Source organism: Nyctereutes procyonoides, unplaced genomic scaffold (assembly GCF_905146905.1).
Source record: "Nyctereutes procyonoides isolate TBG_1078 unplaced genomic scaffold, NYPRO_anot_genome, whole genome shotgun sequence".
Classification (NCBI taxonomy): domain Eukaryota; kingdom Metazoa; phylum Chordata; class Mammalia; order Carnivora; family Canidae; genus Nyctereutes; species Nyctereutes procyonoides.
In genome coordinates this window covers 22,626,869-22,887,147 of record NW_026575040.1, presented here as the reverse complement: position 1 = coordinate 22,887,147, position 260,279 = coordinate 22,626,869, and the positions used below count along the sequence as shown (strand labels likewise).

At 43.3% G+C, this 260,279-nt stretch overlaps 3 protein-coding genes, 1 long non-coding RNA gene and 2 pseudogenes across 5 annotated transcripts; all 6 read right to left on the bottom strand.

The window, feature by feature from the left end:
* Positions 1-28,918: 28,918 nt before the first annotated feature.
* LOC129506438 (methylsterol monooxygenase 1-like) lies at positions 28,919-30,049 on the bottom strand (annotated as a pseudogene).
* A 10,352-nt stretch (positions 30,050-40,401) lies between these two features.
* Positions 40,402-64,285, bottom strand: LOC129506359 (uncharacterized). The gene is made up of 3 exons (XR_008663746.1): positions 64,256-64,285; positions 44,052-44,226; positions 40,402-41,125 (listed from the first exon to the last, which is right to left on the bottom strand). It is a non-coding gene; the product is annotated as an uncharacterized LOC129506359 (long non-coding RNA).
* A 5,694-nt stretch (positions 64,286-69,979) lies between these two features.
* LOC129506266 (T-complex protein 1 subunit delta-like) lies at positions 69,980-78,372 on the bottom strand (annotated as a pseudogene).
* Positions 78,373-86,489: 8,117 nt separating this feature from the next.
* BCL2L10 (BCL2 like 10) lies at positions 86,490-101,060 on the bottom strand. The gene is given in 6 exon segments (XM_055319815.1): positions 86,490-86,974; positions 86,977-87,008; positions 90,254-90,374; positions 90,376-90,671; positions 92,737-92,937; positions 100,941-101,060. Coding segments are annotated over 6 exon segments (921 nt in total). The 3' UTR covers positions 86,490-86,823.
* GNB5 (G protein subunit beta 5) lies at positions 100,545-145,205 on the bottom strand. Of its 2 annotated transcripts, XM_055320227.1 has the most exons (11): positions 144,979-145,205; positions 135,072-135,208; positions 131,974-132,015; positions 129,243-129,319; positions 125,404-125,536; positions 111,553-111,696; positions 109,527-109,618; positions 107,165-107,213; positions 105,170-105,266; positions 104,052-104,218; positions 100,545-102,738 (listed from the first exon to the last, which is right to left on the bottom strand). In XM_055320227.1, the coding sequence occupies exons 1-11, from the start codon at positions 145,088-145,090 to the stop codon at positions 102,727-102,729; spliced, it is 1,062 nt and encodes a 353-aa protein (XP_055176202.1). In that variant the 5' UTR covers positions 145,091-145,205; the 3' UTR covers positions 100,545-102,726. The 2 variants fall into 2 exon arrangements, with proteins under 2 accessions (XP_055176202.1, XP_055176203.1); XM_055320228.1 differs by lacking the exon at positions 111,553-111,696.
* An 11,380-nt stretch (positions 145,206-156,585) lies between these two features.
* MYO5C (myosin VC) lies at positions 156,586-253,719 on the bottom strand. The gene is made up of 41 exons (XM_055320192.1): positions 253,589-253,719; positions 243,135-243,245; positions 238,339-238,504; positions 237,444-237,588; positions 234,436-234,592; positions 232,475-232,618; positions 231,631-231,712; positions 230,178-230,285; positions 223,454-223,560; positions 219,994-220,259; positions 216,234-216,315; positions 214,720-214,860; positions 212,926-213,051; positions 210,617-210,700; positions 208,194-208,328; positions 207,671-207,768; positions 206,447-206,533; positions 205,862-205,973; positions 204,852-205,063; positions 202,513-202,678; positions 202,038-202,184; positions 199,993-200,157; positions 198,615-198,708; positions 196,245-196,308; positions 194,073-194,253; positions 191,884-191,977; positions 191,515-191,578; positions 191,348-191,428; positions 190,304-190,484; positions 188,574-188,667; positions 187,875-187,938; positions 186,632-186,800; positions 180,100-180,187; positions 176,957-177,055; positions 175,540-175,694; positions 173,930-174,019; positions 171,206-171,356; positions 170,016-170,298; positions 160,457-160,631; positions 159,981-160,061; positions 156,586-158,213 (listed from the first exon to the last, which is right to left on the bottom strand). Exons 1-41 carry the CDS (start codon positions 253,613-253,615, stop codon positions 158,061-158,063), a joined length of 5,229 nt encoding a protein of 1,742 aa, XP_055176167.1. The 5' UTR covers positions 253,616-253,719; the 3' UTR covers positions 156,586-158,060.
* Positions 253,720-260,279: the final 6,560 nt, after the last annotated feature.

Below are 260,279 nucleotides of genomic sequence, written 5' to 3'. Positions count from 1 at the left end.
CACGCGGAAACCTCTTGTTGACTTGCCTTCACACGTTAATATGGAATAAGGCTTTATATATTTCAAAGCTATCAGATGCATGTGGAAGCTTTGAAGGACAGACAGAGGAGCCTCCTTAAGTGTATTTGGTCTACAGTACATCATCCTTCCTTTGATCAAGAGCTTGTCTGTTTACCTATCCAAATATAAAACCCTTTTTCCTTTACCCTCACTTTTCTGTTTGTCTTCCATCCTTGTTTTATATAAAACCAGTTCTATTAATATCCAGACTTCTACCTTCCCAGTGACCTATTCATTGATTTCATTTGGATTCACAGACCTTTAAAAATACAACTATTTTCTGGCTGAATATCCTAATCATGTGTTGTGAGTTTAAATACACACTCCAATTACCTTTAAGAAAAAAAGAAAGAAAACTCTTAGATTGGAAGATTTCAGGTTTTCACCATTAGATATATTAAGCTGTGGATTTCGATACGGCCTTTATTGTTTTAAAGTAGTTTCCTTCTGTTCCTACTTTGTCGAGTGTTTTTTAATTCATGAAAAGGTGGTGAATTTTGTTGAAATGCTTTTATTGCATATATTGAGGTAATCCTGTGATTTTTGTCCTTATGTGGTGAATTCCACTGATCGTTTTTCATATGCTGAACTATTCTTATATTCCAGGAATCCCACTTGGTTCTGATTATGTAATCCTTTTAATATGCTGTTGGATTTGGTTTGCTTAGTGTTTGAGATTTTTTTTTTTCAGGGTTTTTGTATCAGTACTCATTAGGGTTATTGGTCTGTAGTTTTCTTGTAACACATTTGTCTAACTTTGGTATCAGGTTAATGCTGGCCTCAGAATGACTTTGGAAGTATTCCCTCCTCAATTTTTTGGAAGAGTTTGAGAATAATTCTTTAACTGTTTGGTAGACTTCTCTAGTGAAGCCATCTTGTCCGGTGCTTTTCTTTGTTGAGAGATTTTTTTTTTTTTAGATTTTATTTATTTATTCATGAGAGACACAAAGTGTGAGAGAGAGAGAAAGAGGCAGAGACACACACAGGCAGAGGGAGAAGCAGGCTCCACGCAGGGAGCCCGACCCGGGACTCCAGGATCAGGCCCTGGACTGAAGGTGGCGCTAAACCGCTGAGCCACCCGGGCTGCCCGAGAGATTTTTTTATTGATTCAATCCTTACTGGTTAAAGTCTGTTCAGATTTCTAACTTCTTCACAGTTCACTCTTGGTAGGTTGCAGGTTTCTAGAAATTTTTCCATTTCCTCTAGATTATCTAGTTTGTTGGCATATAATTGTTTATCATAGTCTCTATGATCCCATTTTGTTTCTGTATCAGTTGTAATGTGTCCTCTTTTCTGATTTATGTTGAATGTTTTCTCTTTTTTTCTTAGTGTAGCTAATAGTCTGTTGTTTGGTTGATATATTCTCCATTTCTGCTCTAATTTTTATTTCCTTCCCTCTGATAATTTGAGGGTTTTTTTTTTTTTTTTGTCCTTTTTCTAGTTCTTTGAGGTGATTTGAGGTCTTTTTTTTTTAGGTAGACTTTATTTTATTTTAATTTATTTTTTTCATTTTCCTATGTTTATTTTTTAATTTATTTTTTTAATAAATTTATTTTTTATTGGTGTTCAATTTGCCAACATATAGAATAACACCCAGTGCTCATCCCGTCAAGTGTCCACCTCAGTGCCCCTCACCCAGTCACCCCCCCCACCCTCCTTGCCCACCTCCCCTTCCACCCCCTAGTTTGTTTCCCAGAGTTAGGAGTCTTTCATGTTCTGTCTCCTTTTCTGATATTTCCCACTCATTTTTTCTCCTTTCCCCTTTATTCCCTTTCACTATTTTTTATATTCCCTAAATGAATGAGACCATATAATGTTTGTCCTTCTCCGATTGGGTAGACTTTACTTTTAGAGCAAGTTTTAGGTTCACAGCAAAATTAAGCACAATGTATAAAGATTTTTGATATTCTTACTCCCCCTCCCTGCACATGCATAGTGTCCTGCATCTTCTACATCTCTTATCAGAGTGGTAACATATGTTAAAATCGAGGAACCTAGATTGACACATCATTATCACCCAAAGTCCATAGTTCACATCAGGGTTTACTCTTAATGTTGTACATACTGTACATTTAGATAAGTATAATGACATGTATCCACCCTTTTAGTATCATACAGAGTAGTTTCACCACCCTAAAAATCCTCTATGCTCTGCCTACTTGCCCCTTCCTCCTCCCTTAGCTCCAGGCAACCATTGGTCTTTTATTCCCTCCATACTCTTGCCTTTTCCAGAATGTCATGTGGTTCGGATCATAGCGTATGCAAGCCTTTTCTGATTGGCTTCTTTCACTTAGTCACATGCGTCAGTTTGCTTGACTGTGTTTCATAAGTCTCGTAAGTCTCTAGACTTTTTTCACTTTTGTTCTTTTTTATGTCCTTCTGACTTGATAACTTTAAATGAACGGCCTTTGAGTTCACTGATTCTTCTGCTTGATGGTGTCTGATGTTGATTCCCTCTAGTGATTTTTTCAGTTCAATTTTTGTATTCAGCTTCAGAATTTCAATTCATTTTTACATATATGTATAGTTTTGATATCTTTGTTGTTTTCTCATTTTGGTCACACATGGTTTTCCTGATTTTGTGAAGTTACTATCGGTATTCTCTTGTAGCACATTAAGCTGCTTTAAGACAATTGTTTTGAATTCTCAACAGGTAACTCCTAGATCTCCTTTTCTTTTTAGTCACTCTGGAGATTTATTTTGTCTTTTGATTGGGCCATGTTTCCCTGTTTATGTACCTTGTTATTTTTTGTTGTGATTTTTGCTTTTGAAAAAATAGCCACCTCTGCTTAGGATTGCTTTATACTGGGGAAGATCTTCACCATTCATCCCAGCTAGAGCTTCTGGGGGCATCTCAAACTTTGTATGGGCATGTGTCATCTCTGTACTTTGTGTAATCCAGCCCCTTCCTCACCCCAGGTTTGACGGTTCTAGCTCAGGGGGTTGTAGCCCCTTGCTCTACCAAGAGTCTGAGGTATTGTAGGTTCTCTGGCACTGCAGCAGCCCACAAGCTTTCTCATGTTCTCAGTGACCCCCAGGCATCCAAAGTACTGTTGTGAGTCAGGCCAGACTGGAGCGAGTTTCTTGGGGAACCCTGAAAATCTGGAACACTGGGTGATCATTCTGTTTTTCTCTTTCCCTTTCAAGGGAGAAGCTGTGAGGTGGGCTTTTCCTCCCAATCATGAGCTATGCTGGCACCAGGGCAGGAGGTGGGGGGAAGGGACTGACATGGTTGAAATGAAACCTCTTTTCTTACCCATTTCAGTGCACCTGTTCTTAGCTTTGAGATTGTCTTGGAAACTGTGACTTCCTAATTGGTTTCTAGAGTTTTCATAAAGGAGACCATAGTAAGTCTTTTTGGGCCAATATATTATTAAGTCAGTGTTTCTGTGGGGTGGTGAGTTTTGGGGCTTCCTGTTCTGCCATCTTATGTTTAAAAATAATTTACTTTTTATTTATTTATTTTTAAATATTTATTTATTCATGAGAGACAGAAGCATAGGCAGAGGGAGAAGCAGGCTCCTCTCAGGGAGCCTGATGGGGGACTCAATCCCTGGACCCAGGATCAGGCCCTGAGCCGAAGGCAGATGCTCAACCACTAAGCCACCGAGGCATCCCAATAATTTATTTTTTTAAATGACTAGGTTTGTCATGTTACTGAACTAATGTGGTATTATTACAATTTTTAGAGCTATTTCTTAAGCTTCAATATTAGGCTTAATTTGGAGCCAGTAGACTTCCTCACCCTCCCACTCCCACACTTTGTTTTTTACATGAAATTTCAAGTATATAGAAGTAGTATGGAATTTTTTTAAAAAGCGTATATATGTCACTTGCTTTGTTAGCTCATCTAGTGTTGATTTGCATCAGATAAACACCTACAGGTATAATTGAATCCCTTTGTTTAACCCTCCCACGTTACATTTTCCTACCTCTCCTCAGAGGTAGACACTTTGCTGAATTTTATTCTAATGCAGTTTTATACTTTCACTATATGTGATTTTGTAAATAATATTTTTACATGTTCTAAAATTCCATATGGCATATTGTTCACATCTTCAACTTGCATTTTTGACTCAATGTGTCTCTGAAATTTAACTATGTTGATACATGTAGCTCTAATTCCATTTTCATTGCTGTGTTGCAATGTTTTTATCCACTTCTTGATCATTTTTATTCACATTTTATTCAAAATGACATTTGTTTTCAAAATTTTGCTCCTAAACATGCTTGCAGTGAGAATTTTTGTGAACATGTATAAGACTATCTTTAGGGTATAGATCTAGTTGCTGGGTCCCAGAGAATGCATATCTTCAAGTCTATGAGATGCCATATTGCTGTCCAAAATGATTGTACTGATTTACACTCCTGCCAACAGTATATGAAAGTTCTTATTCATCCACACCCTCCCACACAGGAAACCAAGTCTTTTCCATTCAATTAATCCTAGCAGGCTTGCCATGAGTCATTTACTTTAGCTACAATAGGAATCAAACTTTCTAATTCCAAACAACGGCATGACAGCTATGGTTACACCTTAGGGAACCTTACACAGCCACTTCAATTATGATGAGATAGTATTGTTTCTTATTTTCCCATTGCAGTTTTGGTTGGGAACAGGTGGTTGAAGCCTTAAAGGCTGAGCTAATTATATGATTTACACTGGGGCCTATATCCAAGGAGTAAAAGTAGAGCATCGTGACTCAAATGGTGTTTTCAGAATAAGATTCAACATGGTATCACTTTTGCTTCTAGGTTAAAATAGTGCACAGTATTGCTCCTGGTAGAATTATTGTTTTATTTAAAAGCACTGTTTTCTATCAGATGCTGTGCTGTGTACTCAATAGCATGTTTAATTAGTGGCTGGCCATTGTGTTATTGAACGGAATTGCTCATCTCCTAATGTCAGCTTTTTCAGTTCCTGTTTACTGTTGAATTAAAAACTAATAGAGGTTCTACCCTAAATGAGTTTATCATGTATCTAATATTGTGGTTTTAGCCTCTGCCTGTTCATGTTAGGATTGCTTATCAAAGCCTAGTATCTTACATTAAAATCTTCAGGATAGGGGATCCCTGGGTGGCTCAGGAGTTTGGCGCCTGCCTTTGGCCTGGGGCACGATCCTGGGGACCCAGGATCGAGTCCTGCGCCAGGCTCCCAGCATGGAGCCTGTCTCTCCCTCTGCCTGTGTCTCTGCCTCTCTCTCTCTCTCGCTCTCTCTCTCTCTCTATGTCTATCATGAATAAATAAATAAAAATTTAAAATAAAATCTTCAGGATAGAGCAGAAAAAGGACAGACTGGGATTTGGGAGATCTGAATTCTGAATCGTTTTGAACACTGACTCTTTGTCACCTGGGTGTCACTTATCTCTATGGGCCTAAGCTTCTTATTAACTAGATGCAAATTGCTGAGCCTAACAATATCGTCTACCTGGGACAACCTCCGAACAGGGTCCCCTTGCTGAATTCTAACGCAATGTAATAGCCACAACGATTAGCTTGTACTGATGTATACTGCTTATAAGTCTTATAGTTATCTGTATTGGACTGGGTGTGCTAATCGTCTTATAAGTAGGTCAAGAATGAAATTTTGTGTTCACTGCACCCTTACCGTTTGGTGAAGGGAAAGAATCAAAAGTATTGGAACACTGAGATTGTTTACCTTTGAAAGAGTGTGAATTCACCAAGCTCTTTCCTCATACTCCCTGAAGGGGTCTCTTTAAATTAGCCAAGTGAAGAGAGGGGACCTTTGTGAGCTTTTCCAACTGTTGGTATGTGACAAGTATCTTAGAGAAGAGAGGGATGTTTGATTACCTGTGGGGACTGAGCACTGTCTCAGTTCCAATGCAGAGGGTCTAACAATCAGATTACATTGGATTTGCATGTTTATCTTTGATACCTTGGGATAACACAGTGGCCGTGTTACATATCTACACAGAATGCTTGCCTTCCATGGCAACCACCAGCATCTGCAATGCTTTGCCTCGTTCTCAGTGCTGCTGTAGGAGTTTGAGGGTGGTGCCAGATCCTGGGCTCCTGGTTCACACTCCTGTCCAAACCTGTTTCATCACACCCAGATTAAACCACAAACTTGGATCCACATTTGTCTGTATACTTGGACTCTGCTTCCACCTGAGCTCACCGCTCCCACACCAACCTAACTTGAACCTCTGAGATGACTTGTACAGAAGTCATCAGAGACATTGAACCTTGTGGTATTGCATAGTCTTTAAGCACACATACTTAAGAATCCGATCCAAACCAGCTTCAAACTGGGTTCCACTGACCAGCCTTGTATAAGTTATTCAATCTCCTGATTTTCTTCATTTGTAAAATAGGGTTCATAACATGGGGCTAATTTGCGGGGCTGTTGTAAGGATCAAAGGAGATGTGGTACAAAAAGCCTTGTAGCATAATTTCTGGTATTTTGTAAATAATAACTACTCTTACCCTCTGAATTATTGCCACTGTCTCCCAAATTGGACTGAAATTCTGACTGTGACTTTGCTTTCTACATTGTATTCCCTTACCTAAGTATCTTCCCTTACCAAAGTATCTAACTTCTGGCCTTGACCCATGATGGCTTTCTGTTCTAGCCATAGCACTCATCAGCTCTGCCCAACTCATGGCTGCAATTTTTGGTCCTTCCTCCAGCCCATAACCTTGCCTAAAGTACTTCAGCATAGGCAGCTCTCAGATCCCTAAAGACTTCATTGCCTTCCCCCCTCGACCCCGCCCCCAACACCACTCACCCATGGCCCTAAACAAACATCTTCATTTGGGAGCCAAAAGCCTGGGACTCATTTTATAATCCTTTCTCTGAAAAACCCATGTCCAATCTCTCAGTGAATCCTTTGGCAATATCCAGAATCTGACCACTTCTCACAATCTCCACCACTACTACAACCCACCATCGTGCTGGTGTGCGTGCTGGACACAGCAATAGCCTCCTAACTGGCCCCCAGGGCCCCACTGCAGTTTATTCTCAATACAGCAGGCAGAGTGATTCTTTTAAATCAAGTCAAACAACATCACTCCTTTAGTTAAAATCTGAATGACTTCCTCAGAGTAAATGTTAGAAGTCTTTACTGAGGCCTATAGGACATCCCTCCTCTACTCTTTACTGAGTTGACATGGCTCCAGCCACCTGTGTGGCTCCTATCATGGGGTATTTACTAGCTCTTCCCTCCGCTTGGAAAGTTCTCGGCCCAAAGAGCTGCAACACTTTCTCCCTCCCTTCAGAGAAGTCTGCGTTCAAAATGTCCCAGAGGCTGTGCCTGACCGGTACATGTGCGTATAAAACAACATTCATCCATCACTCCTACACAGCTACCCTACATGACTTTTCTTTCCGTCACATAGCCTGACCTATTATATCCTTATTTTATATTGCCCTTCTCTCTCTACTTGGAATATAAGCTCCTGGAGGTAGGGACTTCATCACCTATGTTCACTGCTGTATAAGCCTCTAGCAGTGTTTGGCACCTAGTAAGCACTCAATATTTGTTGAATGAGGACTTGAAGGAAACAAATGATAACTGCTGTTTTTTAAATTCCTTCTGGACTGATGGGGCTTGGGAGCAGTGAGGCTCTATTGATAGTTCTGGGGTTTGCCTGTTAGTTTTGAGTTTAAGTTTAGTATTCATGGTTCAACTTTCTATAATTTGCAGGGATGAGTCTATAAATTTTGGATTCCTTAGACAAAAGGGACTCTCCCAAACCAGCAAGCTCTAAGTTGCAGTCCAAGAGCAGTTAGAAATTCTCACAAAATGTAGTCTGGTCTGGCAGGCTTATTATCCTGAATTGTGCTGTCAAATGTGGGTGCAGTTTAGGATAATGACTGTATTGCTCCTGACTCAGCTGCTTTCCTGTTTTCCTGTTCTCTTTATTGGAATGACTATACCTGTCCAGGTTGCACAATATGTTCATGACCTAGTTAAGACAGTGCAAGGTGGTTTGTTTCCTAACCGCCTCTGTACTGTTCCTGTTAATCGTAACCCTGCTAAATGAGCCAGGCCTAGATTATGTTAGTTAAGGATCTTTGGCAAGAGAAACCTCATGCTAGCCTTTGAGAAAAAGAGAAATTTATCAGGATTTTAGAGTGACTCAGAGAGCCAAGAACTGGGCCTCAGGAAGAATCAGAATCAGGCCAGAGGGTGCTGGCAGCCCAAAGAGGATCAGGCTGTTTCTCATCTCTGCCTCATTCTCAACCACCTGGGCTTCCTCGTCCAAAGATGTGTGCTCATAACTTCCAATGCAAATGTAACTGTTCTGGCTATGTAGAATTCTGTCTGGCTGTCCATCCATCTATTCTCTCCCCCAGTTCACAGTTTCTCTGGAAGAAAATCATATTGGCCCACCCCTAGTCCAGTCAACTATGAGCAGGTGGTAAGAAGATATTAAAGAAACGCTACTGCTAGAGTCAGCTCTTATTGATGGAGAATGGGAGGCAGGGAGGAGAATCATATTTAGCTGGCTGTCCCCAAATGTCCCTGCAACACATGGTAATAAACTCTCTCTTTCTTCTTGTTTTTTTTTTTTTTTTTTTTTTTTAGCCAGCTATCGACCATTCAGAAGGGTGCTGTTTCTCCAACTGGACCCACTGGGGTCCTGAAGGCATTAGTTTCACTACCTTCTATCTTGTTGAATTCATCAAGACAATCTATAGTTTTATCAATCACAATTCTTTGACTTGTATATAGTGTTTACTGATTTTTAGAGCATACTTCTATAGTTTGTGTGAATTTCATAACAACTGTATGAGGTCAAGTAGAGCAGGTATTATTATCTCCATCTGCAAGTTAAGGATGCATAGAGATATTAAGTAATTTTCCCCAATTTGAGCAGTGGTAGCATCAGAACTAGAGTGTTTTGCACATCTCTCCCGTGTACCAAATTGCCTTTCAGGTGGTTGCACCAATTTTCACTCACTGTGAAATATCTTCATACAAATGCCCATTTCCCCTCATTCTGCCCTATGTTGTATATTATTGGAGGAGTTCATAATTTTATTGTTTATTTTAAAAAATATTTCCTTATTTAAACAATCTCTACACCCAATGTGGAGCTTGAACTCACAATCCCAAGATCGAGTCACATGCTCTATTGATGGAGCCAGCCATGTGCCCCTTTCATAATGATTTTAAAGACCATTCTATAAATATGTTACACATGTTGCAAAAGTTCTTCAGGATTTATATTTAAAATTTATAGTGTCTGTTTCATTGAAGATTGTTTATTTCAGTGTATTCAATCTATTAATACTGTCCTTGATACAATCTGAGTTCTGTATCATACTTAGAATGGCCTTCCTCCAAGATTATTCAATCTGTTTTATTTTTAAGGCTTATTTTAATTTATATATTTAATCTACCTCAGATTTGTTTTGCAGCTTAATTGGTATAATTTATATATCATACAATTTACCCTTTTAAAAAAGTATAATGAAATTTTTTTTACTATATTCACAGGGTTGTGCAAGCATCACCACACTCTAATTCCAGAAATTCTCATTTCGCCTAAAGAAAACCCAGTCCCTGTTAGCAGTCACTCCCCAATCTCCAACCGTCCTCCATTTCCCTGCAAACGCTAATCTATGCCTATATCTCTAGATTTTGCCTACTCTGGACATTTCATATAATGGATTCATACAACAGGTGGTCTTTTGTGAATGATTTCTTTCATGTAGCATAATGTTTTATGTTTATTTTTTTAAAAGGTTTATTTATTCATGAGAGAACATAGAGAGAGGTAGAGACAGAGGGAGAAGCAGGCTCCTCACAGGGAGCCCGATTTGGAACTCAATTCCCGGACTTGGGATATCATGCCCTGAGCCAAAGGCAGATGCTCAACTGCTGAGCTACCCATGCATCCCTATGTTATGTTTCATTTAGCAACATGTTTTAACATGGTGTTAGCATATTGATTATCTCATTTCCTTTTTTTGCTGAATAATAAGATATACCACAATTTGTTTATCCATTGATTACTTGGTAGACATTTGGTGTTTTCACTTTTGGCTATTAGCAATGAGGCTGCATACTGTTTTTGTGCGGAAGTATGTTTTCAAGTCTCTTGTATATACACAGAGGAGTAAAACTGCTGGATGACATGGTAACTCTTTTTAACTTTTTGAGGAATTGCCAAATTTGTTTCCACAGTGGCTGTACCAATTTACGTTACCACCAACAATGTATGGTGTTTCCAATTTCTTCACATCCTTGCGAATACTTGGTATTACCTGGTTTTTAAAATAATTATTATAGCTATCCTAGTAAGTATGAAGTGGTATCTCCTTGTAATTTTGTTTTCCATTTCTCTAATGACTAATGATGTTGAGATATTTTCATGGCTATAATGGCTGTTTGTATACATCCTCACTGGACAGATGTCTACCTAAATGCTTTGACTATTTTTAAGTTGTGGGGTTTTTAAAAAAGATTTTATTTACTTATTCATGAGAGATACAGAGAGAGAGGCAGAGACATAGGCAGAAGGAGATACAGGCTTCCTGCAGGGAGCCCAATGTGGGACTCAATCCCAGGACCCTGGGATCACAACCTGAGTCAAAGGCAGACGTTCAGCCACTGAGCCACCCTGGTGTACCCCCCCCCACACTTTTAAAAAGATTTTATTTATTTATTCATGAGAGACACAAAGAGAGAGGAAGAGACATAGGCAGAGGGAGAAGCATTAAGTTGTGTTTTTTAAAATTATTATTAAGCTGTAAGAATTATTTACATATCCTAGATACACCCTCCCTTAAGATAAATGATTTGCAAATATTTTCTCCCATTCTGTGTGTTGTCTTTTCATAATAATTACTTGGGAAATATTCCATCCTTTTCTATTTTTTGGAAGAGTTTGGGAAGGATTGGTATTAGTCCTTTGAGTGTTTGGTAGAATTTGTCAGTTAAGTCATTTGGGCCTGATCTTTCTTTGTGGGAAGCTTTAAAATTAATTACTAATTATCAGATTTCTTCTTGTGGGTGATGTTAGAGTCATTTCTAACATGAAATTTCTAACATTTCATTTCTAAATGAAAGCCAACTGCTCTAACACCATTTACAGAATATTCTACCCATTTCTACTAATTGTTAATGCCACAGAAACTTCTTTAGAACGTTTTGGATCTTGACTGCCACTTTACTCTTGATGAGGCACAAAACAAATTTGTTTTATCAGTGATTGTAATGTCAGAGCCTTGAGAGATTCTCTGTCCTGTTGGCATGTGAGGTTGGAAAACAGAAGGGACCAGGAATAGCTCACGACTTCCCTGCCTCACCGTCGATGTGTCAGTGTGGTCTGGAATGCACACAGGGCTCACCAACACCCTAAGCCTTTGTCCCCAGGGCTAAGTGCACGCCCTTGGATGCCTGCCTGCCCACAATGGAGCCGAGATCCAAACCAGAGGCTACCACTCATTCTGCTGGCCTTGCTCTTGTGGCCTGGATCCCTGTCTCCAGTGACTTCCCAGACTTTGGAGTCAGCTTGCTCTGTTGGGCCTACTCATCTTCCCTGCACCTTCCTGCATTCACATTCTTCTCAGACCCTATACTTGGTTTTTTAAAACATGCTGGTGTCTACCACTCCCTCTACATTTGGAAATAGTTGTGAGCCCTGTAGTCTACTTTCTTTCAGATTCAGGACACTGACTATTCTAATCAGCAATTCTCTCCTCTTCCAATACATGCCTCCAAGTATCCCTGAATCCATAACGACCCCTCCACCCTGACTCATCCCACAATTGCTCATAATTCAGTATGAACATGCTCACTGAGTCATGACACCAGGAGCTATGACCCTTGACTCTGGACCCTTCCGTCTCCCCTGACACTATTATATGTGATGCCACAGTAATAAAATGAGGTGGTTGAGAGCAGGAGCTGATGGTGAGCAGGAAACAAGACAGGGCCTGTAAACACCAGAGGCCAGAGAGGGGAGGAGCAGCCAGAGTGGGAGCTGGAAAAAGTGATCAGAGAACCAGACAGAAAAAGCAGAACTTAGTGACCGAGAAGACAGGAGATTGCTCCAGGGGGGATGGAGAAGGCAGCAGTACCAAACACTCCTGAGAAACTTCACATAAGATGCAGATTGAAAAGTATCTGGTGGATCTGGCCACACAAAGCTCATCAGTGACTTTTGCAAACTGTCAATGTTCAGGTAGCTCCATTGTTTAAAATGCTCAAGGCTTCCCAGGGACTCCATTGATGACCCCCGGTTATCAGAAATTGTACCCCTGGCCCCCAGTCTCTTAGCAAACCTGACCTACATGAAACCAAAGAGCAAAGAGACTGTCCATAGCTCAAGGATGGTCACCAACACCCTAAATAAAAACAGCCTCCATTTCAGCCCTGTCTCTTACCACTTTCATGCATTCACACCAGGCTCCAGTCATGACACGCTGCTTGCATGGACATAAGGTCATCCTCTCTTACCCCTGTGCTGTTTCCTTGGCCAGTAACCCTCTCCTCCTCTCAAACACACCCATGTGTCCTTCACAACAAGCTCAAGTACCATCTCATCCAGGAAGCCCTCCCTGAGCCCCACATTGGGCTGGGTGGCCCTCTTCTCTTTTCCCATCCCATCATGTACTGGGATGAGTCAGGTACATTTCTTGGGCATTATGTCTACTTTCGTTCCCATCTTCTGGCCAGGGCCTGCAGCACTATGTTCCCAAACATGTAGGGAAGCAAGCCTTGGATGATGGAAGTGAGGGCGCATCCAGCCAAGATCAGATAAGTAAACACCTGCAGGCCAAATTGGCAGGCACAACAGAGTGACTGCGTCAGCGCCTTGAGCTATGGATGGTCTCTTTGCTTTTTGGTTTCATGTAGGTCAGGTTTGCTAAGAGACTGGGGGCCAGGGGTACAATTTCTGATAACCGGGGGTCATTAGGTTGCAAAATCTCCAGCACCATCCAGGTCAATGGCTTTTTGCAGTGTTACTTGTGCCTCTACCTCTCTTGCCCTCTCCACCTGCCTTTCCCTGCTCTATGCACCTATCTTTCCAGCATGGGAGAGCAACCCGTTGATTCACATTTGCTTCTGCATTGATCGATCTCTGCTGGATCTTCTCTTGCTCTACAGACCTCCTTTTTCTCCCCCAGTGGTCACACTGGGAAAAAGGAACTGAGTTAGTTCTCTTGGGTTTGTTTTTAGAAGGTGGAGGAGGGGGGACGCCTGGGTGGCTCAGTGGTCAAGCATTGCCTTCGGCCCAGGGCGTGATCCTGGGGTCCCAGGATCGAGTCCCACATTGGGCTCCCTGCATGGAGCCTGCTTCTCCCTCTGCCAGTGTCTCTGCCTCTCTCTCTCTCTTTGTGTCTCTCATGAATAAATAAATAAATACAAATCTTAAAAAAAAAAAGTTGCAGGAGGGACAGTAGATGTATCCTGGACTGAGAAGACACCTGGAGACTAAAAAACAATACAAGTCACTCTATACCATTTACACCCAGTTTTATTCAGCGTGACTTACTGACAGGGGCAGGTGCACAGCCCAGGACACAATGCAGCCCTCGCCCCCAACCGCCCCCCACAACGGACCCTAATCCCCAGCTTTTATGCAGTGAGGGATATGGTAGTGTGGTTATCCATAAGTGGCACCATCTGGGCGCCAGCCACCTCTAGGAGTTATCTAAAGTGGAGGCTTCTGTGCACCACTTCAGGGAAGGGCAGAACAAGCCCCCCCCCCCCTTTGGTTGGGACCAGGGATGTCATCGCGTGGGTATGAATACAATGGAGAGAGAACGACGGAATCAGGTCAGTGAGGTCCTACATTTGGTTATTCACTCCCGAGAGCAAGGAACATGCTCTTCCCACTTGGACTGGCTGAGGCCAAGTCTTGCTAAACTGTATGTACTAACTGGTTTCGGGGGAAATGGACTTTGACATTATTACTGACCCAGGAGCCAGGCCTTCGAGTGCCAAGGGCTTCTGAGCCATGCTGGGCATGGTTCCGAGGTGTGGACGTGGAAATAGGTAAGATTGATGCTTTACACACGGCTCCCTTCAAATCCGACTCCAAACTCGGGTCTCCACCCGCTCCTTACCCGAAAGCCAGGCGCCCTCTTGTGGAGGAACGCTGTCTCCTCGGAAAGGTCAGACACCAGACCACCTTTAAACTACACCTTGCCCTCTTCTGGAAACCCTTCCTGGGTAGGGAATGGGTAGATGAACTGCACTTTTTATTTTTTATTTAATTTCATTCATTCATTCATTCATTCATTCATTCATTCATTCATAAGAGACAGAGAGAAGCAGAGACACAGGCAGGGGGAGAAGCATGGAGACCTGATGCAGGACTCAATCCCAGGACCCTGGGATCATCACCTGAGCCGAAGGCAGAGGCTCAACTGCTGAGCCACCCAGGCGTCTGGAACTGCGCTTTTTAAGACATGTAACATCATATATAGTTTCATTCCTGATAATGAAACTGGGCCTACTCATATTAGCAAATACAGCAAACTATAAACAATATAATAAAAGATCACCACAATCCTATCTTCCATAGATAGCCACTATTGATATTTTGGTGTTTGTTTTTAATATATGAGCTATGTAAAGAATCAACCTAAGGATAAATATAGGGGCGCCTGGGTGGCTCAGTCAGTTAAGCGTCCAACTCTTGGTTTCTGCTCAGGTCATGATCCCAAGGTCCTGGGATAGAGCCCCCACAAGGGTTCCGTGCTCAGCAGGGAGTCTGCTTACTCTCTCACTCTCTCTCCCCCTCTGCCCCACCCGCCTACTCGTGCACTCTCTCTTGCTCTGAAATAAATAAATGAATCTTAATATATATATATATATAATATGGGTATTAAAATATACATTTAACAGGTGAGGACATAGGTCTCTTTTGTACATAGATGTACTCCTCTTGATACCAGTGTGACTAAACTTTATGCCTTCAAGTCTTTGTGTCCCTCTTACCCTGCTCTTATTTTGTTTCCTTCAACACAGCACCTTTAGCCTTTTATTGTTTACTGTCTCCCTCACACCCTCAGTGTGAACTCCAAGAAGACAGGATCGTTTCAGTTTTGCTCAATGATGTATCCCAAGTGCCTAAAACAGTACCCCGTACATAGTGGGTGCTTCATAAATCTTTGTGGAAAGTGCCTCAAGATTACATCCTCTATTTTTTATTACTGAAAATTAGTTGTAAATGTACATAATAAACAAAAATATATCCTGTTCCATTTTATAGATATTTCATCATTTATTTAATCATTCCCCTGCTATAAGTCATTTAGGCTGATATAATTTTCTATCATGATAAACAATATTTCGATAGACCTCTTTGTACTCAAATATCTTTTGCTATTTCTTATTATTTTCTTAGAATACCTTCCTAGAAGGTTAATTTCTGAATTATAAGGTGGTAAGATTTAAAGCTTTCCTGATGATAATACCAAGTTGTTTTCCACGATGCTTATATCAAATTATGCTGGTGTTGGATAGATCCTCTTCTTAATCTCGGCTAACTTCCAAGCAAAGAAAATTTATATCTCATTTTAATGCATATCTCTGATTTTTAAAGAAGTCATCAAAATTGTCACAGGTATTGTCCATTTGATTTTTTTCCCTCCCCTTGAAATGTCAATTTATGTATTTAGGGGGATTTGTTTTCCTATTGAACTATGTGAGAGCTTTGTGTTTAAAACTGATAATAATGTCTGTGTCTTTAGGTAGTACCCTGTGTTATATTTGTCACTTCTATTTTGCCCAGATTATTGTTTCACTTCAAATTTAATTATGGCTTTAAAAAAAAAACCTAGGAGTTAAAAGTCTTTTTGTGCTTTGATCCATCAGTATCTTTCTTTGGTATGTAATGTGCTGCTTTGGTGCTTTGGAAGTTGTTCTAAATGCAGAGAAAGTTCTTTTGTGGCCCAGTTTTTTAATTCTTAAGTTGATCATGATATATCATGTGGTATAAGATGGCTACCTCAGCCAGTTTATTCCCCCCAAATGATTAAGATTCCAATAATATTTATTAAAGGAATAATATCTTTTTTGATAGATTTTTAAGTTATTTCATTATAATTTATAAAGTACATAAGTATATTAGGATTTATTCTTGGGATAGCTATCAATTTGCTAGTTTGTTATGACCTTAGTACTATACTGTGTTGATTATTGTAGGATTATAATACTTTTAATCTTGGTTTTTTTTTTCTTTCAAATTTCTCCTTATCTTTCAAGAACATTTTTTTTTAATTTTTTTTTAAATTTATTTATTTATGATAGTCACACAGAGAGAGAGAGAGAGGCAGAGACATAGGCAGAGGGAGAAGCAGGCTCCATGCACCGGGAGCCTGATATGGGATTCGATCCCGGGTCTCCAGGATCGCGCCCTGAGCCAAAGGCAGGCGCCAAACCGCTGTGCCACCCAGGGATCCCTTTCAAGAACATTTTTATCTCCTCTCCATTTCCCAAAATTTTAACAAACCAAGGAGGTGATTCAATGCAATTACTTCTGAACATGTTCAGGCTTGATGACACTTCCCATCTGCGCTGCATTGTGCAGATTACATGTAGCTCAGGGCTACGGTCATTGACTTTATTCTCTCCCTTTTAAAGATAAGGAAGCAAAGGTGAAGGAGTGTCAGGCGGTAGCTCTGGAGAGTCCTCTGGAGCTCTTGGAGACTAAATGGTGGATGGGTGGGCAGGTGGGAAGTCCGCCTTCCTAAGCCCCTGGTGTGCCTCTGGTTGCAGGAGGGGTGGTGAGTTTGGACACACCCGCATGGATTTCCTGAGTTAAATCCTCAATTGGGTCAGTTCCCTTCATCTTCTCTCATTTTCACAGAGATTTGGGTAGGACTCCCAAACACATTTGCAAAACTTGGGAATAAATCAGAACATTTCACATAAAAATGTAGATTTCCAACTTTTCTGGAAAAGAACAAGAGAAGCTGGAGGCGTTCACCTGGCAAAAACCGGGGGGAGCTGCTGCCCCTTTCAGATAATTTATGTGTTCCCTGGATCACTTATTTCTTTTCTCCCCTGGCCTTGCAGGCATTTGAGGGGACAATCCCAGAGTCTTGGGGACCAGGAACAGAGCTACAGGTCTGTCCCTCCTTCACTGACTCCCTCAGCTTGAATAAGGGAATGTGCATCTAGTAGAGAAATATTGTGCGAGGTTGTCACGTCACTTGCTCTCCTTCCCAGGTGATGCTCCTTCTGGTTTTCTAGTGTCCTATTCTGGCCTTTGCTCTCTGTTAGACAACAGTGAGCCACTCTTTCCTAGCTATGTTACCAGAAAACACCCACTTTCAAAGTTGAGGCTTTGTCTAAAGGAAAGTAGTGGGGATTGTCACTGATATTCCAGAGGTCTTTGGTTATTTCTACAAAAACAAGCATTTGGTCCTCAGGGGAAAGTTCAGGTGTGAGAATGGTCCCTGAGCTTTAAACTCCAGGAATTCCTTAGTATAAAAATGCTCCCATTGGTCCTGTGGAAATAAATAAAGACAACCCAAACAAGAACAAATGAAGACTATGTATTCTGTGCTTGCCATAGAAAGGAGTCGGCCACCATCTCAACCCCCAGAAGCCCAAAGAATGCTAATGTCAGTCTCCCTGGATCAGAGATCTTTGAAGCTAAAAGGCTCCTTAGCAGTTGCTGAGGCCAGCCCATCTGTCATTATCATCGAACAGGCAAGGAAACTTAAGGACATAGTAAGGTGTGAATCAGGTTTCCATTGCCCCCCAGAGAGATGTAACAGAAAGATTCTTGCACTACTATTTATAAAACACTAGAAACAAACTTGCATATCCATCCATAAGGGACTTGTTGAATCAACTATGGCAAATCTGCACTAGAGTATGCTAAGGATGAATAACTCAGTTTAATACCATAGGGTGGTCTCCAAATGGAAAAATGGTAAAAACAAGATAAAGTGGATAAAGCATGGTATATCCATATATATACCATATATACCATACATATATATATACCATATATACCATATATCCATTACTCAGCAATGAAATTAAATGGAGCTCTGATACATGCTGCAGTGTGGATAAATGATGAAAATATTTTGGTAGGTGAAAGAGGCCAGACACAAGGTCACATACTGTATGATTTCATTTATATGAAATATCTACAACAGGCAGTTCCAAAGAGAGAAAGTGGATTAGTGGTTGTCTAGGGCTGGGGTTGGGAAAAGAAGGGCGACTGCTAATGAATACATGGTTTCTTCTTGGAGGCATGAAAATATTCTAAAATTGATTGTGGTTGCACAACCCTTCGAATATACTAAAAACCAGGGAATTGTACACTTCAAATTGTTGAATTGTGAATTGATCTCAATAAAGCTTTTATATTAAAAATCACATTTGAAACACAAAAGTCAAGTAGAGAATTACATAATATACCACTTTTTTCCTAAGAGAGGGAGTAAAACTACAGTAAAAAAAATCACAAAGGAAGGAAGAATCATAAGGTAAAAATAAATTATTACCTACAGGACAAGAAAAGGATGGAGCAAAGGATCAGGGATAGAACCTAGAATTCTCCGAACAGACTTTGTAGTTTTGGCTTTGGAACCATGAAAATGTATAAGTATAGAACATTTTAAAAAATCCTTAAACAATTAAAAGCAACGCAAACTTTGTATCAGTTATAGTTCTTTAGAAGTGTATAGACTGTATAAATAAGATCTCTTTCTAGTGACTTTATTTATTTATTTTTTAAAAGATTGTCTTTATTTGAGAGAGAGGCAGGGCAGCCTCCCAGGGCCCCAGGATCATGACCTGAGCTGAAGGCAGGTGCTTACCTGACTGAGCTACCCAGGTGCCCCCCTTCCTAGTGACTTTATTATTTTTTTCCTAGTGACTTTAAAACAGTTATTGATTATATATCCCTAAGAACAAAAAGAGTCACAAAAATATCCTAAGCTGTTTTCAGTAATCATATTTTTAGTGATAGCTTTGATACTCTTATGTCAAGACTGTTGTGTATATATATATGGATATATGTATTTTTTTTAGAATTTATTTATTTATTTGAGAGACAGAATGAGAGCACAAGTATCAGGGAGAGGGAAAAGCAGGCTCCCCACTGAGCAGGGAGCCTGCCGTGGGGCTTGATCCCAGGACCCTGGGATCATGACCTGAGCTGAAGGCAGACACTCAAGTGACTGAGCAACCCAGGTGCCCCAAGATTGTTGGATATATTATGTGAAAGAGTAAATAAATGTTTCTGTGTTGAGGACTGGGGTTTTTAGCATGAGAGAAAGAAGGAAGAAATAAAGATCAATATAACAACCTTATAATCATGTATTGGAATTGGAAGTATCAATATGAACCCATAATGTGTTTTATTTATCCATATTTATTAATCTCTATATTTATGAATTATCTTTATCATCTCTCTCTCTCTCTGATATTGTGATTTATAACTAGAAATATATATTTGCTCTTTGTCTCCATTTCTGGCACAGAGCTCTTAGGACCCTTGAAATTTCCTAAGAGATGAGAGGGTTAAAAGTCTGTTTTGTTATGTTAATTGGGTGACTTCTGGACCCCACCTAAGAATAGGGACCAGGGGAATCCATCACGTGACGGGGATTGGAAGTGTGTCAGTCCCACTCCCTGACCCCAGGAGAGGGGAGAGGGGCTGGGTGGTTGAGTTGATTGCCAGTGACCAATGTTTTAATCAGTTATGCCTGTATAAGGAAGCCTCCATAAAACCCCCAAAGGATGGGGATCAGAGAGCTTCAGGGTTGGTGAACATGTGGAGAAGTGGGGTGAATGGTGCATTCCAAGAGGCCATGGAAGCTCCCCTGCCCCTTCTCCATACCTTGTTTTATGTATTTCTTCCATCTGGCTGTTCCTCAGTTATGTCCTTTCATAATAAACTGATAATCTAGTAAGTAAAATGTTTCTCTGAGTTCTGTGAGATGTAGCAAATTAATTGAACCCAAGGAGGGAGTCATTTGAACCTCTGATCTATAGCTTATTGGAACTAACTGATCTGTAGGTTGGTCAGGAGGTGATTATCAGGGCTTGCAAATGGCACAAAAGTGTGTGTGTGTGTGCGTGTGTGTGTGTGCATGTGCGCGTGCATGCGCTTGTGTATGTGTGCATGTGTGTATGGGGTGGGGAGACAATCTTATGGGACTGAGCCCTTAATCTGTGGGATCTGACACTATCTTCAGGTAGATAGTGTCTGAATTGATTTGGACTCTGTGACACCCAGTTGGTGTTGCAGAGAATTGCTTGGTGTGATGAATAACCTCCAGATACTTCGCGACCAGAAGTGTCAGGAGTGAAGTGTTTCACGTGAGTAGGAAAGGAAACACACAGAAAACAAAGATATAATAAGGAAGAACTGGGTTTTCTCCCTAGGTGGAAAACTGAGTCTTTCTTTTTCCTCTATAATCTGTGTCTATCTTTGTATATTGTCCAAGCTCTGACCACCAAAAAAAGGCCTGTATATATACAGGGCTAAAAAAAATTATTTCTCATTCTCCATGGAGTTTACTTTCTATAGCTCTGTTCTCCTGGGAATCTGATAAGAGTGGAATGTCAGCTGCGTTACTAGGCAACATGGCTTGTGGTAAAAATGGTGCACTGTATCTGGCCGGTGAGGACAGTGAATGAATTAGAAAGACCTAGTGGGAAGCTATGGTTTGGGAGTTCCCTGAGAATCATGACTTGGAACTGGGCATGTCCCTTGTTGGGACATGGGAACAAGCTTGTCCTATAGAACTGTTGCTAGAGATATTGGTTCCTAATTGGGATAAGAGGTTTTTAATCATTGTTTATCTGAAATTGAGGCTTAACTGGGCATCCTGTGTTTTAGCTGGCAACCCTATGATGGGAACTGTTGGGGGGGGGTTCACAAACTGGCCCCTGTACACAGAGGGCAAGGGCAAATTGGAGAAAGAGGCAGACCACTCCAGGTCAGCAGGTGGCCAGTTTCATCAGCAAGAGAACTTACTTACGAGGCTTGTGACTGCAAGATGAGCAGATCTTTACCTACCAGAATCTTAAAAGTTTATACAGAGGCCTTTGTGTGCATGTGTGTGTATGAGAGGAGAGAGAGAGAGAGAGAGAGAGAGAGAGAGAGAGAGAGAACAATAAAGAATTTAGTGAAAGGACATGGAACAGTCACGGATTTGTGGGAACAGTGGTGACCAGCTTCTGCTTTGGGCAGGAATGGGGAAGTCTCTGTTACTAGAGTCCAAAACTCATGCCACAGACCCAGATACTAGGACAGCCACGGTGGACTCCAGAGACGGCAGCTCGTTACACAAACTGTCACTGTGCACAGGCGGAGTGCTGGACCCTGCTGCCTTGACTGGCTTCAGTTACACGCACGGTCCAGATGGTCCCCACACCTTACTCTCTCAAGGATACGTCCTTGGAATAGCTCCCACTGTGGGAAGGGTAAGCAGAACATACATTCCAAGGACTGGAGGTGGAGTTGGGGGTAGATTAATGGAGAGGGTGAGTGGTAGTAAGGAGCCTCTGACTTTCCCAGTCAAACTCATGGGTCAACCAGCAGTCTGCATCTCTTGATGACCAATGAGGGCAGGGAGTGGAATGCCTAGAGAAATGCCTGTCACTGCTCGGCTGGTGTGCTGTTTCCTGTCCTTGGATCCTTACTCTAAGTGAAGTCAATGTCAAGTGTGACCTAGAGTAGTTATGTGAGTTCAGATGTTTAAAAGAGCCAGAAAAGAATTCCAAAGTAGGAGGGGTGCCTGGGTGACTCAGTCGCTTAAGCATCTGCCTTCAGCTCAGGTCATGATCCCAGGGTCTTGGGATCGAGCCCCACATCTGGCTCCCTCCTCAGTGGGGACCTGCTTCTCCCTCTCCCTCTTCCCCTGCTTATGTTTTTTTTTTTCTCTCTCTCAACTAAATAAATAAAATCTTTTTTTTTTAAAGAAAAGAATGTCAAAATAGGCATTGTAACTTAGAAACAGTGACCAGCTCAAGATCATTCTTACCCTGAGAATCCAGATTGGGATCTCTAAATACTATTTATTTAAATGAAATGGCTGATTCCATTAGGACAGCAAAAGTACAGGATGGACTTGGAACGTCTTGTCTTAAAAAAAGCAGGACCGGGGCACCTGGGTGGCTTAATTGGTTGGGCATCTCCTTTGGCTCAGGTCATGGTCTTGAGGTCCTGGGATCAAGTTCTGCGTTGGGCTCTCAGTGGGGAGCCTGCTTTTCCCTCTCTCTCTGCTGCTTCCCCTGCTTGTTCTGGATATATCTATTACCTCACTCTTGCTCTCTCTTAAATAAATAGATAGAATCTTTTTTTTTTTTTAAGCAGGACCATGTGAAGGTGACTATGTTTGTGTTAGAGAACTCAGGAGCTTGTATGGGGAAGCTAGGATTTGCTTATGAGAAAAGGGTATAAAGCAGGTATTGGGTATGTGAGGATTCATTATGTCATTTCCTCTAAATTTGTATTTTTGGAATTGTCCATAATAGAAATCTAAAAATAATAAAATAAGAAGTGGCTGTGCCAATTTCTATTCCCTTCAGGAATTGTAGAATGACAATTATAATTTAAAATGTCTGTACAGGATTGAAGTAGTATAAATTATTTATACATCTGTCTATTGTTTTATTTTAAAAGATTTTATTTACTTATTTATTTGAGAGAGAGGATGTGAGCAAGACAGCACAAGCAAGAAGAACAGCAGAGGGAGAGAGAGAAGCAGACTTCCCACCGAGTGGGCAGCCCGATGTGGGGCTCTATCTCAGGACCCTGAGATCATGACCTGAGCCAAAGGCAGCTGCTCAACCAACCGAGCCCACCAGGCACCCCTCCTTCTATTATTTTAAATATATTTTTATTTTATTTTTTTAATAATAAATTTATTTTTTATTGGTGTTCAATTTGTCAACATATAGAATAACACCCAGTTAAATATATATTTAAAGACAAGTTGTTATTTAAATTTTTTTCAAGTTTTTTTTTTATTAGAGAGAGAGAGCATGTGAGATCATGAGCAGGAGAGAGGGGCAGAGGGAAAGGGAGAAGCAGGCTCCCCACTGGGCAGAGAGCCCGATGCAGGGCTTGATCCCAGGACCACAGGATCATGACCTGAGCCACAGGTAGACACTTAACCAACTAAGCCACCCCGGTGCCACCAACAAGTTGTTATTTAGGTTGGGAGTTTGAAAACTGAGTATAAAAAGACCAAGTTGTAAAAAAATTGCAGAGATCCAACTACAATAAAGTTAAATACATAAGTGAAAAACTAGCTTTAACAAGTAAGGAGCTAAGGCTGAGAGGGAATTTCAATTCTGTTCAATAGAATAAGCCAGAGGAAGCAGTGACCATTGTGGGATGTGTGTACCTCTGAGCTCCCTGTTCTTTCCTCTGGGAGCAGAGATGGGGCAAACCAACCACCCTGGGTCCCAAGAAGACCAATTTTGTGAGTCTTGAGGTTGAGGCAACTTTCCTGCCTCTGCACATACAGGGCTCCTAGGGCAAGTCATCACTGCGCCTCACCACAAAGGGACCCTCTTAAACAATAGTTAAGTGACCCTGATGAAGGAGGATACTTCTTCATTAGAGGAGCCAGGGTTACTAAGAGTTACTGTTCAAAAATCTCTTCTCATATGTTCGGGTCCCATGAGGAAGTTGTACTGTCACAGGTGGACAGCAGGGCTGTATCTGAGTGCCCTCTTCAGGTAGTGTAGATGCTGGCAAGCCCCACACTGTGGCTCAGCCTGTACCAGGTTACAAAGATGCCCCTCGCCCAAGAAGTACCCTCTCCCCCACAATTCCACTTGCTATCCTTTGGCCCCCTCCTTTATCCATCCCACCCCCCACCTTCCATCTACTTGTGGAACATGCCCTGGGCCTCAGCAGAAGGGTCTCTGCGGTTGAAGGCCTTCTGGACAATTGCCAGACTTGAGGTCTGCTCATAGTTACTGGAAAGCAAGTTTCAAAAATAGAAATAGCTGTGGTAAAAACTGTGGTCAGAGCCATCAAACCACAGCAAAGCCAACTTCATTCTCTTGAAATCTCATTTCTGAGAAATGATCTGTTTCCAGTGGGGGCAAACTCTAGTTCCTAAAGGTGCAGAAGAATCCTGTGGTGGATGATACCTCACTTTATCTGACCCTGCCTGACTTGTCAGCAGGAAACTAATGTCATAGCCAAGTTGGGTCCTTTCTGGATATGCAACTGTTGCCTAATACATATCTTTTAAATCAAATTTACTCTTGCTTTAGCCCCTTGATTTTTGGGTAATGGAAACACAATTAAAATCATGCTGGAGGGATCCCTGGGTGGTGCAGCGGTTTGGCGCCTGCCTTTGGCCCAGGGCGCGATCCTGGAGACCCTGAATCGAATCCCACATCAGGCTCCCGGTGCATGGAGCCTGCTTCTCCCTCTGCCTGTGTCTCTGCGCCTCTCTCTCTCTCTCTCTCTCTCTCTCTGTGACTATCATAAATAAATAAAAATTAAAAAAAATAAAGATCTTCCTTTAAAAAAATCATGCTGGAAAACATTTCTTTCTTTCTTTTTTTTTTTAAATTTTTATTTATTTATGATAGTCACACACAGAGAGAGAGAGAGAGGCAGAGACACAGGCAGAGGGAGAAGCAGGCTCCATGTGCTGGGAGCCCGACGTGGGATTCGATCCGGGGTCTCCAGGATCGCGCCCTGGGCCAAAGGCAGGCGCCAAACCGCTGCACCACCCAGGGATCCCAAACATTTCTTTCTAAAAAACTTTAGAGTCTTGTTTTTAGAATGACATGAGTTTTACTTTTTATGCGATTCTACTTCTCCCTGTTAAATCACTGGATGGTCTGCCTTGGGAGCACAAATTACAGAGCAATTATTATTTTGGTTCAACATACATATAAGGCAAAAAGCACAAATGGTTAGGACTGTATTTTAGATAAAACAAAGTGTTCCTTCGCCAGACATTTTGGGTCTTTTTCCTCTCTTGCTGCTTTGCAAGTAACACCCTTGTTGTCCAAATACTGTGACTCTCTAAGCCTGTGAAGAGAAAAATGTGTTTTTGTTTTTGTTTTTGTTTTTGTTTTTTTTTTTTTTGTGCAGTGGGGTTTTATGTGTTCTTTCCTTGCCATGACTTTGTTATCATGCCATTCTCCCCAGACTCATCTGGTATCTTTCTCTGCCTACTTTGAAGAAAATTTCCTGTTGGTCCTCCTAATCTTTTTCTACAGTTGTTCTGAAGACACCAAGAGAGACCTGGGCACTTTCCTTTTATTTATTTGTTTGTTTGTTTATTTATTTATTTATTTATTTAATTGTCTCTTAGGAGAACATTTTACATATGACATCCATGGGCTCAAATCTCTCATACTCTCTGTAAAATTCATACAGACAAATATTTAGTAAGTGTCTATAGTTAGCAGGAATCTATCAGGAATAAATTTGGCTGCAAGTAACAAGAAAACTAACCTATAGAGGCTTAAGAAATGTTCATTTTTCTCATGTAACAAACATTTAGGAGACATGGAGCTTCTGGAATTGGTTCAGTGGTTGATATAAAAATATTATGGATAACATCTGTGATTGTTTGCCATTTCCTCATGACTTCAAGATAACTCTTGAGCTCCATGTTCATCCATATGACTCCATATTCAAGGTGGGGAGAAGGGAGAGGAGCCATGCTAGCATTGTCTGTGCCTTAATGTTAGGAAAGAACAAGATTTTCCAGAACCTTCCAACACTTTTGCGAACATCTCATCGGCCAGGACTTTGCCACATGGTGAGTTCTAGCTGCAAGAGTAGCTGGGAAAGCAACTATTTAGCTTTTCCCATTCTAAACTTACAGCCCAAGAAACAAGGAAGTTGGTTAGTGGGACTGGGTTAGTCCTACAGTGTCTACAATGAGATCCTTCCAGCTGTATTTGGAAAAGTAAATGGCATTAGGGAAGTCCAACATCCAAACATTAGGAGTTCTGGGAGCAGAAAACAGAAAAGCAGAGAGGATGGCATCAGCAATAAAATGCTTCAAAAAAAAAAAATCTCAGGATTGAAGGACTTAAGTTTCCAGGTAAAAAGGCTCACCTAAGTGCCTAGCACATGGATGAATATCATATATCGTTGTGAAATTTCAGAACCCTTGGGTCAAAGAGGAGATCCTACAGGCTTCTAGAGAGAGAAAGGAAAAACAACAACAACAACAAAAAAGAACAGTCTACCAAAAAAAGGATCAGGAACCAACACTGGAAGTTAACATTAGAAGAATGCTTTTAACAGTGGAAGCTAGAAGAAAATAGAGAACATGGGACGCCTGGGGATGGCTCAGTCGGTTAAGTATCTGCCTTTGGCTCAGGTTATGTTCTCAGGGTCCTGGGACTGAACCCCACATTGGGCTCCCTACTCAGTGGGGAGCCTGTTTCTCCCTTTCCCTCTGCTTGCTGTCTGCCCTCCTTGTGCTCTCTCTCTGTCAAATAAATAAATCTTAAAAAAAGAGAGAGAAAATGGAAGAATACCTCTAAAATTCTGAGTGAAGGGACACTTGGGTGGCTCAGCGGTTGAGCATCTGCCTTTGGCTCAGGGCATGATCCTGGAGTCCCAGGATCGAGTCCCACATCAGGCTCTCTGCATGAAGCCTGCTTCTCCTCCTCTTCATATGTTTCTGCCTCTATTTCTGTGTCTCTCATAAATAATAAAATAAAATAAAATAAAATAAAATAAAATAAAATAAAAAATAAAATAAAATTCTGAGTGAAAATAATTTACAATCTAGAACTTTATGCCCAAAGTATTAATCTACTGTGGAGGTGAAATAAAGACATTTTCAAACATGTGAGGCTTCTTGTTATTTCTCATACTCTTTCTCAGGAAGTTACTGGAGGATGTGTTTCAGCAAAATGGAGTAAAGCAAGAAAGAAAAAAGGCAGGGGGCAGCCCGGGTGGCTCAGCGGTTTGGCGCTGCCTTCAGCCCAGAGTGTGATCTTGGAGACCATGGATCGAGTCCCACGTCGGGCTCCCTGCATGGAGCCTGCTTCTCCCTCTGCCTGTGTCTCTGCCTCTCTCTCTCTCTGTGTGTCTCTCATAAATAAATAAATTTTTAAGAATCTTTAAAAAATAAAGAAAAAAGGCAGGGATACAGAAACAGGAGACCCAACAGGGGTGAAAAGTGAAGAAAATCCAGGATGATACTGAAGGGATAATGCAAGATAACAAGTGTGTAGCAGGCATGGAGGACAACAAGCCTGGATTTGCTCAGATCACAGGCTCTGGGAGAGAGTTCCTCAGAAAGGTGAGATTTATAAAATGCCTTCTGTGAATACATGCCTTGAGAAGAGATTTAAACAACTGGAGGAGAATTTAAGAATGGATTGCTGAAAAGTTCATAAACAGCTAATAAAAGGTCGCCAAGTAAAAAATTAAGACCATGATTAACTCAAGGAAATAAATGTACAAGAAAGGAAAAATAATCATAGCTTGTTACATGGATCAGCTCTGAGTGACATACAAAATCATAATAACATAAAAATGAACATTGATGTAAATAAAATTATGGCATAACTATATCGGGTTGGATAGGGGACAGAAATCTTAGTGTGGCAGGAGATGAGGGATAAAGGACATATGTCTTCACCAGTCATGGTACGAAGACAATAGCTTATATCCCAAACTGAAAATGAAGTAGTAATCCAAGCATTCTATTTAAAGATACAGAGGCAAATATCAAAATAATTGGTTAAAAGAGTTAAAAGAAGTTGTATCTGGGACTGGGAAATGGAAGAAGAGGGAAGAGAGACTGTTGTTTTTCTGACAGATCTTATTGAACTATTGGACTCTTTAAATCATCACTATGGGGGGACCTGGGTGGCTCAGTGGTTGAGTGTCTGCCTTTGGCTCAGGTCATGATCCCAGGGTCCTCGGATCAAGTGCCGCATCAGGCTCCCTGCAGGGAGCCTGCATCTCCCTCTGCCTTTGTCTCTGCTTCTCTCTGTGCGTCTCTCACGAATAAATAAAAATAAAAATATTTTAAAAAGTCATCACTATACGTAACCTCAAAACAAAAAAGTAAAAAGAGAAGAAAGTTGACACTCATCTAATTCAAGTAGATACCTTATTTTATCCATCTTAAGATTTTTTTATCAGACCAAAAAAAATCACATTTATTTCAATAGTTCAAAGTGCAAATACAGCAAGTCAGTTCACAATGTTTCAAGATGCAGTTTTAAGTATAATGAAAACTTGATATACAAAAATGAAAAGGTAAATAGCAGAAATAAAGCTCAATTTTTTTTAAAAAATTCAAGTAACCCGAAAACCTTTAGACTAAAATATCCCATTTACAACAATTCGGAAACACCTTAATTTATAGATACCAGTAGCACATTGCCATCCGAAAGGGCTTCTCAAAGAAGGAGAATCACCCCAACCCAGTCAGCTCAGGACCAGAGTGGAAGTTCTTGGGGTGGGCTATTCCGGATTTGGCCGCCTCACTCTCACTGTCGATCGATATGGTTCGACCCATGATACTTGGATGTTTAGGCAAATTCTAGAAAACACCCTGCTAAGAGATATTGAAATGGCCACTATATATTTACAAGATTTTAAAGACCATCTTAGCTTCAGGCCTCTGGTGTTACGGGGGAAAGACAGACTGATACTTCTTCCATTACTTAGAACCATTCTGTAAGGTTAGCAACACGGCCTTTACAACCTCCTCACGAAAATCATACTTCGTTATAGATTTACTTATTTCTACACATACAGAACTTTTATGTAAAGTAGAAAAGTTCCCTCTAGGAAGATAATTAAAGGTTGTTAATGTTCTTTGTATCACTTAGCAGCCAAGACACAGGTCTATTTCTGCTCCGCAGAAGCAATGTTAGCTATTCGCTTCAATTCAGGGAGGTGTGTGCTTTCAGGATGGTGGAGATGAGATATTTATTGCATCTTTTTCTCAGTCTTATTCATCTTTTCATTATAGGCAGTAAAGTGAGAGTCTGTTCTGAAAATTCTATCCCACCATGTAAATGTGGAAGCATACTTTCCAATGAAGTTCATGTGGTGGAAACCATGATGCCAAGAACCAGCATAGAAAGGGATCAGATTTTTTAAAATTTTTTTTTATTTATTTATGATAGTCACACAGAGAGAGAGAGAGAGAGAGAGAGAGAGAGAGAGAGAGGCAGAGACACAGGCAGAGGGAGAAGCAGGCTCCATGCACCGGGAGCCCGACGTGGGAATCAATCCCGGGTCTCCAGGATCGCGCCCTGGGCCAAAGGCAGGCGCCAAACCGCTGCGCCACCCAGGGATCCCCGAAAGGGATCAGATTTAAAGGGTTCAGGGGAATGTCATAGCCACTATGGACATCAGTAGTTCCTATCAAACGAATGGTCACCAATGCCCAAATGAGAATGACATGATCACATAAAAGCAGGATTCCAATGAAAAATCCAGTTCCAAGAATCAGAGTTTACAAAGGATGTGCATATTCAGCTTCCATTCCAAATGGAGCTGAAACTCATGATGAACTTTATGAATGTATTTATATATTCTTTTGTGATGCAAGAGCCTATGCAGGAAATAGTGCCAGGTATCCTCAATCACCGCACAGCCAAAGCATCTTGCCAAAAGCATATACCATCTTGGCATTCTTTCCCAATCATAAGGTATATTAAAATACTCTGTAAAATAATAAGTTCCGCAGATCAAAGGAAGCTGGATACAAAAGTGATTAAAGAGAAGTACTTTAAAACATTTCCATTGGTATTCCCATGTTTCTGGTTTATCCTTTTGAATTTTGTACTTTTTCATGAAAGGTATAAATTGAAACAAAAATCCAGGTAAACAGAACAAGAAATAAAGAACTTCGTGAACTATCAAGGATCCCTATGTTGCAATCTGGAACTTTGTATAATTATTCAACATATAGTTCCAAGCATTTTTAAATGGTTCTTGTAGAGAGTTCTCAGGTAAAAGTGAATCTACATACTCCACAGCCAAAGATGCTGAACTAAAGATGCTGATACTTTCATTTGTTGCCATTTTTCAAATCTCTGCAGAAAGCCTTAGAATTCTGGCTGAGCGGCGGGAACCCCATCTTAAGATTTAAATAAAGTCTTACCTGGGTCAATTAACTTAGTGGAATACAAATGGAACCACATCATCCTGAAAGGTTAATTATCAGGTTCCCATTTAATGCAGTGATTCCCAGCCCTGACTGCACAACTCAGGTTAATTGCACATTAGAATCTCATGGAGAACTTGGAGAACTTTTAGAACCTGCTCAAGCCACACCTCATCTAAGCCAATCTAACTGAATCTCCAGAGCCTGCAGGGGCAGCCCTAGGTTTTTAAAGTATTTCAGGTGATTCTAATGTGTAACAAGATTGAGAACTGGCCTAATGACCACCTGAGGAACATGTTTTAAAATTAGCCTGACATTTCCTTTTGATGCAGCTCATATGATACTTATCAGTGGCACATCATCTACTGAAGAGTTTGGCTCCACTTCCAGGAGGAGGAGGTGATGTGGAAGACATAAGTGGAAGCTGACATGCATGCCCAGCATGAGGCGGGACTGGACCAGGCTATCTAGGCTACATGGAGAAGTCAAGGTCAGTGTCGCTACAATCCTTAGGTCAGGAGAGCAGTGGTCTTCATGGTTTTAACATGAAATTAGGGTTTCAGGGTGCAGATCACAGATTTATTTACTTTCTTCTTTTTTTTCCATTTTCAACTCCTCCTGAGGACCAAATGCTGGAAGATTTCCTCTTTACCTGGTGTTTGAACCATGAGTTAGTCAGTGACCCTTGAAAACACAAACACTTAAGAACAAGCCTTTAAAATCACTATTTTTTAGCAGATGATAAGTATACCTGATGACCCCATTACAGCCCCCTACCTGTCTTTGGTAGGGGGATTTGGGCTGGCAGACCACTTTTTATTAGTCTTAGAGGCAGAATGGCTTCATGATTCATCGGGTCTGCATCCTATTCTTTATTTTCTATTTATTTGAGAGAAACAGGACATGAGTTGGGGGAGATGCAGAGGGGAAGACTCTCAAGCAGATCTGCTGCTGAGTGGGGAGCCTGACTCCGGGCTCGATCTCACAGCCCTGAGATCATGACCTGAGCCTAAACCAAGAGTTGGATGCTCAACTGACCAAGCCACCCAGGTGCCCCAGGTCTGCATCTGATTTTTAAGAACACATTTTATGGACAAGCATTAGGTCAGCAGCAACGTCCCACTTGGCATTCTTCATAAATCAAATGCAGAAAACACTTGGGGGCAAGATATGCCAGGATTTCTAGGGCTGTATCAAGAAATCAAGGTCATTATCATTATAACCCAAGTCAAGAGCAATGGCCTCGGGTCTCAACTCTTAGGATGTAGTTTTGGCAGTGATAGGGTGCCCTTACCTGAGGCATAGGAGAGAAACTTGGTTGTAAGTAAAATAGAGACTTTCATCTTCCTGGAGTATAAACTCCCTCTAGGCTTTGCTAGATTTCTCTGCGGCTGGCCTTGAGATCAGAAATGGAGATATAATCGCAATGTTCTAAGTGCTTTGTGTGGGTTATCATTGCAGAGGACTTCACGTAGTTACAAATAAGCATCCAACGTCAAGGTAGAAGGCTCAGGCTGGGATAGCACTAGGTTCAATATCCACAGGGCAAAAGGGACTATGGAAAATATGTGAGGGAGGGCTGTTGGGAGGCCATAGAAGATAGAGGTGATGGTGCCAGAGGGCCCTCCTTCTCGACTTCTCTTTTCTTTTTATTCAACCCACCTATCCCACGCATCTCTGCTGCTTGCCCTCTCATCCTGTCCTGGGAAAAATCCCAGGACCGGGTGGGTTGTAGAGTGGGTGGACACAGCTGTGTCAATGTGCAGTGGGAGGCAAATGGCTTCCTACCTGGTGCCGAGGTCCACGGGGTCAGTGGACTTGCAGTCAGGGCCCTCTTGGGTGATGTGACCAGCTGTGTTCTCTGCACCTGCTTTACCCAGCCTGGGGCCTCAGTGGGATGTTGAGCTCAGGAAGGATGGTAAAATGTAGGTCTGTGATGTTAGTGTTGCAGGGGGAGCCACTTCCCAGACCAGACTTAGGATCACCTTATTAAATTGGTGATCAGACTTAGAAAGTTGTAGCTAAGTGGATGCCTGACTAGATGGGGACAGAAGTGCCTTGTTCTAGGTTTTTATAAACTGTGGTCACCAGCATCTTCAGTTCCTTTGGGGTTTTTTGTTTGTTTGATTTTATTTTTTTAAAAAGACTCTATTTGACAGAGAGAGCACAAGCAGGGCAGAGGCAGGGGCAGGAGGAGAAGCAGGCTCCCCGCTGAGCAGGAGCCCAACTTGGGGCTCAATCCCAGGACCCTGAGATCATGGCCTGAGCCAAAGGCAGACACTTAACCAACTGAGCTACCCAGTCGCCTCCTTTTCAATCCCTTTGATTTTTCAGTGAGATTCAAAGAGGCGTGGCTGAACATAAAGAGAAACCCCTTGAGCAGCTGAAAGGCAAACAAATCCAGACGAAGGCCTTAGGGCACCGCAGCTGAGTGTGGTGGGTTAATAGGAGCGCCCATGGCTCTGTAGGGGCAGAGGGAGGATGACAGCGGCTGACCTTCAACCTTGTCTAGGAGAGGTGCCCTACCCTCCGGCTGCAAGGATGGTAAGTCAGGATGGGTGGGTTCTGTGACACCACGGGAAGGGGCAAGGGGCACAGGTCATCCGTTCTATGTTAAAGGCACAAGGTGTGTTTTCCCCAGATTCTCCTTGGTCAGTTCTCTCCCTTTCCCCTTTGAAACCCTGAGGTTTAAAAGCTGAAGAACGGGGCGGGGGGGAGGGGGGCAGCCCGGGTGGCTCAGTAGTTTAGTGCCACCTTCAGCCCAGGGCATGATCCTGGAGACCCGGGATCGAGTCCCATGTCGGGCTCCCTGCATGGAGCCTGCTTCTCCCTCTGCCTGTATCTCTGCCTCTCATGAATAAAGAAAATCTTAAAAAAAAAAAACAAAACCCTGAAGACGGAACCCTCATACATTGCTGATGAGAATGTCTGAGAGTACAACTGCTATGGAAAACAGGCAGTTCCTCAAAATGTTAAGCATAGAGCTACCATATGACCTGTAATTTCACTCCTAGAAATACACTCGAGGATTGAAAATATGTCCATACAAAAACTTTGTAAAGGAACGTTAAAAAATATTCATAGCAGCATTATTCATAATATCCAAAAAATGTAAACAGATGAATGGATAAACAAAGTTTGGTATAACCATGCAATGGAGTATTACTCAGCCATGAAAAGGAACAAAGTACTGATACATGCTAGGACATAGGTAAATCCTGAAAATATGCTAAATAAAATCAGACACAGAAAACCATTTGTTGTGTGATTTAGTTTATATGAAATGTCCAGATAGGCCTATCTATAAAGGCAGAGTAGATGTTCTGGTTGCTAGGGGTTGAGTAGGGGGAATTGGAAGTGACCTTTTTTTTTTTCTTTTTCTTTCTTTCTTTCTTTTCTTTTTTTTTTTTTTTTACGAGGAACTCCACCTCCAGTGATAGTGGACCCAAAATACTGTACCTTGGGTTGTAGAGGGGGCAAGAGTGATTTTACCGTAGGTGTTTCTAGGGCTCTGGAAAGTCTACCTTAAGTGATGGTGCAGGCCAAGGAGGCTTTTCCTTAGGGAATTGTCTAAGAAAATGCCACCATAGTTTATGTAGCGTCAGAAGACTCATCTTAGTGATGTGGGGGGTGGGGGAAGGAATCTCTATTTTAGATGATTGTGGGAACACAAAACAAGCAACTTTAGGTGATCTGGGAAGCCCAGGAAACTCCATCTTAATTAACTATAAAAAACAGAAGAAATTCTAACTTAGGGGATGTTGGGGTGGGGAAGGGAAGAATCGCTCCCTTCAATGACTTTGGGGGGTCCCAGAAAATACTCCTTTAGGTGATATTAAGGGACCAAAAAGTTATAGCCATATGAAGAGGGCCAGGATCTTTTTTTTTTAATATTTTATTTATTTATTCATGAGAGACACAGAGAAAGAGGCAGAGACACAGGCCGAGGGAGAAGCAGGCTCCTTGCAGGGAGCCCAACATGGGACTTGATCCCCGGACCCGAGATCAGGCCCTGAGCCAAAGGCAGACACTCAAACCGCTGGGCCATCGAGACGTCCCGAGTGTCAGGATTCTTACCTTGAGGGGACTGGTAGTGGTGGTGGGGGAGCCTAAGAACACTATCCTAGGGAATTGGGGGACCAAAAAACTCTAGGTTGTCATAAGTGGAACACAATCTTAAGTGATTGTGGGCACCCAGGAGTCTCCAACAGGTCTCAGGTAGCTGGATTATAGGTGATTACTGGGGGTGGAGGGAGGTTGGGTGGATGACGGGTATCTCTACCTTAGGTGATTGTAGGGATGAGGAAACTATGCTAATGTGTGATTGTGCATGCCAAGAAAACTCTACTTAGCTAATATGTACCATGAAACTGTACCTTAGGTAATTGTGGGGAAAATGGGTGCGTTTAACTCTATGCTTTGGTGATGAGGGACCAGGTTATTTTTTCATAGGTAATTGTGGGTGCCAAGGTCACTATGACTTTGGTGACTGTGAATACCAGGGCACTCTACTTAGGTGGTTGTGTGTGCTCATGAATCTCTACCTTAGGTGATGAAGGAGCCTAGGAACTTGAGCTTAGATGATTTTTGGAGACCGATGATCCCACACTGAGGTGATTGAGAAGGTCCATAAACACTAGTTTTGGTTATTGTAGGTGGTCCAGGAAATGTAGCTACAGTGATTATGGGAGCCCCAGGAAAGACTTGCTGGAGTGATTGTGGGCATCCAGGAAATTGAGGCTGAGGTGATGGTGGAGGGTGAGGAATACTACCAAAGTTGATGTGGGGTACCTGGTAACTTACTTTCAGCAATTCTAGATGCCCAGGAAACTCTGAGTTATTTTGAAGCCAGGAAAATCTACTTTAGGTGATTATTGCCATTAATGGAGACTTTATGTGAATGTGGGGGGTCCCAGGAATCTTCCATAGGTGAATGTAGTAGCCCAGGAAATTCTAGCTTTTGTGACTATGGGAGAACAAGAAGCTGTATCTTAGGTGACTGTGAGATCTAGAATAATCTTCCTTAGTATGAATGAGAGTGCTAGGATAGTATACCCAAGATGACTGTGTAGAGCCAATATCATGTACCCTAGGTAACAGTGGGGGCCTCGGTGATTGTGGGGCCCCAGAAATTCTACCTTATATGACTGTGGATGGCCAAGATAACGCATCTTATGGGAATAAGGTGGCCCCAAACACTGTACCTGATGTGTTTGTAGAGTCCTCGGAACATCCACCTTAGGTGATTGAAGGTGCCAAGAAAACTGTTTTGGGGGCCAGGAAACCATACCTTAGTGACTGTGTGAGGCCTAGGCAATTTTCCCTTAGGTGTTATGGGGCCCCAAGAAATATTAACCTAGGAATTGTAGGTCTAGAAACTGTCTAGATGTGATGTTGGGGGCCCAGTGAGGTGTGTTTTAGATGATGTGGTGGCCCAGGTCCCTCTAGTTTAGGTAACTGAGGGGCTGAGGAGACTGAATGTTAGGTGATTGGATCCAAGCCTGTGCTGCTAGATTGATTGTGGGGGCCCAGGAGATTGTAGCTTTAGGTGATTTTTGTGGAGAGCCAGGACATACTCAAGCTTAGTTAATTGTTGGAGCCCAAAACATTCGCCTTAGGCCAATTATAGGGGGTCCAGGCAACTGCAGCTTAGGATATTTCATGAGTGGTGGGGGGGCGGGGATAAAGGGGCAGAAAACTAGAGCTTAGATGGTTGTGGGGGCCAGAAAACTTGACCCAAGGTCTTTGAGGAAGACAGGGAGTAAACCTTAGTGATTTTTGCAACTCCACACCCCGCCAAGCCCTCTCCCGATTCTACCTTTGGAAATATTGAAGGTCCTGGAATTTCAACCTTAGGTTTTAGGGGACCCAAGAATGTGTGCCTTAGGCAATTTGGGGAGCCCAGGGAACTCTCGGGATAGTGGGGGCCAAGATTTCTACCTAGGGGATTGTGGTGGTCAGGCCACCATACCTTAGTTGATGGTGTGTGGGGGTCAGGAATGTATCCCCTAATGATTTGGGGGTATCAGGAAATTCTATCTTGAGTCATCTAGAGAACCAGGAAACTCTCCCTTAATTGATAATGCGGGGCCAGGAATCTATTCCTTAGGTGACATTGGGGTCCAGAAAACACTCTTTTAGGTGATCTTCAGGACCCAAGAAACTTTTGTGATGGCAGGGGCAGGATTCTTATCTTTAGGTGATTTGGGGAGTCTGAACACTCTCAGGGGATTTTGGGAGCCCCAGGCACTCTGTTGGTTGATATCAGCCATCAAGGAAACACAATTTGATGATTGTGGGCACCTAAAACCATCCGCCTTAGGTGATGGTGGTAGAGTTCCCTGAAACTAGATTTTAGGTGGGAGATGGGGGGGTGGCAAGTATCTCTACATTTTGTGATTGTGAGTGTCCAGGAAACTCTCCTTAGTTGATTGTGCTGCCCATTAAACTGTACATTAGGTAAGTGCTGGGAGGATGGGGGGGGGGGTTGGTCCATGAATTCTACCCTTTGATGATGAAAGGTCAGGGTACTTTTTCATGGGTGATTGTGGATGTCAAGGTCACTGTGACTTTGGTGATAGTTGGGGGGATACCAGAAACTGTAGTTTAGGTGATGGTGGGGGCTCAGTATTCTTTATCTAGGTAGTTGTGTGTGCTCATGCATCTCTACATCAGGTGTCCTAGGGGCCCAGGAAATTAGAGCTTAGATGATTTTGAGGGGGGTGGATGATTGCAACTTTACGTGATTTAGGGGGTCAAGTAAACTCTGGCTTCAGTGAATGGGGGGAGGTCCCAGGAAAATATAGCTTTGGCGATTGCAAGGGGCCCCATAAAGTCTAGCTGTGGTGATGGTGGAAGGCCAAGGACACTCCATAGGTTGATGCGTGGTACCAGGTAACTTACTTTAGGTGATTCTGTATGCCCAGGAAACTGAGTTCTTTTGGAATCAAGAAACTCTACCTTAGATGATGATGGGGACCATTAATAGAGACCTTTCTGTGATTATGTGGTCCCAGAAATCTTCTGTAGGTGAATGTGGAAGCTCAGGAAACTAGCATTTTTGAATGTGGGGCACGGGAAGCTGTACTTGAGGTGATTGTGGGAGCCAGAATAATCTCCCCTAGTTGAATCCACTCATGCGAGGGGCAGGATCTTACATTTGAGAGGGCTGTGTGGGGCCAGGATCGTGTACCCATAACAGTGTGGGCTCGGTAAACCTGCCTTACGTCTTTGAATGAGACAGGGTACTAAGCTTTAGTGATCTCACAGCCCATTAAAAATTCTACGTTTGGGGGCAGTCCTGGTGGCTCAGCGGTTTGGCGCTGCCTTCGGCCCAGGGCCTGATCCTGGAGACCTGGGGTCAAGTCCCACGTTGGGCTCCCTACATGGAGCCTGCTTCTCCCTCTGCCTCTCTCTCTGTGTTTCTCTCATGCATAAATAAAATCTTAAAAAAAAATTCTACATTTAAAATATCAAGGGCCCTGGAAATTCTAGGTGATGTCAGGAATTGTACCTAAGATGATTTGGGGAGACCAGAAAACTATCTCCTAGGGGTTTGTACATTGCCAGGAATTTTACCTTAGGAAATTGGGGTATTGTGGAAACTATACCTTAGTTCATTGTGTGTATGGGCCACGATATATTTGTGATTTGGGGTCCCAGGAAATTCTGCCCTGGGTAATCTAGGGGGCCCAGGATACTTTTTCTTAGTTGATTATGGAGGGCTCAAGAAATTCTACCTGAGGCAATTATGGGAGCCCAGGACAGTCCAGGGCTTAATCAACTAAGGGTATGTTTCCTAGTCCCCCAGATCACCCAAGGTAGAACATTTCAGGCCCCCAAATCACCAGGAGATATATTCCTGGCTTCCACATACAATTGACTAAGATGCATTTTCCTGGTCTCTATAGTTTTCTAATTGAGTTTCCTGGGTTCCCCTAATTGTATAAGGGACACGTTCCTGGCTCCCCCAAATACCTAAGGTATAGTTTCCAGGGTCCTCAATATTTCTGAAGACAGATGTTTTGGCAGTCTCAATCACTAAGGGTCGACCCTGTGTACCTCAGAGAACTAAGGTTGAGTTTCCTGGGTACCCAACACTACCTCAGGTCAAGTTTTCTGGGACCCCTACAATAAGTTCTAAGTTACAGTTTCCTGCACCTGCGCCCCCCCCCCCCCGGGCCAATTGCCTAAGGTGACTTTCTTGTCTCAACAATCAACTAAGCAGGGTTGGAGTATGTCCTGGCTCTCCTCAATCACCTAAGGTAGAATTTTATAAGCTCCCAACATTCTTCTAAAGGGGTGTCTTCACTCCACAAAATCACCTAAAGCTCTAGTTTCTGGGCCCCCACAATCAATGCTGGCTGTAAAATCACCTAATGTACAGTCTCCTGGGTACCCCCAGTCACACAGATTTTCCTGGCCCCCATAATCACTTATATAGAATTTTGTGGGCTTAGAATTCCTACCGTAATGTCTCCTGGAATCCCAGCACAACTGAGGGAGAACTGTTTAGGTCCCATGGAATCTCCCCCCTATTGTTTCCTGGCTTCCACAATGAACCAAGCTGGTTGGTCCTCAGCATCTTTAGCCACCTACGGTAGTTTCATGGGAGTGTACAAACTCATCACGTAGAGTGTTTGGGGCCGCCCTATTTACATAAGGTCCTGTTTCTTGGGTACCCCTGATCATATAAGGTAGAGTTACTGGGGCCCCACCATCACATAAGATAGTGTTACTGGTTCCTTAAAATCCCCCAGTTGTTTTTTTGTGCCTCCATAACCCCCAGAATTCAAGATCTTTGTTCTAAATACTTACCAGAGCATTTCCTGGCTCTCCATAAACAGCCAGATTTTCTTGTGCTCCATAATCTCCCAAAGCAGAGTTGCACTGGCCCCCAACATTTCCCTAAGCTAGTGTCTTGTGGCTATACAAAATCACCTACAGCTACAGTTTCCTCACCCTCACATCAATTAGATAAAATCACCAAATTTTTTTTTCTTGTGCCTGATAATTGCTTATGATGCAGCTTCCTAGGCCCACAATTGTCTAACATGTCCCCTGCCCACTTCCCTCATTGCCTACTATACAATCTCTTGGGTCCTTAACAATGGTTTAGGGTACAGGCTCCTAGGCCCTAGCAATTACTTAAGCCAGAGTTTCCTGGGCCCCCACAAGCACCTACTATATGGAAACAGCATAAGTGTTGAATAGATAGACAAATGGATAAAGAAATGGTTATATATACAATATTACTCATCTGTAAAAATGATTGAGATCTTGTCATTTGTAACAACTTAGACTGAGACAATATCATGTGAGGTGAAATAAGTCTGAAAAAGACACATACCATAGTATTCCACCTATATGTGGAATCTAAAAGAACAAGATAAAAAAAGAAACTCCTATTACAAAGAAAAATCTTGTGGTTACCAGAAGGTAAGGAGTTGGGGGATGGGGTGAGTGGAGTATGTAGAGGGGATTAAGAGGTACTAACTTGGACTTACAAATAAGTCATGGGGTGAAAATTACAGTATACAGAATATAGTCAATTTTGTATTAACTTTGGTGGCTAATGGTTACTATTCTTACCTGGTGAGCATTATTTGGTAATGTATATAAATGTTGAGTTGCTATGTCACATGCCTGCAATAATATTGTATGTCAACTATAATTAAAACTTTTTTTTTTAAGATTTTATTTATTCATGAGAAACACACACAGAGAGGCAGACACAGGCAGAAGGAGAAGCAGGCTCCATGCAGGGAGCCCGATGTGGGACTTGATCCTGGGACTCCAGGATCACACTCTGGGCTGAAGGCAGATGCTCAACCACTGAACCACCCACGTGTCCCAATTCAAAAGTTTTTTAAAGCAATACAGAAGGGAAGGGTCAGAAAGAGACCAAGTGTGGGATGGGGTGGTTTCTACATAACGTGGTTTAAGGCCAGAGATTGGAGCCAGATGCCAATGGCACAGATCTTTGTCAAGTAAGCAATCTGAACTGCTTGTGGAAACTGGGATCCCCATTGCTGTACTTAAAGCTGAGAAGCTTGACACTGGCTTTTTAAAGAAGAGCTTTCTCTCTGTTACGTGGAGGGCCTTGAGAGAAGAGCCTTGCTTGGGTTGTACTTCAAAGGGAAGGAGGGATTAACAGTTAAGTACTGAATTATGTCACCCCCACATTTATACAGAGACATCCTAACTCCCAATATGACTGCATTTGGAAAGTACTTCAAGTCACTAATGTTAAATGAGATCATGAGGGCGGGGTTCTAATCCAATAGGCTGAGTATCTTGATGAGAACAGAGATACAGGAAATGCAAGCAGAGGAAAGTCCATGTGAGTGATGTGAAGTTGTGAGTGAATGGTCAAGAATTCTTGAGATGTTTTTAGTTCAAAAAGTGCTTTTTATTACAACATGGGGACATGGGCCAAAAGAGCTGCACTTTTGCTGTATGAAGCTGGTGCTTATATGCTTAGTGCACGAGTACTAGATTCTAAGTGTCTTTCTTTGAATTTCTGCTTATAAAACTACCAGGATTTCTCTGGTGCTTATCATTCAGCTTGATATTAGCTATCAGTGAGCTGTACAGGCAGTTGTGAGGCCCTTTAAGAATATAGCAGCCCGTTGGGGTGCTTGGGTAGCTCAGTTGATTGAGCATCCAACTCTTTCTCAGGATTGTGAGTTTGAATCCTGAACTGGGCTCCATGCTTGGTTCTCTGGGTTAAAGATGAACATTTTTTTTTGCTTCTATCCATCATAATTTCCCCTCTGACCAATGTTTGGTCCTCAAATCTTTAAGGTTGTTGAAGGATGAAGGGCTTGTCTTCTGTAACTTCTTCAAGCTAACAGGGGTTATAGAGATGTAGGGACAATTTTGGTCCATAGGTAGGGACAAGTAACTATTATGGAGGGCCATTGCTGTAGAGTCCAGAGGGGACATCAGGATGGATTTGTTTTGAGTACTAAGGATCATCCTTTGGCTGGGTGAAGGAGTCAGGAACTGCTTGCATGTATCTGGACAAAAGGAGAGAACAAAGTGAAAAAGAGAACACATTGGGGTTATTATAATGAAACTGAGAAATGTGAAGACCCTTTAGTGTGGACCATAGTCCACCTCCTAACCAGGTCTGTAACCAATTATTAAGTGACAAGGTAGGGTCTTTAAGAGCACCGATTTGTTATTTATATCAGTAAGTAACTGTTATAGTTTGGTTATGATCTGGAATGTAGACACAGCATTCTGCTTTAATAATGGCAGCTGTTCCTCCTGGTGCTGCTATGAAAACATCTAATGCCATTCTATTTGGTAGAACTGCTTTATGTATTTGAGTCATTTCAGTGTTTAATAGTATAATGCTATTTTGAGAGGCACTTAAGGCCTAAATTGCGCATTTATCAAGGGCTTTCATGTGCCATATTACATTTTCTAAACTTGATAGAAAAAAAAAGATGTCAGGTGGTCATACCAATGGAACATGAATCTTGTCCATCATTGCTGTGAGCCCATCTGTGGGCTGGAATATTCAGTTAAAATTCTGATAGCCTGAAGATAAGAGAAAGGCCTCTTACTTTTTCCATAGGCCAGCAAGAAACATTTTATTTTAGTAATGGAAATATCCCTGTATGTGCTGGCATTAGGTGATGCATCAGAGCAGCTATGTATGGATACAAATAATGCTTATCTATACTGTGTAATGGAGAAAAACCATTAAGGGAGGCCTGAAGTGCTTGCTATCAGCAGTAAGCCACACATCTAGCAAGGCTGGTGTTGTAGTTCAGTATACTATTATGTCCACTGTAAAAAAAAAAAAAAAGTCACCATTTAGGTATGGTATGTATGCAAGTCCGCTGAAGCTTTGGATACACTGGCAGAGTTGTCTGGGATATTTATAAACACAACACTGAGTCTCAGTATTAGCATAATAATTTCCTCTTTGATTTGCAGTCAGGATTAGCAGTGGCCATTAGGTTTTAGAGGGCCACTTTTAAAATTTGTGGGTGGCTTCATGTTGGGTTTGGTTAAAAGTGGTCCCTCTACTTTATGCTTGGCTAAAGCCTCTACTTGTAATTTTACATCAATAGAGGTACCTCCTGGGACAAATATGGGTGAGGGATAAGACCATCAAGAAGCTCTCTTTGCCTATGTCTAGCCTTAATTTATCCTAGTAATGAGGAATTGCAGGCAAGTGGGAGATGACTTGTCTCCGGAGAGAAGGGCATCCCCGAGTGCATTCCCCAATCCAGTTTTTAAGGAAAGTGGGGCCATCCATTATCTGCACCATTTCATAGTTAGCCCCATGGAGTGGGATACGCTCTGATTTTTACGGAACGATTTTGTTATCCCAGTCATAGAGAACTGATGTTATACAGTTGTTGGGGAGTCCACCCCCTTGTCCTGCTGTTTAAATAATCATCTACCTAGGAGGTGGTGGGGGAAATGGGGCAACCGGGTGATGAACATTAAGGAGGGCATGTGATGTAATGAGCACTGGGCGTTATATAAGACTGATGAATCACTTACCTCTACCTCTGAAACCAATAATGTTAATTTTAAATAAAACTTAAAATATTTTTTTAAAAAAATGGACCCTATGGGTATATGATTTTTTCCCTTTTATTATCCCCACAGTGTCACAAGCAGGAAGATTGTTTACATATGAGCTATGACTTCTCTCTGAAGTCTATCTCAAGTTGTCTAGCTTAGACAAACAAACATTTAAAGACAAAACTAGAATCTAAAATCAATAAGGATACATTATTGGAACATGATTTTTCTTTCTAAATTCACCCTTCTTTCCAGAAATAGCCAAATAAAACTAATTCTTGTTAAAAGAAGTCCAGTTGGGATCCCTGGGTGGCGCAGCGGTTTGGCGCCTGCCTTTGGCCCAGGGCGCGATCCTGGAGACCCGGGATCGAATCCCACATCGGGCTCCCGGTGCATGGAGCCTGCTTCTCCCTCTGCCTGTGTCTCTGCCTCTCTCTCTCTCTCTCTCTGTGACTATCATAAGTAAATAAAAATTAAAAAAAAAAGAATTAAAAAAAAAGAAGTCCAGTTTTTTTTTTTTAAGATTTTATTTATTTATGAGAGACACACAGAGAGAAGCAGGCTCCATGCAGGGAGCCCGACATGGGACTCGATCCTGGGACTCCAGGGTCACACCCTGGGCTGAAGGCAGCACTAAACCGCTGAGCCAACCAGGTTGGCCTAATTATTTACATAAGCTCAGCAAGAATAGTGATTGATCATATAGATCCTTGCTGGAACTTCTAAGGAATCTCTAGATTGAACTTTTAATAGCTCCTCGAGGCCAGAGACAAGCTAAATTCTGGTTGTCAGACTTGCCTGTACTACCTGTTGATTTGAGTGAATTCCTCTTCTTTAGATCCCCAAAATATCCCTTCCAGGAAGGGAGTAAGGTGGCTGGGAACCTTGCAAACAAGGTATCAGGCCAGCATTTCCAAGGGGCTCTGTAGGTTCCATAAAGTCCACTTTAATTCCTTAAAGCTATCTGGACCCTAGATCTGAGTCCTTCAAGGTCTCTCTCAAGACATCCCAATCAAAGCCTTGATGATGTAACCAATGTTTCCAAATGGTGTCCTGTTACAAGGAAAACAGTCTTACTGAAGTTATGCAAATAACTGTAATTGCCACAGAAGAATGTTCATTGAGAGTTTCTAGATTCTGGAGGGTTCGGGTAGGGAGGGAAGCTAAATGTTTCAATTTGTTCACAAAGGAATATTTTACCATTTTCCTCCATTCAGTCCTATTAATTTTTGTTCTCTTTGAGTGTGGCTTTCCCATTATTTCTGGAAATTCTTACCCAGTTCAGTTTTAAGACTTTTAAATATCAAAAACCTGTATTCATCAGTTCTTTATTAATCTCCTCAAAGATGAAACACATTTTGCAAGAGCATCAGAATAACTATAAATAAGGGGTACCTGGGTGGCTCAGTAAGCAGCGGCTGGCTTTTGATTTTGGCTCAGGTCATGATCTCCGGGTCCTGAGGAGCGCATTGAGCGCTGCAGTCCAGTCAGTGGGAGTCAGCTTCAGGATTCTCTCTCTCCCTCTGCACGCCCCTCACCCCACTCATGGGCTCTCTCTAGAATAAATAATCTTAAAAGAAACTATAAATGTATAAATGAAACACACAAACCCCTCAAATGGACATGGTTAAAGATCTGAACGTTCATTATAATACAACTAACAAGGAAATCAAATTATTGGAAAGTTATGCCACAGAAATAACTGAAGTAATGGCTTTTTACTAGGACATATTAAAACTTAAGGAATTTCATATATTTTCTAGAATATAGCATTCACCCACATAACACAACCTAAGGTTTTTCATTGTTGCCTTGATAGGCTTTCCAAATGACTTAACATACCAAATAAACAAACCTAATTAGTCAAAAATACTTCATTTACCATTTCAAATCTGATTGGGGGGGGTAGTTTGTTAACTCAGGAAGTTTTAAAGCACATGTCTAAACAGTATTATAGATCATTCTACATTTAAGATCTATAATGATCTGCTTTCCCAAGCTGGCAGTAAGAGTCTACAGACTCTTACTACAATTGTAGACTTTACTACAATTGTTAGCAAATCTTAGTTTCTTTTCTTTTTTTTTTTTAAGATTTTATTTATTTATTCATGAGAGACACACAGAGAGAGACAGGCAGAGACGTAGGCAGAGGGAGAAGCAGGCTCCGTGCGGAAAGCCCAATGCAGGACTCAATCCCAGGATCCTGGGATCACACCCTGGCCCGAAGGCAGATGCTCAACCGCTGAGCCATCCAGGCGTCCCTACTTACCTCCTTTAATACTGAGAAGTTTCAGTTCTGAGTCTGTTCTGACCATACATAAAATTATTTTCTAAAGCTTTCCCTTCACAAGCCTTCTACAACTTTCTTTGCTTTTAGATTTTGTCCTAAGCCTTTTGTTTCCAAACAACCAACTCATTTTAGGACAAAATTACCTTTTTTCCTCAACAAAATATATTCCCCTTCTTTAGATCTTTCTTATTAAAAACACATCTTTCCTTGTATACAGAGTTGCTTTCCTGATTTTCACCAGTCTTAATTACATTAGAATTTTAACTCTTAGAGACCTTAGTCTCCAATGAAAATTCAGTAACCCAATATGAACTGTTACATCAGAATTCTTTAGATCAGCAAATTTATAGATGCATTTCATAATTTCTAAAAACATGTTTTTCCACAGTACAATCTTTCAATAAAGCATGTTTACCAACAGACCCCAGTATCCTCAGCTTCTCTGCAATAGGAAGCCAAAAGCAGCTAAACCTCATGTTCAGTAATCAGTGCTTCAGTATCTCTTGGGGAAGATTTAGCTAGCTGATGAATTTAACCCCATTGGTCATCTAAGCAAAACTTCAAAGTTTCAGGTTACTAAAGATTTTGTAAGCTAGCTTAACAATTACCCATGATAACTTCATGAGACAGAATTAACTGTCATTTTAAGCCATCTTTTTGCTGATAAATTGCAATAGAGGTAACGAGCTTACTTGACCTTTAGTAAGTCTTGGTAGGATAAAAGTATTATATTTACTGCTGATAACTCTAAAGACATATCTTAATTAAGCTAACAAACCTAAATTAGCTTAAATACCAGGTATGTTACACCTACTTAGCTCAATTTGCTTCCCATTGAGGAGGGACCCTAGTGGCGAAACCTGTAGTGAGGGGTATAAGTCCAGAAAGGGGTGTTCTTTGCTCCATGATAGTGAGGGGAAGATGGGTCGGAGACACTGAGATGGTATAGGAGCCAGTTATGCAGGCTGCACCCATAGTGGTGCAGGAATGGAGGGGTGGGGGGAAGGGAGGCAAAGAGGGGAAGTGCTACCAGGAAGGCTGGAGGTGGATAAAAGCCCAAAGTTTGTCAGTTCAGACAGATGAGCAGACACGTTTGTTTTTTTTCTGCACCAACAAAAAGTGAATATAGGTAGTGCAAATCATGCTGGAGAAGACCAGCACTTCCCAGAAATGAAAAAGAGTTGTAGCAGCTGCTTGGGAATATTCCTTAAAATCCTCTCCTGAGGTAGACTAACTACAAACAATTGGCTCCAATTATTATAGCCATTGACCCAAGAAATGAATGAGGGAGAAGTCCTCTCCCCTTCCCCATAACAAGAGTAACCTGGGTCTATTACGAGGTAGAGAAATGAGAGAGCCCAAGTCTCCTTCGTTAGGGATGTCCTGTGATTCCTCTGGTAACCTGGGTCTAGTAGGAGCAGGAGGGTTTATTAGCTTAGTTAGTGGCCAAGTAATATTTTTATTATAATGGGTCTCATTTTGGTGGGCGGACTAGCTTCTAGTCAGAGGGCAGGTTTTTGTTTCTCTCTGTAGAACAGCCACAGGCTGGAGGACTGCAGCCTAAACAATTAACATGAAAGTATTCTAGTAAGGGGCGCCTGGGTGGCTCAGTAGGTTAAGCCTCTGACTCTTGGTTTTGGCTCAGGTCATGATCTCTAGATCCTAGGATTGAATCCTGCAGCAGGCTCCATGCTCAGCAGAGAGTTCTGCTTCTCTGCCTCTCTCCCCCTCTGTGCCTCCTCGCCCACCCTCTCAAATGAATAAATACAAGACCTTACTCCTTGAAAAGCCTTGGAAGTGAAAGTAAGAGAAAGTACTCATCAAGTTTACACCAAAACTCAGAGTCCAGATGAGAAGACAGGCCCCATGTTGGATGCCAAAATGATGTTGGTCAGGAGCGAACAGTCAAGAATTCTCAAGACTTTTTCAGGGCAAAAAGGTACTCTTATTCTAGCATGGGGATGGGGACCCATTGGCAGATGAGGCTGCTGCACTTTTGCTACATGAAACTGGTGGTTATTTGCTTAGTTGCACAAGGGGAAGGGGATGTGCAGGGAGTATTAGTCCTAAATGTCTTATTTTCTACTCTTAATATTTTCCCAAGATGTCTTTGGTGCTTATCATTTAGCTCGATATTAACTGAGTGAGTTGTACAGGCAGTCATGAGACCCATAGCAGCCAGCACCTATTTGATCCTTACTGCAACTATGCAGGCTATAGGTCAGCCTTCTGGGCTAAAGGTAAACATTTTCCTGCTTCTGTTCCTCATCAGTGAGGACACAGAAGACGGCCACCTGCAAACAAAGGAGAGAGGCCTTGGAAGAAACCATGCTGCTGACACCTTGATCTTGGACTTCAGCCTCCAGCACCCAGTCCATGGTATTTTGTTGTGGCAGCCCTCATAGACTAATAATACAGTTTTCACTCTGAGTTTTAGAGGTTGGGGATCATGATCTCATGGACATAGGCTGCAGGCCAGGAAGGCTGAGCATACTAAGCAGATGCATGTTAGGTATTTGGCATATTGCAAGATATGCACAATCATTTGTGTGCTGCATTAGCATTATGCATAGACTATCAGAAGCCAACTTAGCTGTTGCAGTCAAATCTATTTATACATCTTATTTTGTAGTTTTCTGTATCTATCTGCATTGAGTCTTATTTTAAGATGCCTCATCTTCAGCCATACTTTTGATTAAAAAGAAAAAAAAATCAGGCATCTGCCTTCGGTTTAAGTCATGATCCCAGAATCCTGGGTTCAAGCCCCACTTTGGGCTCTGTGCTCAGCAGGGAGTCTGCTTCTCCCTCTCCTGCCATCCCCCCTGTTCATGCATGCTCTCTCTCAAATAAAACACCAAAAACACAGACAAATCAATGGAAGCCCAGAAATAAATCCATGCATATATGGTCAATTAATTTACAACAAAAAAGCCAAGCATCTACAGTAGGGGAAAGATAGTCTATTTAATGTGTTGGAAAAAATGACAGCTGCATGCAAAAGAATAAATGTGGGCCATCATCTTACACCATACACAGAATTAAAGAATCAAATGGGCCTGGAACCCTAAAACTAAGAAAACATAAGTGGTAAGCTGTGTAACAAAGGTCCTGGCCATGAGTTTTGACATTTGGCACCAAAAGCAAAGCTAACTAAAGCAAAAATAAAACAGGACTACATCAAACTAGAAAGCTTCACAGCAAAGGAAACCATCAACAAAATGAAAACATATAGAGTGGGAGGAAATATTTGGAAAGCATGTATCTGATAAAAGGTTAATATCCAGAATATATAAAGAATTCACACAATAGAAAAAAATCCAATTAACAAATTGGCAGAGGATGTGAATACATTTTTTTCTAAAGACAGAGTTGGCCAGTAAGCACATGAAGATGTTCAACCTCACTATCAGAGCAATACAAATCAAAGCCACAATGAGATATCACCTCACACCTATTTAAATGGTTAGTATCAAAAAAAGACAAGATATGCATGCAGAGAAGGGAATCCTTGTGCACTGCTGGTCGAAATGTAAATTGGTGTAGCCACTTTAGAAAACAGTATGGAGGTTCCTTGACAAAAACAGAACCTCTGTATGATCTAGCAATCCCATGTGTATGTTTTCACCCAAAGAAAATGAAAAAACTAGAAAAGATATGTACCCCCATGTTTACTGCAACATTATTTACAATAGATAAGACATGGAAACAAAATAAATGTCCATCTATGAATGAACTGATTAAAAAAAAATATGTGGTATAGTTCTAATCCAAAATGGGAATGTAGGAAGACCCTCAGCTTACATCCTCCACAGAACACACCAAATTACACCTGTTAGTAAAACAGTTCCTCCTAGGAAGAACTGAGGGCTGACTAAACAGTTATTAAAAGGCCAAAGATAGACTGGCAAAAGAACATCAAGAGGGAAACACGGTAACCAAAGGAATCCCCACCCTGGACTCTGAATGGCAGTACTAAGAGACCAGGAACAGATCCTTCTGTCTTGGGCACCGAAAAAAAAGCCATGGTATAAAAAAGGCAACACTAGAACTCTGTGAAGTGGCAGAGGAGCTGCAGGAATGGTCCCTAGATCAGAGGGACTGGAGAACAACATGGTTTATGTTCTCACTTCACATTAAAAGCCTAGAGTGGGGCAAGGTCTGGACACCACAAACAGCTGGTCCAATGTCACAGTCAGCTTGGGACCTCAGGAAGCCCAGGGCACACAAGCCCACACCAGCTTCAGTTGTCCTGAGACACAGAAAAGGCTGTGGTTTAAAAGGGCCGATGAGCTGCAGGATGCTTCCTCCCCTAATCCACTTTAAAAACCCAGAATTGAGAAAGGTCTGACTTACAGTGAACTTGTGACTTCTGTGAACCCAGGGCCCATAGCTCATAATAATCTCTGTAGTGCTGGGGCACAGAAGATAAGTCACTTAAAAAAAAGAATTCTTTTAAATTTTTTCTTTTTAAAATTTGTCATGTTTTTTTTTCCGCTTTTTTCTTATTCTTTAATGATATTTTCTTCTTTCTGTAAAAAGCACCAGTTTAAAAGAGTAACTAGCATATGCAGCCACAGCTCCAGACAGCCAGCCAGTCACCAAGCACACACAGTCTACAGAGGGGAAACCCATATACAAGACAATACTCCTTCAAGTTTAGGAGAAGTAGCCATTCTGCGTAATTCATGGAGACAAATGTAGAAAGTCAAGCAAAATAGGGAGATAGAGCAATATGCTCCAGAAGAAAGAACAAGAAAAAAACCCCAGAAAAAGAAATGAAACAGATAATATGCCTGATAGAGAGTTGAAAATAATGATCATAAAGATACTCACTGGGGTGGAGGAAAAAGTAGAAAATATTCCAAAGAACCAGAGATGAAGAACACAATATAGATGGAATCAATATATTAGAAGATGCAGAAGAGTGTATCTAAGGGAAAGCACACAAGCTAAACAGCAAAAATAAAATAAAAAAAATGAAGATTAAGAGATCTTCTGGACTTCAAGTGAACAAACATTTGCATTACATGGGTCCCAGGGGAAGAACAAAGAGAAAGATGCAGAAAGCTTATTTGAAGAAATAAGAACTGAAAAATTCTCTAATCTAGGGGGAAAAAAATAGATACCCCACTCCAAGAGAGGGTTCCAAACAAGATGAACTCAAGGAAGCCCACACCATGCACATAAAAATTAAAATGCTGAAGGTTAAAAATGAAGAGAATCGTAAAAGCAGCAAAAGATAAATAAATAAAAAAAATAAAAAAAATAAAATAAAAAAAGGGATCCCTGGGTGGCGCAGCGGTTTGGCGCCTGCCTTTGGCCCAGGGCGCAATCCTGGAGACCCGGGATCGAGTCCCGCGTCGGGCTCCCGGTGCATGGAGCCTGCTTCTCCCTCTGCCTGTGTCTCTGCCTCTCTCTCTCTCTCTCTCTCACTGTGTGCCTATCATAAATAAATAAAAAAAAAAAAGCAGCAAAAGAGTATTTACCAGCAAGGGACAGTCTATAAGGCTTCAGCTAATTTTCCAAGAGAAAATTTGTGGGCCAGAAGAGAGTGGCATGATATATTCAAAGTGTTGTGAGACAAAAACTCTACAATCAAGACTACGTTACCAGGCAAGATTATCATTAAGATTTGAAGAAAAAAAGAGGGACACCTGGGTGGCTCAGTGGTTGAGTGTCTGCCTTCGGCTCAGGGTGTGATACCAGGTCTAGGGATCGAGTCCCAAGTTGGGTTCCCTATGAGGAGCCTGTTTCTCCCTCTGCCTATGCCTCTCCCTCTCTCTCTGTCACTCATGAATAAATAAGATCTTTTAAAAAAAGATTTGAAGGAAAGATAAAGTTTCCCAAAGATAAGAGTTCATTACCACTAAGCCAGACTTATCAGACATGTTTCCTCTTTAAATGGAACTAAAATGGCTATAGACATAAAATTATGAATAAAAAGATGTAAAATATGACAACATATACATAACATATAAAAAGGCAAGAGAAGGGCTAAAAAATGTTCTTTTGCTGTTTTTTTTCCCCAAGAATTTGTTTGAGGGGTGCGTGGATGGTGCAGGTGGTTAAGTATCCAACGCTTCCTTTTGGTTGGGTTCATGATGTTGAGGTTGTGGGATCAAGCCTCACCTGGGGCTTCACACTGAGCGTGGAGCCTGCTTAGGATGATCTCTCCCTTCTCCATTTGCCACCCGCCCCCCCACATGTGTGTGCTCTCATGTTCCCTCTCAAATAAATAAATCTTAATAAAAATTTGTTTGCACTGAAATGACCATCAAATTAATAAAGACTGTTATTTACTTAGGATGTTATATATGAACCTCATGGTAACCACAAACCCAAAGCCTATGATAGATATAAAAATAAAGAAAGCCAAACATAACACTATAGAAACTCATCAATCCAAAGAAAAAGAGAAGAAACAAAGAACTATAAAAACAACCAAAAACCACAACAAAAAATGGCAATAAGTATATATCCATCAATACTTAGTTGAAATGTAAATGACCTAAATGTTCTAATCCAAAAATATAGGGTAGTAGAACAGAAAAAAGACCCATCTACATACTGCCTACAGTACATTTACTGTACAATATAAAGATCCAACACTTCCATACAACACCTGGTGCTCATCACAAGTGCACTCCTTAATCCCCAACAGCTATTTAACCCATCCCCTACCCACCTCCCCACTAGTAACTGTCAGTTTGTTCCGTATAGTTAAGAGTCTGTTTCTTGGTTTGCTTCTCTTCTGCTTATCCCTCCCTTTGCTTGTTTTGTTCCTTAAATTCCATTTTTGAGTGAAATCATATGGTATTTGTCTTTTTAAAACCTATTTCATTTAGCATAATACTCTCTACCTCCTTCCATGTCCTTGCAAGTAGAAAGGTTTCATTCTTTTTTATGGCTGAATAATATTCCATTATATATAATATATATTCCATTATATATATAATATATATAATATATAATATATACCATATCTTCTTTATTCATTCATTAGTTAATGGACGCTTGGGCTGTTTTAATATTTTTGGCTATTGTAGATAATGCTGCTATAAATATCAGGGTGTATATATACTTTTGAGCTACTATTTTTGTATTCTTTGGGTAAATACCTAGTAGTGCAATTGCTGGATCATAGGGTAGTTATTTTTAACTTTTTGAGGAACCTCCATACTATTTTCTAGAGTGGTTGCACCAGGAAAAATAAACAACTTTAAAACAAGGACTGTAATAATAGAAAAAGAAGGGTATTACTATAATGACAGTATTGGATATAACAACTATAAATATTTATGCACCCAATACTGAACGCTTCAATACATAAAGTATTAACAGACATAAAGAGAAATTGATGGTAATATAGTATTAGTAGGAGTCTTTAAAGCTCCATTTCTATCAATTGATAGATGATCGAGGCAGAAAATCAATAAGGAAACAGTGTCTTTGAATACATTCTTTTTAATTGCACATGAAATTTTCTCCAGAATAAAGTGCATATTAGGCCACAAAACAAGTTTCAATAAATTTAAGAAGACTAAAGTCATGCCATCTATCTTTTCTGATCATGATGGTAACTAGAAATAAATCACAGGAAAAAAGAACTGGAAAAAAACACAAACATAGGGAGACTAAACAACATGATACTAAACAATCAATGGTTCAATGAGGCAATCAAAGAAAGAAATAAAAAATACATGGAGGCAAATGAAAGTGAAAACAATGGTCCAACGTCTTTAGGATACAGAGAACGCAGTTCTAAGAGGGAGATACATAGTGATACAGGTCTAACTCAAAACAACAAAAAAAGAGGCCCAAATAATCTAACCTTAAAGCTAAAGGAACTAGAAAAAGAACAAAGTTCAGGGGGAGTAGAGGAAAAGAAATAATGATCAGAGCAGGAATGACAGAAACTAAAAAAAGAAAAAGAAAAGGTAGAAAAAAAGTCAGACCCTCTACCCTGGAAGACCAAGACAAACCCTACCAACACCCCCTATCAACCCTTGCAACCCCTATCAACCCTTGACTCAGTTCTGGTGGAGGCAGGTCACATTTCACAAGTATACCACTGCACACCTTGTTAAAATGTGCTTCTCCCCTGCTGGAAATCAAATAGTGCCCACAATAGGCAAAGAGAACATCTGCAGACAACTAGACCAGAGGAAGAAAATGCCAAGACTCAAGAGCAGCACAAGCACAGTACATATAGGAGACACTCTCTGAAGTGCCAGGCCTTAGGGAACAGGGGACACTACTGCATTACTAAATAATGCACTAGACCTATTCCTCATAAGGGTACTATTGCTAAGAGCAAGAGAAGTAGCTGGCTTTCCTAACACTGAGAAATAGACACAGAGACAAAAAGAGGAGACACAGAAATATGTCCCAAATGAAAGAATAGGATCAAGTCATAGCAAGAAACCTAAGATACAAGTAACATGCCTGATTGACTCGATCAAATGTAGTAACATTTGCATTATAGGGATGTTAGAAGAAGAGAGAAAGGGGACAGAAAATTCATTTAAAAATAATAGCTGAAAACTTCCCTAATCTGGGGAAGGAAACAGAAATCCAGATCTAGAAGGCAGAGAGCCCCCAACAAAATCACCAAAGAAGGTCCATACCAAGACAAATAGCAATTAAAATGGCAAAAAGAAAAGCAGTGAGAAGAGAAAACAATTACATACAAGGGAAACCCATGAAGCTATCAGCAGTTTTCAGCAGTAACTTTGTAGACCAGAAGGGAGTGGCATGATATACTGAAAATGCTGACATGAAAAAATCTGCAACCAAGAATACTCTATTCAGCAAGTAGATCATTCACAATAGAAGGAAAAATAGTTTCACAGACAAAAATGAAAGGAGTTCAGGAACGCCTGGATTGCTCAGTGACTGAGCATCTGCCTTCGGTCAGGGCTGTGATGATGTGTCTGGGATCAAGCCCTGGATCAGGCTGTGAGGAGCCTGCTTCTCCCAGTATCCGTGAGTCTCTCATGAATAAATAAATAAAATCTTAAAAATGAAAGGATTTCATGACCACTAAATCAGCCCCACAAGAAATAGAAAAGGGGACTGTTTGGAAAGGCAAGACCAAAAGTGACAGTACAAAGACAGGAAATACAAAAACAGTAAATGTTTCTGTAAGAGCCAGTCAAGGGATTCATAAAAGGATGTAAAGTATGACACTATATAGCTAACACATAGTAGGGAGATGAGTAAAGAAGATATTCATATTTAAGAACCATCAAATTAATATAGACTCCTAAAGCTCAAGATGTTATATAGAAACCTAATGTTAACCACAAAAGAAAAACCAGTAATAGATATAAAAAGAATAAAGATAAAGGAATCCAAGTATATCACTAAAGAAAGTCAATCAACCATGAAAGAGCAAGAGAGGAAAGGATCAGAGAAAATCTATAGAAATAACCACAAGTAATAAAATGGCAATAACTACATATCTATCAATAATTACTTTGAATGTAAACTAAGTGCTCCAATCAAAAGGCACAGGGTGACAAAGTAAATGAAAAACAAGATCCATCATAATGCTGCCTTCAAGACTCATTTCAGACCTAAAGACAATTGCAAATTGAAAATGAGAGGATGGAAAAGCATTTATCATACAAATAGATGTCAAAAGAAAGCTGGGGTAACAATACTTATCTTGGACAAAAATAGACTTTAAAACAAAGACTATATAACAGGAGACATAAAAGGACACTATATAATCATAAAGAAGACAATCCAGTAAGAGGTTATCACAGTTGTAAATAATTATGCGCCCAACATGGGAGTGCCCAAATACATAAATCAGTTCATAACAAACATGAAGGAAATAATTGATAGTAACACAACAGTAGTAGGGGGATGTTAACATCCCACATACATCGATGGACAAATCACCCAAACAGAAAATCAACAAGGAAATGGTGGCTTTGAATGATATTCTGGACTGGATGGATTTAACAAGACATACTGGGATCATTCCATTCTAAAACAGCAGAATACACATTCTTTTCAACTACACATAGAAGATTATCCAGAAGAGATTTCATATTAGGCCACAAAATAAGTCTGAATAAATTTTTAAAAATTCAAAGTCATACCATGCATCATTTCTGACCACAATGCTATGAAACTAGAAATCAACCACAAGAAAAGAATCTGGAAGGAACACAAATGCATGTAAATTAAATAAGATGCTATTAAACAATGAATGGGTCAACCAAAAATATCAAAGAAATAAAAAATTACATGGAAACAAATGAAATGGAAAACACAATGCCCCAAAATCTTTGAGATGCAGGAAATCAGTACTAAAAGGGAAGTTTAGAGCAACACAGGCCTACCTCAAGAAGCAAGAAGAATCTCAAACAATCTAAGTTTATACCTAATAGGAGCTAAAGGAAGAACAAACAAAACCTAAACCCAACAAAAGGAAGGAAATAATAAAATTAGAGCAGAAATAAATGATATATAATCTAAAAAAATAGATCAATGAAACCAGGATCTGGTTCTTTGAGAAGACCAACAAAACTGATAATCCTCTAGGCAAACTCATTAAATAGAGAGAGAGGTAGAGAGAGGGAGAGGACTAAAATCACAAATGAAAGAGGAGAAATAATAACCAACACTACAGAAATACAAGCAATTGTAACAAAATATTATGAAAACCCATATGCCAACAAATTAGACAACTGAAAAGAAATAAACTCCTAGAAACATAGAACTTACCAAAACTAAAACAGGAAGAGAAAATTTGAACTGACCATTACCAGCAATAAAAATGAATCAGTAATAATAATAATAATAATAATAATAAGTTCCTCCAAAACAAAAGTCCAGGACCAGACAGCTTCACAGGTGAATTCTATCAAATATTTTAAAAGTTAATACCTATTCCCAAACTGTTCCAAAAGCAGAGGAGGAATAAAAACTTCTAAATTCATTCTACAAGGCCAGTATCACCCAGACACCAAAACCAGGTAGACACCACAAAAAAACAACAAAACAAAACAAAACAAAGCAAAAAAAAAAAAAAAACCAAAACCCACACAGGTCAATATCCCTCATGAATATAGATGTAAAAATCCTCAACCAAATGCTAGCAAACTGAACCCCAAAATACATTAAAAAATCATTCACCATGATCACGTGGGATTTATTCCTAGAATGCAAGGATGGTTCAATATTGGCAGATCAATCGACATGATACTTCATATCAACAAGGATAAAAACCATATGATCACTTCAATAGATGTAGAAAAAGCCTTTTTTTTTTTTTGAAAAAGCCTTTGATCAAGTATAACATCCTTTCATGATAAAACCCTCAACAAAGTAAGTTTAAACATAACATGATAAAGGTCATATATGAAAAACTCACAGCTAATATCATACTCAATGAGGAAAAAATGAGAGCTTTCCCTCTAAGATGGGAAATAAGACAAAGATGTCCACTCTCACCACTTTTATTCCACACAATACTGGAAGTCCTAGCCACAGTAATTAAACAACATAAAGAAATAGAAGGCATCCAAATTTGTAAAGTAGTAGTAAAACTCTATTTGCAGATATCATGAAACTATATATAGAAAACCCCAAAGACTCCAAAAACCCATTAGAACACAGTAAGGTCATGAATACAAAATCAATATGCTGCACTTCTACACACTAATAGTGAAGGAACAGAAAGTGAAATTAAGTAAACAATCCCATTTACGATTACACCAAAACCAATAAAATATCTAGGAATAAATTTAACTAAGGAGGTAAAAGACCTGTACTCTGAAAACTATAAAATACCGATGAAAGAAATTCAAGACAGTGCAAGGAAATGGAAAGCCATTCTGTGCTCATGGATTGGAAGAACATACTATCCAAAGCAATCTACAGATTTTTTTTGGAGATTTAATTTACTCATGAGAGACACAGAGAGAGGCAGAGACATAGGCAGAGGGAGAAGCAGGCTCCCTGTGGGGAGCCTGATGTGGGACTTGATCCAGGACTCCAGAATCATGACCTCAGCTAAAGACAGATGCTCAACAACTGAGCTACACAGGTGCCCAGCAATCTACAGATTTAATGCAATCTATCCAAATACCAACAACATTTTTCACAGAACAAACAATCCTAAAATTTATATGGAACCACAAAAGACCTCAAGTACTCAAAGCAATCTTGAAAAAGAAAACCAAAACTGGAGGTATCGCAATTCCAAAGTGGTAGTATATAAAACAGTATGGTATTGGCATAAGAAAGACATGTGCATCAATGGAATAAAATATAAAACCCCAAAATAACTCACAGCTATATGATCAATTAATCTTCAACAAAAGAGGAATGAATATACAATGGGAAAAACATAGTCCTTTCAACAAATGATGTTTGGAAAACTGGACAGCTACATACAAAAGAAAGAAACTGGATCACTTCCTATCACCATACACAAAAATAAAGTCAAATGGATTAAAGATGTAAACGTGAGATCTGAGATCACAAAACTCCTAGAAGAGAGCACAGGCAATAATTGCTATGACATTGGCTGTAGTAACATTTTTCTATATATGTTTCCTGAGGCAACGGACATAAGAACAAAAATAAACTACTGGGACTACATCAAAATAAAGTTTCTACACAGCAAAGGAAACAATCAAGAAAACTAAAAGACAACTAACTGAATGAGAGAAGATATTTATAAATGACATATCCAATAAAGGGTTAGTATCCAAAATAGATAACTAAAAAATTCAACATCCCAAAAAACAAATCATTTAAAAATGGGCAGACGACATAAACAATCATTTCTCCAGAGACATATAGTCGGCCAATAGACACATGAAAAGATGCTCAACATCACTTATCAAGGACATGCAAATTGCAACTACGACAAGATATCACCTCATACCTGTTAGAATGGCTTAAATAAACACACACACACACACACACACACACACACACACAGGAAACCAGTATTGGCGAGGATGTGGAGAAAAAGCAACTTTCTTGTACTATTGGTGGGAATGCCAACTGTTGCAGCCACTGTGGAAAAGAGAATGGAGGCTCCTCAAAAAATTAAAAATAGAAGTACCCTATAATCCAGTAATTGGATTACTATTTAGTAAAAAAAAAAAAAAAAAACAACAAACAAATCCAAAAACACTAATTCAAAGGGATATGTGCACCCCTATGTTTATTGCAGTATATTTACAATAGTCAAACCATGGGAGCAGTCCAAGCATCAATTGATGAATGAATAAAGGACATATGGTATATATGCACAATGGAATATTATTCAACCATAAAAAGAATGGAATCTTGCCATTTGCAACCACACTGGATTGAGCTATAGAATATAATGCTAAGAGAAGTCAGCCAGAGAAAGACAAATACCATGTGATCTCACTCATGTGTAATTTAAGAAACAATTGAGCACAGGTGGGGGGAGGGCAAAATTGATACACCCTTAGCCAGGTTCATCAACAAAAAGAGAAAGGATCCAAATAAATAAAATTAGAAAAGAAAGATGTAACAACTGACACCAGAGAAATACAAACAATTATATGAAAATATTATAAAAAATTTTATGCCAACAAATTAGACAACCTAGAAGAAATGGAGAAATTCCTAGAAAAATACAACCTTTCAAAAATGAACCAGGAATAAATAGACCACCTGAACAGACCAATTACTAATAATGACATTTAATTGGTAATGAAAAAACTACCAAAAAATAATAAAAAGTCCAAGGCCAGATGGATTCACAGGTGAATTTTACTACTTATTTAAAGAAGAATTAATACCTATTATTTTCAAACTATTTGAAAAAGAGTAAGGAAAGCTTCTAAATTCATTCCATGAGGCCAGCATTACCCTGAAACTAAAACCAAAGACATCACAAGAAAAGAAAACTACAGCCCAATATCCCTAAAGAATATAGATGCAAAAATCAACAAAATATAAGCCAACTGTATAAAATAATACACTAGGGGCACCTGGGTGGTTCAATGGTTGAGCATCTTTTGCCTTTGGCTCAGGTCATGATCCCAGGGTTCTGGGATCAAGTCCCGCATCTGGCTCCTGCAGGGAGCCTGCTTCTCCCTTTGCCTATGTTTCTGCCTCTCTGTGTCTCTTGTGAATAAATAAATAAAATCTTTAAAAAAAGATACATTAAAAAGATCATTCACCATAGATCATGTGGGATTAATTTCAGAAATGCAAAAATGGTTCACTCTTTGCAAAAAAACAATGTTACACACCACATCAACAAAACAAAGTATTAAGATCATACGATCATCTCAAATGATGCAGAAAAAGTATTTGACAGGATTCAATGTCAACTCATGATAAAACTCTGAACAAAGTGGCGTTAGAGAGAACATACCTCAACAAAATAAAGGCCGTATGTGAAAAATCCACAGCTAACATACTACACAATGATGAAAAACTGAGAGCTTTCTCTGTAAGGATGAGAATAAGACAAGAACGTCCACTTTCACCATTTTTATTCAACATAGTATTGGAAGCCTTAGCCACAGCTATCAGAGAAGAGATCAAGTGCATCCATAGTGGTAAAGAACAAGTAAAACTGTCACTATCTGTAGACTGGATGATACTATACAAAGAAAATCCTAAAGATTCCACCAAAAAACTATGAGAAGTGATAAATGAATTAAGTAAAGTGGTATATACAAAACTAATACTCAGAAATCAATAGCATTTCTATACACTAATAACAAGGTAGCAGAAAGAGAAATTAAAAAAATACCACCTGCAATTGTACCAAAAAGAATAAAATGACTTGGGATAAAATTAAAGAGGTGAAAGACTTTACTCTGCAAAATAAAACATTGATGGAAAAAAAACTGAAAATGCCAAAAATAGAAAGATATTCTATGCTCACAGACTGGAAAAATATTGTTAAAATTTCCATTATAGCCAAAACAATCTATAGATTCAGTGCAAACCCTACCAAAATACCAACAGCTTTTTTTTTCCCACAAAATCAGAATAATGCTAAAGTTTTGTATGGAATTACAGAAGATCCCAAATAGCCAAAGTGATTTTGAGAAAGAACAAAGATGGATGTATCACAACTTGAGATTTCAAGATATACTACAAAGCTATAGTACTCAAAACAGTATGTACTGGCACAAAAACAGACACATAGATCAATAGAACAGAATAGATGGCCCAGAAATAAACCTATTATTATATGGTCAATTTATTCATGACAAAGGAGGCAATAATATGCAATAGGGAAAAGATGGTCTTTTCAACAAATGGTGCTGGGAAAACTGGATGGCTACATGCAAAGGATTGAACCTATACCACTTTCTTACACTTTACACAAAAATAAACTGAAAATGAATTAAAGACTTAAGTGTGAGACCTGAAACCATAAACATCCTAGAAAAGAACACAGGTGTTATTTTCTCTGAAATTGGTTATAGCAACACTTTTCTAGATACAGCTCCTAAGGCAAGGGAAACAAAAGCAAAAATAAACTATTGGGACTATATTAAATACTTTGGCAGAGCAAAGCAAACCCTCAACACAACAAAAAGGCAACTTACTGAATGGGAGAAGATATTTGCAAATGACTTATCTAATAAGGGGTTAGTATCCAAAATATAAAAATAACTTCTACAACTCAACACCAAAAATATTTTAAAAATCCAATTACAAAAAGGGCAGAGAACATGGACACTTTTTCAAAGAAGCCATACAGATGGCCAACAGACACGTGAAAAGATGCTCAACGTCATTCATCAGGGAGATACAAATCAAAACTGAGATATCACCTCACGCCTGTCATAATGGCTAAAAGACACATGAATTAACAAGTGTTGGCAAGGATATGGAGAAAAAGGAACACTTGTATACTGTTGGTAGGAATCTAAAATGTTACACCCACTGTAGAAAACAGTATGAAAGTTCCTCAAAAAGTTAAAAATACCATATGATGCAGTAATTCCATTATTGTATACTTACCTATAGTAAATGAAAACACTAATTGAAAAAAATATATGCACCTCTAGGTTCACTGCAGCATTATATATAATATCCAAAGCATCTCAAGTGTCCATCAATAGACAAATGGGGAAGGAAAATGTAATATATGATTCACATGTATACATATATCTATCTGTATATATAGATAAAAACACACACACATACATGCCTCCTGTGATATTATGCATCCATAAGAAGGATGAGATCATTCCATTTGAGACAACATGGATGGACCTAGAGGGTATTATGATAAGTGAAATAAGTCAGACAAAGACAAACAGCCTATGATCCCACTCATATGTGAAATTTAAAGGAAAAAAATTTACAGATACAGGTTGTTACCAGAGACTGGGCACAGGATGGGTGGGGGAGCGGTGTGTGGGCGAACAAAATGGGTCAAGATAGTCAAAAGGTACAAAATGCCAATTATAAAATAATTAAGACATGGGGATGTTCTGTACAGCATGGCAACTATAGTTAAAATTCAGGCATACCTTGGAGATAGTGCAAGTTCAGCTCCAGGTGACCACAATAATGTGAATATTACAATAAAGTGAGTCAAATAAATTTGTTTTCCATTGCATATTAAAAGTCATGTTTGCACTGTAGTCTATTAAGTGTCCAACAGTATTAGATCTAAAATATAGCATACACCTTGATTAAAAATACTTTGTTGCTAAAAAATGTTAATCATCATTTGACCTTCCCGTGAGTCCTAATCCCTGATCACAGACAACCCGAACAAACAGAGTAATAGTGAAAAAGACTGAAATACTTTGAGGACTACCAAAATGTGACACAGAGACATCAAGTGAGCAAATGCTGCTGGGAAAATGGTGTGGATGGAGTTGCTCAAGGCAGGGCTACCACAAACGTTCAATTTTTTAAGAGACGCATCATCTATTAAATGCAATAAAGTTAAGCACCATAAAACGAGTTATGCCTGTACTGTATTACATATTTGAAAACTGCTAGGAAAGTAAAACTTCAAATTAAAAAAAAGTTGATTTTTTTTTTGTACCTCTGTATGGTGATGGATGTTGACTAGGCTTTGTGTGACAGTCTTTTTGGAATACATACATATACAGAATCATTTTGTACACCTGAAAGTAATGTAATACCCTATGTCAATTATACTTCAATTTGGGAAAAAAAAAGCTAATTAAGTCTCACTATTAAGTATTCTGAAACTTTAAATGCTTGCCTTTGTGTTGATAATGAATTGGGGAGAGTAGTAGTCATCAGGAATTTGTGCTTCTTTTAGTGATTTGATGGAGATGAGAGTAAGGAATGAAAGTACTAAGAAATAATGACAGTACAAAGCAGCAATTTAAGTGAACCATGGAGAACAAAGATTGCTTAGAATCAAGAGGGAAAATGGTCTCTTGCAAATTCACTGAAGAGATAAAATTTAAATTGGGTATTGAAGTATTTTAACTAGTGATGATGGTGGATGAGAAGGGTGGTGTTGTTAGGGAAATGGCATGAACAAAAATTAGCGTGAGGAAAGATAACATGAATCCACGGAACAACGTGTAGACAGGCAGGAATATTAGGGAGAATTGAGGGGAAGCCCTCTCGGGGGTTTAGACTGGTTCCATGGTAGGCCATGAGGACCCCAGGAAGCTTTTTCAACAAGGACATATCCCTGACAAGTATCTTACTAGTTACTCTAGGTAGCAGAGTTGCAACCAGATTTGGTATGTAAGACTGAAATGTGTTAAGAAAGTGGAAGGTGGCTTTAAAGTTATAAGGGAGTGTGGGGGCAGGGAACAGCTTCTAGAAGAAGAATGGAGAACATTAATAGAAAACAACATATTTCTGGGAAAGATGGTGAAGTAGGAGGATCCTAAGCTCATCTTGCCCCATGATATACCTAAATAAGACTGACATCAGTGTAAATAGCCCCCAAAATGACCCAAAGACTGGTAGAACACTAAGGCTAAGGGCTAAGTGTTCTACCAGGGCTAAGAGGTCACATGGAAAAATGTTGGGAAGGGTGGAGATGTAGCCAGGAACCAACGTGACCCAGGAGATGGTCTGTGGAAAGGAGGGAGAGAAGGGAAAGGAGCGGACCCCACATCTGGCACCCCAGACATGCGAGACCTGCACTGGGAAGATGAGTCCCCATAAATTTGCCGTTGAAAACCTGAGGGGCCTAACATCTGGAACTTTAAAAATCAGTGGCTCACAGTCCATTCTGCATGGTCACGATAGGGTCCTTGTGATCGCTCTGGTCTCAGGTCATCCTGCATCCCCTAGCGTTTGTGCTTGTACTTGTGCTTACACGGCCTCCCAGGAGATGGGTTGGGGGCTGCATCACTGCTCACGGACCCCTCGGAGGGACCCTGGTCTCCCTGGGGGCAGTGTGGGCACTCTGGCTTGCTCCGGGCTGCCTGGGGTCTCACCAGCAGGAGTGCAGGTGGGCAGGCCAGTCATCCCAGCACCTCAGCCCCCGGAGCCCCGGGAGCCCGTCTACACAAGCTTTCACTCCCTCAGCCTGCAAGGGTCAGATTTGCCATCGAAATGACGACCTCTACTGTTTACTTTTGTATTTTGATAAACACTGAAGAAGCTGGAGCTGTTCAACTTTATCTTGGGGAAGTCCTCAGAACTGGTTTATTTGGTGTTGTGGAACCTCTTACTGCTTTCAATACACGATTAGTAATCAACTGTTTTGTATACTTGTTTTCAGTTTTCATTTTGACAAACAAGCACTGTAATTATAGCTACTAGAATAAAATCTCTTAACTATTAAAAAAAAAATCAGTGGCTCAGGGGTACCTGGGTGGCTCAGTGATTGAGTGTCTGCCTTCAGCTCAGGGCGTGATCCCTGGGTCCTGGGATCAGGTCCTACATTAGGCTTCCCGCTGGGAGACTGCTTCTCTCTCTGCCTATGTCTCAGAGGGAATCTGTGTCTGTGTCTCTCATGAATAAATAAATAAAACCTTAAAAAAATCAGTGGCTCAGCTCTGGGAGAGCTGGAGGATGATAGGAAACTGAGCCTCGACCTTTAAAGAGAGAGCATAACAAACAACCCTGCTGAGATATAGCATAAAAGTAGCAGTTTGAAAAATGGCTGGGCTATAGGGGAAGAAGATTCAGAGCATGCACTGGAGGGGCAGAGATCTTTAGGAGACTTCTCCAAGAACAGAAGAGCCAGTGGGCACTGTTTAACTCCCCTGCCCCTCAAGCCTAGGTGCATGGACAGCCATGGGAACCAGTGTAGCACAAACCTCTCCACTTAGCTTGCTAATGTGTGCCCCACCCCTGCACTCTACTGCACACTTACCCTCTCCAACATCCTTTTATCCCCAAGTTCTCCAAAATGGCTCCAGGTATCTTCTCATAGACCTGCACAAACCTGGCTAACAGGTTTCCAATATAGGGATCCTGCAAGAGGAAGAGGGAGTGAAGGGAGTAGAAAACATTTTGGAAGAAATAATAGCTGAAAATGTCCCAAATCTGGGGAAGCAAACAAGTCCAGAAACAGAAGGCACAGAGTCCCCAGCAAAATCAACCTAAGGAGGTCCACACCAAGACACATAGTAAGTAAAATGGCAAAAAGTAGTGCTAAAAAGAGAATTTTATGATCAGCAAGAGAAACATCAGTTACATACAAGAAAAACCTATAGGGCTATCATCTGTTTTTCCAGCAGAAACTTTGTAGGCCAGAAGAGAGTGGCATGATATGTTTAAAGTGCTGAAAGGAAAAAAAAAATTCAACTAAGAATACTCTACCCAGGAAGGCTACCACCCAGAATAGTTGAACAGATAAAAAGTTTCCCAAACACAGGTTGAAGGAATTCATCACCACTAGGGCAGTCCTATAGGAAATGTTAAACGGCATTCTTTGAGCATAAAAGAAAAGTACAAAGTACAAAAAACAGTAAAATAATGCATATTTATAAAAATCAGTGAAGGGCTTCAAAAATATCAAAGGATATAAAGTATCACATCATATACTAAAAACGTGTGGGAGAAAAGTAAAAATTTAGTGCTTTTAGAATGGGTTCAAAATTAAATGACTATCAACTTAATGTAGACTGTTATATGCATAACACATATCAACCTAATGGTAACCATGAATCAAAAACTGGTAATAGATATGCAAAAATAAAGAGAAAGGAATCCCAGTATATCACTAAAGAAATCCAGTCAACCATGAGAGAAGAGAACAAGGAACAGAGAAGAACTAGAAAAATAATCATAAACAAGTAACAAAATGGCAATAAGTACACATCTATCAATAATTACTTGAAATGTAAATGGACTAAACTCTCAGAAGACATAGGGTGATAGAATGGATTAAAAAAAGCAAGACCTATGCTGTCTATAAAAGACTAATTTCAGACCTAAAGTCATAATCAGAGTGAAAAGTACAGGGATGGAAATGCCTGGCTGGCTCAGTTGGAGGAGTGCACAACTCTTGATCCTGGGGTCATGAGTTTGAGCCCCACATTAAGTGTAGAGATTACTTAATAAATAAAACTTTTTAAAAAAGTGAGGGGGTGGTGCCTGGTGGTGTAGTCAGTTGAGGGTTTGACTCTTGCTTGTGGCTCAGGTCATGATTTCAAGGTTGTGAGATCAAGCCCTGAGTCAGGCTCTGCAATCGGCAGTCTGCTTGGGATTCTCTCTCCCTCCCGTCTCACCCCCGACACTCTCATTCTCTCTCAAACAAACAAATAAATCTTAAAAAAAAAAAAGTGAAAGGATGGAAAATCATTTATGAAGCAAATGGAGGGGAAAAGAAGCCTGGGGTAGGAGTACTTATATTGGACAAATAGGCTTTAAAACAAAGACTGTAACAAGAGACAAAGAAGGACACTACACAATCATAAAGGAAATAATCCAACAAGAAGACAAAGCGATTGTAAATATTTATGCACCCAACATGGAAGCACCCAAATACATAAAGCAGCTATTAACCATCATGACAGAAGTAATTGGAAGTAGCACAATAATAAAAGGGCACTTTAACACTCCATTTACATCAATGGTTAGATTATCTAAACAAAACCAACAAGGAAATAGCTTTTAATGACACAAGGACCAGTTGGATTTAACATATATTCAAAACATTCCATCCTAAAACAGCAGAATTCACATTCTTTTTGAGAGCACATAAAACATTCACCACAGTACATCACGTTAGGCCACAAAACAAGTCTCAACAAAATTCAGAAAGATGAAGTTGTATCATTCATCTTTTCCAAGCACAATGGTATGAAACTCAAAATCAACCACAAGAAAAAAATATAGAACACAAATATATGGAAACTTTTGTCAGACAACATGTTATTAAATAATGAATGGGTCAACCAAGAAATCAAAGAAATAAAAAAATATACAGAGACAAATGAAAATAAAAACAATAACCCAAAATGTTTAGGATGCAGCAAAAGCTATTCTAAGAAGGAAGTTTTTAACAACACAGGCCATTTGAAGAAGAAAAATCTCAAATCAGCAACCTAACCCAAACAAAACCCTAAACCAATAGAAGGAAAGAAGATTAGAGTAGAAATAAATGAAATAGAAACTTTAAAAAAGGGACACCTGGGTGGCTCAATGGTTGAGTCCCACATTGGGGTCCCCACAGTGAGCCTGCTTCTCTCTCTGCCTATGTTTCTGTTTCCCTCTCTGTGTCTCTCATGAATAAGTCAATAAACTCTTAAAAAAAAAAGAAACTTAAAAAAAAGAGAGAACCTGATCAATGAAACCAGGAGCTGGTGCTCTGAAAAGATCAACAAAAGGCTAGACTCGTACAGGGAGAAAGGGAGGAGGGGGAAATGAGTACACAGTCAAAATCAGAAATGAAAAAGGAGAAATATTATAAGAATATTATGAGGAATTATATGCCGACATATTGGACAACCTAGAAGAAATGGACAAATTCCTGGAAACATATACACTCCCAAAACTGCATCAGGAAGAAACAGAAAATTTAAGCAGACAGATTACCAGCAATGAAACTGAATCATTAATCAAAAAAACTTTCAATGAACAGAGAAGTCCAGGACCAGATAGCTTCAGAGATGAATTGTACAAAACATTTTAAGAAGAGTTAATACCTATTCTTCTCAAAATATTCCAAAAGATAGAAGAGGAAGGAAAATTTCCAAATTAATTCTACAAGGCTAGTATCACCCAGACGCCAAAACCAGATAAAGACACTACAAAAAAAGAGAACGACAGGCCAACATCCCTCATGAATATAGATGTAAAAATCATCAACAAAATATTAGCAAACCAAATCCAACAATACATGAAAAAAAATCATTCACCATGATTAGGTGGGATTTACTCCTAGGATGCAAGGGTGGTTCAATATTGGCAAATCAATCAACATAATATTTCACATCAACAAGGATCAAAACCATATGATTACTTCAATACATGCAGGAAAATATTTGACCAAGTACAATATCTATCCATAATAAAACCCTCAACAAAGTAGGTTTATGGAAACATAACATAATATAGGGCCTATACGAAAAACCCACAGCTAACATCATACTCCATGATGAAAAACTGAGAGCTTTTCCTACAAGCTCAGGAACAAGATAAAGATGTCCACTCTTACCACTTTTATTACCACAACTGGAAGTCCTAGCCACAGCAATCAGATAAGAAATAAGAGGTATCCAAATTGTAAAGAAGTAGTATAACTCTATTTGCAGATGACATGATACTATATATAGAAACCCTTAAAGACTCCACCAAAAAACTACAAGAACTCATATATCAATTCAGTAAAGTTGCAGGATACAAAATCAATATTACAGAAATGAATTATATTTCTATATGCTAATAATGAAGTAGTAAAGAAAAATTAAGACAATTATACCCAAAATACCTAGGAATAAATTTAACTTAGGAGGTAAAGGACCTGTACTCTGAAAACTATAAAACACTGATAAAGAAATTGAAGATGACACAAACATATGGAAAGATATTCTATGCTCATGGATTAGAAGAATACTGTGAAAATGTCCACATTATCCAATGCATCCTACAGATTTAATGTAATCCCTATCAAAATACAACAGCATTTTTCACAAAACAAATAATTCTAAAATTTGTGTGGAACCATGGAAATAGCCAAAGAAATCTTGAGCAAGAAGAACAAAACTGAAGCTATCACAATCCCAGATTTTAAGATATATTATAAAGCTTAGGAATCAGGGCAGCCCAGGTGGCTCAGTGGTTTAGCACCACCTTCAGCCCAGGGCCTGATCCTGGAGACCCGGGATCGAGTCCCACGTCAGGCTCCCTGCATGGAGCCTGCTTCTCCATCCGTGTCTCTGACTCTCTCTGTGTCTCATGAATAAATAAATAAAATCTTAAAAAAAAAGCTTAGTAATCAAAACAGTATGATCACCAGAACAGAATAGAGAGCCTAGAAATAAATGTATGATTATATGATCAATTAATTTATGACAAAGGAGGCAGGGATATGCAATGCGAAAAAGGCCCTTTGATAAATGGTGTTGGGAAAACTGGACAGCTACATGCAAAGAATGAAACTGGACTATTTTCCTACACCATAAACAAACAAAAAAACTCAAAATGGAATGAAGACCTTTATGTGAGACCTCAAACCATAAAAATCCTAGAAAAGGGGCACCTGGGTAGCTCAGTGGGTTGTGTCCAACTCTTGGTTTTGGCTCAAGTCATGATCTCTGGTCATGAGATCAAACCCCAAGTTGGGCACTATGCTCAGTGGGGAGTTGACTTTGGATTCTATCTCCCTTGCCCCTCCCCTTTCTACTTGCACATGTGCTCTCTAAAATAAATAAATAAATCTTACAAAAAAAATTCTAGAAGAGAGTGCAGGCAGTAATTGCTCTGACACTGGCCATGCCAACTTTTTCTAGGTATTTCTCCTGAGGCAAAGGAACAAAACAAAAATAAACTACTGAGACTACATCAAAATGAAAAGCTTTTGCACAGCAAGGGAAACAACAAAACAAAGACAACCTACTGAATAGGAGAAGATATTTGCAAATGATCTACCTGCAATGCTGAAATATCTACCTCAAATATCTACCTTAGAAGAAGTGAATCCCTACTTCATACTATACTTAAAGAATTACAGACTGCTTCGGTGACCCAAAACACAGATTTTCTTTATAATCTTGGGACAAGGATGACCTTCCTAAAAAGACCCAAACTCCAAAAGCCATAAAGGCAAAAACTTAGGAAAATTTAATACTGGCAAGAGTGTGAAGAGCTAAATATTCCCTACCCTGGCATAAGTATGGATAGATAGACTCTTTCGAATAATAATTGTGGTAGGCAGCTTTTAATACACATAAACTGATTCAGAATCTCTAGGAGTCTCTCCTACAGACATAGTCATGCATGGCTATGCACACACACACAAAAAAAGTGAGACACTGTTTCTCATAGTCATAGGGAAGAAACACCCTAAAATACAAAGCAATGAAAGGTTACATCAGGTCAATTGCCTGACCCTGAGACCGTGACCCCGAGCCAAAATCAAGAGTCAGATGCCTAACTGACTGAGCCACCCAGGCGCCCTTGACTAGTCTTATGAGCCCTTTCTCTTCAGAACATAGAGCTCTTCTTGTTCTTCCATCCTAGTGCATTCTGCATTATTGGAGAGTTAATGTAACCTTTCATTGTGCTGACTGTAGAGGCTGATTGGGATCCTCCCCCTCTCCCTCTGGCCTGCACCCTCACCTCCATTGCTTGTACTCTCTCCTCTCTCTTTCTCCCTCTCTCTAAAAAAAAAAAAAAAAAAGACTAATCAAAAGAGCAGGTCCAGTTTTTATAATGGCGTAAAAGACCTGGAGGGATACCATACTATTTTCTGAAACCAAGTATTTAGTATTGTCATTAAAGTGTACAAATACCATTTCGAGCAAGTGACAAATGGAAGACCAAGACCTGGAAAGAGTCTTCTGAACAAGAAACATCAAGGCAGTCTTCTACTCCAACCACACTGTCAGTGGCCATGATGATGCCAAGTGAGGAAGTGTTAGCCAGATTACTAAGTGTTTACCACGTCATCAATTTGTACAATGTTCCAGACAGTTTCGGTTGCTAGGATAAGTGCACTGACTGAAACCAATGAAGGCTGGACAACCTGTTATTTCAAAGTCATTGAAAATACCACCTTTTTGGACATTAATGTCTACAGTTTTTCTCCTTGGGCATGCCAGTTTCTTAATTCTATTACTGCAGAAATGGGATTCGGGCCAGCAGTTTCAGCTAGTGTTCTTGGAAGGACTTCCATTACATCTGCATTAGAACACAAAAGAATTCTATACCACTCAATGTTCATGAATATTCAGTTAACCATAGGGCCAACTTTATCTCTGGAGCACCACTCCCCACAAGAAGAGCTCTTGCTTCACTAAACAGCAAATGACACATAGGAAATTGTGAATGGAGCGCTCAGCTTCATCAATCACCAATTTGTTAGAACCATGCACAACTGTAACTTCTTTCCCAGGATTTTGAGCAGTTTGCCAGAATCACTTAAATTGATCCCCTCAGCTAGCTCAGCCAAATCCAACATGTCCCCAGTGAACTGGTCAAATTGAACAACTGGGTTGGTTCCAGTTGCCAGTTGCCTTAGAGAGAACTTCAGTGTCTTCTCTTTGAATATCTCTAGCCACCGTAATCTTCATTTTGTTCAGGAAATGTAATGCAATATCACTAAGAGCAGCATCTCTTAAGAATAAACTTCTGTATAAGAACATTATATCCGGCTTAAAAATTTTGCTTCACTGGGATCCCTGGGTGGCGCAGCAGTTTGTTTGGCGCCTGTCTTTGGCCCAGGGCACGATCCTGGAGACCAAGGATCAGGTCCCACATCGGGCTCCCGGTGCATGGAGCCTGCTTCTCCCTCTGCCTGTGTCTCTGCCTCTCTCTCTCTCTCTGTGACTATCATAAATAAAAAAAAAATTTGCTTCACTAAATTTAGAATATAGGCTCTCTTCTTTCTTAGCATTGGGCCCATCTGGACATATCGGAAATTACTATGTAATTATCCCTATCTGTTTTGGGAGCAGATAAGGAAAACTGAGTAAGCCCAATCTTAGCCTTTTTAACTCTGGTTAGGTCATCTTTTGGGTGACAACCAGCTGTTTTACATTTGTAGTCATCATTTGTCTCACTCAATTATATATATATATATATATATATATGCGCTATATAAAGTACATAAACTGTACACATAACTATACATGAGATTCTTGATCTCAGGGTTGTAAATTCAAGCCTCATATCATGGGTAGAGATTACTTAAATACATAAACTTAGGGTGCTTGGGTGGCTCAATTGGTTGAACATCTGACCCTTGGTTTTGGCTCAGGTCATGATTTCAGGGTCATGGAATCAAGTCCCTCACTGGGCTCCACACTTGGCAGGGAGTCTGCTCAGCAGGGAATCTACTTGAGATTCCCTCTCTCCCAAGTAAAAAAATAAATCTTAAAAAAATAATAATAAAAAATAAAAATAAACCAGAACAAAACAAAACAAAACAAAACAAAAACACTATTCACCCATTCCCTGACCCTGGCAACTACCATTCTGGTTATCAATGAGGTTGTTTTAAAAAAAAATTTTGGGGGGGAGGGGCAAGATGGCGGAGGAGTAGGGTCCCCAAATCACCTGTCCCCAACAAATTACCTAGATAACCTTCAAACCATCCTGAAAATCTACGAATTCGGCCTGAGATTTAAAGAGAGACCAGCTGGAATGCTACAGTGAGAGGAGTTCACGCTTCTATCAAGGTAGGAAGACGGGGGGAAAAATAAATAAACAAAAGGCCTCCGAGGGGGAGGGGTCCCGCGAGGAGCCGGGCTGAGGCCGGGGCGAGTGTCCCCAGGACAGGAGAGCCCCGTCCCGGAGGAGCAGGAGCTGCACCAACCTTCCCGGGCCGGCGGAAAGGGGCTCGCAGGGAGTTGGAGCAGGACCCAGGAGGGCGGGGATGCCCTCGGGCTCCCGGGGACACTAACAGACACCTGCGAGCGCAGGAGAGTGCTCCGAGCTCCCTAAGGGCTGCAGCACGCACGGAGGGACCGACCGGAGCAGCTCGGAGGGGCTCGGGCGGCGGCTCCGCGGAGGGGGCTGCGGGGCGGGAGCGCGAATCCCACAGCGCAGGCCCCGGAGCACAGGGCGCCGGGACACAGCCCAGGATCCGGCCTCCCCCCGGGACAGGCAGAGGCCGGGAGGGCCCAGGACAGCGAGGACGCTCCTGCCCCGAGCTGAGCAGATCAGCGGCCCCGCCCCGGAGCCTCCAGGCCCTGCGGACGGAGAGCCGAGAGCCCGAGCCCCGTAGTTCCTGTGGAGGCTGACTCCAGGCTTCCAGAGCTGCCATAGCAACTGCGGCTGATCCTCCTGAGACCTCACGGGGTAAACAACCCCCGCTGAGCCCTGCAGCAGGCAGGGGCAGAGCAGCTCACCCAAGTGCTAACACCTGAAAATCAGCACAGCAGGCCCCTCCCCCAGAAGACCAGCTGGACGGACCAGTTCCAGGGGAAGTCAAGGGACTTAAAGTCTACAGAAATACTCCCCCGTGTTTTTTTTTTCTTTTCTTTTTTCTTTTCTTTTTGATTTCTGATTGCTTCCCCCACCCCCTTTTTTTTTCACCTTTCTTTCTTTTTCTTTCCCTTTTTCTTCTCTTCTTTTTCTTTTCTTTTTCTTTTTTCTTTTTCTCTTTTCTTTCCTTCTCTCTCTTTCTCTCCTTTTCCCAATACAACTTGTTTTTGGCCACTCCGCACTGAGCAAAATGACTAGAAGGAAAACCTCACCTCAAAAGAAAGAATCAGAAACAGCCCTCTCTCCCACAGAGCTACAAAATCTGGATTACAATTCAATGTCAGAAAGCCAATTCAGAAGCACTATTCTACAGCTACTGGTGGCTCTAGAAAAAAGCATTAAGGCCTCACGAGACTTCATGACTGCAGAATTTAGATCCAATCAGGCAGAAATTAAAAATCAACTGAATGAGATGCAATCCAAACTAGAAGTCCTAACGATGAGGGTTAACGAGGTGGAAGAACGAGTGAGTGACATAGAAGACAAGTTAATGGCAAAGAGGGAAACTGAGGAAAAAAGAGATAAACAATTAAAGAACCATGAAGACAGATTAAGGGAAATAAATGACACTCTAAGGAAGAAAAACCTACGTTTAATTGGGGTTCCCGAGGGCGCCGAAAGGGACAGAGGGCCAGAATATGTATTTGAACAAATCCTAGCTGAAAACTTTCCCAATCTGGGAAGGGAAACAGGCATTCAGATCCAGGAAATAGAGAGATCCCCCCCTAAAATCAATAAAAACCGTTCAACACCTCGACATCTAATAGTGAAGCTTGCAAATTCCAAAGATAAAGAGAAGATCCTTAAAGCAGCAAGAGACAAGAAGTCCCTGACTTTCATGGGGAGGAATATTAGGGTAACAGCAGACCTCTCCACAGAGACCTGGCAGGCCAGAAAGGGCTGGCAGGATATATTCAGGGTCCTAAATGAGAAGAACATGCAACCAAGAATACTTTATCCAGCAAGGCTCTCATTCAAAATGGAAGGAGAGATAAAGAGCTTCCAAGACAGGCAGGAACTGAAAGAATATGTGACCTCCAAACCAGCTCTGCAAGAAATTTTAAGGGGGACTCTTAAAATTCCCCTTTAAGAAGAAGTTCAGTGGAACAATCCACAAAAACAAGGACTAAATAGATATCATGATGACACTAAACTCATATCTGTCAATAGTAACTCTGAACGTGAACGGGCTTAATGACCCCATCAAAAGGCGCAGGGTTTCAGACTGGATAAAAAAGCAGGACCCATCTATTTGCTGTCTACAAGAGACTCATTTTAGACAGAAGGACACCTACAACCTGAAAATAAAAGGTTGGAGAACCATTTACCATTCAAATGGTTCTCAAAAGAAAGCAGGGGTAGCCATCCTTATATCAGATAAACTAAAATTCACTCCGAAGACAGTAGTGAGAGACGAAGAGGGACACTATATCATACTTAAAGGATCTATCCAACAAGAGGACTTAACAATCCTCAATATATATGCCCCGAATGTGGGAGCTGCCAAATACTTAAACGAATTATTAACCAAAGTAAAGAAATACTTAGATAATAATACACTTATACTTGGTGACTTCAATCTAGCTCTCTCTACCCTTGATAGGTCTTCTAAACACAACATCTCCAAAGAAACGAGAGCTTTAAATGATACACTGGACCAGATAGATTTCACAGATATCTACAGAACTTTACATCCAAACTCAACTGAATACACATTCTTCTCAAGTGCACATGGAACTTTTTCCAGAATAGACCACATACTGGGTCACAAATCGGGTCTGAACCGATACCAAAAGATTGGGATCGTCCCCTGCATATTCTCAGACCATAACGCCTTGAAATTAGAACTCAATCACAAGAAGAAGTTTGGAAGGACCTCAAACACGTGGAGGTTAAGGACCATCCTGCTAAAAGATAAAAGGGTCAACCAGGAAATTAAGGAAGAATTAAAAAGATTCATGGAAACTAATGAGAATGAAGATACAACTGTTCAAAATCTTTGGGATGCAGCAAAAGCAGTCCTGAGGGGGAAATACATCGCAATACAAGCATCCATTCAAAAACTGGAAAGAACTCAAATACAAAAGGTAACCTTACACATAAAGGAGCTAGAGAAGAAGCAGCAAAACGACCCGACGCCCAGCAGAAGAAGAGAGTTAATTAAAATTCGAGCAGAACTCAACGAAATTGAGACCAGAAGAACTGTGGAACAGATCAATAGAACCAGGAGTTGGTTCTTTGAAAGAATTAATAAGATAGACAAACCATTAGCCAGCCTTATTAAAAAGAAGAGAGAGAAGACTCAAATTAATAAAATCATGAATGAGAAAGGAGAGATCACTACCAACACCAAGGAAATACAAACGATTTTAAAAACATATTATGAACAGCTCTACGCCAATAAATTAGGCAATCTAGAAGAAATGGACGCATTCCTGGAAAGCCACAAACTACCAAAACTGGAGCAGGAAGAAATAGAAAACCTGAACAGGCCAATAACCAGGGAGGAAATTGAAGCAGTCATCAAAAACCTCCCAAGACACAAGAGTCCAGGGCCAGATGGCTTCCCAGGGGAATTCTATCAAACGTTTAAAGAAGAAATCATACCTATTCTACTAAAGCTGTTTGGAAAGATAGAAAGAGATGGAGTACTTCCAAACTCATTCTATGAGGCCAGCATCACCTTAATTCCAAAACCAGACAAAGACCCCACCAAAAAGGAGAATTACAGACCAATATCCCTGATGAACATGGATGCAAAAATTCTCAACAAGATACTAGCCAATAGGATCCAACAACACATTAAGAAAATTATTCACCATGACCAAGTAGGATTTATCCCTGGGATGCAAGGCTGGTTCAACACTCGTAAAACAATCAATGTGATTCATCATATCAGCAAGAGAAAAACCAAGAACCATATGATCCTCTCATTAGATGCAGAGAAAGCATTTGACAAAATACAGCATCCATTCCTGATCAAAACTCTTCAGAGTGTAGGGATAGAGGGAACTTTCCTCGATATCTTAAAAGCCATCTACGAAAAGCCCACAGCAAATATCATTCTCAATGGGGAAGCACTGGGAGCCTTTCCCCTAAGATCAGGAACCAGACAGGGATGTCCACTCTCACCACTGCTATTCAACATAGTATTGGAAGTCCTAGCCTCAGCAATCAGACAACAAAAAGACATTAAAGGCATTCAAATTGGCAAAGAAGAAGTCAAACTCTCCCTCTTCGCCGATGACATGATACTCTACATAGAAAACCCAAAAGCCTCCACCCCAAGATTGCTAGAACTCATACAGCAATTTGGTAGCGTGGCAGGATACAAAATCAATGCCCAGAAATCAATGGCATTCCTATACACTAACAATGAGACTGAAGAAAGAGAAATTAAGGAGTCAATCCCATTTACAATTGCACCCAAAAGCATAAGATACCTAGGAATAAACCTAACCAAAGAGGTAAAGGATCTATACCCTAAAAACTATAGAACACTTCTGAAAGAAATTGAGGAAGACACAAAGAGATGGAAAAATATTCCATGCTCATGGATTGGCAGAATTAATATTGTGAAAATGTCAATGCTACCCAGGGCAATTTACACGTTCAATGCAATCCCTATCAAAATACCATGGACTTTTTTCAGAGACTTAGAACAAATTATTTTAAGATTTGTGTGGAATCAGAAAAGACCCCGAATAGCCAGGGGAATTTTAAAAAATAAAACCATAGCTGGGGGCATCACAATGCCAGATTTCAGGTTGTACTACAAAGCTGTGGTCATCAAGACAGTGTGGTACTGGCACAAAAACAGACACATAGACCAATGGAACAGAATAGAGAATCCAGAAATGGACCCTGAACTTTATGGTCAACTAATATTCGACAAAGGAGGAAAGATGATCCACTGGAAGAAAGACAGTCTCTTCAATAAATGGTGCTGGGAAAATTGGTCATCCACATGCAGAAGAATGAAACTAGACCACTCTCTTGCACCATACACAAAGATAAACTCAAAATGGATGAAAGATTTAAATGTGAGACAAGACTCCATCAAAATCCTAGAGGAGAACACAGGCAACACCCTTTTTGAACTTGGCCACAGTAACTTCTTGCAAGATACATCCACGAAAACAAAAGAAACAAAAGCAAAAATGAACTATTGGGACTTCATCAAGATAAGAAGCTTTTGCACAGCAAAGGATACAGTCAACAAAACTCAAAGACAACCTACAGAATGGGAGAAGATATTTGCAAATAACATATCAGATAAAGGGCTAGTTTCCAAAATCTATAAAGAACTTATTAAACTCAACACCAAAGAAACAAACAATCCAATCATGAAATGGGCAAAAGACATGAAGAGAAATCTCACAGAGGAAGACATAGACATGGCCAACATGCACATGAGAAAATGCTCTGCATCACTTGCCATCAGGGAAATACAAATCAAAACCACAATGAGATACCACCTCACACCAGTGAGAATGGGGAAAATTAATAAGGCAGGAAACAACAAATGTTGGAGAGGATGCGGAGAAAAGGGAACCCTCTTACACTGTTGGTGGGAATGTGAACTGGTGCAGCCACTCTGGAAAACTGTGTGGAGGTTCCTCAAAGAATTAAAAATAGACCTGCCCTACGACCCAGCAATTGCACTGTTAGGGATTTACCCCAAAGATTCAGATGCAATGAAACGCCGGGGCACCTGCACCCCGATGTTTCTAGCAGCCATGTCCACAATAGCCAAACTGTGGAAGGAGCCTCGGTGCCCATCGAAAGATGAATGGATAAAGAAGATGTGGTTTATGTATACAATGGAATATTACTCAGCCATTAGAAACAACAAATACCCACCATTTGCTTCAACGTGGATGGAACTGGAGGGTATTATGCTGAGTGAAGTAAGTCAATCGGAGAAGGACAAACAGTGTATGTTCTCACTCATTTGGGGAATATGAATAATAGTGAAGGGGAATATAAGGGAAGGGAGAAGAAATGTGTGGGAGATATCAGAAAGGGACACAGAACATAAAGACTCCTAACTCTGGGAAATGAACTAGGGGTGGTGGAAGGGGAGGAGGGCGGGGGGTGGGGGTGAATGGGTGACGGGCACGGAGGGGGACACTTGACGGGATGAGCACTGGGTGTTATTCTGTATGTTGGTAAATTGAACACCAATAAAAATTAATTTATAAAAAAAAATAAAATAAAATAAAATATTTTTAGGAAGAAAAAAAAATTTTTTTTTTTTTTAGATTCCACCTGGGAGAGACATCATAATTATTTGTTTTTCTCCATATGACTTACTCTACTTGGCATAATACCCTTGAGGTTTCTTAACTAGTTTGGTATCTCTAAGCTCTACACCAGTAGCTGCATCCAAGTCCATCACTTCCCTCACTGCATTTCCACTTAATGGGGAAAGCAGATTGAACATGAAGAAAATGTTTGAGTTCAGTGAAGTGGTTGCATTTTTTAACAGTTTCTCTGTCACTCAGTTCCACGGGTCAAGACGAGTTAAGGTTTCAATACCCTTTTCCAAATCCTTCTGGAATGACTTGGAAATTATGGATGAATCCCTTTCTGAAAAAGCTTCATACAGGAATCTAAGAGAACCAGCAATGATCATCATCAGTGTGGTACCACCTCCTACTTCTTTATCTTGAGCCTTAGACAGCTCTGCCAGCATTCTGGCTGCTGGGTTATAATGCTTCAGAACAGTGATGACATTGTTTGTAATGGTCACATCACCTTTCCTGTGTCAATTATTTTTATCTTTTTTTGTCCTAGGCTTGTTCTAATAGCATTGGCAATGGCTTTGACCATGGAGAACTTGAAGTAGATTTGGGTTGGCTTCTGCAGTTCTCATAGGTGCTTTTCCTGCAGCTGCTAGCAGCCCTGGGGAGCATCCATTTCAGAGCACCACTGTTTGGACATGGCAAGCCTGGAGAGTTTGGGTGAGCTCAGAAAGGACAGATGGATGTGGGTTCCAATTGGCTGCAGAATAATGGCATGCACTGTTAACCATCTAGATTAGAACACTTCACTCCAAAATATGAAATTTTTGCATATTATCTTGAGTTTAAGGCAACTGAAAAATAGCATGTACAGGAGGAGCTCTCTGCCCTCTACTTTTCTGTCTAAAACCAGGGCATAAATTTCCTAGGAGAAAGGTATTTTGTTTTTTTTACAGAGAGAGCACATGTACACACAAGTTGGGGGTGGGGGAAGGTACAGAAGTGGGGGGAGAGGAGGGGGAAGGGAGGAGGGAAAGGGAGGGAAAGAGAGAGAGAGAGAGAGAGAGAGAGAGAGACTTTTTAAAGAAGGCTCCACACAGCACAGAGCACAACCAGGAGCTTGATCTCATGACCCTGAGATCATGACTTGAGTTAAAACCAAGAGTCGGGTGCTTGGGTGCTTAACTGACTGAGCCACCCAGGTGCCCATGCCCCCTGCTGTTTTAGTTTCAGAGGTAGAATTTAGTGATTTATCAGTTGCATATACACCCAGTGCTCATCACATCAATTTTATTTTTCCTTCCCTTCCCCTAGGTTCATTTGTTTCTTAAATTCCACATATGAATGAAATCATATGGTATTTGTCTTTCTCTGTTTGCCTTATTTTGCTTAGCATAATCCCCTCCAGTTCCATCTACTTTGTTGTAAATGGCAAGATTTCATTTTTTTGATGGCTGAGTAGTATTCCATTGTGTATACATACCAAATCTTCTTTATCCATTCATCTGTTGATGGACATCTGGGTTCTTTCCATAGTTTGGCTATTGTGGACATTGCTGCTATAAACATTGGGGTGCAGGTATCCCTTAGGATCACTCTATTTGTATCTTTGGGGTAAATACCTAGTAGTGCAATTGCTGGGTCATAGGGTAGCTCTATTTTCAACTTTTTAAGGAATCTCCATTCTGTATTCGAGTTGCTGCACCAGCTTGCATTCCCACTAACAGTGTAAGAGGGCTGGTTCCCCTTTCTCTGCATCCTTGCCAACGTTTGTCACTTCCTGACTTGTTAATTTTAGCCATTCTGACTGGTGTGAAGTGGTATCTCATTGTGGCTTTGATTTGTATTTCCCTGATGCTGAGTGATGTGAACATTTTTTCATGTGTCTGCTGGCCATCTGTATGTCTTCTTTGGAGAAATGTCTGTTCATGACTTCTGCCCATTTCTTGATTGGATTATTTGTTCTTTGGGTGTTGAGTTTGATAAGTTCTATATAGATTTTAGATACTAGCCTTTTATCTGATGTGCCATTTGCAAATATCTTTTCCCATTCTTCTCCCTTTTGGTTTTGTCGACTGTTCCCTTTGCTGTGCAAAAGCTTTTTATCATGATGAAGTTGCTGTGGCTGAGGTCAAAGAGATTTCTGCATGTGTTCTCTTCTAGGATTTTGATGGATTCCTGTCTCACATGTAGGTCTTTCATCCATTTTGAGTCTATTTTTGTGTATGGTGCGAGGAAATGGTCCAGTTTCATTCTTCTGCATGTGGCTGTCCAATTTTCCCAACACCATTTATTGAAGAGATTTTTTTCCCATTGGATATTCTTTCCTGCTTTGTTGAAGAGTAGCTGACCATAGAGTTGAGGGTCCATTTTTGGGTTCTCTATCCATTGATCTATATGACTGGTTTTGTGCCAGTACCATACTGTTGTGAGGATTACAGCTTTGTAATAGAACTTGAAATCCAGAATTGTGATGCCACCTTTCAACAATCCTTTGGCTATTTGGAGTATTTTCTGATTCCATACAAATTTTAGGATTATTTGTTCCAACTCTGTAAAATAAGATGGTATTTAAAAAATTAAAAAAAATTTAAAAAAATTTTTTTTATTGGAGTTCAGTTTGCTTACATATAGCATATCACCCAGTGCTCATCCCATCAAGTGCCCCCCTCAGTGCCTGTCACTCAGTCACCCCAACCCCCCACCCACCTCCCTTTCCACTACCCCTTGTTCGTTTCCCAGAGTTAGGAGTCCCTCATGTTCTGTCTCCCTCTCTGATATTTCCCACTCATTTTCTCTCCTTTCCCCTATATTCCTTTTCACTATTTTTTATATTCCCCAAATGGATGAGACCATATAATGTTTGTCCTTCTCCAATGGACTTATTTCACTCAGCAGCATACCCTCCAGTTCCAGTTGATGGTATTTTGATAGAGATTCCATTGAATGTATAGGCTGCTCTAGGTAGCATAGACATTTTTAATAATATTTGTTCTTCCAACCCATGAGCATGGAAAGTTTCTATTTCTTTGTGTCTTCTTCAATTTCTTTTCATGACTGTCATGACTGTCAGAAAACTAGAGAGTTTTCTGAGTACAGATCCTTTGCCTCCTTGGTTAGGTGTATTCCTAGGTATCTTATGGTTTGGGGCACAATTATAAATGGGATTGACTCCTTAATTTCTCTTTCTTCTCATTGTTAGTGCACAGAAATGCAACTGATTCCTGTGCATTGATTTTACATTCTGCCACTTTGCTGGATTCATGTAGGAGTTTTAGCAATTTTAGGGCTGAGTATTGGGTTTTCCATACAGAGTATCATGTCATCTGTAAAGAGTGAGAATTTGACTTCTTTGCTGATTTAGATGCCTTTCATTTCTTTTTGTTGCCTGATTGCAGAGGTTAGGACTTCTAGTACTAAGTGGAACAGCAGTGGTGAGAGTGGACATCCCTGCCATGTCCCCAACCTTAGGGAAAAGCCCTCAGTTTTTCCCCATGGAGAAGGATATTCACCGTGGGCTTTTCATAGATGACTTTTATGACACCGATCTATGTTTCCTCTATCTCTACACTGTGACAAGTTTTAATCAAGAAAGGATGCTGTACTTTGTCAAATGCTTTTTCTGCATCTTTGAGAAGATTATATGGTTCCTGTCCTTTCTTTTATTAAAGTAGTGTATCACATTGATTGATTTGTGGATGTTGAACCACCCTCACAGCCCAGGAATAAATCCCACTTGGTTGTGGTGAATAATCTTTTAATGTACTGTTGGATCATATTAGGCTAAAATCATGATGAGAATTTTTGCATCCATGTTCATCAGGGATATTGGTCTGTAATTCTTTTTGGTGGGGTCTTTGTCTGGTTTTGGGATCAAGGTAATGCTGGCCTTAAAAAATGAGTTTGGAAGTTTCCCTCCCATTTCTATGTTTTTGAAATAGCTTCAGAAGAATCAATATTATTCTTTGAATGTTTGGTAGAATTCCCTTGGAAGCCATCCAGCCCTGGACTCTTCTTTGTTGGGAGGTTTTTGCTTCAATTTCATTGCTGGTTATGGGTCTGCTCTGATTTTCTATTTCTTCCTGTTTCAGTTTTGGTAATTTATGCATCTGTAGGAATGCATCCATTTCTTTCAGATTGCCTAATTTGTTGGCATATAGTTGCTCATAATGTTCTTATAATTGTGTTTCTTCAGTGTTGGTTGTGATCTCTCCTCTTTCATTATTTTATTTGGATCTTTTCTCTTTTTGACAAGTCTGGCCAGGGGATTGTCAATCTTATTCTTTCAAAGAACAAGTCTTCATCTTGTTAATATGTTCTATTGTTCTTTTGGTTTCTATTTTCATTGATTCCTGCTCTAATGTTTATTACTTCTCTTCTCCTGCTAGGTTTAGGCTTTCTTTGCTATTCTTTCTCTAGCTCCTTTAGGTGTAAGGTTAGGTTGTACATTTGAGAACTTTGTTTCTTGAGAAGGGATTTTATTACTATATACTTCCCTCTTAGGACTGCCTTTGCAGCATCCCAAAGGTTTTGAACAGTTGTGCTTTCATTTTAATTTGTTTCCATGACTTTTTAAAATTCTTATTTTTTATTTTTTTTAAAGATTTATTTTGATTTATGATAGACGTAGAGAGAGAGGCAGAGACACAGGAGGAGGGAGAAGCAGGCTCCATGCCCGGGGCCGACATGGGACTCAATCCTGGGACTCCAGGATTGCGCCCTGGGCCAAAGGCAGGCGCTAAACCGCTGAGCCACCCAGGGATCCCTAAAATTCTTTTTTAATTTCCTGGTTGACCCATTCACTCTTTAGTAGGATGCTCTTTAGCCTCCATGTATTTGAGTTCTTTCCAAACTTCCTCTTGTGATTGAGTTCCATTTTCAAAGCCTTGTGGTCTAATAATATGCATGGAACAATCCCATTCTTTTGGTACTAGTTGTGACCTGATTTGTGACCCAGTATATGATCTATTCTAGAGAATGTTCCATGTGCACTCAAGAAGAATGTGTATTCTGTTTCTTTAGGATGGAATGTTCTGGGTTGCCTGGGTGGCTCAGTGGTTGAGCATCTGCCTTCAGCTCTGGGCGTGATCCTAGAGTCCCCGGATTGAGTTCCACATCAGGCTCCCTGCATGGAGCCTGCTTCTCCCTCTGCCTATGTCTCTGCCTCTCTCTCTCTTTCTCATGAATAAAATTTTTTTTAAAAGGATGGAATGTTCTGAATATATTGTGAAGTCCATCTGGTCCAGTGTGTGATTCAAAGCCCTTGTTTCCTTATTGATCTTCTAGATAATCCATCCATGGCAGTTAGTACGGTGTTAAAGTCCCTATTATTGTATTATTGATGTGCTTGTTATTAATTGGTTCATTTAACTGGCTGCTCCCATGTTAGTGGTATATTTACAATTGCTAGATCTTGTTAGACCCTTTAGTTATGATATAGTGTTCTTATTACAGTCTTTGTTATCTCTGTTCTGAAATCTAATTTGTCTGATATAAGGATTGCCACCTCAGGGCAGCCCCGGTGGCACAGCGGTTTGGCGCCGCCTGCAGTCCAGGGCGTGATCCTGGAGACCAGGGATCGAGTCCCACGTCGGGCTCCCTGCATGGAGCCTGCTTCTCCCTCTGCCTGTGTGTCTGCCTCTCTCTCAGTGTTAAATAAATAAATCTTAAAAAAAAAAAAAAAGGATTGCCACCTCAGCTTTCTTTTAATGTCCATTAGCATGATAAATGGTTTTCCACCCTTCACTTTAAATCTGGAGGTGTTTTAGGGTCTAAAGTGAGTCTCTTGCAGACAGCATATCAATGGGTCTTGCTTTTTTATCCAATCTGATACCCTGTGTCTTTTGATTGGGGCATTTAGCCCATTTACAATCAGAGTAACTATTGAATGATATGACTTTAGTGCCATTCTATTAACTGTAGAGTCACTGTTTCTGTATATTGTCTCTGTTCCTTCCTGGTCTCTTTTGGGCTTTTTGCTTAAAGGATCCTTTTCAATATTTCTTGCAGGGCTGGTTTGGTTGTCACATATTCTTTTAGTTTTTGTTCATCCTGGAAGCTTTTTACCTCTTCTATTTTGAACGAGATCCTAGCTGGATAAACTTTTCTTGGCTGAATGTTTTTTTTCATTTAACACCTTGAATAGATCATGCCAGTCCTTTCTGGCCTGCCAGGTCTCTGTGGATAGGTCGACTGCCAGTCTAATGTTTCTAATTCTTGTGGGTTTCATACAGACCTACAGGATTTTCTTTGTCTGAGATTTGTAAATTTCACTGTTATATTCAGGGTGTTGACCTATTTTTATTGATGGGGGGGGGGTTCTTCGTGCCTCCTTGACTTAGATGTCGGTTTTCTTCCCCAGATTAGGACAGTTCTCTGCTATAATTTGCTCCAATATACCTTTTGCCCCTCCTTTTCCTCTTCTTCTGGGATCCCAATTAGTCTAATATTGTTTCACTTTATGGTATCACTCATCTCTTGATCCCCCCCCCCCCGGTGATCCAGTAGTTCTCTTTTACTCAGCTTCTTTATTCTCCATCATTTTGTCTTCTGGATCACTAATTCTCTCTTCTGCCTCATTTATCCTAGCAGTTAGAGCCTCTATTTTTTATTGCATCCCTTGTTAATAGTCTTTTTTATTTCAACTTAATTAGATTTTAGTTTTTATTTCTCCAGAAAGGAATTCTCTAGCATCTATGCTTTTTTCAAGCCCTGCTAGTATCTTTATAGTTGTCATTCTGAACTCTAGTTCTAACATCTTACTTATGTCCATACTGATTAAGTCTCTGACAGTTAGTACTGCCTCTTATTCTTTTTGAGGTGAATTTTTTTTCATCTTGTCATTCTACCTGGAGAAGTATAGATGGACAAGGAAACAAAATACTAAAATGGCAACAACCCCAGAGAAATATACACTAAAAAAAAATAAGAGCCAAAACCAAAGAAAAAAAATAAGAGTGCAAGAGAATATAATCAAACAGGTGAACAGAATAAATACACTAGGCCCTGTGTATATTTTGGTCCATTTGTTAGAAAACAAGTCCCAAAACTGTAATGAAAGAAAAACTGGGGCAGTCGAGGTGTCTCAGCAGTTTAGTGCTGCCTTTAGTCCAGGCCATGATCCTGGAGACCTGGGATCAAGTTCCACATTGGGCTCCCTGCATGGAGTCTGCTTCTCCCTCTTCCTGGGTCTCTGCCTCTCTTTGTGTCTCTCATGAGGAGAGGAAAGAAGAGAGGAAAGAAAGAAGAGAGGAAAGAAAAACTTCTATGTACAAAAAAAGTACAATGAAAGGATGGCATGTAACTAAATAGGTGAACAGAGCAAAACACTATATACTGATTGTATTTTGGTCAGAAGAAATTACATCTCAAAATTGTAGGGAAAGAAAAACTTATATAAAAATAAAATTAAATACATTGAGAGGACAGAATGTAACTGTAAAGATGAAAATTTAAAAAGGCTTTAACAAAACAAAAAAAGAAAAAAACAAAACAGCAAACATGATCAGACAGAGAATAGAGCCATACACTAGATTCTGGATATATTTTGCTCTGTTGGAAGAAACTGCATCCCCAAATTATAAAGACAGAAAATACACATACACATGCACACACACATTATAAAATTAAATACAACAAAAGGGTAGAATGTAACTTAACTATAAAAACAGAAATTAAAAAAGGTGGTATGATATCTATCCCCAACATAGGGTTCAAACACACAACCGAAATTAAAAGTCACACATTCCACCAACTGAGCCAGCCAGGTACCTTGAGAAAGGTGCCCTCCTACCCCAGGAGGAGGGAACACTCATCACTGGAAATGGAAATCAATACCAAGGGGAGTCTGTATAAACTGGACTAAAATAACCTTTTTCTTCCATTAGTTTCCACATTCGTTTTCTGGTAACTTTCCCCACAATATACTACCCCTACCAGTCTAACCCCTTTCTTTTGTCTACTTCACAATTTATCACTTTTTGTTAAAATGGTATATAAACCCCAAATCTACACACTTCTTTGAAGTTTTCACTTTTCTATAAAGTCTCCTATAAAAACAAAGTAAGATCTGTATGTTTTTCACTCATCAATCTGTCTTTTGACTGCTAAATTCACAGGGATTCTAAGAGCATAGAGTTAAAGTTTTCCTCTCCAACACCTTCCAGGTTATCAGTTGACTGCAGAAAAAAGGTGGAAGTAAAGGACTTTTTATGAGCTTGTGTATTGATTGTTTAAAAATCAAGAATTGGGGATGCCTGGGTGGCTCAGTGGTTGAGGGTCTCCCTTTGGCTTGGGTCATGATCCCAGGGTCCTAGGATCAAGTCCTGCATTGGGTGTCCTGCAGGGAGTCTGCTTCTCCCTCTGCCTAGGTCTCTGCCTCTGTGTCTCTCATGAATAAATAAATATTTAAAAATAAATAAAATCAAGAATTGTATGTATTGTATTTAAAGAAATAGCAAAGAAACTTTTCATCAATTCAAGTTATTCCTAAAGTCTTATTAAATCCCAAAGATAACCAACAAAAATTTTTAGAGATATTTAAGTTTATTAAAAATTTGAATATTTAACAATTTATTGAAGTCAGAAAAAAATTCTTGATATGTAAAATCTAGAAAGGTAGGCTCAGAAATTAGATTTCAAAGGATTGAGAAAGGATTCCTTATCTAAGTTTTTAGTATTACATTCCTTGTCAAACTGGGACTTGGAGGCCTTCTGGCATTCTACCCCTGACTAACCACCCTGACAAAGGAGTCAGAAGTAGCACACAAAACTGTGGGTAGAGATTCATATTCACTCTTATCCAAATGCAGCAAAAAGCACCAGGTTTCCTACTCACTAGAATGTAGCTTCTACTGCAATTCTTTAGAGTAATGAACCCGTAGAATCCATTTCTCCCACTCAAAGAGCCACTTGTGCTTTTGTCCTAATACCTCTGAGAGCTTGCCAGCAGTTAAAACACTGGCTGAATCATCACCATAGGACTCCTCAGATGAATGCAGGTAAAAATGTCTCAGAAGGTGGTTTACTCTGTTCTATTCTTTCACATCTCAAATCCAGTTGGCTGGTCACAGGCAGGTAGAAATGGGTTAATTATTTTAGAACTCATGATAATCTTTTCCAGAAGTAGATTAAGATCATTGTGGCAAAGCATGACAGAAGAACCTTGACCAGTAGTCTTTTCCAAGAAGATGGCAGCATGGGTGTGAAGAAGAGACAAAAGCCATCCTACAAGGGGGAAGGAGAAGGGAATTAGATAGTTTCAGAATGCTCTACACCTGAACTCAATAAGATGCACTAGAACTTCTGAATTTTTTTAAAAGATTTATTTATTCATGAGAGACAGAGAGAGAGAGAGAGAAAGAGAGAGAGAGAGAGAGAGAAGCAGAGACACAGGCAGAGGGAGCAGACTCCACACAAGGAGCCTGATGTGGGACTCGATCCTGGGACTCCAGGATTACGCCCTGAGCGGCAGACACTTAACCACTGAGCCACCCAGGGATCCCTAGAACTTCTGAATTAAACAGCAAGACAACTCCTGGATTTAAAGTGTAGAAAAAGTAAATACTGACCAAGAGGCAACCTGTACTTAGGAAAGTTAGGATTTTTAAGTAATCCAACATGGGAGAAAGAAGGACATAGGAGACAGTTTGTCACAGCAAGAATATTCATCTTTTGATTTACTTTTTTCAAAAGCTAAGAGGATACTAACCTCCCTACCCACCAATATATCTGATTAAAAATGGGCAGAGGACCTGAACAGACAAGATGCTCAACATCACTCATCATCAGGGGAAACGTAAATCAAAACCACAATGGGAGGTCATCTCACACCAGTAAGAATGTCTAGTATCAAAATACAAGAAATAACAAGAGTTGAAGATGTGGAGAAAAGGGAAGTATTGGTGGGAATGTAAATTGGTGCAGCCACTATAGAAAATACTATGGCAGTTCCTCAAAAAAAATTAAAGTAGAAATATCATACAACCCAGTAATTCAATTTCTGGGTATTTACCTGAAGAAAACAAAAACATTAATTTGAAAAGATATATGCACCCCTGTGCTCATTACAGTATATACAATAGGCAAACTATGAAACAACTCAAGTGTCCATCTATAGATGAATGGACAAAGATAGGATATATTTATACAATAGAATATTACTCAGCCATAAAGAAGGAGATCTTTCCATCTGCAACAACATGATGGACCTAGAGGACATTATCCACAGTAAAATAAGCCAGAGACAAAAAGCATGATTTCATTGATATGTGGAGTCTAAAAAACTAAAGAACTGAACAAAAGAGCAAAAATAGACTTATACAGAAAATTAGAGGGGAGGTGGGTGGGGAGATGGGCAAATTAAATCATGAAGCATTACAGATTTTCATTACTGTTTTTAGATTTGAGAGCGAGCATGAATGGGCATAGGGTGGAGGGGCAGAGGGATAAGCAGGCTTCTCACTGAGCAGGGAGTCCAAGGCAGTTCAATCCCAGGACGCTGAGATCATGACCCGAGCAGAAAGTAGACAACTGACTGAGCCACCCAGACACCCCACATTTTTTTTTTAAAGATTTCACTTATTTATTCATGACAGACAGAGAGAGAGGCAGAGACATAGGCAGAGGGAGAAGCAGACTCCCTGTGGAGAGACTATGAGGGACTCGATCCCAGGACCCCAGGATCACGACCTGAGTGGAAGGCAGACTCTCCACCACTGAACTACCAAGGTGCCCCATACCCCGCATTTCAATCACTGTATTGCACATCTGAAATTAGTAACAGTGTTTAATTAACATACCAAATTTTAAGTAAAAATAGCAAAATTTCAAAGAAAAAAAAAAACTAAGAGGAAGGTAGACTATCACATTCTTTTCCCAGGGGAAGGCACAGGCCATTTGGGGAACTGGCAAATTGCTATGTTGAAAATGATCACCTAAGGCAGTAAAACAAGTAGCTCCATTCAGAAAAAATGGAGAAGAAAGGAATGGAAGTCCAGAGAGTGGCTTTTTTTTTTTTTTAAAGTAAGGAAGCCAGGGGAGGGGGTGTTTAGGGAGGGGGGGGGAGAGAGAGAGAATGAATCTTCAGCAGGCTCCATGCCTTGCCCATCGGGCTCTATCTCACAACCTTGAGATCAGGACCTAAACCGAATTCAACAGTCGGTGGATTAACTCACTGAGCCACCCAGGTGCCCTGAGATAGTGGCATTTTTAACTGTAGCTAGGAGAGGTGTGGGCCTATCCAGTTTACTCAGTTGGGGGAATCTGGGCTTCCTGATGTTAAAGGAGGATTCCTTAGTCAATGTTAATTAGTTAAAACGAGAAATAAAAAAATGACCTCCTCCCAATCAATTTCCTCTTTAAGTGCTGAGGGCCCTCAGAGGCCAAATGCCTACTTAAGACAATGGCTCAGGTCTGGTTCTTAGAGTTCACAGGCCTGGATGGTTGAAGGACACTACACAAGCCAAAAAGAATGCAGGTGTTAAAGCTAATACCTCAACGTGTTGGTATAAGGTCAAGGTTCTGATTCAGGTACTACCTCTCCTCCACAAGTGGAGCTGAATTCATCACGACAGTTGAGGCCAACTGCCAACAACAGGCTAAATTTCCAGTAGTGTCTTCCTTAATTCCCTGGATTTTCTTTTTTAATAGCTGATTTTAATACTTTGGCCGTCTTTATTCTACAACGTGGGTCCTTGATTCAACTCCAGTAAGGAAGAGAGTAAAGAAACAGGAGTCTAGCTCAGAAACCAAGAGGCATGCTACCCTCTTCCTGAAGGATGAGCTTTCCTTGATCATTAAATTGGTTTAGGAGCTGCAGGGCAAAGGCCTGCCCCTCTAGTCTAAACCACAGAGATCAACGACCTACAGCTGAAAGCCAGGGCCCCTGGTTATCACCCAAACAAGGGTTGGGTGCAATGGATTAGAAGTGAAGGAACATTGAGTCGGTACCACCACTGGGTGCCTGCACCCACCCGCCAACACTTGGCTTTGGCTCTTCCTGAGAGGTGTTGGCGGCTGGGCAAGGGAATGGCTTTTCACACTTAGGCTGGTGCTCTCCCCCCTGCAGCGTTCTGGGGTCTGTCTCTCCAAAAGTGGCTTAACAGGCAGAGGAGAAAGAATCCACCTGGCCCAGGGCCCCCTCCACTGCCGACTTCACCAGTTTGGGGATCTCTCTATGAGCCAAACATCCAGACCTAACGTGGGTGCATCCTGAAACCCTGCTGACCCCCAAGGGGAAGGCCAAAGCGTGCAAACCAGGCGGCGCGCAGCTGCTTCGGAACCGGTTAATAAGAGCCTTCTAGCAAGGGCCGTCTCCGCCAGTCTGACTCCACCAGGAGGGGGGAGAGCCAGACTTCCAAGGGTCCTCCCCCTGCTGAAAGGTCTGCCCCAACCGCGCGAACACGGACGGCGAGGGCCCTCCGGGAGCTGGGCACCTGGGGCGCCCCCTCCCCCGTCCCCCCAGCGCTCACCCAGCCGTCGTGCGCCTCCAGCCAGGCGCGGTGCTGGCCTGTGAGCCGGCTGCACAGGAAGGCCACCAGGTGCCGGCAGTCCTGGCCGACCCCGGCCTCCCACTCGCCCGGCTCCGGCTCCGGCTCGCGTCCCCGCGAAGGTCAAGAGCGCCACCACACGGCCCCAGCTGAGGGCCTGCGGGTGGGCGAGGATCTCCCGCTCCAACCCGGCCACCAGCTCCACGCGGTTCCCCCGGTAGCCGCGGTAACCCGCCAAGAGGCGCTCGTGACGCCGCCGCACCTGCGCGGCCACGCAGCGCAGCACGGCGGCCTCGGGCGAGGACGGCGCCGGGGCGGGGGCGCGGGGCTCCCGGGCGCAGAACTGCAGGTAGTCGGCGAGCAGCCGCGCCGTGCGCTCGCTCAGCGCGTCCGCCTTGGCCTGGGCCCGCCCCCGCCCGGCCCAGGGCCCGCCCGGTTTTCTTTTTTTTTTTTTTAATCTTTTTTTTTTTTTAAATTTTTATTTTATTTATGATAGTCACAGAGAGAGAGAGAGAGAGAGAGAGAGGCAGAGACACCGGGAGAAGCAGGCTCCATGCACTGGGAGCCCGACGTGGGACTCGATCCCGAGTCTCCAGGATCGCGCCCTGGGCCAAAGGCAGGCGCCAAACCACCGCGCCACCCAGCGATCCCCCGCCTGGTTTTCTAGGCCCGGCTGCGCCTCTGCCGGGGAGGGGCCGCCCGCCCCAGCCCCGCCCCAGCCCCGCCCCAGCCCCGCCCCAGCCCCGCGGTGCAGCTGTTTTTCTAAGTCCCGAGAAGAGCCTTTGATGGGAATCCGGTCCGCACCTGTTCCGGCCGCAAAGGCCAGGCCCAGAGGCGTGCGCGCGATCGCAGAGGCCTCAGAGACAGAGACCTGGGGCGGGGGTTAGCCTGGGCCTGGGGACTAAGAACCCGGAGGCGACAGTCTGGAAAGTTGGGCTAGACTTTTGCGTCCGCTTGAGAAGAGACGGACAGGGCAGCCCGGGTGGCGCAGCGGTTTAGCGCCGCCTTCAGCCCGGGCATGATCCTAGAGACCCGGGATCGAGTCCCACGTCGGGCTCCTGCATGGAGCCTGCCCCCCGCCCCCGTCTCATAAATGAATAAAAACCTTAAAAAAAAAAAAAAAAGAGACTGACGAAGGCTACACACAGCCCTCCGCTGACGACTCCCTTGTAAGGGTTATCAGCGTCTCTCGATTGGACAGAAGCATCCAGGTGTGTGCTGGAGATACCTGTCTTTGGATCTGGGATGTTTCTCCTGCGGCTGCGGAGTGTTCTCCTGCAGGCTGTTCATTCACTCACGTTTATTCAGAACCTGTTAGCACTGGAGATGTAAGGGAGAACAAGGCCTGTGGCCCCTGCTCTCAAGAACCCTACGGTCTAGTGATGAACAAACAAACAAGCCCCCCTACAGTAGAGTTTAATAATCACTATAGTGGGAATAGTTGAGTACTCAGCTCCAGGATAGTGGCTGCTTCTGGTAGCTACCATTCCTGTATTTCTTAGAATTCTCTTTATTTTACTGGCCAATTCCTCTATTATAATTAATACTTCTTATACCAATCTTTCTCTGTCCATGATACTCTATGGCTTCTTTCTCCTGGTTGGTCCCGCACTAATACAGAACTGGTACCAGCAGTGAAAATTCTGGGGGTTCAGTGGTCTGGACTATGTTGAAATATCCCACCCAGGGTGAGAGATGAGTTGGTGAACTTTGCATCACCTATAAGAAAAAAGAGGCAAGACCCTTGGTAGGTCCTTCTGGATTTTAGAGGCAACATCCACCACATATGAGTGTGTGAATTCAGACCATCTACAGGCCGGTGGATTGGGGAGAACAAGAGAACATTCTGCAGCACATTTAGGCTGTAGTACAAGCTGCTGTCCCACTTGGGTCTTTTGCTCCAACAGACGCAATGATATGTGATGTGTCAAACAGGGATCCCGTATGGAGACTCCAGCAAATACCAGTAGAAGAATTACAGCACAGACCTCTGGATTTTCAAAGAAAATCTGTGTCCTCTTCTGCAAATAGCTAGTCTCCTTTCAAGAAGCAGGTTCTGACTTGCTACTGGATCATGGTAGAGCCTGAATGGCTAATCATGGGATATCAGGTGACCATGTAGCTTGAGCTTTCAGCATGTGGATGTTGTCTGACCTACCTAGATATAAGGCTGGGCATGCACAGCAGCAATCTGTCATCAAGTGGAAATACATATATATTATATAATATATATATATATATATATATATATATATATATAATGGACTGAACTCAGGCAGTCCATTAGGCACAAGTAAATTGCATGAGTAGGTGGCTCAGAGCCCTGCAACACAAATTCTTACTGCTTTGCCTCCTCCCTCATTCCATGCCTATGGCCTCTGAAGGATTGCTTATGATCAGTGGACTGAGAGAGAAAAACTCAAGCCTAGATTACGGATGGGCCTGCCTATATGATGTGCTGGTACCACATGAAAGTGGACAGCTGTAGCATCACAGATCCACTCAGGGGTGACTGTGAAGACATTGGTAAAGGAAAATCCTCGCAGGGGCCAGAGATTTAAGCCAGAGATTTGACGTTCCACTTTGTCTGGAGTGAGAGATAGCCAGAGTGCATATCTGCGTTGACTCTTGGGGAATTGCTGATGGTTTGGCTGGATGGTCAGGGCCTTAAAAAGATCAAGATTGGAAGATTGGTGACAAAGGAATCTTAGAGGTATGTAGCTGGATCCCTCTGAATGGTTACAGACTGAAGGTATTCACGTCCCATGTGAAGATTAAGAGCAGACTCTTACTCAGATAGACAAAATTCTGTGCTCTGTGGGTGTCAGAGAGCTTCTTTACTCAGCCAGCACAGTGCTTATTCTATGGCCCTGGGAACATAGAGGCCATGGCAGCAGGGAGAGTGTATGACGACAATGGAATTCTCTTTACAGAGGTTGAAATGGCCATTGGTACTCCTGGGTGACAGGTCTACCAGCAGTTTATAGTGAGCCAACTGAATTTCATCAGAAGGGAATATGAATCTCCCTACATTAAGCTCCCATTTTAACTGTGTTTGACATCTTATGGGTTCCCTTATGGAATTAAATTTTTTTAAAAAAGATTTTATTTATTCATGAGAGACACAGAGAGGCAGAGACATAGGCAGAGGGAGAAGCAGGGAGCCTGATGAGGGACTCCATACCAGGACCCTGGGATCATGACCCGATGACCCGAGCCAAAGGCAGATACTCAACCACTGAGCCACCCAGATTCCCTGAATTAAATGTTTTGATATATGTTCATATTTTATTTGCCAGAGAGTCATGATTTTACCTTTTTAAACATTTTTTTATAAATTAATTTTTATTGGTGTTCAATTTACCAACATACAGAATAACACCCAGTGCTCATCCCGTCAAGTGTCCCTCTCAGTGCCCGTCACCCATTCACCCCCATCCCCCGCCCTCCTCCCCCTCCACCACCCCTAGTTCATTTCCCAGAGTTAGAAGTCTTTATGTTTTGTCTCCCTTTCTGATATTTCTCACACATTTCTTCTCTCTTCCCTTATATTCCCTTTCCCCAAATGAATGAGAACATACACTGTTTGTCCTTCTCCGGTTACTGTGGCCAAGTTCAAAAAGGGTGTTGCCTGAGTTCTCCTCTGGGATTTGGATGGAATCTTGTCTCACATTTAGATCTTTCATCTATTTTGAGTTTATCTTTGTGTATGGTGCAAGAGAGTGGTCCAGTTTCATTCTTCTGCATGTGGATGTCCAATTTTCCCAGCACCATTTATTGAAGAGACTTTCTTCCAGTGGATCGTCTTTCCTCCTTTATCGTATATTAGTTGACCATAAAGTTCAGGGTCCACTTCTGGGTTCTCTGTTCTGTTCCATTGATCTATATGTCTGTTTTTGTGCCAGTACCACAGTGTCTTGATGAACACAGCTTTGTAGTACAACCTGAAATCTGGCATTGTGATGCCCCCAGATATGGTTTTCTTTTTTTAAAATTCCCCTGGCTGTTTGGGGTCTTTTCTGATTCCACACAAATCTTAAAATAATTTGTTCTAAGTCTCTGAAGAAAGTCCATGGTATTTTGATAGGGATTGCATTAAACGTGTAAATTGCCCTGGGTAACATTGACATTTTCACAATATTAATTCTGCCAATCCATGAGCATGGAATATTTTTCCATCTCTTTGTGTCTTCCTCAATTTCTTTCAGAAGTGTTCTATAGTTTTTAGGGTATATTTTGAGAACCATTTGAATGGTAAATGGTTCTCCAACCTTTTATTTTCAGGTTATAGGTGTCCTTCTGTCTAAAATGAGTCTCTTGTAGACAGCAAATAGATGGGTCCTGCTTTTTTATCCAGTCTGAAACCCTGCGCCTCTTGATGGGGTCATTAAGCCCATTCACGTTCAGAGTTACTATTGACAGATAAGAGTTTAGTGTCATCATGATATCTATTTAGTCCTTGTTTTTGTGGATTGTTCCACTGAACTTCTTCTTAAAGGGGAATTTTAAGAGTCCCCCTTAAAATTTCTTGCAGAGCTGGTTTGGAGGTCACATATTCTTTCAGTTCCTGCCTGTCTTGGAAGCTCTTTATCTCTCCTTCCATTTTGAATGAGAGCCTTGCTGGATAAAGTATTCTTGGTTGCATGTTCTTCTCATTTAGGACCCTGAATATATCCTGCCAGCCCTTTCTGGCCTGCCAGGTCTCTGTGGAGAGGTCTGCTGTTACCCTAATATTCCTCCCCATGAAAGTCAGGGACTTCTTGTCTCTTGCTGCTTTAAGGATCTTCTCTTTATCTTTGGAATTTGCAAGCTTCACTATTAAATGTCGAGGTGTTGAACGGTTTTTATTGATTTTAGGGGGGTATCTCTCTATTTCCTGGATCTGAATGCCTGTTTCCCTTCCCAGATTGGGAAAGTTTTCAGCTAGGATTTGTTCAAATACATATTCTGGCCCTCTGTCCCTTTCGGCGCCCTCGGGAACCCCAATTAAACGTAGGTTTTTCTTCCTTAGAGTGTCATTTATTTGCCTTAATCTGTCTTCATGGTTCTTTAATTGTTTATCTCTTTTTTCCTCAGTTTCCCTCTTTGCCATTAACTTGTCTTCTATGTCACTCACTCGTTCTTCCACCTCGTTAACCCTCGTCGTTAGGACTTCTAGTTTGGATTGCATCTCATTCAGTTGATTTTTAATTTCTGCCTGATTGGATCTAAATTCTGCAGTCATGAAGTCTCGTGAGGCCTTAATGCTTTTTTCTAGAGCCACCAGTAGCTGTATAATGGTGCTTCTGAATTGGCTTTCTGACATTGAATTGTAATCCAGATTTTGTAACTCTGCGGGAGAGAGGGCTGTTTCTGATTCTTTCTTTTGAGGTGAGGTTTTCCTTCTAGTCATTTTGCTCAGTGCAGAGTGGCCAAAAACAAGTTGTATTGGAACACGGGGGAGTATCACTGGTCCGTCTAGCTGGTCTTCTGGGGGAGGGGCCTGCTGTGCTGATTTTCAGGTGTTAGCACTTGGGGGAGCTGCTCTGCCCCTGCCTGCTGCGGGGCTCAGTGGGGGTTGTTTACCCCGTGGGGCCCCAGGAGGAACAGCCGCAGTGGCTATGGCAACTCTGGAAGCCTGGATTCAGCCTCTGCAGGAACTACGGGGCTCGGGCTCTCGGTTCTCCGTCTGCAGGGCCTGGAGGCTCCGGGGCGGGGCCGCTGATCTGCTCAGCTCGGGGCAGGAGCGTCCTCGCTGTCCTGGGCCCTCCCGGCCTCTGCCTGTCCCGGGGGAGGCGCCCTGTGCTCCGGGGCCTGCGCTGTGGGATTCGCGCTCCCGCCCTGCAGCTCCCTCCCTGGAGCCGCTCCCGAGCCCCTCCGAGCTGCTCCGGTCGGTCCCGCCGTGCGTGCTGCAGCCCTTAGGGAGCTCGGCGCACTCTCCCGGGGCGCAGGTGTCTGTTAGTGTCCCAGGGAGCCCGAGGGCATCCCCGCCCTCCTGGGTCCTGCTCCAACTCCCTGCGAGCCCCTTTCCGCCCGCCCGGGAAGGTTGGTGCAGCTCCTGCTCCTCCGGGACGGGGCTCTCCTGTCCTGGGGACACTCGCCCCGGCCTCAGCCCGGCTCCTCGCGGGGCCCCTCCCCCTCGGAGGCCTTTTGTTCCTTTATTTCTTTTTCCCCGTCTTCCTACCTTGATAGAAGCGCGGACTCTTCTCACTGTAGCGTTCCAGCTGGTCTCTCTTTACATCTCAGGTCGAATTCGTAGATTTTCAGGATGGTTTGAAGGTTATCTAGGTAATTTGGTGGGGACAGGTGATTTGGGAACCCTGCTCTTCCGCCATCTTGCCCCTCCTCCTACCTTTTTAAACATTGTATTTTAGCAGTTTTTTCTTAGATTTGGAGTAGTTTGGTGGTGAGTGGTAAATCTGGCCCTGCCATTGGTTAACTCTTAATAATTATCAGTTGGACCAAATAGCAATTGAACAAATTAACCTCTACACAGAATTTCTGACCCACACAATTCAAGGAGGCAGTTTGCAGTCAGATTTGGTTAAAATCCTACCTCTGCCACTTAGAAGCTGTACAGCCATGAGCAAGTTATTCAGCTCTCCTGGCCTCAATTTCCCTACCTAAAAAATGGAGGTAATAAACTGTCTACATCATACAGCTGTTACAAGGATTATGTGAGTTGGTGGATGCAAGGTGCTTACTTAGCACAGTGCTCAGCACATAGGAAAAGTTCTTTTTTTTTTTTTTGGAAAAGTTCTTTACAGAGAAATTTTTATTATTAATATGAACTAACCAGGATAACCATGCTCATTGTCCTACCTTTAACTGAAAATCAGAAGGTTTTGGTTGTTTTTTTTTTTTTTTTAAGATTTATTTATTCATGAGAGACACAGACTGAGAGAGAGAAGCAGAGATGCAGGCAGAGGGAGAAGCAGGCTCCTCGCAGGGAGCCTGATGCGGGACTCGATCCTGGATTCCGGGATCACAACCTGAGCTGAAGACTGATGCTCAACCACTGAGCCACCCAGGCGTCCCTGGTGTTTTTTTTTTTTTTTTAAATACGGAAAATAGCTACAAACTACCTACTATTTTCCCATAAAAATTTTTTAACAGCATTACTGTGATAGAGTTCACAAACCATAAAATTCACTCTTGCGAAGTATATAATGGCGGTTTTTAGTATACTCCCAGAGTTGTGCAGCCATCACCACTAATTCCATGACCTCAAAGGAAATCCTATACCCATTGGCAGCTCCTCCCCATTCATCCCACCCTGAGCTCCATGTAACCACCAAACTATTTCCCCTCTCTGTGGATTTGCCTATTCTGAATATTTCATATAAATGGAATCATATACTGTGTACTCCTTTGCATCTGGGTTCTTTCACTTAGCACACTTTTTTCAAGGTTCATCCATGTGGCATGAATCAGTACCTCATTCCTTTTTTATTGCCAAATGATACCCCACTATTTGACTATGCCACAGCTTGCTCATCCATTCATCAGTTGTGAACATTTGGGATATTCCACTTTGGGCAACTGTGCACATTTGTGTTCAAGTTTCTGTGTGGGCATGTTTTCATTTTTCTTGGGTATACACCCTATAGTATGAAGCCACCTATTATTGGGGAGCATGGACAGGTTGACCTCTGCTTCATGGTTCCTGGTTTATGAAAAAGTCCAGTGTTCACCGGTGGTATATTGGTTACATAACCATAGGTTCAAAGAGAGGCATTTTTCTGCTGTCACAATCTTTGCGTAAATGCTCTTGCCTTAGACATTGAGTTGTTCATAGTTATTTATATTAACCAAAGCATCATTCCTGATCCCATCTCCTTACTAGAGGGTCTGCATCCTTTTTACAATGACATGAACATACCCATTTCATTTTTGTCATCAGAAATGGCCATGAGTCAGCCATGTGGAGAATGAGCAGTCCTGAAGTCCAGCCCACTCCAGCCACGTCCCATCTAGAGAGCAACAGGTCTGTGGTATGCCTTGAAGAGTAACCCAGTGCTCTCCTAGCACAGGTGAGAGGGTGAATGGAGTAGCCTCACATTCTTACAAAGGATCCATAGAGACAAAAATATTCCCTGAGAACTTTTCCCAACTTGCTTCCTCAGAATTCCTGGCCCACTTCAAGTCTTGCCCAGTCCAGATCTCTAGGAACTGTATCTATATTTGTAGGTGACTGTTTTTTTTTAAGATTTATTTATGGAGAGAAAGAGAAAGAGAGAGAGAGAGAGAGAGAGAGAGAGAGAGAGAGAGAGAAGCAGACTGCTCACCGAGTGGGAAGCCTATACTGGGGCTCAATCTCAGGACCCTGAAACCTGAGCTGAAACCAAGAGTCAGATACTTAACTGACTGAGCCACCCAGGCACCCCTAGGACCTGTATTTTTTTAAAAAATATTTTTATTTATGATAGAGAAAGAGAGGCAAAGACACAGGCAGAGGGAGAGACAGGCTCCATGCCAGGAGTCTGACATGGGACTCGATCCTGGGGCCCCAGAATCAAGCCCTGGCCTAAAGACAGGCGCTAAACCACTGAGCCACCCAGGGATCCCCCTAAGACCTGTATTTTTAACCTGCAATTGACCCGAGTGTTTTTCTCAGCAGGCAAGTTTGGGAGATGGCAGATCTACAAATCCCTGCTCAGCCAGCTCTCCACGACTTGGGAGGAAGCCAGGTGGCAGCAATAAGGCCCCAACTCTAACCCCAGTTAATCAAACCTGTCTGCAGGGCTCACCGATCCCAAGTGCCCTCTTCTGAAAAGCTTTTCAGCAGTCCGCAGGCCCCAGTTGGTCTCCAGCCTCCACTACCTGTGCCTTCCCACTGCCTGAACCTCCTCTGAAGGCCTCTCCTGAATGACCCTCAACCCCACCCCTCCCTTTTTGTTCATGCTCCCATAAGGGTCTTACTCTCTTTAGGGACTTCTCACTCAGTGGTGCCTGGGAAGGGCTCATTAGCCCTATCAGCTGTTTTCAAAGTATAGTACCAACCCAAAACCCTTCAGAGGAGGGGGCCCAGGATCAAAACTCCTTCCATAATAATACTGACTTTCTTTGTGTGCATTTTTTAAGACTCTCATGCTCTGAGGAGTTATCCAGAGCCTATTAATATTTGGGGAAAGCCTCACCAATGGAATGTGTGCGTCTGCATTCTTGTCTCTTACAATTTTCCTCAGTTTTAATTTTTAATATGGTAAATTTTGATAGATATAACCCAAATAACCAAAAGCTCAATAATTTTTAAAAGTGTAGAGGGCTCATTAAGACCCAACACCTCGAGAACCACTGGCCCAGAAGAATCTCTAATTGATAATAACTAATTGGATACATGAGTAGGGGCTGCTTAAGAAGGGAGGAGGGTGTGAGAGCTGACGGAAGAAAGAGGAAGGAAAGGGACATAGGGAAGATGGGGGGGCTAGGCATGGGAGAGCAAGAAGGGAGAAGGCAGGAAGCAGGGAGCTAACCCCTGCTGAAGATGAGTCAAAGGCTGAGGTAGGGGCTTCATGTATTTTAGCTCTGTCCCTCCACACACGAGGAAACTGAGGCTGAGAGTCAGATATCATAGATGCTATCAGAGTGGGACAGCTGGGTCTGAACGTAGGCGCACATCCTTTGTCACTGTGCTGCCCCCTTCTAACTTACAGATGAGTCCTAGTGTCAGTGGTGCCACCTTCTAGCTTAGCTGGCTAAGCAATCATGAGGGTCCGGGCTACAAACACTTTTATGACCTTTTTGCTGTCTTGAAGCCACTTTTTTTTAAGATTTTTTATTTATTTATGAGAGAGAGAGAGGCAGAGACACAGGCAGCGGGAGAAGCAGGCTCCATGCAGGGAGCCCGACGTGGGACTCGATCCCGGGTCACCAGGATCACGCCCTGGGCTGAAGGCGGCGCTAAACCGCTGAGCCACCCGGGCTGCCCCTTCTAATCGAGGGAAGGTATAGAGGAGGCCAAGGGGTGGAAGGGGGACATGGATATGGAATGCCTACCTTTGGCTCATTCCAGAGTTGGGCTGGCAGCTGGGCCCCACTTCTGCAGGGCCAGCCACCCACTTCCAAAGCAGCTGCCTTGATTTTGGTTCACAGATATTTCCCATACATACCCATCACCACACTCCTCCTTATCTAACTCCCCTTCCTGCCTAACCCTTCTCTTCTCTGGCTGTGCACACCTGAGAGCACATCTGTGTGGACCCTTCCCTGCAGCTGGTTTCATAGGTTTGTCCCCAAGTCCTCCAGAAAGAAGAAAAACTGATGACAAGACTCCACGCAGCATTATTTTCAATATGCAAAATACAATTTATTATCTGGAGTTACCCCGGAGGCCCCACATGGTGTAGCATATTCCAAACCAAGTGTTCCATCGATAAATACTAAAACAACACCCACTACAAAATCAAATACTTCCAGGGAGGTAGCTTACTGCCAGTGGGGATAAGTGAGTGTTCTAGGGAATACTTCACAGTTTTTTTTCATAGCTTTTTTGATTGGAAAGTTATGGATCATTTTTGCACATATACTGAAGATGCTCTCTGCCTCTCCAAACATATACCATTGAATTTGCTTCCCTTTAGTCTAGGTGACTTTTCCTTTGTCCCATCTTTGTTTACTTCTGGGAGGTCTAGGTCAGAGAGCAGAGACACTAAAGGGTCAGTAGGAGAGAGGGAAGGGGATCCCATACCCAGGAGATCAGGAGCAAACTCTGGGAGTTCTGGGAGTGGAGCTGGGGAATCCCATAAGGTGCACTCTGGGGGCTGACTCTCTCAGCAGCTGGCAGGAGCTGGGGAGATCCTGTTTCCATATCCCTGAGCCCCTGCCCAGCCTGAGATCCACTGGGGAATGATCAAGAAGGTGGCTGAGAAATGGTCCCTCCTCTGGGCTCTTTGGAGTCAAGCAGGAGCCTTTTACATTTCTCTACCCCAGGGTGTGCTGCATAGTAAAACCCTCAGTAAAATGTTTGCTTGGCAAATGACTGAATCTAACCATTATATTTACTTGAAAAGAACTGGTGGAAAAGCTAGCCTGGCTGTTTCTTGACTGACTGGCCCATTATGATACCGGAACAAGTGGTTTTGAGGGTAGGCCTGGCACACATCGTGATGTTTGCAGGAGCGCCAGCCAGATCCAGGCCTGTCTGATGGCCATGCCCTGCTCCTGCTCTGGAAGGGCCTCTCTAAGCAGCAGGGCCTGGGCTTGGCTTGCAGGGCCAGAATTAGGACAAGCGAGGGGTCTGGAGGACCCAGGGCACTAGCACACATAGCCCTGGGGCACCATAAGACCCCAGACCACCCACAGGGCAGGCCTCCACCAGGAGTGATTTTCGGTGTGTGAGGCAACCTTCTATTTCTCTAAGTAATGCATGCTATCTTTATGAATGAGGGGTTTGCTAAAACAAAGATTAAGCCTCAACACCTTAAGAACAAGGAAAAGAGGGAATCTCCTAACAAAAACAGGTAGTGTCTTCCAGAAGGAAATGCTGAATTTCAAATAAAGACAGGTATTTTCTGTGTTATTTTTTCTCAATCTAAGACACACAGAGACATTATCACTCGGGGCCTATCAACTAATTTGTGTATGTAATTATATTTTCAGTGCAATAAATATGAATATGCTTCATATGGATATGATCTACTGTAGCCTGAGTGGATACTACTAGTTCTAATACATCTAATACTACTAACAGGTTTTTAAGTTTACTGTCTTATGTTCCCACACAAGAAAGGTTTTGGTTGCTCTGGGAAGCATTTGTGTCACAAACCGCTTTTCTCTCAAATGACAGCAAGGATCCTGTCCAAGCGATTCATCACATCACTCATGGAATTCATAAATCAAACATCCTGTCCACTTGATGGATCTCTCTCCTCTATTTATGACCGTTCACACAGAAGGAAATGTTTGCTCTGAAAAAAGATGTGAGACTGAAAAAGAACATTTTACAATAAAAATATTTTTTTAGAAAGGGATTTTGTCCAATTACGAATTTTCTATCACAGATCACCAATCAACATGGTCTGCCTCATATAGTCCGCTGAGATCAGCACTTCCAGAGGAAGTTTCCAAAAGACACAGTGCACGCTCTGAGAGAATCAGATTCTAAAGTGCTCTGAAAACAAATCTGATTCAAGGAAGTCCTGGGGACGTATTAAATGCTGAATCCTACTGGTAATAGGATGCATTGAGACTGTATAATTAGAATAACCTTAAAAATGGATACATTTTAAAAAGCATTTAAAATGCAAAACACTGTACTTGAAGGTGTTCTAGTGCTGAAGGCCCACACCGGTGTGTTTCCAGGGGTGGAAGTCGTAATAGGAATATCAGAGACACAGAGTGAACTTGCATCCGTGGAGTCACTCCTGCAAGCTACATTGCAATAACCCTCAGATTCTCTAGAAGAAAGAACTATTTACATATGACGATTTCAAATTCTACTCTCAGGTGCCTACGTGTGCATCTCGAGGAGATGATTAAGCCCAGACCTGCAAAGTCACCAACAGATAATTGTTAGTCCCTTAGTAATTAACGACTTGTGAAACTTGAGTTAAAAGACAGAAAACAATGTTTTACACACACACACACACACACACACACACACACACACACACACACACGTGCCCCATCCAAAATAAAGCACTCATATTTTGGATGCATAACACCTTACTCCTGGCAACTCAAAGGTGCTTCTTTAGACCTGCCTCTCCCCCTAGCTCTGCTGAATCATCTGCAGGGCATCTGTGACCTTCCTACCAGGGACTGGTAACTCCTAGGCTGAGTACCTAAACCATCTGTACCCACACACCTCACTGAGTACATTAAAGTGACTTTACTGATTTAGGAAACTCTTGCCCTGGAAGATGAATTCACAGATACCTTTGTTGTATGTTTTAGGAACCTCACAAAAATCCTTTATTTATCCTAAGAGTAGACTACTCAAACTACCCTTTTTAGAAAAGACATTCACTTCTCAGGCCTACCCAGAGCATCAACAAATGACTGGTTACTTTTCAAGACTGTCTTCAAAATCCTCTTCCTCCCCTAACTATGTGTCCAGCAATCTTAAAATTATTATTCCACAAATGTCCAATCCTAATTAAATCCTTACATCTGGCCTTAAACCAGACCCCCTACCCATACCTCCTAAACATATGTCTTTGTTCTCACATTCTGAGAGGCCACTAAGACTGTCAAGTTTGTGTTCTGTCCCCACCGAGGTAAGAAATAAACTTAGAAACTTAAGAAATAAACTTTGCTTTATGAATAGGCTATTTTGGAGCTATTTATGAGGAGCCAACATCCAACAAGGTCATAGAGCTCTTTGAGAATCTGATGAAAGCCATGAGGACAACTCTTCCCAGAAAAATGGACACATGAAATGTGACCTATAATTTTGGGGACTTCATGAGTTCCCTAAAGCCCCTCTGTGGGTCTCACAAAGGTGTGTCACCATGGAATAAGAATGTTGCACCACTGAGAGGTGAGATTGACACTGTGGTTTGCCCAAGATAGAATAAGAAGAATCCTACTTTCAGGATCAATGGGAACTGCTTGGGTCACCTGGCCCAATTATTACTTCAATTACATGCTGATACATAGTTATTTAACCAAGTTTGAACACCTGCCTCGATGGGGGACTCCCTACCTCTCTGGGGCAACGATCAGTTCTGGGGCCATGAGCTGAAATTAGAGCTCTGTCTGGCTGACATGCCCCATGTTTACGCTGAGCCTCTGCTTTAAGAAGGCCAATCACTCTTCCTCTCACACACACAGTAAAATAAAAGAATGTCTCTCTTACTCTTAGGGTATGATCCCATGATCCTGAGCAAAAAGCAGTCCCATCAGGGGAAACTCGTAGAGTGCTGACTCGGTTTTCATGTCCAAACAGGATGGAGACTCGGGACCCCTTAAGAACATCCCAGACATTGATGGTATAATCGTTGTATCCAGCAAATAATAGGCGACCTCAAAGTAGGAGGATATGATGGTTATTGAACCAGTTCTTCCCTTTCTGTTTTTCTTTTCATGACTTTCACTCATGCGATCACACAGTCACTTGCTCGCTCATTCATTCATTCATTCATTCATTCATTCAATCAACAGTGATTTTGTGCCTGCTATGTGCCAGGCATTGTGCTTTGCCCTGGGGATTCTGAGAAGAGAGCACGGTTACTGTCCCTTGTGGAGGGCGGTGGTAGGCAGGCTAGTAGACAATAAATGGACACATGGTAGCACCACGTAATAAGGGCTGTATTGGAAATGCTTAGCTGTGTGTACAATGCTATGTGCTCATGGAGGAAGGAGAATCAAGGAGGGCACTGCACAGGAAGTAACATGAGTTAGCTCTTGAGGGCTGAGTAGGAGTTTGCCAGGCAGAGAAGGGAGGCAAAAGATGTTGTAGGCAGCAGCAGCATGCATGCCTAAAAGCACAGATTTAGCCTGGGGAGCTGTGTCTGGGGAAACTGATTGTTCCTATCTGTGCTGCCCTAACTCTTACTAGCCGCCTCCCCAGCTGTGAGGCACAGGTGGCATGAGCTTCAAGGCATCGAGAAAAGGGCTCTTGCTTCACCCCTGCTACAGCTGGAAAAAGTCCCTTTTCAGGGAAAAAGGGGAGAATGGAAGGCAGAGGAGGAAATGCCTAGTGAATGGCTCTGCAGATGTGAAGTTTCATGCATCATTGTCTTGAACAGCATTAGGTGGCACAGCCTTCATTTCCTGTAAAATGAATGGAGTGGGGAGGCCGCTTCAGGTGCGGTGAAGTGGGGTGGGGGCTTGTGGAAGAAAACCAGTGCAAATGCAGATCGCTTAACACATTGGCTCCCAGGAAGTTCAGCTGAGGGAAAGCTTGATGAAAAGCTGGGTTTCATTTATATCCTGTCTTACAGCCCCAGGGAAGCTTCTAAAAGAAAATCTTACCACTGAGGGAGAAGTCCACACTGGATGCTCCAAATATGATACTCTCTTTGGAATAGATGGCAACCTCTCTGTCTGCCCGGAGGTCATAGAGGCGACACTGGGGTGACAGAGAAGATAAAGGAACACTTAATTCTGGCTCCAGGTTGGTGAAGAGAGGGCCACAGGGCTAGAGGCAGGTGCCTGTGGCTTATGTAGTTTGAGGATGAGGGAAATACCTCTGGTTTCTTCCCCTAGTATTTTCTTCCGATTCCTATTAATTGGCATGGATCAGTGGAGATTCAAAGAAACAGCAAATACAGAAGATTTGGGAGAGGAATCAAAACTGAAAATGAAACCTCTTTTTTTTCTGATAAAGGATACATACTCATAGTAGAAAATTCAGAAAAACTCAGAAATGCCTAAAGAAGGAAATAAAAATCACCCCAAATCCTAGAGGTATTTACTTACATCGAGGCTATTTCCTTCAGTCTACTTCCATTTCATGCATATATTTAAATGGAGTGGGTATTTCCTTATCACTTCTATTAACATCAGGTTATGAGCATTTTTCTCGTATCATTAAATAATCTTCAAAAAGACATGACTAACATGGTTGCTGAATATTTCTTATGTGGATATATCAGAATCTGTTTAACCATACCCTGTTAAGAGTTTTGATTGCATCTAATTTTTCTCCTTTATAACTAAAATTTTGGGAACCATTCTTAGGTAAATATCTTTATGCATATCTCTGATGTTTTCCTTAGAATAGTTAAGGAATAGAATCCGAAGAATAAAACTGTTTCAAGAAATAGTATGGCCAGATCAAAGAATAGGGATGTTTTGAAAGCTCTTGGATCATATGGCAAAACTGTTTTCCAAAAGAATGGTACCAATGGGCCTAACTCCAAGCTCTTTGACCACATCACCTCCACAATGCAGCATTTCACTGCTAATCCAAATGAGCAGTGATCACTTAAACTTGCATTTATTGGAATATGGGTGGTCTGATGGTCTGAAAATGTTTTCAGGTGTTGATTTGCCATTTTGGATCTCCTGTGTTGTAAAAAGTCTACATTTTATCCCCTTTTTAAAAATTGGGGTGTTTATCTTATTGATTATCCAACCCCATTCATATCTAAAGGATTTCAATTTGGTCATATAGATGGCAAACATTTTTCATAGATGTATGCCTTTATATTTTGTTATACATTTTTTGGCATATGGAAGTTTTACATTTTCATTTTTTAAAGATCTTATTAATTCAGTATTTATTTGTCTTCCCTCTGTCAAATCCTGAGCCAACCACTTTCCCCAGGCTGCCTATAGAGGTATAGCAAAAGGAACATGTAGGGCAGATGAGATATGGGAGAAATAAGTTCCAAAAGTATTAATTATAGGAGTGCTTCTTAACAGTTAGAAAAACCCTTGAAAAACCCAAGTGTCTAAAAATTGACTAGTTAAGTACATAACAGCATTTCCATAACATGAAATACTATTCAATCACTAAGAAAATACAATGTAGATTGGCTACATTGGCATAAGAAAATGTTCACAATCAATTGCTAAGTGACAAAAGCAAATTATAAAGCATTTTGTTTAAAAATTAAAAAGACACAAAGGAAATCACCCAACTGTGATTTTCTTGGGTTGGGAGATTAAGGTATTTTAATCCCCTACCATTTTCCTCAATGAATTCACTTTATTAGTATAATAAAAAAACAATAATTTTGAAAAATAAAATTAGATCATTGCATATCTCTTTTTTTTTTAAAAAAAGTATTTATTTATTTGAGAGAGAGAGAGAGAGAGAGCACATGCAAAAGAGTACAAATGGGGGAAGAGGGAGTAGCAGGCACAGTGCTGAGCCGGGAGCCTCACATAGGGCTCAAACCCAGGATCCCAGGATCCAGGATCATGACCTGAGCCGAAGGCAGATGCTTAACTGATTGAGCCACCCAGGCACCCCTGCTTCTCTCTTGGAATAGGATAAGCTGTCATAACATAGAAACATACCGTAGCATCATCTGATCCTGAAGCAAAGGCATCTCCACTTGGGTAGTACCTGCAGGAGAAAGTTTGGATAGAAAGAGCCTTATTTAGAGTGGTGATTCTCAATCCTGGATGCCTATCAGAATCATCTGGAAATCACCTGGGAAGGTTGTCCCATGCCAGGCCTATGGAATCTGAATCTGAATCTCTACTTCTAAGGACATAAGGACCACTCTTCATAGAGGCCAGAAAGGGAGGCTCATCTGGCTGCCCCACTGGCCTCTAGTTTTCTCCCCTTTTAAGTAGGGGCCTTGCAGAGCGTTGGTGAGGAGTAACTGAGATGATGTGTGTATCTGCACCAGGCACTGAACACAGAGCAGGCGGTCTGTAACCATGGTTTCCACTGAGTACACCCCTCATTCCTGAGATTTGGCAGCTCGGGGATAAGAAAGTGATCATCTAAACAGATACTGGAACCCTATGTACAGAGCCTCTGCACTGACCACTGCCTGCCTCCACGTGATACCTCTGGTGAGGGACTTTACCTTGCCCAGCCTCAGTTTCTGCATTTGAAAACCGAGGATGCTCATGCATTTTCCCTGTTGCAAAGACCGAATCATATAGGCAAAGACCTAGGCACGGTGCCAAATGAAAAGCATTCAACAACTAATGCTTATTACTGTTCACTGTCTTCTCGGGAAGACATTGTCTTCTCCTTTTCCTGGGGAAAGGGAAGTTAACACTGAGACCTAGTGGATGTTAGAGGAAGTGGGGTCAGGGTAGGGGGAACAGCATGAGTGAGAGAATGGTGCATTTTAAAAGTATATTCTATGAATATATAGGGGTTTAGTTTATTTTTGTGGCTTTATATTCTGTCCTGCATTGCACCACCTTCATTTATTATCTGTATTAATTTCCTTTGATTTTCTAGGTAATTACTGCACATTTGCCAAAAGTAATAGTCTTTTCCCTTTTTCTCTATCCTACAATTGAGGGCAAGGACCTAGAAAGTTCTTACTAACATAACATTTCTATTGTTAATGTAAATAAGAACTGTTCTCTTGTTCTTCCTTTTAAGGGGAACAGGTCTAGTGTCTTTCCCACTAAGTATAATGAAACTTCTTAGATGATTCTATTTCAAATACTGTCTTGACAGTGCCATCTTCCAAATTTACATGTCGAGTCCTTGCTTCTCTCTTGGATCCAGTGCATACATCCTGCTACCTACTCAACATCTTCACTCGGTTGTATGATAAGCATCTTAAATGTAGCTGTCCCAAAGCAGAGCTCCAGAACCATGTGCAATAACCACATCCTACCTGTACTTCTTCCAGTCTTCCCTGCCCTAGTAAATGGATCACTGCTTACTGCCCCTTATGAATGGTTTGGGTTCCAAGCTCAAGGTCCTTCTCTTGTAATGCAAACCCTGGCCTGTGCAGGTGTCATTTGGTCCTCTCCATTTCACCCTGTGGATTTGGGGCTCTGGCAAGCAGCACAAAAATGCCAATACCCTGACTATTGCCACTGCTGGGAGTAACAAACTGTCCTTCATATCAAACCCCGGAGTTTTGTGTCTTCTACTAGCATCCATGAAACTGTGGCAGCCTAACTTGATAGCTTGCAGCTAGGGTAAAATCTCAGAAATGTCACATTCTGGACATTTCTGTCTCCACAATGTCTTCTTTAGTTCCAGCTACCATCACCTCTTTCTTGAACTCACACAACTTTCTAATTGGTCATCACACTTCCATTCTTTCTTCCCTACAGTCTATTCTCCAAACAGTAGCCAGAGTGATCTCTTAAAGGCAAAGCAGAGACCACGTCAGCCACCCCCCAAACTGGCCTTTGGTTAGGTCCTTCCACATCTCATTTTAACCCAGTTATGTGCAAGCCTGTCTCTTTCAAACATCACTTTCTCAGAGAGGCCTTCCCAGACCGTCCTAAGCAATAACCCATCCCATCCCATCTGCCTGTTTTACTTCTCTCCTAGCACTGAGCACCACCTTAAATTAAATTGTACATTTATTTATTTGTATTTTGTCTTATCTCCTGCAAGAAAGTAAGAGACCTTCTCTATCCTGTTCACAAGTTCCTGGAGCAATGTCTAGCACATAAGTCTCAATATGTATTTACTGAATAAATGAATGAGAAATACTGACTCTGTTTATAGAGAAGTTAATATCAATTGCTCCGAGTGGCATGAAATTAAATATCTCCAAGAGATCTGGAGCACCGTCCAGGGCCACCACAAATCAGCCTTTCTTGCTGGGAAAACCTCTCTCAGCCGAGTAAAAGGAGTCTGGATGTGGGTTCTGGGCTGAGCATTACCCCACACCAGGGATCACCAGCAGAATGGAGAATTTACATGAATATTCTACTCACTGACCGGACACTGTTGATGTCAGATTCGTGTGTTTCAAAGGCCTGCACGCACTGGCCGGAGCGCATGTCCCATACCATGGCTTTCTTGTCACATCCCTACAAATGCAAAGTTACCCAGAGTTATGGCCACTGCAAGGCCTGTCTACGGACAAGCACGAGTTCTCATTATTTAACAGAGCTGTTTACCTCCCATTGGCCAAAAAGATACATTTCTGAGACTAGCTTTACCTAAGGCTGCTTTCCTCAACGGATAAGCCCTGAGAAGATGAGACTATGTCTTGGGGTGTGGGGGAGCAAGGGAGGGCACCCAGCTTTCCCCTTCAGCATGTTTTCTTCTTTTGCACCTTTCCAAGGTGGGTGCAAAACCCTCCAAGGACTCCTTGTTTTCCTCCTGGGCACTTTTCTCTTTGTTCTATCCTTCCCTTCCTCCCTTTTCCTTATCTCTGCCTCCCTAAGCCCAGGGGGAAGGGCAGGCAGACAATGGGTGCACGGTGGGACCACCCTGCTTTGTCTCAGGTGTATGGGACAGCCCTGAGCAAAGGTAGAGCACCAGGGGCCCTCTGCTGCATGCTGGCTGGGCGTCACGACCTCGCCAGCAGTTAGCTGGGTGTCCTAACAAGTCACCGTCCTGGGCTTCTGCCTCACTACCTATAAACCCTCTCTAGGTTGCCGACATGACCCAGAGAATCATAAACATGAGGTTTTCACATTATACCATCACGGTTCTAGGAGCATATGACAAGTTCCTGCAGAGCAATCCTGTTATCCAGCTTGGGTAGGATAATGTAGACTCACTAAACAGAAGTAATGGCTTAAAATTGGTGTTCAAGCTGCTGGTTTCAGCTGCAAAGAGCGGGATGAAGTACCATAACTGACTTTTCAGAAGTCCCCGCTGTGGGGGTTCAGCACTCTGATTATCTTTAATGAAGATTTGGACAAAGCAATCAGGAGTGTCTTTAAATCTTTTAAGGACACTAAATCAAACGGAGGTCAGTGCTCTGAAAGACACAATAGAATCTACAATGATATCAACAATTTGAAAAGACAGTGCAGTTGAGGAGGGATAAATACACTTATTGAAAGGCACGGAAATGAAACATATGCAGATGGGGCCAAATACCCAAGAAGAAAATGGGGTTCCTGCTGATTAAAGGCCACACAGCCCTCACCTGATGCTCAGCTCTAAGACCTAAGCAGCTTGGAGCAAAGGGCCCTTCTGTCCTCCAGCTGCAAATGCCACACAATGGTCTGTCCAGCACATCCTCTCTCACCTCCTTCCTGACTAAAGTGACAGAGGTCCTGAGCCAGGTCAGCTGGGTCAGTTCCCCATTCTTATTTCTGGCTGTCCACAGACATACTGGCCTCTGACATCTGCGTAACATATTGTCAACTCTCCCACCTAGTATACTCCACGTCATATCCTGGAGGAGTGGGAGTACTGTTTTGCATCACGCCCAATTTACAGATGAGGAAATTTAGTCAAGTAGTAAAGCTGGGACTCAGGCATCCTGATGGAGTGTTCCTCTGTGCCACTGTGGCCTTCAAATGTTCTCTGCTCTCCATGTCCTGGGGTAGGAGGGTGACGGTGAGTGGCAGGGGCAGGGCAGGGTGGGACAGGGTCCCACAAGCCCCATGCCCGGATCACACCACAATGCTGCCTCACTTCGGCAGCCATCTGACTGGCTTGGTACCCTTGTGGCTCGTCTCCAGTGATTTCAGATGCTGACTCTGCTATTTGCTTGAGGAATAACCTTTTAAAATGTGGTAGATATGCACCTCAAGTCACAGCATTCACATGAGAACATTCCAGATCCCAGTGTAGACTGGATGTCAGCAGCAGAACAGGAGACCCTCAGAGCCCCGCACTGTAACCACCCACTAAGCACTGGCATTGCCGTGGGTGTGATAGTGAGTGGAGGACAAATTCTTCTAGAGAAATGTCTGATCCACCCCCTAAATTTGACAAGAACTGCCAACATAATCCTCCCACGGAGACAAAGGGCCCCTAGGGATTTCCCTTGGGTCTTTACCCCAGATACGAAGGTGTTTCCCGTTTCTGAGGGGGCCAGGTCCAAGCACAGGACGTCAGCCCCGTGCCCGTGAAAGCTCTGCAGCAGTTGCCCGCTCTCCACATCCCACAGGGCGCATGTCCCGTCGCCGCTCGCTGTCAGGATCTGTCCACAGAAAAGGACAGCAAGAGCGTTGTCATTATGACCTCTGTTGGGGGAAGTCACTCTGATGCTGAAGTTTGAAGGGGGAAAAGGAGGCTCTTGGAACACACACACAGACACATGCTTTGCTAAATCTGGATCCAAGCACAGAAATATTTCTCCTGTACTAAGAAAAAAAGTTCATTTACGACACCCTCACTGTCCTCGAGATGTGTGTTTATGTGCCTGTCCTCCTCCACAGTATGAAATCGAGAAGGCCTCCGTGCTGTCTCCGCAGAGCTCTGCGCCTGCCTGGCATGGAGGAAGTGCTCCGTGAACGTTTGTTGGACAGAACTTGCTCAGCTCCCATGAGCAGGCCAGACACTTCTAGTGCTTCTCAGCTCTCAATATGCTCCCCAGCCACCGGGCTGCTTGCTAATATTGCATCTGGGGTGGGGCCCGAGACCCCACAGCTCTCACTAACCCTCAGCTGATGGCAGTGCCAATCATGGGACCCTGCCTGGGGCAGCACTGGACCCCGTCAGGCAGCATTTTGTTAGACATGCGCTCCTGTGGCTGCTTCTCCTCGGAGCAGGGGAGTGCCCTAGACGGTCCTAGGGCCACCAAGATTCAACAAGCATTTACAGTGTGCTGATGACATCCAGGTGCTCTGCTAATAGGCATTCATTAACATTTGCACAAAGATTGTGCCTTGGTCTCTGCTGTCTTGATACTGACCTAATTCCGAGACCAGGCACACTTTCCTGGTGCTCTGCGAGGCAACACGAGACCGAGTGAAAACAATCTAGCGGCTTGCTTCAGGACATACCTGCTCCTGCAAGGGAAGACTGGGAACCCAAATGAAAGAAGGTAACCAGGACTATTAGCTTGCTCATCCAGACTCACTTCAGGACCTCCACCTAACGGGGCTCACCAATCAAAAGCTAGTGATGTCATTGCCAGTTTCCTGCCTTGAGAGACACACCTTAACATCACCCAGCCTCGACCCCCCACCCTTCCAAGTGTTCTTCCTCGATTTCTTCATTTTGATGTGCTGTGGAGATCGTCAAGTTGGGGTTCTCCCTGACTGCAGTAGGTCTAAGAAAGTTGGCACTGACGGATAGCATGTTTTCCCGAGGATCTCGGCAGACAAGATCACGATAGAGTGAGAAGTGCTAAGATCCAGGCAGGCCCGTGGGATGGACAGCAAGCCCACTCTGGCAACATCCAGGCCGGTCTCCAAGGATGCATGAGAGCTGGCCAGGTGAAGGCCTGCACAAAACGAGAGGTCGAGAGGTCGGAGGACTCTGACCCGCGGGCAAGATGGAGCTGTGGGAAGCTTCTGAGCCAGAAGATAAGATCAAAGGCAGGTTTTAGGAAAATATATCTCAGGTCAGTGCAGCCAGCCCTCAAACAGCTTCTGCAAACTTCCAAGTACAAGGGCCAGCCATACAGTGAGAGGAAGCCTGCAGCACCTGGGGAGAGGCACAGCGGGTGGAGTTAGGGTTTTAATTTTTGCCACAGCCAGTGTGTGTGAGGCTTGGGCTCAGGCTGAGCATAGCTTCGTGGGGCTGAGGGAAAGGCAGAGGAGGTGCAGGGCTCCTAGCCTCTCAGACCCAGCTGGCGGTACTGTAGAGCCTAGGGTGCTGATGGCACAGCCTCCCTGCACCCCCACCTTCCTGCTGCTCACAGGGCCTGGATGAGGTGATAAGACTGCAGGAAGAGGCTCTTGTAGGGTCAGTGCCACATAGAGAGCCCTCTGTGAGTGCAGATTACCGATGGCTGAGGAGAGGAAATGAGTACCAGGCTTAAGGACTGCTAGCATTCAGTGCACCCACTGACTGCACTGCGCCTACAAATCCCTCCTGTTGGTGGTGGTTTTCTCTCTTTTTTTTTTTAAGATTTTATTTATTTATTCATGAGAGACAGAGAGAGAGAGAGAGAGAGAGAGAGAGAGAGAGGCAGAGACACAGGCAGAGGGAGAAGCAGGCTCCATGCAGGGAGCCTGACTTGGGACTCGATCCCGGGACCCCAGGATCACGCCCCGAGCTGAAGGCAAGCACTAAACTGCTGAGCCACCCAGGGATCCCCGGTTTTCTCTTCTCTCCTTCCTTCCTGTTCTCTTCCCTTCTCTCTTACAGGTACTTACAAAGAATCTTTTTTTTTTCTATGCAGGAGAGAAACACAACTCAGGAAGAGGAATCTACTCTCACCCTGATCTGGTGCCTCCTGCCTGCCAGCAGTCTGGGGAGGCCTAGAATCTCCTTGCAGCTAGGAGAAGCCACTTTGGAGGTCCTCCCTGAAGCAAGAGCTGGATGAGTTCCAGAGAGCTTAGGCTTCTTGGGTGTGGCCCCCAAGACCCTTCTCAAAGCTCCCACTCAGGGGCAGCTCTCAAATCTGAGGAATCTCCAAGGCTGCAAAGCTCCTGTTTTGTGGGACTCCCTCAAACCTTGGCCTGGGTACACCCAGGCTTATAAAAGCAGCTTATGAAAACACAAGACTTAGACTGGGTCTTAATTTGGGTACTTATATTTTATAATATACTGTAATTCCTTTTACTCTCTCCTGGCCCACACCCACTCCTGCCCTAACACTTGCAGAGAGCCAATAATCTCCAGTCTTTTTTGGGACACCCAAACAATCTGCTTTAAATGATTACCTCAGCTTAGCTCTTTAATTTGCAAATTTTCCATACCATATTCTTCAAAGAAATGAAGGGTTTTTAAAAGTTATAAGTAAATAGTAAAGAAATATTAAAAAAAACTTAATATTTTTGTGATCTTCATTACAAGTAAAAATTGAGTTTAAAAACCAAACGCTCATCACGATAAATGCACTAAACAGAACTTCTAACACGCTGTCAGTCATTTATTCAGAATGTAGAGAATTTGTAGGTTATGGGGCCCCTAGGTGGCTCAGTTGGGTAAGCTCAGGTCATGATCCCAGGGTTCTGGGATTGAGCTCTGCATTGGGCTCCCTGCTCAGTGGAGAGTATGCTCCTCCCTCTCCCTCACCCCTACTTGTGGTCTCTCGCTCTCCCATATAAATAAAATCTTAAAAAAAAAATTTGTAGGCCTAACATTGTAATCTTATGACAGCCTCTTGACTTTTTCTTTTTCCATCCTTGATTATCAAAATGGAAGGAAACTTAAGATTCATTAAGGTACCCAAACCAGGCCATGCATCTGAATCACCCAGGAAGCTATGATTATTAATAATAATAAAGTAAAAAAAAATAAAGTAATCAGGGATCCCGGAGTGGCTCAGCAGTTTAGCGCCTGCCTTCAGCCCAGGGCGTGATCCTGGAGTCCCGGGATCAAGTCCCACGTTGGGCTCCCTGCATGGAGCCTGTTTCTCCCTCTGCCTGTGTCTTTGCATCTCTCATGAATAAATAAAATCTTTAAAATAATAATAATAATGAAGTAATCAAACCTAACATTTATTGATATTTACCAGGGGCTATCCTAAGCATTTTACACAAATCATGCCATTCAATCCTCAGAATACCTTATGAGAGAAGAATTTGCTACCATTGTCTCTTGAAAGTGAGAAACAGGAAACAGAATAAGGGCAACCCTTTCGGGTCCCCGCCCTCTTCGAGAGCTTTGTGCTCTATCACTTGATAAACTTTACTATTGCTCAATAAACTTTGCTGTGCCTACCAAAACAAAACGAAGAAACAAAACAAAAAACCCCAAAACCAATAATAAAAAAACAGAATAAAATCTTGTTTAGGGGATCCCTGGGTGGCACAGCGGTTTGGCGCCTGCCTTTGGCCCAGGGCGCGATCCTGGAGACTGGGGATCGAATCCCACGTCGGGCTCCCGGTGCATGGAGCCTGCTTCTCTCTCTGCCTCTCTCTCTCTCTCTCTGTGTGTGTGTGACTATCATAAATTTAAAAAAAAAAAAAAGACCATTTAAAAAAATAAAATCTTGTTTAGGGGACACCTGGGTGGCTCAGCGGTTGATTACCTATCTGCCTTCGGCTCAGGGTGTGATCCTGGAGACCCGGGATCGAGTCCTACATCGAGCTCCCCCCAGGGAGCCTGCTTCTCCCTCTGCCTGTGTCTCATGAATAAATAAATAAAATCTTAAAAAAACCCAACTTTGTTCAGGACTGAGCCGCTAGAACACAGTGAAGCCAGGATTTGATCCCAGGTGCCTGACTCTGAGCCAAGACCTTCACCCTGCTCTGTCTTCCAGGGAGCATCCGCAAGGTGGTAGCCAGCAGGGCCGCCTCTATCCTGGGCTAGCTCCTGCTTTGCAGGAAAGCACTTTCTAGCTTACAGGTGCCCTTTTGATCTCCACCTCCAGCACCTGTGGTAACACAGGGTGAGGGTGATGCGATTCCACCAGAGGGACTTTAGATATCTGAAGACTCATTGTTCTTGCATCCCTCTGAGCCTTCCTTCATCCAGGCTAAATGTTCTGTGTTACTTTGGCTGCTCCTGGGGCCCAAAGACACCTGGTTCTGGCCACTGCAGCCAGCCCAGCCACAGTGCTCTCTACCGTCCAGGTCTATGAGAATCCTGGTCGCAAACAACAGGTGCAAACACTGCACACTGAGTCCGAACACCCTTCTGCTCAGCAGTTAAACAGCCAGTCACCTGGTCTCCCTGCCACGAGACTCGCCTCCCCTTCTGACCTCAGCCAGCTGAAACCAGAGTGGGCCATGGAAGGCTTTAATCTGACTCAGATACTCTCCTTAAAGAAACCCAAATCTGACCCAGCTCCTGCAATGGTTCCCTGTCCATCTCGAGGGTCAGGCGGACTCAGGGGCCCCTTTGATCTGGCCCTGCCCACCTCTCAGGCTGCCTGTCTCCCACTGGGCTGCCCTCACACTTCACTGGCAACACCCCCTTTCTCCAAGGCTTACCATTTCAGCAAGTTTGCCACCACCCCTCCCGTTCTGAACTTTCAGCTTCCCCCGCTGTTAATCACAGATGGTTTCCATGAAGGTCCTGAGAACAGAGACTGAGTGTGAGCGAGTCCACCTCCAGAACCGGCGGTATCTGGCAATGTGGGTGGTGGGCACCTACGAAGATTTGCTAAATAGATATGAATGAATAAACTAAGGATCCTTTTATGACTTGTTAAAAAAAACTTAGTCAAAGTGTTAAAATTCTATTGTTTTCACCTTGCAGTTTATTCGAAGTAGGGAACAGATTTACTATTGAAAGCTTTTTCTTTTGGCATTGTTAAAACAGGAATATAAAGTAAGTACAATGAGGTGTATAAAGTGCACAACTCTGGAGCTCAGCAGCTCATTCAAGTTTTACACATTTAAACATGTTGCAGCCACTGCTCAGACTGAAAGATAGGCATTCCCACCCCCTTAGAAGGTTCTCTGTTCCACTCCCATAACCACCAAGTAAATTAGAGGAGGATGTTGAATGTGGTATGCAGTTTATCTCAGCTCTCTCTTATTAATAGCCCTGACTTTTCCCATTTTTGACTTATTAAAAATAATAATAATAACCAATGAGAAACAACGGGAGCTCCCTCTTAGAGCCAGCTGCTAGAGCACACCTCTCCTGTTAAAGAAAGACACTTACATTGCACAAAGTAGACCTTAAAATAAAGACTGTAACAAAAGATAAAGCAGGGCACTACATAATGACAAAGAGAAAACTCCAACAAGAAGATATAACGATTGTAAACACCTATGCACCTAACATAGGAGCACCTAAATGGATAAAGCAACTACCAACAGACACAAAGGGAGAAACCGACAGTTACACAATAATAATAATATGGGACTTTAACACTCCACTTACATCAGTGGATGGATAATCCAGACAGAAAATGAACAAGGAGACGGTGGCTTTGAGGGACACATTGGACCAGATGAGCCTAACAAACGTTAGAATATTCCATCCAAAAACAGTGGAATACACATTGTTTTCAAGTGCACAAAGAACATTCTCCAGAATAGATCACAGGTTAGGCTACAAAACAAGTCTCAATAAATTAAAAAAAAACTGAAATCATATCATTCATCTTTTCCAAGTACAACAGTTGAGCACAATCAATCACAAGAAAACATCTGGAAAGAACACAAATCAATGGAAGCTAAATAACAGACCACTAAATAATGGATGGGTCAACCAAGAAATCAGAGAGGAAATAAAATATACATGGATACAAATGAAAACGAAAACACAACAGCCCAAAATCATTACGATACAGCAAAAACTGTCCTAAAAAGGAAAATTATAGCAATACAGGTATACCTCAAGAAGCAAGAATATCTTGAATAAACAACCTAACCTTACCCCTAAAGGAGCTAGGAAAAGAACAAAAGCCAAAGCCAGTAGAAGAGAGGAAATAACAAGATTAAAGAAATCAGGACACCAGGGTAGCTCAGTGGTTGAGTGTCTGCCTTCGGTTGGGGGCGTGATCCCACAGTTCCGGGATCGAGTTCCATATCGAGTCCCACATCGGGTTCTATCTACATAGGGAGCCTGCTTCTCCCTCTGCCTATGTCTCTGCCTCTCTCTCTGTGTCTCTCATAAATAAATAAATAAACAAACAAACAAATAAATAAATAAATAAATAAAGTCTTAAAAAAAAAAGAAGAAGAAATAAGTGACACAGAGACTAAAAAGACAATAGAACAGATTGATGAAACCAGAAGCTGGTTCTTTGAAAAGATCAACGAAATTGATAAACCTTTAGCCAGACTCATCAAAAAAAGAAGAAAGAGAACTCTAAATAATAATCAGAAATGAAGAAGAAATAAAGCTTACACTAGAGAAACACAAAGGATTATAAGGGATATTATGAAAAATTAAATGCCAACAAATTGGGTAATCTAGAGGAAACAGATAAATTCCTAGAAACACATCCCCTTCCAAAACAGAATAAAGAAGAAATAGAAAAAAATTTTTTTAATTCTTTTCACATCAATCTAACTTTTTTTAAATTTTTATTTATTTATGATAGTCACAGAGAGAGAGGGGGAGAGAGAGAGAGAGGCAGAGACATAGGCAGAGGGAGAAGCAGGCTCCATGCACCGGGAGTCCGACGTGGGATTCGATCCCGGGTCTCCAGGATCGTGCCCTGGGCCAAAGGCAGGCGCCAAACCACTGCGCCACCCAGGGATCCCAAGAAATAAAAAATTTGAATAGACTGGTTACTAGCAATGAAATTGAATCACTAATTAAAAAAAAAAACTCTCAAAAAACAAAAGTCCAGGACTAGTTGACTTCACAGATGAATTCTACCAAATATTTAGAGAAGAGTTAATACCTATTCAATTAAACCATTCCAAAATCTAGGAAAGCTCCCAAATTCATTCTACAAAACTTGGGTTATCCTGATACCAAAACCAGATTAAGACAGACAGACAGACACACACACAAAAGAATACTACAGGCCAATATCTCCGATGAACATAGATGCAAAAAATCCTGAACAAAATATTAGCAAACTGAATTCAACAACACACTAAAAAATCATTCACCATGATGAAATAGGATTTATTCCAGAATGCAGGGTGGTTCAATATCCACAAACCAATCAACATGATACCTCACATAACAAGAGAAAAGATAAAAACCATATGATCATCTCAGTAGATGCAGAAAAAGCATTTGGCAAGATTCAACATCTATTCATGATAAAAACTCTCAATGAAGCAGGTTTAGAAAAAACATACCTCAACATAATAAAGGCCATCTATGAAAAAGCCACAGCTAACATCATATTCAATGGGGACAAACTGAGAGCTTTTCCTCTAAGATCAGGAACAAGACAAGGATGCCCACTCTCACCACTTTTATTCAACATAGTACTGGAAGTTCTACCCACAACAATCAGACAAGAAAAAGAAAGAAAAGGCATCCAATTTGGTAAGGAAGAAGGTAAGTTGTCACTATTTACAGATGACATGAGAGCATATATAGAAAACCCTAAAGAGGGGGAGGGGCAAGATGGCGGAAGAGCAGGGTCCCCAAATCACCTGTCCCCACCAAATTACCTAGATAACCTTCAAACCATCCTGAAAATTTACGAATTCGGCCTGAGATGTAAAGAGAGACCAGCTGGAACGCTACAGTGAGAAGAGTTCGCGCTTCTATCAAGGTAGGAAGACGGGGAAAAAGAAATAAAGGAACAAAAGGCCTCCGAGGGGGAGGGGCCCCGCGAGGAGCCGGGCTGAGGCCGGGGCGAGTGTCCCCAGGACAGGAGAGCCCCGTCCCGGAGGAGCAGGAGCTGCACCAACCTTCCCGGGCGGGTGGAAAGGGGCTCGCAGGGAGTTAGAGCAGGACCCAGGAGGGCGGGGATGCCCTCGGGCTCCCTGGGACACTAACAGACACCTGCGAGCGCAGGAGAGTGCGCCGAGCTCCCTAAGGGCTGCAGCGCGCACAGCGGGACCGGAGCAGCTCGGAGGGGCTCGGGAGCAGCTCCAGGGAGGGAGCTGCAGGGCGGGAGCGCGAATCCAACAGCGCAGGCCCCGGAGCACAGGGCGCCAGGACACAGCCCAGGATCCGGCCTCCCCCTGGGACAGGCAGAGGCCGGGAGGGCCCAGGACAGCAAGGACGCTCCTGCCCCGAGCTGAGCAGATCAGCGGCCCCGCACCGGAGCCTCCAGGCCCTGCAGACGGAGAACCGAGAGCCCCAAGCCCCGTAGTTCCTGCGGAGGCTAAATCCAGGCTTCCAGAGCTGCCATAGCAACTGCGGCTGTTCCTCCTGGGGCCCAACGGGGTAAACAACCCCCGCTGAGCCCGGCAGCAGGCAGGGGCAGAGCAGCTCCCCCAAGTGCTAACACCTGAAAATCAGCACAGCAGGCCCCTCCCCCAGAAGACCAGCTAGACGGACCAGTGATACTCCCCCGTGTTCCAATACAACTTGTTTTTGGCCACTCTGCACTGAGCAAAATGACTAGAAGGAAAACCTCACCTCAAAAGAAAGAATCAGAAACAGCCCTCTCTCCCGCAGAGTTACAAAATCTGGATTACATTTCAATGTCAGAAAGCCAATTCAGAAGCACTATTCTACAGCTACTGGTGGCTCTAGAAAAAAGCATTAAGGCCTCACGAGACTTCATGACTGCAGAATTTAGATCCAATCAGGCAGAAATTAAAAATCAATTGAATGAGATGCAATCCAAACTAGAAGTCCTAACGACGAGGGTTAACGAGGTGGAAGAACGAGTGAGTGACATAGAAGACAAGTTAATGGCAAAGAGGGAAACTGAGGAAAAAAGAGACAATCAATTAAGGGACCATGAAGACAGATTAAGGCAAATAAATGACAGTCTAAGGAAGAAAAACCTACGTTTAATTGGGGTTCCCGAGGGCGCCGAAAGGGCCAGAGGGCCAGAATATGTATTTGAACAAATCCTAGCTGAAAACTTTCCCAATCTGGGAAGGGAAACAGGCATTCAGATCCAGGAAATAGAGAGATCCCCCCCTAAAATCAATAAAAACCGTTCAACACCTCGACATTTAATAGTGAAGCTTGCAAATTCCAAAGATAAAGAGAAGATCCTTAAAGCAGCAAGAGACAAGAAGTCCCTGACTTTCATGGGGAGGAATATTAGGGTAACAGCAGACCTCTCCACAGAGACCTGGCAGGCCAGAAAGGGCTGGCAGGATATATTCAGGGTCCTAAATGAGAAGAACATGCAACCAAGAATACTTTATCCAGCAAGGCTCTCATTCAAAATGGAAGGAGAGATAAAGAGCTTCCAAGACAGGCAGGAACTGAAAGAATATGTGACCTCCAAACCAGCTCTGCAAGAAATTTTAAGGGGGACTCTTAAAATTCCCCTTTAAGAAGAAGTCCAGTGGAACAATCCACAAAAACAAGGACTAAATAGATATCATGATGACACTAAACTCATATCTGTCAATAGTAACTCTGAACGTGAATGGGCTTAATGACCCCATCAAAAGGCGCAGGGTTTCAGACTGGATAAAAAAGCAGGACCCATCTATTTGCTGTCTACAAGAGACTCATTTTAGACAGAAGGACACCTACAACCTGAAAATAAAAGGTTGGAGAACCATTTACCATTCAAATGGTTCTCAAAATATACCCTAAAAACTATAGAACACTTCTGAAAGAAATTGAGGAAGACACAAAGAGATGGAAAAATATTCCATGCTCATGGATTGGCAGAATTAATATTGTGAAAATGTCAATGTTACCCAGGGCAATTTACACGTATAATGCAATCCCTATCAAAATACCATGGACTTTCTTCAGAGACTTAGAACAAATTATTTTAAGATTTTTGAGGAATCAGAAAAGACCCCAAACAGCCAGGGGAATTTTAAAAAAGAAAACCATATCTCGGGGCATCACAATGCCAGATTTCAGGTTGTACTACAAAGCTGTGTTCATCAAGACAGTGTGGTACTGGCACAAAAACAGACATATAGATCAATGGAACAGAACAGAGAACCCAGAAGTGGACCCTGAACTTTATGGTCAACTAATATTCGATAAAGGAGGTAAGACTATCCATTGGAAGAAAGACAGTCTCTTCAATAAATGGTGCTGGGAAAATTGGACATCCACATGCAGAAGAATGAAACTGGACCACTCTCTTGCACCATACACAAAGATAAACTCAAAATAGATGAAAGATCTAAATGTGAGACAAGATTCCATCAAAATCCCAGAGGAGAACTCAGGCAACACCCTTTTTGAACTTGGCCACAGTAACCGGAGAAGGACAAACAGTGTATGTTCTCATTCATTTGGGGAATATGAATAATAGTGAAAGGGAATATAAGGGAAGGGAGAAGAAAGGTGTGAGAAATATCAGAAAGGGAGACAGAACATAAAGACTTCTAACTCTGGGAAATGAACTAGGGGTGGTGGAGGGGGAGGAGGGCGGGGGGTGGGGGTGAATGGGTGACGGGCACTGAGGGGTACACTTGATGGGATGAGCACTGGGTGTTATTCTGTATGTTGGTAAATTGAACACCAATAAAAATTAATTTATAAAATTAAAAAAAATAAAGATGTAAAGATGTATGCTTAAACTGCCTGGGACAGTGCCTGGTGCCTAATAAATATGAGCTATTAAAAAAAAAAAAAAAAAAAAAAGAAAACCCTAAAGATTCCAGCAAAGAAACTACTAGAACTGATAATGTATTCAGTGAAGTTGCAGGATATAAAATTAATACATAGAAATATGTTGCATTTCTATACACTAATGAAGCAGCAGAAAAAAAATTAAGAAAATAAGCCCATGGACAACTTGTACCAAAAAGAAGAAAATACTTAAGAATATACTTAACCAAGGAGGTGATAGATCTATACTCTGAAAACTGTAAAACATCAATGAAAGAAACTGAAGACAACACAAATGGGAAGATATTCCATACTCCAGAACCAATATTGCCAAAATGTCAATAGCCAAAGCACTTTACAGATTTAATCCAATCCCTATTAAAATACCAACAATATTAAAAAAAATACCAATAATATTTTTCACAGAACTAGAACAAACAATCCTAAAACTTGTATGGAACCACAAAAGACCCCACAAATTAGCCAGGGCAATCTTGAGAAAGAACAAAACTGAAACCCCAGATTTCAAAATACACTGCAAAGCTGTAGCAATCACAGAATTATGGTACTAGCACAAAAACAGACACATAGATCAATGGAACAGAAGAGATTCCAGAAATAAATCCACACTTTTACGGTCAATTAATAGTAAAGTAGGCAAGAATATACAATGGAAAAAAGACAGTCTCTTCAACAAATGGTGTTGGGAAAACTGGACAGGTACATGCAAAAGAACGAAACTGAACTACCATACACAAAAAATAAATTCAAAATGAATTAAAGACCTAACCATGAGAGCTGAAACCATAAAATTCCTCAAAGAAAACAGAGGCAGTCATTTCTTTGACATTGGCCATATAAACATTTTTCTAAATATGTCTCTTTGACCAAGGGAAACAAAAGCAAAATTAAACTATTGAGATTATACCAAAATAAAAGACTTTTGCACAGTGAAGAAAACTATGAATAAAACAGGAAGATCACCTATTGAATGGGAAAAGATTTTGCAAATGACATATTTGATAAGGGGTTAATATCCAAAATAAAGAAAGAACTTACACAACTCAATACCAAAAAAGTAAATGATCCAATTTAAAATGCCAGAGGACTTGAATATACATTTTTCCAAGGAAGACATATAGATGGCCAACAGACGCATGAAAAGATGTTCAACATCACTCATTGTCAGGAGAATGCAAATGAAAACTACAATGAGCTATTACTTCACACCTGTCAGAATGGCTAGTATCAAAAACACAAGAAATAACAAGTGTTGGCCAGGATGTAGAAAAAAAGGACTCTCTTGTATTATTGGTAGGAATGCAAATTAGTGCAGCCACAGTGGAAAAGAATATGGAGGTTCCTCACCAGTAATTCCACTACTGGGTATTTTACCCAAAGGATATAAAAACACTAATTAAGAAAGATGTATGCACCCCTATGTTTGTTGCAACATTATTTATCATAGCCAAATTATGGAAGCAACCCAGGTGCCCATCCATAGATCAATGGACAAAGATGTGGTATATATATAGATACACACACACACACACACACACACACACTTACACACTGGAATATTATTCAGTCATAAAAAAGAATGAGATCTTGCTATTTGCAAAAACATAGATGGAGCTAGAGATTATAATGGTAAGTGAAATAGGTCAGAGAAAGACAAATACCATATGATTTCACTCACATATGGAATTTAAGAAACAGAAAAAAGAAGAGACAAGCCAAAAAAGACTCTTTACTGATGATTTTTTTTTACCCCATGCCCCCACCCTTCAGCAACCCCCAGTTTGTTTCCTATGATTGTCTCTTATGATTTGTCTCCCTCTCTGATTTCATCTTATTTTTCCCTCCCTTCCCCTATGACCCTCTGCTTGGTTTCTTAAATTCCACATGTGAATGAGATCATATAATTGTCTTTCTCTGATTGATTTATTTCACTTAGCAAAATATCCTCCAGTTCCATCCACATTGTTGCAAATGGCAAGATTTCATTTTCTGATTGCTGAATAGTATTCCATTGTGTATATATGTATATACACACACATATATATACATATATACATGTATATATACCACCTATATACACACACACATATATATATATATATATATATATATATATATATATATATATATATATACCACATCTTCTTTATCCATTCATCTGTCGATGGACATCTGGGCTCTTCCCATAGTTTGGCCATTGTGGACATTGCTGCTATAAACTATGGGGTGCAGGTGCCCCTTCAGATCACTCCATTTGCATCTTTGGGGTAAATACCTAGTAGTGCAATTGCTGGGTCATAGGGTAGCTTTATTTTCAACTTTTTGAGGAACTTCTGTACTGCAAAAAACAGACTCTTAATACAGAGAACAAACTGGTGGTTGCCAGAGGGGAGGTGGGGAATGATAGGTGAAATAGATGAAGGGGATTAAGAGCACATTTATCAAGATGAGCAGTGAGAAATGCATAGAACTGTTGAATCACTATACTGTGCATCTGAAACTAATATAACACTATATGTTAACCATGCTTGAATAAGATATAATAACATCAACAACAACAACAATAATAATAATAATAAACAGGGACACTGGAAAGCTTCCTCTCCCTGCTGCCCCTCCTTAGTTCTCTGTCACTTCCCTTGCTCTCTGGCAGGCTGACCCACCACACGACCTCTTAATGTACCTGCATGTCTGAGTTGGTGAAGCTGCAGGCCGACAAGTAGTTGGTGTGCATTGCGACAGACTTCTTTTTGGCAGCCATGTTTTCATTTTTGTCAAACGTCAGTGGATACACAGAACACTTATTATCCAAGCCACTAGCATGGGAAGAAAAAAGTGTCAAATGCTAATTTAAGAGAATGGAATACATGTATACTTTCTCATTCATGTAATCTTTTCAAAATGTTTTCCCTTGGCCACATCATATATTATAAGCTTTCCTCCAACTTTGAAGATTTTAAATGTATTGTAAAACTGAAAGAAAAAATAGTACAATGAGCACCCAGATACCTATATTCACTAACTTAGCATTTTGTCATATTTGTGGCAGCAAATTCTGAACCCATTTGAAGGTAAATGCAGACATGACATGTTACATTTAAGTACTTTAATTTGCAAATTTACCTCTTCTAAAAAAAAAGAACATTCTCCTAGGTAGCCACTGCATCATTATCACATCTGAAAAAACTAACACAAATTTCATAACAGGAGGTAATAAGCCATCCATATTCAATCTTCCCCATTGTCCCTGGGAGCCAGGGCCCAATCAAGGTTCACACGTTGCATTCAGCTTTTATAGCAGCTGCTACTTCTTCTTCTTCTTTTTTTAAGGTTTTACTTATTTGAGAGAGAGAGAGAGAGAGAGAGAGAGAGACAGCATGAGTGAGGTGGAGGGGCAGAGGGAGAGGGAAAAGCAGGGACCCTTTTGAGCAAGGTGCCCAACTTGGGGCTCCATCTCAGGACTCTGGAATTATGATCCAAGCTGAAGGCAAACGCTTAACCAACTGAGCCACCCAGGCGCCCCTGCTCAATTTAGTTTTTGATGCTCTTTTCTCATCCACTGGACCCCATATTTTAAATGTTTCTTGATATTTCACCAATATTTACACCCAGAGCTCCCTCTGCTTTTGTTTCCTAACAAGCTGTGAGGCAGTCATTGCAGGCACTGACCATCTATCACATGCCGGGGCCAGGAGACAGATATGAGTGAGATGAAGGCACAGCCATTCCTCCTCCCTGAGCTCTCACTCTGAACCATGCTGTTACCAACAACCTGTCTACCTGGGCCCTATCAATTATTCTCTTCCCTGCTGGTCCCCTGCCCTCATGAAAATTTTCCCACTGGGTTCAAGCAAGAAATAACTGACAGAACCATTTTCCAAATTACTGTTAAAGACATTGTTCACGGGGTGTCTGGAGGGTTCAGTCAGTTAAGTGGCTGACTCTTGATTTCCACTCAGATTGTGATCTCAGGGTCAGGAGATGGATCCTTGCATCAGGCTCTGTGCTCAGTGGGAAGTCTGCTTGAAGTTCTCTCCCTCTGCCCCTACCCCCCTTGCTTTCTCTAAAAAAATAAATATAAAACAATAAAGACATTGGTCACTATATTATATATCCATTGCATATTGCAGAAGGATCTACCCAATATATTCTTTTTGTAATACAGGATCAGATAGCTGATATCTCAGTATCAAATATTGAGAAATTATGTAACTCCTCCAACTCTATGCATGTGCTACCATTAATGCCCAGTTAGAAACATATTATCCCAGAGTATTTAAAAATGTATTTACTATTTCTAATGAGTAAGGGCTCTTTCAAGGAGAAAAAAAATCTCTTATGCATTGGGGCAAAATAATCAACTTCATGGCTTTTTTTTTTTTAACTGATTTCTCCTGACCCCCAGGCCAAGGACACGAAGCCATCATTTATGGTGATAAATGATGGTCTCCCTGCCACGTCCCTCCAAGTCTAGCTAAGGAGCATTAAGCTAGACTTGAGGAGATGGATCTCATTCAAGTATAAACTATAAATAAAATCTAAAGCTTGTAAAAAAAAAAAAAAGCTGTCCTCTCATAGGAGAGGTCAGCTTTTATCCTTGGCTGCTGGGGTCATCCCTGAGCCCCTGGAATGGCCTGCCTGCCCGGAGAACAGCTTTGGCTAATAGACAATCTAACAGTGTGATTTTTGGTGGGGGCTTCAGGACATGCATGGTGAGTTCCGACCTCCTCAGATGAACAAGAAACTAAAGATATTTGCCTAAACCTCTAGGACATACTGGAGACTGACGGCCAGCCACATAGGCAGTATGTGATTGAGCCCCAGTAAAAACTCTTGGCACCAAAGACTCAGGCGAGTTTCCCTGGCTGATAATACTCCATGTACCATCAAGCGTAGTGGGCAGGAGGTAATGCCGTCCATGACTCCACAGGGAGGGGACAATGGGAAGCTCTAGGTTTAGACCCCTCCTAGACCCTGTCCTGTGTACCTCTTCCTTTGGCTGGTTCTAATTTGTATCCTTTCACTGTTTTAAAACTGTGAGCCTAAGTATTATAGCACCTTCCTGAGTTCTGTGGTTGTTGTAGCAAATTATCAAACCTGAGGGTGGTTATGGGGACTCCCAAATTTGTGGCTGATATCTAAAGTGACAGAAGTTTTGCGGGGACTGTGTCTCCTAACTATACAGCTGGCCAAACTCCCTTACACTTATCTTAGTGTATGTGTGTATATACACACCTACAGCTAATTAAATGTATTATATATGTAGCGTATATAAATACATATACATCTATATATATCATGTGTGTATGTGTGTCTTCTATTGTGCTTACCTCATATTATTACAAGAAGTAAATGGGAATGAATTTTATATAAATATTACCATTCTGTTATAAAATGGAAATACAGCCTACTTTTGAATTATTAAAAAAATTAGAAAATATAAAATACATGTGTGCGAACATGGGTTCCAAAGGTACACAGGGTCTTGGCAAATGGAGAGTGAATGGAAATATGCCCCCAAACATCCACGAAAAGGGAGGGATGTTGAGGATGACCACTGGTGTGACTCTGGTTGGAGAAGGCTCCAAACTTTTTGCTTGGAGACCAAGGGTTTTCATTTTTGAATTTTTGAAACTTTTTTCTCCTGATTATAAAAATAAATATGTTTATTTTTAAAGATGGAAAATTATAAAGAGAGAGAAAATTACAAAAATTATAAAAAAAGAGAAAAACCCCATAGTCCCATCATCCACAAAGAACTATTATTGGATGTTTTTGGTACAGTTCATCACAGACTTGTTAATGCCTCCTTTCTAAACATGGCTGGGAACCTATGATAGAGACATTTTGGATGGTTCCAGAATTAACACAAGGACAGAAAATTATGTTAGTTACAGTTCTCACTGCCAACTCTGTTAAACTGAGCTCTAGGAGAATAGGGAATAAAACACAATCTCCCTAGCAACCTGGATGTTCTTTTCACTTACTGTAACTAAGAAGTTTCCTTTTTAATGGTTGTATAAAATATTCCCTTCAACTCATGTACTACAATTCACTTAATGATTTCCTTTGATGGACACACTATCCCTCCCCACCCCTCTTTTTTTTTTAATTTTAAATAACGCTACAATATTATTGCTTGTATGGAATTTCTATATTTTGGGTCCTTCCTTTCAAACAAGTTCTTAGATGCGGAATCACTAGATCAAAGGTTATAAATTTTTCAAGGCTTCTGATACACATTACCAACATGTTTTCCAAAATGTTTGCACCAATTTATAGTCCCCACCAACAGCATTCAAGAGTAGAGGGGGCAGGTTTGAAATTCAAGCTACCTTTGGTCTGTAATGAAAATAAGCATTTGTAGTTTCTTCTTTCATGAAGTTCAGGGAGGAACTGAACACATCACATCGTGTAGTCAGTAAACAACAAAAACAGTAAGTTCTTGTTTGTTTGCTTGTTTTTGCCCATCGAATGGTATTTTATGGCTAATGGGAGATCTGAAAAGCTGCTGCTACTTACCCACATGCAATGGCACATCCCGACGGGGCGTACGCACACGCCATCACCCATGTGCAGGGCATAGTGACCGCGTGCTCCTGAAACACAGTATGCAAGCTTCATAGAAGGAATGAGCAGTGCTTCCACACAGATGTATTAAAGTTTACTTTTCACAAAATGAAATTACTGGAGTTCCTGCTAAATCCCATTACCATTTGAAAGGGCAGTGGTGTGGGGTGAAGATCAGTTTGGGACTGACGAGGAGACTCAGCCCTTCATAATCAACTAAAGTGCATGTCATATATTCTGAGAGCTAAAAATCCCAGCCAGCAAAACAACACTTGTAACATTTTACTTCTCTCTCTCTTTTTAATTAATTAATTAATTTTTAAAAGATTTTATTTATTTACTCATGAGAGACAGAGAGAGAGGCAGAGACCCAGGCAGAGGGAGAAGCAGGCTCCATGCAGGGAGCCCAATGTGGGACTCGATCTGGGGTCTCCAATATCATATCCTGGGCCAAAGGCAGGTGCTAAACCACTGAGCCACCCGGGCTGCCCTCTCTCACTCTTTTTAGAAAGATTTAGTTATTTGAGAGAGAGAGAAAACAAGCAGGAGGAGGAAAGAACCCTTAAGCAGACTCCCCGTTGAGCATGGAGCCCCTACATTGTGGGGCTCAATCTCACGACCCATGAGATCACAACCTGAGCTGAAACCAAGAGTCAGATGCTCAACCAACAGAGCCACCCAGGCACCCCTACTTATTTCTTAATGTTATACTCCCCTGGGTCTTCTGAATGAATAGGGGGCCCCATCTTCTTTGAAAGGTCTGTTTGATTTTCACTTCAGTTATTTGCTTTACCTTATTTACTTAGATTCCCCCTATTTTCAATATCTATTCTAAATGATTCTACACGTGTGTTGTGTTGTTTCCTTGGGAAACAAGAGTCTCTGTCCCCCGTGGGCCCTGAAAGCAGTCCTGGGAAGGTCTGAGTGGGGGCAGGGGTGGGCAGAGTGGTCCTGAGTTGTGCTCACAGGTGATAGAGGACCTGTAACATGGAAGCAATGAGAACTAGGTGTGGCAGTTCCTGCTCCTGGCTGGTGGTCGGGTCACCATGTTCTCCTGAATGCCAAGAGGCAAACAACAAAGCCACAATGTAAAACCCTCTGAGTCTGTGGTCTTATTTTCATGAGAAACATGGACGCTGGTTCCTGGTTCCCACACCAGCAAGATGTATGGCCCCATCCAGGCCAGCCATCTGGGGAAACCATCAGTAAAGGGAGAGGATGATTCCTAAAGTACATTCGAGTGCCTGTCTTCTTTCCTGTTATGATTCACTGTGTTTTTGTGGGAGAAACACAGGCCCTGATACTGCTTGTGGAAATTCTGACACAGTCTATAGCCTTTCAGATGCCAAGAATAATCCACTGTGGCAAATGGCCACTCTCACCAGAAGGCACTCCAGGCCCCATTCCTTATAAGTAATAACTATGTTTCCTGCCAGAGGCCACAGTGGCAACACCACGGCTCCCCAGAAATCAGTGTGTGCTCGATGACATGCAAGGCTTAAACAGTAGCCATAGAACCCCACACGCTACTCAGGATGCTAAGGTGCGCTGGGAGAAGCACAGGCTTCCGTGGAGGGAGGGGCAGGATGGGAAAGCCCCTTGCAGACTGTTAAGTTGCCATCTTTATTATTCCCCGGGGGCCTGACCATTAGCGACTCTGCTCCAAAAGATGGTTCTGGCACCCAGAACCGCCCCCCATCAGGTTGTGTAGCAACTGCTTACCACAACACTTAACTAAACACATTCAGTAATGCAGAATATGGATGCTGTTCAGTTTGAAGCAGATAGAGGTCTGTCTTATATAGGGATAAAGAAGACCTTTATACGTAAATGACAGAATCAGTATTTAATACTCAATAGTTGTTACTACAAATGGCAACCTGATGCAGGCTTGTAAGCACATCTACACATAGATTTTGGCCTTTCACTTTAGTTAAGAGTCTAAATGTAGGGGATCCCTGGGTGGCTCAGTGGTTTGGCGCCTGCCTTTGGCCCAGGGCGCGATCCTGGAGTCCCGGGATCGAGTCCCGCGTCGGGCTCCCGGTGCATGGAGCCTGCTTCTCCCTCCTCCTGTGTCTCTGCCTCTCTCTCTCTCTCTATGTCTATAATAAATAAATAAATAAATAAATAAATAAATAAATAAATAAATAAATAAATAAATCTTTTAAAAAAAAGAGTCTAAATGTAAGTCCAGTTTGGAACTGAGCACGCCCAGGCCAGATTGCCTGGATATCACTGGACAGTCACCTCAACACCCCCTACACCCTCAACTTCCCCACCATTGTCGGCTCATGTCCACGGTGCTACAGAGTCTGGTCAAAGGCACAGAGGGCAGAGATAGCTGGGGATTCATGAACCTCTTACCATCACTTAGAAGAAAAATAATAAATGCACATGTGAAGGTGACAAGCTTTCCAGGCCAGCCTGCCTGGTTTTAGTGCTAGCATCGTCTCTGGGGGCTCTGCATGCTCTTGCCCGGGTGAGGGGCTTCAGCCCTGGAGAGGAACTGACACTGCCATGGGCTGCTGAACTATCTGAACACAGATGGGCCTCTTCCTGAGGTTTGCTGTCCCCAGACAGGCACCCAAGAAGCAGGATGACCATGACTAGCGGTATTTGGAGGGGAAGAGGACAAGGCTGGGGTTCTGGGGTGCTGCTCAGTGCACCAGGAACAATATCTTACCTTGTTAGTAGTGAAGGAATCCCACACGATCACCTTCCCATCCTGGAGGGAAAAGAGTAAATAAACAGCTCAGGAGTTGTCAGCCAGTCCTTATAAGGTAACTGCTGAGAACTGCTCAGAAGAGCCGTGTCTGGGTGGGCAGTGTGCAGGACAAAGCCAGAGGAAGTACCTGGGTAATCAACACCCTCCAGCCTATCTTTGAACAAATAGGGAGTAAATGGGGGACCGAATGGGCCAGCCTGATTAAAGGCTCAGTTCTCAACTTCATACTCCTCACAGGAATACAAAGACTTCTATACCATTTAGAAACCAAGCCCTAATTGTTGGTACATTGTCATCACCCACCATACCCTGCCAAAAAGCTATATGGGGGTGAGACAAACCTGAAATTATCTCCAGGTACTTGACAGGTAACTAATGGTCTCTTACTTTCTTCCTCGCCACCCCCACTAGCCATCCTGGGTACTGTGCCTTGTGCTCCCTGCAGGCTGTGTCAGAGCCCCACCCTCATTCCTGGCCCACTTCTTGGAGCTGTGTGGGCCTGAGATCAGCCTAACTTCCCCTGACATTTCACATCTATAGTGAGAATGACATCTATCATGGTAGGGATCCCCTGTGGGAACCTGTAGAGGATGGGCCTGGGTTGGCAATGCAACCTCCATTGTAACTGCTGCTGCAGACCACACTGGGGTTGTGGGGAGTCACCAAGGTGTCATCTATGTGTAATACAAACCCACTGGAGATAATTCCACACGGGCCTTGGTCCCTACAATGCTGTCACCTGCCCAGCACATGGTGTGCAGGTCCTCTGGGCCCCCAGGCTCTGCCTGGCAGAGGAAGAAGATGGAAGATTCTGTAGCCTCCATGGCAGACTTGGTTTTTGTAATCACTGAAGCCGTTTGGAGCCAAATCTGAACAATGAGGTGAGGGCAGAAGAGATGCCGCTTAGAGGTACAAGCAAGGTCTGATTATCTAAAGTGACACAGTTGCTTTCTTTGTATAATCTATTGGAAGATTTCCATATTCCCTCTGTGTGTGGCTGAAGGGCCCAGAAACAAAGTCAGAGTGGGCAACCTGGAGCCTTTCAAAACTCCTAAGCACACTGGTTCTTCCAGTCTCATTTCTTTAACTAAACGCCCAAACACAACAATATATGGGGTAGATTAAGGTAACAGAGCAGAAAACAGAGATGGAGCTTCAGGCTTGCACCCTGGGGTCCTCCACACCCGGAGCCTCGCCTGCTGTGCCGGGGGACTGACTCAGTGCATTGCCCAAGTTGGTGTTCCCTTTGGTGTCTTCCTCCACACACTGCCTGCCTGCCTGTCCCACTGCCCACCCACTGTGTTCACGGGAGAGAAAAAGGCACCCAAGAGGCTAAAATCAGCCATAAAACCAAATGTGGGCCTCTCCACGAGCACAGATTTATACATCAGGAGCCCATGTACCTGGAGAGACCGCCTCCACCCAAGCCCTAACCTACGCAATCAGGCTGATTAATCTCCTGCCTTCAAGGGAGAAGGGCTGCTCTGAGTCACTGCGTCTGCTCCAGAATGTTCCTACTGTTTCCAGCTTCCTCCCACACCCACCCCACTATAGCAGAGGTGGATGGATGGAGCATGTCAGTGGTGCTACTCCTCCCTAATAAGAACAGTACACGAGTGACAGAAAAACCCAACATATATTATACTTTTAAGGATAAAGAAAGTCAAAAAGGCTAGGTAGCAACATGTATATCTTGAGAATCACTTCATAAAAAAAAAAGTCTGGAAAGAAATGCTCTAAAATAGTAATAATGCTTGCGACAGAGTGGTGGGAGTAAAGCCACTTCTTTATTCTCTTTCGCAGTGTCTTTTTAATGCGGTCAAATACCTAAGAGATAAAATTTTTTATGAACATGAAAGAAAGCAAGTACAAAGTGACAATATTAGATCTGTAGGTAATATAGGAGATTAATGACACCTGTCCTTATCAAACACAAGCTGACATAGGCGTTAGAGTGTGTGGATTATTTAGAATATGCAGTTTTTATATATAAAAGGGCTAATAAAAAACCCCAAATGGTCCTTTGGAAGAGCAGGGCTGAAGGCAGGGATGGGGGGAGCCCAAACTGGCCATAAAAATCTATGACTTCAGTTTATAATTTTATATTCAATGCATGTTACATCAAAATAGGCATAAAAAGTACCAAGCAGTGATAACAGCCTCCTGATAGCCATACTTTTTTATCCCTCGTGGTCTTGGGGTTGGTCTGTGTGACTGGCAGAACATAGCAGAAGTGATGGAGCGTCACTCATGGCTTCAGCCTCTGGCTCCCTCTCTTGCTCTAGGGAAGGCTGGCTACGATCATGTAAGCTGCCCAGTGGAAAGGTCCACGTGCTGAAGAACTAGGGCTTCCGGCCAATGAGCCATTTTGGAAGTGAGTTTCTGCCTTAGCTGAACTGTGCCGTGACCTCGGCCCTGACCACCATCCTGGCTGTCACCACCCCCATGGTTCTCTGAGCCAGAACCACCCACACAAGCTGCTCCAGATTCCTGGCTCTCGGAAACCACGTGAAATAATAAATATTTGTGGTTTTAATTGCTGAATTTGGGGGTAATTTGTTATGCAGCAATAGATAACACTAATACATAAGATGTAAAATAAACTATGTCAACTAGATAAAATGAATGAAAAAAACAATACTCTACAAAATATGTACCTTACATTTGTTCTTTAAGGCATAAAAATTGATGAACTCTCAAACTGAACAAAGCCACAGCCATTTATGTGCTCAATTTCAATTTTGGGTAAAAAAAAAAAAAAACACTTTCTAAAAAAATGGTTTTATTCACAAATACAACTCTGAAAAATGCCAAGGAAGAAATAATTTTGAATAGTTTCTCAAACAGAGTTCATGTTTCAGTTATTACCAACTCCAAATCTAAAGTTACTGATATTCTACAGTATGCAAAGAATTCTTAACTATGCTAGCTCACATCCTGTGGGGAATAAGAAGTCAAAAAGGGCAAAAAAAGGTTTTTTGAAAAGGAAAGTGCTCTTTCTTCTTTAGCTATAAAGTTAGACACATGCTCACCATCACAGAGCAGGTGCCACATACCTGGGATGAGCTCACGATCCTTCTCTTATCTTTGCACCAGTCCATGCAGAGAACTTTGTTTCCATGGCCTTTGAGGGTCCTTCTGGTCTTCATGACAAACTGCCCCAGGGCTTCCACCCGCTCGGCCACCTGGTGCACTAGAAGGACAAGCTACAATCAGTTCTGTCACCAAGGACCAGATTCTGAGCCATATGCTGGCAAAGGGATGACACTGGTCTTTCTTTGTGGCCACAGATTTTCCTGATTTTTACTATTATACTTTCACAACGCTCTCTCTTAAACTCAGGAGAGGGTAGAGACAACACTGTCATTCTGTCTTTGTGCTTAATACCCTACAATCTTCAAAGCATTTCCATCTCTGTATGCTGAGAGATCTATAACAAGACTACTTCATATACATAGACTTCCTTCCTTCCTTCCACTCTACAGAATTCTCCCAATGGAGGGCTACAGCTCTGTGAGGTGGGCAGGGCGAGCAGCAGAGTGAGACCACTGTCCCCATTTAACAGGTGAGGAGACTGAGGCTCACAGGGGTTCTTTGGCTAAAACAAGTTCATTCAACCAACTGGGAGTAAAGCTGGAGCTTCTGGTTCTTTTACCTACCACTTTCCAATGGAAAAGTGACTCTACAAAAACTGTCCCATTAGGTGCCAGAATGTGCACCCATGCTGCTTGACAGATCCTAAGTGATTCCCCCGTACCTAGCTCTGGCCTGGGACATGAAGGTGCTCTATTCACTTGCCACAGGCAAGAATGAATGGGGCAGCCACTAAATGGTACACCCATGGGTTTACTGAAAACTTATGGTGTCAGTAGAGATCAATATTCTAGAAGTCTAAACACATGATCTACACAAGCAACCCACACCAGGGAGGCACTCCAAAAAGTAATCTTTCAGGGGCTGGGCTCATGGCCTCTTCCCCGAGAATCAAGAAGACCTTTCAAAGGCTTATCTTAGAGTCTGTCACTGAGCAGTATCAGGAGCCATGTTCCCATGAACAGACCGTCTAGTCCTGGCCTCACATCTAGAAGTGAGGAAACTGAGGCAGTGCCCCTGCCCTCTGGTTAAAGGCTGTGCCAGAGGCACAGGGCACCTAACAACCCCCTCCATTTCTCCTCCTCCAAACCTCCCAGCTGGGCTGTTCCCCAGGCAGGTGGGGAGGGAAAAGGGGCATTTGAGGCAAGGGACAGCCCCAGGAAAGGTGTGGTATCTTAGCACAGCAGCGCAACATGGGTGGTGGGAGGCAAGGCAGCTGACCCTCTTCCTTCCCGGGAGCTGCTGGAACTTGCTGGGGAAGTACCACCTCCCTCATAGAAACAGGGCAGAGAGGTCCAGACTGGACTGTGGTTTTGTTTTGTTTTTACATCAATTCATTTTTTAAAATTTAAATTCAATTTGCCAACCTATAGTATAACACCTAGTGGTCATCCCATCAAGTGCTTTCCTGTACCTGTCACTCAGTTACCCCATTCCCCCCACCTCCCCTTCTGCAACTCTTTGTTTCCCAGAGATAACAGTCTCTCATGGTTTGTCTTGCTCTCTAATTTTTCCCCACTCAGTTTCCCTCTTTTCCTTTATAGTTCCTTTCACTATTTCTTACATTCCACATATGAGTGAAATCATATGATAACTGTCTTTCTTCAATTGACTGATTTCACTCAGCATAATACCCTCCAGTTCCATCCACGTTAATGTAAATGGTAGGTATTCATCCTTTCTGTTGGGTAATATTCCATTGTATACATATATACCACATCTTAATCCATTCATCTGTTGAAGGACATTGTGGCTCCTTCCACAGTTTGGTTATTGGGGATATTGCCACTACGGACATTGAGGTGGACTGTGGTTTAAGGCCACGACAACAGTGCCCCTTCACAGAAATCCTCCCTCCTTCTCTCTAAACACTGCATTGTGTATTTCCTAAAAACAAGGAACTCTTACATAACTATAGTATATTACCAAAGTCAGAAAATTAACACTGAAACAATGCTATGTGCAATCTATGGACTTTACTGAGATACTTTCCATTGTCCCAATAATATCTTTACAGCAAAAGAAAATCCAAGACAAGGTGCTGCATTCAATTGTCATATTTCTTTAGTTTCCAGCTACTTAATTTCCCAGTGTGGGCTGGTCTGCTCAAGATCAGATTCAAGTGATGCGTACTTGGCAGGTACACCAAAGACTGATGCTGAGTCCCCACCAGCATGCCCCATCAGGAAGCACCTGCTGTCCGTTGGTCCTATCACTGGCACTGTTCACGCTGACCATTTGGTTGAGGTGGTGTTTGCCAGGTTTCCTCAGTGGAGAGTTACCATTTTGTCTTTTGTAATGAAAAAGTGTCCTGTGGGGATGTACTCTGAGACTACAGAAATACCCATCACTCTTCAAACTTGAATATCTTAACATCTGTTAATGATTCTTGCCTGAATTGGTTATAATGATAGTTGGCAAGTGATTTTCCTAATACCATCATACCCTCTGCATTTTTAGTTGCCTTTCTAATAAAAGGAGCTTCCTCTCCTCTTCAATGTATTTATTCATCCATCTATATTAGATGGGTTCATGGATTCTCACCTTATTCAAGGAGTTATAATCCTTTAGTATTATTATTTATTTTGATGCTCAACTAGTCCCTGATTTGCTCCGTAGGAGCCCCATCAAGCAAGCACCCAGGACCTCTGACATGTCCCTATCTCTCTAAGCACTTCTTATTCCAGGCTCAGGTTCTTTTCCTGCTCTGGCCCTAGAATCAGCTACTTCTCCAAGAAGCCTTGGTTTCATTTAGTTAACCCATTTTTTTTGTGTGATAAAAGAACATGAGTGTGAATAAGTTAAAAGTCTGTGAAAACCCAAACTATAAAAAATACTTGCTGAACTCTAAGGTATTATATGAAGGGCGTCTGGCTGGCTCCGCTGGTGGAGCATGCAACTCTTGATCTCAGGGTCATAAGGTAAAGCCCCACGCTGCATGTAGAGGTTACTTAAAAATAAAATCTTTAAAAAAAAGTACTACATGAATGTGCAGTTATTATGCTATCACTTCTGCTAAACATTGCATTATTTATTGCCAAATGGCACACTAGTATTTCATAGATACATTCTTAAAAACATACTGAATATAGTTTAAAGATAGTGAATTCTCTAAACTCTTATAGACTATTTACCTAAGTCTGAACCAGCTAAGAGCTGTGAGCATATTGTGTTTTGCTTTGAAACATCACATTGATATTATTGCTGCTTTCCCCAATTCAGCCTTGGGACAACCACAGCTGTTTTATGTTCTTCTCACAAAAATAAAAAAAAATTAATTAAAAAGATGGCTCATCCAACCGATATGGGGCCTTCCTTATATAATGTGAATCTGACCACATCCCAGATACTAATTATTTATCCTCACTGCATTTTCCTTTCCCATATATAGGTTTACTCACAACCCACTCCATCCTGCTTCTATTTGGCAAATCTCACATCTGTTAAGTTAAATAGCCTGAAGGATGCCTCCAGAACCCCTAGTATATGCCAAGTTCTATGCTGGATGCTTGGGGACAGAAAAGAATGAGACAGTCCCTGCTCTTCCTGCGCTCACCATCTGTAGGGGACAGACAGACCTGCAAACAGATCACAACTGCAGTGCAATGACAGAGGTGTCACGGAGCCAAAGGTGACATGGCTGACTCTGCTGGCAGGTGTGCCATCAAGAGGAGATGTCCCAGGTACCTGGTTTTGAAGGATCCATAGGAATTGGAGTAAAAGCAAGGGGAGGCTGAACTGCCTTCCAAATTTTGCACCAATATATAGTCTTTGGTGGCCACTATTTGGTAGAAGATCTAAGGAATTAAGGATGAAAAATTATCCAAAGCTAATTCTAAAAAACTCATTTTGCAACCCAAGTGTCCATTGATAGATGAACGGATAAAGAAGATGTGATACACACACACACACACACACACACACACACACGATGGCATACTTTTTGTAAAAAAAAAGAATGGGATCTTAAAATTTATGACAACATGGATGGATCCAGAGGGTATTAAGCTAGATGAAATAAGTCAGACAGAGAAAGAAAATATCATATGATTTCATTTACATGTGGAATCTAAAAAAAACCAAACAAACAAAAAGCAGAAGCAGACCCATAAATACTGAGAAGAGACTGATGGCCTCCAGAGGGGAGGAGGTGGGCGGATGGACAAGATGAGTAAAGAGTGGGAGATACAGGACTCCAACTATGGAGTAAAAAGTCATGGGGATAGAAGGAGATAGCATACAGAATACAGTCAATGATATTGTATAGAGTTGTATGGTGACAGATGGTAGCCACCCTTGTGGTGAGCACAGCATAACCCATAGAGTTGTCAAATCACTGTTGTACACCTGAAATTAATGTAACATTGTGCGTCAGCTATACTTCAATTAAAAAATACAAATATTTTAAAAGTTGTGTCTGATTCTATCCCTGGATCGCATAGGATGGGATAGAAACAAAACCCACAAACATTTGGAGGGAAGGAAATCATCTGCAATCATATTACCTCATTTGTGCTTGAGATTTTGGAATTGTTTCAAAACATACATTAGCTACACACAGAAAAAGTCTCCTCAGCATTCCCTGATTAAAAGCTGGATAGGCTAAGCTATGGTACAGTCCTTCAGATGGAGTACTGCATGGCTCCATATAATTATTCCAAAATATTGACATTAAAAAGAATGGTAAAATGACATGGGAGTTATTTAATCCATTGTGTTAAATTAAAATTAGGCTCCAACTCTAAATCTAGTGCAATTTAAAGTATGCTCACAAACAATATGCGCAAATATAAAATCCTAAGCTAGGAAATACATCAAAATATTAAAAGTGAGTACTTGTGGGTGGTGGGGTTATGAATGGCTTTTCTTCTATATTTCTAAATTTGTTATAGTGGGCATTAGTTTATTATGATGGTACCCTGGAGACACTTGTATTAGCTAGCTGGTGTGCAGGTATGAATGCAGAGCCAAAGCCAGGCAGGTTTGCCTTCTGCTCCCTCTCATGGCTGCAGGCAGCACGTGGAAGAGCAGCAGCGAGAGGATTAGGTTATGGGGAAACTCACTTCTAGCTTCAGGACACGCAGCATATCTCCTTAGAACATGGAAAAAGTCAATCAATATATTTGCTTCAGACTAATCCAGAAATTCAGTTTTCCTCGATTTCTCGCTACATCATAAAACCAGAACAGTTCAAGGCTCTGCCCATAATATAACCTTTGAAAATAAAACCTTTCACGAGGTTTCATTTAGAACAGATAGAAGAGTGAATAGCATCTGATGATAAGTCCTGTGACTTGCCCAAATTTCATCTGCATTTGTTCTTAGAGAAACTACATAAATCTTCTTTGAGTTGCTTTGTTCCTAGACTAGATTAGAATCTGCCCCAATGAAGCTGGGAATCTGGAAGAAGCCCCCCACAGCCCCATAAGGCTGCCATACATGTTGGCTGAAATAAACCACATGCCTCCTGCTCTGCTTTCAGCTTGTTTTCTGGATCATTCTTCAGTTTAATTTCAAGTTAAAGAGTCTGTAATGTTGAATTCTCTCCTTTGTTCTTGATCTTGACTCCCATTCCAGTACTCTTTTTTTTTTCTTATTATAAAAGCAGTAAATGCACAGATGGATATAAAGCAAAAGGTATCTCTACTTCCCCTCACTCTGCTGGGCCCTCTCCAGAGATAACTAGTTTCTCATGTATCCTGCCACAAATTCAATGCATATACCAGCATTCCTTGTTTAAGCTAATGAGATCATGTTATATATATGCTTGGGACTTTTTAAATTAATATTAATACCTTTTCATACACACACATGGATTTTTCCCCCTTTTAATGTAAATCTCAACTGCCTGAGAGATGGCCTAGCAGGGTGAGAAGGAGAGCTATCCTAGCAGCCTGAACTCTGGTGTCTACTCCCCATTCTTCCTTAGAGTAGCTGCAGAACCTTAGGGCATTCCCTTAACCCTTCCCTGGAGCTCAGCAGTCTCCTTGCCCATACAGGTCGTGGGGAGGAGAAGGAAATTTTTTGCACCTAAGGACTAAAGGTAAAGCGGACAGACCCTTCTAGTTTTGAGAGCTGTGTGATAGGACCTCCAAAGACATCCATGTCCTAATTCTTGGAGCCTGTACTTTACACGGCAAAAGGGGCTTTGCAGATGTGATTAAGAGTCTTGAGATAGGATGATTAATTACCCTGGTGTATACAGGTAGGCCCACTGTAATCACAAGTGTTCGTATAAGAGGGAGGCAAGGAAGGCAGAGTCAAAGTAGGTGATGTGATGACAGAGAGGAGGTCGGAGGATGTGGGACCACAAGCCAAAAATTGCAGGCAGCCTCTGGAAACTGAAAAAGGCAAGGAAGGGACTCTCTCCTAAAGCTTCCATAAGGAATGAAGCCCTGTTGACCCCAGTTTAGAATTCTGACATCCAGAACTGTAAAAAAATAAATTCATTTTGCTTTAATGTCCTGTGTTTATGGAGATTTGTACAATAGCAATAGGAAACATACAAGCCATAGGCTCATAATTCTAAAATGTCTTACAATCAAGCAAGGGAACACTTACCCTTGGCAGAAGGTAAGCAGAAGGCAATGAGGGGAGACATGTAGGGAGAAGGAGGAAGCTCTGGAGGAGTAACGGGAAAGGCAGGGGCACGGGGCCTGGGGCTATGGAGTTTGGTGTAGGTTGGCTTCCCCTTGGGCCACCCATATAAGCCAATTCCTCTACTTAATGTTGGTCAAGGGTCTGACTTGGGGATGAAGGTCCAACGGTATGGACGCTGGTCTAAGGGTCAAAGGGATGAGAGTTGAAGGGGCAAGGGTGTGGAGTTGGATGAAGTTTCCTTCTCCTCCAAGTTCATGCTATTTTGCTATGTTCTTAGGCAAGAATTTGGGCAAGTCAGAGCTAATGGAAGGCTGATCAACTGTCCCAGTTTGCCAAGGACTACAGGGGTTTTCAGAATGTAGGAACTTCCATTTTAAAACTGAGAGTCCCAGGCAATCTGGAATGACTTGGCCATCTCAGCTTGTGGCCTGAAAAGGTTCCCCAGCTCATGTAGGGCCTACAGGGCCATCTGTCTAACACCACCACAATGCAAAAATGACAGGCTCAATAAAAGGCTGAGAGACTGACAGGGAGGAGCTCAGTGATCATGGGTCATGGAGATCTCTGGAGGAGACAGTGTGGTCAGAGGAGGAGCATCTCTGAGTGCTAACGAGATCCAGGAGACTGTGATGGAATGAGAGGCCAGCGTGTGAGGAGGTCCCCCTGGTGAACCCTGAAGACACCAGGGATGGGGCAGGGCTTAGGTCAAAAGGAAGGCTCAAGCCATGTGGCGAATCCTTAAGAAACTAGGCAGTCTGGCTGGGAGGTCAGGAGCCAGCAGCATGGCGGAGGGGAAAACAGATGTCATTTGAGTGACAGGAGCCTCAAAGGAGCAAAGGTACTATACTGAAGTACAGGCGAAGCCATCGGTAAGCTGCAGGGGAAATAAAGGGGATCATGGCCACATGACTGCTGGTCTTGTTGACTCTAAAATTCTGACTTGTATGCAGGTGGGGACAGATCTTTCCACTGTGGGCCCAAAATCTGGCCCTGGCTTTTGAGGATATCGCATCCTTGGCAGGACTGGGGTTCCCTGCTGAAAAGCTCTATCCTGACTATCTCTCTGCCTTAAAGCCATTTCCCAAGTCACAGAAAAGGCTGAGAGGCTCCAGGCAGGCAGTCTGCCCAGCTGATGGAGTTTCTGGAACCTCCTCTGCACAGGGCCCAAAGGGATTGGACACAAAGTTGAAGTGAGGCCGGGCTGCAGTTCTGACTGTCTGGGCTGGAATCCTGGTCCCACTGCTTACTGGCTGCAGTCCTCTGGCCAAGTCCTTTCACTTTGCTGTGCCTCAGTTTCCTTACCTGTAATATGCAGAATTCAGACCTACCTCAGGGGTGCCAACACCGCCCTCACAGCATCATCGATAACATCTGCAGAATGTAGGAACTGGCAGAGTGAAATGAGGCAGGCTTTGTCCAGTGCCTCACAATCTCTGTTCCATAATGCTTCCTGACAACGGAAAGCCAGCTTTATTTGGGGGTGACAATGTGTCCAGCTCACTTCTCCCTTTCCCAGCTTCATTGCAGTAGCTTTGTGACCTATTTCTGGCCAATAAAGTGCAAAATCTGTTGGGAGAAAGGAGGTGTTGGGGAAGACTTCTGCTTTTCTGATAAGAGGAAGAAACAGACGGGATGCCTGCGTGGCTCAGCAGTTGAACGTCTGCCTTTGGCTCAGGGAGTGATCCCGGGGTCAGGATCGAGTCCTGCATCAGGCTCCTTGCAGGAAAACTGCTTCTCCCTCTGCCTATGTTTCTGCTTCTCTCTCTCTCTCTCTGTCTCTCGTGAATAAATAAATAAAATATTTTAAAAAAGGAGAAACAGAGGCTGGTGCCCATATTTCTCCTTGTCCTGGATACAAAGGTTATATTTGGAGCTGTGGAGGTCATATCATAATCACAGGGTAATGCCAATGTTCTCAGGGTGGTGGTGGAGAAAGACTGGAGCGTGGGTCCCTGATGGCATGCTGAGCAGCTGGACCAGAGCTGGTGATCACCTACACTTCTTCCTGTTATATAAGGAAAAGAACTCCCAATTTGCTTAGCTACTTTATTTGGGGTTTATAGTGAATTGTAGCTGGACACATCCCTAAATGATGTTGGGGTTTAGCATGTCTAATTTAAAGGAAGTCCCTGCAAAGCACAGCACATTCTAGATTCAGGTCACCTGCTTCCATCAAGTGATTTTCAAAGAGAGGAGTCAGGCGCTAAAGGACCTAGCATGAACCCCATGTTTCTGCTCCAAAAAGAATTTAAAAGGGGTGGCACCAAATAGGAATGGTAGGAGCACAACGTACAGGAGTGCCTGAGGGTACCATGGGGGAGGCTGTGCTCAGCAAACCGGGAGCTGCCACTCTCAGAGCTGAAAAATAAGCAGATAAAAGCCACTTTCCCAAGTCCCGCCCTGAGCCCAAACTCTGCTGAGGACAAACCATCTGACAGTAAAGGAAAGCTGATCCCACCAAGTCGTGTCACCTGTCTATTTAATTGCTCACTCATAAAAGTCACAGAGCGGTCTCTGAATGATCTAGTGGCCAATGAGTAAGTTCATTTAAGATTGCTATTGCTCTCTTATGCCGATCGCAGCCGCATCCATTCAAAAGCTTCTTAAATAGCCTTAAAGGAACGAAGTCCTTGGATTTGGTAAGCTGCTCTGCTTTTCTTCCCTCATCCGGTTCTCCACCCCCAAGCCAAGAGGGCGGATTGGAAAAATGAGATTTTTTTTTTTTAACTGAGAGCCTGGCTCCTTGTAAAAGCAAAACTGAGAAAACACACACAGGGCAGTGATGGAGAGAGCCCGACGACTGAAAAACAAAACCGTTTACCGTAGGCGGCGCCCGCAAGGGCTCGCGGCGCCGCCACCCGCCTCCCGCCTCCCCCGCCTCCCGCGCCTCCGCGGCCGGTGCGCATCCTCCCGGCAGGGGGTCGGGGAGCAGGTCCCGAGGTCCCAAGGTGGGCGCCGCGGGTGGGGACAGCGGCCGCCAGGGGCGCCCCCGCCCGCGCCCCCGCCCGGAGGCGGCGCGGCCTCGGCCCGCGGACCCGCCTGTGCAAGGCGTCCGGGCCTCCGGGGCCGCCGGGCTCGGGCCCCAGGGCCGCGCAGCCGGGGGTCCGCGGCCGCAGCCCGCGCCTCGCCCGGCGCCACGAGCGGGGGCCGGGGGCGCCCCTCCGCGGCGGGCGCAGGCCCAGCTCCCGCCCCGGCCCGCTCCCCCGGGGGCCGGCCTGGCTTCCTCGGCCCGCCCCCCGGCGCGCAGCCCCCGCCCCGGCCCGCACTCACGCTCCACGTCGTGCAGCTTGGCCCGCTCCTCCTCCAGCTTGCCCTTGAGGCTCTCGGCCTCGCTCTTCAGCGACGCCAGCGTCTGGTTCTCGTGCAGCCCGTCGGTTGCCATCTTCGCGCCGGGACGCGGCGGGGGGGGAAGCGGGGATGCGGGTGAGCGGGCGAGCGGGGGGCGGGCGGCGGAGGCCTGGCCGGCGAGCGGGCGGGAGCGGCCCCCGGCGCGGCTCCGGCTGCCTTCGCCCCGCCGCGGCCCCGCCCTCCGGCGCTGACGCGGGCGGTGCGAGCGGGGCCGCGGCGGTCGGCTCCCCCCCCCGTGGGCCCCCCCGCCCTCCGCGCCCCCCGCGGCCCCGCCCGGGTACCTGCCGCGCGCGCCCGGCGCCGTGCCCAGGGCGATGCCCGCCGCCCCCCCGCGGTCCCCGCGCCCCCCGCGCCCCCGCCCGGGCACCTGCCGCGCGCGCCCGGCGCCGGCCCAGGGCGATGCCCGCCGTGGCGCTGCTGCGCACCCCGCCCCGGGAAGCGGGGAGCGTCGTGCCCATTTCGCCGGCGCGAGAGCCGGGGCGCAGAGGTGAGGAGATGACCTGGCGGAGGACGCGCACGTACTGAAGGACCAAACCGGGATCCAGCCCGGGGCTGCCCGGCCCCTGGGAGCGGCCGAGGTCCCGGAGCACGGCCTTCCTGGCGCCCGCGTCCCCGGCACCCGTCTCGGCCCAGGGGGACTTGGTAGGCTGCCGCGCGGCTGCTTCCTGCAGCGCAGAGAGCGGGGAGTGCGCAGCGAGGCCCAGGCCGCACCACGGATGGACCCGGCCTCGTCCCGGGAAGCCCCGGTGGTCCGTCCCCCCCCCCCCCCCCCAGCGAACCCGAAACTTTCCTCCCTGTGCACTTACATAGAAGTCCTGGTGCCAGGCACTGTTCCAAGCACTTTGCGTTAATAAATCACAACAGTCACCTGAATGGATACTGTTATCCCCATTTTACAAATGAGGACACTGAGGCACAGAAGGGTTATATGATTTGCTTGAGTCACACTCCCAAGAAAGAGGTAAAGGTAGGATTTGGACCTAGACAATGTGGCTCCATTCAGCTACATGCCTGGCGACTTAAGTGTGGAGGAGCCAATGCATTGCTTCTCCCTTTTGCCTGTCCATGACCTTGCATGTATGTGTGTATGTGTGCAAAATGGGAAGGTGGATTAAGGTTACAAACTCTAGAGCATGGGACGCTTGGGTAGCTCAGCGGTTAAGAGTCTGCCCTCTGCTCAGGACGTGATTCTGGAGTCCTGGGATCAAGTCCCGCATTGGGCTCCCGTGTGGAGCCTGCTTCTCTCTTTGCCTCTCTCTGTGTCTCTCATGAATAAATAAATAAAATCTTAAAAAAAAAAAAACAACTCTAGAGCAAACATTCCCAAACAGGATTTGGGGGGTTGTCCTCAGCCCTCCCTCCCTGAGGAATCCAGCTTCTACTTGCTGTCCTGGGCAGCTGTTTACCAAAGAAAAGTTGGAAGTAATCTGTATTAATCTATACATGGTCGTCTAGAGGTTAGTTTCTGAGCTCCTCAGTTTCCTTCTCTGGAAAATCTACTTCCTAGGGCTGTTAGGAGAATTAAATAAGATCATGTGAATGAACTTTTTAGCAGACTTCTCCATCATAGCAGATACTATTAACTACCAGCTCCCCTTTCCCTTCCCATCAGTAGTTCATCAATTATTCTCAGTATTTAGCATGATTACTGGTATATTGTAGGTACTCAGTTAATGTTAGTTCATTAAGTGGATGTATAAAACAGAATATATGCAATATATAATTAAAAATAAAATATATCAATATAAAAATATAAATGCTTAGATATATACAACTATTTATAAATGCAAAACTATTACGTCTGCTTCAGAGTTTGCAGAGCAAAAGTTTAAGAGCATAAGTTCTAGCTAGGTCATATCGCCTGAGGATAAATCTAGGCTGTGTTGTGTGGCCTTGAGTGATTTACTTAACTTCTCTGCATCAGGCTTCTTATCTGTAAATGGATAACATCTCAGAAAGGCCTCATCAGGGGCTACGCAGGGCATTCAGACCTGTGCCTGACACACAGTATTTGCTCATTATTATTAAGGCTCCCTGATACACTTGAGCAATTCACATGAAGTAATTTAAATGAAACACTAGGGCCTGGGAGGCACTTCTCAGAAGGCCTAGCCCAATAGCCTCCTCTCCTCATTTCCTTGTGATGCCTTATGGCCCATCATGGGATGTGTGCCTGCTTCAGGGTCTGCCTGTGTGTCATTTGGGGTGAGCAGAGATTCACACTGGTGTGTGCCCTCCTCTGGAGGTTCTCTCTGTTAAACAAATCCCAAACACCCTCCATTCTGAAGGGTCTACCATCTAGAGATAAGGCCACTCAACTTCTTAATAGATGGGAAAGTTTGCAAAGAGCCTTTCTGTACTTCGGTTTTAACTCTTTTTTATAGGTAAGGAAGCTAGAGATGAGAAAAGTTGAGGTCTCCTACATTTTGGCAGGGGTGGAGTTACAGTTCCCTGTTCATGAAAAGGGTCCACTGGGGGCTACGTTTGCAAACACCCAGGTAAAAATTAGCTACCAGTCATTTGGATGTCTCACCCACAACAGGGTGTCTGAATATTTGGGAATGAATATTGGGAACCCTCAAGTGCTTGTGGAGATAGCCTGTGACAGTTTCCTGAAAAATATCTCCAGGCCAGAGCCTCTGCCCTGGGGAGAATCTATGATGCTGCAGGATATGACGATGGGGACTCTGGGCTCCTTGTGTTCACAGAAGAAGTTGTTTAAAAAATAGAAGAGCTAAGATGAATAAATAGCACTTCTCCAGGATGGTAGGGCCACCGGAAAGCAGGCTTATTTTAAGAACTGAACGTCCTCCGTTTGTCGATGTGCAGAGCCATGTTTAGAACACAATGTGCTGCAGGGAGAAGTCCATTACACTAAGCCTGATCTTGTGATATCAGGATTATTATGCTGTCCCAAAGCCTGTATGTCACTCTGGGCTGTTTACTTGCCATTTGCTTTACAATGATTTTTTTTTACAATGATTTTTTTTAAAGATTTTATTTATTTATTCATGACAGAGAGAGAGAGAGAGAGAGAGGTAGAGACAGAGACACAGGCAGAGAGAGAAGCAGGCTCCATGCAGGGAGACTGACATGGGACTCGATCCCGGGTCTCCAGGATCACACCCCCGGCAGAAGGCGGCCCCAAACCGCTGGGCCATCGGGGCTGCCCACGGGGATATTTTTTTAAATGTAATTACTATCAGGGGTTACAATGGGACCAAGAGAATTAATACTGCCTTTTCCTCTTCAGTTGGATAAAATGTAAAAATCACCTTTCCTCTTTTTTTTTTTTTTTTTAATGGATGTACTGCCCCAAGGCACCAGCGCCTGGTCCTCCCAGCCTGTGCGTGCAGAACCCTGGCCAGCAGGTGCCCCACAGCCTCCCAGAAAGGATGGGGCGGCTCACTGGAGGATGAAGCCTGGCTGGTGTGGAGGCAGCCCCGGCGGGGGTCTCTGGGGAAGAGCCGGTGGGTATGGAGACATGAACTGTGCAGAGAATCCTTGCGGGGGGGGGGGGGGGTTAAAATGTGTGGCTAATTGGGGGGTTCCAATTGGACTTTTGGAGAAGCATGTTTTACCATTTTTGGCCAGGTGAGGGCTCTGCTCAGCCATAATACTGCTTTGCAAATCCTCTTGAGAAAGGACTGATTTCTGGGGCTTCCGCCATTCTATGGGCATTTTGCTGCAAAACCTGAATAAAGCCTGTGTGTAGCCACCTCTGGTGAGGACTGATTTGTGTTATTTGAAAAACATAAGGATTTATATTCAGTCAGTCCTTAGTCCTCCCTGAAATCTTAGGCCTAAGGAACACTTTTCCTTGAACCTAACTTTGGCTGCTACGGAAGCCCTGAAGGGTTCAGTCTTCAATAGAGCTGTTCCTAGGGAAAGCTGGACCATGGCCTTTGGAGGGGCATTTCCAGGCTGTTTGTTTGCCAGAGTCTGTTTTTTCTTGGTTGTTTGCCTAGCAGACAGACAGCAGTAGCAAGAAGCATTAGCTCTAAAAAAGTAGCAATAGCTAAAACATTCGTTGAACACAGCCTGTTTTAAATTTTTTTAAATGGCACTTACGATTTCTGCACATGTTGAACAGTAGCTGAGCTGTTGAGATTTCTTGAAAACGGGTCTCAGAGCCCGTTGTTTGAAACATTTGTCACAGGAGCCAAACACATTAACGAGAAAGGTCTGATCACACATTTTTTTATCCAAAATGAGGCTGAAAGAGAGAGAGAGAGAAAGGGATGTAGGTGCATGAGAAAAGCCAACAGAAACAGCTTTTTAAAATCTCATCTTCCTTTGGTCACGATGGTTGCTCAGACTTTCTACATGTGGGATAAAGTATATGAGTTAATTTATAACCTTTGATTTATTACAACGTGCTGGGTCAACACCAACTTGTTTATTTAATCAGTAAGAAAGCATCAGACAATAGGTTTTCTGGGGTTACCATTTAACTGCCTATTTTGGCAGGTTACAGACATGGACACAATTGATCTCTGCAGCACAATATTAATCCTGTGGGGCTCCACGGTGGAGAGCATTATTATAATGGATACTATAGTTTAAAACTTAAAAAAAATCCTCCCCTGATGGTAAACATTTGGAATAAAGATGAGAGTTAGAAAATGGCAGAGCCTAATCTCAACCAATATTGTAAGGCTGAGTAAACACAGTATTGGTTCTCTGCAAGGGACACATCCCACTTATTAAACATTTGACAGTCACAGACCTAGGGCTCCCGTCTGTCCATCCCGAAGTCAACAGACAGGCCCAGGCCACTGAAGGGAAGGCAAACTTACAGAAGCAAAACTATGTGGTGGCTGAGGGTGCTAGCTCTGGCTGACCAGATCCTGGTGCCACTACTTGAGCAAGTTATTCGAGCTCTCTGGATCTTTGCTAATCAATCAAATGGGGATCTTAACATCCGCAGTCACAGGATCATTGGGGGATTTATAAAAGTGCATAAAGCTTAGCTCAAGGAGGAAATAGAGTGAGTGCTCCATAGATGTTAAGCTGCCCTCAGAGTGGCTATGGTAGCAGCGACAGCAGGGGCGGGGGATGAGGCTGGAGTTGTGGAAAAAGCAGAGGTGAGCCTGTGACCACATTTCAGGCAGAACACGATGAAGGCCTTACATAAAGCAATGATGTAGGATGGATTTGGACCGTGCTTACAAAGAAGGAGCTAGACTTGGTGATGTGTGGGGACAAGGAGGGGGAGAGGTCTATGATGCCTTCTGAGTTTCTGGGAGGCTAGACATTGCAGTGCTACTGTTGGAGAGGACGACAAGCAGGTTAAAGGGGGGGAGGGCCCAGCCATCGTAACCAAGCCAATTTAATAGGTGTTTCGAAGAGCGGGCCACATCAGGGTTTGAAGAAATGACCCCCTCAGTAGAGGAGGGCTTTGTCCCCTCTCCCACAAAGAGACTTTGGGACACTGGTCTGAACATTTCAAGAAAGCCAAATTTCCAAGGAACATATTTATAGGGCAGGTAGCAGCGGGGACACCTTGAAGGGAGAATGTCTACCATACAGAGGTCACCGTGGACTAGAGGAAGAATGGGGAGAATGAATTGGGTTGAACTCCTCCAACAAAGGGGCAGTAGTTCTTGAGATCTCTAAGGAACAGGGGAGTAGAGGATAGTCCTTTACGGATGAGAGATCAGAAGGAAACCAGCTACTGACCAACCACCACAGCGTGCTTGCCCTGACTGCTCACAGCCACCCTAGGAAGGAAGCAGACATCGGTGGTGTAGCCGAGGACATGCCTCGGGATTAAATACGTTCAAGGTCAGCAGTGAGACCTTTATGTGGTGGGACTCTACAACCTTTCTCGGGGAGCTGGCACAAGCAGGCTGCTCTGCCTTTTCATAAAACATGAATTAAAGAAAGCAAAATGGGGGACACCTGGGTGGCTCAGTAGTTGAGCATCTGCCTTCAGCTCAGGGCATGATCCCGGGGTCCTGGGATCGAGTCCTGATCAGGCTCCCTGCAGGGAACCTACTTCTCTTCTCCCTCTGCCCATGTCTCTGCCTCTCTCTCTGTGTGTCTCTCATGAATAAATAAACAAATATTTTTAAAAACAAAAGGTAAGAAAGAAGAGAGAAAAAAGCAAGCAAGCAAAAGGGCCTGGGCACTGGAGCCTAGCCTTTGGCAAGGACCTGGTAATGTCCCCCACTGTCCATGCCTGCCAGTCACAAGGGCATGCTGAAGACAGCAAGTAAGAGCATTAGGAAGGTGAGCCATGGGTTTTTTTTTAGCAAGGGAGCAACGTCATTCAAGTGGATTATTCCAGCATTTGTGCTTCCAGAAGTAGGTCAGAGAGAGAATGTACAGCAGGAAAGTTGACTAGGTTAAGAGATTGTTATCATGTTTTGGGGAAGAGGAGATGAGCTCCGGGCAGAGTGGCAGCTGTGGGAACGGAAGGTGAGAGGAATGCTGGGGCTGAGTGGAAAAGGAATCCAAGGATGGCTAGAAGTTGTGGGAGAGCAAGAAAAAGGGAAAGAGAAAAAAACGCCAATATTCCAAATCTGGAGAGAGACACTCTTCTCCTTCCCAGACTGAATTTTAAACTTTTTCAAGTGATGAGAGCTGCACATGTTTATCATAAATAATTGGGAACAGAATGATGTGAAGAAGGAAAATTAATCACCTACATGCCCTGTACTAACAGTGATTAACATTTTACGTTTACATTTTTTTCTAGTGTCTCCATAAACATATGTTTATATGTTTTTAAAAAATTGGAACTGTATGTCATATACAATTCTGAACTTTAGTTTTTTGCTTACTAGTGTTTTTGTCTACCATTGTGTATGGCACGTTGTGCCATTGTGTATTCTTAGAAAACATCATTTTCTCACAGAGGCCACAAGTCTTAAGACATATTGACCTTAAATTGCTTCATGCAGCTAGCATTTTAGATGTGGTTGGTTAAGCATGGGCAAGCTACAAATTAAATTTGAAATATTACAATATTTAAAACTATAAATATTCTACATAGGCATTATAGAGTCTGGAAAAAAATAAAGAAGGCATAAGGAAGAAAATAATCACCTATAATCCCACTGCCCAGAGAGACTCCTGGTCCACATTTTGGCAGATGCAAGAGTAGGTTTTATATTTTTTATATACTGATGTTTTTCATTTAGCATTTATGTCATGGCCAAATTTTTTTTTAAAGATTTTATTTATTCATTCATGAGAGACACAGAGTGAGAAGCAGAGATGAGAGGCCGGCTGCCTGCAGGGACCCCAATGTGGGACTCGATCCCAGGATCCTGGGATCACAACGTGAGCCAAAGGCAGATGCTCAACCGCTGAGCCACCCAGGTGCCCCTATCGTGGCCAAATTTCATCGTAGTGCATTCTACTATCTTCATTGTCAATAATACTTTTATGATAAAGGAACTTCTAACAGCTAGAACAAATGCTTCCAATGAGCATTTTGACAAGATAAAAATGCCCCATTTTAACAAGCCTTGACATGAAGTTGTTCTACAGTAGTCCTAGAACTTCTCAAACCTTCCACTGATCCCAAGCCAAGCATGAAATTTCTTTGCAGTGTGTTACCTAAATATATACTTTAAAATTACCAAACACCCCACCACCCCATATTTATTCTTATAAGAGTACAGACGAAAGATAGAAAGTCAGAAGTCAAAGTCCCTCCTACTTGCTCTGCATTTTCTCTCCATATTTAGATTTGGTGTATATTCTTCTAGACTTTTCTAACATCATAGATAAACCTTGTGAGTTACACAAATACGGCTGTCACCTATTTGCTTTTTTTCACCTAATTTATTCTGTTAGTACTTACCTGATTTACTTAGATCTACTGTTCTTTGGTAACAGCTTTAGTTTTACTCTATACCAGCCTCTTATTACTGAATATATAGGGTATCAATTTTTACTTTTAGAATAATGCTTTATTGACCCAATTAAAAGTGAGCAAAACAACCCCCATGAATTGCTGCCAGGAATGTAAAATGGTGCAGCTGCTGTGGAAAACAGTTTGGCAGTTACTTAAAAAGTTGAACAGAGGGGCGCCTGGGTGGCTCAGTGTCTGGGTGGCACAGGTCATGATCCTGGGGTCCTGGGATCGAGTCCCACATCGAGCTCCTTGCATGGAGCTCCTTGCTTCTCCCTCTGCCTGTGTTTCCACCTCTCTGTGTCTCTCATGAATAAATAAATAAAAATATTTTTTAAAAAAAGTTGAACAGAGTTGTCACCACATGACCCAGCAAATCCACTCCTAAGTACTGCTCACATGAAAACTTATACAGGAACGCTTGTAGCAGCATTTATTTTTTTTTATTTTTATTTTTTTATTTATTTATGATAGTCACAGGGAGAGAGAGAGAGAGAGAGGCAGAGACACAGGCAGAGGGAGAAGCAGGCTCCATGCACCGGGAGCCTGATGTGGGATTCAATCCCGGGCCTCCAGGATCGCGCCCTGGGCCAAAGGCAGGCGCCAAACCGCTGCGCCACCCAGGGATCCCCTATAGCGGTATTTAAGTCCAAAGTGGAAACAGCACAGATCCATCAACTGAGAAACAGATAAACAAAAATGTGGTATATCCATACAGAATGTTATTTGGCAATAAAAAAGAATGCAGTTCTGATCCACGCTACAACACGGATGAAGCTTGCACATATGCTAAGTGAAATAAGCCAGACACAAAAGGCCACTGTGACTCCATTTATATGAAATATCCAGGATAGGCAAATCCGTACAGATCAAAGGTAGATTAGAAGTTGCCAGTAAACAGGAGGAGGAGAGAATGGGAAGTGACAGCTTAATGGGTATGAGGTTTATTGTCTGGGATGATGCAAATGCTCTGGAATTAGATAATGCACATCATTGTGTATATACTAAAAACCACTGAAATGTGTGCTTTAAAATGCTGAGTTTTGGGGCATCTGGGTGCTTCAGTCAGTTAGTTATCTGACTCTTGATTTCAACTCGGGTCATGATCTCAGGGTGGGGGGGATCGAGCCCCACATCAGGCTCTGCACTCAGCGGGGAGTCTGCTGGTGATTCTCTCTGTCCTTCTCCTTCTGATCCTCCCCACTGCACTCTCTCAATCTCTCTCTCTCTCTAAGATAAATAAGTCATTCTAATCAATTTAAAAATAAACAAAATGCTGAATTTTATGTGCGTTATTCCATTAAAAATTATTTTTAAAACATGAGACTTTGAACAGACACTTCACAAATGCAGACATTCATATACTCAATAAATATTGAGTCTCAGTACTCAGTAAATATGGTCTGAGATCCAGCCCCATGAAGGGCTCCAAACTCAGCAGAAAAGGGGAGCTGGGGAAGGGAGGTGGGTCTGCTTGGGATTTTCTTTCTCCTTTTCCCTTTGCTCCTCCTCCGGCTCATATGCACTTCTGCTCTCCCTCTAAAATGAATAAATCTTTAAAAAAGAAAAAAATCCTCTTCCTATTCCATAAGCTGCATTCTGAGGCTTATATTGACATGTAAAGTATTACCTGGATCAATTTTTTAAACTGATTGTATGACTTTTACAGATGCCTAATTTTTCCCCCTTACGCTAACACTAAATATATTTTTTAATTTACTCATTTATTTATTTATTCATGAGAGACACAGAGAGAGAGGCAGAGACATAGGCAGAAGGAGAAGCAGGCGGGGAGCCTGATGTGGGACTCGATTCCAGAATTCTGAAGGCAGACACTCAACCACTGAGCCTCCCAGGCATCCCCACACGAAATGTATTTTTACAACAAAACACCTTCCTATTATTTTGAAAGAAATACATGTGGGTTGTAGAGCAATTACAACATGCAGATTCACCACCACCACCATCCTTCACCAATGCTCCTTCCTCACAGAATGCCCAGTAAGCACCTTGGTGTGTGCACACGAAACACTTACGTGAGCATGCAGGAAAGCCTGAGTATGCTAATATACTGTTAGCACATACATACCTTCCACAGGGTCAACACTCGGAGCCACCAGCTGAGGAGTCAGAGCTGCAGCATGAAGGTGAAGGTGCAAAAGCAGAAGCTGCACCTCTAATCTCCTTATCTGGGCATCCAGGCTCAGAGGCTTTGTCCCTGTCCAGGGGCACTCACTGCCAATGGCAACCTCCTGCCCGTCCACAGCAGATGCCCTCGGCACCTCTCTCCACCTGTTTCACAGGCTGTTCTCCTTCTACAGCAAGAGGTGGCCTTGGCAGGTTTGACCTTCATGAATCCACGCTCTGCCCCACTGAGCAACTCTGACATTCACCCCTAACTGTGGTCAGCACTCTTCTGGGCCTGCTCAGTCCTCGTCCCAGCAGCACCTCTTCATTTTGGCCATTTTTCCCACCTTCAGCTTTGTGGGGCTGATGGGGATGGGAGATGCGTGCTCCTCTCCCTTCTCCATGCATGACTTTCTCTGCCTCTGCAGGCCCTCTCATCTTGTTCCCAAACAAGATCTGTTCCTTCCCCAGGCTAACCAACACCTTCCCCCCCACCCTCCGCCCCCCACCCCCCTACCCCCCTCCGCCAATCCTGCTGCCTCTAATAGGATCTTGCTCCTGCAGCTCATCCCATTCCATCGAGATGAGCAAGGGGATGAGCAAGATGTGGAGCTGTTCTCCAGGAGCTCACAGGGTAGCAAAGGAGATGGGCAATGTTATCAGCTGAGAGCCTGGGGTGCATGTTGAAAAACAGGCAGCCCCAACTTATGGGAACCGGAAAGGAAGGGTGATGGGGAGCAGAGAAAGGGCACAGAGTACAGGGAACCAGCTGCAGAACTTATCTGAGAACTGAATCTCCTGGTCCCGGCACACTGTGGGACCGGAGGGACTCGGCCACACTGTTCTCCAGATACAGCTCCTCTGCTCCCCCTCCTTGAGGGAATAGCCTATTCTACCCTTTGAAGTAAACAACCTTTTCTCTGCTTCTCAAAGCTGATCATTCTTATAGCCAATCTGCTAGCCCTCTTAATAAAAGCTGGGTGAGACAAAACCTCAGGGTTCGAGTCTGGTCCAAGTTCAAGTCCGAGTCTCGGATAAGTGTTTCATGTGCCCCAGATTAAAATTCAGTGATTCTCTCAGTCTTTCTTTATAGCCTCTGACTATCCTGGCTCCGTGGCAACAGAGAAGTCTGCGGATGCCGATCAGAAACCCAGCCAAGTCTCTGCTGATGGCCCCTTTTCTCACCGTTGGGGAGCCCATGGAGACACAGCCTGAGTCGGGACTTGGGGCATATTTATTTCTCCTCTAAAAGTGTTTATACATATTTTACGAGATACTATGTATCTAATAAAGAGTCTAGCATCTTTAAGAATACAATCCTTAAAGAAAGTCATAAATGTTGTGCACTTAATAAAAATGTAGTCTCCTAGGAATTAAAAGAATCTGATGCAGGGCGCCTGGGTGGCTCAGTCAGTACAGCGTCTGACTCTTGATCTCACCTCGGGTCTTGATCTCAGTGTTGTGTGTTTGAGCCCCATGCAGGATGTGAAGCCTACTTTAAAAAAAAAGAAGAACCTGATCCAATTCATTTGGTGACTTATTTTATTGATTAAAATATTTTAAAAGTTCAATTTTCATTTCTTCATACATAATGTATCTAAATGAACTAAATCATTTATAATATGAAAAGACATCATTACATGTAAGTAGGTTGATGTTGCTTCATAATCAAGTATCATTTCTACTCCTAAGATATGTATCTGTATTACAGAATCACAGCCAATGCCTGTGAGTCTGTCAGAAGCATAGGGCCAGTTGGGATTCTTGGAATGGTACAGAAGAGCACTGGGGCCACTGGCCATAGGCTAGCAGTGCTGGTCAAATAACATTGTTTGCTCTGAAAGGAAGGATAGAGAAGGTTTAGGCAGGGAGATGGGGTGGGTGGGAGACAAGGGATAGTCAGTTTCCATAAAACTTGGGAAACATTGGTTTCTCAAAAGAAGGAACTGACATAGTTCTTCAGTTATTTTTATGGGAAAATTTAAGGACCTATTTGCTGAAAAGATAGAGAAAATCATTTAAGTTGTCTTTTAAAACTTAGTTTTTAAAGACGTTGTATGAACAATAAAGAAAGTTATGGCAAATACGTTGGCAGATAAAATGTAAAGAAAAGTTCTTTCAGAAGAGATGATAAATGGCATGGCAATTAATTTTAATAATATATTTGTTTTAGGTAGACATATACATAAAATACTTCATATAGTTCATTTCATATTGAATATTCTCTTAAAAACTAGAGGGGTCTGAAATTATAAATATTTTTTCGTGCAGGAGTGTTTTTTTAGTAAAACACCAGTGGGCCCCACCCCACCCACCCTGGGCAGGAGGGATGGGGTGAGAGGACATTGTGGCCCAAATGGGATTATCTCCTGGAAGACCCAACCCTGGAACCTACTTGTGGCTTCATAAATGTACCTGGGCTTCACAAAAATGTTAGAAAACTTAGGAGACACTGTGTCCTCAGATCATACTTCCTCTTGGGGGAGTCCTGTCATAAGACAGAGCAGGACAAGAGGCACCTGGAAGAAAATACGGGCCTTCCAGGAACTTCAATTAAAGCTGGTTGTGATTCTTTTTTTTAAATGAATTATTAATTTTTTTTACATATTTTACTTATTTATTCATAGAGACAGAGAGAGGCAGAGACACAGGCAGAGGGAGAAGCAGGCATCATACAGAGAGCCTGACATGGGACTCGATCCAGGGTCTCCAGGATCATGCCCTGGGCTGCAGGAGGCGCTAAACCGCGCCACTAGGGCTGCCCTGCTGGTTGTGATTCTTAAGGTAGATGTGGCCTTTACAACCCCAGCTGGTGTACGTTAACTCTTACAAAATGACAATGGCAACACCATCCCTGGGAACAAGAGATGCGGCCCATCTTGGAGAATTCCCATTTTCTTCCTCACATCATATCCCAAAGCATTCCCATTCCAATGAATAAACCACATCCCTCATATTTGATCTTCGTATAGCTTCTGAGGGGAAAGTACACTTACTCTCTTTTCTCCTGTTATAATCTATTGAGAAAGCCTAGCTTAAAACTGCTGGGGATCTGGATCATTTCCAGAGCGTGTGGAGAGGGGGTAAAAGGAAATGTAACTTGGAAGAGATATTTTGTATCCAACATCAGCTGTGATGAGTCCTCTCGGCTATTTAGGAGAGCCTGAAATTAAAACCAGAAGAAAAATGAATACGGAGACCATTGCATTCTGCTTTATGACTATCTAGAAGTTCAGAGTAAGGAAAACACATCCCAACCTTCACTGAAAAGCTCCTTTCAAAATCATGTGAGAGAATACACAAAAGAGCCTTTTGAATTTTTAAAAAAATTTTTTTTAAATTTATTTATGATAGTCACACACACACACACACAGAGAGAGAGAGAGAGAGAGAGAGAGAGAGAGAGGCAGAGACACAGGCAGAGGGAGAAGCAGGCTCCAAACACCGGGAGCCCGACGTGGGATTCGATCCCGGGTCTCCAGGATCGCGCCCTGGGCCAAAGGCAGGTGCCAAACCACTGCGCCACCCAGGGATCCCCCACAAAAGAGCCTTTTGATAACACGGTCCCATGGTGAAATGGTCTACACAGGATTTCCAATCAGCTCTTGTGAATATTTACTTTCGTGCTCTGTTTCACTTCAGATGTTAATTTCCCACAGGAGGGACTGACTGAAAATGGATCTGTTTTCTATTCTTATCATCTTGTGGCATAATTCTAAGCCCAAACATGAGTAGATCTGAAGTAGTAAATCTTTCTAGCAGTTATCCTTCTTTTTAGTTCAGTAGTTTATGAACTTTTTTGTCTCAAGACACCTTTATAACTCTTTAAAGATTATTGAGGACTCCAAAGAGCTTTTGTGTATGTGGGTATAACTACTGATATTTACCATATTAGTAATTAAAACAATAATTTAAAATATGAATTCAGGGGATCCCTGGGTGGCGCAGCGGTTTAGCGCCTGCCTTTGGCCCAGGGCGCAATCCTGGAGACCCAGGATCGAATCCCACGTTGGGCTCCCGGTGCATGGAGCCTGCTTCTCCCTCTGCCTGTGTCTCTGCCTCTCTCTCTCACTGTGTGCCTATCATAAATAAATAAAATAAAATAAAAAATTTAAAATACATTAAAGTAACAAACCCAACACATGTAAACATTTATCGAAAAATAACTATTTTTGAAAACAAAAAAAATTAGCAGTAAGGGGTATTGTTTTATATTTTTGTAAATCTTTTAACGTCTGACTTAATGAGACTGGTGGAATCTCGTATCCACTTCTGCATTCAACCTATGGTGATGTGTTGTTTTGGTTGAAGTATATGAAGAAAAGTCTGCTTCACACATATGTATTTGGAAAAAGGAAGACTTTGCAGATCCCCTGAAAGGGTCTCAAGGACCCACAGGATCCTTGAACCAAACTCAGAGAACTGATGCCTTAGCTGATTGGAGAAAATACTTTAGGGATTAAAATAAGACAAATGGGCTTATGTTTTTCCATTCAGCCTCTGCTCCCTTGCACAGTGCTAATAAGAAGATTGATGATAAATAAGACATGCTGAAGGAACACAGCAGGTGAATCATGGTTGTGGTGTTTCATTCTCCTCCCACTGAGGCTAAAATGGGTTCTGAAAACTGGGGTATTTGACAGGGAGAACTCCTGCTGCTTTTGCTAAGTGCCTTTCTTTTGCATGTTTGGTAAATGGGCTTTAATCTTAGATTTCTATAATGTTAATTCAATATTCAATCAATCATTCATTCATTCATTTAAAGTAGGCTCCACACCCATGTGGGGCCCAATGTGGAGTCTGAAATCACAACCCTGAGATCAAGACCCGAGCTGAGATCAAGAGTTGGACACTTAGCTGATTGAGCCATTCAGGTGTCCTCTTAATTTCTTATATGGAAAACTAAAAGGCACATACTTAAGGATCTCACCTGTACTTTGCGAACAAAGGATGGAGTCACTCTTTTCTCGAAGTCGTCTATAGGTGTGTATGAATTAAGGATCTTTATGATCTGTGAACAGCACATAAGATGGTGTTGACCATGAAAAATCACAAGCCTGTCCATGAAATAATGATTCGGATGGTTTGGGAACTATTGGGAGCCACATGTAGTTTTTTGATACAGTAATTTGGCTTTAGGAACCATGTACTCTAACCTCTTTCCTTCCCCCCATTCCTTCCCCTCATATATAGATATCTGTGAGTTCAGTGGGCAGGAAATGTATCATATGCATTTTCCTGTTTTTAAGTCCTAAGTTAATATTAAATAAATGCTTATTAGATAAGAAGGTGGTTCATGGGAGATATGTGTGCGCCCCAAAGAGCACACAGAGATTCAGACACATCCTATGGCTGGCTAAGCTAGAGAGGGCAAAGATCAGGGACACACTTAACCAGCCTGGTCACCTGCACAGCAGACAGTGAGGTGCAGCGTTCATAGATCTCCTTGGCATCGCTGTCTGTGATCTTCTTGACCTGAAGCAACCAGGCTGCCTGAGAGAGGGGTTCCAAAGTTTCCTTGGCCAAGCTGTTCTGCAAATTCTTATCCTTAAGCCATTCTTCTAAGTAGCTGATATTGCACCTGGAGTAAAAGCCAGAGAAACAGACAACAGTGGGTGACCCATTGAGATCTGTCCACTTCAGGAGAGGGTGCCCAATACCCCAGTGTGTCCTAAGAGGGTACCTGGGTTCACTGAGAACCTTAGGACCATGGTCCAGCAGTTTCTTCATTTGTAACACCAGGAGGTTGGACCAGATGATTAGCTCTCATGATCCATGGTTTTAAGGATCTTGATGGTCTGGGGTGAGGGGTCATACCAGATAATAAACTTGGGGGAAAATCTGAGTAAAAAGTAGTGACTGCAATCATTTATAAAGTGATCTATTAAAATACCCTTAATAATAGATTTGAAAATCTACTTAAGGAAAATAAAATACACTTAATAATAGATTTCAAAATCTACTTAAGGAAAAAATCATAGTGATATTTAAAGACTTAATATTGGTGTAAAAAACTGTTTTCCTAAATTGACAGAAAATTTCCAATTGATAGAAGGCTTTCATTCAGTCCACTGGGGTTTTCATTCTTGTGTCTGTCACTAATTATCATAAGTTTACAAGTTAAGAAGCATGGTTTTAGTTCCACCAATTTACTTGTGTGAGCTCGGAAAGTTACTGAACCTCTCTGGGTGAATGAGAGTGTTGAGAACCCTCATACGTTGCTAGTGGGAATGTAAAATGGTAGAGCTGCTAATGATAACAGTTGGCAGTTCCTCAAAACATAAAACATAGAACTGCGACATGACCCAGCAATTCCACTTTTAGGTAGATACTTAAGAGAACTGAAAGCATGTCCACACAATGTTTCACTACTCAAAAATCAGTAGTGAAATGTTCATTGTGCCATTACTCATAATTGCCAAAAAATGAAAACAACCCAAAATGTTCACCAACTGATGGATATACAAATGTGGTATGTCCATACAGTGGGACATTTATTCAGCAATAAGAAGGAATAAGGTATTGATACATGCTACCACGTGGATGGACTGTGAAAACATTATGCTAAGTGAAGAAGCCAGTCACAAAAGACAACACATTTTATGATTCCATTTATAAAAGTGTCCAGAACAGGCAAACCTATAGAGAAAGAAAATATATTTGTGGTTGCCTCGCCTGAGGGAGAGGGGACGGGGGAAGTGAGATGTGGTAGGGGGTAAAAATACCGCTAATGGATTTAAGGTTTCTTTTTGCAGTGATAGAAATGTTTTAAAAGTACATTATGGCGATGTTTGCACAACTCTGTAAATATACCAAAACCCAATGAACTGTACAGATATAGTTTACAGAATTAATAAACTGTACAGCATGTAAATTATCTATCAATGAAGCTGCTTTTAAAAATTGAGTGTTGGGGGCACCTGGCTGGCTCAGTTGAAGGAGCATGCAATTCTTGATCTTGGAGTCATGGGTTCAAGCCCCACATTGGGTATAGAGATAAATAAATAAACTTTAAAAAATTAAGTGTTGAACCAAGTGATCTCTAAGGTGATTTCCAGCTCTGGCCTTCTAAATTAGCACTCCCTATGTGGGTCTTCTCTTTGATTATAACACTGGGACACTAATTCTGAATTGATATATTCCACAGGGATGTAAGGAATGTGAGATACCATATCTTCCATTGGTTTCCTCCCTTTTTTACATTGTCAGTTTTGTCCCACTATTTTGGATTCCTATTATGATAGATTCCTATTGGGCCTCCCATCTTATCCCTTCTAATCCATCCTATTTAAACCTGCCATAGTCCTTCCTTAAACTGGATGTTGAGCATGTTAATTGTCCCACTCAAAAATCAGTAGTGAAATATAATCTAGTAACTCCATTCCTGGGTATTTACTCAAAGACAATGAAAACACTAATTCAAAAACCTATATACACCCCTATGTTTATTGTAGCATTATTTTTAATAGTCAAGATATGGAAGCAACCCAGGTGTCCATCTATAGATGAATGGATAAAGAAGGTGTAGTGTAGCTATACAATGGAATATTACTCAGCCATAAAAAAGAATGAGATCTTGCCATTTGCAATAACATGGATTGACCTAGAAGGTATAATGCTAAGTGAAATAAGTTAGTTGAAGAATATCATATGATTTCACTCACATGTGGAATTTGAGAAACAGAACAAAGGAAAAAAGAAACAAAAAAACACAGATTCTTAAGTACAGAGAACAAACTAGTGGTTGTCAGGGGGGAGGTGGGTGGAAGGATGAATGAAATAGATACAGGATGAATAGATACAGATACACTTATCCTGATGACGACTGAGTAGTGTATAGAATTGTTGGATCATTATTTTGTATACCTGAAACTAATATAACACTGTATGTTGATTATACTTAAATTAAAAAAAAAAGTGGAGAGGGCAGCCCTGGTGGCCCACCAGTTTAGTGCCACCTTCAGTCCAGGGTGTGATCCTGGAGATCCAGGATCGAGTTCCACATTGGGCTCCCTGCCTGGAGCCTGCTTCTCCCTCTGCCTGTGTCTCTGCCTCTCTCTTTCTCTCTCTGTGTCTCTCATGAATAAATAAATAAAAATCTTCAAAAAAAAAAAAAAGGTGGAGAAATCAGTGGTGGAGTTCCAGTTCTTGGTAAGAACATACTCTACTTTGCCCCTCCCGTTGAATGCAGCTATTAAAGCTTACTAAAATGCCTGAAGCAGCTATTTGAGGACTCTGAAAAGTAAATAGGACAAGGTAGATTGGGGAAGAAGACCAGAATTTGAGGTATTGCCAAATGGATAGTGAGTTTACTAGCTTTTTCTGTCCACTATTCATTAGTCTGACCTCAAAGGAGCTGAAACTCAGCAGCTGGTGCTGATGGCAATAAAGATCTCCAGTAGGAGCCCTCTAGATCTGGGTTGAGGGACTGAAAAGAGGGGTCTTACTGCTCTTAAGAGAGGGCAGAAATCCTCTTTTTTTTCTTTTTTCTACTTTTTCTTTTTTGTGTTTAAGCCCCAAACAATTTCATTGTGGTCACAGGGTCCAGTAAGGACCTCAAATTCTGAGGCAGGAAAACCTTCTCCAAATGGAGCAACTGTAGTTCAAGAGAATGGGGGTGAATCCCCACCGTTCTATTTCACCACCATTTAGCCCCAGATGAAGACATTTGCAGGAAGTTCACCACGTAGTTGGTTAAATAAATTCCCAGTTTTCTGGAGGACCAAAATGGGGATTCCCAGGGATCTGGAAAGTATCAGGGGTGTTTTGGAGATGGAGGAGCTTGGTAAAGTAATCCCTTAAAGTTGGTCAAGAACTCCTTAGTGCACACCTGGGTCCATGCATGAATCTGACCCTCAACAGCTCACATAGACTTTGAGGAATAAACAATGGGAGAGATCACCATCCAAGTTTCAGCTGACCATGAGGTGTCACACATGAGACAGAACCAAATAGCATAACAAAGCCTTTGAAAACTGACATGAGAATGACAAGCCACTAAGGATGGTCAGAACTTGCAGCTTGAACTCAAATGGATTATCTGATAAAAAATAGCAACATTCTCCATAAGGCTGAAAGACCCAAAGTCTCATAGTATAATATTAAAAGTGTCCAGGATACAATTCAAAATTACTTGGCATATGAAGAACCAGGAAAATCTCAATTTGCGTCATACAAGACAATCAATAGATATCAGCTCTGAGATGACACAGAGTTGGAATTATCTGATAAAGACTTTAAAGAAGCTATCATAAAAATGCTCCAAAAAATAAAGACAAACTATCTTGAAATAAATGTAAAGATAGTCTCAGGTGAGAAAAAAATGATATAAAGAAAAACCAAACAAAAACTTTAGAAGTGAAAAATCCAATAACAAAAATAAAGAACTCTCTTAGTGGGCTCAACAGCAGGATAGAGATGCCAGAGTAAACGGTCAAGAGAGATGATTCAATCTAAAGACAGAGGGGGAAAAAAACTTAATAAAATAAACAGAACTTTATGGACTCACTGAACAATAATGAAGATTTAACATTTGTGTTATTGACATTCCAGGGGAAAGGAGAAATTGTGGCACAGACAAAATATTTGAAGAAATGACTGAAAAGTTCCCAGATTTAGTGAGATGTATGAACCTACAGATTCAAAAAGCTCAGGGAATCTCAAATAGGTCATACCCAAAGAAATCCATGCCCAAACACATCCTAATTAAACTGTGGAAAATCAAAGACAAAAAAAAATCATGAAAGCAATCGGAGAAAAATCATGCATTACTTGTAAAGAAACAATAATTCAAATAACCTGACATTTCTCATCAGAAACCATGGAAAATGTTTCATGTCTTTAAAGTGATGACAAAACTGAATGTCAATCCAGAATTCTATATCACAAAATATACTTCAGGAATGAAAATGAAATGAAGATATTTTCAGATGAAAGAAAACTAAGTATTGCCAGTGAACCTGCTGTATAAGGACTCCTGAAAGAATTTCTTCAGGCAGAAGATACCTTCCTGACACCAAAATGAGATTCTGAGGAAAAAAATAAGACTTGGAATATTAGGAATGAAGGAGTAACAGACATGGTAAATATGTGGGTAAATATAATAGTTCTTCAAATGAGCGTCTTAAAATATATTAGATTATTTAAATGAAAATTACAACATTATCTAGCAGAATTTTTGATGTCTCTAGATACAATACATAAGACAACTATAATGTAAAGGGAAAAAGGGGCCTATGTGATGGTAAGCTTCCTACATTCCACTTGATACGGTTAAGATAATGATTCTAATATAGAATAAGGGGCACCTGGGTAGCTCAGTCAATTAAGCATCTGCCTCTTGATTTCAGCTCAGGTTTTGATCTCAGGGTGGTGAGTTCAAGTGCCATGTTGGGCACAGAGCCTAACTTAAAAATAACTAAATAAATAGACTTAAAACTTAAGTATATATATAGTGTAATCCTACAAAATACTTTAAAAATACAAAGATATATAGTAAAAACACAGTATATAAATTTTTTTAGAGAGGGGAAGGGGCAGAGGGAAAGAGAGAGAGTATCTTAAGCAGGTTCCACATCCAGCGCAGAGCCTGTCATGGGGCTCCATCTCACAACACTGAGATCATGACCAGACAAAATCCAGAGTTTGACACTTAACTTTTGACTGAGCCACCTGGGCACCCCGAGAGTAGATAAATTTAAAAGGGGTACCAAAAATGTTCAAAGAACTCAAAAGAAGGCAGAGAAAGGAGAACAGAGAAATAAAAACCAGAAGAGGCAAGTAGAAAATAATAAAATGGTAGACTTATATCTAAACATATCAATAATTACATTAAGTTAAAATGGGCTAAACACCCCAATTGAGAAGTACAGATTGTCAGACTGGCTTAAAAAACCCCCAAACCAAAACAAGACCCTGATATATGCTGCCTCTAAGAAAGTCACTTCATATATGATACAGGTAGGTTAAAAGTAAAAAGATGAGAAAAGATACACTATGAAAACACTAATCAAAAGAAAAAGTAGGCTTTCAGATAAAGTAGACTTCAGAGGAGAGAAGATTACCATTAGAGGGATAAAGGAGGACTCTGTATAACGTTAGGATGGTCAACTCACCAAGAAGACATAACGATTCTTCTTTTTTTCAAGATTTTATTTATGTATTCATGAGAGACCCAGAGAGAGAGGCAGAGAATGGACAGAGAGAAAAGCAGGCTCCCTGCAGGGAGCCCGATATGGGACTCGAACCCTGCACCCGGGATTATGCTCTGAGCCGAAGGCAGACACCTAACCACTGAGCCACCCAGGCATCCCAGATATAACGATTCTTAATGTGTATGCACCTAACAACAGAGCCTCAAAATATATGGAGCAAAAACTGACAGACTGAAAGAACATATGATTCAAAATTACAGTTGGAGACTTCTACTCTTCTCAGTAGTCAACAGAATTAATACACAGAAAATCAAGGGTATAGCAGGAATGAAAGATACCATCAACACCCATCAACCATGGGTCTAATTGACATTTATAGAACATTCCACCCAATGGCAGCAGAATATACCTTTCAACTGCACGTGGAATATTCACAAAAACAGACCATATTCTGGGTCATAAAAGCAAATCTTCATAAATTTAAAAAGAATTAAAATCATACAAAGTTTTTTTTTAATGTAAAAATATTTAGAAGTTTTTATTTAACAAATAAACCTGAGAAAGTCTCAGGCAAAGTGGGATGGTTGGTGACTCTGGTGTCTTAATCTATGGTACATTTTCAACCTCTGTGCACCTTGAGATGTTTTTTTTATTATGATAAAGACACACATAAAATTTACCATCTTAACCATTTTTAAGTGTATGGTACAAGTTTTAACTGTATGTACCACATTACGCAACAGAACTCTTTCATCTTGTAGACTTAAACTCTATATCCATAGAACAACACCTCCCCTTTCCCCTCTCTCTTCAGTCCTGGGCAAAAACCATTCTACCTTCTGTTTCCAAGAGTGTGACTAACAGAATACATTCCTTGAACATATGGAATGAAACTAAAAGTCAGTAACAGAAAGGCAGCAAGAAAGTCTCTGAATACTTGGATATGAAACCATATACTTCTGAATGATCCACAGGTCAAAGAGTAAGACTCCAAGGAAGTTATAAATTATTTTCAATTCAACAAAAAAGAAAATACAGCATCTCAAAAATGGTGGGATAAAGTTAGTGCTTGGAGAGAAATTTATAGCATTAAATGCTTATGTTAGAAAAGAGAGTTCTCAGAGTCAATAACCAATGCTTCTACCTGAAGAAACTAGAAAAAGAGCAAAATAAGTCCAAAGTAAGCAGAAGGAATGAAATAATACAGTATTGGAAATCAATTAAAAATTTTAAAATAGAGAAAAATCAGGGAAAGCAAAAACTGGTTATTTGAAAGGATCAGTAAAATTGATAAACCTCTAGCAAGATGGATCAAGATAAAAAGAGAAGACACAGATTACCAATATAGGAATGTAAGTGGGGGGATATCACTGAAAATTCTGCAGAAAGTAAAATAATAAGAAAATATCATTAATAGTTCTACACACAGAAACTCAACAACTTAGATGAAGTGCACTGATCCCTTAAAAAAAACTCATCTAAGATGAGATATGTAACCTGAATAGTCCTATGACTATTAAAGAAATTGAATTCCAAGTTTAGCTTGGAAAAAATCCAATCTGTGGTGGCTATGCTATGACTGCTGAGAGACTAGAGTGCGCCTTGCTCACGCTGGCATTCCACTTTTTCTTTGGAACCCCCCTGGCATTCCATTCAACTCCATCAGTTTTCCTTCACTGAGGCTTGTGCTCATTCCTCCAAGTCTGCATCTCCTAAAATTCTATCTGTCCTTTCAGGCCCAAATCAATGCCTTTCATGTTCTTCTCCAGTTCCCTTAGTCCAGCAAGCAGTGTTATATCCTTGGGTCACCTTATTCTGGTTCCTGACAGAACTGTCACCCTATGGGGGCTTTTATCAAAGATCACTGGGCAAAACAGCTGCAGCAAAACTTGCTGTAAAAATGCTACTGCAGGGATCCCTGGGTGGCGCAGCGGTTTAGCGCCTGCCTTTGGCCCAGGGCGCGATCCTGGAGACCCAGGATCGAATCCCACGTGGGGCTCCCAGTGTATGGAGCCTGCTTCTCCCTCTGCCTATGTCTCTGCCTCTCTCTCTCTCACTGTGTGCCTATCATAAATAAATAAAACAAACAAAAAAAAATTTAAAAAAAAATGCTACTGCAGAGACTGTGGGATAAAGTTCTCCATGAAATCTTATTTTTAGGGATCCCTGGGTGGCTCAGTGGTTTAGCGCTGCCTTCAGCCCAAGGTATGATCCTGGAGTCCCGGGATCGAGTCCCACATCGGGCTCACTGCATGGAGCCTGCTTCTCCCTCCGCCTGTGTCTCTGCCTCTCTCTCTCTCTCTGTCTCTCATGAATAAATAAATAAATAAATAAATAAGTAAATAAATCTTTTTTAAAAATCTTATTTTTATAATTCATGATTAGGGACGAAAAAGTAATTAGGAAAATCTTTATCTCTTTCTTCCCTGGGAATACCTGGCTCACCAGACTCAACGAGACCAGGTTGCTGGCAATGTCTGGCATTCTGTCCTGCCAGCCAGAAAGCCCAGAAATGGTTTTCAAGCTACTCTGTCCAGTGTTTATGATTTTTTCCCCTTTGGTCTTGATTTCCTACTTGTATTCATGTCTTATTATTTCATGGCTTGTGTTTCATTGTAAAGCCACCTCAAATCCTTATGGGCCTTGCTTATGGCAGGAGCTTAATAAATATCTGAGTGAACAAATCTCTGTCAAATGCATGTGCTACTCAGAGCAACACACTGTAAGGGGATTACTTCTCGGATGACCACTTTCAATTGGTGAAAGAAGAAAGCGCTGAGCACCTATGGGGACAGATGTGGCTTATCCCCTGGGCAGCTGTCACAGGACCTAGAGGCGTGTGTCCTGCTCATGACCATCCTCCCTTGTGGAGACCCACAGAAGGAATGAGAATTGCCTTATAGTCAAGGCTCAAATGGCACATTGAGGTTTACAGGTTTACTTTGAATAGGGTTGAATCCTACCTCAGAGGCCTACAGGGCTTTCTGCTTTGAGCTTGTGAAATAAATAAAACCCTTTCCTTTCTCAAGGACGAGAAAAAGATCGACAAAGGCCAGCCCTTCAGAATACTCCTTCTTATCTGAAAACCACAACTTGGTGTCCTGGGATTCGCCAGCCTGGTGGTGGGGGTGTCCAACTCCAAACTTCATTAATGCTAAAACGGTTTAATGGATGCCTCGTTTATCTCTTGGCTTAAGGTACTTTGCCATCTCCCCTTACATCACTGTCATCAACATGACCTCAGCTTCTCATGCCACACGCAGGTATCAAATCCCTGTTCAAATTACCAAAATCTTAAATATCTGGTCTATTCCTAGTCACGTGGCAGCGTTAACCCTTAGGATAGCTCAGGGCTTGTGTTTCCTCAACCAAGAGATCAAGAAAAGTTGACACACTCCAAAAGTGTGGCTCATCATGTCCTCGGGACATTGGTCCTGCTGCTCCCCAAGCAAACCTCTGCTTGATCCAGACAGAGCTTCCTACTACAGCGGGAGGGGGGCGCCCCACTCAGCTCCCCCACCTTGCCTTTGCCCGCCTCGTTTCCCCTTGCCTGGAACGTCCTTCTCCCAGTTAAATCGCTCAGTGCACAGCTCTCGGGCTTAACTTGTCCACGACGACATCGACGATTGCTCTTCTCTGCAGCACCTGTTGGCGACTTCATCGTCCTGGCCCGAGAGGCCTCTCGCCCCGCACCCTCGAGCGCGGCCCGGCGCAGGGGCTCAGCGTGCGGCCCTGGAGGTCAAGAGCATTCTTCCCCGCGGCCCCCCCCCCCCCCCCCCCCCCCCCCGGCCTGAGCGGATTCTGGGCCTTACCTGATCTGCATCCCTTTCCTGCAGGAGCACATGTCCTTGCGCAGGAAGAGGCTGTTCAGGGTGACTGCCCCGATCAAGAAGAAGAGCTGCTTCACCGCCTGCCGCACCAGCTCGGGGTCCAGGCCGTTCTGGCACATGGTGCTGTAGAAGTAGCTCAGCTGCTGCAGGACGGAGGTCATGGTGTAGGCATCCGTGTCGTCTATGCTAGACGAGCGCTTCCGGAAGCCTGTGGGCTTCAGGCCAGAAATGCCCTGCAGGCTCTCGTACTCCAGCATGCCGGGCACTAACACAGGAAGACACAAGCATTTCTTGCACACACAGTGGAGACAACCAGAGGACATTTTCCATTGCTCTCTTGGATCTTTTCCAAGGTGGGACATTTTCCGTGAGGGTTAGCAGGGGCCTCGGCTGTGACAGGGAGAGAGGATCCAGGACTGGGGAGCTTGTGGGGCAGGAGGTGGCTGGAGGGCAGGGCTGCTTAGGACAGGGCAGCAGCTCTGCTTGGAGGCTTGGAGCGCCTCTTCTTTCAACTTCACAGGAAAGGGAGCAGGTTAACATCATAACTCATGGTCTGGGACCATTTAAAGCCTGAAGTACTTAAACTTCAGAAAATTGAAGAAAGTATACAAGAATTTGAGGGGGGACTTTAAGATTTCAAACACACTTAGTCATGACCTAAGATTAGCTACATAAGTAGTAGCAGGTCTCACCAGTCTTTCCCTTCAGGGTGAATCAGCCTTACAGGTAGGAAACTATGAATCATGTACTTTTTTCTAAAAAAGATTTTATTTATTTATTCATGAGAGACAGAGAGAGGCAGAGACACAGGCAGAAGGAGAAGCAGGCCCCCCGCCCCCTCCCCGCAAGGAGCCTGATGCAGGACTCAATCCCGGATCCCAGGGTCACGCCCTGAGCCAAAGGCAGATGCTCAACCACTGAGCCACCCAGGCATCCCTATGAACCATGTACTTTTATAAAGCAGTCATTTCAAGCAGTTAAAAAGAATTAAAAAGTAGACATTCACACAATTAAGTTTTTCTGGTTTTAAGATTATATTCTTTGTAAACATTCCTTATACTGGATTTACTTTCTTTTTTTATTTATTTTTTTATTTTTTATTTTTTTGAACTTACTTTCTTAAGGTCTCAGTGCTACCGTAAATATTTTTTGGTCATCTATTCTTTTCTTACCTATTATTGGCTGAATGTTGTTTTCCATTACAACAATGAACCGATGATATATTCGTATAGCCACATCACTAAGAATCTGTCTGTATTCTGAAAGGTCAAAGTTGTTCAAGCAATTCTTATTCTGATTTGGACTATTGAGCTTCATGAATTCCTGAAAGTAATGTGAGCATATAAATATTAGAATGATATAGACATGTAGGAAATTAAAATACTATCTCTACTAATGATGTTCTAATCAGCTCTTATACTTTAAAGCCTAATGTCTCAAATGAATTCTGCATGTTGGTGGTGCCACCTCTTTTCTATAAGTAACTGTCACTGTACTCCCTCCTCACCCTACAAATATGTGCCCCCAGCACCTACAGAATACAGTGGAAGATAACTCCCATGGAAGCTCATCAAAAAACCTACAAAGCACCTACAGAAACAAAGAGCTGTAAGAGGTCAGTTGGTGCAATGCATGAGATTCATGACTTAATGATTACAGAACATTGATCAATCTGAAATTTTTAAAAATGTGTGTTATGGACTAAATGTTCGTGACGCTCCCAAATTCATATGTTGGAGCCCTCACCTCCAGTGCAGCTGTATTTGGAGAAGGGGCCTGTAATAAAGTAATTCAGATCAAAAGAGGTTCTAAGTGTGAAGCCCTAATCTGTCAGGTTTAGTGTCCGTTTATTAAGAGATACAGAGTCCGGAAGAAAACTCTCACCAGGAACCAGCCATGCTGGCACCCTGGTCTCAGACTTCAGGCCTCTAGAACTGTGAGAAAATAAATTTCTGTAGTTTAAAAGCTTTGTAGTCTGTGATATTTCATTATAACAGCCCAATCAGACTAATATAGTAGGTTCAACATGTTCAAAGAGATAAAAGAAAAAGAGAGCATTAAGAAGAGCATGTAATGATAAGAGGCAGAGGTGAAAAAGCACCATTGAAATATAAGTGAAAAATATAGTAATTGAAAAAAAAAAACATGCAGACTGGGAAAAGTACATGGTGGGGGGCGCAAAGAAAACATCAACAAATAAATGGTATTGAATAATATCCTCTTCCATTAATGTCTCACACATACCAGTTTGTCTTAAATGGACTGGGCTGTGCCCCCTGCTTCTTTTGGTATTCCTTTTAGTCAAACGTTGGATTTTCTTTACTTATTTCTCCTTTTGTTCTATAGTACTAGTAGAGTTACTTCTGTATTTAGTTTTACTTTTCCTTTATTGGGACAATTGGCTAGCCACCCGGAAGAAGATATGAAATCATTATCTCACACATCATGGGATAAATAATCACACCAATTCTGGATAGATAAAAACATAATTGTGAGCTCTAAATTTGAATTATACAGGTTCAGAAGAAAGTAAGAGAACAAGTTCATGGTCTCAGGGCAGGGAAGAATTTCCTGAACAAGACACTAAAACACACATCATAAATGAATAGGATTGATACACCACAGTTCAGAAATTGTGTACAACAGACCCCATAAAGAAAATTATAAGACAAGCCACAGTTTATCCGTGATATGTAAATATCTCCTATGAATCAATAAGAAAAAAAAAGTCAAGGGATGCCTGGGTGGCTCAGCAGTTGAGCACCTTGCTTTTGGCTCAGGGTGTGATCCTGAGGTCCAGGATCAAGTCCTGCATTGCACTCCTTGTGGGGAGCCTGCTTCTCCCTCTGCCTGTGTCTCTGTCTCTCTCTGTCTCTCATGAATAAATAAATAAAATCTTTAAAAAAAATAGCTTCTAAAAAAATGGAGAACTGATGTCAGTAGGCAATTTGAACAGAAACCCAAATGATCAGTGAGCACATGGAGTGATTCCTTTTTTTTTTTTAAGATTTATTTATTTTAGAGAAAGTGTGTGTGTGTGTGTGTGTGTGTGTGTGTGTGTGAATGAGCAGGGTTAAGGGCAGAGAGAGAGACAGAGAATCTCCAGCAGACTCCCTGCTGATCACGGAGCCCTATGTAGGCTCAATCTCTTGACCCTGAGATCATGACCTGAGTAGATGCTTCTGATGCTCAACCAACTGAGCCACGTATGTGCCCCTACATGGAATGATTCCTGATCTCATTAGTGATCAGATAATTGCAATTTAAGTCAACACAGTACCATTTTATAGCAATGAGATTGGTAAATAATTAGATGACTTCAATATCAAGTGTTGATGAAGGTATGACGCTGGAAACTTCCTGTACTGCTGGTGGGACCATTAACGGTACAAACATTTGGGAGGGCAGGGAAAATCCCAGAAGCCACTTTGTTATTTCAGGTCAATGACATTTTGTTCTGTGGGTATTTGAAGAGGGAGGATTCCTTTATGATGCTAGCCCCTTGGGAGCAGAGTCAGAATGGCAAAGGATATACAGATTGTGGAGGAATGATTGGAATCCTGCAGAGAGAAGAGCTCTGAAGAACCAAAGGCAGATGCTTAACTGACTGAGACACCCAGGCTCCCCTACCTCACTGATTTAAAACTCAAGGGAGACTGAGGCCTAGTATCATGCCCACGGTCCAGGCCTCTTTCTGTAAGTCTTCTGACTATGACTTCTGTCCAACCAGTGATGTGAAGTTGGCCTCCTGGCTAAGAAGGAAACCAGGAAGCCCTCTGGAGCAGAGGCTGCCCCTGGAGCCAGGCATGTCCCCACTCCCTGTGGTGAGCTCTGGCTCACAAGGAAGTTCTAGACCAGCAGTCAGCACAGAACACAGAGCAGGCAAATGTCCGTACCTCTTCTCCACTGTACTGCCTCAGGCAGTTGAGAAAATGACATGTATTGGAAAGCCAAAAAGATAGCATCTCAAAGTCTTCTAAATTTTCCTTAAAAAAAGAAAAAAAAAAAGATAGAGTTGGATTTGATGACTACTGGTACCTTTGAGCCAAAAACAGATGTATCTTACCTGTTTGGGTTAGCTGGTGGCTTTTGACCAAAGTGAATTCTTTTATTCACCAAAGGTTTTATTACGTATATAGTGTAACAATGAGCTCTTACATTTATTTAGCAGGATCTGGTTTGCAAAGTATTTCTGTAGAGGTTATGTCACCTATTATGAAACTTGAGGCAGGCACTGCGGGAATGCCTGGTAAAGATGAGCCCAGAGTTCACATTGTGACCAGGAGGAATGTCACTGATAACATGATATCCAGGGGACATGATGAAACAGGTGGCTGAGCACCTGTACATGGGTTATACCAGAGCTCAGAGGGTGGAAAGACACTGGCGAGAGAGGGCAGCTGAGAAAGTCTCCTGAGAAGGGGGGAGAATGCTGTCCTTGAAGGAAAGAGGTGCAGAGACAAGAGCTCGGAATCCAGGACTCCACCGGGGAGAACAGCCCTGCTTGTGGGGCTGCAGGAAGAGGAACAGAGAAGGTAGAGGCCTGGTGGTCAGAGGTAAGGGGAAAACTGGCAAAGTCCTGGGGCTTGAGGAACGCAGCAGGAGAGTTTCAAAGAAGCGTGCCTAATGCTTCAGTCCATTAGAGGAGGACAAAAATTAAGGAAAAAACCTTGGATTTAGCAGGAGGAATGTCTGGTTATCTTTCTGTGGAGTGACAGGGGTGGAAGCCAGATGGCAGGACCCGGTGGAGCCTGCCAGAGTAAGCAAACCCCCTGGCAGTTGGGGCACGGGGTAGGGTCGGAAAGGCAGAGAGACTACACGATATGTGGGGGCTGCTTTAGTGTGCTGTGTGCTGGAGTGGGGAGGGTCAGGTCCCGGACCCCCACAAAGGCAGAGGGCAGGGAGTCACTGGGGAAGCCAGGATGGGAGATGGTGGTGGGAAAGGATTTATACTCCGCACGCTGTGCATCGTTTACTTTCTAAATATTTATACGTTCCAGAGCAGCAAGATGAGGCAAACGCTGTGTGCCTGTGGCCTGGGGCACAATGCGCGCATGCCCTAAGGAAACCCATCTTATGAAATTATGGGCAGGGAAAACATCAATTTCTGCGGGCCCTTTCCAAAGGCACTCTGGTGGCTCTCATGAAAATAGCTACCAGAAAACACTCAACACCAGACAAATGTTAATTTTCTACTCCTGACGAATAATGAATCCTCATGGCCCAGCATCTCACACCCTGAAGGGGTAGGAGCAATGGGGGTGGTGGCTACCAGGTTGTGGTCTTCAAGGTAAGGCTCTGAGTTCTGTTGGCCTATCTGTAGCCTTGGGAATCCCTAACCAAACTTGTTTCTTCCAAACAGCTTGGCTTCTTTGACTGAGTGGGCCTGAGACTAGTCTGAGGTATCTCGTGCTTCACCGAAGACCAGAGGTGCGCCAAGGATGAATCCTTAAGGGGTTCTGAAAGCAACCAAAATACCGAGGGCCAGTGTCAAAGGCATTCCTACCTTAACCACCTGCTTGATGCCGTTGATGGCGCTGTTCATAAGGGACTTGAGCATGCCGGCGTCGTTGAGGGAGTCTGCGTAGCGCACACACATGAACAGGATGTGAGCTGGCAGTCCCGGGATCATGTTCACCACCACACCACGAGGCTTCAGGTCTGGTACAGAAAGGGTTGATGAGGACGACAGCTCATCGTGAGCTCTCCCCATAAGGAGCCTCTGACCATAGGACAGGGCTTATTTGCTTTCCTGTCCTGATGCACACCTGAATGCCTAGGGATGCCTTTACTCTTTCAGGAATTTAGTCTAGCTCTTCCTGGCAAAAATATGCCGGCACCATGTGATCCTCTCACTTCTCATTTGTACAGTACTTTGTCTTTTTTTAAAAGGTTGAATTTTAGTTGGAGTTCGTGCTTCTCCCTAGCATGGAGACCCTGGATTTCAGACCTCCAATGTAAGGGAGAAACCCCAAGTCCATGCACCTGACTCCAGCCTCTATGATGAGGGATATGATCTCAGTGATCACATGCACCCGCCTTGAATCAGGAAAACAGACACATTAATAGTCCTGCAGAGGAGGCCTCACTGGCCTCAAGGAGAAGAGAATGGCAGGGGGAGGAGGGGTAAACTTCATAGAATGGACTAAGGTAAGCAAACCTCCCCACAGCTGCATAAACCAGGGGGATGGAGATTCCCCATGGGTGTGCACCAGTGAGGGTAGAAAGGACAGGGTACAGGTGCTCATGTGCTCTGGAGGGGGTCACTTAGAAGAAGAGGAAGTTAGGCTCCACATTGCTTTGCTGCTTTAAGATCTTGAGACCAGCTGATAGAAAGGCAGCTTTTCTCTCTGCCACTGGAAAACCATGTGATTTTCATGGTACAGTCTAGTAAGATTGGCTCTGAGACCACCAACCATTGTGTGTATACTAGAACATCCCTGTAGGAGTGGCTGGGAAGCCCCCATCAAATTGCCTGCAAATAAAATTCTCAACAGAAGTCAAATGGAACAAGGAGTCACAGTTACTTCCACCATAACTCCTGTGCTAAGACACAAAAATGACAGGATGTGTCTCCTATCTGGGTTCTATGATCAGACTCTGGAAGGGGTTAGGGCAGCACTTAACTGAGGGCAATTCTGGCTCCCTTGGGATGTTTGCCATGTCTGGAGATGGTTTTTATTGTCATGACTAGAGGTTGTTACTGGTTTCTAGAGGGTAGAAGTCAAGGATGCTACTTAATATCCTACAGTGCATAGCCGCCACCCCCCCTCCCCCCCAACAACGAATGATCTGGTCACTAGTGCTGAGGTTGAGAAGATCTGGGCTAGGAGAAGCAGCAGTGGAGGAAGAGAAGCTACTGCCCCACTCAGGACGGTAGCAACGACTGACAGACAAACATTCAGAGTTCCGGGTCTCACTACCAAGAATGAGGTTTTGAATGAGCTTCTCCTCATCTTCTGTCTTGTATTCCAGCATTCCAAGGTACTCCTTAGGTCCTGAGGACAAGTGCACATCATTGCCTGTAGGCAGAGGCAAAAAATCAGCTAAATTCACAGAAACAGCTTTCATAGGCTTTATAATGAGACTATGCTGTCTTCCCACCCCATTCCAGCTGGCTGGCACATGAACGCTTGTGGCTTTCAGGTATATGGAAACTTTATTAATCCTGAAGAATTCCTCTGGTAGTGATTCATATTTGCGAGTATATCAATGAGTAAAGCTGCTGCCAAAAAGGTGAAGTTATCCTTGAAGGGATCCTGATGAGTGCTGGTGTGAATCCAGCACAGTGTGGAGAAAGCAAGCCAAGATACTGCTTCTGTTTTCACGATACTGATGCCACAGTCAAGGAAACAAGATTATGAAACAGTTGGTGAGATAAGTACTAAACTGCAGGATCCTAAGGGGGCCGTATTAGTTTCCTACGTGCTTTAACAAGTTACCACAAACTTGGTGACTTATGATACCACAGATTTTCCCATCTTACAGTGCAGGAGCTCAGAAGACTGAAGTGGATCTCATATGAAGGACTGAAATCAAAGTGTCAGTAGAGCTCGAGTTCTTCTGGAAGCTCTAGGGAAGAATCGTTTCTTGCCTTTTTCAGCTTCCAGAGGCTGCCCAAATCCCCTGGCTTGTGGCCACATCACTCTGACCTCTGCTTCTATCACCATGGCCCCCCTCTGCTTCTGTTGTCACATCGCCTTCTTTCATGCTGGCACTCCTGCCACTCTTTATAAGGTCCCTTATGATTGTACTGGGTCTACCTAATAAGCCTGGGTAATCTCCTCCATCGCAAGATCCTTAATTTAATCACATTGGTAAAATCTCCTTTGCCGTATAAGTGCTGGGGATTGGGATGTGGACATCTTTGGGTGGGCCAGAGTCTGCCCTCTCGTCGCCAAAGATTCATGTCCACTCTGAGATGAGATGTAATGACAGAAACAGAGGTTAGGAGTCAAAGATTTTTTTTTATAGAGATTTTTATTTATTCATGAGAGACACACAGAGAGAGGCAGAGACATAGGCAGAGGGAGAAGCAGGCTCCATGCAGGGACCCCGATGTGGGACTCGATCCTGGGACTCTGGGATCATGCCCTGAGCCAAACGCAGACGCTCAACCACTGAGCCACCCAGGCATCCCAAGAGTCAGAAAGATTTTGAAGATGTTATACTGTTGAGCTGGAAGAGAGAGGAAGGGACGCATAAGCCAAGAAATGTGGGTGGGCTCTAGAAGCTGGAAAGATAAGTGAAAAGACTCTCCCCAAAAGCCTGCAGAAGGAACACAGCCCTGCTGACATACTGATTTTTAACTCCATGAAAACCGTATTGGACTTCTGGCCTCCAGAACTGTAAGATAACAAATCTGTGTTGTGTTAAGCACTAATTTTATGCTGATTTGTTACAGCAGCCATAAGAAATTAATACAGGAGCTGTAAGAATTCACACAGAAGTGGCTGGAACTCTTAACAAATCAAGGAGGCAGCACGGTAGTTGGGCCGAGAAGGGTGAGTAGGGTCTGGTGGGTGAAAAAGAAGGTGGCACAGGTAGCGAGTTAACAGAACTTCCTTATTACTCTATAAGAATTTCTCCTGCTTAAAAAAAAAAATTCTCCTGCTAACATACTAGCTCTTTTCTCTTGGAGACTAATAAAGGTAGAAGGTCAACCATTTTACTAAGCAATACTGTTTATGGTAAGCATGATGTCTGATTGGTACCCTGCATCTGGACCTGGATGAACAACAAATAAAGCAGACACATCTGATAAGGACATTACAGTTTGGGTATTCTTGAATGTGGTGACTTGTATCTGGGCTTGTTTCTTGCAGGGACTCTGGAAGTGAACGACACCTACGGAGAGTTCAAAAGATGTTGGCTTCCTACCAAGAGTCATGTGGCTGAGCCTGGAAGCAGATGCTACAGCCCACTAAGCCCTGAGGTGACTGTGTCCCTACTGACGACTTGATGGTGCTCAGAGAACCACACAGCTAAGTTGCTCCCACATTCTTGACTCTCAGAATCTGTGTGTTGCTAAGCATGCATTGTTTTAAGTTGCTAAATTTCAAGATAGTTTGTTATATGACAATAGATAACTAATATAGGAAGGGAAGCTGATGTATTCCACTTTAGACACGTGGGGTTGGAAGAGGTAATAGAAAGGCAAAGAAAGTATTTTGGAGGCAAAAAGGAGCCAGGACTCCGGAAAAGAGGTGAGAGGTGGGAGGTAGATTTTGGAAGTCTGTGTGTTGAGATGGTGGTTCATCCATCCATTCCAATGGGGACACTTATGGGGGCTTGGGAAGGACAGACATGGTCCTTGCCCTCATGAGGCAGACTGACATTTATCATTAATTATTGAAGGAGAAGGATCCTCATGTTGGTGGTGGATATTTTGAGATTGAAGTGAGAGTGGAATAAATACCAATAAAGGAGCTCTTCAAAGAAATGAATGCAGAAAAAGGAGCAGTTGGAGGTACAGCCTTAGTGATCCAGATTGGGAGGAAGAGGAAGCAATATGCAATAAGAATCAAGAGCATAGAAGAGAGAAGTCAGCTAAGTTCACTGATTCAGTAACAGCCGGGGGAAAGAAAGTCATGGGGTCCTTTCCTTAGGAGCTCACGAGGGCATTCAAAGTGTGAAGTTCAGTCCATGTTCAGGACTACTGTCTATCTTCTTAGATCTCTTCTCTCTTCTAATAGAAATGGAGATATTGATCCTATGTAACTGGGAGAGGAAGAGACTTTCAAAGCAGTTATATTTGAAACTTGTTCACAGTTTCATTTTTAAAAGGAGAGAGTTAATCACAGAAGAGATTAAAAGTATTCATTACAGGGCATCCCTTAAGATGACATGAGTGCATCTGGAATTATCTGAGGGCTGGTGAGTTATCCTCTGGCCAAAGGATCTTTCCATTAGCCCATCACTGAGCCCCAACCCATCCCCCACATCCCCCAGTTGAGAATTATTCCTTTGAGTTTCAGAGCCTCTGGGCCACATCAGGAAACAAACAATGCATGCTAACCTTAGCCAACAGTTCAAAAGGTAGGAAAGAGAATGTTATTTTTCCTACCCTTTTCAATCGTCTTGGTTAGAGTCTTGACTTGATCTTGTAGCTTCTTGATCACTCTGTCCTTCATGTCTAACTCTTCTTCAAGATCCTACAGATTCAAAACAAACAAAGACATTAGCTTAGAAGCATCAATCTGTGTTTTGGTAACAGCTTTATTAAGCTATAATTCATATACCATGCAATTCACTCGTTTGAAGTGTACACTCAGTGCTTTTCTAAAGTCAGCTATATGGTGGCAACCATCACCATCATCTAATTCTGGAACACTTTTGTCACACCAGAAAGAAACCTGTAACATTTCCCTAGTCCCCTCCTGTCCTTGATAATCACCAATCTACTTTCTGACCCTTTATTATTTGCTTCTTCTGGACACTGACCATAAGGGAAATCATACAATATGTGGCCTTTTGGGTCTGGCTTCTTTCACTTAGCATAATGTTTTCAAGGCTCATCAGTTTCAAGCATGCATCAGGACTTCATTCCTTGTTGTGACTGAATAATATCCTACTGTATGGATATGCAATATTGATCTTGATCTATTTTTCCCTTAAAGTAATGCCTGTCAGAGAGAATTGAAAAATATGAATGTGTGAAAATGGTTCTCTGGATATCAGAAGCTTGAGGCAGAGAAACTTCAGAGATTTGGGTCCTGGTTTTGCATTTCCTTCATGATAAAGAGGTGGCCCTGCCCATACTAAATTTGGCTCAAGAACCAGCAGAGTCCTGGATGCCTACAAATATTTCTTAGAAAGGGTAGAGTGTTTAGGTTCTTTCTGAATTCCAAGGGCTTTGACCCAGAAAGGATTCAGGCTTCTCATCCCACAGTGTCCCACGTACAGCCACTATAGCCACGGGCTCTCTGGGGACTCTTGGTGCCAAGGGAGACTGTGCTGTTTCCACTCTTTGGCCACCTCTCCTCTGCTACAATTCTGGGTCTCTGGCTAAACATGTTAGGAACTTCAGTTTCTTCCCTTTTGTCTCAGTCCATCCTAAAATACATCTAAAAATAAAAGTTACCAGTCAACAAGAACCTGGAGGAAACCACTGTTCACATTTTGATTTCATTCCTTTCTTTCTTTTCTAATCTGGCACCTGCACATTTTATAGAATTGTGATCATACTGCATATGAAGTTTTCAATTCTATATTTTTCTTATTATATTGAGGACACATTCCCATGTCATTGATAATATACACAAGCTGTCATTTTAATACCTAAGTCATATGATATACAACAACTTGTTCTACCCACTACTGTTGGACATGCATTTTTTTTACTGTGATCCCACTCTGAACAAAAATCTTTGTTACTATATCTAATTACTTAGGATAATAAGATATTAGAAGTTGCATTACTGAGTCAAAAAGAATGTGAATCCAAAGGTTATTATTTGCCTCCACATTACCTCTGAGAAAGTTGATGCCAATTGCTATCCCTGGAAACCATGTGTGACAGTGCCCACTGCCAGGTATTTTCACTGGCACCATAAGATCTCTATAACTTGAAGGGCAACAATAACATGTAGTTTTAATTTTGAATTTCTTTGATAAATGGTGAGATGATCACTATTTTTTCCCCTTTTTTAATAAGGATTTTTTCTTTGACTCCAAAATTATGTAGTGGTTCAAATAGTGTCTCCTCAAAAATTCATGTCTACCTAAAACCCTAGAATGTGAACTTATTTAGAAATAGAGTCTTTAGAGTTGCAATTAGACTAAGGATCAATATTAGATCATACTGGATTGGGATGGATCCTAAATCTAGTCTCCTTCTAATAGACAGAAAAGGACAGAGAGAGACACAGCCATATGAAGACACAGGCAGAGGTTGGGGTTATGTTGCCACAAATGAAGGGGTGTGGGAGCCACCAGCAGCTGGAAGAAGCAAGGCAGGATTCTCCCCTAGAGATTTTTTTTTATTATTATTTTTTTATATAAATTAATTTTTATTGGTGTTCAATTTACCAACATACAGAATAACACCCAGTGCTCATCCCGTCAAGTGTCCCCCTCAGTGCCCGTCACCCATTCACCCCCACCCCCCGCCCTCCTCCCCCTCCACCACCCCTAGTTCATTTCCCAGAGTTAGAAGTCTTTATGTTTTGTCTCCCTTTCTGATATTTCTCACACATTTCTTCTCTCTTCCCTTATATTCCTTTCCATTATCATTCCCAAATGAATGAGAACATACACTGTTTGTCCTTCTCCGGTTACTGTGGCCAAGTTCAAAAAGGGTGTTGCCTGAGTTTTCCTCTGGGATTTTGATGGAATCTTGTCTCACATTTAGATCTTTCATCTATTTTGAGTTTATCTTTGTGTATGGTGCAAGAGAGTGGTCCAGTTTCATTCTTCTGCATGTGGATGTCCAATTTTCCCAGCACCATTTATTGAAGAGACTGTCTTTCTTCCAGTGGATCGTCTTTCCTCCTTTATCGTATATTAGTTGACCATAAAGTTCAGGGTCCACTTCTGGGTTCTCTGTTCTGTTCCATTGATCTATATGTCTGTTTTTGTGCCAGTACCACACTGTCTTGATGAACACAGCTTTGTAGTACAACCTGAAATCTGGCATTGTGATGCCCCCAGATATGGTTTTCTTTTTTAAAATTCCCCTGGCTGTTCGGGGTCTTTTCTGATTCCACACAAATCTTAAAATAACTTGTTCTAAGTCTCTGAAGAAAGTCCATGGTATTTTGATAGGGATTGCATTATACGTGTAAATTGCCCTGGGTAAAATTGACATTTTCACAATATTAATTCTGCTCAATCCATGAGCGTGGAATATTTTTCCATCTCTTTGTGTCTTCCTCAATTTCTTTCAGAAGTGTTCTATAGTTTTTAGGATATATTTTGAGAACCATTTGAATGGTAAATGGTTCTCCAACCTTTTATTTTCAGGTTGTAGGTGTCTTTCTGTCTAAAATGAGTCTCTTGTAGACAGCAAATAGATGGGTCCTGTTTTTTTATCCAGTCTGAAACCCTGCGCCTTTTGATGGGGTCATTAAGCCCATTCACGTTCAGAGTTACTATTGACAGATATGAGTTTAGTGTCATCATGATATCTATTTAGTCCTTGTTTTTGTGGATTGTTCCACTGAACTTCTTCTTAAAGGGGAATTTTAAGAGTCCCCCTTAAAATTTCTTGCAGAGCTGGTTTGGAGGTCACATATTCTTTCAGTTCCTGCCTGTCTTGGAAGCTCTTTATCTCTCCTTCCATTTTGAATGAGAGCCTTGCTGGATAAAGTATTCTTGGTTGCATGTTCTTCTCATTTAGGACCCTGAATATATCCTGCCAGCCCTTTCTGGCCTGCCACGTCTCTGTGGAGAGGTCTGCTGTTACCCTAATATTCCTCCCCATGAAAGTCAGGGACTTCTTGTCTCTTGCTGCTTTAAGGATCTTCTCTTTATCTTTGGAATTTGCAAGCTTCACTATTAGATGTCGAGGTGTTGAACGGTTTTTATTGATTTTAGGGGGGGATCTCTCTATTTCCTGGATCTGAATGCCTGTTTCCCTTCCCAGATTGGGAAAGTTTTCAGCTAGGATTTGTTCAAATACATATTCTGGCCCTCTGTCCCTTTCGGCGTCCTCGGGAACCCCAATTAAATGTAGGTTTTTCTTCCTTAGAGTGTCATTTATTTCCCTTAATCTGTCTTCATGGTTCTTTAATTGTTTATCTCTTTTTTCCTCAGTTTCCCTCTTTGCCATTAACTTGTCTTCTATGTCACTCACTCGTTCTTCCACCTCGTTAACCCTCGTCATTAGGACTTCTAGTTTGGATTGCATCTCATTCAATTGATTTTTAATTTCTGCCTGATTGGATCTAAATTCTGCAGTCATGAAGTCTCGTGAGGCCTTAATGCTTTTTTCTAGAGCCACCAGTAGCTGTAGAATAGTGCTTCTGAATTGGCTTTCTGACATTGAATTGTAATCCAGATTTTGTAACTCTGTGGGAGAGAGGGCTGTTTCTGATTCTTTCTTTTGAAGTGAGGTTTTCCTTCTAGTCATTTTGCTCAGTGCAGAGTGGCCAAAAACAAGTTGTATTGGAACACGGGGGAGTATCACTGGTCCGTCCAGCTGGTCTTCTGGGGGAGGGGCCTGCTGTGCTGATTTTCAGGTGTTAGCACTTGGGGGAGCTGCTCTGCCCCTGCCTGCTGCAGGGCTCAGCGGGGGTTGTTTACCCCGTCAGGCCCCAGGAGGAACAGCCGCAGTTGCTATGGCAACTCTGGAAGCCTGGATTCAGCCTCCGCAGGAACTACGGGGCTTGGGGCTCTCGGTTCTCCGTCTGCAGGGCCTGGAGGCTCCGGGGCGGGGCCGCTGATCTGCTCAGCTCGGGGCAGGAGCGTCCTTGCTGTCCTGGGCCCTCCGGGCCTCTGCCTGTCCCGGGGGGAGGCCGGATCCTGGGCTGTGTCCCGGCGCCCTGTGCTCCGAGGCCTGCGCTGTGGGATTCGCGCTCCCGCCCCGCAGCCCCCTCCGCGGAGCCGCCGCCCGAGCCCCTCCGAGCTGCTCCGGTCGGTCCCTCCGTGCGCGCTGCAGCCCTTAGGGAGCTCGGAGCACTCTCCTGCGCTCGCAGGTGTCTGTTAGTGTCCCAGGGAGCCTGAGGGCATCCCCGCTCTCCTGGGTCCTGCTCCAACTCCCTGCGAGCCCCTTTCCGCCCGCCCGGGAAGGTTGGTGCAGCTCCTGCTCCTCCGGGACGGGGCTCTCCTGTCCTGGGGACACTCGCCCCGGCCTCAGCCCGGCTCCTCGCGGGGCCCCTCCCCCTCGGAGGCCTTTTGTTCCTTTATTTCTTTTTCCCCGTCTTCCTACCTTGATAGAAGCGCGAACTCTTCTCACTGTAGCGTTCCAGCTGGTCTCTCTTTACATCTCAGGCCGAATTCGTAGATTTTCAGGATGATTTGAAGGTTTTCTAGGTAATTTGGTGGGGACAGGTGACTCGGGGACCCTGCTCTTCCGCCATCTTGCCCCTCTCCCCTAGAGATTTTGGAGGAGTGTGGCCCTGCTGTCCCCTTGAATTTGGACTTCTGTTTTTCACAACTGTGAGAGAACAATTTTTTGTTGTTTTAAGCCACCCAGTTTGTGGTAATTGTTATGGTAGATCTTAGAAACACAGGTAAGTCTCATTTGTGGGTAGCATCCACCACCTAATATACAGAAATTATATTCTTTTGTTGTGTATTAACCTGTTCATTTATGACACTGAGGTCACTCACTGGGTTGGGAATACTCTATTAGAATGAACACATTGCTATGATTGTTCCCCAGCGAAGCACATGGTGGAAGCAGCAGCATTGCTTTGTCCTGCCTGGGAACAGAGCCACACACACAGAGGGGATCCTGAGGAAAGGCACTCGGTGGGACTGCACCGCACCTTCCTCTGACACTGGAGCATCAGAAACCAACGCACATGAATCCCACACAACTCAGGGACTGACAAAACCTAGAGCCACATGCTCATGGTGAGAGAGCAAATGTTCACATGGGACAAGATGTGCAACATACATGAGCCACCTACCTACCCCCTCACTTACGACTGGCTCCAGCTAAGACCCCAGGGACCTACACGTAGGCACCAGTGCAGAAGGCAGGACAACCTCTCACACAAGTTCAGCAGGCAGTTGCTTATCTGGTATGACCTGAGGAGGCCATCCTCTGAGGAAGTTGTAGCCCCCTCAGAAAAAGATGTTTACTATCTAGGTCTCCCTGACTGGAATGTGTTACTTTCTATTCAATGTTAAACTCTTTGGATTCCTTTGGATATAATTACCCGTTTAAAGTTAAATCCTGATACTACAAGATATGATTTTACCCTATCATGGTTTTCCTGTGAGACAAGAAATGGGGCACCCTGACAACAGAGTGTAAGGCCTGTAGGCCTGTCCAGGCTGCTGACCATTGCCCCGGGAAGTCCTTTTCTGGTTACAGTCTTGGAGCTCGCCAGGCCTGGAGGGAGTCTGAGCATGTCCAACTCCCAGGAAAGTGACCCATCTACCACTGTGGTGCTTCACGCACCAAAAATTTCCAAAAGAATTGCTGGGGCCTGACTTAGACTCGACCGATTTCATTTTGACAAGGGCATTTACAATTTGATGAAGACTTTAACGATTTAAAACATTTGTCATCTGCCATCATGGTCACTTCATAGAGGAACATTTTGACTAGAAAAATTGTAGGGAGGGCATAGCCCCAAAACAAGCATGTCTCTTTAAAAGGGAAAGGCTTGCTCTAGACCAGAACATCGTCATCTCAATGGGTGCCATTCATGGGACAGTGCTCATCTCTTTCCTTATCATCTCTTCGCTTTATCGGACACTCCCCTCGTCAGGCCAGTAAAAGTCCCCAAGGCTCCCTGGCAGCAGGTTGCCACATCAGAGGCCACCTGTCTGCTGAGATAGGGATACAGATTGCTCTGACGGAAGTGGCTTTTGGTCTATAGCCGTTCATCGTATGTTTTAGGTGGTCCCTCCCTGCTTTTGGTGACACCTGCACATATCATCTATTAACAAGTTGAAAAAAAAAAAGTTGGAAAACTTCTTACCCTGTTTTCCATAGTTAGACGAGACGCTTCCTGCCGGAAAGTACTCTTGACTTCACTTTCAGTTTCAAATTGTTTCTTCAAGTGCTCGCTGGCCTCCTGCATTTCTTGAATCTTACTGATCAGCTTCTCTTTCTCTTTGATGTGTATTTCATTTTGGGCCTCTATGGTCCTGAGAAAAAGAGGAAATTTTGGTATCTGTTTGACCATCATGGACAAGTGACTCATTGTCAGAGCAAACACTGATTATTTTCAAGACAGAAAAATCCTTTGGCCAATTTTTGTGTAAAGTGAATAGTACTTGAATAGCAATGTCCTTGAAGCAGGGGCGTGGGGGTGAAGATCAGGGCTGGCTGGGTATAAAATTGTCCACGACTGTACCGGTGTCTCTAACCTGTTAAGAGATTCTTGCCTCCATTCTGCCAAAAGATGTTGACTGTTCCCCCTGGACATCCACGCCCACTCACACCCTTATGACCACAAGCCCAGTGATTATCTCCTTTGTGAAAGGCCTGGGGACCAGACTCTCAAAAAGGCAGGGGTCAGAAAGAAGAGGAGTAGTAGCTTGTCAAAAGAGATCCCAGACTGTGTCTCACCGCTTTCCTACAGTTTGGGGCCCTCATTTCATCCCCATCCTACCAATAAAGTCACATGACTCAAAATGCTCTCTAGGACATAGGACGTCCATGTATCACTCTGCAAAGTGAGTATGTCAGTGAATTGGCAGCAAGACGGCTTCGTTGCAAGGTCCCACCACAGCACCAGGCCCTCTGCTGGTCAAGATGCAAATTTGAGGGGATTATCAGAGAAGACTCTCTAAACATGGATTTCAAGCCTTATCCTAAATGGTCTGCTATGAGAAAATCTGTTCTCTCTCACACAATCTTATTTCATCAGTTTTTTGAACACACAATCCCTGTGTGCGGCACAACATTCTAAGGGAATAAGAGGGTACATGGTGAAAAGTAGGTTCTCTCGCCTTCCCTGTGTACCAGCCATCCAATTACCCTCCCTGGAACCAAGCAATGTTTTGATTCTTATATGTTCTCCCGTGTGTGTGTGTGTGTGTGTGTGTGTGTTGTGTGTACATATGTGTTTCTTTCTTTCACATCTGAATGGTAATATATACCTCAATCAGCACCTTGCTTTTTTGCCTTATTAACATATCTTGGTTATCTTCCACAATTCCAGAAAAGAAAAGCATTACATGAGCATGGACTTGAAGAACATACACGTTAACACTTACTTTCTTTGTGTTCCCTCCTCTTCTCGATTGCGGTTCAACTGATTAGACAATTCTTCCAGTTTTCCTGTCATGAGAAGAGCTGTCATGACTTTGGGGTCCATATGGCAGTCTGATTTGGGTTTGGTCATGCTTTTCAACAGTCCTAAGTTGTTTCTTGCCTGGGATGAGGTTTTGTTTGCTCTGAACAATGTTTTTTTTTTTTTTTTAAGATTTTATTTATTTATTCAAGAGAGACAGATAGACAGGCAGAGGGAGAAGCAGGCTCCATGCAGGGAGCCCGACATGGGACTCGATCCCGGATCTCCAGGATTAGGCCCTGGGCTGAGGCGGCACTAAACCACTGAGCCACCCAGGCTGTCCTCTGAACAATGTTTAAATATTTCCCAAGCTATAATCCCAAAATTGTGACATTTCACATAAAAATCTGGATTTCTGGCTTTTCCTTACAAATAGGAATATCAAGTGACACTGGGGCCAATAGTCCCACATGGCAACAATCAATGGAGCTTGGAGGCTGCTGCACCTCTGAATGCTGTGTACCTTACGGTCCCCTCCAAAAACCCTCTTTTCACATTTATGTCACCTGGTTGGGCCCCTGGAGAACCAGAGTTCTAGATCCCTGGGTATAATGATTTCTCTGTCATTTCCTGGACATGAGAATCCATTTTCTAGAAGTGGTTTCATGACAGTTTCAGTTACCTTTCATGCTTTCTGTTTGTTCATTCAGGCGGGTTTCCAGATCTTGCTTCTGTTTCTCCAGCTCTGAAATTTGCTGTTTAAAGTCTGGGATCATCTTTAGAGAAGAATTGTAAATATTTGAGTGCAAAACACTTTTGTCTGTGAACTTCAAAACCTCAGAGCTACTCAGAAGTAAACTAGACTGTCTAGGTGCTTAAGCCCAGGGAGTGGAAACATCTGGTATAGCTGTGCAGCAGGGCCAGCCAAGGCGTTAGACTGGTTTGGCATTATGGCTTTTTACCTCAAGATCTACAGAGAGACACAAGCAATACCAGCATGTTTGGAGGGAGTGGTTCTCACACGGCTATGACCATGGTATCCCCGAGGTCTCCTGGGGGAGAAGGAAGTACACTCTCTGGGAGGGTGTGGGGGGCTCTGCTGAGGTGAGCCAGCCTCCTCGGCCCGGGCCCAGAAACATCATCTCCTCATCTAGGAACATGAATATCGAATATTGTCTCAAAGAGTCCCTTCCATGCCCTATGAATTTCAGGCAGTGCACTGCTCTTTTCGTGGAGGTCTAGAATGATCCAGTTTGTCCTCATCTATCTGCATATTTCTGTAAACGTCACTCCTGCCCATCCTCAGTCAGGTAAACAGTTTTCCCGTTGTCCAAGTTTTAAAACCTGTGTTGTCCAAGTTAAAAAACACCTGTGCCTCTCTGAAGTGTACATGAAGAATACTTGCTTGATTGTGTATTTGGGTGCATGTTCTGTACTGGTCCTCATTAAAGCTTCAACCAAAGGATTAAAAAAGACAAGGTCCTTAACCCCTGCTCCACATGCCTGCTGCGCCCAGGGTCACACCTCCTCACCTGTGACACAGCCCAGAGATGTCCTAATATTCTCAGGCGAGGCAGAGGAGAAGGAAGTGGTAAGAAAGCTGAGAAGGGGTAGCCAGGGAGGTGGGCTGAGGACCTGTAGGAAAGCGTGGTATCCTGCAAGGTGACAGAACAAACCGGAGGGAGGAAGAGGGAATGATTAACGTCACCAGATGTTGCTGAGGGAGAAGATGGAGGTGGAAAGGGATGCTTTGGGCTCAGCCATGTGCAGGCAACTGGTCAGTGCACACGGTGCACACGACAGATTGGTGTGGCTTTGAGGTGGCCCCCCGAGAAACCTGGCCAGCTGCCCCCAAGAAACAGGTGGTGGCTATAGGTGATGTGGGGTTAAGAAAGGGATGTTCTTTGAGTCAGGAGATTTCTATAGCATTTCTCCATGGTTGCAGGCTTGAGTTAAAAGAAAGGATGAGACAAACTCAGGGAAAGAATAGGCATCACAGAAGAGAGAAGCCCTTGAGAAAATAAGCAGAGAGACGGACCCGAACACCTGCCCCACTCGGGATTTCTCCTTCTACCTTAGTGTTTGGGGTTTCTTTTGTCACTTTCCACGGTGTTAGGGCTAGACTTAAAATACACAGATTTAAACACACACACACACACACACACATACACACACACACATCACAGAATTTGAACCCATCCTATGGTAAATAAACCCACTCTCAAATCAAAGTGCTCTTCATCCCAGGGTAATTTTATAGTTTTATCTTCTGCCTCAGTTATTTCATTCCTAGAAAACATTCTAATCCATTGTTTACTGCCAGGAAACTGAATTTTATCCCACTAACAAATGGCATCTCTAGAATAATGGCTACATTACATGGCCACCCGGGGCCCACGGCTGAGACCATACCATGTTTTCTGATGTTAGCCTGGTAACTTCATGACGGATACTTTCATTGATGTCAGTCTCTTCTCTAAATAATTTCTGCAGGTGGTTGATTTCTTGACTTAGATGCACCACTTTGAAGTTCAAAGCTTCGATCTCCTTTTCGTAGCAATCCTTCTGGGACTGGAAATGGCTCTCCAAGACGCTGTCAGAGGAGGGGTCAGAAATGAACCACATAGTCTTTATTTTGCTGTGCGGCTGACTGTGAGCATGTACATGTGTAGTAGTTACGAAAATTCACAATTTAGGCCCTGCTAAGGACGTAAAGTTTACTTATGTACACATAGTGACATGGTTTGGACTTAGGTACATAGAATTATAAAATTCTTCTAGCTAGTTAGGAAGCATTATGTGGCACTAACAGGCAGTTAATGGTAAGAAATTTTAGACACGTTAAAATTACACTTTCATAGTTTAAGAATATGTTTATATGATGCAACAATAGTAAATATACATTCATTATGCATCTGTCAAACTCACAGAATGTATAACACCAACAGTGAACCCCGAAGTAAACTATTGATTCTAGGTGATAATGACAGATCAACAATGTTCATCAATTTTAACAAATGTATCACTCTGGTGGGGGATACTGATACTGGTTATGTGGGGTGAGTGTAGGGATACCTCTGAGAAATCCTTATACTTTCTGCTAAATTTTGCTGTGGACCTGAAATTTCTCTGAAAAATAATGTCTGTATATAAAATATTATAGCAAATTCCTTAAAATTAAACAGTTCTATGTCTATAGCAACATTGGCTAACTTATTGGATATAATCAGTTTTCCCTGCACAGATTACAGGTTTTAGGACTTGGAAGTTTGCCCTAAAAATATTTTTTTTTCATTATTAAACTCATTACTTAATTCTTGAAATATTTCCAGTAATTACTGGATCATCCCACCATAAGGAGTTTCCTCTGCGTCAAATCTGTGGAAGATAAACTTGTTACTTTCCTATATCTATCATCTCTGAAAAGCAAAAAGAACTCTGGGGGGAGTTTCTCACTGTGTTGCTTTCTTTAGTCCTTCATAAGCAAACCAAAGTTCTCCATCCTCATTTAAATGTTCCAAATCTTCCAACGAGAGCCTGGAAAATAAGGAGGGGTAAGAAAATCTATCATCTCACTCCTGTGCTACATGTTTCTAAATGTCTGGTAATGCAAAAATGATTACCTGCTTCTAACATCTTCAATGTCATAGCTTTCAAGAAGTTGTTTGGTGATCTCAGACATCTTTTCTGAGAGGAAAAGGCAGAGCTGGTATAAATTACAGATTTGCATGATTTCTCTTCTCCCATTCCTAGTTCTCTAGATTTCATGCAGGGTGTCCAGCTAACCATACCAACAGCTAACTTAACAACTATTCAACCAATCAGCCAACCAACCTATCAGCTATGAAGTCAAGCAGCTATTCAACCTACCACATGTCCAACCAAACAGCAAGCCAACCAGGCTCACACCAAGGGATACATTTCCTTAGCAGTGACACCTGTAATAAACTCGTTTCTGCACCCATGGGCTCAGTGACTCATATTTTTCTTACCTCTCATTTCCCGTTTCTGTGATTGCACATGTTTCTCCACATCGATCTTCTGTGTCTGAAGTAGCTCTATCTCCTTTTCAAACTCAGAGATTGTCTGTATCACAGCAATGACCATACCGGGAGAAGAAAAAATAGCTATTATGGCTTATGTCAGACAAAGAGAACACTATTATGGTATTGTGTATCTACCCAAGACATCATCACCCAGTTAAAATCTTGTTAAAACCTTCACTGCCCACACAATGTAGCCTTGAAGCATATTTAACAACTTATTCCCAGATATAGTTGGTTGCAGCAATAGAATTAATATCCTTACTATGTAAAGGGAAAAAGTAGCTCCTTACTAAGTTTTGGGGTGGGGTGGGGAGGAAAGGGGCCCAACAGAAGAGGCTAATTCTCTTTCACTGTATGATGAACTCTTGGATGCAGGGATGTGGGCAAGCCACCACTGTCGTAATATTGGGTGTGGGCTCCCACCAGGTTTACATGTGGCACAGCAGCTGAGCCAGGGGTACCCAGGAGGTTGGGAGTTGGCTGTAAGGGCGCGACTAGGTGTCCTGAGGGGGAGCACAGGGTGTGGGGAAGAGGTTGTATTCTGCTTTATTACCTTGTGAGGTCAGCCTGAGTAGGGATCACAGCTGTGTGTTTTCATAGCATTGAGGGATATGCAGTGGGGAAATAAGCCCTCCTTAATCTTTTCTCAGTCTCAGTGTTTAAGGGCTACAGCTCCAGTTTTGTCAGAGGATGAGGAGGGAGATCTAACTGAATTTATCGATCACTTTAGGTACATCACCTAATCCTTATAACAGGCCACATGGTGATGGGGTGATAATTTATGGATGAGAATACTGGGGCTACAGAAGGTGAGATGGCATGCTCAGGGCTGATGGGGCCCCAGGACTGTCCGATCCAAAACCCCTGCTCTTGGTAATGTTTCAGCAAATGTTCCAAGTCATACATGTACTTACTTATAGACTGATTATGTTTATTTTCTGTGAAAATCAGACTAATCTTAATATACCACATCAGAGAGTTTGGACCACAGTTTTAGCTACCAAGACAAAGTGAGTGACAAGTAGTGGTGCCTCACTCCAAGAGCAGCCATATGATGTCCCAAGACGTAGACTAGTCAGATGATGCGATGCTAGCCTCATGGGACTCCTGAGAGTGAAGCAGTCAGAGCAATATGTGGTCCTCCTTGGTCCCACGGTCCAAACTCCTTCTTTTTTTTTTTTTTTCAAAGATTTTATTTATTTATTCATGAGAGACATACAAAGAGAGAGAGAGAGAGAGAGAGAGAGGCAGAGACACAGGCAGAGAGAGAAGAGGCTCCATGCAGGGAGCCCCATGTGGGACTCGATCCCAGGACTTATCCCAGGACTCCAGGATCACACCCTGAGCCGAAGGCAGACACTCAACCACTGAGCCACCCAGGTATCCCCCAAACTCCTTCTTTTAAACAATAGGAAACTGGCCCAGAGAAGATAGACAGCTCTCCTGTGAAGTCAAGAGGTGACCCAGATGTGATTCCTAAAGTTCTTCTAAGTCACGTGTGGGTATTCCATGACAGTTACAGAGAATATTTGCATGATCTTGCTAATATTCTACTAACATGCAATTCATTTATTTAGTGGAAGCTTACAAGCTTTCCAAATTTATACTGAAATGTTTTGCGTTGAAGAATAGAGGGACATTCGAGTTTGTGTTTCCTGGTAGGGAAGGAATTCAGTTAAGCCTCGATTGTCCAAGCATGGATCATTACTATTGTGGATTTTCTGATAATAACTTAAAACAAAAGATTCTGATAACAAGGTAATTTAATTTTAATACGGGTATTTATAGAAATATAACATGATGGAATGTATAATAATGATTCACAATCAATTTATAGTTTAATTTGAAAATGTTCTCTAGGTAAACATATTTGAATAACTTCATAAACCATATTCATATAATTTCAAAAGAGTTAGAAAGTGGACTTTTAAAATATGAAAAGCAATTATTGGTAAGTCAAAGGCAACTTGGGAGTTCATCCTTGGAAGAACTGAAGGAATCAGGGTCGTTTTGACTGTGGCCTTTACACAGATGCTCTTAAATGTCTGATCCTGTGGGAGTGTGAAACTGCTCCCTCCATGAGGCTCAAAGACCGGAGCCAGGGAGCTCATCTGCAAGTGAAAAGCCCCTTCTACCTTTGCCTGCTTTCTCAGTTGGGCCACCTCCCCCTTTAAGCCATCTGAGGTGACACGTTCTTCCTCTAGTTGATGATGCAAGTGCATTTTCTCCTCTTTGAGAGCTTGAATGTCTTCTTTCAAAGACCAGATCTGCTTCTCATAGTCTTGTGTTTTCAGTTCAAAACTTTTTTCAAGAAGTCTAGGAGCAAAAGAAAAGAAATAACTAATTCAGAATTTCTCAAGTCTTAACCATGAGTTAGAACCATACATCATCTTGAAAATAAGAGACTCGGAAAGGAGACATGTTAATTAGGATCCACTGTGACCCTTCCAATAGACAATGGCCTTATTTTTAGCTGACTGTTGCCTGTCCCCTTAGGTTACAGAAATTTTTTTATACCTTCTGAGAAATGTGGCTCTACTATGGTCACACAGAGGAAACACAGGATAGGGAGGCTGAATTCAAAGACTCAGTGGTGGTTGGGATACTCCACTCCTGAAGCTACCCTAGTTCTTTGTGGTTCCCTGTGGTCTCTTGGAGGAGCCCCTTCCCTTGGCAAAGACCTTGGCACATTCTGCCAAGTGCTAGCCCCTGCCGAGTTCCAAGGATCCTAGAAGGGTTTGGCTGGGTCCTAAATAAGTTAATACAGCCATTTAACCTGTCAAAGGAGCCAGCCCTTCTAACATTCTGCAATAAACTGCAGCAAATCCAGGTGCTCCAAAGTCCAGGGAAACCCAATTCCTTGTGAGACAGCTGCTCAATTAAATATGGGATGACTGATGAAGAAAATAACCAAAGAGAGACATGACCCAGACCAGCCCTACATAACCCAGAGGGGCCAGCAGAACAGAAGCAGTCCTAGGGACTCCAGCAGTTTCTATGATCACCACTCTACTTGCTAGGCTGTCAGTTCATTTATGACTGACTTACATAGCACAAAGGGAGAGCCCCCAGGAAGGGAGTCACATTCCCAGCAGGTTTGTGTTTCCTTTTGTAGATATTAACAAACTTCTCAACTTTGTGCTCCTAAGAGGCCAGTAAAGCATCTTTAAAGAAGCAAATCGCAACCAGGAGTCTATGTCGAAAGAATCTCAGACTTGTACCTACTTTGGTTGGGAGTCACACACACAGACTTCAGGCATCTGGAGGCCCCTTGAGGCTTGTGACAGGTGCTAAAATGTCTTGAGTCAGCTGACCGGGGATCAGACCAAGCTATAGATGAATGCTGATGAGGACTGCAAGGAACTTAAAGTGACCTGGCCTCAGCCTGCCTCTCCAAACCCCTTCCTGAAATAATTGTTCCCAAGTGGCCCCAGGTCACAGTGAACTGAGCCAAGAACTGAGCTCCTCTCCTAGAGTTGAGAGTTCACTGAAAAATAAAATTTTCAAGGTGACGAGCAAAATCTCCTACTCACACAGGACCAGGAAACACATATCTGTTAACTCTTGGAGCTCTTCAGTTTCATTCTTTCCACTAATGTTTTGGCATCCAGCTCTTTACTAAGATCCAGGCTCTCCTGCCAACTAAATGCACAGGGAAGCTGTATATCCTACCACCTAGCCCTGAGCCTTCTAGACAACAGAAATGTGCCAGGAATATTTTGTCTTTCCCCAGCACCCTGCCATGCATCCCTCCTTTGAGATCTAAAAGCTTTGCCTTGACTCTTGAAGAGAAGGGAGTGTAGACTGCAGTCTTTGCAGATTAACAGAGTTTGGTACTAAGACAGGAAAGGTGGGGCAGGTACAGTACAAGGTCCTGGGAACCTGCCTTAACTATCATGAGGTGGGTTCCACCCCTTATTGTCTGGGGCAAGAGTCAAGTTAACAGATACAACACACAGGGGAGGGAGGAAGACTTATTTTCAAGGCAATAATTTTACTGCTTGGACTTGATGGAAGCTGAAAGGGACAGCAGGGCCTGACCTTTTCTGTCTGAGCAATGAAGGGGAAGCCAGAAGTTCCCAGGGGCCCACCACCCACAGCTGCAGAACCTGTGCTGTCTGAAAGGTACACCCTGCGGGACTCGGCTCTCACACATGTGAGTCTCTCATTTCCTAAAAACATTCACACACACCCCATCTCCTGCCCCAGCTTTCCTGTATCTGTGACCTGCTCTCTGCAAGCTGAGAGGCAACATATAAAAGAGTAGAGACAGATGCAATAGCTCTGAGGCAAACTAGGTTTCGTACATTCTCTGTTGTTCCTCTTTTTGTACATCATCAAAGAGCTGCTTGGTGAGATCATCCATTTTTCCTGTGAAAAGAGAATGTTTTTTGAAATATATCTGCAAACCAATGCCTTGATGTTTTCATATACATATATATGTATTATTATTATTATTATTAAAAAGTACACAGAAACATTTTAGGAAGAAAATGGCCAGTTTACGACAGGGTTTCAGTCCTGGCACTGTTGATGCTTCAGACTGGACAATACTTTGTTGTGGAGCGGGGGGCCGTCCTGTGCAGTGCGGGATGCTGAGCAGCAGCTCTGGTGTCTCACCACTGTGACCACCAAACATGTCCCCTGATGGGGAGAGGGGAACCAGAGTGGTCTCTTGGCTGTGAACCACTCATTCATGATAACCAAGAAAATAATAAAGTGTGTCTGTCTTCATCTGTGGACAAGGTAGTATGACAAAGCTGCTGGTGCATTTTAGTACAAGAGTCTCTAACAACAGAGTGAAGTTGAGGTGACATTGGACAGCTAGGCAATAATCGCTGGGGGTCTGGTCATTCTGAAGACGTGACAGCCCCATTTTCCCAGCATATCTACACACAACAGGTGCCCTTGAAAATGGGGGTAACCCATCAAAGCCTGACGTCTCTATTTGTATTTAGTTGATACCTCATCCTTGACCTCTACCTCATTTCTGAATCCCACCACAGAGGGAAGCCCAGGGAGGAGATGATGAAAGCTGCCCTGAATTCCTTGATTTAAAAAAAAAAAAGGCCAATGGTATTAGTTTGTCAAATAGATATCAAATGTCACTGAATCAAAATGACTGCCTCAGAATGTCATGAGTCAGCCAGAAAAAAACTAGGAAAATGCTTAAGCTTTAATTTAGAAGCCAGCATATTTGATGTAATTTCAATTTTTAATTCACTCACAGAATTGGCTTCAGTTCTGATGCTTACATCTCAGGCCATTTACCAAGGGGTGAAAGAACTGCTCAAATGTGACTTTCTTCCCAGGAGCAATGGGATGGTGTCCATGTTGGGATCTCAAAAAGGGGGAATATGTGAGAACATCCCTTAGGTCACAGGGTAAGCGAAGGCTGGTACTTTTCACAAAACACTGTTGGTCATGTGTAGGGAGACTCACAGGATAAGCAGTTTATAAACAGGGGTTTAAAAGCCTCCAAGTACTTTTTAGAAGGAAATATCAAATTATGGACTCAACCATGTCATTGCTGTCAAATATGTAATTTTTAGCACACGCTTGTAGGAATTTAAGTTTTCTTGTGAGGAAAAACCACTTAAAGTTACAAGAAAGCACAATAAAAAAGATAGAGGTGGGCAAGTGCTTCCCTAATTCAGGTCTGAGGTTTACTCAGAGACCTCTGACTCCATGTGTTCATCCCCACTCACATCATCAGTCCTCTGAGACTGGCTGCAGGGTGTGCATTATCTGTAGCTGGAGGTTACTCCCAGGCTTGGCACCATCTGGACAGCCTTTCCTGTTCTGCTGGCCAGGACTCAGGATGTTAATTTCCTCCTACTGATGTGTTTCTCCCATACTCTGACCTGAACCCCTAGGGTTCCTGAATCCTGCCTGCTGGGCCTAAGGTGTGTGCTAGATCCCCAGGCCTGAACTCCCACGCCCCTGTCGCCCCATCAGAGCTTACAGAAAAGATCTCTGGACAGGACAGATAATCAAATGTGGCAATTTAAACCATCTGGTCAGGAACCATCAGGTTCCTGCTCCTATTGGGATTTAGCAAGCACTCGCAATTAGAATTTGAGTTGGAAATCTACGGATGGACAGAGGTAGGCTAAGGGGGCCTGCTCCACACCCCTGAATGAAAGTGATACCGCTGGTTCCCAGGGTCTACATCTGAGAGCCCGGGGTGATATGGCTCAAGTGCTCAGCAGGGCCTTCACTCAGAGCCAGGGCAGTAGCAGAGGTGGGGGAACCAGAGCAGAGGATCCTGTGTATCAGGATCGCTACAATTTTTTTTTTAAATATAGATGTGTGAACCACCCTGGCGGTACCATACACAGACACATCCCTCACCCCATCTCCTGGTGGAAGAGCTCCAGGCTTATGGCCCAACCATCTATGTTTTGCAAATGGCCCTGGTGGTTCTGAGGCAGCGATTGCTGAGCTATCTGACAAAAGATGGAAATAAAGCAGAAGAGTCTGTAGGGTAAAGTTATCACAACTTAAATATAGTTATTCTCTGTGAGGCAAAAAATGATCTCATTTCACTGTACTCTCATGAGTACATGACAGATTCTGGATTCTACCTAAAACTCAATTCACACCCATTAGTTATTTCCTGAATGCCTGGACAGGTGAGCACATGAAAGCATGCATCGGGCCACCTTGGGCTCTACCTTTTAGCTCTTCAGTCTTCTCTCGGAGTTGTAGCTCTATTTGCTCTTTTTGTATTTCCAGTTCTGAATTATGCTTCTGAAGCTTTGCCAATTTCTAGGGAAGGGAGGAAAAGAAGCTTTTTAAAAAAGTTCAAGTTTTGTCACCACAGTCTTGATGCATTTTTATCTATCCATCCATGCATCCATCCATCTCAGCTCCTATCATGGATGACAGCCAGCGCCGGCCCACCACAGGATGCTGCATTCCATCTCACACAGAAGGGCTCCCTGTGACTTCAAGCAGACACTAGTTCTCATCCTGGTCCAGAAATGGCCAAAGTCAAGGAGGAAGAACCAAATCCAAGGTCTCCTCAAAGTCAACAAAATGCCTCTATCCTTTCTGGAAGCTTCTCAATAGCCAAGGTATTTATATATTTAATAGGTATAAATAATTTATGATACAAAATGGAGTAGAGGCAGACTCAATAGCTTTAAGGTAAACTAGGTTTCGTACATTCTCAGTTGTTCTTCTTTTTGTACGTCATCAAAGAACTGCTTGGTGAGATCGTTAAGAGTATTGCTACTTAGGAAGGATGTGCGATCATGACAGAAGCTCTATTATTTTAGCTTCTCCTGGTGAAGCATCTGCTGGGTCTGATGGTTGGCGACTGGCAGTGTGGGTTGGGGAGGGTGCCCTGGGGCTCCAGGCTGCCACAAACCTGGGTGCTGTAGGACTCTGGAAAGTACCAGAGAATGGAGGGTAGTAAATCCTGCCACTTCAGAACACAGTAGCTCACACTGGTGCAGGCCTCTGTGGTAGGCACTTGGCTAAATTATTTTGTCTGACTATTTTATCCTCACGACGACGACTCTGTCGGTTCCTTTTTGCTATTCCCATTTTATATCAGAGAGGGTAAGTGGCTTGCCCAAGCTTGCCCAACCAGATGGCAGCAAAGATAAGATTTGAGCCTAGGACATCTGATATCTGTCAACTGTTCATCCTACTACACCACAGAGATGAAAACCCGCCCCAAGCTTTGCACTGCTGTTCTGGGGAAGATACTTCAGGGCACACACCAGATGGACAAGTGACAGGGGACCAAGATCATCCCAGAAGAGAAAGAAGCATCTAGCCAGGGAGGGGCTTTCATCACTTCATCATAGTTGAAAAAAGAGGAAACCTTATGTTGTGCATCTTGAAGCATGAGCCTCCTCCTCTTCCCCCAGACTCTAGGCCTCTGATTCCCTCTCCCCTGAAAGGTAGGCTTCCTTTGGTTATGGAAGCCGATAGCAAAATTTGATCTGTTGTGCAGAAATCTGCTTTGTGGGAAAATGCTGTGACCTGACTTCTTGCAAGGAAAGACTTGCATGTATTTCCATAATCACAACGAGCACAGACCTCTTCCATGGCAGCCTTGTATTTCTTCCCCTTCTCCTCATAATTGTGCCTATGGGTAGCTGCTCTGTCCAGCTCTGATTCCAGTTTCTGAATCTTCTCCGTGTCACTGGCCCGAAGAGCGGCCAGGCTGGTCAGCTTCTCTACCAGCCCGTGGTTCTCTTTGTTCTAGAGGGAAAAAAAAAACAAAAACCAGCAGATGTTAAGAGGTTTATCCAAAATAAAGAAGCTGTTCCATTTGCCTCTTACAACCTTTGACATGGTATCTAAATCTATCAGAGCTTTACTTATACTGATCACATTTATCATTACAATGGCACATATGAGCATTTTCATCCCAGGGTAAATAGCAAGGCAGATGTGGTCTGGCAAACTTCCTGGGCTGATGGCATTTTCCGTGTGGGACCAGCCTAATCCTGGAGCTCCAAGACAACCCTAGTGCTATGGGATGAACTGTATCCCCTGTACCTCCCAAATTCATATATTATAGTCATAATACTCAGTCCTTCAGAATATGACTATATTTAGAGATAGGGTCTTTAAAGCCAAAATTAAGGTAAAATGAGTCAATGTCATATCAGTGGCCCTAATCCAGAATGACTATTGTCCTTATAAGAAGAGATTGAGGAGGGGGCACTTGCGTGGCTCAGTGGTTGAGTGTCTGCCTTTAGCTCGTGCTGTGATCCCGGGGTCCTGGGATTGAGTCCACATCTGGCTCCTCTTGGGGAGCCTGCTTCTCCCTCTGCCGATGTCTCTGCCTCTCTCTGTGTGTCTCTCATGAATAAATAAAATCTTTTAAAAAGAAGAAGGAGGAGGAGGAGGAGGATGACGAGGACATTAGGGGGTTGCCTGGGTGGTTCAGTTGGCTTAGAGTCTGCCTTCAGCTCAGGTTGTGACTCCGGGGTCCCAGGATCAAGTCCCACATTGGGCTCCCTATTCTGTGTGTGGGGGGAACCTGCTTCTCCCTCTCCCTCACCCTCTGCTGCTTGTTCCCCACCCCCTGCTCTGTCAAATGAGTAAATAAAATCTTAAAAAAAAAAAAAAAGAAGAAGAAATCAGGACACAGATCAAGACACATAGAGAGTAGACTGCCACCTGCAAGTCAAGGAAAGACAATTCATTAGGAAAGCCCCTCTGCCAACACCTTGACCTTGGCCTTCTAGCCTCCAGGACCATGGCAAAAGAAATGTCTGTTGTGTAGGCCTCGAGCCAGGGAGGCTGTGGCAGTTATGGCAGCCCTAGCAGATGAAAATACCTAGAATGGAGCCCAGGCAGCATTGGGGCCCCCAGGGGCCTCATTCCCAGCTCTCATGGAAGTTTTTCAGTGCTGTTTTGCACAAGCCACGTAACATGCAGGCCTGTCACCCAAGAGCACAATAAAGGAGAAACTGCATCAAAACCTGCAGCAATTTTTTGCACATTTGTCCACTTACTAAAGACTCCTGCATCACCACTTGTGGCTGATTCAAGCTTACCCTGGAAGAACCTTGGTATTATTTGGGACAGGCCCAGGAATGAGTTTTAGAGATCTGGGCACTGCATATAGCCCTTCCCCACAGGCTAAGAGCATGTGGATTTTGTTTCCTACAGTGGGAACAGTATGAGCCCTCTCCCCAAGACAGGCAGGGTTGCAGTTAGACCATATAGACTGTTGGGCAAATTAGAAAGTAACAACTCCTCTGAGCACACAGCCCTGAGGGAGCCTGGGGTGGCACGCAGACATCTTTGTGCAGATGAGGAAAAGGCACCCCTGCCTCAAGGCAGCCCAGCTTTGTACCAGAACGTGTGGTTTGGCCAAAGCAAACATGGCTGGATTTCAGCCCCACCTATACTCTTGGGCAGCTGCCCTTGTGCAGTGTACAACCTATACAACAACATGTGGTAGCCCTTTACAGTGTACTTCTGTCTTCTAGATCAAGTGGTCCAGGTAAACTATTTGAACCTCCTAATGCAGGCATAAGTCTTAAGCCCATTCGCTAAGGAATTGGCCCAGGACAAAATACATCTGTTAAAAAAGTACATATGAGAGATGCATTAGGAACACCTACCTGATCTTCTAGCTTTTTCTGCAAACGCTGGACCCTGTAAGTAAGCTGAATGTTGAGCACGAATCGTCGGATACTCTGGAATCTGCGTCTGGCCAGCCACGCTCGTGCATATTTCTGAAGGATCACTGCCTTGTGTTCCTCCAGCATCTTCAAAACAAGATTTTATGAAATGTACATTGGCTTTCCAACTGTTTATCTCATCAACTCCTCCAACGTTGAGAGATTCAACTACCAAAATATTCTTACAGCGTAAAATACAAATTTCATGTAATCAACCCCCAGAGTCGCACTATACCTAGAGCTTTGAAATAATAACCAAACCTACCTGTAGCGGACATATATGAACAGACAGGTCTCCTTGCTGTCTACGAAGGTCTCCATGCAGAAAACCAATGAGTTCACTGTGACTGGTGAAAAATAACCTGGGGAGCCCTGGGGAACCCGTGCCTAAGAAAGTGTGGGGTCTCGGCCATACCTTTCGATACCTCCTCCTTGCTAGGAGTCCTCGGGTGTAGGCCTGGATGGTGATGGTGGCCACGCGAATCAGCTGGTACAAATTGCGGACGAGATACCCACGGCAGTACTTCTGGATAATTATGGCTGCCCATGCTTCTTTCAAGGCTGTGGCCGTAACAGCTTTCCTTGGTTAAAAAGGGTGCAGAGTCAATCTGTTACCCACAGAGCACTGACTTCTAGGGCACAGTGATGAGCTTGCACAGCATTTTTCTTTTTCACTGAGGAATATTCAAATGTTTTGCAAATCTACCCATTAAACTCTAAACCTATGGACTCTAATGCCCACTGGAAGTCATTCTCATCACCTCTCTTTTTCACCCTGATCTGAACGTGGATCTGCTCCAGCCCAGGGGAACAACATGGCAGCTGACACACTCTTCACATCCAGGGCGATCAATCCACCGTCACTCACATATGTGAAAACAAAACTGGGCTTTGGCATCGCACTTGCTCATTCAGCCTTGTGGGAAATCATGCCAGAGGCTCTAGATCAGGGGTTGGCAAACTACCTGGGGACCTTCCAGCCTTCCACCTGTGTTGTCCAGTGTTATAGGGACATGGCTACACCTAGTATTTGGACAATACCCATGGCTTATAACAGCAGAGTTGAATACCTGTGAGAAACTGCAAGGCCCCCAAAGCCCAAATATTCGGCTCCTACAGAAAAGGCTTGTCAAGTCCTATCTAAAGACTGGAGGTGAAGATTAAGTTCTTACCTTCAGCGTTAACAACTTCACATAGCAGACAGACTTATAAATGGCCAGGTGGGATAAGAGGAAAGATAAAATAACTACTAAAAGATCTGTGAGAGAGGTCTTAGAGAACTATCATTCTGCTTGTGAGCCAGCCCTTGGTGGAAAAGTGGAATTTCTGTAAACAGTGGAAGGTTGGAAAAGACATTTCAAGTTGAGGACCAGTGAACACACAGAGGGTTAACAATGCCTGAAATATTCAGAAAAAGAGAATTTGTCTGTAACTGTCAGAATATAAGACACATGAAAAAAATTAGTGAGGTTAGAAAAATAGAGACCGTTTGTTATTTTAAAAATATATTTAGTGAATGCCAACTATGGTGTAAGAAAGGTTCTGGTCCTCCCAGACCTTCCATTCCTACGAATGCACCTAGGCCATGGAGGGCCTTGAACACTGTCAAAGACTAAGTGTAGGAAACAGGGGTCACTGGAGGCATTGAGGGCAAGTGGCTCCACCAGGCCCTGCCTGCTTTAGGAAGACAGGCAGCAGGGGGAGGCTGTGCTATGGGACCATGAGGCAAGCACTGGTGGAGGCCTAATCTGGGACAGGGGGGTGGGAATGGAAAGATAGGACAGACACAAGAGGCAAGCAGGGGGAGAACTGTCCGGTCATGGCGATTCACAGACAGAAAGGGGGCATGAGTTGGGCAGGAAGATAGCTCTGGGTTTTCCTGCCCTGGAGACTGCTGCTGTTGACTGGCCCAGGGCATGGGAGGCCAAGACTGGCTGTGGATACGGTACGATGGTCCCCTGGGGTGGAATCGCAGGCCCAGTTTGGAGCATGCTGAGATGAAGGCATAAAGAAGCCCAGATGTTGCTGGAGGTTAGGCCTCAAGCTCAGGAAGAGGTCAGGTTCAGGGATACAGCCTGAGCCTTACACAGCTGCCTTCTCAGCTATCCTCACAGCATGCCAAGGAGGAGGCAGTGCAGACACACACTAGCACACGGTGCTGTCCGTGGAGCATACTGTCTCACTGGCCAGCCTGGCATAGCCTCTTGGGGGCACTCAGTGAGGCGTAGGATTGCCCTCCACTCAGCCATCCCCTTGGGAGGTGCTCTGTGCTTGCTTGCAGAGCCTTGCCAGGGATCCCCTCAGGTGTGACCTGCCCCCCAACCCCCCAGCCCACGATCTGCAGGTAGGCTGGCCAGTGGCTACTCATGGTGTCTTAACTTAGGGGCTTCACCAGGACCCTGATTGTCTTAGGCATTTTAGGTTCTCACAGAAAAGGGGCCCAGTCCCTCTACCTGGTCTCACTGAGGTTCTGACTTTCTTCAGCAAAACCTTGATGGGAGCTTCCTCTCTTCAGGGTCCTAAGTGTCATCTCTGCCATTGGAATGGGAGGCAGAGTCAGCACTACATGCCCTAAGGACATGACCTTCTCATCTCCAGGCTCCTGGCCACCATGGGAGGCCACCCACACACACACACACACACACACCTGTGGCCCTCAAGGACAAAGGCCGTTTGTCCTTGACAAGCCCCTCCCCCTGAGGTAAGAGGTCAAGAGAGCCTCACCGCTTCTGCCCCTTCTTGGCTCCAGCCTACCTCACAGTTTGCTGGCCCCGGAAGTACTGCTGGATTGTCAGGGCAGCTTGTCTTTCTCGGAGGAACTTTTTTCTCTGGAGCCAGCCACGGATGTGCTTTTGTATCACAACACAACTCTGCCTGAGCTTATCCAGTCGGAGTTTCTCTAAATAGGCCACTTGTCCTGCTCTGAAGAAAATTTTGGTTTTACCAAACTGGTACTGATTAGAATCCTGGAAGAGAAAAATGAGAGAATCAGAAATAAAATCTTACAGAGTTTCTATAGTATTTGGAAAAGATGCTTAGAGATTTGAAGACGCCAAAACATTGTTATTTTGACGCATCTGTTCCTTGACATAAAGCAGAAAAATTCTGATCATGACCCCAAAATTTATTTTTTGGGATGTCTGTTTAAAGCCACTGGGGGAAGAAAGGGACTTGAGGTCCAGGGATCCATCTGTGAGGTGACAGGGGTGTGTGCATGCTTGGTGATTCTTAGTTGGGCCACTGGGGAGCTTCAGCTTCTCATGTGTGGTTTCTACAATTAGAGCAGACCCTAGAAAGGCCTGGCTTCTGTCTTCATTTCGGTTTGTCTTCACCACCCCTTTTCTGGCCATGGTACCTCCATCCCCACTTCCTTCTGATCACAACTCATTGCTGCAGCAATGACCCAAATCCATACAGAGTGCCCTGTCTGGGACCCCCCTGGGGTAGAGACATGTCAGTTGACCAGGTGATCTAAGCCAGGCTCATCAAAGCTCCTTAGATCGTGAGAAGACAACATAGGAGAGGAGGACTGTAGTGGAGGTCAGGGCTTGAGTCTGGGTCCCTTATGGTGACGCCTACTCTCAGGAGATGGTACCCCCATGAGTGTGTCTGCTCTGATATCAGCACACAAATGTTTGGGGCATATTTTCTTTCTTCTTTGGCATTCATGACAATACTTCCTGAGACAGGCAGGTAGGGAAACATATTTGGAAGATGGGCATCTTCATAAGAGCCCGTCATTCGAAGAGCTGAGCAAGACTGACCTGGATGACCCTGTGTAAAACCACTTTGCACACTTCCTTTTTATCACCAAATGAAAGCTCCTGTTTGGTCATGAGCACACCGTAGCGACTGTAGAATTCGATGTATGTCCACCTGTAAAGTCAAACAGGATCTGAGGCGGCGTGGCAGTGAGGAAGTGTGGCCTGTCTATGGATCCCACTGCTGATGGGGTGGGGGTGGGGTGGAGTTGGTGGGGTGATGGTACTGACCTTTGACCTCACCCTGAGTACACCTGTGTGTTCCCCGTGCAGTATTTCTGCTAACACTCGCCTCACCAATTGTGCTGTCCCCCCCTTCAGCTCCCTCTCCCAGGAGCAGTGGGGAGGCAGCTGGAGACAGTCACTGGCAGTGGAAATGGGGGATGGGGTGGTCGGGGGGGGGCCCATCCCTCACACCGCCGCCAGTTGCCCTCAGCACAGTGGGAAAAATCTTGGGGGGCATCTTGGGGGCATCTTATGCAAGTATCTAACAAAAAGTCTGGCAGCTGCTCCCTTGGTTCTCAGGAGGCCTGAAGTTGGGAAGTTCCACCCCCGCCCCCAGCCCCGAAGCAAGGAGTGACAGTGAACCTGGAAGGGTAGCTCTGCGCGCTAATGCGAATCGTTTCTAAAATGCCACAGGCTCGCAGCTGCTGAACAATCCTTTTGGAGTCGAACCTGAAAGAAGATGTGTGTTAGGATGCGTGTTAGCCATCATGACAGACAAACATGCCCATGAGCAGCGCAGCAGAGCCACCGGGGACTGTGCGCCCCGGGGGAGTGGGGTCCACCTCTGGGACCCCCACACCAGGCACCCAGCAGCTACTCCACGGACACCTGTTGCAGGGGAGATGACAACAGCAGCTCTGCGAAGAGTTTGGGAAGCTGACTGAAGTGGTGGGGAAAGGACAGATTCAGAGAGCAGAAGCAGGGAGAAGACTTTGGGGAATGGCCTTCGGTGACAAGCTGATGCATGTCAGCTTCGCATGACACCCAGAGCGGAAGAAACGTACCGGCCTGCCTCATCCTAGTGCCCATCTGATGCTAGAATCACCTTTATGGGACACCCCCTGGCTGAGGTCTGAGCCCCTGGTGGGCACCCCCACACACATTTGCCACCTCCAGGGACGGTGCACACCCCTCAGACCCCTCTCAGCTCTAGCCAGCTCAAAGACACTGCAACGCCCACTCCTAGTCTGGGGGCTTTCCTGGGGGCCCCAGAGAACAAGTCTCGTCTCATGCTGTATTTGAGGGTGAAACCTCTGTTCCTCTACCACCTTCCTTTAAAAAAACACATTTTCTTTCTTACTGAGTTATCATCGAAAGGCAGGATCATAGTAGCTGGAGGTGTACAACACAGTGACGTGGTACTTGTGTATATTGTGAAACAATCACAGTAAGTCTGGATCACACCCATCACCATACATAGTTACAAGTTTCTTTCTTGTGATGAGGACCTTTAGGATCTACTCTCTTAGTAACTTTCAAACACACAATTTAGTGTTATTAACTATAGTCACCATGCTATACACAAATTATTCTTATAACTTAGGAAATGCTCTGGCTTTCTCAGTTGCACAAACCTTAGTTGCAGACTATTCTTTCAGAGCTAGCCCCTTTGCTTCATCCTGGAGACAAGCTGGTTTAGCCTCCTTAGAGGGGTTGTGCTAACAGTTTAGGTAAAGGATGGGGTTGCTCTGAATCATTAAAAAACCCAGAAACAGTGAAGCGCAAGAGAATTATAAGCAAATTCTCCAACATTGTGACAGAAATGACCTCCTTGGTGTTTTCCCTCTACTGCATGGGAACACTTACTCAAAGGGTAATTTCTCATCATTTGGCTTGATGCATCGGACATAGTGGGGTGTGGTTGCATTGAGGGTTTCCATGAGCAAGTACAGAGAGCCGCGGAACTAGGAAACAAGGTCAGAGAACAGATGTCATGTTGAAATTTGATGCTTAGATCGAGGCCAAAAAAAAAAAAAAAGGAAGGCCCAACATTGGTAAATTAAGAAGAAGAAAAGTTAACTTCATGTCTCAACATCTATTATGAAAGATTTCAATCCATGACTGTGATTATTAGCATATCCTATATCCAATTATCCCAAATAGCAGGGAACTTAGCAAACATGTGGTTTGCTCAGGTGCATGTAACCTTGAAGGCTGAGGTATGATGATGATGAACTGTGGCCTTTCTTTGCACTTCCATATGTACTGGATGTGAAGCAGTTCAGTGCCCAAGTCCAGGCCTGGAAGATGGGCACTACTGTGGCCTGGCTCCCGGGGGTGGTCTGGCCTAGGCCCCAGGCCCCCTCACCCTCAGATACTTTCTGGGTACCTTGCTCCCCACTGTGGTCCGGAACTGCTTGTTGTTTGGCTTGATAAGTGGCTTTGCAGATTTAACTGTGATCGCTGAACCAAAAGGGGAAGGAGGAACCGGATTTTCTCGAAAAAAGTTGGCACAGAGATGAAACTGGAAAGAACAGAGAGGATTCTAATGTCCAAAGGTGTTCACTCACAGTTATCAGCTGATGCAAACCACATAAATGGCCACTACAACCCCAGGTAAGATGAGGTCAGCAGTCTCAACCAATCTCTACAGCCAAATCTGAATCCCAGAAGGGGACTGTCCTTCCTCCGGATGACACATGGCTTCTTTCCAGGAATATGAACAGAGGGTAAATCTGTGCAAATATCTATGTAGGTACCTGGGTCTGTATGCTGTTTCCACACCAGGAATCTCCTCCCTCCTATCTCACATTTTCATCCCTGCACATCCAAACTCTACCTATCATTCAAGGTTCTATTAAAATATTTTCTAGGGGATCCCTGGGTGGCTCAGCGGTTTAGCACCTGCCTTCAGCCTACGGTGTGATCCTGGAGACCCGGGATGGAGTCCCATGTCGGGCTCCCCGTGTGGAGCCTGCTTCTCCCTCTGCCTGTGTCTCTGCCTCTCTCTCCTCTCTCTGTGACTATCATGAATAAATAAATAAATAATCTAAAAAAAAATATTTTCTAGCTCCATCTCTGGCACTTGCTTAGATTAAGGTTAAAAAAAAAGTAAAAAAATTTGTGCCCAACTCAAATTAATTCTGATTTCTTCTAAGTGAAAAAATCCTTTAGTTGTGTCTTCTAAGATACTCCTTATTTTCTATCATGCATCAATTACTTCTTTAAATGTCTTATCTGCTTAGAGTTAAATTCATTTTTTTTCCTTTAAATCAGACACTGACAATCTCCTGTGGGGGGAAAATCCCTGTCTAATGAATCCTTGTATGTCTGGCTGTGAAACCAGTGGATCTGAATGTCCCATGCCTCTGAGAACCTTTGTGCTGAGCAGAGACCCATCCGTGCTTTCATGTGATCTGCATCCATCTTCTAGACTGGACCCCAGGGTATGCTTGGGGACGAGTAAGCAATTGGTGAATTAAATCAACTAATTTTGTACACAAGATGCAGGCCACTTCCACATTGAATTCTCTAACATAAATTGGTTTTAATAACTGAAGTTGTCATGCTTATGACTTATTTATGACTGTTAGTAGAAATGCTCATGCTTATATGGGAAATTGTCAAAATACTTGAATATCAACAAAGGATCAAGGATCTTTTAAAGAAAAAGAAAAATAGGGCAATCCTGGTGGCTCAACGGTTTAGCACCGCCTTCAGTCCAGGGCGTGATCCTGGAGACCCGGGATCCAGTCCCATATCAGGCTCCCTGCATGGAGCCTGCTTCTCCCTCTGCCTGTGTCTCTGCCTCTCTCTGTCTCTCTGTGTGTGTTTCTTTCATGAATAAATAAATAAAATCTTTAAAAACACACACAAAAAAAAAGAAAAATAAGTACAATCTAACCAAATATTTACAAAATGAAAGCTCGTGTATGGAATATTCTTTTTTAAAGATTATCTATCTATCTATCTATTCATGAGAGACAGAGAGAGAGAGAGAGAGAGAGAGAGAGAGAGGCGCAGAGGCAAAGACACAGGCAGAGGGAGAAGCAGGCTCCATACAGGGAGCCTGATGTGGGACTCGATCCTGGGACTCCAGGATCACGCCCTGGGCCCAAGGCACTTGCTAAACTGCTGAGCCACCCAGGCATCCCACGTATGGAATATTCTTATTTTCAAATGCTAATAAGGAAATGTTCGAAGAGGAAAAGAAAAATCCAGAAGTTATTCCTTTGGTGACACTACTTCTCATAAAGAACTGTGGATTCAGGGAGCTTGCACATCAGAACCAGCACCCTTTTCCCCAGGTCACCCTCTCCTTGTGTTGCCCTGGTTTCTTTTATGTGCTTAGCACTACCTGCCATTGCCACTTATGTGGTTAGGGTATGTTACTCCCTCTAGAACGTGATCTCCACGAGGGCGGGAACCCTGACTGCCTTGTTCACTGCTGCATCAGGAATCTAGGACCAGTGATGGCACATGGTAGGTGCTCCATAAATATCTGTGGATGAATGAATCAAATGTGAACTGTGGCTCTTTAACTGGTTATATATTAGCTATCTTTCCTTTCTGGTATCCACACATTTGATTTCTGATTTTGTATCTAATGAATAATTATTTGGATGCTTTCAGAAGCTTGATATATTTTAGTCCCAATTCCAAAACAGTTATTTTTCTACGTCTGAGCTACAGGTTGCCACTGTAAGACAGTACACACACCCACATACTTCTTACTCTTTCCTGATGAACATCTAGGTCCGTGTCAAGTTACATAAGGAATAACATTAATTACCTCTTAGGGACCTTACCAACCTTGCTTGCTCTCAGGGTTTCAACCAACATGTCATAGACGGTATCTCTGTTCTTTTCAAGGAAACCTTCACATTTATATTCTACCTATGTAGAGAAAGGATTTAATTATTTCCAAAGAAGAAAAGCAAACAGCATCTAAATATCATAGTTTTTCTCTTTTTCTTTTTCAACAATGACTAATGAAGGGGCTAAAAAGGCAATCTTCTAAAAAGAGATTCAGTTTCTGTTTTTTACAGCAAATCATTTATATAAAACCTTCAAAGCTGGGAATATGTCATCTGATGGAAAGAGCCAGGCTTTCCCAATCCTGGATTTTTCACTAGCCACTGATCACTCGGTATTCACCTATGGGTTCCCTCTAGCCACAGGTGACCGGTCATTCCCTGCGATGTGTGCAGTCAATACACACATAAGTCTAAGAACTGGCTTGGGGTTCACTCTGCCTTTGAAGCCATCAGGAGGAGGAAAAAACCTCAGTGTTGTCCTTTGTGTTCAAACAGAAATATTTCCCTAAATAGCATTAATATGGTAGAAAGAATATCTGACTATTTGATCACAGAGTGTTCAAGGGCCACCGAAGCCCTTAGAATCAAGTATAGTGGGTAAATGTTTGCACTGCTTGAATTTGGCTTTGAAAAACTCCACACAACCCTTTCTGATCCATGAGGCTTCTTGAACCCCTCAAACAACATATCCAGGGTAGTTGCTTAAATATTCAAACTCCAAAAGTTTATGCCTCTGGGTTACATAGTTTATTATGTGATATATATTTTTCATAGGTTAGAAAACACATCTAAAATAAAATTTTAATGACTGTTCATCAACAGGCTTTTAGGGGATTCTGGAATCTGGAGGCAGAGAGAGTGCTCACAGACCCATGGGCAAGTACTTTGTTTTGTTCCCCTAAGTGAGGAAGGGTCCTTGCTGTGCAGAGTTTGGGTTAAGAACCCGGAACACTGGCTGTGTGTAAACACTCCTTGGTGAATGAAGACCTTGGATTGCTGTATAAATTCTTCCAGGCTAGTGATATGAGCCTCTGGTTTAAAAGGGCAAAGATATAATAATGTAGACCTGGCCTGATCCAGGGAGACCATCTGTGGGCACAGTCACAGGTGCCTCTCTTGGGAGCTCTGGGAGCTGCGGGAAAATGTGCTGACTTGTTGCATCTAAGGACAGCCGCCTCACTTTCAAAATCATTGTATTTCCCTGGCTAAGTAAATTGAGAACCTAAGTTAATCTGACAGTGCATGTGGTTTCTCCCTACCAACCTGCAGTCCACCCAAAATGCTGCTTTGAAGAGGTTCTTCTTAGAAGTGCCAGGGGTGAGAGAATTAAATGTGCAGAAATCAAGTACCATGAAGAGGGTCTCGAAGTAAATCCCATATTTGTATTGGAAAGTCTGATACCTTTTTTCCCCTGCTTTCCCCCATGGGATCCCAGCTGTGGAATTGCAAAAGACAACAACTAGAAAATATAACCTCAGATATTATCATTCACTTCATATGCATCTTTGCAGGAATCAATAATGCTACCAGGTTTTTACAGTGCTCCTCTAATCCACAAAGTTCATCACAGAATTTCTAGCTTGTTGTCCCCTCCCCTGCCATCTCAGTCACAATGAATACTCTGACTCCCAGCACTAGCACTGTTCCCATGATCCCAAGGCACTGACCAGGCCCCTAGGGTGACACCCAACTGCTAAGGGCAGGAGTTTCTTAGGGAAGGAAAACAAAATGATACATATGTTTATGGCAAGTGGTGATGGTGATTTTTCTTTTTTCCCTCTTTCCTAAGCTTTCTGTAATGTAATTTTTAAAGAACTTCTTCTTTTTATTAAAGTCACATGTTTCATAAAGAATAGATCTATAAAGAAGAAAATAAAGATCACCTAGAAAAAGCAACATCTTGGGCCAGCCTATGTTACCACTGCAAAACATATACCGCAATGTAATAAAGATAGAAAACTTCAAAAAAAAGATACAGCTTTTATTATAGAAAACAATTATGCTGTTTTGAGGACAATTTCATAGAGGAAGAAAACTGATAAAACACCAATGAAATCACAGTAAAGCCAAAATCAGAAATGAGGTCTACTAGCAGCAGACTTATCTTTAAAACAGTACAGCTAAAATTCATATTTTGCAATAAAAACAAATTAAAAACTGTTAAACACATGCACACGTATCCTTCATCACAGCTACGTGCCAAGTGTGCTTGAATCTGGCCAGAGAAGTCCCCGGCTTCTAGCTGCACCTAGGAAACCACACCAGCTCCAGGGAAGACAGCACTGCTCCAGACCCTCACTGTACCTTGTCAGCAAAGTGCTGGATGATAAAGGATGTATTTGACATTCTGGGTTTTTCGAACAAAGAGTTCTTGTTGACAAAATTATTATATAGCTTTTGAAGCCAGTTTTCATCAGTTCCTTGTGGTAACTGCAAGAGAAAAGCAAATCAAATAGTAGGGAAGAAAAGTAGAGATGAGAGATTAATAGAGGCACAGAAAAGTTCTAATTCTGACAAACCAAGGTGAGCTGATGCCTCAGGGTGAGCTGCTTACATCTGCGGCTCCTTTCTATAGAGCAGCTCAAGGCACATGTCTGTCCTTGATCCTAACAGTCTTTAGAGTGTCATTTAAACAGACATATTGATGCCCTTTTAGAAGAACAAAATGTTATAAACTAGAAGGAAATGGACATAGAGTGACTCAAGAGTGAAGAAATTTATTTTTGCAAAGTGGCAGTATTCCTATTATTTCTTCCCAAAGAAGTCTAAAAGGTTTAGGGAAAAAAATAGCATAGATTCCATTACATGAATGTGAGTTCTGTTCTCAGTTGGATGGGGGGAAAGGCGAATAACCTAAATGTAGTGCTCCCCACCTTGCCTCCGTCTCAGGAAAATAACATTTTTTTTTTCATTTTACAGCCTATTGAATAACCACTTCCTCAAACAAAGCTAGTTGCAAAACTTGTTCTTCATACTGGTGATATGGAAACGATCGGTGATATTCAGCCCCGGGTCAGTGAATACCCCATTGTGTCCAAATGACTCCTGCATGCTGCTCTGTGATAGTGATCACCTAGCAAACATCTGTGTAGAGGAGGTACAAATATTTCCTAGAGGCAGCCTTGGCCTGTGCACCCTGCCCTCACTAGATCATTCCAGAATGCTTAGCCCTGCTGCCAGCCCTTTAATCTTGTATCACTCCAGGGGCTGAAACACGGGCAGTACCAGAAAGGATAATCTGTGAGAAAAAGTGTAGAATTGAGAATTTCAGGGAGAAATGCCAGTTAGTCTTCAACATTATGACTTTTTTTTTTTACTTTTTTTTTTAAATAAATAAATCTCTGGAAAAGGAAACTAAACCTATGTTTAAACATCATAATACAAGCTTTAAAAAAATATTTTTTTATTTTTATGTTAAACCACCAAGTTTGGGGATAATTTATTTCTTTTAATTTAAATTTTAGTGAACATACAGTGCCATATTGGTTTCTAGAGTAGAAACCAATTCACTGAATCATCACTTACACATAACACCCCAAAATACAATCTTCAAACCAAAAAACAAATACTTTCCTGGGAATTATTTGTCCCTGTGGTCCCATGAGGGACACTGCTAGGCTGGCCCACTGTAAAGGTAGCTCTTCCTAGAGGGAGGTAATAACAGGAGAACTAGAGACCTCTTCTTTTGAATTGTATGATACTGATTTTTCAGCTACACCTCCCAGTGGATGACTCACAAGAAAGAGGAAATAAAAGAAAACTCAATTCTTGTTAGTCATTAACAAGTTGTATGAGGTTACCTGCTATTTTCACTTCCATTCTACATATGCCTTGGACAGCCTCAAAGGGCTTCTCCTTGCTGGACATGACCTGAGATGTTGTGCACAGTACCTAAAGGTGGGCTACACATGAAGAGGGTGGGAAGCTCAGCTGGCCCTCTGGGGTTCCTGCTATGGACTGCTATCCCAACATTAACATCATCAATTGGGTAACATGTCAGGAATTCACACACACACACACACACACACAAATCCAGTTTGTAATATTCTCATCTGTTACTATGCAGAAGTTGAACAACAACAAAAAAATTTAAGTTACCAAGCATTCTTCATCCAGTAGTTCCAAAATACCCATTTTTGCTTCAATCAGGTCAATAACTGGTTGATTGTCATAAAAATCTATCAGCGTCCAAGGGATATCTTCCTTCATGTATTCTTCTTGTTCAAGTTTAAAGACATGCTGGAAATCCAGAAATTAATAGAGTAAATAAAACAGAACATTAAAGTGTGCTTCCAAAGTCCACGACGTGAGCATTTGGAAAACACAGATACCTGACTGGTTTGTAATGTTTAGGGAAGACTTTGAGGTGCAGATACCCATGATGGATGCTGCAGAGTTCCTGACATGATCCTCCCACCTGGTCTGAGTGGGACCCCACATCCTGTTGCCTCCAACACGGAGCCCACTCAGGGTGGTCCTGCAACCCCTCCCTGCTCACAGCACTGCCGCTTTCCAAGACAGATGCAGCCTCTAGGGCTGGGTGGGAGCCAGCCTGCCTGAGAATGCTGGCTGTGAGGCCAGTGTCAGAAGCCAACACGTGGACAACTTTGTTCATGACTAGTTCAGGCCATAAGGGTGCCAGGGAGGCTCCCCAGAGGTCTGGCTTGGGCTCATCCTAACTGCAGGTGGTGGGGAGAGAAGGGGTAGCAAGGAGAAAGCCTCCCACAGAAGATCCCTCTGCCACCACAGAAGCCCAATCGGAGGTTGTGAAACATGACTCTTATACAAGCCAGAGAGAGCAGAGTAGTGATGGGGGTAGAGGGGAATGCTAAGGATGGTGGGGTGACTTCAGGTGAGTCATGCAGCATATCTACCTGGAATAAGCTTTACTTGTAGTTATGAAATGCTAAACTTCTAGGGAATCCTTGAGAATGCTAACAAAACATAAATTTGCAATGGGGTGAAATTTAATGTTATACATGGATTAATTCTAAAGTGCGGAAAGGGAAAGAAAAGAAACACTTACTGACTACGATTCAATGTTAGGTCTACTCCTCATAACAATATTAGGCAGGCGGATACCAGTGATTTGTTTTTCCAAAAGAAGAAACTGAGGTTCTGAGCCTGAGGTCTCAGAAGAAGAAGGTGGGAGAGCAGAGAGTCAAAGCCAGTTTGAGCAAAAGTCCATGCTCTCCACGATGTCATACTATTTTTTCTTCAGGAATTGTTTGAGAGAAGCTGAATTTCAACAGATGAGCAGGAATTTGCCAGATCAAGAAGAAGGGATGGGGAAAGAACAGGAGCCGGTGGGTTATGGTACAGAGAGGAGCAGTGCAAACATAAAGAGGCTTGCAAGGCCCTGGGGCCTTCAGGAAACTCCATCATTTGGTCCGGCTGCTCAGAGGGTCTGTGAGCAGGTGCAGGCAGGTGATGGACTCGGCTGAGCATCAGGCCAGGCGGCTAGAACAGGATGGAATAGGCTGGGAAGGTGTGATTTCAAGACAGGGCCACAAGGTGGTGCAGTGACCCAGCGTGGGGCTCCTCTGAGGAGAGGCCGTGGTGCACACGCAGGGCTGAGAACCAAGTTTCAAGAAGGCGGAAGAGTCACCTACCAGGTTAAACTGCTGCTGCAGCTTCTCATTAGCGTAATTGATGCAAAACTGTTCAAAGCTGTTCACATCAAAGGTTTCAAAACTGAAATATGGTTTGAACAAGTTAAAACATCCGTGCAGGGCACATACATTTGTTTACAGATAAGCATTTTTTGACAAACTTCATAGTTTAAAAGTTGGTTGTTTTCTGCAAGTTTTAACTATGCTTCATAGCTTCTGGTTTTAATATCCTGGCAGTTTATAAGTCATCTTTTTTCCAGGCAGCCTCTGGAAGGAATCTGGTGTGTACAAAACGCCTACCCTGAGGCGGCCTCATGACAGGCTGGTCACAGTGGGCTGTATCGTTTGCTTCACATAACAGCGCCCACAAACAATTACTCTCTTCGTGGATGAGGAGCTAAGGCTGCGAGAGGTCACGAAGCATGCCTGAGGTCACGCAGGGAGTGTCGGACTCAGCGGAGAACCTGCCTGCCCACAGCACCTATGCTTGGGGGGGGGGGGGCGGACAAGGCCGCTGTTCCCCACTCTGCTGAGTGAGGGGCAGCACAGCTCTGCCTCCCCACGGCCTGGCTTCAGGGTTTGGAAGACAAGGGCAAGGTCAGTAAAGAGCCTAGAGCACAGCAGACGCCATGGCGTCTATTTTCAGACTTTGAATACTTGTCTCCAGAGTTGCAAACCCAGGGCCTGGGAGGAGGCAGGTGGTGAGAGAAACAGGAAGCAGGTGGAGGCAGTGCTGCCGTGAGCTGTGCGTGGGCCACAAGCGGGGCTGTCCCCCGGGGACAGCTGTGGCTCAGCTCCTGGCCGTGACCAGGACTAGCACTGGGCTGGCTGTGAGACCGCCCGACCCCCAAGGGAAGCTGGGAATTTGAACTGGCGCGTGAACTCTGTCACTCTGTAACCTGGTGTGGGCTGTCTCCCAGCCAGGTGAATGCTCCTGCCAGGAGGAAGCTGAGCGCTGCAGGTATCGGGGTTGGTGCTCGGCCACCTCACTTAACCCTGACGCGCCCCAGGGTGCGGGACCAGCAGGACCCCTCGTCACACCTGACGGCCAGAGGCCAACAGCAGCAAGTGGTGCCAGACAAGCAATTTGACCCCAGCTCTGGGGTCTCCAAAGCCTTGGTTCTTAATGGCTCTAAATGTGAGTGGTTTCTGCTGGCTCCAACTGCAGGTTCCCTGGGAATCCCACTTGACTAACCCAGGTTGGCTCAGGTAGGAATTTCTGAGTGTGTTAAGGGCCTCGATGGTGCTCTAGACAGCTCCAGGGTGACTCAAAGCAGGAGTAGAACCCACATAGCTTGGGCTGGGGGTGAGTCCAGAGGGCCTCGTGGTGCTCCACAGCCCACAGCCAGGGCCAAAGGGGAGGCTTTCTAGAGCAGGGGTGGAATATCAAATATCAATTATTTTCCTGTTCTCTTACATACTCCTTCTTCCAAAAACGGGCCCTCAGGTCTAAAGTTCAAAACCCACGGAAGGACCTAAATCTTGGACCTAAAATGCCAGAAGCACATTAGCTATTACAACACCTCACGTGTGAATGATGCTTATGGTTCTTAAGATGCCTTCACAATTTTTTCCATTTGAAGTTCATCATAACCCTGCACGAGGGGCCCCAGCGTACAGAGGCAGAAACGAGGTTTGGAGAGGTCTTGTGACTTTCTTGGGGCCACACAGTGGTGCCGCAGCACTCCCTCTCCGGGTCCTGACCCCCACCCCTGGGCCTTGCTCACTCTGGGTGCACGGCACGTAGACGCCGACTGGCTGGGGAACCACAAGGCTTCATGTTGTTCTGAGCTGAAACCTCAAGGCTCACAGCTTTGCCTGTCATCACTTTCAGTGCTCATAACTTCTCCTTTGAGGCTGCTGTATTTCCAGGTCCAAATGAGCCCAGTTCTCTCAAAAGCTGCCTGGCGTAGGTGAGCCGGGACTGATCCACAGGAGCATGCCAGACAGGGAGAGGCCTGAAAGGGTTTGCCCCAGGCAGCAGCAGCATTGTTACTCAGAAAGGACCTCATTCTTTTAGAGGGGCCCATTAGTTCTGACATGGCAGCAAGCACTCTACCATTAGAGTTTTTGAAGAGGATTTTAATTTTAAAATTTTAATTTAAGATCTACTCTAAGCATGTTCTTATAAATTTAGTTACTGTCTCAGGTTTGCTCACTTAACCAAAACTTCGAATTCCTTATCCCATTGGCCTCCAGGCTTCATGGATCTGACTCCTGCCTGCCTGACTCCTCACTCACTGCATGTACTCAGCTGCCTCCTCTCTCCCCTGGCGCCCGTTATCTCTGGCACATCCATCTGCTCTTTGCTTATTCCCATCACAAGAACCATCCCAATCTCTAATTGCCTGCCGGCTTTCTCCACTAAAATTTAAGTCCCAAAAAGACATGGGCCATATGCCTATTCTGTTTATCAATCCCACCCATCACATGTCTGGCACTTAAATAGGTGTTGACTGAATGGAATAATATATCCTTAGAGGACTATTTATTTTTAAGACATTTAAAAACACAGAAAAGAACAGAATACTATAGCAATCACGTAACTCTACCAATAATAGAGACCATTGTTTAAAAAGACTATTTCTTTTTAAAAGTCTACTTAGATTCTCACTGGCTACTCAAATCCTCTTTGTAGCACAAGACAAGGTAAATCATTTACTAGACTATCCCAGTAACGTATCAATATTTTAGAACTGTTGACATACGCTATTAATTGGGAGTCACATGTATTAACTCAGAATCTAAATTAAACAAAGTACCTCCCTTGAGGCACTGTCTCACATTACACAGCTATGGGAAAGCCGATTCTCTGCACTTGGGTAAAAGTTCAACAGCATCATCACGGCCCATCTGCTGTGGGTGCTCTCCCCTTTGAATGGGGAGGAGGGGTTGGCCTACTGTTCACCGGGTGGGAGGGAACACACTCCAGGGTGAGGGGGACACCTTGAATGGAATGATCTGCCTGAGAAACCAGGACTGGTCCTGAGAGGGGTGAAGCATTGAACACCTGAAGGCAGCTGTTGACAAACAAAAGCCTGAGCACCAAGAAGCCTGAGAGCCTGCCTCCACGCTGGCCTGCCCTCACTCATGCCATCTGGGGATGCTATAAGCATCTTGGGCACACATGTGGCCTTGGATTTAGAAAAAGGAGGACCAGGCAAAGAGGAGGAAGAGCAACTCCAGTGTGGAGAGAACTTTGTCCTCAATGGTATTACACCAGCTGGAGAAGGGCTGGGGTCCGAGAATGGAAGAGGATTCTGGTGTGTGAAGCTGGCTGTCAGAGCCCTGGCTTTGAGCCCACCTCTGACCCTGTGAGCACAGGCAGGGCACAGGATGTCTGGGGCTGTTGTTTGGCCCCTTTGAAATGGGAGAGTTGTGTCAGGGCTCCACCCCCTCATGAGGCCTCCACAGAGAACCAGACATGGGCTCTACCACCAGCTGAGCAACGGCCAACACACTTCTGCGTGTAAGCCTTGGTTGTTTCCCCTCTGCTTGAGAGGCAGAAAGTGCGTGGGGACCACCCAGCACAGAGGCCTCTTGGTGCAGGTCACTGTTAGCTCAGCATCTATGTAACCTGCTCTACATAAGCACACTGTAGCCCAGGGGATGGAACTTAACATCCACAAGTGCAAACACAGACACCACCATCTTTCTGATCATGTGAAACACAAATGAGAAACCAGAACAAAATGATCTAAAAATAATGGGCATTTGACATTTCAATGAGGAAAGACAGGCTCACAGAAGAGAATCTTACCCATAAATGTCCAAAACACCAATAAAAGTGTGCTGCTTGCCTGAAAACTGCAACGCTTGGTTAATTCTCTCCACAATGAAGTCGAACAGGTGAGCGTAGATCTTTTTGGCCAGTGCGTCCCTGGCGTTGATGGCCTGGGGCCTGGTCATGGGCTTCACCACCGTCTCGGAAGTTGTGATGATTTTGCGATTGCACAGCCACTGAGCAATTTTGCTCCTCTCCAGGCCCAGGAGCTCACAGAACACCTCCAGGTGCCTGTCGTCCTCCTTCAAACACAAGCACAAGCCCCATCAGGGGTGTCTGGCCCTCTAACCCAGCAGCAGCCCACCCGGCAGGGGCCCCTGGGCATCCATCCAGGCCTGTGCCAGAGACAAGGATGAGCTGGCATGAGAATGACCAGGCCTCAGAGGAAAGCAGGAGGGCCGCAGCGGCATGGAGCCTGCATCAAGGCATGGCTATGATGATGCCAGGGAGTTCTGGACTGCATCCCACCTGGGGTTTCATTCTGGCCAAAGAACGTCAGCAGTGAGTAAGGCCACAGATACAACCCTCCCCTTCCTCTGCATGTGGACACAGCCTCAAGGCTCTGCTCTTCCCTTTGTAACATGCTCAGACCACCTGCCAGCATGGTCACTCACCCTGTCCCTACCTGTGTGGTCAGGGTTTGTGTGGGTGGTCCAGCCCTGAGGTACCTAGATGTCATTGTCAGAGAACCTGACAGTGGGGCTCCTTTAACAGAGCTGGCCTCTCAACTGAGGAGGAATGTGTGGAAGACTTCTTGGACACACAAAGTGAATCTTGCGTCTCTCCCAGCTGGGGCATGAGAGCTGCCCCACTGGTCAGAGACAAGGAGAGGTCTGTTCCTCTTTGTCTTGAGCCAGCATGGGCAAGGAGTCCTTGTCACATGGCAAGGAGATGTGACCCCGGTGACTGAGCACGATCGTTCCCCTTGGGCAAGGGAACGTCCCAGGGAAGGCTGATCTGTAGAAACCATCACAGCCAATGGGAAAGCCATGAGGTTGCACTTAAAAAGCATCAGATTACAGTAGAGCAAACAATCTAAAAAAAGTCCTGCCGCCTCCTTGCTGCTCACCTACACCCCTTCTGACCAACATCTCAAGAACACAAAGCTTGTATTCACATGCCTGACCTCTTCACTGGGGAACAGACTGGTAGAGCCATGGGTTTTCTTCCTTCTAAGAAGGAACTAAACCATCTGAGTCCAAAACATTCAGCTACAAGTGCAGCTGCAGGGGGAAGGGTAAGGGGCAACAATTCTTTAAAAAATGACTTCAGCCAGATTGGGCTTGCTCAATATTTCAAGTTTCTGATGCAAATCAATGGTATGTATATTGCAAAGATAGGACCACTCATTACAGAACTGGTAATTTGCTCTCAAGATTCTACATCTTTTTCAGAGACTTTGTCTCCTCAGATTGATAGACAAAGGATTTTTAGTCTATCATTTTTAACTCCTCCTCCAAAATACTACCTTCATAACAAACTTCATGGGACAGAGATCAGTGCAAGGGCATTTGTTGGGTGGAAATCATACCTTCAGTCCATGGAGTTTGAGAAGAACAAAGGCAGAAACCTGTTTCTTGGAGGTAATCGAGAAGGCACAGAGGGAGAACCACCACCACATGCACACCAGGCTCCTATCCAGGCCTACTGTCCCCCCTCCCAGAAACTCCCAGTCCCATGCCAACTGACCAACTGGGTGAGGGATGGACACGGGGGAGGTAGTGGTGGTGGGGGGCGCTTAGTGTGAGTGCTTGAGGAGAGGGAGGAGGATTACTTCCTGGTCACAGGACAAGACTGAAGCACTGAGCCAAAGCCCACATCCTCCATCCACTCTGTTTGGTTCTTTCTCTTCCCTGAACTGCAGGTTCTAGAGAGCTGGAAAATGACCAGTGTACCAAATTATCTACCATTCCCACTGAATTTCCTTTGGCACAGGAAAACAGGTATCGTTATACTATGAACTGAACACTTCCTCCCAAAATTTATATGTTGAAGCCCTAACCTCCAAGGTGATGGTGTTTGGAGTGGGGCCTTTGGGAGGTGATTAGGTCTAGATGATGCCATGAGGTAGGGCCCTCACAATGGTATTAATGCCTTTCTAAGGAGAGGAAGAGACCGGAGCTCTCTCTGTCTCTCTCTCTATTGCAAGGATCCAGCAAGCAGGGGGATGTTTGCAAGCCAGGAAGAGAAACCTCACCAAGAGCTCAACCATGCTGTTCCCCTGATCTAGAACTTCCAGCCTCCAGGACTGTGAGAAAATAAAGTTCTGTTGTTGAAGCCACCCAGCCTTTGGTATTTTGTTATGGTCATGGGAGTTGACTATATATATATATATATATATATATATATATATATATATATATATATATAGAGAGAGAGAGAGAGAGAGAGAGAGAGAGAGATACATAAAGCTTGAAACGTCAGGTGATCTGGTATTCCTTAGAAGCATTTTTTTACTATGTGTTATTTTCTTCTTTGCATGGCTATTTATGAGAAGAACCAAACACATGCCCCTACTGAGGATTACTTTTCCATGATTCCGTCAAAGAGACACACATATAAACTTAACCTGTGTTCATTAAATTAAAAAAAAAATCTGTCACAAATTTACATGGGAATATATTTCCAGAGAGACAGAGTCAGCACAATGGGTGCCTGATATGGGCAAGTGTCAGGAGGTGGGAGGTGTCCTTTCTGCTCAAAATATTCAGTGTCCTGAGGGCCCTATATGACCTCACCCTCTCCTTGCCCCCACATATCTTCTGGCCTCATCTATCACCCTTTCTTTCACTCACTCCTCTTTGGCTAACCTGACATTTTTTCTATTTGTTAAATAACACCTTCTGCTTGAGGGCCTCTGCACTTGCTATTCTACTTTGAATGTTTTCTCCCCACCCCAATACAGGCACAGTTCACCTTCTCATCATCAGGCCTCTGCCCATCGCCACTGTACCAGCAAGGCTTTCTCTGAATGCTCTACACAAAAGACACAGCCCCTCTGTACCCCCGACTCCGCTTCATTTTCCTTTCTAATGGCCATCACCAGTGGCCAGAGCCCATAAGTGGTGCTCGTGTCTCCTCCTCTCCACCTCCTACCCCCAGATCATGAGCACCATGAAGCACTTCTTGTCTGGTTTTGTTCACTACTGTTTCTCCAGAGCTTGCAACAGGGCTTGGCACAGAGCAAGTACTTAGTAAAATTTACTCAATGAAAGAAAAACACAGAGAATGTACTTTCCCCTCCTCTACTGTTACAAGGGGAAGAATTTTTACCCTTACAAGCCAGCCACTTTACTCTTTGCTTCCTTGCTCCTGACAACTGGTCTCCCCAGAAGACCCAGTGGGCCTGGTGCTAAAATGCAGAAGCAGAGTAACCATGAGATGCCCTACGGTGACCCTCTGAACACAGGAAGGTAAAAACAAGCCAGCGTCTTACGCTAACTGAGGATCTCTCGTTGCCCACCGCTGTGACCTGCACATTGCCCAGATGCAGGATGGCTGCCAGGATCTTAAAAACATCCATCTGAAAATCCTCCTTGAAACCTGAAAAAAAACATATTTCCAGATTAGGATTACTGCATGTCTTCCCTTACTTAATCACTAGTAAGATAGCATCTGAATTCTTTCAGGACACTCTAGAACCATCTGTGCCAAGAGCAGGGACAGGAACGTGAAGCAGCCCCTGGAGAGAATCTGGTTCACCATCCTTGCCACTTTAACTTGTGATGACACAACATGTGGATTCGACAGCCCCCTAGGTTTCCGCTTTTGCCATCGCTGCTAGAAGTGCAACACAAGAATTCATACCCACATCACCATCTCATGTCAGGTTCCTGAGAGAATCAGCTCTCGTTTATTCTATGTGATGTGCTTCCTTTATTTTCACTCTGGGTTTTCTGTTTTGTTTTATTTTCCTTGAATTCCTTGAATTCTAGTGGTGGGGTGCCGGATGGATTCCATTTGCCCCTGCAGCTCCGCATGCTGCTCTCTGCCCCAGGGGGGCTATACAGTCTGCATCAAGGCCATGGGCTCTCATGTCCTCTGGCCTCTGGGTGGGTGTGACCCATGAGGACCTCCTGCAGGAGAGCAGGATTGGGAGGAGTGAAGCACTAGAGAGGTTTCTCTCCCTGCAAAGTTGCTTCAGGTTGTCAGTGTTGCCAACTGACAGGTCACTGTTCCTGGTCTGGTGCTCACTTTCCTCAACCCTCCTTTCTGGCTCCAGCAATACTTCCATGCCCAAATGGTGAAAAGCAGCGAACAGCTCTGCTGCTGACCTTGGCTCCCTACTGCCCCTTATAGCTCCCCTAGACTTGCCCACATCTTTGTAGTTGGTCCTTTCATAGATAAACCCTCCTTCTATCCTAATTTAAATGGCCCCTGTATTTCCCATTGGGACCCTGGCTGTTGCAGGTGGCATATAAATTATGAATATATAACATATTCAGTCACCATGAGGCATGGGCACATTTCCTGGAGCCAAAAATAAATCACACTAGCTACTAGGAAGGATTTTGTGTCTAAGACCCATAAATCACAATAGGGAACCTGCCAGTTGTGAGCTGGGCTTTGCTAGATCAGGACCGCAGAGCAGGAGTGTGGTGGGTGGGGCAAGGCACCAACTCGTGCTGACACTGCAGAGCCTTGTGGAGTGTGGAGATATCCTCAGAGGGTGGGGGAGGCTCCTTCATGTAGATGTCCCTGCTCCCTGGTCTGTGTGGGAAGGGCAGCTGTCACGGACACCTGTGATGTCCTCCCCCTTCCCCCGAGCAAAAAGCAGCAGGCCCTAAATGCTGAGGAAGAGCTGCCACAGCCACTCTCTGCTTCTCACTTGGGGACATCTGGATTCTTTCAGTAGCAGCTAGGTCAGGTTCTTAAATAATTTCAGAACCTAGAGAGTCTTATCTCCTTCAAAGATCAAATGAAATCAAACCAAAAATATATGGAAGACTCCAGCTCAGGCTGAGTCCAGGCATTTTCTGTCTTCCCATTTGGAGCTAGCACCTCTATTTCAAGGACAGATGCCTCTAACAGAAATCAGCCCCCAGCTCCACCTACACCTCCACCCCCCACCCCCTCCGTAGGCCACCAGCAGGATAACTGGCAGGTAAGTGAAGAGGAAAAGCAATGAAAAACATGCCCTTTGGGAATCTTTGGTTCAGCATTCCTACTCACTACGTCATCGGCCTATAATTAAATCACTTAACTATACCATGCCTTCCAGAACCCACGAAAGTGAAATAACTCCAAAGCAATGATGTGAAAGAGAGAATTTAAGATCTTGGTGGAGGGGTGCTTGGGTGGTTCAGTGGGTTAAGCATCTACCTTCCGCTCAGGTCATGAACCCAGGGTCCTGGGATTGAGCTCTGTGTTGGGGTGGGGAGGGCTGCTCAGTGGGGAGTCTGCTTTCCCTCTACCTCTACCCCTTTCCCTCTACCCCTTCCCTTTCCCTTTCCTCTACCCCTTCTTGTGCTCTTTCTCTCTCTCTCTCTGTCAAATAAATAAATAAAATCTTAAAAAATAAAAATAAAAATATCTTAGTGGAGTAATTCTCTTTAGTGAGACAAGGTCATGCAAAAGCACTGCTGGCCTGAGTTTGATTTCAATGTGAAGTACAATGGTCAAGTACCTTGAGCTTGAGTTCCAGGCTAAGTGTGATTCCTTCCAGGGTGTTCTTTCTGTCAGAGATTAAATGGCCAGGCAAGGATCAGAGGGCAAATTAAATGAGAGTCAGCAGAACAAAGGAAAGGAGCTTTTGGTCAAAGTTATCCCCTTCTGCTTCCTCAGGGGGTAATTCCATGACTAGCTAAGGTGTCTTAGGAGCAGAACTGGAAGGGAAAGCAAATGGAACTCTGTACTCCAGTACTCTCCATGTATCATCTCATCTAATGCTTACAACAACCATATGAAGCTTCATTACGGTCCCCATTTTATGGAGGGGGAAACTAAGGCATAGAAGGGTTAGGTCACCCTGGGCATGTCATAGCTAAACAGTTTAATGCCAGCCACCACCACAATATGTGAAAAGACCCGTGAGGTTCATGAAGTCATCCAACCTTCACCCCCTTGTGCATAGCATGGAGGCTCCCTGACAACCTCATGCCAAGCAAAGGAATCTGAGCAGACTCCAGAGGTCTATTTCCTGGGTATGTGGAGAAATGGGTTTGCATACTGAACAAGACGACCTCGCCGCTAATTTCTCTATCCTAGCTCCATAACAAACCACAGCAATGGACAGATCAACCAAGTACTTATCTAGCAATTAGATTTTTAAAAAGGGTGGTCTGCCCAAATATGCTATAAGTGTGCCTAATTCAAGTTAGGCGGTCTCCCCTAGAGATTTACAGCTAAGGAAGAGAACACTGAGACACAAACGAGAGAACACGGCCAGCAGGGCAGGCAGTACAGCACATTCTCACATTGTTAGGGGAAGCACTATTGTTTAGAACTTTCCGACATGAAGACAATGTTCTGTATTTGTGCTGTCCAATATGGGGGCTATTTTGCCACATGTGCTTATGAGCACTGATTTTTTAAGGTTATTTCATTTTAATTAAAATGAAATGCAGTCACTTGTGGCTGTGTTGTATGGCACAGGTTTAAAGACCATGAAAACCACACACAGAATGAGGTCATTGGCTGTGGAGATCACAGGGTGATAGCAATCTCAAAGTCACAGTGAGGTCACCCGGGTTCCTCTCCACGACAATAAATGGACCTCTGCAGTCTACTCAAATTTCTTGGCCTGGCATGCATCGCCGGGGGACTTCCCTGTCGAGACACACAGGGGCGAAGCTAAGATGGCTTCATGAAGTCCATCCGTGAAACTTCACATATTGTAAGAAAATTCTAAGGAATCCATCAACTACTCTCACTCTATCAAGATACAGCGCAGTCAATGTTTTTTGTCAGGCTTTGGAGGCTGTACAGTCTATATCACAATTACTCAGCCCTGCCACCACCAATGCATGAAAACAGCCATAGACCATACTTAAACAAATGAGTGCCTATGTTCCAATAAAACTTTATTTACAAAAACAGGCAGCAATCTGCTGACCTCTGGTCTAGGACAATTTTTAGTGATTCATGCAGTGAAGTCATGTTTTCTTTAAATATATACTGATCTCTCATATTTATACAGCATGTCATAGCTCCTAAACCATTTTATTATTTTTTAAAATTTATTTATTTGAGGAGAGAGCGTTTGCATACATGCGTGGGGAGGGGGCCGAGGGAGAGGGAGGGGGAATCCTCAAGCAGACTCTCCACTGAGCAGGGAGCCTGATGCCTGGCTCAATCCCAGGACCGTGAGATCATGACCTGAGCTGAAATCAAGAGTCGACTGTCCTATCTATTGAGCCACCCAGGCGCCCCCATAAACCACTGTAGACATTATCTCATAATCCTCACCATATGCCTAATAGCTTGGCATGGGGGCTACTCTCCAAAGAGGCCCCCAGCGTACCACCCTCCCAGGGCTCATGCTCTGTGCGGTCCCTCACAGTGAGTTATGTATGAGTCTGAGCTTTTGACCACTAGCACATGGCAGTAGTGATGCTGCCTGACTTCTGAGGCTGGTTCATAAAAAGTCTGACAGATTCCTCCAGAGCCTACTGTAGCTGGCTCTGGGAGAAGCCAGCCACAACATGGCACAACTGAGACCAGTGTTCTGCGAGAAAGTCCGTGTGGAGAGAGATGCCCACCCAGCCCCCAGTACTTCTAACCATATGTGAGAAAGAAGCCTACAGAGAATGGGGCCCCACCACAGAGGCAGTAGATTGTTTTACTCTACCTCCCCATAAGGCTTTGGAAGGCTTTGTCAAAACATCTAGGCCAGGTGTGCAAGGCTGGGCCAGGTGAGGCGAGCTAGGTGCTAGGGGCTGACCCTGAGATGAGCACCTGAATGCCTCCTTCAAGTTCATATCCCGATTGTCTCTCCTGCCTCATCCTCGTCCTGGCCCGGCTGGTGTGGACATTTGTGCAAATGATCTAATTTGTATAAGACGGTGCAAAAAACTGTGCTGATGATTTCCAGAGATTAGGAAAGGCTTCATGGAGAAAGGGATGGTTTTGCTCAAAGGACGGTTAGGGCTTGGACAATAGGGAAAAGAGACCGAGCGCAGGCAGTTATACTTAGCAAGCTCCTGCTACGTGCTCAGCCTGGTACCAGGAGCTTTCCACACACATTTCCTTACCAGTTATTATGAGAGCCCTGTGGGTAAGGAATACGGCCATTCTATAGATTGGGAAACTGAGTCTCAGAAAGGGCAATCTCTGTAGAGTTCTGCCAATTAGGTTTTGAATCACTCCCAAAGCTTACTCTTTTTCTCTTATATCATTTTGGCATGAGGTGAAACACTATAGAGGTAGGAGAGAGTGTCAGAAGTGTAGGGATGGGCAGGAGGACAGGGCATGTGGATGAAGGTTCCCCTGGGGCCTTTCAGAGCTAGGCTGCTTGATCCCACCTCATACACATCCCTCTCATTAGAGCACATTATAGAAAGATAAAATTATGACTTTAACTATTTTAGGAAAATGTTAATCAGTACCAAAAGTGTTTACCTTATTATTATAAACTGCTTATATCATCCTTCTCTTTAAAGTGGTTTAGAAGGGAGGGGGGTCACCTGGGTGGCTCACTCAGTTAAGCATCTGATTCTTGATCTCAGCTCAGATCTAGATCTCAGAGGCATGAGTTCAGGCCTTCCACTTCCACTAGGTGTGGAGCCTAATAAGAGAAAAAGAAGAAGGAGGAGGAGGAGGAGGAGGAGGAGGAGGAGGAGGAGGAGGAGGAGAGGGAGGGGGAGGGGGAGAGAGGAGGAGGAGGAGGAGAAGAAAAGAAGAAGAGGAGGAGGAGGAGGAGCGATTTGGAAGGGGCAGAATCAGATGGTAATTCTGCCTAGGAAACCAACTGGCTTTCATTCTCAATTATCCAAATGTTTCATCCTCAATTGTCCAGAGGAGTAATCTTGCCTATTACTCTGATATATTTAACTTCAAATTCTTCGTCTTTTTTATTTAAATATAGTCACCCAAGCCACAACAATGAAAACAACTTGGTGAAATAAGTATTTTCTATAGATGTAAAAATAATCTGTGGTCTCACACTGATTGGAAGCTTTGACTAACAGTTATGAGTCAAGGTCTGTACTGATACACTATGGGAAAGTGGATGATAATTTTTATCAATGCCATTTGGTAGACACTTCCCAAACGTGAGCTCCATGTGAGAAAAGCAAGGTGGAAAAAGACCAAGCAATCCAAGATTTTGTTTTCTATATAAAAATGTTGTAAGAGGGGTGCCCAGTTGTTTAAGCAGCTGACTCTTAATTTTGGCTCAGGTCATGATCTCAGGCCATGGGGTCGTCCCATATCAGGCTCTGTGCTCAGTGGGCAATCTCCTTGGGATTCTCCCCTTCTCCCTCTGCTCCTCCCCACCATTTATGCTCCCTTGAGATCTCTCTCTCTTTCTCTGTCTTCCTAAACCCCTCCCACACAAAAAAAGTGAAACTCATCCATTTCCCTATTATAAAAAGGGGGAAATGCCAGTGTCTACCTCATAAAGTGCTTGTAAATTAAGCTAATACAGGTAGTGAAGTGCTTAGGATGGTACCTGGTACATGGTAAGTTCCATGTAAGTGTCTGCTATTTTATCAGGCCAACTAGGGTCAACAGGACCCTCCTGGGCTGATTCACCAGTCTTCTCCAAAGTCGGCCCAGAGGAGCTTGAAAGCACCCACAAGGCTGACAGCCCATGTTTGTCACTGCAAACCAGTGAGCCTGAAGGCAAAGGAGTTAATTTCTAGATCCTTTAAGGAAAAAGCATAGTCTTGACCCCTTGGCCTCAAATATATTCTGATTGGCACATCCTAAGACTAGAGTTTATTAGGAGTCTTTATAACACACACATGTTGGGCATCCCTGCCTTTCACTCTTTTTTTTAAAAAAAAATATTTAATTTATTTACTTACGAGAGAGAGAGAGAGAGAGAGAGCGCGCAAACGTGAGGTAGAGAACATGAACGATGCAGGACTTGATCTCAAGACCCCAGGATCATGACCTGAGCCAAAGGCAGATGCTTAACTGACTGGGCCACCCAGGTGCCCCCCTCCCTTTTTTTAAAGAGAAAATGGCCACACCTTGCACAGGATATTTCTACTTACCCAGCAGTGTGAAGGTCTTCTGGGTCTCTACCATGCCTGCTCTGTCATTCACACCCTCAATGACAGTACTGCCTCCCATTCTTGTGTAATTAAATTCTTCTGCACTCCCTGAAATCAAAAGATTGTTATGTCTGTGACACAGAAATTTGTACATACATGTTTATCAGAAGCAAAACAGGAAGCTCACATGGAATACACCACAGTAAGCACTTGACACACATTATTCCCTTTCTTCCTTAGAATTCTGTTACAGACGCAGAAGCCAAGGCCCAAAGTTGTGAAGTGTCTCGCTCAAGGCCCCAAAGCTAATGTAGGGCAAGAATTTAGACACAGGCCTGTCTGACTGCAAAGCTCATAGGTTTTGTTCCCATATCTACTTTGTACAGCTTGGCTGAGGTTTACTGACCACAGAGTAAACTGTACCTAGTTAAGATGTATAATTTGGTGGGTTTTGATAAATGTATGCCCTAATGAAATCATCACCACAAGCAAGAGAATAACGATTATGCACACCTAAGATTTGAATAATAGGTTAGAAAGTTCTTCCAAATTCACTATTCACATCCTGGTTGGTAGACAGGCATGGTTGTTATCTTTATATGAAATCTGAAGAAATTTAGACTCTTCACAAGTGCAAGCAACTTCTCCAAGATTGCAGTGTATTCATTCAACTCCAACACGCTGGATAATTCTACCAACACAGCACAAGCAATCAAGAGAGGAGAGCTGTGACAGCACAGGAATCAAGCTGTTTGCACTAAAGGACAAATAGTTCTGTCCCTATAGTATGGGGAGTAGTTGGAACTATAAATAATAATGACCTTGAGTCATCAAGGAAGCTCAAATTATGATAGAGGTACTCTGTCTCAGAAGACAGGGAAATATGTCATACATATTAGAAAACATACATCCAAGGAAGTTCAGATAAAAGTTGAAGGATTTACAGCACCGAATCCCAGTGGTCGGGAGGCCTTATTCAGGTGGTTCTAGTTAGATGACCACCATCATCCATGAGCTTTGAAAAAAAAATCCTAGAGTTGAAGGGTCTCCTCTCCTGGAATCACTCTGCCCCTCATTCTATCTCCTTAGTTAGGTGCATCAATTCCACCCCCAAAACCCAAGTATCTGTCTTTGGACAGAATATTTTTAAAGTGATATTACTATAAGAAGAAATCAGGGATCCCTGGATGGCTCAGTGGTTTAGCGCCTGCCTTAGGGCCAGGGGAGTGATCCTGGAGATCCTGGAGTCCCAGGATCGAGTCCCACATCGGGCTCCCTGCATGGAGCCTGCTTCTCCCTCTGCCTGTGTCTCTGCCTCTCTCTCTCTCTCAGTCTGTGTCTCTCATGAATAAATAAATAAAATATTAAAAAAAAGAAGAAGAAGAAGAAATCAACCTAGCATTTAAGCCCCTAGATAGAAGAGAGACATTTCCATACATTACACACCACATACCCAATTTAAGATGTTTAAATTCCGACTGCTGTGCAGATGCACAAAGCTGATAAAAAATGTGGTAATTTCGTTCATTTTCCGACTGTAAAATAAAGAAAAGTCCTGAAGTTACACCAGCCCTTTACAAGTAAAAATATGAGGTTTTTAATGGAAGGGTCTTAAGTGGCTAACCTGGTTGACAATTCTACTCCCACAGACAGTGACACTTACCTGGGTTTCTTCTCTGGTCAACAACACTGTGACCCAATCTGTTCCCCCTAGGCTGGCTCAAGGTCACCTCCCAAATAAGGACCCGAGAGAAAATGTTATTAAATGAAAACATTCTGTGAAATGAGAATAATGTAATTTGTATTAGTTGAAAACTTTAAGAAACTCCCTGCAGTACAAGGCTTAGTCTTACTCTCTTGGGCAAAAACTTTGAGAATTTTCTCTACTTTACTGACAGAAGAGCCCTTCTCTTTAACTCCCCACCACTAGCTGTAAGCCCATTCCCTTCCTGGTAGGAAAGCCAGTCTAACAGCTTTGTCTGTTTCAAGGAGTGTTTGTATTCTAGAAAGACAGACTTAAAAAAAAAAAAAAGACAGACTTGATTGTTAAAACTCTAAGTATCTTTTAAGTGTCTGAAATTAAAAGTCATAATTCATCTCACTCCACTGATATTGCATCTATCTGCCAATTTTTTGTTTTTAAGAAACAGAAAGAAATAAGCCAAAATGCAAATGAAAGACAGGAAACTCTTCTTTGTCACAGAGCAACACAGGTTGTCTAATGACTATGTAAATGTAAACAGTACTTTAAAAGTTGGGGAAAAGGAAATTTAACTATTATTTTTTTTTATCCTTACTTGAAAGACGACTCTGGATTTCTCCAGCAGGTAAGTTCTCATGTTGGCTCCTATAATTTGATTTCTCTCATCAAAACTGATTTCTGTATATTTCCCAAACCGACTACTGTTGTCATTGCGGGTGGTCTTGGCATTTCCGACAGCCTACAAAACACAGGCTTCTCGATAGCATTTAAGAAGATTTTTGCATCAACACTATTAGAGCAGTTTCAGTAAAATCCAATCCTGTATGCTGGGGAAAGGTCTGACTGGTGGAGGGAGGTTAGGGGGGTGAGGAGCGCAGTCCAAAACTTGCAGGGGACATGGCACATCCTCAGCCTGCCATTCCAAGTTCTCTTCTGTCGTGCTGGGAGACACTGGGCAGGATTAGAAAAAGCACCAGTTCTGATGTTTCATGGCCTCAGGTTCCTTTTCTGCTATCTGTATAATGCTAGAAAAGCTATTTCATCTTTCCAAGCCTCAATTTCTTTATGTGTAATATGGGAATTATATGCAACTTGCAGAGTTGGGAGGATTACCTAAGATAATATAAAGTGCCTCAACACATCCATGCCCTGAATATCATAGATGCTCAATTAAAAGAACACATCCTTCATCCAAACTCCATTTCTATCCTTATCTCTTACTGCTTCCCTACTCAGACCTTCCACTTAGCCAAAAAACTGCCCTCTTCCATAATTTCCATACGCTGGGCATAATTTTTGCTTTTTACTTCTACTCTTAAATTCTGTCTCTCTTCTACTCATCCCCTCCCCACTCCTGAGCACTTTCCATCTGGAAACACCCTTCTCATGCACACAAATTACACTTCCTGCCCAGCTCATCATGCTTTCTGACAACACATATGTACCGAGTCCCTGCTATGAGCCACGTGCTTGGGTGGCAAAGGTGAACCCAGTGGACATGGTCCTGCCTTTATGGAGCTTACAATCTAGTGGGTGAGACCAACCCTAAACAAATAACCACATAAATTTATCCACTGGGCAGTGCCTCAAGACTTTTCTACTGCTATCTCAGATTGTGATTTATACTTTAAAGTATGTTATACTTTATACTTTAAAAGTATGTATACTTTTATACTTTAAAGTATGTTTATGTTGGAGGAGTCTTGAGACTTGGAGACTGGGTCATATTCTTTTCCATCACTTCCTGTATTATCTGGCACAGCAGCTTAAACAAAACAGATGGCCTGATAAATATTCATTGATGATTTTGATTTGAGAAAACAGAGAGAGGAGGTCTAGGAATCAAATGGTCTTAATATTTTGCTAGGCTTCCAAAGAAATCTAAGTCAATCCTTTCCCCATTTTGCAAAGCACTCAGAGTTGGCCTGTGGGCACCCCCTGAGCCCTTCAGATGCCCCTACCTCCTTGAGGGCTGTCTCCTACTCATCTCCTACTCCAGAGTGCTATCATGGCTGGCCTCACCCACACCGCTGACCTCATGAATGTTGTGCTAATGGATCAGCTCTCAGGGAGTGGAGAGGGAAGAGCCTTGATATGTGGCATTTACCAATCTGTAAGGTGTAAACATTCCCTCCATGATTGATGTCAAACTACCAAAGGTTTAACAGTCAGCTTGCAAAAAAATCCTGAATATTTAACAATTGGCTCGTGAAAGTTGGTGCACTTGGCTGGAAAATGCCACTGGTCTCAGTGAACCAGTTGTCAGTGGTTGAAGAGATTTCCTTTGGGATAGAAACACAGACAGGGGACTCTTGAAGTCTGCTGTCTAGCCCAGCAGATTGAGGAGAGAGCCTTGTCAGCAGCAGTCTCTACCCCAAGCTCCTTCAAATCCCAGCAGAGAACAGGCTTTCTGGCTCTTTCCTGCCCTCACTTCCATGATCTTTAAAGGGAAGTGACTCCAGTTAGGGGAGATAACACATACACAAATCCACCCACCTCTCCATCATCACACACTGTTGCCGGTGACCCTGCTCCCCACCCCTGCCAGGTACATACCTCAGTTATGGGGTTCGACGCCAGAACCTTGTCCTCCACATGAGTGTTACTGCTGGACTTGCTGACGGTGGCAAAGTACCTCATGGCGTAGCGAGCGGACACTGTCTTTCCAGCACCTGACTCCCCACTTACAATTATTGACTGATTTTTATTGTTTCTAAAGCAAATAAAAGAGTTTTTAAAATGCTTGTTTCTTCCTATCAAGAAGGCAATATGTATTCAGGAAGAAAAATGCAGACAAGCTGAAAGAAGACAAACTTTGTTTCATTACTCTAAGGTAACTCTTTTTTACCATTCCAGTGAATGTCCTCCTAGTCTTTTTTCCTAAGTAATCAAGCTGAACACACCACTCCGTTTCCTGCTCTGTCTCCCATGTTAATGGTCCCCAAGACTTCTCCTAGGCCAGTGGTCTGCTAGGTAGGAGGATTCACAGGACTCAGCACATAGTCACACTCATGGCTAAGATTTATTATATCAAAAGATACAGAGTAAATTTGCCAAGGGGAAAGGCAGAGCGGGGCAAAGCCAGAGGAAGCTGGGCATAAACACTTAATTCCTCCAGCATCTCCTGACAACATACGGGAAGTGCTGTCTACTGGGGGCGGGGGGGGGGCAGTTCTTCAGAGTTTCGGTGCCCAGGTTTTCACTGGAGCCAGGTCGTGTAGGCATCCTCTGCTGAGCACATAACAAAATTCTCGATGCTCAGAAGGAAATCAGGTGCTCAGCGTGAACTACATCATTTACACAATTTAGGTACAGTGAGTCACTCTCACCAGCTAGGCAGGGTAGGAAACTTCCTAAAACCCAGTTCCCAGAGGCTAGCCCTGCACCATCCTTGTAAGCAGGTCTCTAAAGATAGGTGTCCCGGGCCGAGGCCAGTTCCTCTCTGTATCCCCACATAAACATAAAACATCTTAAAGACATTATTTGGAGAGCGATTATCGAAAATATGCTTGGGAACATATGTGCTCAGTAAACCAGCATGTTCTACATAATTTACAGATCTTTAAAAAATGTATTCAACTTTTCATCTCATAACATGATGATAGAATCTTATCATAATGCTGTTCTAGGTATCCAGCATTGCTTATATACTAGCCATTCTGTGACACTTTTTAGCATTCTATTTTAGGCCTTGAAAATAAAAATCCTATGCCATATATACCCATTTTACAGAAGAGTACAATAGTGACACAGACAGGTAAAGTGACTTGACCTAGGATGCATGGCATGCAGTCTCCCTGTGAACACTGGGAGAACCTCAGAGATAGAGCTCCTGTCCAAAAAACTAACCCTCTAAGGTGGTAAGGGACAGATACCCCCAGTATCCCTTGGCCAGACAGAACAGGGAGGGGGAAGGGTTAAAGCTGGGCTCTTCTGACTTCCAGTTTAGCATCAGCAAGTCCAACATAAGCCTACATAATATTCACTGCTATTACAGTTAGACCTCAAGAGAAAACAGGCCTTTAAGCTTGAACTTGGCTCAGCCCTCCAGCTCCAGTGAGATCATATTGCTGACACCAGGAGCAGCCTTGGCCCATCAGACAGTGAGCCATGGACTTCAATCACAGAGATGCCCAGGAGACCTACAGGAAGCCAGGGCAAATCCCAGAACCATGGGTATTTTATAGTTGGAAGGAAACTTGCTGTGGCAAAGACCAAAGTAACTGGTTATTAATTGGTAAATCTCTACTCAACATTCATCATTTTCCTCCTTCTTAAACACAACATCCCAATTTTTAGTGGGCACACTGCTGCCCACATGAAAGGCTACATGTTCTAGCTTTGCTTGCTACTAGGCATGGCCGTGTGAGCAGGTCCTGGCCAATGAGCTGGGAGCAGAGGTGTTTTGTGGGGTTTCCAAGAAGTCTCCTTAACCAAGAGGGGCACATACTTCCCCTGACACTCTATCACCTAGAATACAGAGGGGATGGCTAAGTATTAGCTTGCCCTCAGGATGAAGGTCTCACTCCAGGGACAGAGGATGTAGAAGGCATTGGGTCCCTAATGACTGGTAGAGGTGCCATGCTAGTCCCAGTCTGCCCATTAGCCCATCAGCCTTTTTGCAGGAGAGAGCCATATACTTCTATCCTTGTTTACGCCACCATTATTTCTTCCTTATTACCTAGAATGAGTGCTCTCCAAGTATCTGGCTCACAGATGAAGACCCTAAGGCAGAGAAACTCAGATGCTGTGCCCAGGATGTGGTAAACAGCAGGTCCAGGCCCTGTGTCTGGGGTTTGCATTCATGAAATGAGGGCAATGATGATGGCTCAACTGACTTCACAGGAGTGTTGCAAGACTTAAAGGAGACCCTTGCCTGGAAAGTTCTTTTGCCAACCATAATGGGTCTACAGAGATAAAATTGTGTTTTCATTCTTCATACTTTTCAAAAAACCTGAGCACCCATCCCAGCTCTGCTTGCTGGGTGACCTTGGGTGGGTGACTCCCAAGTCTCAGCTTACTACCCAGGCATCTCCATCACAGGCTAGTCTGAGAGCACCCAAGATGATGTACAGGAATGTGTGCATGGTGCCTGGTCCACAGGAGGCTTTTCATGAATGTTTGCTAGCAAAACGAGAACGCCACAAGGCCATACAGAAAGAACAGGTGCCAAAATTAGGATAAAACTCCAAATCTCTTACATCTGAAACCTGTGCTTATCTATCCTAAGATTTTGCTGATCTGGATGGGCAAAAGAGCTTGAACACCACACAGTGGAGAAGAAATCCATATTCCTCCAACTAAACACACCACAAAAGAAGTGGCTGCTATTCCCAGATTGGTGGGTTTGGCTTTTGACCTAGAAGGGAGAAAGACCTGGAAACCTGGTCTAGACAGGTGACACATATGGTCCTTTGCTACTACAGGATGGGGGAGGGTCTGCTTTCCCAAGTGCCCCCCTCGGGTCTCATGGTCACCTTGAGGAGAGTGTGCCAGATGTCTCCCCTCCACTGTGAGGGCCCAGCAAAGTCAGAAAAAGGAGGCCCCGGCCAGCAGGAGGCTACCTGGCCATCTGCTTGTATGCCTCTTCGGCCACGGCGAATATGTGCGGGTCCATATCGCCCATGTTCTGCCCACTGTAGGCGTGGATGATGGCATCTCCGTAGATCGGCAACGGCTTGTAAGGGTTCATGGCCACCAAAATGATTCCTGGGGAGAGACGTCCGATGCAGAGCTGGGGTTCCTACTGTCACCTGCTTCTCCAGGCGCTTTGGAGCAAGCCCAGCTCTGCCGGTCGCTAGACCTGCCGTGTGACTCTGGGTAGGTCACAGAATGCTCTGAATCTCAGCTCCCTGGCTGCCACCCACATTTCTGGGCTACTATCAGGGTTGGATGAGATGACAGATGGGAATGCCCTCAAACGGAACAGGTTTTCCAATCAATGTAAATATAATTATAACATTAAATTTTTTTATTTATTTATGATAGAGAGAGAGAGAGAGAGAGAGGCAGAGACACAGGCAGAGGGAGAAGCAGGCTCCATGCACCGGGAGCCCGACGTGGGATTCGATCCCGGGTCTCCAGGATCGCGCCCTGGGCCAAAGGCAGGCGCCAAACCGCTGCGCCACCCTATAACATTATTGCCCCAAATAAGTAACTAATGTATCAAATCCAGCGAGGCGCTCAAACACAAGCTTTATCCAGATATATTATCCTGGGGAGTCTGATCTTAACTCTTGTGAAAGATTCTCCCCACCTCTAGACACTTCTGTTTACAACAGACTCTTGAAGGTCAAATGTCTGTGCTTGTTAGAAACCTGGGCTAATGTCTGGGTCTGAATATACATTTTGGCAGAAGCTGACATTTCTAATGTCAACATGATATAAAATGTACTCAGGACACTCTAGACAGCAAACATGGTTTCTAGGTTGTTCTGCTCTTAGAATTGCTCTCCTTACCACTGTAGGTGTAAATGAGTTTGGATTCTGCAAAGCGGATTCTGAGATTGTGGAGCACTGCGGGCTCGTGGAGGTAGCTGAGGGCCGTGAGGTCATTCTCACCCACGAGGATGTCAGGGTTCCGAAGCGGAGGCAGAGATTCTGGATCAAGGGAATAATCCAGCTCCTGTGAACAAAGATGACACTGAAGTTCTGGAAGTAAACGATTCTTGGTGTTTCTGAACTCCCATCCTCTGTCCTATCTATCTCCTTGACACTCTGAAAAACAAACTCAGGTATAGCAAAGGGAAAATATTCTCCAAATCGGACTGTTGGGAAATGGGAGCCAGGGGACCAGGGTATTGGCTGTGTGCCCTAAGGCAAATCACTTACCCTTTCTGGGTCCTTCTCTCATCTGTGAAAAGACTGGGTGGACCAGACCAGGAGTTCCCAGAGCTACAGGATCTCCTTGGAGCCTCAGTGAAAGGTGACAGGGAGCCACATGGGCATGGACCTGGGCCTGCCATCCCCCATTCTACTGCACAGGTTCCACTTGTATGTAGTTTAGATGCTGGGCGCCATAGAAGTTTTGTTTGAAAAAGGGTTCTGCTCGGTGGTGAGAGGTGTTTAAAGGAGCCCATGTGAATGATGGTCTCTCTTTGAGAGGACCTGGGTCCTCCTGACTCCTGTCTGTAGCTGAGGGCTGGCTGCCTGTTCCTATCATCCTCAACCCTGGACTGAGTAACTTGCTGCGGACGGCCTCCCCTCGGCTGCATTTCACCCAGTCATCTGAAAGTAGCTGCCTGAGCCGAACGAAGGCGAGGTTAACAAGCTTTGTGGTGTCTGCACCATACATGCCTGGGCTCCAAATGTCAGAATATCAAGGGACCTTATGACCACCTCTTCTGTTTCACTTTCATTTCACAGCTCAGGGAAGTGACTGGAGCAAGATCATCCAGCGAGCTTGTTTCCCCTCCACTTTCCTAGGCTGCCTCCTTTTAATACCTGATTCTGAACGAGCCCCACAAGGGGACCTGGCTGCCCACTGCGCCAGCCCTCTGCCACGTATTCAGCACTCCCCCAAACTGCCTTCCAAGGAGGGCATGACTACCCTAACTAAAGCTAAGGAGACACCTTCCAAGAGGTCAAGCTCCTTGTCCAAGGTCACATACTTAGTGCAGATCTGGCCTGAAGCATGTGTCATGATGCCTCCTATCAACACTGACAGCGTTTTGTTTGTTGGTTACTTGGTTGATCTGCGTGGCCTAAGGAGATCAGCTCTGAGTAATGCAGGCCGACGGGGTTGGATCATAGCAGCCTGTTCTGTTTTCAATGTAAATATATTTGTGGGTGTGCCCCAGAGTATTACTTTTCCCTGTTTTGAGAAATAATTGATATATAGCATTGTATAATTTTAAGGCATCCAACATGATGATTTGATTTACATATACTATGAAGTGATTAAGGTTCAGCTAACATCTATCATTTCATAGTGTTATAATAAAAAAAAGGGAGAAAGGAAAAAAAGAAAAAAACTTTTCTCTTTGAGATGAGCACTCTCAGGATTTGGTTGAATCTTCCTAGCAGTGTGGCCACACCCATCATACTGTGCAGGACACACCTAGGACTCATAACTGGAAGTTGTATCTTTTGATCACCTTCCTCCAATTCCCCCTGCCAAACCCCGGGCACTAGTGACCAGAAGTCTGATCTCTTTTTTCCTGAGTTGTGTGTGTGTGTGTGTGTGTTAGATTCCACATGTAAGTGAGATCATACAGTATCTGTCTTTCTCTGGCTTATTTCACCTAGAATAGTACCTTCAAGTTCCATTATGTGTTGTTACAAATGTTAGGGTTTGTTTTTGATGACTAATATTCCACTGTATGTACACACATTCATGACAACTTCTTTACCTGTTCATCTGTCAATGGACATTTAGGTGGTTTCCATGTCTTGATTATTGTGAATAATGCTGCTCTAAACATGAGGGTGCGGAACCTTTTTGAGTTAGTATTTTTGTTTCTTTTGGGTATATCCCCTAGAGCTGGAACTGTTGGATCATATGGTAGTTCTATTTTAAAATTTTTGAGGGTTCTCCATTCTGTTTTCCATAGCGGCTGTACAACTTATAATCGATAGTGGCTGTACAATTTATAATCCCATCAACAGGGCACAGGCTTCCCTTTTCTCCACATCCACACCAGCATTTGTTACTTTTGGTCCTTTTGATGATGGCCATTCTAGGAGGCTCAAGGTGATATAGATGGTGATTTTGACTTGCATTTTCCCAGTGACTAGTCATGTTGAGCACCTTTTCATGTGTCTGTTGGCCACCTGTAGGTCTTCAGAAAAATGTCTGTTTAGGTCCTTTGGCCATTTTTCTCACTGTTGTAGGTTTGCTTTGTTTCGTTTTTTTGGTGTTGAGTTTTAAGAATTCTTTTTTCCAGTAGCATCAATTTTTATTTCTTAAAACTTTAAACATTTTTTATGTTAGTTTCAGAGGTAGAATTTAGTGATTTATCAGTTGCATATAACACTCAGTGCTCATTTTATCAAGTGTCCTCCTTACTACCCATCACCCAGTAACCCCTCCCCCGCCCCGTACCTCCTCTCTAGCAACCCTCAGTTTGTTTCCTAGAGTTCAGCGTCTGTTATGGTTTGCCTTCCTCTCAATTTTCATCTTATTTAATTTTCCTTCCCTTCCCTTCCCCTATGTTCATCTGTTTTGTTTCTTAAATTCCACAGATGAGTATATTTTGGATAATACCGCCTTATCAAATACACGGTTTGCAAATACTTTTCCCCCTTCTGTAGGTTGCCTTTTCGCTTTGTGGATAGTTTCTTTTGCTGCACAGAGGATTTTTGGTTTGATGTGGTCACACCCGCTTATTTTTTATTTTGTTGCGTGTGCTTTAGGTGTTAAATCCAAAAAGATTACCAAGACTCACATCAAGGAGCTTCATTCCTATGTTTTCTTCTAGGAGTGTTGTGGTTTCTGGTCTTATGTTGAAGTCTTTAATTCATGTTGAGTTAATTTTTTGTGACCAGTGTAAGATTGGGCCAAGATAAACAGAATATTGTTAATCTACACATTTTTATTTTGAGAATAAAATCAAGAAAAATACTACTCACATAGGATTTTTCTTTCCTCAAGTTTTTCTGTTATCTGTTTTAAATCAATAACCTCCTTTTCCAGTTGAGCCACTGTGTGTGTGTGTGTGTGTGTGTGTTATGGATGAGAGACACAGAAATAACAGGAGAGCCTTTGGGGGAGGGGAGAAAATGTAAAGAACATTAGATTAACTGTTGGAGGCACAACACAGGCTTTGTCCTTCATGGAAGAGAAGGGCTAAGGTGAGGAGCAATTTGGCTGCCTGCCTGCTTACCTGCCTCCCCTGGGCTCGGGTTCAGAGCCAGGTATGTGGCTACCTGCAGCCCTGCTGACATGACTAAAGCAGTGAGAGCCGCCACTGCAGCTGCATGCAGTACTGAGATTTTTCTCCCTGGAGCCACCCGCTCCTAATGAGATCCTGGACTGTGAGCAGGAGGTGCTCAACAAGGCTGTAAGGAACCACGGGTGGGAAAGGGCATGCTGCATGCGAGTAGGGCATCCTCCTTTGGGTCTCTCTGGAGTCTGCACACACGCAAACACAGATCATCTCATTGGGTCTTCAGCAACCCTGTCACGTCCTGCAGTTATTAACTCCAATTTGCCCGTGAAGAAACCCAGGGGCTCACAGTTACAGGCTAGTGAGGGCTCAAGGCCAGCTTTGAATCCAGATAGTATGATTCTCGAGAAAGTGCCCTTAATCGCTGCACTCATTATGCTCATCTCCCTTCCAAGGATCTCAGGAAATGACTCCCCAATCCAGGACAGTTGGTTGTAAATATTGTGTCCTGTCTCTACAGAGACCGTGTGCATGACTCGAAAGTTCCAGCATTTTACTATTCATAGGATATTCCCTGGACCAACTTTAAGGACCAGATGGAACACGAAACCTTGGTCCACTTCTGCATCCAGGGACTTGATTCTAAAAAGTAAGGTTACCCTAGCTATGGATCCAGCGGGGTGTCATTACTGCTATGGGGGCAAAGGACAACTCATACTTAAAGTTCATGGTAGATTCTTCTGGAGATGATAATCCAAAAGACATATCCGACCTTTGGGAGGCCCTGCTCACAGTCACACTGGAGCATAGGAAGCACCACTGACATGATCCAGCCACACCAGCACTGACAGGCTCCTCATGATGTCACACAAAGGTGGGCGTTCCTGTCCTCCTGTTCCACCTCCTGCCACTTCCCTAATCATCCTGCCACACCCCCCTCAAGATCCCAAAGCTTGCCTGTTTCTATCCACCTGTGGATGGATTGTCCCTCCTTCTGTTCTCCTCTACCCTCCTATTTCCCATCTCCCTCTTCTACCTCTCTTCCTCTTTCTAACTTGAAGTTTCTCTCTACCAGGTTATGCCTTGGGTGCCAACTGCCTCCTTCCACGTTTCTCATCTTCACCCAATCTCTATGCTGAGACCCACAAAACCAAAATGGCGAATCACTTTTCAGCATTCCCCCAGCCATGCTGGAACCCTGGGGATGAGCACAGGGCACAGACCTGTTTCCTATGTCTCATTCCAGAGAGAGGCCCAGGGATGCAGGGCACTTGATGCTTTCATTAGGGTGGTGTCCGGGTGTGGCACAAACAGAAGGGAGTCCACGGCACCAGCTGGTCACTCCCATGGGACCATATGTTGCCCTCCACACACAGCCCAGCTTCCCCTTTATATATTGTGGCAGCCACAGCCAGCAAGGACACTCACCGTTCCATCCTCCAGCAAGAGTCGCAGGACTTTGTCACCAACTCTGTAGTCTTTTGCTATTTCAGCAGACTTCCAAACTTCTTCAGCATCCGGAATCCATACCCTGTTGTACTGACCAACAGAATAAAACAGCCTTAATTTCAGCACTTTGAAACAAAAACACAGACCATTAGATAGTTAGACTCAGGGAGATTTCTTCAGTCAGTTCCATCATCAGGAATACTTTGACCTGATGTTTGCTTATGAGGTAATCTTTAGTGTGTCTGTGATGCACCAGACCTAGCTGCCTCATTTCAGAGGCAATGGAATTCCCAAAGCTTCCTACGTATACCTTGAAAACTGAAAGCCTGGGAATGGAAAGGAAATCATGAATCCTTCAATGGGGAGATCTGAATGCTGTCTATGAGAATTGGAGCAGAGGGATTTGATTCACCACCCAATGATGGGCTTTGGGGCTCTGGGCCAGACACTTAACTTCCCGTGCCTTTTCTCCTCCACAAAATGGGTACAGTATCTACTTCACAGGTCTGCTGGAAAGTGAAATTGGACTGTGTGGTTGGAACGCTCTGCCAGATGCTATGGAAGTATTGCCACAGCAGTGTTATTTCAGTCTTGCCGCACTGGTCAGGAGCCAAGGATCCTCGCTGTGGGAAACAGGAAGGCCAGATGCGGCTGCTGAGCTCAATTCCCAGCAGGCAATTGCAATACGTGGCTCAGTGCTGGTATACAAGTCTTCAGGTAGAACCAGTTGCTAAGAACTGAATTGTGTCTCTCCCCCACCCCTCCACCTGGCCCCAAATTCATATGTTGAAGCCTTAATCTCCAATGTGACTGAATTTGGAGATAGGGTCTTTAAGAGGTCATTAAGGTTAAATGAGGTCATAGGCCCTGATCTGATGGGATTAGTGTCCTTGTAGGAACAGACACTAGAGAGCTCCTGTGCACTCTCTTTCCACCTGCTCGCACCAAAACAGACCATGTGAGTACACAATCAGAAAGCAGCTGTCTGCACCCCTGGACTTCTCAGCCTCCGTAACTGTGAGAATATAAGCATCTGTTGCTTAAGCACCCAGGCTGTGGTCTACTGTTAAGGCAGCCATGGCGGACCGACCCATGTGTCTAATATTCACACTCGCACCTGGGAAGGGGGGGTCTCACTCTCCAGAATTCCCCAGTGGCAGCTGAATACTGCTTGAGATAGAGACAAGGTGGCTGCCCTGTTTGTACTCTGCAGCTGTCACAGGGCTCTCGATTAATTCCTCTCCCTCCTGTCTCCAGCGTGCACAGACTACTCTTGCTCCTCCTCCCAGACCCCATGTCTAACACTGTCCTGCGGGGCTGTTCATCTGTTTGCTCATCCATTCACGTATTCGTTCATTCAATAACATACTCGCTAAGGATCTATTATGTGTCTGTGCTGGGTTCCCAAGAAGGAAAGGCATTTGCTCAGTCTTCATGGTCCTCTTGTTAATCCAGCCAACCTCTAATTGGTGACTGAGTGTGCGGATGTGCATATTTGCATCTCTCTGCTCATGGGGCTACTGGTCTACCTCTTGACCCTGAGGAAATATTCCTGTGTTGAAAGATTATACCTTCAGCAGTTTTCAGTTACAAAAATATTCTGAGCAATAAAAGTAGGATATTTTAATTTCCCTCATTTCAGTCCTATATATTTTCTACAATTTACATATATTTCTTTTATAATTAGAATAATCTTTAAAGGCAAATATCAAAATATACATCCACAAAAAGACTTGTATATGAATCTTCATATTACTTTATTCATAGTGGCCCAAAACTGGAAACAGACTAGATGTCCAGTAATATGAGAATGAATTAAAAGACAAAACCGTGGTAGGGATGCCTGGGTAGCTCAGTGGTTGAGCGTCTATGTTCGGCTAAGGGCGTGATCCTGGAGTCCAAAGATCGAGTCCTGAACCGGGTTCCCTGTGTGGAGCCTGCTTCTCCCTCTGCTTGTGTCTCTCTCTCTCTCTCTCTGTATCTCTCATGAATAAATACAATCTTTTTTAAAAAACCAAAAACAAAATTGTAGTATATTCATACAATGGAATAGTACTTACCAATAAAAAAGAATCAACTACTGACAAGAATGTAAATGAATCTCCAAAATATTAGGCTGAACCAAAGAAGCATTACACAAATGAGCATGTTCTGTATGAATCCCTTTAAAGTGCTGGGACAGGGGATCCCTGGGTGGCTCAGTGGTTTAGTGCCTGCCTTTGGCCCAGGGCATGATCCTGGAGACCCAGGATTGAGTCCCCTGTTGGGCTCCCTGCATGGAGCTTGCTTCTCCCTCTGCCTGTCTCTGCCTGTCTCTCCCTCTCTCTGTGTATCCCATGGATAAATAAATAAAATCTTTAATATATATATATCTATATATCTATCTATCTCATTGGCTGGGTATCAATTATGAGTTCCTAATTATTTGGGTTGCTTTAATTCTTGCCAGCTAGCTGGGAGAGCGGGAGCTTGCCGAAATGTGTCATAGGATGGGTAAGATTTCAGACAGACAGAGAAAATGGAAGAATGACCTGGAGGGCAATGATATGCACTTAGGTACACATGTCCATGCAAACAGGTGAATAGAAGCCTCATAAACACACAGACACACCCACCCTCCCTCCACACATACTTGTTGCTGTGGGCTACCATTTTCTACCTCAGGTATAATATCAAAAATATTGCTAACCTCATAAAGCTGAAATCATTTATGGAATATCCCAATGTATCAAGAGTTGGATACTATAGAATTTTATTATTTTTTTTAAGTAGGCTCTAAGTCCAGAGTGGGGCTCGAACTCACAACCCTGAGATCAAGACCTGAGCTGAGATAGAGTCAGATACTCAACAGACTGAGCCACCCAGATGCCCCAGCCACTAGAGAGTTTTAGAACTGAAGGGGTCCTGGGAGATTGTCTACTCCAAGTTGTTCGTCAAAGTTCTTAAAGCCACAGAAGGCTTATTACTTCAAATGAAATGTGGCAGCCTACCATATAAAACAGGTAAGAGTGGAGGTGTTCTGAGGAGGCTCTGAGTTGGGAGCTACAGTTGAGGTTCCCGGGATCCTCCCAGGGAAGCAGGGAGTTCTGCGAAGTAATGTTAAAGTCACTGAGCCAATCCAAGCCTTTTGTCTCACTGACCTCAAAACCTAAGCCCAGAGAGGTAACTCACCAAACACCACATCACATCACAAAAGCCAGGACTCCATGGAGCCAGGGCCTGCAACTCCTACTTCAGACTACTTGTTAATTCAATGAGTCTGGCTTTGCAAAGAATCTTGAACTCTCAGGGCGCCAGGGTGGCTCAGTCTGTTAAGCGTCTGCCTTTGGTTCAGGTCATGGTCTAAGGGTCCTGGGATGGAGGCCCAGGTCAGGCCTCGAGCTCAGTGGGGAGTCTGCTTCTCCCTCTCCCTCTGCTGCTCCCCTTGCTCACACTCTCTCCAATAAAATCTTAAAAAAAAAAAAAAGAAGAAGAAGAAGAAGAAGAAAGAAAGGAATCTTAAACGCTCAACTGCAACCATCTACTTGAGTGTGCACAGGCTGATTTGTTTCATTGGCTCGTTTCAGCCAAAAGCAGTAGTAAATGGAAGGCGGTATCAGGACATATGGAACACAAAGTCTGCTTCTCATGTCGAAACACAAGTGGCCTCGTGGGCCCCTGCCTCCCCAGGCCGCCCACACCTACCAGGCCTGGTGTCTGCCAGCATTTAGGGCCCCGTGACTGAAACCCAGCCTGGTAAGTAAACATGACAAAGTTTACCCAGTTGCGTGGCAGTTACACCCACCGCGGCCCGCCCTCCTCCCTCGCATCCCGGCCCACAGGGCAGTGCCTCGGCTGGGAGGAAGCGCTCAGGGCAGCCTCAGACACCCAGACAGCAGGACAGCAGCCGGGGGACCGCGACTGCGGCCTCCCCGGGGACTCCCTCCCGGGGCAGGAGCCTCCAGGCCCAGCCCCCGCCGAGCCCGCCAGCGCCAGCGGAGCAGAGCTGCCTGCCCCGGCCTCGCCTGCCAATACTGTCCGAGGAGGGAGAGCGGGCCGTACCCCAATTTCCAAGCCAAGGGAGGCTTGACAGTGAGGCGATAGCCCTCAGGAAGCGGTATGTCCTGGGGAACATGCCGAGCCCCGCGCCCAGGCTCCTCCCCGCGGCCTCAGCCACAGGCTCGCAGGCCCTCCAGGAAGCAGAGAAAGTGCCCACCTGTGTCCTTGCAGCTCTCGGACCGGAAGGGGGTCTCCACGCTCTGGCTCAGCCGGGCCAGGGCAGCCATACCACGCTCCCTCTCCTCGCCCCTCAGCCCTCCAGGCCCTGCCCAGGCCCCTCAGCCTCCCCTCCCCACGGGCTTTCTCCGAGTGTCCCCCCTGCCCGCAGCGTCAGTGACTTCCCGGCCCAGATCTCTCAGCAGCTCTAGGCCCTATTTCCAAGGGGCTCCCAGACGCCAGTCCCCACATGTCCTCGGCCGCTGGCAAATTCCAAGCTCTAATGACCATTATGTCTACCCCACACCCACCCCTCCTCCTCGGTTCTCGGGATGGTCAAGTCAGAAACCCAGGACTGGGGGCACCTGGGTGGCTCAGTTGGTTAAGCGGCTGCCTTTGGCTCAGGAAGTGATCCCAGGGTCCCGGGATTGAGTCCCACCTCAGGGTCCTTGCCTCTGTCCCCTTCCCTTTCTCTCTCTGTCTCTCATGAATCAATAAATTAAATCTAAAAAAACTCAGGACTGTGCTGAGCAACCTTCCCTCCCTCCGCCCCCAACAACCAAATGGTCAGCAGGTGCTGAGAAGCCTACATCGTAAACACGTCTCACCTGTCTGCCCCATGCACCCCCCCCCCCACCACCACTGCCATGGCCACCCGTCAGCTCCCCACCCTTGCCCGCACCATGGTCTGCTGAGTGCTTCCTCAACCAGGCAAAGCACCGGGTTTCTGTGGATGTACACATTCCCTCACCTACACCTGAATCAAAATTTCCATGGCAAAATGAAAGCTTTAAGAGTCCCCCCCTCCTTATAAATTCTGGTGAACAGCCAGGCCTGGGGAGCCACTGTCCTAGCCAGTTTTTCTACTCAGGCTCCCCTCCGTCTTCAGTCCACCCTCCGCCAGCTGCCACCCAATCTACTAGCAGTTTCTAGAACATGCCAAACTCTTCCCTGGCTCTCTTCCTTCTACCCCCAATGCCATCCTTCCTGTCGCTGCCAGTGAGTAAACCACTCTGAACAGTCAAGACTTAGCTCACTAACTCCTCTCCTTGGTGGCACTTTCCCTGTCACCCTCCACCCCAAATAGGATTGAATGCTTCCTCTTTAGAGCTTTCTCTGCCCCTTCCCCAGGTTCCTGGGTACCTTCCCATCTCCCCCACTGGCATTTGAGCTTCAAGAGTCTTGCCTTTGTAACCTGGAACCTGACACACACTTCCCCGTAACTAGCACTCCACAAACATCTATTGAACAAAAATTCAAATTTCCAGTAGTTTAGTTGCACCAGTTAAAGACTAAACTTGGTATTTTAGTCTTTATATCCTTTTTTTTACTCTTTTGAAGTACCCATATGTAATACAATGGATAAATCTAATTTTCCAGAGTTGTTAATGATATATAGAAGTCAAAAAGCTCTTTCAAATAGCCTAATGGAAAGCCATTAAACTTAACTTTGACCTTATTTTATACAGAGACCTTGAACTGCTTCTCCTACCTTGCACCTCTCATTTTTGGCACAACTTCCCTGAAGAGGTCTTGTGAGTTTCTCATACACAAGCAAGAGAAACAGGTGACTGAAAGATAACCTGTGAATCTGTGGCTAAAACCAGTTATAACCTGAGTCCTGATAAATGAGCCTGAACAATTTAAGAAAGATCTCTAGAGGCATGCCACAGAGCTCTCTGCCTCACCACCCATTTACCACTTTCACTAATTCTTAGATGAACCCCCCCCACACACACACACCAAATAGACAGCTATGAAGTGGATGACCTTCCCACGAGTCCTCTGTGTGAATGTGGAGAAGAGGAGGAAGATGGTAAATGCAGCTGAACCACAGTTGAGGTAGGGGGCAGTATTAAGAAGATAGGTTTTTAGGGCAGCTGGGTGGCTCAGGGGTTGAGCGTCTGCCTTTGGCTTAGGGCATGATCCTGGAGTCCTGGAATGGAGTCCCATGTTGGGCTCCCTGTATGGAGTCCGCCTCTCTCTCTGTGTGTGTCTCTCATGAATGAATGAGTGAATGAATGAATGAACAATAAATAAATAAATAAGATCTAAAAAAAGAAACACCATAGGTTTTTAATCTTGCCTCCTCCTCCACTTCTACCTAACCTTAGGCAACTTATTCCATCTGAGCCATTCATAAAATTGGGATAACATCATCTACACATAACGTTTGTCGATTCAGATTAAATGATAGAAGGCACCTACAGTTCTGAGGGTGGCATCTAGCCGTAAGAAGTGCTCACTGACTGCAAGATAAAAGTAACCATCATCATCTTCTTCATGCCCACAGCTCTTTCTGAAAGCAGAAAGACACATTCACATGCATGCATCAAATGTTTATTGAGCCCCCACTTTTCCCTGTTCTCTAGAAACTCTTGGTCAGTGGGAGAGACAGAGTTAACTAGTGCTTACAAGTCAGTGTGAAAGGGTCCCAGAAAGAGGAGTTGGGTGTAAAGATTTCTCAGATGAGGCACTCCTCCTAGGTATCTTATGTTTTTTGGTGCAATAATAAATAGGGTCAATTCCTTAATTTCTCTTTCTTCAGTCTCATTGTTAGCGTGTAGGAATGCAACTGATTTCTGGGCATTGATTTTATATCTTGCCACTTTGCTGAACTGCTGTGTGAGTTCTAGCAATTTTTGGGTGGAGTCTTTTGGATTTTTAACATAGAGTATCATGTCATCTGTGAAGAGTGAGAGGTTTGATTTCTTCGTTGCTGATTTGGATGCCTTTGATTTCTTTTTGAAATCTTACCATTTGCAACAATATAGTTGGAACTAGAGGGTACTATGCTAAGCAAAGTAAGTCAATCACACAGACAATTGTCATATGAATTCACTCCTATGTGGAAGCTAAGAAACAAGACAGAGGATCATAGGGGAAGGGAGGGAAGACAAAAATCAGGGAAGGAGGGAGGCAAACCATAAGAGACTCTTAACTATAGGGAACAAACTGAGGGTGGCTGGAAGGGAGGGGTATGGTGGGTGGGGGGATGGGCATTAAGGAGGGCATGTGATGCAACGAGCACTGGGTGTTATATGCAACTGAAGAATCACTAAATTTTACCTCTGAAACTAAAAAAGAAGAGGCACTGCTCAAATTGAATTTGGAAGGTGAGGCGCTGCTGAACAAAGCAGTTACTTCAAGCAGAGGGAGCCCTGCAAGCCGAGGTATACAGTGTTGAACCAGCAGGAATGCACCAAGGGCTGGCCAGAAGTTTGCAGAGCCTCAGCTGAGGCAGGAGTGGGCAGGCAGTGGCGAGAGGCAGAGGCGGGATCTCGTGGCTGGTCACTGAGTCTAAGAGTGACAGGAGCTTCCAGAGAGGTTCCAAAAGTGAATGGTCAAACCGGTTTCTCTCAAAGAGATTTCAAAGAGTTTGAACTGCTGGGTCAAATGCTCTCGATATTTCTAAGGCATGTTGCCAAATAGCTTGTGAAAGAGAAGGGTCATTTTATACTTCCTCAGGTAGCAGCTGCTACTCTCACCACACTTCCTCCCAGGAGTCTCCTCTTTCTCAGAACCTCTCTTCCTGTGGCTCCCATGGCAGCTCTCCCGTCTCCTCCTCCTTGTGATAGCTCCATCTCGGGGCTCCTCTGAAGAGTTTTATTCCCCAGTGAACTGTCTTGGCTCTCTTCTTTCCTTTGAGGAGGCTCTCACTGCCTGGGCTTCAACCCTTGGGGAAGAAGACTCTGGCCCGACACCTGCAAAAACTCTCTCACCACCCAGGGCACCTGCTCCTGGAAACCCCTTTACCACCTCAACCCCACAGGGACAGACTTTGCCTCCTGATTTCCCAAGATCTCCTCCTGGTATGCCGAAGTGTGTCAACGGCACCCCCTGCTCTCAATCATCCAGACCCTGAAATCCATGACATCCTTGGCTCCTCCCTCCCCCCAGTCCAGTCCTACTGTCACCTACCTCCACAGGCTCTCTGGATTTGGCCTCCATTCACCCTGTCCAATACTGCAGCCCTAACACTTTCTCGGACACTTAGGATGATCTGAGAATTCACCTGAGTCCCATGGGCACAGCTGGCATACTCAACTTCCTAAGACACAGCCACTGATCCTGTCTCCCCACATTCAAAATCTTCACCAGGGTATAAAGCCCTGACCTGACTCTTCAGCTGCCATGACCCTCCCTTCTTAGCTCTATCACCCAGCAGCCTCCTTCATCATCACTTCAGGGCTTCCATAGACGGAATTATTTGACATTTCTCACTAATCAGAAAACTCCCTGAGAAGCAAGACCATCCCTTAAAATCTTTCTAACCTTCCCCAAGCACAATGTTTTATATACAGAAAGTGCTAAATAAATGTTTTATGGGAGATAATATAGCTGTCTTCCAGGCATATACAGGAAGGATGATTAGACAGAGGGCAGACAGGGAACAGCAGTGTAAATTGAGTGAATGGGGGAGCCTGGAGAGCATGGGTAGGTATGGCTGTCACACGTGACCAGCCCACTCATCACCCTGCTGCAGAGCCATTATTTGCCCGTTGGTGCAGAAATGGGTCTCAGACTGTTCTGAAATGTTGTCTGGCTAAGACTGTGCAGAGAAGTATCACTTTTCTTGGCATAAAGGTGGCCAAGTTTCCCTAGACATGAATTTTGAGTTAAGCCAATCCAATGTGCTGGCATTCTAGGCCAGATGGCTAGATTTGTGACTTGGGAGTGTTGGGGGGAAGTGGTAGGGAAGCAAGGGAGAGGGCTTAGACTTGGTTTCAGTAAGAAGGCAAGCTCTCTAAAACTTACATAAGCAGCTCTACAAACTGGGGAGCTTCCCCCTCTGGAACTGACAATGCGGGGGCTGACCACCTGGAAGGACAAAGGGGCCTACATGGACACAAAGTGGGTAGGGATGGCCATCAACACTCCTTCTGGCTCTGGGATTCTCAGATTCTCTGTCCATCCAAGCTCTTCTCTAGAAAACTCCTCCATATCGGTTTTCCTACATTTATGCCTGCTATCTAGTTGATATTTAAAAATATCTGTAGTGTAAGGCACTTGATGATATATAGATGCTTACACCTGTGTATTTTTGCTTCTGGAAAAAAAATGTTACCTAAAATATATGTTAATCATAAACAAACTTCTGTTCTCCAAAGTATCTCCCAAGAACTTCTTTCTGTCAAAATTTTCTTTTACCTCCAGTAAGTTGAAGACCTCAGAAGACTTGCTGGATATCTGATGGCTTGCATTCTCATCGGTAAACTATTCTAGAATAGTTTAGTTCAAACAGTGCCCATTTAGAAGCCTAGTTAATGGAAATGTGTTAGAGGGCACAGTAATGTTTGGATGATTTGTATTTGTATTACTAATTTAGCAAAGTAGAAGGAAAAAGCTTGCTTAAACCACCGAAACGCTTATTTACAACTATCGTTTATACTGACGTTTATAGCAAAGTGTCCTTTTTAAATATAAAGTGAGGACATGTGTCAGAAGAAATTGGATAGATTCTAGCCTCATCCATCTGAATATTAGCAACCATAGATTTTTACTCCACTGAGGTGTGAGAGGATCCGACTTTGTGGCTATTCAAATGGATTTTTTTTTTCAAAAGGGCCAGCACTTCCAAATTATTGTTTATCCAAATAATTAGCCAAGTTCATCTCTAAAGGTCCTGGGCTCCAGAATGCTGTCTTTCTGTACAAGGGGTGGAGCCCTCAGGCCTGGGGAAGAGATGGTTTCCAAGGAATGCTCTAGAGTGACTCCCCGAATCAGGATGTAAGTGGAAGGTGCTTTATAAATTGTAAAGTAGTGCTTAAGTGTGCGGTCAAGAGCCTGTGACCCCTGGACTCACAGAAGCCCTAACTTCTACCAGCGAAGCAGGCCTCACACGCCCAGGCAGCTGCAGCTTCGGATGTCAGGTGGACTTCAGTGCACCTGCAGGCAGTTCTGGAGACCCAGGAACTCTAGGAAGCATCTTGAATCCTTAAGCTGCTCGTTCAAGGGGACTCCGAGGAGGCTCAGGAAGATTACGGGCGCTATATCTGGCCGGTATCTGAGATTTCTGTCTCCGTGGGCAGCTCTGATTGCACCTGTTGGCTCGGGAGCCGGACACGCGATCCCTGGGCACCGGCCCTCGCCCTGGGCCTTCCCATCCCGAGGGGCGCCCGGGCCCTCGGCGGCCCCTCCTGCGGCGAGCGCGCCAGGTGCGCCCGCGGGGCCCGACGCCAGGTAGGTCAGCATCGCCCCCCCCCCCCCCCCCCCGCCGCGCGCCCGCCCGTAGGTACCTGCGTGTACAGCGCGGCCCCCGCCATGGGCGGCGCAGGCCGGGCCGCTCGGGGGCCGCTCGGGGGCCGCTCGGGGGCCGGGCTCCGCGGCGGGCGTGCGGCCGGGGGTCAGCGCCGGGCCATCTCGCCGGGGACGCGCTCCAGCCGCGGACTCCCCGCCGGCCCGGGCGAGCGGCCTCGGCGGAGGGACGTCGCGGATTGGCCCCTCCCGGCCTGGCCGCGGGTCCGCGCCGCGATTGGCTGGGGCGGGAGCCTCCCCGCGGCAGGTGCTGGGCGGCCCAGTGGGTCCACCTGGCGGGGGTGCTGGGCGCTCAGCCGCGCCGGGACCCAGGTGCGTTGCGAGCCGCCCCCGTCCCGGCTGTGGCTTCCTTAGTTCACGGTGCTCACTGGAGAGCGCCGAGGCTGTGACCCCTGCCACAGAGACGTCCAAGAGAATCAACAGATTGCTAGAACTTGTAAGAGAGTACATCCAGGTGACCGTGTCCAAAATCAAATACAAAGCCGAGTGATTTTCCTTTATGTGAGCAATAATCATTTAGAAAATGCGATAGAGAGATGGAAAATAAGACATGTACAACACCAATGAACATACAGTGTCTAGAGATTCCACTCCCTCTTGGAATGAGCTTGGTCTTTGCGAAGAAAGCGTTTAAATTTCTCTGCAAGGACATAAAAGAAGGCCTGAATAAGTTGGGGGGCGGGGGAATGCCATTTTCATGGATGGGAATATTTTATATTGTACAGGTATCAATTCTACCCAGGTTAGTAAGATACTGTATAAACCTAATATAATTGGGATAAAAATCCTAGAGGGACTTTTGGAAAATTATACAATGATTCTATATTTTATATGGAATAAAATTTATGTATAACCAAGACAATCTTCAAAACAAAGACCAAAGAGGTGAGATTTGCTCTACCATGTATTAAGAGATATCACAAAGCCATCAATCATCATTAAAATAGTGTGATACTGGTATGGGAATGAATAAATGAATAATGGGACAGAAGGGAGTCCAACAGCAGGGTCCCATATTATACGGTGGCCTTAAGGATCAAAGTGGGAAGAAAAAAGATTATTTAATAGATGGGTCCATTGTGTGTGTGTGGGGGGGTGTGCAAGCAAATCCATGGAAAATACTGTATCCAAAAATAAATTCCAGTTAGACTCATGATCAAAACTTAAAGGTAAAACCATAATATTTTTTAAAAGATTATTTTATTTATTTATTTGACAGAGAGTCCATGAGCTGGGGGAGGAGTGAAGGCAGAGGGAGAGAGAGAAACAGACTCCTCGCTGAGCAGGGAGCCCAATGCAGGACTTGGTCCCAGGGCCAAGGCAGACATTTACCCGAGTGAGCCACCCAAGCATCCCTAAAAGTGTACTGTTCTTAACAAAAAAATAAGGGTAACAGCTTTTAAATGTTAGGTTAGGAAAGAATATCTTTTTAAAAAAGATTTTATTTATTCATGAGACACACACACAGAGAGAGAGAGAGAGAGAGACAGGCAGAGACACAGGCAGAGGGAGAAGCAGGCTCCATGCAGGGAGCCCAACGTGGGACTTGATCCCCAGGTCTCCATGATCATGCCCTGGGCTGAAGATGGTGCTAAACCGCTAAGCCACCAGGGCTGCCCAGGAAAGAATATCTTAAGATACAGGGTAACACAATCATAGGAAGATATAAATAATGAATTTGAGGTTATAAAAAGGAAAGATTTTGGCTCAGTGAAAGACACCATTCATAAAAAAAAAAGGCAGTGGCCTGGAAAATACAACTTAATAACCAACAAATGATTAACATCCCGCCATCTATAATATTAATCTAAGATACATATGAAACTACTGTAAACTGGTTAAAAAGAGACAGTAAGTCCATTTTTTTTAATTGACCAAGGAAATTAATAGGCAATTTGCATGTGGGAACACTCTTTATGTTAGCACATAAAGAGATGTCACCCTTATTAGTAACCAGAGAAATACAAATGAAAACAAAGAGATATCACTTTATATTCATCAGTTTGGCAAAAATATTTGGGTGGAACAACATCAAATGCTTACTAGAATTTTTTGCTCACACAACTTGGTGGAAACTATACTGATGCCATTCTAGAGAGCAATTTGAGAATATTTATTGAAAATAAGTTTAGGCAGAAAGTATCACAGTCATGAACAAGACAGTTAAATAGATCTTCATCATAACACATAACTTCATCAACACAGTTCTATATATCAAAGGAGATATTCATCAATATCCATTAATGGGAGATGAATAAATAGTATATGCATATGGTATAATACTGTACAGCCGCCAGCAGGAATGGATGTGATCTACTTCTATTGATTCAGAGACATATAAAAAGCAATATTGAATAGATGTATAGCAAAAGCCTTTATATATATTTTAAAACTAGCAAAAACTGCAATATTATATATTGTTCATGGACAAAAGTGTACATAAGAAAAAGAATGGATGATAAAATACAACATCATCATTAAGTATGCAAGAGTGAATATCTGTGAGGTTGAGGGAAATGAGACTGACAGTAAAGAAAGTGAAGGAACCAAAAAAATTTTAAAGGGCCTTGCACAGACTAACAGTGATAGGTGCCACAAAAAGAGGATTATGGTAAATTCAATGTTATGTACCTTTTGTCCAAAATAATAACATAAAAAAAAGACAAGATGTAGAGTAGGAAAGGGGCACCTGGGTGGCTCATTTGGTTAAGTGACTGTCTTTGGCTCAGGTCATGATTCCAGGGTCCTGGGATGGAGCCCCTGCACCAGCCAGGTGCCCCTAGATATTGCTAATTTTAAAAAATTGCCTTGGCTGGCTCAGTCGGTAGAGCATGTGACTCTTGATCTTGGAGTTGTAAATTTAAGCCCCACGTTGGGTTGTAGAGATTACTTAAAAATAACACCTTTAAAAAATTTAAAATTGCCTCAATTTACTTCTACAGTGTATAAGTTTCAGTTGCTTAATATCCTCATCAACACTTGATATTGCCAGTTTTTAAAATTTTAGTCCTTCTCTATGTTGTAATATATCTCACAATCTCTGCCTTGTGACAGAAGTGTATAATCCATTCACATTTAATGTAATTGTTGGTATGGTTGGAGTTATGATTGTCTTTGTTTTCTATATGGCTATCTTTTGTTCCTGTTTCAGGATAGTGGGATTTTTATTGTTGTTTTTGTGTTTGTGCGTTTGTGTGTGCGCGCGCACCATTTTAATCCCTTTTAAAAGAACTCTATTTTTTTTTTAAGATTTTATTTATTTATTCATGAGAGACATGGAAAGAGAGGGAGAGACATAGGCAGAGGGAGAAGCAGGCTCTCCGCTGAGCAGGAGTCTGATGTGGGATTCAATCTCAGGACCCTGAGATCAAGACCAAGCCAAAGGCAGACACTCAACTACTGAGCCACCCAGGCACCCCAGAACTCTATTTCTTGAGTTAATTTCCTAGTGGTTCCTCTAGGGCTGAAAATATGCATCTTAATTCATCACAGATACTTGAGATTAATACTGTGTTACTTTCCTACAACCACAGACTGGGTGGCTTAAAACAATAGAAAGGTATTCTCTCACAGTTCTGAGATTACTAGCATCACTGCTGGGTAAGGGGTTTTACTGCACTCCACTCCAACTCAAGTGAGCCCCTTCAAAGGCAAAGCCACTGGTTTTCCTAGCCTGCAGGACTCTGGTAGAATTACCAGACTATCTGAGCTGGGTGAGGTGAGGATGATGGCAGCAGCCCTGAGCAAGGTTGTCAGACAAATGCTGTTCTTATTAAGAGGTTAGTGGCTTTTCATGAATAAACACTACTAGTTTGTTGTATGATGTTCATCAATTTCTAGAGCCCTAGAATTGTTTTTCACACTTTTGTCCAGCGTTGTCCTTCCTTTATTGAGGAATTTGCTGAGCTTCTCAGTCTGTCATACCAGAAGTAAAAAATCTACTTAAAAATTTTTTTGATATATTATAGCATATGCTTCACCCATTTTAAGTGTACCACTCAGTAGTTTTTAGTAGATTCACAGATTAAACTATTACCACAGTTAATTTTAAAAGTTTCATCATCTCAAAGAGAAATTTCATGTCTCTTGGTTATGGCTCCATCCTCTCAATTCCCAAAACCCAACTCCTCCCAGCCCTAAACAACCACTAATCTACTGTAGGTTATTTCTCTTTTTCCATTAAACTGGCTAGAGGCTTATTGATTTTTTAAAGAACCACCTTTTGGTTTCACCGATTTTCTCTTGATTTTCTATCCTCGGTGTCTTTGATTTCTGTTTTTATTTCTTCTGCTTACTTTGCATTTAATATTTCCTTCCTAAGTTTCCTCAGAAGCTTAAACGATTGATTATAGGCCTTTCTTCTTTTCTAATGCATGCATTCAATGCTATAAATTTCCCTCTAAACATGGCTTTCACTGCACCTGACAAATTTTGGTAACTTATAATTTCATTTTCATGTAGTTTAAGATTTCTTTTTAAATCCCTGTTAGAAGTGTGTTAAGGGGTGCCTAGGTTGCCCAGTTGGTTGTGTCTGTCTTTGGCTCTGGTCATGGTCTTGGGGGGATCCAGCCCAGTGTCCAGCTCCCTGCTCAGCAAGTAGTCTGCTTTTCCCCTTTCCCAGTCCCTACCCCTCCCTCATGCCAATCCACATGCATGCTCTCCGTCTCAGAAAAATTTTTAAAAAATCTTTTTAAAAAGACTGTTGTTTAAGCTCCAAATTTGGGGATTTTCCAGCTGTTTTTCTAACATTAATACCTAGTTTAATTCTATTGCCATCTGAAAGCAGACACTGTATGTCTCTTAAATATTAAAAGTGTGGTTTTACAGCCCAGAATGTGTTCTACGTTGGTGTGTGTCCTGTGTTCTTTGTGCTGTGAGTTTATTTATAAGACACTAACAAAAATCCTTTATTTCCATATCTTTATTTGAACAATTTTCTATAATAGCTAGGAGAATACAGCATTAATGACACACATTTACTAAGGACATTAGACAGCTACAAATTTAGAGCGTAAATGTCGATCTGATATTGTTTTGGTTTTCATCCTAGCACTAAATAACAACTAGTGAAAATGCATGTTTCAAAGGCTCTTGTTGACAGGAGCTGAATTATTAACTTATTTTTTAAAATTCCATGTGAGATATGCTGGGATGGTTTCAGTTTAAAACCAGAGTTGATTGATAATATCTTTCACTTCTCAGTATTTCTGCTTTTTTAATGGATGAATATGTTACCTAAGAACTTTTCAAAGATTAACTGTATCATGTTTTTCTGTGTAGAACAAAATAGAATTCCTTTTCCAGATCCAACAAGGAAAAATATTTGAAAACCTGCAATTTTCAGTTTCACTGTAGTTAAATGGCATATCTGTTTCACAGTAACTTAATAATTAAAGTTAACAATTAAAATACAGTATGTTAAATGTCATGAGCTCATTTCTGTGTAACATTGTTAGAGCAATTTAAATTTTCCAAGGACACAAAAAAGTGAACATTACTCCAGGAGTCCACAAAAATACATAACTAGGAATCATAAATTACAACACACATATCCCACATTTAAGAGAAAAATTCACCATTTGTTGGAAAATATTAAATGACTCAAGTGATTTAGAGAGCCTGAAATGTAGGGTAAACTTTTCTAACATATGGTAACAATAAGATATTTGAAACTGTTAGCTGAAAAATGCATGAAAATGTATTGACCTACCAAGCATTTAATTATACATACCAGTTTCCACTTGAAAAACATTTTTCTTTCAAATATTTCAAGCTGTATCACAATACTAAGGAAACATTAGTCATTTTCAGTCATTTTAGGAAGCTAAAGACATTCAGTTAAGCTAACGAACATTTTCGCTAGACCAAATTATAAAATTAAAAAACATATAAAATGCATTTGACAGCTATTTTACAGAGTACCTTTCAGTGCCTGATCTACTGAGAAATCTGCTGAATATAACTCCAGGTTGATTTAATTTAGGGTAATACAATGGATTAGAACTTCAGAACTCTTCCCAGTTTTCATTCAAACTTTTATATATAGTACAGGGTTCCTAAAAAACATTCTAAAGCATGTCTATGGAAGGTTTTACAGTTGTACCCTTTATCTGTATTAAGAAAAAGATCAGAGAAAACAAGCCATTTAAGCATTACTAAGAAGCTAACTTATCTCTTTCTTCTATATGTTCATTTGCTTACTTGTGACACAAAGCCCCCCAAATTCAGGAACACTCTCTCAGCCCGCATTCACTGGCTCTGAGACTGGTGCTGCCTGAGTTCTATTACCTGTTTGGAAATAACAGAAAAGAAAGGAAGGCAAAGTCACAGAAGGGAGAGAGTCATGCAAAAAGGGAATAAGGGAATAGTGATTCACACTATAGAGGCCACACCCAACCAAAACCCTCACAAAACCTTGAGAAACACAGCAAGATTATCCTCTCCAGGTAAGTCAGTCCCTTACAGAGGAAAAGTTCCAGAGAACTTAAGGCAGCTCTCAGAGGGAAGGGAGCAGGGGTTAAGGCGGTCCTCACAGCACAGCCTGAGAAGGAATCACAATGCACTTATCCATGAACAGAGGCCACAGCAATACACAGAGCCTCTCTAACATGCATGCACATAGCACACCTCCTAGCTCCGAAGTAAACACTGGCAGCATGCACACACTGTAAT

What these genes read in the sequence shown, in the direction of transcription:
- GNB5 (XM_055320227.1), bottom strand. Translation starts at nt 145,090, where the DNA reads ATGGCAACCGACGGGCTGCACGAGAACCAGACGCTGGCGTCGCTGAAG. An exon ending in TCTGACATCAACAGTGTCCG is followed by an intron (nt 107,214 to 109,526) that starts GTCAGTGAGTAG and finishes TTTCTCCTGCAG; the next exon opens with GTACTACCCAAGTGGAGATG. An exon ending in TGTGGACTTCTCCCTCAGTG is followed by an intron (nt 104,219 to 105,169) that starts GTAAGATTTTCT and finishes TCCTACTTTGAG; the next exon opens with GTCGCCTATTATTTGCTGGA.
- MYO5C (XM_055320192.1), bottom strand. Translation starts at nt 253,615, where the DNA reads ATGGCGGGGGCCGCGCTGTACACGCAG. An exon ending in CAAGGAGGAGGTATCGAAAG is followed by an intron (nt 202,185 to 202,512) that starts GTATGGCCGAGA and finishes CTTGTTTTGAAG; the next exon opens with ATGCTGGAGGAACACAAGGC. An exon ending in GGCTAACATCAGAAAACATG is followed by an intron (nt 188,668 to 190,303) that starts GTATGGTCTCAG and finishes TCTTCTCTAAAG; the next exon opens with ATGATCCCAGACTTTAAACA.